Consider the following 288,358-nt stretch of genomic DNA (forward strand, 5'->3'; position numbering starts at 1 on the left):
CTAGAACCTCCCGCCCGCCCGAGCGGGTCACACCCACGGCTAGAAAGACGCCGGGCCAATCAGCGTGCCCTCTAGGTGCCGGCCCACTAGCCATTGGCTGAAGGCACCGGAGGAAGGTTCGCTGGCCAATAAGCGCGCTCCGTAGGTGATAGCGGGTGTTTCGTTTGTGCGAGTGCGGCTCTGGCGCATGCGTAGTCGTAGCCGTGGAGGCTGCTGGCTGCCGTGTGTGGCGGGGCGGGGCGGCTGCCTGAGCGTCCTGCCCCCGCCTCAGGGCGCTGGGACAGAGGCCTCGCCCGTGGCGGCTCTGGCGTCTGGCTGCGGGGCCGGCTGGCGGCGAGTGCGGCTTTGGGCAGCCGCGTGCCATCGCCAGGCCCGCAGAAGTCGCAGGGGCGGTAGAGGAGCGCGGCCCCGGGAGAGGGGCAGCGTGTGGTTTCTTTCCGCCGTGCTGCCAGGCACCGGGGACAGGCTGGTTGTGGGCTCGAGGGAAACCACCACCCTGCCCCCCACAAGTGTGCAACAGCCTTGCCTAGAGCTGGCACATTCAGAGGGCAGACGGCGTTAGCGGTGCTGCACGGCCTGTTTCTCAGCGGGTGCTTGGGCACATCTGGATGGTGCAAGCTTCGTTCTGTACACAGCTGCCTTCCCAGATGCAGCACTAGCACCGTTCCCATGTCTTCTGTTCTTGGAAAGCACTTCATGAACCTGCGAAGGCGGGTTGTATAGCACCATTCTGCACAGAGCAGAAATTTGCGTGTGGGTGCCCTGTCCCACAGAGCTGCAGTGGCTCCTCATGCCCTAGCAGGGGTCCGGAAACCTGCGGGGCCTGGCCAGGGCAGATAGTCAACTCAGCCTCAGTGAGTCAGCAGCAGGAGAGAGCAGAAGCTGCAGAGCCATGGGCCTGGAAGGCTCAGGCTCCCTAGGAACTGACCAAGTAGCGACTCAGAGCACTCTGAAGCTTGGTGGAAGCTACCTAAGGCAAAAGATGTTATTGCAGAAATAATCTCTTTTTATTGAATCAGTGGTTTCCATTTCTTTAGGTGTCTGGGTTTTCTAGTTGGCTTTAGTTGCAAAACTGGTCACCAGGTTGGGCCCAGGTTGTGAGTGCTTTTAATTGACCTTGTCACCGCAGCCTTACTGCTTAGAGTGTGTTTATGCATGTAACATCTTTGATTAAAAGCTCCTACTTACTGCCATTTAACAGATGTGGAAGCTGAGTGCCATTATGACTGAATCTATAAAATTATCCAGGGTCAGGCCACACATTGAGAACCACAGCCTTGAATTTTGCATGTGTGCTCACTATGCACTGCACGGTGTTACTTAGAAGCCTAAAAATAATATCTACAGAAACCAAGGTAATGAAATGGAAGGTGCCAGATCAGCAAAGGAGGGGCTCTGCTGGAGGTGCAACTTCAGCTTTTCCCTTAGGAATGTAAAGATTTACTTCTGGGTTGTGGAATTGTAGCGTGTTTATCCCTAGATGACATTTACTACCTTGAGTCTTTTGACGAAGTTAGAGGCTGCTTTCAGGTTTTTGCTATAAAACACAACTGGAAGAACTTCTGTTTTCTCAGGATTGCTGAGCAGAATGCAGAGTCACTCAAATGTACAAGACAGCGATGTTTTTTTGTCTGCAGGAACATGAACCCGCATCCCTTTCTTGGTTAAGAAAATGCCCTGATTGCCACCAGTCTGTTGTCTCAAAGACCCAGGTGCCAGCACATCTGCAGTTCTTGTTTCATGGAGGATGACCGCAGGCTTCATTTAGCAGCAAAGGCTTACGCAGATGTATTGTCTACAAAATATGTTCCCAACCTGCTTATCCCAACAAACAGATAAAGCACACGTGACTGTGACCAGATGCTCACAGAACGGTGTCTTCATGCCCCGTGTGCTACATTGCACGTGCACATCCATATTCGACCCCTGCCGTGGAAGTATTTAATTGCTCCCCACTTAATACACGTTGCCATTGCTTCACTTCTGCCAGGGTTGGTTGGTTGTATTTTTTACCCATCCACCTAATTACATTACCTTCTTGTCTAAACAGTTGAACTACCCCTCATGCCTTCCTTGTGATCTACTTTGGTTCCTGCTTTATCAAACCTTTTGTCTGAACAAACGCACTAATCTGTGCCCTAAGGGTCAGGTCATTCCCCCATCTTCCTAACGTAATTTTCAGGTTCCATTAGCAGTTGTACTCAAGAAGACTAATTTTCTGCAGAGGACCTGTCCCTCTCAGTGACCCTGTCTCCCCTCACTCATTCCCTACCACCTCTTCCCAGTGCGTGCAATTCTTCTGTGACCCCTTTGATCCCAAGTAACCTCAGCTCTCTCAATACCCCCAGCTAGTGGCTGGCAGCTGGGGTCTGGGGACTGTCTGATGGAGCCCTCCCCACACCCATGGCAGTTCTGGTCAGGGTACAGGCTTTTCCAGCTTAGGTCTTGCTGCACTGTCCAGCTCCTGTGATGGTATGCTTCCCCCGCTACCCCCACTTTTGCCTGACTTTTTCCTGTAAATCTGGATTAATCAATAATCATTGGTGATGGTCATGACGGTCACCATACACCTTATGGTGATTTTGGGAAGACAGATAACAACACAACAGCCAAGGGCTGTCTATGCTGATGTGCCCACCTGGACAGAGCAGTGTCCACTCCCACCTGTGGGTGGTATGTAAAGGTGACTGAGACAATCATCTTACTCCATAAATACTGAGCAGCTGAAGAGCGCTTTGAGCTCTCCTGAAATGACAGTGGGCTGCACATCAGGATCTCCCCTTGAAAGGGATGCCTCTCAAGGTTATTCTTCGAGGTTGAGAGAATCCTTGCCGCAACAGATCCACAACAGATCCTCAGTAAGTGAATTGGGAATAAGTTCACTAAACTTTGTGATCTTAGCTGAGAAGTATAAAGGATTGATTGTGCATATAGTTCTTTAGACATATACAGTTGCCCTAGTTTGGGACTAAGACTGGATCCAGCCATACCTAGGCTTCTCTATGAGAAGTTTAGAAAGCAAGGGGGTCCTTTCTGAACCTCATTACTCAATATGAGGGTCTCCCTGACAGCTTCATCTGACCCTGTTCTCTGTGCACTAAATAATCAAGATTACCTTACCATCGAACCTTAATCACTGTCACATTTATTGTCAAACACTGTTACACCCTTAGTTTTATATCAATAAACATATTGTTCCCTTTCTCGAAAGTGAGCTGCATCCCTCTTATCTCTCTATCCATGACAGCTACTGAATTTTTGCTTATGAAACAACTTTAAAATATCTTTGATATCTGTCAGATTTGTTCTAAATTTGTCACTTGGCATAAATGTTCCTAGAGCGAATGCCTGAATTCATTGGAGAGGCTGGCATATGGCTTCTGTCCTTAGGGCAGCAGGCTGAAGTCAGTGACTGTGGGTAGAAGGATGGCCAGGACTGTGTGATAGAGCAGCAGCTGCCCTGTGGTGGTTAGAAGAGGGGTGGTTGCTCCCTGCACCAGTGCCCCCCAGCCTGCTCTGGCCAAGCAGTGAGCAGTGGACATGGCTCCCCAGGATCCTCTTGCTGGGGAGCAGCAAGGGGACGAGTGGCTCTGACGCTGCCCTCGCTCTGTTTGTCCTACGTAGTTCTTATAACTAAGAACTTTTTTTTTTTTTTGTCATAACAGTCTTTTTTTTCAGCTTGTCTTTTTTTTTTTTTTCATAGCAGTCAACATTAATGCAGGGTTGTATTGTTTATAATGCAGGGTTAGTGTATCAACAGAACAACGGCAACATGCACCTGGCAAACACAGTTGTGTCCTGCCAGGAACTGCTACTAAAAATGCACTGAAGTAAGTATTTATTCATTTACACACATTATTTATTTTGCTGACCTTGGCCTTGTAAAAGCAAACTTCTAGAATTTGGCCTGTATTCATATTATCATCAAAAAACTTTTTAAACATTTGTTAATAATCCTGCATTGCTGCTGCTGTTGTTATTACAAACAGCAGCTGATGCTATGAGCTTTTGTTGCATTTCCTTTTAACCAGGACTGCAGAAAAATTCTGTGGTTTCAGTTTGGCAGCTGACAAAAAATAATTACACTAAATATGTTAATTCTGGTGCCTGGGACACTTATCTTGAGTTACTGTTGGAAACAGACGCCTTCTCTTTTCACCAAGTGGAAACTGTTTTTCTGTCAAAATTGCTCTGTAAATTTAACTAAAATTAGTTAATGTTTTAAACTGACCAGCACCATGATTTCTAGCATTTTCTCTGTGTATCTCCTCTGTCCTGTACTTCAAGTACCTATACCCCCAACGACCTCATTGTGCTATCCCTTCTCATGTATTGTTTATAAAGAACAGCCCCGCCTCATGGGAAGGTCAGTCTAAAAATACTGTTGTGGACCTGCTGGTGCTTATTCTTCAAATCCTACTCTTCAGAGTGCTTACCACTCACATATAACTGTCTCATAAGATACATCTCTGTGTAGCAGTAAATATGTATAGTAACGTGCAGAAGAGGATTCACATGTAGGTTAAAAACATACAGGCTCTGGGAGGTGGAGACATGCACATTTGTGATCTGTGCCTTGTCACTGACAGGGGGAGGTTGTTTGCAGTCATGCAGGTGTTATGGTACAGGCATACAGCATTCACAGCTATGACCTTATCTATAAAATAGACAGCAAAATGCACAGACATAAAAGCTAAGGTATTCGTGGCAGCATTGTGAGGTGAAGCCGTAAATCTTATTAAACATGGTTCTTGTCTTTTATATCATACACTGCAAAAACCACACAGAAGTTTCATGGGATTATTCTTTCTAAATTATCTCTTCAATTGTTCCTGTTTGCTTTTGCTGTGCATTCATTTTAAAGCAAGTGTTTTAAATGACTCCTTACCTTCCAAGACAGAAACATGGGTTAGCAGCAGCTCTCTCCTCTAAGGATCTCTGCTTTCATACTTCTGCAGTGGTATTTCTGTTGTGCTTCCTCATATAAAATGTTAGAGGACAGCAGTGGGTTACTTTGTTCCTGGGTTTTTTTTTAAGAATGGGTTTGATAATTTACTCTAATTTTAGACTTTGAGTATTTTTGGCAAGAGTTAGTTGGACTAATCAATTGAACCTTGTACCAGCAGCTTCATTCAACAGTCTTCACGAGCGCAAAGTCTCTGCTGGACTTTCATTTCTTTCCTAAGGAACCTCATGCATTTTACTCATTTGTAAATAAAACTCTTCAGAGATTTGGGGTATTTGTAATACTTAAAGATGCACCAAGCATTAGTTGTTAGATTAAAAAAAGCCCCACAAAACCTTACAAGTTTCTCTTCCTCCCATTCATAGTGTTCTTCAGTCTTTTCAATGATTTCATAAAATTTGCGTGACGTTGTGATGGAAAGTCATGCCAAGAACAAGTATTTATTGTATCAAAAAATGTCCCAAAACATTTAATCTGCTTTAAAGTAAAAACCTGCTTTTTCTCTTGGTTAAATCATTCATTTTGATGTACAGATTTCAGCAAACTCATCAGTTTACCCACAGTTTCCCTCTAGAGCGTAAGGTCAAAGTTCGTGTTGCCAGAAGGGCCTCCTGCACATCACAGGTCACCTGATCGCCTCTCCATACTATTCACCAAGTCAACAGCAGTTCAGCCTCTGCATGGTGAGCATGGAGGTGTCCTCAGGGAAATCACTTTGTGTCCATAAGCTGGATGATGTGTGATTGATACCAGTCTCAAAAAGCCACTAATTAACTTCATTCATTAAAATTCTGTACTTGTCTCTATTGTTTTTCAGTTTATGCTCTGTCATACTCCTGACAAGGCCAAGGTTTGACCTGAGAACTCATTCTGTCTGGGAATGATCTGCTTTGAACATGAAGAGTTAATGTACCTCAGTGCTCTCCCAGGGAGACATACCATTCTCTTTCACCTGTGGCTTCTGGATGCAGTGCAGACAATGACAACGTTCTTACCAAGCCAATTCATGCCAAAAGTCTGATGTTTCTGTGACCATCCCACTGGCAGAAAGAGGCAGCATCCAGGTCTTGAGAAGATTCTCTGCTCTGCACCAAATCCACGGTTATCCATAGGAAGATCAAAACCCCAACAGATGCTCACAAAGCCCCATGATGCAGCCACCCATGAGGAAGAAATAGTCTTGTTTCAGGACTCTGCAGGTGAGCAGTTGAAACCATGCTTGATGCACAAGTGCAACATCTTCCTTACACACTGCTGTATTTATTTGAGTTTGTTAATCCTTTTATGGGCTTTTTAGTAAATCTTATGGACCAAGATTATATCCTCCCTTGATTGATAATATGAAATCAGTGTGGTATGGACTTTGAACAAAAGATTTCTGGGACAGGAATCTGAAAACATTTGACAATATGGTCTTGACGGCCTCCCTTAGTGGAGGCCCCATCTCTGGAGATATTCAAGGTCAGGCTTGATGTGGCTCTGAGCAACCTGACCTAGTAAAATGTCCCTGTGTACTGTGGGGGGGAGGGCAGGAAGAGGGGGAGATGGACTAGACCTTTAAAGATCCCTTCCAGCCTAATTCATTCTGTGGTTCTATTAGAACTTCCTGTTCTGCCGGTAGCTCAGTAGGACGTAGAGGTCTCCTACTTTGATCCAAATACAGTTGTCTCTGTTTTTCCCATGTTAATACTCCAGCACATTAGCAGGAGTATCACCTGTGCATGAGCTAGGTTTTTCTTGGTGCTTGGAGAATTCTAAAATGCAGGCTTATGTATCATTCTGTTGGTGAGTGGGAATGTACAGGTCCTCTCTTTCTAACTTATTACCAGATCATTCTGAGTTCTGTTTTCCAGCTTGCCATCCACCTTTTTGTCCTTTCTGCCTGTTTTGAGTTTTCTACATTTTTTTTTAAACCAATGCTGTAACTTTTTCTGTGTTTGTGCAGTAATGACTTTCTTGGCATTCACTGTCAAATCTTAAAGAGTTCCTAGAGTTTGTTAGAACTGCCATTAACATTTTAATACCATTTCATAAGTAATTTTTGCAGCTATCACATTAAGGAATTACTGTGACTTACTCTTCATAATAGTTACAAAGTGAGAGTTCTGATGAGGCTGTGGTGTGAATTCCTCTGTCCATCACCAGTGACATTCAGGAAATTAATCAGTCATTCGTTATGAGTTGTGACCAAAAAAAGTGTTTTATGGTGGGAATCAGCATCCTCTGAATACCCCAGCAACCATTTTTATGCATGATGTGTGTTTGCCTTGGGAAGGAACAAACTCATTCTAGTCACGGGTCAACTGGTGTTTTAGTGTCTGCCCAGTTCTAAAGGTATATCCATTTCACAATGGCTGGAAGTTGCCTGCAAGGTGACTAGGAAGGTGAATCGGTTACTAAAAATCTTTCAAGTTTTTTCATAAATTCAGTTGTAAAATAGATTTTAAAGCTTGAAGTTATAACTCAGACACTGGATGAAAGTAGGAGTGTTTGGGAAATGAAGAATTTTCCTCTGGTTGAGGTAGGGGAGGTCCAGGAGCGCCTCAAAGGGATTAATGCACACAAATCCATGGGCCCAGATGGGATACACCCACGTGTGCTGAGGAAGCTGGTGGAGGTGATTGCTGAGCTGCTCTCCATCATCTTCAACAGGTCTTGGAGAACAGGAGAAGTGCCTGAAGACTGGAGGATAGCCAATGTCACTCCAGTCTTTAAAAAGGGCAAGAAGGAGGAACTATAGGCCAGTCAGCCTCACTTCTGTCCCTGGAAAGGTGATGGAACAGCTTGTTCTGGATGCCATCTCCAAGCAACTGGAAGAGAAGAAGGTCATGAGGAGTAGTCAGCATGGATTCACCAAGGGGAAATCGTGCTCGACCAATCTCATAGCCTTCTACAATCTCATGACAGGCTGGATGGATGGAGGGAGAGCAGTGGATGTCACCTACCTTGACTTCAGCAAGGCCTTTGATACTGTCTCCCATGACATCCTGATAGCAAAGATGAGAGAGCATGGGATAGATGAGTGGACAGTGAGGTGGATTGAGAACTGGTTGTCGGGCCGGGCTCAGAGGGTTGTGATTTGTGGAGCAGAATCTGACTGGAGGCCTGTGACTAGCGGTGTTCCCCAGGGCTCAGTGTTGGGTCCAGTCCTGTTTAATATCTTCATTGACGATCTTGATGAGGGAATAGCGTCCACCCCCAGCAAGTACACTGATGATACAAAGCCGAGAGGAGTGGCTGACACACAGGAACACTGCGCTGCCATCCAGCGAGACCTGGACAGGCTGGAGAGCTGGGCAAGGAGAAACCTAATGAAATTCAACAAGAGCAAGTGTAAAGTCTTGCACCTGGGGAGGAATAACCCACTGTATCAGTACAGGCTGGGGGATGATCTGCTGGAGAAGAGCTCTGTGGAGAAGGACCTGGGTGTCCTGGTGGATGACAGGTTGGCCATGAGCCAGCAGTGTGCCCTGGTGGCTAAGAGAGCCAATGGGATCCTGGGGTGCATCCGGAGGAGTGTAGCCAGCAGGTCAAAGGAGGTGATCCTCCCCCTCTACTCTGCCCTGGTCAGGCCCCACCTGGAGTATTGTGTCCAGTTCTGGGCTCCCTGGTATAAAAAAGACAGGGATCTCCTGGAGAGAGTCCAAAGAAGGGCTACGAAGATGATTAAGGACCTGGAGCATCTCCCCTATGAGGAAAGGCTAAGTTGGGACTGTTCAGCCTTGAGAAGAGAAGACTAAGGGGGGATCTAATTAAAGTTTATAGTTATCTGAAGCATGGGATGTAGAGGGAATAAGCCAGCCCCTTTTCAGTGGTCTGAGGGGATAGGACAAGGGGCAATGGCTGCAAGTTGGAAAATAGGAAGTTCCGCACCAACATGCAGAAAAACATTTTCACAGTGAGGGTGACAGAGTCCTGGGACAGGCTGCCCAGGGAGGTGGTGGAGTCTCCATCTCTGGAGATATTCAAGACCCGCCTGGACACCTATCTGAGTGATATGTCCTAGGGAGCTGCTTTGGCAGGGGGGTTGGACCCGATGATCTCTCGAGGTCCCTTCCAACCCTACAATTCTATGATTCTATGAAATATAATCGCAACTATTTGTGTGTATTGAACGCAATCCTGACACGGCTTTTCCATGTGGTCAAGATTAGTGCCACAGCGTGTCCTTGTTGTGCTAAACTTCAGGGAATGCTTGAGTACTTGGCACAGTATTATGAAAGTTTTTCAGCAGTTTGGTCTGTAAATGGTAGTGGGACAGGGGATGTTTTTTAGCAGTGTGTCATTTTATTTCAAAGATGCTTGGGACAAAACCACATAGCTCTTCTCTACCAGCTGCGTGCTGGATGTCGTGTCTTTGTGTTTTATACTGCCTGGTTTACTTCCATAGCATTACCTGTAAAAGCTGGAGAAATGGCCCCATGTGAACCTCGTGAGGTTCAACAAGGCCAAGTGCAAGGTCCTGCACCTTGGACAGGGCAATCCTCATCATCAGTACAGGCTGGGAGTTGATGTGATAGAGAGCAGCCCTGCAGAGAAGGACTCGGGGGTGCTGGTGGACAAGAAGCTTGACATGACCAACAATGCGCATTCGCAGCCCAGAAGGCCAACTGTATCCTGGGCTGCACCAAAAGGAGGGTGGCCAGCAGGTCCAAGGAGGTGATTCTCCTACTCTATTCTGCTCTTGTGAGAACTCACCTGGAATACTGTGTCCAATTCTGGAGTCCCCAACATTAGAAGGACATGAAACTGTTGGAAGGGGTCCAGGGGAGAGCCACAAAGATGATTATAGGGCTGGAGTAACTCTCCTATGAAGACAAGCTGAGAGAGCTAAGGTTGTTCAGCCTGGAGAAGAGAAGGCTCTGGAGAGATCTTATAGGAACCTTCCAGTACCTGAAGGGGACCTACAAGTGAGCTGGGGAGGGACTTTTTAGAAGGACATGTAGTAATAGGACAAGGGGAAATGGTTTTAAATTGGAAGGGGGTAGGTTTAGATTGAATATTAGGAAGAAATTCTTCACTATGAGGCAGGTGAGGTATTGGAACAAGTTGCCCAGGGATGTGGTGGATGCCCCCTCCCTGGAAGTGTTCAGGGCATGGGGCCTTGAGTAGCCAGGTCTAGTGAGAGGTGTCCATGCCCATAGCAGGGGGATTGGATCTGGATGATTTTTAAGTTCCCTTCCAGCCCAAACCATTCTATGATAAGTGTAAAATTTTTCTTTTGTGGCATATTTACTCAGAGCGTTTGCAATTATGTGGAAGAATATAAAATATGTTTCAAAACCCAGCAACCCCTCATTGTCACAGTTGGGCAGGTTATAGTTTATTTTCAGTACAATGGGAGATCACAGTTTTTGACAGAACTCTAAATTTGTAACACCTACGCTTGCAGTAACTTTTAAAAGGCCTTACTTCAGTTGCAGTTACCATAACCAGATTTCAAACTTATTTTATAATCTAAAGTCTTGTCAGTACAGCAAGGAACAGCAGTGTCTTTCTTCTGAACAGTGTTCTAGCTCGTCCAGCTTAACTGGAATCCCGATGGTAAAGTCACATATTCCGCATGAAACTGTATATAGACTTGATGAGACGTAGCAGTAAATGGAGCGATGTTTGTGTCCTAAAAATAAAGACCAGAAAAAAGAAAAGCTTATAAAACACCAAGTTCCTTTGGAAAAGCCAGCCAGGGAGTTAAAACTGAGGCACAAATCGGCCCATCCTGTAGAAGGGACCTCGGGTCTGTGCTGGATATTGCTTTTGCATCTCTGCCCCAGGGTATGAGAAGTGTTTAAATCACAAATGCAGCTAGATACAGAGCAGAATAGCTTGATGGTGCCTCCCACTAGATGTCACTGTAAGGTCTGCATTGGAAGGCCTCTAAGGTGCCACAAAAGCCTTGTGCCTTCTTTTCGGCTCCTCGGTAGGGAATTCATGCCAGAATAGGGGAACAACCCGAAATACGAAACAATACTGATACATTTAAGCCACTTACAGGGTGGCGGGCGGTAGGGAATACATACCATCCCACAGTACGGCCCGGCTGGGGGATAAGTGGCGTCTGGCCCGTTGTGAAGGATCAGGTAGTTGCTGCTGCAATCCCCTGGGTCATCGATGCTGATGAAATCAAAGTTCACGGTGACAATTCGTCCCTTGGGCACAGTAATGACCCATTCACAGTCAGTGTTGTTGTGGTAAGTCGCAGGGTAGCTGGGACTAGCAAATGAGCCAGTGCTGCCGTATAATGTTCCTCCACATCCTGAAAGCAGACACTGTTCTTTAGCTTAAAAGGCTTAGTTTCACAAGATACTACATGGTGTAGTACATTAGTACAGTATTAGTAGTAGCACTGAAAACCTGAGACATGCTGGGAGCCAGAAAAATGAATGTGGATAAGAGCATTAGTCCAGGAGGAGACAAAACCGAGAATATGAAGTGAGCATTAGATCATCACTGGACATTAAAAATCAAAAGTCCCCAAAGTCTTTGAAACAGGATCCGAAGTCTTTAGTCTGTATCTTGGTCAGTTCAGTTCCCAACTACTCAACTAGAGACAAACTCTCTTTGGTGGTTCTTTGGAATGGAAAACAGTGAATCTTCATCCGATAGAAAAAAGCAGAGGACAGCTCAGAGAAAATAGGCACATTAAGTAAACTCAAGGCCATTTATACCCAAAATTCAATCTCCTTCAGTGGGCAGAAGCAGATGCCCTGGCAGAAATGCAAGTTTACAGAGTAGGAGTAAGCATGTGCAGAATATGTTCTAGATTACTCTAAAGTCTCCAAGAATTTTCAGTTCACAGCTCCCAGAGGTGACATCTTTGTATTTATAGTCTTTATCAGATGTCTTCCATGAACTTTTTCATGTAACCCTTGAATCCAATTAAGTTTGTGGCATCCTATGGGAAGAAGCTGCACAGCTTAACTACATACTCCGTAAAGAACTGGTTTGTTTTGAACTGTCCACCTCCTGGCTTTACCTGAAGGCCTCTAGCTCTTCTATGGGAAAAATCCATGTGCAGTTGATCACTATTTACCATCCAATATCCCTCAGTTTTATAGACCCTAGCAGTTTCTTGACCAGATTAAAAAGTCTCAGCATACCTCATACAGAAGGTGTCTATTATGTTAAGCCTGAAATTTTCCCACTTATGCTGGATTCTTTCTAAAAAGAGGAGACCAGAACTGAACACATCATTCAATTTGTGTGAGAAGTATGGATTTATACAGCGATCATCTTTCTGTTCTCTTTCCCTTGCCCAACAATTCCTAGCACTCTGCCTGTGAGCTCTTGTTTTCATGGAACGATTTTACCCCCAAGGTCACATTGCTGAGTGCTAAAAGTCAACTCACAGCCCATATTTTTGTAAGTAAATTTAGGAATAAAATGGATCTTGCCCCACTGGTCTTCAGGAACAACTCTCTCCAGTGACTGACTAGCACCAGTGGACTGTGGGCACTTGGGAAGGTCCCAAGGGCTGGGCCCAAACTGAACAGGCTGAATTCCACATCTCTGCATTTTCCCTCTGTGTACAGCTGCTGAGGGAATTACTTTGTAATCACAGCCTTACCGCTTGATGATGAAGTCCAGGTAATTTCATATCCATCATGAGCCCCTGAAAAATCACTCTTGAAACGAAGGAAGACAACATGATTTTGGGGGAAGATGGGACTGGGCACAGTGTTTCCACAGAACCTGCCAAGTAGTGGGGATTGCCCATCACTCCCATTTCTGACCTTCAGGGGACACAAAAAACATTGCCGTGTTAAATCCTTGTGCCAGCTATACAGCAGTACAAACATGCAGTGATACAGCACAGCACAAACTATGCAGTGTCTTGCATGTACACTATCATTGTCATGTCAATACTGTTGTTATTCCTGCTATATATTCGTGCATAGAAGGGAAAAAAAGAGCCCATTAACCAGGCTGTCCAAGTTTGGAAGTAATTACACAGAACATCATCAAAAACTACTGTAGCTAAACTTTATGGTATGGTACTTCTCCTGACTGAAAAGATTACTTGACTAAGAGCTAAGACTTTGCAATTCAAGCCCATGTTTTACTTTTCAGAAGAAATGTTAATATTCCAGATGAAAAGATTAATTTTTACCCTGCAGACCACTCTTTTCCCGGGTCACATTAAGACACAGATCATATTACATAGCTCAGATTTAATTTGGGGGGTGGGGTGGGTGAGGCTGCAGCCCATATAATGCTAGTGCTCAGAGCCATTTACTGAGACAGTAAAGAGGATATGAAAGGAGAACTAAGTAATTATTCTGCCACAGACATCTGATTTTTGTCGTCTGAGCAGTGAATAGGGAAACCTTTAACAAGCATGAAAGGACAGTCTGAGGTTTGTGTAGGAGAATATGCATCTTATTGACACAAAGTACCTTTGCAAATACCCTGCACTTGTTACTAGACCTCCTTTAAAAAAAAATGGTTTCTTTAGAAAAAAATATTTTTATGAAAAATATCAGCAGATGGAGTCTACTGCTGGAACGAAAGCACTCAGATTGATGCCTTCCTGTTCATGGATAAAAACTACACTGGCTTGTTCTGTTAACTGGGTAACATCAGCAAGAGCTCTGTAAAGATGACTTAGCTGATAATGAAACTATTCATTGGGTTTGGACTTTCTACAGACTGTACTATAACATCTGAGTACCTTTCACCATAAAGCTGTAGCAATAAGTTACTCTGTAGTATCAGTTCAGCTCAGACTTGATCTGAGCTTATTAATATCCTTTGAATTCAGCAGATTTTGACACTGGCCCATAGAATGCATGTACTTGCTTGATACCTCTAGGAAGTCACGGGAACACTGGATGCTGTCCTCCAAATGGAAGGCATGGAAAAAAAGAGAAATTGTGTGGTTTGCAGGAGCTTGTAGAATGATAGAGCAGTCCATATTATTGGGGTGCCGGCCAGGCCAGCCAGGGCTCTTCAGGTAACCAAATGGCTGGTTATACTCCCTGTTGCAACCTTGAGACGGAAAACCAGAAACATGTGAGCATTTCAGATCTCTGGATTGCTTTTCAATGTACAGAACTGACAAAGAGAATGGTAGGTAGATTTTTTTAGACATTTCTTCAAGCTTACCTGTAGCTTGATAGGTAAATCTGACTCCATTATTAATCATATATTCATCTGATTTGAAAGTCACGATGGCAGTACGATCGTAAGAATAAAATTCAGGGACGGGAAAAGTTTCGGCGCCACAGAATCTATGGACCGATCCTTGGCTGTGCTGCAATCAAGACATCACAAGTTACTTAATGATATCATTTGGTTTTCTACTTATTGAACTTGAGGTGAATCGATTTCTCAGCACTTTCTAAACTAGTTATGCCATTCCATTTTAATGGTCTCGTGGAAATCACTTAGTAATGTCCCAACATTTTATGTTCAATTATTACGAGAAACAAATCAAATGTAACAGGCATTTTCATAAGAAACAATGAAAGAAGGTTTAGAGTAATATAATACAAGGGATACAGAGTTTTGTTTTGTTTTTTCTGGTGCTTTCTACAGTCTTATCGGCATGAATATTTATTGTGGTTCTTGGGTGGGAGGAAGTACAGTTAATTTATGAAAACTTGCTCTTGGGCAGTATTTTCTGGGTGTTGAGTTTGGCAGCTCTGTTATTTGGTGCATCTGTGAAAACCTGTGTAGCACCAGGTCTAATTCAATGTGTGTACAGTGTGCTTCCATGAAGGCTGCCTACCAGTTCACACCCCTTAAGTGGAGCAGAGTGGGTAATGCTTTGGGTGTGCCCCTCACACAGAATCATCAGTTAATCTATTACCAAGAGGAGGGCTTCTCCTCCCTTTGCAAAGGGTGAAGGGAGCTAGGTGTGAAATGCTGGCAACTGTAAATTTCTTACTGTTGGTGAGTCCTTGAGCTCTAGGTAGTTTTGAGAGCAGTCCTGTCCGGAATGGAGGTGAAAGGCCTCTACCACCACCCTGACTTGCTGCTGCGGAGGGGCATCAATGACCCAAGTGCAGAGGGTAAATGGTGGATACTCATTCGGGAAGTTAGGGGACGTTGCAGTCAGGGATGTAGAAGTTGCATTATATATTCCTCCACACAGCCCTGTGTAAAATAGGAACAAATGCATCACAGACTGAAAACGTGGATTTTCCAAATGGGGAAAAATTATCCATGGAACAAAACTGCCCTGGGAAATATATCTTCATATTTAACTGTGACCCTCTAGAAGGAAAAAAAGTAAAGCACGTGCTAATTCTGGGACAATGTATGTTGTAAAACTGAAATAAATGCTTGTTCCCTGTAATACCAGGGTATTTGTTAATGCTCTTTGCACTCTGACAGCCACCCCACAGCCAGCCAAGCCTTATGTGTTGCTTTTATCTTGCTTATACATGCTCCGTAGAGCTACACTAAGAAATGTCTTCACACCTTCCTGGGCTCTGTATCTAGAATAAATGTTGACAATTTATTATTTCAATATGTATTTCAAAAAAGGGATCACAGCAATCTATATGCATATGTATATGCCCATACTTACGATCCACTGTGGTGTAGGTTGCATTGAAACCTTCCCTTTCCACAGAATTGTCTGTGATAAATTTCACAGTCAATGAATTACGAGTAGACAGAAAAGGAGCTGGCACCATAGACCCACAGAACGTGCCAACTAAATTGGCATTTTCATTATCTCCGTCATAAAGCTGAAAGAAGAAAAGCATATAAGCCACTAATACTTTAGGCACAACAAACAAATAAATCGAAATAAAGTTCCCTGACCCCTCCTGACATTACAATTTCTCTTACTTGAAAGCACAGTTGGTGCTCTTGGGCCTTAGCAGGATGTCCTTGATGACTATAATTATTCACTGCCATATTACCTAATTCTGTTGGACAGTGTAAATCTCATTACTGAACATTCTGGTTCTCTCTCAGCAAATCTATAAAAAATTATCCCATTTTAACTTAGCATTCTGTTTTGATTTTTATATGCAATCTCAAAGTACTTTTCCATGAGAAAGTTGATTTTATGCACCAAAATGTAGAATTAATTCGTAGTTTCATTGAGAGCCTCTAATGCTCAACAGGATCTATAATACTCCTCAGAGGATCTTGTTTAGCAGCAATCTGCTATCCTATGTTTCGTATGTTCATCTGCAAAAGAATACCTTTCATGGGCAAACATTTAGCATCAAGACTTACTTATTCAAGATTTTAGAAATTAAGGGGTTTTTAAAGCAATTTTGTGTGATAATGAATCTGCATGTTTACTTTCAAAGTGCTTGGATTTTGTTTTGTTTCTATTCTGTGAAATAAATACTCATTTATATAGGCAGTCTTAAGGGCAGGATGTCCTCATAACAATGTTAAAGCTCTTACCAATTTCCAAAAAGGCAGGATGTCACCTGGAATAGTAATTTAACCACAAAACCCCCCGTATATAGATATATATAATTTTAATTATATTAAGCAATTTAATTTCTTCATAAGGCCATTTTCTATTAATTAAGTTTAAGCCCCTTGGAGAGGATCATGGATTGTATCTCACTGATTTTTTCTTGTTAAACTATCTTACTTTGACATAATCGTATCGGCAAGTCTGAGCAGACTGGGCTTCAAGCATGAATGAAGTGAAGGTGAAGTTGATCAGTTTGTTTACAGGTGCAGTTATGATCCATACACAGTCCAGATTTTTCTCGTATCTTCTGGTTATGTTGGAGACTGGAGAGCCAAAGCTATAGGCTGAACTTGTCAGGTAACCACCACAGCCATTCTGAGGTCCTGTTGAAGAAGCAGAAGAGTTTTAAAGTGATTTTTTGAAATTTATTTAATCTTCAACTCTTCATGTCAAGCCAACAGCTTTTTCCTTTGCTACAGAATGTTACTGTCCTGTCTCACAAGGACTATCTGAGTGATTAAAATGCTTTCAACACAACCAGCGTTAGATGGAGATGAATCACAAAGAGGTTCATGTCTTCTGTTGAATATAAAATAAATGCGCTTTGGAAAATGTTATTTTTTGAAAAAAAAACAGATTTTATTTTTTTTAAGGGATTGTAAAAAGACAGGGTCCAGAAATTAGTGGTTAGAAGGCCTTTTAATATAGTCCTTGCCTGCTAGTAGGAGTACTTGGACAGTAGGTGGCACTGGGTTGCTAACTTTGAAAATCTAGTTAACAATGAAGTTGCTTATTTTGGCAATATGACCCTGTTCTGGGGAGACTGAACTTGGCAGCCTGATGCAGAGACCCAGACTCATATTCAGGAGTCTAACTAAAAAGAACTTCTGGAAACATTTTGCATGGTGGGAACTTAACCCCCCTCCTGAAAAGCTGGCTGCTTTTCATTTGGATCCTGCATACAGAGCTAAGTCACTGTGAAAACTTGAACCCTATTGTGTTTTCAGTCACATTGGAAGAAGTTTCTTTCAGAGAAAAGCAGTTGTTTGGAGATCAGAACCCTTTTACTGCATCTCATTGCAAACAAGAAAAAACCCAACAGACTATCTGAAGGGAGGGGTTTTTGTTGGGTTTTTTTTCACTTCTTGTTTGATTTCCAGAGGTTGGGCTGAGCTAGTAAATCTGATGAAATTGTTTACTTCATGCTTCCTTCCCCAGTCTTTATGATGTTTCCTGGCCACTTATTTAACTCCAGAATACAAATAAAGTATGGCTCATACCATGCTTCAGCTGACTCTGAGAAGGAGCTCTTGTAAACCGCACAGAGAGAAACAGTAGCTGCCGGCTGGCAGAGTGAACCTTTTTAGGAGAATTAGGTAATGAAAGAAGCTACAGCTGTGGCTGAGCAACATGAGCAGAGTTTCAGAATTTCATCCACATGTGTGAAATATTCCTGCCTGGCTGATGTGCAGTGATTTAACCTTGACACACTGATGGATTTCCAGTCACAGAAAACTGTCCCCGACTTGAGATACACTATTACAAAAGCTCATTCTGGTGAAAAATCAGCATCCAAGCACCAGGATTGCATCAGTAACCCGGGGTTGGAGACAGCCCCGTCTTGCAAGACTCTCATGGTTAAACCAGAGTGACTAAGGCTAAATGTCATCCTGCTACTCTAACCAAAGCCAGAAAACCCCACCCAAAAAAGACATTTGCTTAAAACCAAAATCTTAATAACATGAGATTTAAGCTTTTCCTATAACAAAAAATAAACAGAAGAAACTTCCTACAAAGTGAGAGAGTCAGGATTTAATAGACTATAGTCCAGTTTTGTGGGCTGTTAATGAAGTCAGAAACTTGGAAAAGCGTTGGCATTCGTTGCGATGCCGCTGCAGAAGCAGAGAACAACAGCGGGGGAAGTGCGAGCAGTAAATCACGCTCTTACAAAGGGTCAAGGGAGGATGAAAGTGTCAGACAGGAGGATGCCTGGCCCGAAGAGTGCAGTTTCACTATACTTTTCTCGGGGTTCACCCTTCTGCATGATTTATTTGGTGCCCCTGAAACAATGTTGGAGCCATTTCCTGTACAGCATTTTGGACACTGTCTGCTAAACGTAACATTAAGCATTTAATCAGTAGGCATAGATCGTAGCCCCACCATCCCACCCTGCAATATTGAGTCTGTAGCGATGTATCGGTCAGACACCTCACAAAGGTCCCCTTCACCCTGTTCAGGGTTGGAGTTGCAGAGACCTCTGTCAGACCATTGCAGCTGGAATCGGGGAATTGCCAAAGCCAGGCAACAGGAAAGTTCTCAGCACTGCTGGATTGCTGATTTTTGGATATCGAATGTCTGGACCTGTGCTTGCTGCACAGCTATAAAGATAGTTCAGATAACAAAAATACAGATGTGGGTAAGCTGTGTGTGTACAGCACATAAAGTGGACCTGTCAGAGAGAAACATGCCAAATCCCCTTTGTCAGAAAATTAATGCTAGCTAGTATATAGGCAGTAATGGCATCAAAGGGGAGATAAATAACTACAAGTATGATTTACAGTTAATAAAGATGAGGTTTCATCATCAGCTTTCACAATGCTTAGCCTGCTTAGCCAGGGCTGAGTCAAATGCTTACAGGCCGGTACGTTATAAATAACAGCTAGACTGGAAGCCAACCAGGTATTGAGTAGTGCTGCATCAAGCCAAAGAAAGAGCAGCCCTTGTTCAAAAGTCTGTCCATCCTGGTGTTTCTCAATGCTGATCAAGGTTACAGCTGATTTCCACCACAGATAGTTAGGGGATAGTGAAGCTGTGTAGATCTAAGGAACACCCACAAATAAAAGCAGAACCAGCTGCTCAACAGGAGGGAACTCAGACTACGAGAAACACTGTTGTGCTGCATTTTAGCCGGGAGAAAACTCACTGCTTTAAAAAATGGCACCATGTCTGAAAAGAAGGCCAAAAGGCAGCCCTGCAGCCTGCTAGTGATCATTGCTGGATAACACAGCCAGAAAAAATGGTAGCTAAAATATAGGCAGAATCTGGGGCTGAGAAGTCTTCATTTCAGAACAGACTCTGAGATATTAAAAGCTAAACTTGATCAAAATAATGAGAAATGTACCTTACAGAACAATGTGTGTGTGGGCAGATGGACTGACTACACGGCTGACTGTGTTGTTTCAGTCTCTGGTTTCTTATTTAAAATATAAATCACGAGGTCATCATAAATCAGATTGCAATCTTGTCCTCCTCATAAATGGCTTGGCAGAGAACACAAATTACCAGAATAACTAGGGCACACGCTGTCATCACTAATTGCTTTTGTTGGGAAGCATTAATGAAACTAAAAGGCTGAAGGACCATTCAGAAAAGAAAGGATTGAAGGTTCCCCATGGCAAATACAAATAATTACAGCAGAGAGCAAGCACATGTTCCTCTGTTAAGGGTTACATCCTCTAGGTATGGAACGAAAATAAAGATGAATCTCTGAAGCCGCTTGCCTTTGAACCATGGCCAGGAGTAAGGTTCTTTTAGGCAGGTACAGATGCAGGGAAAGGGAGCCTACTGAATAGCTTTAAATCTATCAGAAACAACTAAATCAATGACATTACAAAACATGGAAAAAAAATGTACTGCCATTCCTTTCTTACTAAATGAGCATCCCCACCACCTACCAGAAGGCAGCAAAGTTCAAAGAACTGTTCTATTTCTGCTGGAACAGCAATGAAAATGCTCTCCCAGATTTCTGAATCCCATCTGGTCTCACCTAAAGCATCCCTGGGAACTCTAGACTTCTCTGTGATCCAAACTAAAAATCAGAATAAACAGAGATTAATTCTGCCAAGACTAGTGTTTCTTTCCTGACAGGTCTTATTCCTAGTGTAGAGGAATGGCTGGGCTGATTGTGGCTGTAATCATTACCTCCTAGCTTGTTTGGATCATGGCTCAGAAGGATACAGGGCTGGAGACAGGGCTCGTACTGTTGCGCTTTGTCTCATGGCTGATACTGAGGGTTGGTACACATTTGCAGGCTGAGCTGAGCTGTTCCTGTGTTTGTCAACCACAGTACAGGCATTGGGACTCTGCGTGGCAGCAGGACCCGGGCAGCAGTGCCAGCCATGACCACAGCGCCTGCAGTGTTTCAGGAGGAGGCTTCTGAAAGCACAGGACTCTTTTTAGTCCTCAGCCTAGCCTTTACAGAGAAAGGGTTTTAAACTGGTTTGATGGCCTGGCAATGATTCCAGCAGTGACATTTAGGATTGCAAAGGGCCAGTCTCCTGCTTTAGCAGGGTGCTACAAACGCAGTCAGACAAAGTTCATACTCTTAAATTTTGAGACTATTGACTGATCCCAGTCCAGACATGCTCGGTGCCAAGCCTGCCCTAGTTCTGCAGAACTGGAATGTATGTAGTGCCCTGGACCATCTGGGAGACCAGAGGCACACATCTAGTCTGTCCTCTTTCTAATACTGCTTTAGCTCACGGGTTGGCATCCCAGCTGCTCCGGCCTTTGCTGATCTCTCTTGTGATGTGAATCAGAAATACCTCCTCACCCTTTGTTTGCATGCACTGGAGTACAGCTTTTCAGCTGAGGAAGTCATTGTCTTCGGTCAAGCTAGGACAATTCATGTCAGCAGAGAGTTCACCCACAGCTCTGTGAAGTGCCTAATCCCAATATCCCACCGGCTTTTAATCGTTTAGTCACCCTCAAAGTTATATTTAATCACCGTGTCTTTAAATAATTTTTCAATGTCTGCCTCTCTTCTTGTCTGGCCAGACCCAGTAGTAGACAAACCGCTTCCATTTATTTTCCTTTAGGAGGAGAAATGTCACAGACATTAACTAACTGACATTTCTGAGAGGCATTTGTAGGCCGTCCCTTAGCTCAACAGTTGTACTCTTTTCAGAAATATTGAAGAGATGTATTTCAACACTGCCAGTGCTTTCTAAATTTAGTCAGATTTCAAGATGATGTATATTTTTATATTTGAGCCCCAAAATACATTTAGAGACAGGAATTGTGACTTATGAGCGTACATTCTGAGCTTGTTAACGATGTTCTGATTTTCATAGACTATAATAAGATCAAGAAAAGATATTATTAGCCACAATTTATTCATTAACTAGATTTAGCTAATCATAGTTAAGCGATGACAAGGTAATGAATCTGAAATGTGTAATACTAATGCGTTATATATTTGGTACAAAAATGTGTGAACCAAAAGCGTGCAGAAATTTTTGCGAGAAGACATGTGAGTTTCAGGCAATTGGCTTGTGAGCCAGAGCCTCTGCAGCACCAGGTTCTAAGTCCAGGCTGGGTATCTTGAGATACCGCCTGGAAACCAGTCCTAGTGGGCTCTGAAATCTTTGCCAGGCACTGCTGCTTTTCAAAAGGCAAGAGGAGATGCAACGGCATGCACAGGTCATGGTCAAGGACACATTCTTCTGAGAATTTTTTTGTTGGAGGGAGAAAAGATAGTGGGAAGTCTGAGATTCAGCTGTGCTGAGTCCTTCCTCACCAAACAGTCTGTAACTGTTGTGGTCAGTGCTGACGCCTGGTGTCTCCTACAGCAGGTACTAATGTTATTTACATAAATCAGTCCCATGAATTACTGCTGGTGGTATAGGTTCACAAAAGAACACCTAACCCTGACCTATGCAACAGAATAACCAAAGCGATGTTTTACACCTTATATTGCCCATTCAGAGCTGGTTTGATTTGGTTTGGGATTTACTTTAGCAGTTCCAAACAGGCCGCATCATAAACTTGCACCCGTGCATGCTGAGCGCTGCTGAATGCACTTACAAACTGAATTCAGTGAGCCAGGTTCTCAGCTTGCAGGGCAGAACTGGACTAAGAACTGTATCTTTTTGTTGCTAAAATAAAATAGTATTAAAAAGCTGTGAAAATTCTACTGGGTCCATTTTTTCAAAGGACACTTTAATTTCATTAGGGGAAAGCCTAATCCATTAGTGAGACACTTAGCACACTGTATTCCAAACAGGAAACAAGTAATTCAATACACAGCAAATAGAATAAGGGAAGACAGAGACTTCTGGGTGATGTATCAGGTAAATTACAGATTATATTTTGTCAGGAAAAGGATAGAGATGGCATGCATAGTAGATTATGTAAATTACCTACTAATGTGTTTTCCTGTTATGACAGAGAAGTTTCCTTTTTCCAACTATTTTTCCGCTAAACTCTACTTACAAAGGGAAGAAAATCATATGCAAAATGATCAATATTCATTCAATAGAAAAGCTCATTTGAATAAAAGGACAGAGGGATCCTTGAGGGAAACACTGGGCAAACTGAGGACAATGCAGAGGATGGGGTGTTTAAGGACTTCACATTCTAACAGTCTAAGGGTTGTCAAAGGTTTTGGAAGCATTTCTTCTGCCTCTGAGACAACATCACTAGTTTTCTCATTGTTGCCACCCTATTCTTCTTGCCTGTTTATATCCATCTGGTTTTCCTTGTCCTGTGTTTAAATCATAATCTCTTTGTGACAGCAGATCGTTGCTGTTTCTCTGCCTGTGCGGTGCCTCGCACAGTGGAATCACAGCCCGTGAACTCGTGGGCCCTGAGGTAATGCAAACAGGGGAGACAACATGGGTGTTGATGCAGCACACTGTACTGCTACTTCAGAAAGCATAAACGTGAATTTCTTGAAAAAGGGGAGGGGAAAGAGCTGGCTACAACTTGAACTCTGGCAGGATTTAGGGCTGTAGAGAAAAAGCAGGCACTCTTCCTGCCCTCCTCCATCCCACACTCCCCACTGTCTCATGCTTCAGTTTTACCTGTACTGTATGGAAAAATCTGAGGAAGACATTCCAACCCAACTCACTTATCTAACCATATGCAATGCTTTGCTTTATGTGGCTTCTTCAGACAGCCCTCATGAGTGGGCCTGCCTTTCAGAAAACCCCTAGACCCTTCTCTGATGGTTTGGAATGTGATATATATTTTTCACTGCTGAGACAACGGGACAATGTGCACACAAGCACAGAAAGCTGCTAAGTGAAAATTTTATGTGCTGTTAGTAAGGTCACAGCTACATCTCCTGACATGGGTTGCTGACTCCTTAAAAATAACAAAAAAACCTCAAGCCTTATCTGTCTTCTCATCCCTTGCATCATAAGCCTCAGAGGGATCACAAATTGGGGTGAGAGGGTCACCCCGCTGCTGGATGGGAATAAGCAGAAGCTCCATTTATCACCAAAGCACAAAGTCCCTGCTATCACAGCAGGGTTGGCAGAGGTACGTGTAGGCTCTGCCCCTGCAGCCACAGTCAGCTGAAAAGCTCAGGTCTCCCCTTAAAGCCAGAGAGATAACCTGGAGATCTTTGGCTGAGTCACCACCTCAGATCACGCAGATCTCGCTCTTTGGGGAGAGAGGGTAGGTCTTCTTTCTTCACAGAGACATCTCATGTAACCAAATGCCCTAAGCTGGTATTGATTTATCTCTTCTCATCCTTTTATTGATTGCCTTGAGGACCGCACACTCGCTGTGGGAAAGAGGTATCATTCTCATTTTACAGACTGAAAGCAAAGGCAGAAGAAAGGTCAGTGGTAACTAAGGCAAGAGGAGTCTTTCCACAAGTCTAACACCTGGAGCAGGCTGGGATCCTTCAGTCAGCCCAGTTCACTGGCTCAGCCTGGAAGCATGTACAGTGATTCCAAAAATGGGGCCAGTAAGTGTCCAAACTCTGCAGCAGAGACAGTGAAATGATAAACCCTCAAAACTGCACCTCGGGCCACATGTTCCCCCACCTCAAATGCACCCTATCTCCAGCTCAGTTATGACAAAGAGTGCTGCTTCTGGAATGTGTGCTTACCATGACACTGCACAGCGTAGAGAGAAGCATGGGGAAAGGAAAGATGTTTGACAGAGTGGCACTCTATTTCATACTTTCTGTTATTCTCCCTTTTCCAACTAGTAGGGGGACCTTAAATATTCTAGTGGGTGCAGGATCCATGATGTAAACAAATCAGAGCACTTTTTTTCTGCAGAAAGATCAGGGTTTAACTCTTTGGATGCCTGGTTATTGTCAGCCTTGCCAGACTTCTGTGAGTTTCCTACTTCAACTTCTCCTTTCCCACCCACCACAATGGTTATCAGATGGTCTCCCGACTAGTAAAATTCACAAGAGAGAAAGATTGGATAACCCTGGATTTTGGCAGTACCCCTGAGAGAAGGATGATGAGGAAAGAAATTGGAAGAGCTTGCGAGGAAAGGAAATAGTTTAGTCTGCTACACACAACTGTACTGTTTCTGCTCTCTTCCTTCCAATACATTATCAGGGTCACTCACGATATTAAACAGAGAGCAATAATTGCATTATCCAGTTGTGCTTCCCTAGGGTAATGATAGAATAATGCCCTCATTGTCATTTGATAGAGAATGAGGCTTCTTGTTTCTCTATACATAACATCTTCCTTATTCAAGAGATTTATCATTATTGTCATCTGATTGCATTTGTACTCTTACAAAACCACATGGGTTTTATCTTTTGACAGACATGAGGCAGCTTCTCTAAGCACCATTCAGAATAACAGGCTTTTAGATCTTCTTGGTTTTGTTCTCTTTCATTTGAAGCAGAATCTCAGGCTTCATAGTCCAAAGATGTGTCACAGATTTTGCTGGCTCTCTTTTTTAGACAAGTCAAACTGGAAACGTTTACAGGACTGTGACTCATGTTTTCCTTTTATAATATACTCTTCTATTCCTTGGCCATTCTGTATTAGCATGGGACTGTCAGGATCCTTCCTAACCACTGTGGTGTTCAGTCCCAGTGGCTTGATTCCCACAGAGGAGGAAGAAGACCTACTATTGGGCATCTTACCACCACAGGCTTTTCATCACACAGCCACACATCTCTGCATGGCCATCTTTTCCAACCTGCAGCTTCATTGCTCCTGAGTAATTCCTGCAACATCACAACCTCCCTTTCATTGGGAGCCCGCAGAAATGTCCCTCAAAAAAATCAGCTTAATAGATTTAAAGTTTATCCATAAAAGGCTTGTCCTTACTCTAGGAAATAATTGGGCTTGGTACTGACTCAAAGAGCTTGGCTTGTGTTATGTTGTGTGCTTGAGCAGAATCTCTGTGAAGTTGCACAAATAAATCTAAAGTCATTGGCTAAAAAAATTGACTGCATGCCAACAGGAAGAGAAAGAGCGTGGAGAGTTCCTGATGATCTCACCCTGGAAACACAAACCCAGGCTCTGGGGGATCTCTGACAACTGAAACCTAACGGTTTAAAGACAGCAACATGTGAAGCTACATTATGTTACTTGAAATAACAGTTCACAGGAGTGGTTCTAAAAGACTCTAGTAGCAAATAATTAGAGTGAAGCAAAGAAAGAGTTAATAATAGCAACGACCATGCAGTTCTGTGGGAATATTTTTCTTGGCAAAGCCTGTAGGACCAGTTATTTTCCTTATCTGTAAATACTTTCTCAGACTGCATCAAATGAGAAAGTTGATGGCTGGGGGTTGGGAAGGGATTCAATGACTCAGCAGAAGACTATGTTTGTTCTGCTACAAAGGCTTTTCATTCTGATCTGTCTGAGTGCCAGCTTCATAAACTGGACAATTACTTCTTTCTAGATCTCAAAAACATTGAGTTAATTACACAGGAAACTAGCAGTGATGACATGAAGTCAATTTACATGTAATAATCAGTTTTTGCTTGTCATCCCTGAACAATTCAAATGTTGCAAGAAGATAAAACATTCCTTTTACACCTTGATCTAAAAAATAGACAACTAGGCTTAAACCTTTTATTAAGGCAAGAATCAAGCTTTGCCCTTTGCTGTCATGTCCCTCAAAACAGTTAACATCTTACTAAGATCCCCACTTATGTTATGGCCAGCTAAGCAGATTGATCTCCAAAACCAGTAGAGATCTTCACAGTGGTGCCTGGGAGGGGGGTACCCCAGCCTTAACTGAACTTAACACTTAGTTTTTTAAAAAGGTGTGAGATGAACTGCAAGGAAATGGAAATTGAGGGCAGATGGAAAGGAGGCATTTTTAGTTCACCACTGTGACAACAGAGGAATGAAAGTTCCCAAGTATTGCTAGATGTCTTCCAAAAGAGAGGTCTTCAGGTGCTGCTAAGCCTTTAGTCACCTGTCTGTGCCTTCAGAGAGGAGGAAAACGTTAGAACAAAAGCAATCATCTCAGTACCCAGGCTGGAATGCAGGGACCCCATAAGCCTAGTATTAAGCTTAGTTCCCTCAATTTTTACAAAATCAGAAACATGCTTCTGCTTCCAGCACCCTTAGGGAGTGAGACCATAACTGCTCCTCACCAAAGGAAATTACTTACCAACGGATTCTTGGGGTTATGAGTCTGATAATGCTCTTACCTAAGGTCTCCCTGAAAGATGCTTTCCATCCCCTGTCTTGTCCAAAGAAGTCAGTGTTAAACACCAGGAACAACTTATTGCTGGAGCTCTTAATATTCAGAGGCAGTTCTGAGCCACAGAATTTCCCAAGGAGAGGAGCATGTGTGTCCGAGCCGTCATATACAGCCACATAATCTTTGTAGCAGGAGGGAGATATTTCAAGCTGGAAGCTGTTGAATCTGTGAAATACAAGTGGAGCTTTAGGCATTGTATTTTTGTTTCTGTTGCTGTGTTGTGTGTGTTTTTAGTGCTTGAGGAAAGGCCCAAGTAATACCAATAGCAAAAGCCGTACACAGACACCACAAAGCATTTCTCTGCAGGAACAAGTAAGCAGAACTATTAACTGCAGGGCAAAACACTCCAGGCAGCCAGCCTCAAAGAAAGAGAGGCCCTTACTGCTGTCAGCACACCTCTGCTTTCCGTGAAGCAGCAGGTCTCCCCTCTGCAAACACACTGCTGCTCTCACCTCTGCAAACTCGGAAGCCTGCAGTTGCCTGGGGCACACAAGGGCCATATGGAGTGGCTGGGAGTGCAGCCCAGCTACGCCTTCTGCTGAGCCGGGAGATGTTCTCTCCATTCACGATTGGCACATATATCATAGCAGAATGTATCTTTCATTTCTCAGTGGCAAGATTTTGTGGCAGCCCTGTCCCTCCTAAGGCAGGAGAGCACATACTCAGAGGTATACACTTTCTGGGTGGGTATTATTATGTGGTCTCTAAAGTGAGTTCCAGCCTTCTAAAAGAATTTTTTTTGTTTCTTGTGTCAACTCACAGGAGTCTGAGAACTCCTCAAAGGCCAACAGAATTTAACTAAAAGCATGAGCTGCAATTTTACATTTTCTCTTGCTCACCAAAGTGGGAAGTTAGGATTGTGGAGATGCTTTGCATGTAACAAGTTACACAGGAAGATGTAAGGAGTCTGAAGTTGATAAATGGGGCTTCAGTAGCCATTTCTCATTTTATTTCAGCTTTCCCTTTGGAAAAGGAAAGATAGAGAGAAAATTGTCAATAATATCTGTCATTAATTGGAATCAGAGATTTGGTTACATACTTGAGGGCCACTACTTTGCCATTTCCAACTGTGATGTAGTATGAGCAGTTCATGTTGTTGTGATAATCAAGAACTGAATGGGCTGGACTGCTGATAACACCAACGGAGCCATTGAAAATGCCACCGCAAGCTGCAGGGGAAACAGGGAAAAAAAGTCATTACTGTCTGAATGACAGTTTGATCCTAATTCTCATATTTCTTGCAGGAGCTTGTGTTATCCCTCTTTTAGCCAAAAGGAAAGAAAAAGCCTTGGTAAATTAGGAGCAGTGGTCACTGTCATGCCTGGGACTGGTTAAATGCCAATCAAGTTGAGCTCTGCAGCAGAAGACTAGAGTCAGGTATCAAAGTAACAGGTTGTTACTAGTCAAAAAGCAATGGCTATGTCTTTCTGCAGTTTGAACCTGATTTCAAGTGCACTCCAGTAGGACCAGGGAACAGCAGGATGGGGAGGGTGCCCTGTGCAGCAGGGTGTCAGGTGTATCTGGAGGAGCTCTGTACCCGTTCTTGCTTGCCAAGAGAAACCTAGCTGATCTGTGGGCAAAGAAATTCCCTCATCCAAATCCTGGCCCCATGGAAGCCTCTGAAAGTTTGGCACTGACACAAGAGCAGCCACAAGTGCACACATAGCCTTACCCTGAATTTTCTGGAGTAACTGTACACAGACCCTCCTCTTTCTTTCCTCCACCTCCTGTGGTATTACTGTAGCATTTTGGCTAGGTGTCATTAACCCTGGGGACTGTTCCCCACCTCGCCCTGTGCTGGGACCAGCAGTGGGGCGTGCTGGCGGTGCAGCACTGCATACTTGCTCTCTGTCCGAGTAGCGAGTTAAACTCTGCAGCTGCGAACTAAAGGCACTGCTTGGCTTCTCAGGGTTTCGCACCATGGATGCTGATGAGGCCAGGATGTGGCTAATGTTTGTTCCCAGCTTCAGCGCTTGAGGGAACAAAAACTATTATAAAACCAACACACTAATCTCCATTGTAAGCCTCAACCTTTATTTTATAATCTTAACTTGGCAAAAAAAAATGTTACCCTGTGTCCTGTTGATAAATAGCTCAAAGCCACACACAGCTTTTCATGATTTAAAGGACATGCCATTGCTTAGGCCATGACCTTAGCAAAGGCAGTCCCACACAGGGATGCTGCTGTGTGCAGAACCCCTGGCTCCTCAGCAGCTCAGGCTGGCAGCCTGGAGCACTGGCAGATGAAGGACAGGAGCGGGAGGGTAAGGAATCAGCACTATTCTACACTAGGAGGGGGAAGCCTTTTTTCTTTTTTTTCCAGCAAACAATACAGCTAGAGGGAAGAGGAATGTTAATTGCCAGAATCTGCATTGTATACAGCAACAAAGCCAATAAGGCTGCAGTCATGTTTCTGAAATGTCAGAAGTCACAAGTCAGATAGCAGCAACTGACTTGAGCGAGTTATGAAGGTTTTTTCCATGAGTAACTGCACCCTGTCACTTCTCAGTGCTCTCTCTTATCTGTATCAGGCCATTCATTTTGTATAAAGAACTTAGCCTTATGCTTTTCGCTGTGGCTTTGGACATGAGGAATGCATTAAAGGAAATACCAAAGTTAAGAACTCACACTTTGCAGTTCAAAAATTAAATAACTTTCAAAAATCGAAGTCCCATCTCTACAAGTTAAACCTATAATGTATCAAAACTGACTTTGAAAATAAAATTAATCTTTTGCGACATTTAAAACAAAAGAAATCTCATGTGAATGACAAAAAATGTTGGTGAAAATATTTATTAAAAATAAAAATATATCTTGTCCTTTTTTTTTTTACATTAACACCTGGCACTGAAAGAGGTTCATCAAATGGAGGCAAATAGCTGGGTCCATTTGAAGATCCTGTTCTTGTTCCTGTGTTGTATAGTGTAGTTTTAATATAACTAAATTAAACCGTTCTCCCCTATGTGATTAAATGCACTCAGTTAAATAACCTGGTGATTTTTCTCCTTAAACATTATTAAAACCCCAAAACCTAAACAAACAAACAAAACCAAAACCCAGCCTCCCCTGCCAAAATGGGTAGCATTTATTTTCTACAGCAAAGAAAAAGTGTTTCAGTTCCTGACTTGGTCCCACGTAGTATCTTGAAATGAGAATAGTGTGGTAACACATCAGTCAGTGACAACATGCACCAAACAGTCCTACGTCCTGGGCATGAGAACCCTTTTGGGTAAGTACAGAGGGAATATGAACCACCTCCCTCAATCTAAGGGATTTCCAAATTGAGGTACAACATTTCCTACACTGAACCATTATCTCTCTGGAATATTTCCACCACCTAAAAACCCAGGACAGTGGCTACTCACCAATTGCTCTGTATCTTGCCTGGAATCCAAAGCCTGCAATGTGGGAGTCAGTGTAGAAGTTGAGCAGCATAGGTCCAAAGACGCTGACAGGGGCAGGGAGTTCATTACCACAGAGTGTGATGAGAGGGTGTGGAGTAACCCTGGTCCCACTGTAGATGCTTAATCCATCATAAAGACAAATTCTGCTCAAGAGTGCTGGGGCTGCATGGACATATAATGGACATATGTGACTTACTGAGCTTCAGGCACATAGACTTCATGCAGGTTAGGAATTAAATTTTATGTCATTTTCCATGCCAGGTTCTTGATATCTCATTAGCTTGTTGAGGAAGCAAATGTCAATTTTTTACATGCAGATGAACAGAGGCAGAAAAAGGCAGACATCTTGCACAGAAGACATCAGACAGGTCTTGTTGAACACATCATCTGGAAAAGAATTCAGGCCCCTTAATACGAAAAGATGTAGATTTAATCCTGCAGTTTGCCAGTGAAATGCTGTAACTGTGGCAGGCAGCGGAGATTAGAGATGACCAAGCAATAGGTAAGAAACAATGATTTTTAGGAGCAGTCTGCTTTAGGGGGCAAATCGGTACAGATATTAGGGTGAATGTAAAGCTGCCTAGTCAGAAGCACTAAGAAACATAGAAATGGGGAATGTAGCATTCTGTTTTTCCCCCCCTCCCCCTGGTTTTGAGTTTCTCATCTGCAGTAAGTTTTTAGAGGATTGAGCCATCGTCTATGACTCCCTGCCCTACCTTGCTGACTTTCTGGCCACCTCACCATTCGCAACCAGATTCGACTGAAAGAAGAGATCTCAAATGAATTAAGTTCATATAAGTTTCATGAAGGTCAGTGGCTGAGTTAGAGTGCCAGCAGAATGTCCCCAAAGAAGGACAAGCTGTGCTCTCAGCATAAGGGCTGTGAGTTCAGGCAGCGATCTGCCGAGCAGCCTGTGAATTCAGAGACAGCTGAGAGTCATGAGCATGGGGACAAGTTAGTGGTACCCAGTGTGGTGAGAACTAGAGAGGCTGGGCATCATGTGGGAACGAGCCAGGAAGCTGGATTAATGCTGGCAGTGGATTAATGCTGGCAGTGAAAAGCACAGTTCACATCTACTGAAAACCAAACTGTGTTAGCTGATAAGCTTATAGAACTCTTAATGTCTTCTTCATCATTTACAAGCATAATGGAAGCTGGAGTGTCATGTAGTATTGAGGTTAAGTTATCATGTTTAGCAATCTGTTACCAATAATGGGGCAATCACTTAGACTACAAAGGATTAATCAGGAATTATCTAAACTTAACAGGAGAGACCCTGAGCCTCACACTGCAGAGGAGTGATTCCTGCAGAATGTCCAATCAAAACAAGCTGCTTCCTAATGTTGTAGGAAACAGGATGACTCATGTTGAACAGGATGACATAGGAATGAACATAGGAATGGAGTGATAATTCTGTTTCAGAAGAACAAGAGTCTTCCCAGCAGGGAGATATATTTTAGAACCTCTCTGGAGTTTTAATTTAAACATTCTTTCTCTCTAATGAAGACAATGTATTCTAATATGTTTTAAATGTATGCCAACAGGGAAATATAGTACTAGTCTGACTTTAGTAAGAGTAGCTAAACTGAAAACAACCAGCTGCATGAGATAACTGATTGCACTATTATAAAATAATTTAAAACATTCTTCATGTCCTACTCTATTATGAGAATACTTGATAATGTGACACAATTGAAAAAAACCTAATAAATTTTGAAATAAAACCAATTTTTTTAAAAAAGAAACACATACAAAGGCTATTTCAGAATGGAAAAGATTTGAGAAAGGATCTCAGGTTCCTTTCTGGAAACACTCTGGAGAAGGGCATGAAATGAAATGGATTTTTCAGCAAAGCAAAGGTCTACAATACCTGTCACAAGTTGTTTTGAACTGCTGCACTGGAAAGGATAAGATGTTTGACATAGGATGGTGAGCAAAAGGATTAATTTCTAGCTTTGAAACCTCATTGTCTGGGCTAATATATTTTATGACCCGTGAATCCTGGCAGGACTGATGATTGTAACTCTTCATTTGTTTACACTTCTCCGTAATTCCACAGCACACTGAAACTTTTTATTCTGTAAATAATCCCCCGCCTCGGGTTCCTCTATGCTATCTCTTCATGTCATACTTCCAGCCTCTTCACATACTCGGCATATAATCAGCAATTCTTCTCTGTGGTTTATTTCCTCTAATTCTATCATCTTTGATCTTTTCTAGACCAATTTCTGCCCCTTGCACTACAATGGAACATCTTTCGCAAGTCTCCTGAGATTTTTCTTAGCCAGATGTCAGACCCACATCCTCTTCGAGCTGACAGGCACTTTACGTATTGCTTGCACTGTCATTATTCATAAACCTCTTTACTCAGAGCTTTTGCTCATCCTTCTGGTATTACTGTATTCTCCCCTCTGATTCATCCATGAGGATTCAATGAGTCTGTGGAATCTCATTTCAAGGATACATGCAACTATTATTTCTATAGACCCCATAAGTCTATTTCCCACCTCCAGGCCTCTTTATTTTCAGATTAAAATCTTATTTCTGTCTCTCAACAAAATCTTTCAGGATGAGAGCTTTTCCCCCACCATCTTCTTCCCATGCATCTTCTTTCTTTACACCCTCAGTATTTTGCCTGCCCTCATTAGGTCCATGCCTACTATTTGGATTTCTTTAGGCTTTAACATAAATATAACACAAATATTGTCAAGTGTTTCCAGTTGTTATCTTTAAGATAAACTCAGTCATATCCTTCTTCATATCTACGACTCCCAACAAAAAAATAGTCATTTTTTCCAATATAGATACTGTACCATTTGTTCCTGTAGCCTTGACAGTATATTCTTCCAAATGCTGCTGGAGATATCAGTTATTTGGCCTGACGTAATAAACATATCCGTCTTTCTTTGAATTGCTGTGCACATTTGCTTTCAAGGCCTTTTGTTATCTATCTGCACTCTATTTATCATCTTGGTACTGCTCAGCAATGACATATTGACTCCTGCTTCCAAAGTTCACGTGATAAGAACTTCAGTTGTCCTTGCATTACATTTCAAATATGCCTTTGGGTTGTCTCCTTTCCATTTAGCAGAAATGTCTGTCTAGTCTCATTATTCTCCATAAAATTATCTATTTGATATCATGCCTGCACAAAAACTTGGACCAAATTAGGGCTTCTAACTATCATATCACTAATAAGAGTGTCCTCCTTCCATCTCTGTCTGTAGCCATAGATTCCAATTAATTTTGTATCGAGACAGAACCTGTTATTTTGTTTGAAGTTTTTAAACCTTAAAATAATTAGTATTTGGTGCACACCTGTAACTTCTGGTATAAATGGTAATATAATTAGTAATTATTAATGTAGAAAAAGTATCACATAGATATACACTCCTGTGCAATACATAAACCAGCTCCATAGCACAAGATACTATTTTGAAAGCAATGAATTACAAGTCATATATCTATTTTCTTTCACATATCTATCTTCTTTCAAAATAATCTACTGCAAAAGTTGTCCGTTTTCTGAATTGCCGAGAAACATCTGAGAAAGCAGAGAGAGGAGAGTGAAAGATCAAGATATGATCCTATCTCAGATTGCAAAATTACAGTTGCATGCTTAAAAAAAAAGGAGAAATTAACAAGTTATTGAAACATTTTTCAAGTAAACACAGTACTAACACAACACAGTTGTTTTGCATGGACAGAGTAGAAATTCTACTGAATTCTAAAAGGAGATATTGCAGGAGGCCCCCATCCATTTTCCCTAATTGTCATGATTTGGAATTCAGACTTTATTGCATGTTATACTTGAAGAGTATTACAGCAATTTAGTAACACACTACCCCAGCTGTTCTACAGGTATATTTTAGGGATGTTCATCTGAACAGAGTTTCTGAACAAAAGATGGATGTGATTATTTCTCAGATAGCAAGTCTACTATGATAGATAGACAGATAAGGCTGTTTTGATTCATTTGAATATGTTAGATTTGTGTAGACCTTTGATCCAAGGAGAGAGGTCAGATGGAAGATGACATTTATCACTGTCACAGAGTGGGGCTGAAAAAACAAACTCACACCCTTTTGTTCTGTTCTTTGTAAAATAACCAAACACAACAATGTAGGTGGTACTACAAGAAGAAAGCGACAACCAATGCAGCTTCACGAAACCGGCAAATCAGAAAAGAGGTTCTGTAACTTTGTTCAGTTTGGCACAGGAAGAGAGATTCTTTGGGCTGCAAAGAAGTTACAGTGACTAAGCCAAACTCCATTCATAGGCTTAATCTAGGTTATGTTTTGCTGCACATCTTAAACATCTTGTGTAAGCTATTGTCTATGGCTTCCTGTAGTGGTCAGTGGGTAATGAAAGTGAGGGAGGCCTTCAGAAGGCAATTCATTCCACCTGTACAACACATTTGCTTTTCAAAGCACTTTTTCACTGTAGGAAGAGATAAGTCTAGATGATAAATCTAAATTAGATGTTTATCTTCAGGGGCTCAAAGTCAGATAAAACCAATTTTCTACCTACAAGGAAGCAGTCAATCTAGATTAAATTTTTTATCACAAAATCAACAAATGTAGCTTCCTGCAGTTCTGTCTTGCTCTGTTACTTGCTATATTTAGTGTTTAATACATATTTAATACATAGTACATGTATGTCATGTTCATTTGGTTCTTAATACTCTCACCGTGTCACTGCTGTGGGTTGAATGCCTCCTTTGGAGTTGTTCTTTATAACCTGAACAAGCACCTCATCATAATTGAAAACTTAACTACTCTACAGCAGAGATCTGTGAGTAACTCATGAAGTCATTTAATTTTGTATTAATGTGTCACTGCCTTCTAATTTTCTGGAAAAGATATCTCAACCAGTTAAAGTCAATGAGATACGGGTGCCTTACAGGCATTATTTTGGATACTTCATTTCATTACTAAACAACCATGAAAAAAAAATGGATTTCTTTTGTGAGGGCAAATAGGTAGTAAATTATGTTAATTGGACATGTAGCTAAACTCTAAAAACCCAATCTAGAATATCTGCATTAGTATGGTTAAGATTTTAAAGGCCACACTCAGCAACAATCTAAGCAGGTGTAATGCTTCGTTGCATATGGAATAGCTGGAAATGTTTTTAACAGATGCTGCCAAACATTGTTCTGTCTTTGCAAAAGAACTAAGGGAGTTCATGCTGAAAACCCTTGGGCACATGTGCTAAGCATATTCAGTGGGACAGCTGAATAAGTTTTCCTTTCTGCATCATAAATTGCAGGATGCTGGTTTCAATCTACTTTCCAATTCAAAGCCAGGCAATTTCTCTTTGCTACAAGGTTATATTTTAAGATTTTGTGAAAAACATCAAAAAGTATGGAGAGTGTCACACTTCCTCTTTTATAACCAGGTGTCCTTTAGCTCATACCCAGGTCTTTTCTGTCATTTGACTAGACTTTTAGTTTGTGTAGTCTAAGGAATTCTATAACAATAAAGGAGAAAATTGCCCTGGAAGAAGGAAAATACTTTTAGTATTTATTTAGGTCTATGTTTTTTATTTTGTCTGTATTACCTCTTTGATTTAACCTCCTTAATAATAAAAGCCTGACTTCATTTATAAATTAACTGAATACACAGAATACAGATCAGTAATGTACTCAAAGGTGTCAAAATTGGCATAATCTGATTCAGCAGCGTCTGCTGAATCATAATGTCTTCTTCATGAAGAAATTATGTCATTTCTGTGGTTGCATTTAATTTAAGAAAATAATCTTAAAGTAGTGGTTTGTACTGGGAGATGACAAAAAATGTTTCAGATAAAATCAAATCAAATCTTTGTCGCAGACCTAAATTAAGTTTGGAAAAGAATACTTTTAAATTAAAAATATTTGAAAACTTAAAAAGAAAATAAAGGAAGCTTATTTTCTGACTTTATTATTTGGTTGGAAGAAAAATTCAAATTATGCACTCCCAGGCTACTAACACATTACTCAAAAATCTTTGTCTAGGTAACTTCAAGAGAAACAAATTACGATGGCCTCAAAATATGTGATGCCACCAAAGTAGTTTGGACATACTGATTCCTCTCTGTTATAATGACATCTTTGCCCATAAAAAAATTGATCCTATCAAAGTTGGGAAAGTTTTACTGATTGCACCAATAAGACCAGGATTATTTCTTTGGTAAATGCTGCCAAGTGTGAAAGTCTCGAGTGACTTTTGTTGCTGGTTATATACATGGAAACAACTTTTATACTGGTTTTCAGTCACTGTAGTCTTTCCAGTTTCCCAATAATATATTCATACATCTTTGTGTAACACCCAAGTATATTTATAGCCATTTTATCAGTTAGGGAAACAGAAGCACTGAAAGGCAGAATGGCTAGCCTAAGACAAGAAGATTATGAGACTCGATGGCAAAACGTACTACAGGAACAAACACCCAAATCGGCCACAGTCACTCATACTCCAACCACCTGGCATATTTCCAACTTCATTGCTGTAAGATATTCAGCAATTGAGATCTATCTTCACTCTTCTGGAAGCTGTCAGTGACACAAAACTGAACCCTGGAAACTATCTTTGTAAAGGTTTGCCAGTAAATGGACATGAAAATTAAACCATCAACCATTTTACATGATAGAAGTTTCTTTACATGTAAGAAGTTACACTTGATAGTACATACTGAAATTATGAAGAACCAGTTACCTTCTAAGTGGAAAGTCTCAAACTCTAGAATCACTAGTGACTGTGGTCCCTGATCAATGATGTAACTGCAGTTCAAGTTGTCATCATACTGACTAGGGTAGTTAGGAGAGATGATGCGACCTGCAGGTCTGGTGAAATTTACTCCACATCCTGCAAACATAAATAAATGAGACATAGTTAGAATGCAGGTGATAACATCATTCTGGTTTGCCTTGAGGAAACCTATAATGTACATAAAGACTTAATCTCTCCTTAACAGTCTGGTCAAAAACCTAGGGAGACTAAATTATGATGGAAAAGTAGATCTTACACAGACAGAGCAGTGGTTCTGGGGCCTTCCCACCTACGGCCTCACACGGTATCTTTGCATGTGTTGGATAAGACCAGGCCACAGTCCCTCAGACCCACTGACCAGAAATACAGAGCACTGCTCTTAGGGTTTTGGAACCTGCAAATTTCAAAATCCCTGAGTACACACAAATGCACCTGAACTGAATGGGGGGTTATTGGGGCAGACCAGCAGTTTAGCTACATTGGAAAACGGCCATCTTAGCACAAGTGGTACTATTTTTGCTTCATGCCTGACAGCCAGGATGCAGTCTACTGTAGAGTCATCTCTGGGGTGCTTTGCTATACACAGAGGCAGAAGACATTAGCCACCCAGAACATCTCAAGCACACACAACTGTTCATTTTCATTATCCTAGTGACTTGGATGGCCTTGGGGTTTCTCTTTATTTTAAGATACTGGTTTAAAAGAATGCGGTGCATAGTGAAATGCTGATGTAAGATTAGGAAAAGGCATATGAGCCTGCGATTGTCTCTATTAAAGAAGTTGCTAGTTGTTAACAGACAACATTAATGCAGACATAAAAATAAAAGCCATTTCAGTTCAGAATTCTGTATATTTCAATATACTTCCTCTAAGCATTTAATTTCTCACTGTCTTAATCTGAATCCAGTGAAGAGGGAACGTGGTTTCCTTTGACAGGATCCTACAAAAAACCCAAACAACAATTGAACACTACCTCCTACATTTCTGGTAGGTTTGACTGCCACAAAGCACATGCTATGGTGAAAGAAATGGAGAAGCCTACCCAAGAAATGCCACTTGAGCTACATGAAATGCAAATACAACAAAGCAAAGAAAAGCCCAGAGCAGGTGGTGAGAAGTCATTTCTTCTCCTGAGAGGAGTTTATGCAAAGGGCATGGGCTGCTGCATACATTGGAGAAATTACAACAGTTTCAGCATGTGCCTTTGGAGGAAGAACAGAGATAAAAATTCTAAAGGTGAAGCAAATCCTTCTTCCTTTTAAAGAAAATTATAGCTTTAGCTTCCAAGTAGTTTAACAACAGAGAAACAATTTCTTAAATTTAACGCCTATTCATTTATTTTGGCACACTGAAAAGGCAAAGGTAGCTAAGAATGACTACAAATTTAGAGCTGCATGGAGGATCTTTGGCAAGTCCGACACTGCAGCACATAGTAGCTCCATTGCATTCAGGAGTGAAACTCTAGGTTTTAAAAGCCGGGCAGAGGCTTCAATGCCTTGTGGGACTGAAGTCTGAGTTGCTACAGACTGATGAAACTAATCCAAAATGGACTAATAGAGCAGACACATGGATTAATGTTACTTACTGCTTATGAAAGATGCAGAGAAACCTCTCCCAGGAGCATCCTGAGACTGAAATACTGTAGTTATCACATTGTTTGGAGCAACAACAGGATCAGGAGCTGAACTTCCACATCCTGTGGTTAACAAAGCTGCTTCTTCTTCATCATTTCCTCTCCACACCTGACAAGCCCAGATCGGAAATGGTTTAGTGATTTCAAAGCCCATGTAGGTTGTAGGAACCCACCAGGAATTTCACATGCAATTGTTCTTCCCATGGACTTAGGATTCATCTCACACTGAATCTTAGCAATCTAAACTGAAGGTAATCACTCTCTACTCACTTTACAGCTGGTGGAGACAAAAAGACTTCTCCGAGGAGTGAATCACAGAATAACTTGCCAGGGACCTCTGAAGGACATCTGGAGGTCATTTGCTTGAACCTCTGCTGATAGCAGAGCCAACATAGATCCAGTCCAAGGTTCCAAAGAAAAATATTCTCTGCACACCATTACCTACCTCCATTTTGTCTCTGCTAACTTATCTCCATACACCCTATGAATATCAGTGATTACAATGAATTATTAAATGCAAACCTTACATTATTTATAAATCAATACAAACCAAAACTGTCATGGTACGGAAATACAGAAGCATCAAACTGGAAGATCTGTATCCTTAATATCTAGTCTTGCTAATCAAAAATTATTCCCACTTTTGTTATGTTACTGTCATTTGTTCAATGATAAATATCAAAACATGGAGAAAGTTAACAAAATAATATAATTCACAAAAACTGTAATAAAAATATACTTTTAAAAACCCCTACTACTTCCATTGTACCCATAGCCAATTGAAGTTCAATCAAACCACACCTTCAAGAAGCACATGCAGGTTTATGTAGGTATTACCTCTTCACTAATTACTTAAACATGCACTTGAGGTTCACAGTTTAAGCACCAAATTTCAACACACATATAAAATGAAACATAGGCAGAAATAGCTGATGTTTCTGGTGCTTAAATTATTTCCTGCATCAGGATGATCATTGTCAGGGATTTAAAATGTATCCTTAAAAAATATAAATTCTAATAATAAATATATTTTTCATCAATGTGTTTGTATGATTTTTTAATGGGTATTTCATATCAAAAATATATTTAAACCAAATAATATTTGTTTTTTCAAATGATGTATTTGAAAGGGGTCTAGTGGAACTAGAACAACTGCATGAAATTGTGATTAGTCTAAGTTACCCTCCTAGAAAGGGTTAGCCAAGGGTTAGTCCATAAGTGTAGGCATATGAATAGCCTTATTCACCTGGCTGGGCATTTGAGGCAATGGATGCTCAAAGGATTAATATAAACAGTCTGCGGGCTGGCCAAGATTTTTGCAAAGTCACTATTGATTCTGGATTCCTCTCTTGTCTGCTCAGCTTGGGATAAATGAAGAAACTTACCCCTGTTCTGCACCTTTTCATATCCAGACACCTTCATAGATTTCACAATGGACATTCAGAAACAGAGGTGGACATCACCAAAAGGTTAAGATTTTCCTCTATGTAGGACATTGTCAGCTGACATAGTTTTGACCACATCATTCAGGACAGTTTAGAAATTTGAAATTAAAGCACTTTTACTGGGTGAAGTTAAGACTTTCATATTATTCAAAGTGGAGCAGGCTGTGAAAAGACAAATGTAATAGTACTTTTTTCCACAGCCTTAAAAAAATGAATGCAACAGTGGTTTGTAATCAGTAGGTACAGATGAGATGTACAGCTGCTCAAGTCTTCCTACACATTGCCAAATTATGTTTGCCCTTTATTTCAAGTGGGAGTTTTACTGCTGTGGAGAAAATGAGCACAAACCCACCGAACATATGCCAAATGCCTGAGAAAAAAAATGACACTGTGAAAAATTCAAAGCATGTCCACTCCATTCTGTTACTTTGAAAACAAGTGGCTCTTGACAACCTATGAAAGATAAGAATGCTATCTTTGTCTTTTGAGATTTAAAAAAAGAAGGATTAGTGCAACTTGGAGAGTTTATGCACTTATAACAAAGTTTTGTAGAATTATAGTGTCACATTCTTGTTCTTTTACTCACTGGAGTAATTGAAATGGTCTTTTCATTACACTATATTTTCTGATTACTTCCCACTTCTGAAGTTATATGTTCTTTATTCATATTTTTCATTTTTGGGGCAGCATGTAGGGTGATGGGACCCTACTGGAGGGGGAAATTCAATAAATGTCAAAAATTAAAAATACATACATTCTGCAAACCAACATTCTGCAATCATGATTTCTTAAAGCACTGCTCTGCTGACCTAATGTCAACAATTAATTTACCTTCACATAACTGCTCTGACAACTTCCATTGCTATCTGGGATCTGGAAGTTACTGTGAAAGTTCATCTCCAAGTGTTTGCTTTCATGTGTAATGATGGTCCATGTGCATCTGGTGTTCACAGGAAAGTTTTGAGGCCAATGAGGAGACTTGATCACACCATTATCTGAATGAATGATTCCACCACATCCTAGAAAAAATAGCAAGAGGTGGGAGAAATTGGACATTAGAAAAAAACTTTTTTACTGAAAGAGTTGTCAGGGCCTGGAACAGGCTGCCCAGGGAGGTGGTTGAGTCACCATCCCTGGATGTGTTCAAAAAAGGGGTAGATGAGGTACTTAGGGATATGGTTTAGCATAGGATAGGAATGGTTGGACTTGATGATCTTCAAAGGTCTTTTCCAACCTTGTGATTCTGTGATTCTGTGAAATGTTCAAATATTTCCTATTGGTGTCAGCTTTGACTTGCTGCTTGCTTCCATGGCTGAAACAGTGAGAGAAGAAAGCCATGGCACCCATTCAAATTTCTTTTTCCTCTCTTTTGCTTAATTTTCCTTTCCCTACTCCTGCAGCAGGGAGATAGTTACACTCCAAAGAAGCTCTGTGTTTGTACTTTGCTTTCACTTCTTCACAAGCTCCTTCTTGCCTGTTCAAACCCATCTGTATGTTGCTGACAATTAGGACTATTGCTCTCATATACAGTAAGGGTCGGAAATACATTAATGAGAAGCTTCTCTTGAGGCTGTGCAGGTTCCTTCCCACACCCCACAGCATGCACATCATGACTGGCAGCCACTCAGAGAAGTACCCTGGGGGAAAAAAAATCAGTCTACTGCTGAATCCTTGTTTTTGTCACTCTGCAAAATGTTAATAATGCAGTTCCACATGTGGGTCTACTCAAGCTGCATCCCTTTATATCCAGGGCAGAATGGTGACTTCTTCTCCAGCCCCAGTAGTCCTGTGTATCTCAGTGGGATTATGGAGAGGGCTTTAAAACATCACATAACAAACCTTTAACAATTGTTAACAGATTCATTTATAAGGGGGAATAGCTGGTCATGGCTCTGTGGCAGCTCATGTTCTTATACATAACAAGTTTAGTTAATTTGAAACATACTTGCAAATACCATGCCAAGAATGATTTACTAGGGCTATTCATAACAATGCTAGCAACCCATTATTATTTCACTGGTGATGTAGTAAAAGGATGAATAAAGGGCAAAAAAAAAAGCTTCATTACAGTCTCCATTTCTTCTTCTTAATTAAAAAAATGCTTTAAAAGTAAGGTTTTATTTTTTGTTCTTCTATGTTAGATAATGGCACTTGTGTTTAGAAGGATATGAAGCCAAGTTTTGCTCACACATACAGAATGTAAACCAAGAGATTCTCAGTGGACAAATGAGAAGAAAGCTGAAGAAAGGGCACCAGGCATATTAAAAAAAAAAATCTCCTTTTAGAGAAAGAACACTGACTATACACATTGCATGTGTATGCTAATGGCTGCTACTTCCCTGAGGAGTGGCCTTCGTTGCACACGAAATTCCAGTAACAACAGAGAAAAGGGTCCAAAACTGTCTTAAGTAACAGTGTTATTCATGCAAGCAGAGGCTATTGATATATTTAAGAAGACTCCATCAAGTGTGGACACTGCTAGATCTTAGCATCAGCTAGAAGAGGTGACACTGGAGAGCACCTTTCCAGCTCTGTGTTGAGTTAGGAAGTTACAATGATTTCTGTCCTGCCACCAGCCAGCACATCTATCTACACTTGCCTTTGGTCACCTCCTGGAAGTGTGCAAATGGCAAGCTACCTTTTAGAAGGGAGCTTTTAAAAATCTACCAATACAACCCTGTGCGTGTGCCATCTTCCAAAATTTACCAGCATCTTCACTAAAGTGGAAGAGGTTTAGGCTGTTGTCACATGTGCTCCCTAAGTTCTGTCTGCCTCTCTGTTTTGAAACTAATATCTTTCCAGTTTTAAGTGTTTAAACCAAATCAAACTGTGAAACAATTGTTATTCAAGAAATAAACTGTCTCATAGCCACTGACCATAGATGCCACTGCTGGGAGGATAATGAGCATGGTATCAATTTACAGACATCAAGAAACTGCCAGTGGGAGGCTTAAAAAGTACAAAATCTGCCCAAATTTTATTTCATTGTTTGAGATCAGACAACACTGGTTCAATACTTGACTTTTTTCATGCTGGGTTAAGAATGCAGAAGATGCTGGCATGTATTTCTTTTGTTCTTTAATGCAAACTTAATTAAAAAGGAGGAATCCTATTTCCTTTTGTGGCTGGGAAGTGCTATATGGGTGTGATGCACTGTTATGTTAAACCTGACAAAAACAGAGGTTTTTTTAACTTACCTAGAGATTCTGCTGCCCATGTTGCATAAAAGCCACCTCCTTGAATTGAGTGATCAGAGTTAAAGATGATGACTAGCTTGCTGGAACCAGACCGAATAGTGCCAGGGGATGTGTTTCCACAGTACCTTCCTATGACAGGAGACCCAGGAGAGCCACCATTCAGGATAGTGACAGAGTCCCACTTGCAAAGCGAGTGATTTTCAACATGGAAGGCTGTAAATGTAAGCTGCAAAACACAGAAGTGACATTCAGGAGCTAATACCAGTCACACCAGAGGAGTGGCTAGAGTAATTCCATACAGATCTCACAGCAATCCTGGCACAATGATTTCTGAGTATGTTCAGAAATCCAAACCTGACCCTCACTTCACCATGATGCTTTCCTGCAACTGTTGCTTGGAGTCTTGCTAGGACAGGCAACAGCAGCTTCTTAACATGAAGACAGAAATGAAAAATGAACACATATGTTCAAAACTGGCATTACTGGGACTTAACTGTACATTGAAACCTATATATGTGCTTCAAATTGGTCTCAAAAATACATAGGTGTTGAACTACTTTCCCATGCTCAAGGCTTCTGGTCATGAAATCTGAAGTTGTATGTTCAAATACAGGTAGCTGTGTAAGCAGAAAGCCTTGGATTTTTTTCTTATTATTTTGAATCAGAATGCTTAACAATTGCTAAAAATAATGCTAGTTTCCATTACACCTGAGAAAAACAGTTGCATGGTTGCTTCCTCTGGGCCTGGATGCATCTCATAATAGTCTGGGCTAGGCAGGCAGCTTCTGACCCTGTCTCCCACCCACACTGATACCATTTGTCCTTGAAGGGATACACACATGGGTGGGATTTTGAGTTCAAAGATTTAGATTGCTGATCCAGTAGACTCCTGGATTTGTCAATGTTGAAATATTGATGTACACTAATGACTGCCTGGCCCTGTTCCAAATGAGGGTTTTTTTGCCAGTTCCAGGATCGAGATATTTGTAGAAAAGTTTAGCAAATGCACAGTACTTCTTACTATAACTTTTGTGTGTATCCATTTCCAAAAGAACTCTGCCTGAGGAAAAGACCAAATATATATTTAGTTCAAATGGTTTAAGCCTGGAACTTTACCAGCAACTAAAACTGGCAGTTTTTACTGGAAAACCTTAGTCTGCCTTCACTGAGGGGCCCCTTCTCAGTCCTTTAAAAATAGTAATTTGCTTCCATCTGATTAAGATTAGTTCCGCTTTAAAAAAACTTGCAGATTAAGTAGACATTTTGTGTTCTACTAAAATAATCCTGTATTCCCTGAAATAAATATCTAGGCAGTGGTCAGAATATCATGCAGCAGAAGAAATAGGACTATGGGTTTGCATTTCTAAGAAAAACCTTTGTAAATAAAGCAAACATGATATTGGAATTAGTGAGAGACATTGGATATGAAAATCTGGAATATGTCTTTGCAAATCTGCTCGTCAAATATTTTTCTGACCTGGACCTCAAGTGTCACTGATTGGCCCTGTTCTTCAAAGGATCAGCCAAACAATTCAGTGAGTGAAGTTTTGCACTGCTTTGTCATAAAAGTGCTTAAATTGGTCTCTCAGCAGTTTGGCTCTAGAAAGTAGAACCTCAGGCAGCCTGTTAATAGTTATTGGGAAATAAGAATAGCACCTCATTGATGTAATTTGTACCAGCAATTATATTATCACCCAGACTAACTAATAAGACATGAAAGTAATTTTCCAGTGGCTTGTAACTTTTCTGCAGAGATGAAAATGTTTATTCATGTTTATTCTCATGATAATGAGAATATTCATACACATACAATAACATGAGTTATTTAAGTTTCCTAAACATAGAAAGTCATCGTTTAAATGAAAAGTTAGTGCTATGTTTTGAGGTCAAGTTAGACTAGATTCTTCTGCTTTTCATACAACCCAATCTAGTTTGGTTGTGTTATCTTCGTTTCCCCCTCTTTCTTAGGTAAAGACAAATGGTGAGATATTTAATTCTTCCACATTTATCATTTTCCAAACTGCCTGAAACCTGGTCCTCAAGATTCAGAGGGGGCTTGCCTGTATCAGGAATAGTGTAACTAGCAGGAGTAGGGAAGTGATTGTTCCATCATACTCAGCTCTGGTGAGGCCACACCTCAAGTACTGTGTCCAATTTTGGGCCCTCACTACAGGAAGGATGTTGAGATGCTGGAGCACATCCAGAGGAGAGCAATGAAGCTGGTGAAGGGTCTTGAGCACAAGTCCTGTGAGGAATGGCTGAGGGAGCTGGGGCTTTTTAGTCTTGAGAAAAGGAGGCTGAGGAGAGACCTTATCACTCTCTCAGACTACCTGCAAGGCAGCTGCAGAGATGTCAGGGTTGGTCTCTTCTCTCTAGTGACAAGCAACAGAATGAGAGGAAATGGCTTGAAATTGCACCAGGGGAGATTTAGGTTGGATATCAGGAAGAATTTCTTTACTGAAAGGGTTGTCAGGCATTGGAACAGGCTGCCCAGGGAGGTGGTGGAGCCACCATCCCTGGAGGTATTTAAAAGGCGCATAGATTAAGTCTTTAAGGACATGATCTAGAGGTGGACTAGTCAGGGATAGGCTATGGTTGGACTTGATGAGCTAAAGGGTCTCTTCCAACCTAGGCGATTCTGTGATTCTCCCACTGCCAGCACACAGTCACGTCATTGTGTTACTCACAGTGATGGTTTCACCTTCAGGGGCTTCCAACAACCAGGAGCAGTGATTCAGGTTGCTGTAAGGCTCTGGGTAGTTAGGACTTGCGACAACTCCCCTTTCACCTGACTGTATGCCACCGCAGGCTGAAGAAAAAGTACCATTTTAATGCATTGTTGGAAGATTGTTCAGCTTGTAATAGTACTAAAAACACACTTAAATTTGACTTGTATAGGTAAGGCTGAACAAGTCATCTGAGAAAATGCAAGTTTTAGACTCTTTGTTATTGAATAATGAGTAAACAGATGCAATGACCTTGAAACTTTTTATTTATTCAGATACTTAATATAGCTCTGCAAAACCTTTGGCAGCTGACACAGTTGCCTCCTCCACCTTATCTTCCACTTATTTATCTCAGACTCCTAAGCAAACCAGTGCCATTCTTGGACCAACACAATCAAGTAGAAAAGTTGCTGATGTGTCTAGATAAGCACCAAGGCTAAATCCAGCTGTGGCAGGAAGAACAGTTGTGCAGGCAAAGTGGTGTAATTTGCTCTGATACAGCTTTAAGTGGATTTCAAAATGAGTGCAAAGGTTCAAGCACCAGAATGCATTTCAACCACGCTAGCGCCCTGGAGGCCTGGAGTAAGTCAAACTTGGCTGGTGTTACCTGTTACATCCCTATTCCCAAGAGCAACCAGCTGTTCTGTGTCTTGCACTGCATTGCAGAAACTCAAATGTGGTTCAGGGAATGAGGCAGAAAATAAATCTGAAAGTTCAATTGCTAACATATGTTTGCTTTAGGTGGATATAAATAGTGGCAGGCACTGTGTAACTTTTGAGGACCTCTTTGAGAGTTGATCCCATAGTGTGTATTTTCAGTATCACCAAATTAATGGTAACGTTCCCCAAAAGTGCCTCAGTCAGCAAGGGCAACAGGCTATCCAGCAATTTACCTTCAAACGTGTAATGGGCCAAGAATCCTTTATCTTCTGTATTTTCATCGCTTACAAAGTGTACCCAGATCTTGGGGGCAGCTATGGCTAGTGGCACAGATGGTGTAGCCTGACCACAAAGTCTGGCTATTAGCTCTCCATCAGCATCCCCTGAGTAAAAAAAGAAAAAAAAATATTCATTTTGAAACCTAAAAGTGCTACAGTAACATAAAGGAACACATAGGGCAAATGTGCATGTCACTTTGTTTTGAGTAAAAAACGAAGAAAATACATATCACAACCAATAACTGACTCTTTGTTATAGGTAGGGTGCTGCAGTTCATTGCTGGGATCTAAATCTTGACAATGAGTAAGTTTTCTCCAAAGCTGTATTAATGATTCTTTTAATATCTTAGGCACCTTCTCTCCCCTTTCTGTCATCCTGCTCAGTTCATTTTGTGTGACCTGTCAGACCTGAAAACACAGAAGGTGCCCCAAAGCTGCAAAGGTTTTTGGGCAGAAAAGTGGGAAGAGATGGCCCAAGGACCTGGTCACATGGAAGCCTATTAAGCTTATGTGTTTTGTGACATCCTCTTTAAAGTCAACAGGGATTTTGAGTTTTCTACCTTTTCTATCATATAGGGATGTGCTTTTTCCATGAACAGACTGCCACTGCTGTATTAATAGTGGGCACCTTTTTCCTAGGGAGCTGAGCATACTGTTCTCTGTATGAAAAAAAAATTGCCAGTATTTGTTCAAATCATTGAAAACTAAAAGGAAAACACAAGTAGATGCATGTCTGTAAAACTGAATGTTTGCTCATGTTGGTGTAAACTTATCCATCACACTATCCATCACTTTCTGGTTCTTACAGATACATTCTCAGGAGAAGGAAAATAAGTGTAATAGTGTTCCTCCCAACATCCAGGCAATGCCATTCTAAGTTTGCTTCCCCGGAAACAGCAGGCTGCTGTTCAAAAGCAACCCCCAGCTCCACAGAGTGTGTCAGGCAGTTCTTGCAAAGAAGGCAGTAGAGCAGGAGGGAGAAATTTTGGGCAGTCTTCAAAGCCCTTTCACAGTTATTCTGAGTAACATGGCTGAGTAACTTCATCTTTCCATACAGTGACACAGCCACCATGTGAAATGTCTTGAAGCACAGAGATAAAAGGTGACATATAATAAAATCCTATTCATGTAAATGCTAAAACCTGTCTTGTTGACATGAACTAAAAATTATACTGAGCTGTACAAGCAGAAGACATTAATGATATATTACAATTTGGGGAAAAAATAGTAGTAACCAATTTGAGCATTAAAATATAAAGTGTACTTGTTCATTTTTGCACTTCTTACAAGGTGACAGATGCGACCCTGGTTACTCAATCTCTAGTGTGAAAAGTGACACCAATCACCACCACTCTCATGGATGGCCAGCTGGCCAGAGATCTAGACTGTCGATGAACAGAAAATGTAACCAGATTTGGTTCAAACTGAAGGGAAAGGTCTGAAAAGAAAAAAAAAAGTCTTCCATGAAAGCCAAAATTTAGGAGCTCAGCTGTATCACCATTTACAGACTGTGCATATGTCCGATAATATATCTATTTAGTATAAACCCTTACCCTGAGAAATTTGAAATATTTATCTATTTAGATTAAATATTTTTCAGTGAATAAACAAAATTAATTCTGGGGTTTTTTTTCTTTTTTTTTCCCCAGTACCATTAAATGTGTTGTATGGGTCACTGAAAAGAATTTTACATGTTTCAGCTTTATTTGGGGCGTCTCAGGTAACTTACTGTTGAACTGGACCTTTCCCCAAATTTACATCTTGTCTGCTGAGGGTCTCAAACAGCACCCACCTGAGTTTAGAGATATTCGTGCTATTTACATCTCGGTGCTCAGTGCAGCAAATGTTATTTGGCTGCATACACAGCTGGATTAGGGCATTCTGCCTTTGACATAAGACTGGTTGTGAAACTGAAGATCCATTAGTGCAGCCAAAATGAACATTACTGTTTCGATTAAAACACTGTGTAGAGCCAGTAAGACTACATGTTACCCTCTTCCCTTTGATTGTATTGCCTGGAGGCCTGAGGTTCACAATAAAGTGAGTGGTGGCAGCTAATGGGTAACAGAACAGATATATTTTAGTATTTCTTTCTCTAAGTTCTCTTTTTATTCTTTCCCAGCTCCAGTGCACAGGTGGGAGGGAACCGTCAGGCTAGGCAGCTATGCACACCCTGGCTCTTCTCAGGACAATCTGACCGTACACAACCAAGAGCTCGTGTTCAAATGAATGCAAATACATTTGTAACAGATTCCTGCTCTCAATTCCCCCTGCTTGCTTTCAGAAATTATTTCCTGGTAAATTAGAACCTGCTCTCTCTGGGACTCACATATACAGCCTCTCAGTGAAGAAGACAGCTGGAGCTTTCATACTACACTTGGCATTAGCTGAGTGACTTTCATATGACATTTTCTGTTGCTTCATCTTACAGAGAGCTAAAGATGCTCAGCTATGCAGAGATATTACTGGTGCATTAATCCTGTGATTGTTTTCCTTTTAAATGCTTTAGCCTGTATTTTGTGATGCAGTCTCACAGGAATTATGGATTTTGTTTTGAAGAACCATCATAGAGTTCAAAAGTGGGGTCTGAAGTGAGTATGCAGCCCTGAGCCTATGAATAATTAAAGCATTCTTTACTCCATTCCTGCCATCCCTGGAGATATTTCAGGAGCAGGGAGAGAGAATGGCTACGGACTGAATAAATTGCTTTGGTATCTCCAACTTCTCCTGACTGCCATCTTTCAGGGGAGAGGAAATCAAATTCATATTGTACATTATAAAGGGATACTCAGGTATTTTCATAGAATCACAGGATGGTTTGGGTTGGAAGAGATATTAGAGATCATCTTGTTCCAGCTCCCTTGCTATGGGCAAGGACATCTTCTGCTAAACCTGGTTGCTCAAAGACCTATCTAGCCTGGCCTTGAACACTTCCAGGGAGGGTGCACCCCCAGCTTCACTGGGCAACCTGTTCCAGTGATGAGTTTTGCAACCCTCAAAGATACCTGCCGAGTTTTCCACTTTCTCCCCTGAAAGAAAGGGTGGTCAAATCCATGCATCCTTTGCTCTTGCAATGAAATTCCACTCCTGGTCTAGGAGGCAACATGGAAGGCATGCATGTGAACACTCTCTCAACTGTACAGATCCTACAACAATCTCTCTCTGTAAATATATGTGAACAAGATTTGCACAAACACAGTTGCACAACTGGAATCTTGGAGGGCTGAATCCATTCTTCATCTGAACATACAAACCTATTCGTAACTCTAGGTAGTCATACTGGCAGTCCTGGTGATGTTCCAAGTGGAAATCCTCAAAAGAGATATATATGGATGAGTTATAGTGGGAGGGATTTTCAATGGTCCATTCACAGTTCAGGTTACTTGTGTAATTTTTCACACCATCATAACCAGGAGAAGAGAAATTGCCACCTGTATATCCCATCAGGGGTCCACCACAAACTGCAGAAACAAAAGTTATTTTATTTAAATACAGTAATAATTCCTATATTAAGAGAAATATTGCCCCTGTTTATTTCGATATGCACACGTCAGCAAGCATATATACTGATGAGATCTAAAGTTTTTCCATCTTCCTACTTTTATAATATACTGCTGTGTACAAGAAAATTCTTGCTTAGTGTCCTGGAATTTACTGGCAAGTCTTTAAAGACACACGTGTAAAGCAAAGAAACAGTTATTCAGGGTATCAAGCAAAATAAATTAATAAGAAAAAAAATTCAGCAGCACCATCGATACAACAAGCATTATTTAATAATTTAATATTTTAACAAAACCCCACTGCAGCTCCAGTTCAGTATTCCTCAGATGTACCCATTACCTTATTCTAGACTCAAGAGAAGATTTTTTTTCTGGGACATACCCTCAAGAGCAGTACACTCATGCTATCCTAGGATGCTTAGGGAGGAACTGGAAATTGAAGTTCGAAAGACTGAAAGTAGTAGTAGTAAGGCTCTGCCAGCTGTCTCCTCTCTGGAGGCTGAGCTTGCAAAAGTAGGTTAGCAGCACTCTTTCACAAGCTACAATAAATTAATTACCCCCCTGAGTAATAAGGAAGCACTTGAATTATTCCAGTTGTCTCTGGCACTATGCTTTTTGAATCTTTTTATGGAATAAGGCCACTTCAGACTATCTCTTACTCAAGACTAAGTGCAAAACAATAAATCAGTGGTGTGAATAAGGACTGTGATCTGTAACAGAGGTTGTTCTTCCCATTTGAAGTTTGACATAGCAGGCCCAAGATTTCTATAACTCCCAGAGATTCTCCATTTTTTCAAGCCCTTTCAACTAATTAAAGATATGTATCTACCCCCATCCAGAGATGTAAGAGAGGGAAAAAAAGTAATAGAGATTTGTTATCTGTTTAGGTCATTTTTTTAACATGTGCAAGTACTTTTGCTATGAAATGATTCATCAAATATCAATCAATTAAAACCACACACACTACCTGCATCTTCACTAGATGTGTATGAGACACTGAAGCCTCTGGCTGCATGGGACACATCTGTCACCAAAATTACTTTCATTGTGTTTCCAGAGGATTTCACCTCAGTGCCTGGATTTACTTCACCACACAGTTTGGCAAGCCGGGGAGAGTTCTCTCGGAGGCCATTGTAAACCTGTTCGGTCAAAATAAACTCTTATGAGATCAAAATACAGTCTTAGAAACAACTCCTGTATGATTTAATAATGCTTTACATCTTTAATACAAGGTTCATTGATGTACCACACAGCAGATTAGTTCCCAAAGCTAGTCAAAACCTTGGAACAAACAGCCATTGCTCTGAGTGGATGAGGGTGTGAAGTAAAACATCAAACATATGTTGCTTGTTTTCACAAAAAACAAATATAATCCCCCTCTCTTGAAAAAAAAAAACAACACAAAAAAAACCCCAACAACAAAAGCCAACAGAAATTGAAACAATTTTTCTGGGAAAAACAGTTATTTGAGCACAATATTTATATCTTCAATCACTCATGTCAAATGATTCTCTTTGTATTCCTGCTAATGCCAACATCAGCTTTATCAAAACCTCCTCCAACATATTCAGTGCTGGTGGGCATTTTTGATTAATTCAAACATTTCACTTTTTGATGATCCAGATGTATTTTGCTCAGTTTCTCTTATACAGCCTTTACCCTAGGAGTTAATTTCCTTCATTCTACTACTATCTCAGCAGTGCAAGTGAGGCAGAAATAATTCTTCCCACTGAGACCTGAAATATGTTAAGAGTCCTGAAGGCAGAAAAGCTGGCAGGATAGATCTTCCTTTAAGAGATCATTACGTCTTTAATCGATAAAAAAGCCAGCTCCCCATGGTCTGTCTAAAGCATCTGTGGAGGAAAACAAGGAGAAGATCATCTACAAATCACCAGGGAGAGATACTTCACCCCCTCACACTCCTGCATGGGCTGGCTTCTGATCATACTATAGCTAATTCTGGTGTTTGAACTGCTAAGATGAACAAATGGGAAATGAAACTAGATCTCACATTCCTGCAATGTCACAGAGGAATCATTTTTTGAGACATTTCTACAGCTGACCAGGTCCAGTTCTGTAGTTTGATTTTTTTTTTTTTTTGCACTAAATATATAAAAAAAGAGAAAATAAACAAGACAAAATAACCATAATATATCTTTCTGGAGATGGGGTCTGATAAAGAGGTAGAATTTCCTGGGGTTTCCCTATCTTTCAGAATATGTGAGTCCAACACAATAGCACCCATTTGTTGCAATCTGCCTTTTTATTTTTTTTTCTTTCTATTTATTTGTTCGTTTGTTTGTTTTTACATTTACAACAATAAGCAATAATGGGAGTAGCAACCTCCAGAGTCGAAAGAGACCTGGAACTCACTGATGCACTTTGTGTCCATAGAAAAGAGACACTGAAAGCTTTCAAAAATGCCAAAGCTTTTTTCCTTAACTGATGAAGATAGAATTCCAATGATTTCTTCAAATCCTTCCTAATACCTGGCCCGTAATTAAAACAAGCAAATGGTCTTAGACACCCTATAGCACTACCTTTCTCTGATTTATGTGTCTTCCTCAGATTAAATTATGATTTGTTTTAAAACCAGATGCAGACCTGCAAATGACATTTCAGCTCTGTTACATCCATTAATGCTCCATAAAAGGATTAGGAAGAGCATTTTCTGCCTTCATGCCCAATACTCACAGCCACGTAATCTGATGAGCACCTCCAGTGTTCTTCCGTTTTCATATCATTAAAGGTTAGAGTCACACGTCTGCCTTCTTCCACCGTGATCCTCCATTCACATACTCGATTGTGTGGGTATAAGTTGGGATAGTTGGGTGAAGTAAATGTTCCAACAGGTGCAGTAAAATCCCCACCACATTCTGAAATACCCAAACATTGGGACATTCTTAGAGCAATGCATCACTTACAGAGTTATAGAAGAAAAACTATTAATGCAAGAAAAAGAGCTCCTGGGAGCTTGATTTGATATGTCTGTCCTGTCCATATGTTTGTCTAAACAGCTATGTTTCTGCCAGTCTTTATCAGCCAGTCATAAATGTAGTTGAATATTAATTAACCAGAGCAGCTTCTTTAGTCTAATTAATACTCCCTTCTCTGAAGGGCTCATACCAGGCTTCAGAAGCCTGGCTTTGATGTCAAGCAATACAAGTCTCTGACTGTGGCAGGATTGGGACATTTCTGCTTTTCAGATGACCAGGCAGCACTATGAAGAATGATCAGGGTCTCAGAGTGGGTAATGGTGAAGGATGTGGTCATCAACCTCTGGTTAACAGAGGTAGTCAAAAAGGCTTCAGGGAATTTAAGCAACGCTTTTCCAGTACAGTTATTTTGCGGTTTTCCTATTTTTGTTCTGAATATCAAATTTTGCTCTAAGGAAAGAACACTGAAGGTCTTGGGTATAAAGTGTGTTTTTCTTCTGAGACTAATGGTTCGAATTTACCAGCTTACACTTGGTTTCCTTCTAAAATACAGAGATACAGTTTAATGGAGTTCCAGGAGAGACTTAGACCCTTTCCTCACCATCACAGACTCCTGCAGAACAGTCAAATCTGTGTAGTCACCTGTATTAAAGTTTTGCTAATACAATTTCTCTTCTGTCATTGCATAACAGGGTCCTGGAAGCATAATATTCCTATGCCACCCCTCCCCCCTGCCCCCCTTCTCCCCTCCTTGTTATTTTATTGCGGAGGCAAACATGAAGACTATTGAATCTTTCAGCTGAGCTTTTAAATGAGCTGGAAAGAGTTAAGAGTTGGCCAGAGATTTTTCAAGGCGACTGCCAGAAAGAACTTCTTTAAAAGTAGCCATATTTTGGCAGGATAAGCATTCCATGGGCACTAAAGAATGTGAAAGAGAAGTGTGAAGCAGGAATAGGTCTATGTCCTTAGTCCTGATCAGAGTATCTCTTTGAAGTCATTGTGCCCAGGACCAGAAGCAACAGGCACACATTGAAACACATGAAATTCCACGCAAACATATGAAAACACTTCTTGTGGTGAGGGTTACTGAACATGGGAATAGTTCATCCAGAGAGGTTTTGGAGTCTCTGTCCTTGGAGATATTAAATGCCTAAGATTCAGAAATATCACTCACCTCAGAGCAACAGAATAACATAAAGAAAAATCACAGCATTTCTTTACCTTCCCCCTCATCAAGAGGGATGTGGGAAGGGTATGGTAGGACATCTGTGGACTGATTGTTGGAGAGAAAAAGTGTGTAAGAGTGTTCTTCATTTTGTGAGACCTACCACTGATGGCAACATCCATTACAGCATGAGACTACTTGCCTCTCAAGGTTTCAGCTTGGCTAAGTAGTGGTTAGAGAGCTCTATTCATACTTCCCCCAGAGTTTAAGAGCAAAGACACACCACTCCAAGAGTAAATGATCTACAATATATGCCATACTAGTGTAATTGTGGTCTGTGGCCTAGGTTGCTTCTCTAAGGGTAACCTGCAGCCTTTCAAATCCAACCTTCAGTACTGGAATCAAAGCGCAGTCTGAATCCTCGGGCATTGACTGATCCATCAGTGACAAACTTGACATAAGCAAAACTGTCAGAGGTGTCCACAGCATCAGGGAGAGTATTACCACAGTACTTGCCCAACAAATTTCCTGCAAAAAACAAATACAGAAAGACAATTTTATATCAATATATTATTTATATTTATATTGAAGGATCACTTTCCTATTCAACCAGGAGTAAGCTAGGAAAATCCAGTTATTGCTGGGAAATAGTAGGGTTTTGTTTGCCTTATTTTGATTCAGCAAGCAAGTTAGACAGAAGCAAATCCTGTACATTGAAAAAGCTCACATTGTAGCCAATGGGAAATTCTTACAGGAACCTCTGCTGAGGTTTTGTAGTAGTACAAAGGAAGGGAAGACAAATACTGAAATAATTCTCAGACCAGAAGCGTTGTATTCTCGAATCTCCACAAAGTCATTTGTGCAGTCAGAGGAGTTTTGAATATCTAGGCCTTCTATTCTGATGGTAAGATAGTGGCCCCTGGGACCCTGCAGAAACCATTCACACAGCAGGTTGTCTTCATAATGAAGCTCAGGATACCCCGTGCTTTCCACGACACCGGTTTGTCCTATCACTGTCCCGCCACAGGGAGCTGCAAAAGGAAGAACATTGCTTGGTTCACAGAAGGACCTTAGAAAGATGACCTTTCTCCTAAGCAAGACTTAAAGCTGAGGCACAACTGACCTGTTCTCTAACTGTGGTAATAAAACAGGAATTACATTCCAGTTCAAAATTTTCCACATTCTCCTTCCAGTTCAACCAGTCCTAGGTGGGGTGGGGGTTTTTTGTTTGGGTTTTTTTGTTGGGTTTTTTTTCCCCCACACTGTCTTCCATTGCAAACATCCCTTTCTCTCTGTCATATCTCCTACTAGTTTGAATAAACTCACAGATTTCAAGGTATCTTATCTTTACCCATGTCCATATTTACTAAAACATCTTGAAAAGCTGTATCAGATAATTATAAATTTTGCTAGATGTGGATCTCAATGTTTTGTAACCGGCAAAAGTTGACTGCTGGTTTGGGCCCACACCTGTATTCAAACTCCTCTTCCCTTCCTGTTCACACCCCACTCCTTGCGATGCCTTGGTAAGGCATCACTGCACAATTTGTGAAATAGCTATTTATTTTTAATTTTCTCTCTCTCTGAAAACTCCTTTCTCTGTGGTACCTGCAAATGCGTGTTCATAATACCAAGGCCTAGAGAAAATAATATTCCCAGGTGGAATCACTGGATTCTACAGTGTATTCCATGTGTCTGCTAGTTACAGTCTTTCACAGCAATAACAGATGTGTTCATACTGTCTGCTCTTCTGAGTGATTTGTGCTTTGTTCCAGGATGACTGGCATACAGCTCACATACTGTAAATCTGTTATGGATAAATACAAACTGTGGCTTCAGACACTAATAATATTTCCTTGCAAGCTGCTTTAGTTTTCACATTCAGAAATATCATAGCACACTATACTGGCTTAAGGGTTTGAGACCTTACACAACCAGCAAATTTCCGTTCAAAGCAATACAGCCCACTACTTTGCCTTTGAGAAATTAACAGTCCTAGATTTTCCTATATGAGTGATGTTAACATAATAGCTGCTGTTCTCCAATATTCTTAACATTATCAAAGAAAAAAGTAGCATATTTCTCAATCTGGTGAAAGATTATTTTTTGTTTAATTGTAGAATTTTGCTAGTGCTTTCTAACCCTGCTTTTGCAGCTTGAGAGCAAATAATCTTGAAGTATTTATTTTCCCAGATGACAAATAACAGTGGGTTATTGTTCATTCCTTTTTCAGTCCATTGTTGTGCTGCCCATTTGTCTAGAAGCACTGTTGTTATAGATCGATTTACATTTATATAGAGAAGATCCTAATTTGTTCTCCAGCCAGCTCTCAGCTGATCTTTCCCTTCAGGATCTTGCTCATGAAAGTGTGACACTAATTCTGCATGCTGAAAATCAACTTTTATTACGTTTATCCATATCAACCTGCCCCTTTGACAAGAGATATCCAGTCTTTGTTTCCACACCTTGCAGATCCCCCAGCATTTTTCTATTCCCATTTCCACAGTTTCACGCCTTGCAAAACATGCTGATGTCAACCCATATGATGATTCTGATGCTTTAGTTCTAACAGAGACACATGTCTGTCAATCCACCTCATAGGCATGACTTATTACAAAAGCTTGACACTTGTGACCAAAATCCTCTCTAAAATCAGGGAAATTGATAAATGCAAGCATTACCAATGGAGTATTTAGCATTGAATCCCACGCGTGTGGCACTGCTGTCAGACCTGAACCTCAGGTACATGACAGCTCCTGAGGATCTCTGTGAGCCTGGCATCAAACTTCCACACAGCTTGGCAATGATGGGGGCAGTGGAGTCAGCGCCGTTACGTAGCTCTAGGTAACTGGAAGTGCAGCTAGAAGAGAAGAGAATTCTCTGTTCAATGTCTAGCAATAGTGGTTTGAAATCATTTCAGAAGGTGCACATAGCCATGAAGCTGCAGGGAATTAGATTGGTTTACATCCAGTGTGACCAGGACAGAATCAACAAGTTCATAATCAATGATAGTTATGTAATATTTGGATCAAAAGAAGTGCTAGAAACATGAAGAAATATTTATCCCAAGCCTAATCTATGATCAGATCAGATCAGATAGAAGCAAGTCCTGGGGAGGGATGTGAACTGCTCTGATAAAGTAGTTGTCACCACCTTTAAGATACGTTTTTTGGCAGTGTTCAGATTGAGCAAATATTCCCTACTAAGTCTCACTGATGACTGTTGAATTAAAACAGGAAGGAACAAAAATTCAAATCCAAGGGCTTACTTAGGTGGACTTGGAAAGACTGAAAATATCTTAAATAACAACTTTGCCTGCAGAATGATGCTGTATCCTGGGAGGCCAGAGAGAAATGACACCTTTGGGATTCTCCATCCTGCACTGTTTTTTCCACACATGGTCACAGAGGGGAGGGTCACCATTGTTCTACAGTGGTCCAGCCCCAAATCAGTGATGCTACATCAGCTAAAAACTAGGCCTTATGTTATGCTGCAGGCAGAAGGTGCGAAACATGTAGGTGCATTGCGAGTCAGCAGACAGGCAATGGAGGAGGAAGACAAATTGTTGGGGTGGTAATCCAGTCGATTTAGAACCACTTGAGAGTCAAAATGATTGCACATCTGAATATGAAAGGACAAAATGGAACAGATTTTAAAGAAAGCCCCTTTCTACCATGGATGCTTCCTCTCTGTTATATTCACCTCTATCATGTACTGCAAAGTCCTAGGAATGCAGCCCACTGGCTTGAGAGCTTTGGTGATCTCTCTCAGAAATTTCCTAATCACTTTTGACTGTAAATCAGGAAGTACACTCTAGGGACTGTACTAGAGAAAGTAATGGGGAAAGAAGAAAAAGAATGGAGTCTCTGAAGAAACACAGGCAAAATAATGTGGATATATACTTTGGTGATGGTTCAATGTAAAACTGATCTTCAAATTGTAGCTCTACTGCATGTCCATTAGGAGCAGTTATGGTCCAGACACAGTCAGCATGCGGGGGATAATTGCTTGGATAGTTGGGAGAAGATGTATATCCAGTGGGGTTGAAATCACTGATATAAATATTTCCTCCACAAGCTGAGAAAGATCGCCAACATAAAACAACATGTTAAGAAGATGGGTGAGGCATCAAAATATGAGTAATCACTGTATTCTAACGCAGTTTCCTTTCAGTGTCATATAGTTACACCAAAACCAAATGCATTTTACTGCTTGTTGGAAGACATTTTACTGCAGTTGAGTCCTGTGTTCCTGTGCTCCTGCTAACCTAGCTCTCCTCATTTCCAGATGTTCAGCACCCTGAATTAAAATTTAAGGTCTTCTTTGGATTGCTTCTAAACCAAGCAGAAATATATTTCTTGCTTTGTTCATACCTCAATTCCCATGAGCTAGAAAGATTACAAATCAGACCGATCCTCCTTCTGTGAATTACTCCCTACCTCTGCTCTCCAAAAACTGAGATGTCTGTTGGACACAGTAATGAATGTCCAAGGAATGACAGTCAGACCAAACATGAGGATTTATTAAGGTCCTTTATCCTACAAAAATATCTTTATTTTAATCAGAATTTTTGTCAAAACACTCCATTAAGTTCTAAAAATACTGGTTTAACACAGGGTATTAGTCAAATTTTATAACCCTTTCCCTTCATGAATCCCCTACAGTAATGCTAACAATAATTCTTTGTGACAGCAGGGAAAAAAAGGCAGAAAACAGGCACTTAAAAGAGTAGATTGACAGTTTGTCTTAGTTGTGTTTAGTTATGGTGTTTAACAGGAGATCTCCTGGTATCTCAAGTGCCATGTGTCATGAACACGGTGGAATAACTGCAAATTCCAAGTCCCTGATTCACCCCTGGGACCTGACTCTATTTTTTCATTCTTTCAAAAAGTGTCAGCTCTGGCAGGGAAGGTTATTTTCTCAGCTGAGAGTAAAACTTGTGAGAAATGTTACCATGTTTGGAGACACACTATCCTAAATCATTTGTGACATCATTTAGCACTTGTACTGGGTACTTGTTTCCACTTTTTTTTTTCTTTCCTGCAGGAATTTTTTACAGCTCTTCCTAACTATAAAAGATACTTCCCTGCTAAGAGGTTCCCTTAAGTTGTTTTTTAAGCTTTTTTTTGTTGTTGTTTGGGATATTTATTTTTTTTTTTACTTGAATATCTCCAGGTTCTATGACCCAGAGCTGGGTCTCTAAAAAGGAGAAATTTGAGTGCTGGATCAGAAGTCATGCACTAGAGAAGGAAACGGGACATTTTTGAAAGACATCTGATTTTACCAGGGTTGGGGCCTACAACAAGAACTTCCTTCAAGAGGACAAACTCCAAGTTATATCTACCTAATTGCAGAATTTAAGTTTATTTCCTAGACTTACCTAGACTCTTAGCCTCGTATTTCAGTTTGAATCCTTGACCCTCATTTCTGCTGTCAGAAATGAAGTGGACAAACAGCTGATTGTCTGTGGTGTACATGGTAGAGAAGGGGCTGCTTCCACAAAACCGTCCATTCCCTCTTCCAGACACCAAAGGTGGAGCAGCATTATCTAACCCATTCTTCAGCTGAAAGAGAAATTGCCAGCGTCACTCAAGCAAACAGCCTGGAGTGTAAACTTGGAGCACATGCCATCTCAATGCTTCCAGCCATGGGGGGAAGATAGCCTAGTGATTAATTAATGAACAGGAATAAATAAGAGAGAGAGAAAGAAAAAAAAAATCTCTGTGGTATTTCTCTTTGGTATTTCCATCCCCTGACAACTTCTGCTGCCTTACTGACTGCAGTCTTTAAGATTCCATAGCTTTAATAGCTTTGAGGATTTGGTGACCGAGCCAATAACCTCACCTCTACATAATCTCCAAGGCTGCAGGAAGCATCCTCACTCTTAACCTGGAAAGGCTGTTCAAAATGGACAGCAATGATAAATCCAGAGGTTACCACTACACGCCAGGAACAATTCAGATTAGGAGCATAGTCTTGAGGGTAGTTGGGGGATGTTATCACACCACTGCTTGTGTGCAAATAGCCTCCACAACCTGAGAAAAAGGAGTTGAAGCACAGAAAAAAATATTAGCATCAACTATTCACATAGTCATTTAGAGAAAAACCCTGTCTGCTAAAAGGAAAATGTGACAGGTAAAAGCAAATGTTGAAGCAAGTGCATGTGGGGCAGAGAGCAATGCACACAATGAATGATCTCCCAGATTTAAGGTAGTAGATTGCAAGTTGACACGCACTAAACATCCCGACAGTGAGATTCAGTTCTCAGACAGCAGATGAGTAAACAGGCAGCTACGCCAAGGACCTCCTATGGCATGAGCATATTGTTACAGTCTGAGTACACTGCTTCTGGCCATGGGCCTAAAAACTGTCACCTGCACAAGCTGCCAGTCAGAAAACCTTCCTCTGACTACCCAATGTTATCATAACACCTCAGCTAATGCTTCAGCCCATTATTGTCCCTGGGTGCACATGGGGAGAGTGCCACTGGAAAATGCTGACATTCCTGATGAACTTGTACAGCTTTCTGCACCCGTCACTCTGGTTTGTGTCTATGCTTTGAGTCATTTATTTCCCTCTCTTAGTTGGGCATTCTTTCACCCTTTAGTTGGGCTGTTATAAACTTAGTCATACACCTTACTTACTTCTGAAAAGTGCTTTGTCTGGTTGAATAATGCTTTGTTGTACTGTATTGTATCGCTGGGAAAATAGCAAATTTTACCTTTGCAGTCAGACACTTATTAATGTGTTTTCATGGGATGTGAATAATGGGTCTGTGTGATTAATTAGATAGACTCTAGACAGCTGTTTAAAATGCCAGAGCCATTTCTCTCCTCACTCCATTGTTAGCAGCAAAGCAGACATTTATCTTGGGGAAGAGAAACAAATCTTACTTTTGTGGTAAGAGGCATTAAACCCAGCTGCAGTAACACTTGCATCTGAGATGAAGTGGATGAACATTGCCTCTCCAGTTGATCTTATTGGGCCAGGAGGTTCTTGTCCACATAGTGTAGCCAGCACTGGAGAAAGACTGTTGTCTCCTGGCATCAAAAGAAGAAATGTTAGTGTTAAAAAACAAACCAGTTCACATCTTCCTGTTGGCTGCTGTGGCTCACACTTTCAGGTGGGTGCTTTTCAAGATCTTTAACCCCTTACAGGCCAATAAATACTTTTATAAGCCACCAAATATTTTTCTAGACTTAGCTAGTTTTATTTTAGTTAGCAGAATGTCTCAGCATAGACAAACTACAGATTTACAGCATGTTCCCATTGTTATCTAGATTGCTTAAGCTCAATGAACACAAGAATTCCAGGGACCTTGAGTATCTATTGCATGCTGTTGAGGTAGGGTGAGATTGGCTTCTTACCATCTTGGATTATAAGTTTGTCATAGTTGCATGAGCTGTGAGATTCTATGTCTAAGGCTAGGATATTGAACTCAACAGTGGATCCAGGAGCTCTGATAAGCCACACACAGTCAGCAAAATTTCTGTAATACATGGGCCAGTCCGGTGAGAAGAGGAATGAAGGTGTTTCTTCAGTTGTTGCAGTCCCTCCACATGCACCTGTCACGTACAAGAAGATAAAAATGAAAGCATTCTCTTTTAAATTGAACACATCAATTTAAGATGAAAGTCTTATAGTTCAGCACAATGGAGGCACCATGATGTGTGTTGTCACAGGAATGTATGCTTCAGGCGTTGATTCAGTTTGGACTTGGAGTGCAAACCCTGAATATCCTGACCTATAAGGATGTTCCTGTGCTTCCTGGTGCAGCAATGATGTGACCTATTATACCATGAGGAATATCTAGCAAAAGACTTAAGACCATTTACAACAGGTTGTGTATCAGAAAGGAGTGGTGCATGCTTAACCACTAATACATAAACAATTTAGACACTCCACTCCCCACCCTACCCTCCCCAAAACTGAAGCATTTTCTCTACTCCTAATGTTTCAGCTACAAGTTTAGATCCAAATGGAGTCCTTGCTGGGATATCTAGTGGTCCAGTGACTTCCCAGAACATCAACACATTACATAGTGCCACTGTCATACAGATCATTTAAACTCATTACACGCTGCTACTGTCCTGCAGAGACACAGGGATCCTTTATCTTCCTATCCCCAAAAATATGCCATCAGATTTAGAAAGAAGACATTGCACTATGTCATATTTAATCTTAACTTCCTCTTGTTGAACAGCTCAGAGAAAAACCAATGATACAAGAAAAATACTCCTCCTTCTTTCTGATACTTTTTCATGAAAGTATATAAAATGCTCAGCTTTCATGAATTACCTGTGTAAAGAAAAATGCCCCTCTACCAACTTGCTTATTTTTTAAACACTGTAAAACAGTATATCAGAGTCCCTATAAATTGCTTTAAAAGTTATTAAAATGATTAATTAAATGTCAGTGAAAGCTTTCCTTCCATTAATAGCTAGGACTTTCTCTTGTGGGGAAGTTTTTTAGATAAAGCTCAGTATATCTCTGGCTACATCACTTTTCACTGTGCAGCACACTGAACACCCACCTCTAGCAATTGCGCGTGTAACAGCAGAAGCATCCACCGCGTACCACTCCAAAAGAAAGCCCTTTCCAGTCACAGACGAATCTGACTGGAACTGGATTGTCATTGAACTGCCAGAGGATGCAAAAGAAGCAGGGTCTGCGCCACAGTATGTTGCAATAGGACGAGAATGAATGGTGGGCCCATCATAAACCTGCAGGCAAGAGAATGGTGCTGTTCCTCACACAGGTCGATTTTCGTCCACCCAGCAAGTTTCCAAGGAGAAAATTACCCTTGTTAAACAACTGAGGGATCTTTTAGCAAACCCCAGAAAGAAACTTCTCTTACTAAAAAAATTAAACAAAATTTTCCTTTCCATTATATACTGTTAATAGTGAAGTTTTCACAGAAGAAGGATCTGAATGGAAGGCATCAAATTCAGCTCATTCCCCACTACAGGGCTGCTCTTTAGGGACATGGACTGACATCCCATGTTAAAAAGGTCCACTGGTACAATCTTGTACCTTGCTGAAGAAGAAACCACCACAATCTGGAGGAAAAAATGGCATTTTTCAGTGGGTGTGTCTTTTGATGTTTGTTTGTTTTGTTTGCGTTTGATTTTTTACCTTTTCCCTCTGAGGAACACATCTATTTTAAATTCTATTAAATAATTACACTTTATTATTTTTTAATTAATTTATAATATAAAGTCTTGGCTGGTTAAAAGATGCTTCTATGTTGCCACCTTTCAAATATTTTTTGTCTTCTTGTTCTCTTCCCCCAGTAAAAACTTCCAGTAGAGAAGGCTAAGAAATATTAAATAAACATTAACAATACACTGAAGATCTTATCTGTGAGTCAGGTTAAAGGTCAGGCTTATTCATACTCACTGTCTAGCTGATATAAACCACTCATTTTCTTTCTAAGGGGCAGACAAAGAAAGGCAGGGTGAGTTAGACGAAAGATGTTATTAAAATCTGACATGAGATGAAGTAAAAAATTGTATTTCCATTCTGAACTAATAATATATCTGGATATCAGTGAGTTAATAATGAATAAAGGGAATATATTGAACAAGTACTAACTTTCTTTTTCCCAAAGATGAAAGAAAAGGATAATTACTGAATCAGATGGCTAAACATAAACAAAGATATTTAATTTCTTTAGCTAAGTAGTTGTGTTTAGGTAAATTCCAAGAGATGTTGTTGCCTTTGTTGTTCCACTTCGCTTAGCACCATGCATTCTGTATTTTTTAGCATGGTAAAAAGGCTAGAGCCTGTTACAGGAGGATAGAGAAAAACAACCAACCATGAAGAAAGAGGTACCTTCCTACTGCCAACAGAAAATTATGGATCCAGAGAGAAAAGAAGGTGCAAGCAAAGGCTTATTCCTTGTAGGATTTTAAAATAACCATATTTTTACAGGCACTGAGATGTTATTGTCACTGTTGTCGTTAACTGAATCAGGAAAGAGCAAAGTTCATTTTGGTATCTGACCTGAAATTCTTGGATTTGAAACTTCAGGATGGTACCTTGTAGATTTATTTTTAATAAGTTTCAAACTGCCAGCTAGGAAATATTTGTTAGGGAGCCAAAAACATGTAACCCTTCTTTATAAAAAATAGGTTTTTTGACAGCAAAAACAATAAACCACACCAGATCCTCAGAAATTCTTCACATTCCTCTTGTACATTTCACTATTCATCATTTTTATCAAGCTTAATGGAAATAAAGTATCTTCTCACAATGAAATCACCTTTAGCTTGTCATAAAGGCATCTGTGATGATTTTCGATATCCATCTGCAGGACACGGCCATGGATGACTTGTGAAGCATTAACGCTTATCCGCCACTCGTAATTGGAATTGTGAGGGTAACTTCTGGGCCACTGTGGTGAAGTTATTTGTCCTCTGGTCCCCACAATGTCATTCCCATACACTGAAAAACAAGACAGAGACAACCGAAGCTTCTAATTCACGTAGATTAAAAAAAAGCATTGGGGCCCATCCTGAAATGCAGCTTTCAATTCAGCCCATCTGACTTAATTTACTTAGGACTAGACAGTGCTGTGAGGCACAGACTTGTGTCTCAGACAGTCCTAGGATGCACATCTAATTATTTTCTTGTTGTGAGAGATGCAGTTTGTCCTTATCTAAGACAATTATCTCTTTGAGCCATGTTGCTTTACATGTAGAAATGGGAAGATGTCATATATAAACTCCTCCCTGACAGCCTACTTCATGTTCATTTCTTCCCAAGAAACTTGAAATAATAGATTTTTTTTTAAAATACCTTTGTGTGTTCTGGTGAAAAATGGTTTTGTTTTCACTGAGCTATGACCTGTTGTTAATTCTTTTTGCAAATGAGTGGTAAAAGTCTCAAAGTAAAAAAGAAAATTTACAAAATTAGAAGTTTAGCTTGCATAATCAGAAGGGCTGTGGGTGTTTAGCTTCCCACATCTGGTCATGCATCAAGTTGGACTTATGTGTACAATGCTCCCTTGCAACTTTGGAGATATAAACTGGAATAATTTCCTGTTCTCATTCTGCTTCCTGGGTGTTGGCATAGATCCAAACTGAAAGATGGACACTGGGGTACTCAAAAGCAAAATAGAAAGCTGGGAAATAAATGGTTCTTTCTTAATTTGTCAATTGCCAAATCAATGGCAACATAAACACTGAATGCCATTGCTCACTCTCAGGTAGCAGAGACACATGGTCAGACATTTTTAATTCTAATAGGCTACTCATAAACTTGGGTTGCCATAAAAGATTTCAGTATACAGCTTTTATTTCTATCTTCACAGCCCAATACTGCAGAAGGAAGAATTTGGCCACAGGCAATAAACTGTTAGAAAACAGCCAATGAAATAGAGAACATTGTATTTTCTAAAATCCATTAAGCTTTTCTGCTTCTGGAAGGATAATAATACCAATTTGAAAAAGTATTGTCCTTTTATGATAATCCAAAGAATTTAACGCCTAATTCTTCTGATTATGTTACATACACACAGGTTCTTTCTGATGTGTTTCAGAGAATCCCTTTATATTCAGCAGATATTTTACACAATATTTTTTAAGTGAATTCACAGCCTTAATGACATCAGCCAGAATTTTCTAATGGGCTTTACAAGGCCAAACACTCAGTTCTATGAATCATTTTGGAAGTGTTATGAAACAACAGTTTTCCATTAAATACCATTTACTTACAGTGAGAGAATGTGGCCCTGAAGCCGACATCAGTGCCTGAGCTGTCTGAGACAAATTTGACCCACAGGATATGTCCAACAGTAGACATATAATTTGAAGGCAAAGTTTTCCCACAGAATCGTCCTGCCAGCGTGCCTGTATCATTCCCTTCACGAATCTCCACGTAATCTTTGGTGCAGTTGGTACTAGCTTCCACCTGAAATTCCCTGTTTCAATAGCAGTAGAAGAGCATTATCAGGGATATGATTGACACATACTTCAGAGTTTGCCCTGCTGGACTTCAAACCTGCCTGTAGCTGGTATCCTGCTGGTAACAGCAGCAAAACCCTCCAGAGTCCAGAAGCCATTGCTCATTATGAGGCAGTGCTACTGATACAGGCTCTTTCCTTTCTTGCTCCTTATTTTATGACAGAGCTTCAGTTTACAAAGTTATAACTTTTAAAGACTTCTCAAACCCTTGTAATATTTGTTAGTTCTTCAATAACACCAACGAAACATGGAAAGATCCTGATATATATAAACTAGATTTTTAATGTAAGCTGAGGTCAGACTATTTACTGGGTGAGAGGATACTTTTTTGCCTTACAAATCAGTTTGCAGCCCCTTCATAAGTGTATTATTTCAGTACAGTCTCTCATGAGAAAAAAATTTCTAGAAGCATATGTTTATTTGTATTTAACACCTCAGAGCTCAGAAATCCTTAGTAGTTTCTTCTGAATTTGCAAATATTACTGCTTCTCTGTCCTCTCTGAGTTTCACATATCTGGGTGTGCAAAGTAATAACAAAGATTGTTACAAACTCTCTTAAACCACATTTTACCTTAGAAAAAGAATTGGATTTAGTAATCAAATTATAAATTCTAAGTTATTGCACCAAGCTGAATGCTAAATATATTCCAAAAGTCGTTATGTTATTCTAAGTGAAGTGCTTTGACTCAATCCAATATACTTTCCAGAAGCAGGCCATGAATATATAGTAAAGATTCCAGAGAGTGCTTCTTATAACCAATGCTCCAAATATTTATGCCTTCTGATTTTCTAGTAACAGCTCCTCCCCTTCAGTCCTGAATATAGTCATATGTGTTCAGTGTACATGTGCTGTGAAATGGGTCCAACCTCTCATCTGGATATAGTTCTGACTAATTTAAAGCTAGCCCTGAAATTGCAAGATGGGCATTTCTGTACAGACTGAGCTGAAGAAAATTAATGCCTTGTGCCAACAAAACTTTATAACCCCCTAGTATTAAATAAAATAAAATAAATCTGTTTCTAACACAATTACTCCATGCTTTCCAGTATTTTTGGCTTGCCTTTCAGCTAAGTGTAACTGAAGAGAAAGAGTTTACATCTACTCAGTGTCACGTTATATAACCGAATGTACGTTCTGCTGATAGTTTCTGCTTCACACTAGACTTCTCTTTTGGTTCCCAAAAGTTGTTATTCATTATTTTGTAGCAAATATTTTGGAAAGCGTTTTCAGGCTGTAGTAATTTTGCTCTGCTTCAGTGAGTAAAGGAGGAATAGAATGTCCTTTTTATTGAGTTAGGGAATCAGTATGTGCCTAACAAATTGCACCTTATGCAGTCAGCATGTAACTGGGCAGATTTTCCTTTTGTCCTGATTAAGTCTAAATGCAGATTTCAGAATTACTTTTTATTTTCCTGCTGATTCTTGATAAGATTTGCAAAAGCTTAGTGTTCTCTTTCTTGGCAGCACCCACTGTTTGATACTGGGAAATACAGAGGCTCAGAAATCCACATCACGGGTAAAGAACAGCCCTGGTAAAGGTCTCCAAATTGTTCTGTGGATCACACATGACTTTCCTGTCAGAAGTCCTCAAAAGAATGTTACTTTCCTAATGGGAAAACAAAATTCTTTCACTCTTCTTGCCCCTGTTGGACTACCACTGCTATAATTGTTGGAGCAATTTTGCAGACTTTAACAACAATTATAACCCTACAATCTGTGGAGTAACTGCCCCTTTATTTTACTTTGCTCTATAATATATACTACAGTGAATCTGGTAGTAGGAATTTCCTTTGTAAAGAGAAGGCAGAGCAATGCTAAACTTCCTCTTCTTGTTTTTAAGCAAGAGAGAACTGGCCCCTTCAGCATCCCATGTTGCTCAAACAACAAACCACCTATTTATATCATGGTGTATATGCCTTAATAGAAGCAATGAGTAAGATAAGAGAACAACTGTTTGCAAGCTGCTGCTGACCACTGCTGTGATGTCTTTCCAAATTACTCTAAAAAGATGTTTCAGCTTTATCATCTGGCAATTACATTTCCTAATAAACATAGAGCATCTTTCCTTCATGTCTGTTAAAGGGCAGAAAAGTAACCCCTGGCAATGCATTTACATGAAGGAGAGCTGGAGCCGGTTGCCAGGGGAGCTGAGAATCATCCAGACACACTCGGAGTTCAAGGGGTACTGCTCAGGGTAGCCAGGGCTGTTGAAAGCTCCTCTGTCCATGTGGAAAGTACCCCCACAGGCTGCAATAAGAAGACAGCAGAGGCTTGAGAAGGATGACATTAAAAAAAACAACCAACCTTGACATTTGCTAATCAAGAAAGCATTTCTTTTGTCTTTAGCTTGTTGATATACATGCTGAGACCTTGCCAAAAAGAGGAAGGGTAATAGGGGATTTTAAAAGAGGGAATGTCATAGAGACAAAGAGATAAAGGCTTAAGGTAGCAACATCTGTCATATGGACTTACATGATGATGATGCAGCATAGGTGGCATGGAAGCCCCTGGCAGTGATGTTGTTATTAGAGATGAAGTTCACCACCAAGGCATTACCAAAAGAAGTGATGGGATGTGGTATAGCAGTGCCACAGTAACGCCCTGAAAGAGAACAAGACAGAGAGAAAAAAGGAGTGTTCAACATGTAATTACTGTTGCTAATTTAACATTTGGGGTTAATGCCTGACAGGAACAACAGTTGTTGATTCAATCTACATAAAAATGAAATGCTCCTTTTCATTAGCACAGAACTTAACTCTGGAGACAATTGTTTTTAACAGAGAAAGGACCTCGTGCACTCCAGACATCCTAGTCACTGGCTGTTCTATCATTTTGCTCCTCTGTGTTCCCTCTATCCAGAAATTACAGCCTAATTGAAAATAAATTAAAAAAAAATCCCATTAAAAAAAATCCCATCAAATATATGATGCAGTAGTTTCCATTTCACTCAATTGGTTTCTAATAAAAAAAACAAGTGACAGATTACAGACCACTTCTCCTGCAATGGATTGTAACATGGGGGCTAGGAATATGAATCATGATCTAGCAGAAAGGCATCCAACAGCAAAAAGAGATAGCAGCTAGTATCCTGGTCCTCTTGCCAAGTGAAAGCCAAGGGTAAGAGATCAAAAAATTAATTCTGCTCTTAGTTACAAGCCAGTTAAATTGAGTGCAGCCCCACTCCTGGCAGAGGAACATATAGAAAAGTAGAGTAAGGGAGAGCATAATCAAGCACAGATATTCCAAATTTCCCAGAAAGGAATCTGAAGCAAGCCTGGGGATGTGAGGGGAGTCAGGACCACCCTGTGGCCGGGGGTCTCTCAGGGCTTCCCGGCAGTATAACCACTGAATTTTACTGCTCCTGGATGCTCCTGCCACTTGAAAGTGATGGCTCTGGACAGTGATGCTGAGAGAAAGCTGCGGAAAAATCAGGAACAACCAGAAAGTCAGGTTTTCCAGGGCTTAAGGAAAGTCTATTTTCTGCTTCAAGAAATCTGCAGCTTTCTTCACCTAAATTTTGTGTGGACTGTGCTTATGAGTGTGGGTTAGGCTGTGTTTCTGTATAGTTAACTGGGAACTCAGTTTAAACTGCATTGCTTGGTTCCCAACATTGTTCAGCTGAGAAGGAAGGAAAAGGCAGCTGGAGGCAGCTCCAAACTGCAGGTTGGCAAGCACACAGTCAGGCCCTGGGCAGACCGTGCCATACGCACTGCAGACATATCCTCCACCCCTGGTCTCTTCTGGCCAGAGTGGCCAAAGGAGTTTCCTTTATAAGAGAAAATCCATGAAGCAGGAGGGCGTTCAAAAAAAAGCTTCTCCTGCCTACCCTGGGTAGTTCTATGAAAGAAATAAAAAAGCCAAAGGTCCAATACCTCGAAGAGGAGCCTCGTAGTTATTCCCATCCAAAATCTCCACAAAATCTGTTGTACAGTTTCGTCCATTTTCAATATCAAAGTCAGTGAATGAGAGTGTGACATGGTTGACTGGCAACAGCAAAGAGTAAAAACTTAAAAAGACATTTGCCATTTCACAGAGAAATAATCACATATAAACAAATGTACCCTCTTTTCTCCCCTGAAGTCAATTAGTCCCCATAAAGCATAACATCTGAAGTAGTTTGATATGTGGAGTAAATTTGATGGAAGTGGTTTAATCTTTGCTGCAAAGGTCCTGGTAAATCTCTTCATATTTCAGGACTTTCTAGTACAATCAACATTAGAGGCATAAGATTTAACACATACCCATTCATCTAAATTTCCTAATATCTGAACAGCTTCATTGTATGTCAGCAAACACAACATGGCAAATGTACACACATTCAGAAACAAAACTTATTTCTACACATCCGTGACCTTCTGTCCCTTTGCGATCTATACCATAGATCCAGACAAAATGTGAATTGATGCTGCTCTGCTCCAGGCTTAGAAAGGGCTTGTTCTTTCATCGTTTTGTAACATTTCACATACATCAACTGGATTGGTTAAAGAATCATTAACTACCCTCAGCTATATTTGTACAGAATTGGATTTTCCACACCCTTGTACTTCAGGCTACATTCTGAAAAAGAGGATTTCTGACTCAGGGTATTTTTGACTCTTGTATTGCTCTTGCATTTCCAATATGAACAAAGGTGAAATCACAACCAGAAGAAAAGAGGCTGTCCTCAACAGCAATCTGTAACGGTAGTTACTCCTGACCTTGGAGCTCCAATGCAGTTTGAGTGGGTCAGAAAGAATCTCATGATTTAGATGGTAACTAAGTTTTCTTGCACATTGACCAAGCCCGAATTTGACACAAATATTTTGGTTCTCACTGAGCTACAATTAATTAGCTAGAATAAGCTGAAATGACAGACATGGACCCAGGCACTACATTCAGCAGGGTGCCACTGACTGGCATTCAGCTACATCGCCTGCGTGTTCCACACTCTTTTGTGTCCTGTCTGGTCAATCAATTGCAGCTATCAATGCAGGTCCTCAGGACACAGAGCAAAAAGGAAAAACGCAGTGGGTGGCAAGGGCAGGAGACTCATTGGCCTCCTCAGTAAAAGCAGAGCAGGAACTCTGCTGTGGTTTGCCGTTGGCGAAGTCTGTTGTACGTGGCGGTGCCCAGCAGTGCTGTGCAACTGGCGTAATGGGGCCACGTGTACCTGTACCGTGCGGTAAGCGGTGGCCCTGGTGGTAAGAGGGGGAAGTCACCACATACACAGGCTCCTTACACAGCATTTTTCAGGTCTCTCATGTTGCTGTAATTCAGGAGACAAGTTATACATGAATTTCCAACTTAGATCCAGTTATATCCTGTTATGTTAACAGCATAGATTTGAGCTAACTCAACTCTATCTTAAAAAACCCAGACCAAATGTTTTAATTATATATACATTCTTGGATTTTCTCACGGATTAATCCAACTTCACACAGTATTCAACACCTCATTTATAATTGCAGCACTTGGGTCACAGTAAATCAGCTGAAATGACAAAGTTGTAAACTGTTTTCCTTACTATATACTAAATCTTCTACAGTGCAATCTGATTTAGGAGAGATCAGAAGAGCCACGCTCTCCAACTACCAGGATGCAGAACTTCCTAAAGAAATAAAGGAGGAATTTTGTATTGTTATTACAGAAAAGATGAGGATGTTAGTCACTCCAGCTAACTATAAAAGGTGTTTTTACTTACATGGTTCCTGAGCTTGAATAATCCAGCTGCAGTTCTGATTGTTTGGGTATTTGACAGGATACAGAGGAGAGGAAATTGCTGCCCCAACTGAATCTGACTCTATGAAACTTCCACATGCTTTAGAACGAAACACAGAGAGACATACTCACATAGGTATTTATATATACAAACCACATATCTTTGGTTCTGTTTGGGAAAATGAATGCATAAAATATAACTTGCTACATCCACGTGAAATGAGGATAAAGTTAACAACAGTGGTTTACCAGAAAAAGAGATTCAAGGACTAGCTCCCTGCACCGGGTGTACTCTGTTGACTTGTATCCACAGGCCATGCTGCACTTGGTTGATGATCTGAGAGAAGCCAGGGTGACTTGGCAACAGACCTCATCTTTATCAGCTCCTTATAGCCCAGAAGAGCAATTGTTGGGGCCAAAATAAATTTGTTTCAGAGTAGTGCAGTCACACTCTGATTATTTGCTGGTGTTGGCAACTAGAAAGGGAAAAAATAATGAGCAGCTCTCTAGAACCTTCCAATGCCCAAGGATGGCATCGCATTGGATTGACATGATCCTCTTGTGAACTGTGTTTACAAAACTGCAGCTGTGTGAACTGTTGCACGTACACAAAAGCTTGGCTGACTGTATCACTGGCCAACAGTGCTGAGTCCTGCCATGTGCCATCTTTAAGCATACTGGCTGATGATAAAACCTCCAGATCTGAGTTTCACACAGCTGCTTTACACAGTAAGGTGAGGAGTTAGGTACAAAAGACTGAGATTCATTTATTGTGCTGTCCTGGCTAAAACATCCAGCAGGAGATGGGACAGCAGAAGAGAGTTTTCTCAGGAAGAGGGAAGCTGGGTTGCATACATCCTAGGTAAGGAGCACTTGCTCACCAGGCATGTTTTGTGCAGGGCCTAATCCAGTAAACGTGCTCTGAAAATGTTTAACATATTAGGGTCCCATAGCTGTTAGTCAGAAAAGCTTAATTAGGTATCTAACAAGTATATCTAGGGAATAATCGCTGTTTCTGAGATTTTTGCTGGTGCGAATTCCTCCTTTTCTTTATCATTTTCCCCAGTATTTTAAAAAACTAATGGAAAAAGTGCAAATTCATAATGAAAAGAATCCTAAGGACAACAGGAGAGAAAGGAATTTTCTCTGCAAAAATTAAATGGTGAAATCATGGGGAAAAAATGTTTCCAAAGGTATTGTGAAAAGACGAAAGAAAATCAATAATCATCAAATAGTATGTAATTTCATGAAAAATTCTGCCCAGTTGGTGTCATTTCTCATTAAAAAGGAAACCATGTAAAATACCAATTAGTCCTCCACAAATTGGGTAGTTGGTGTTTGGCAGGGTTTGCAGGGCTGAATCCATGGACTTCATCAACAGTACCACACTGAATTCTTTTACAGCTTTTCAGCTTCATGCGCATGGATAGACATATAAAATGTTATTTTGTCACTAGGTCTGTGGAAACTGCCAGTTGCACATTTTTCTCAGGACAGTTATGGGCAGCTTACCCTCTAGGGAGGAAGAGTAAGTAGCAGCTGATGTGTGCTAAATACTTTGCTATAAAAAATACATTTCTTTTTCCCCCAGTCAAAGAGCTTAAGATAATCCTTAGATTTAATGTCTTTAATCTATAATTTGGAAAAATTCAGTCCTGTTAAAGATACCCAGTGGTATGGTGCATGCACAGAAACACCACCTCCAGTTACCCACTGTGCTAAAAGATTGTGTCTAGTAAAAACAAACTGGTGATTAGATAAATATGCATCGATGTAAATAACAAAATTACCTTCAGTAAAGAATCATACAAGGATTCTATTATTCTAATACAAGCAAACTGGTGATTAGATATATATGCATTAATATAAATGACAAAATTACCTTCAGTAAAGCGAGCACTGAAGCCCCTGTGCTGGATGCTGTGATCAGAGCTCAGTCGGATGTACATCACATTCCTGGAGGAGGTGACAGGAGGAGGGTGCTGTGTCCCACAGAGTTTTCTAAGAAGTGGCGCTTCATTGCTAGAGCCATCAAATACCTGGTATGAAAAGATCAAATGAAGTATTTGCTTCCAATAGGAGTACTGATAAGACTTCTATTTCACCTCCTCTCTTACATTTCATATATTTTGATCTTGATGCAGCCCTTGCATGGGCACTACAAACAAACTATACATTGTCTCTCTTAATTCTGTGGCCATTTCCAAACAATGCATTTATTTCAGGCTAGTATAACCTTTGTAACAAAAATGCATTAAGTAACCATCTTCCTCTGTGTGTATCTGGTATGAGAGCAACTCTCCTTTAACAATGCAGATATCCCTGTACATGTATTGTTTTCTGCTAATGGCTAACAACTTCCCTGGTTGTTTTCATTCAGATAAACCCTCCATCCTGCGTCAGTAAAGACTTCTAAATTGGACCTAACATGCAACTCCTTCACCAGTGGGAGCTATGAGTGGGGATAAAAAGAGAAGTCGCTACAGTTACGGGTTTTAGATACATGTATCCAGCATGAAGGATCAGAGTCCATATAGCTGTGCTTTATAATAGTTTTAGGGTGCTGAATTACACACATGAAGCGTTATTTAAGAGGTGGATAAAGAAGTTTTTCTAAAAAAAAAAAAAAAAAAAAAAGGAGGAAGAAAGCAACATTCTTTTACAAAACTTCACTTTTAATTTTACCACAAATGCCTTCCTTCTCTTTTTTCCCTTTACAGCTGATAATTTTGTTTCCTTCCTGTTTCACAATCAGGCTTTGAGGGGTAGTAAAACAAACTAGTTTCTAGCTTAAGCAACATCAAAACTGTGACGAGAAACTACAGAGAGGGTGAAACAGCCACAGTCTCAGTGTCCCACTAGTCTTTCCTATCACTCCAGCAGATGTTACTTTTTGGTGCTGTGCTTGGAGCAATGGGGCAGTGTCAGAGCCCTTCTGCCTGGTTGCAGAAGTGACAAGCCCATTCGCATAAGCCACAGAAGAAGAACCTCTGGGCTACTGGGCAGCAACCAGAATTGGATTCAGTTCCTGTTTCAGCATTAACGACCCACATTTCCATAGGCACATCATTTAATATAACCTGTGACTCAGTTTCCTATAGCAAAATGGAGAAAAATACAGATAAAAACATGAATAGGAGGGCTGGAAGAAATTCAGGTGCTAGGATATTAAAAGCTATGTAAGAGCCCACTTTGAGCAAAAGAAGGCCATTGGGTTTGAAGAAATGTACTTCTGATTGACTTATATTATTTCAAAATGCCTCAAAGTTCAGCAAGTCTGTGCAGTGCAGCACAGACTTGTTTCCAACTAGACTGTATAACACAATGTTTCTGCTTCCAGCATTCGAAGGCCATTGAGTACACATGGAAAAAAAATCTCAAAACTGTAGCTGATGAAATGGTGACCTGCCTCAAATAAACCTCAGACCTGAGAAATGAGAGACAGAACTCCTGCTTAATCCACTGCCATACCCTACACAGCCAATGCTGTTTCCACGAGTTAAACATTTGCCCTTGGTCTATAACACTAGCTAGCTGTGAGTGACCTTGTGACAGAGTATTCAGTGTACTGCAATGCCTATAAAAATGAGTACCTGGTAAAGAGACCCAAGATAGCCACCCATTCAATCTTTTCTTCTCTCTTGGCATCCTGCCAAAATTAGCCTTTAATACATAGTCTGCAGTGTTTATTCTTCCTCTGCACATACAGTCTGTATATAAATCACACTGCCTGGAGTTAAAAACCACAAACCATGGAATGGGAAGAAAAAAAAAGTAACAATGGACAAAATAACCCTTAGGAATTAAGGTACTGCCTCTCCCTAGACAGTAGTGAGAAGATTTTATCTGAATGCTAGAACTGAGGGTAAGTATTGCCTTCACAGGGAGAGAGGGACTGACCACAATTCACGTCAGCTGCTGGGTTTGGTGGATCTGTGCCACTTCACAGCTGAGGATATGACCCTTAACACATGGGCTGTTGTGAGACTCTAATAGTGGAGCTTTCTCACTCAGGAAGATATTAAGGATGAGTGACAGAAGAGATCCAGGAGTCATTTCATTCCAAAAGCTTTCTGAAACAAAGAAGTCTTTTGTCATAATACTGGGGGAAGAGCACAAAGTCAGGAATGTTTTCTAAATCAAGTGTATTTGGTGTTTCTGGTCTATAGACCAGCTTACTTTAATAGTACTGTCTCATCTTTCAGAAACCCAGGAATGCTTCCTAGCCTTTACAGTTGCTAAAAATCCGATTCAAGCAACAGTTCAGCATAAGCATTAGTGAGGTACTTCAGTAACTCTTAGGGGTTACAACAGCCACATGTTAAACAGGAACAGTAACTCATGGATATTGTATGGCTGCAGTGGTTTTGCTCACCTGCTGTTCATTAGCTCACGCTATAGTGAGGATTTCAGTCTTGACTCTAGATCAGAAACCACAATATTCAACACTAGTCAGGAAATAGTTGTGTCTCTGCAACTTCTTGAGGTTATTTTGAAAACATCTGAAAAATGCATTTCTGTGGCTGCATGAGTCAAGGAAAATGATGCATCTTCTTAGTTTTCATTTGCACTGTGCATAGCAGCAATTTGCTCTTCCCTTTCCACAATTAACATATCTGAGTGATTCATTGCCTTCTTGTTCAACTGTGTCCTGCATTTTGCAAAGCACATTACAAAAGAGGGTATTTTTTGTCTTCTGAGGCATAAAACCACACATATTTCTATCCCCTCTGCTAGCACCTGGAATAAATGAAGTCATATCTTCTCTCTAGCTTCCAGAGGCTTACGTTTCTACATTCCTGTGTACTGCTCACTATACTGCAACAGGAAAAAGAAATAACTTACTTAATCAAAGCTTCTGAAAAGACATAACTATTTCTCCCTCCCCTTTTCAGCGCATTGTGTGACAAGAACTGCTTTCCAAGTACATCTTCCTCCAGTCTCCAGATAATTGAAACTCTTACTGACCTGCACTCCTGGTGTAGCACCAGTTACAATACTGGTTAAACACATGGGCAAAAAAACCACAGGAATTAGTAAATTCACTATTTCTTTCCTTCTACTTTTCTCCAAAGAAATAAATTTATTTGTTGTAAGACACACTCTCTATATAGGAATGGATTGGTACACAAAGAGAAATTAAAAAATTATTCCTTATGTGTGGTGACAGTGACAGCAAAAAGTCTTCTTGAAGATCTTAATGCTTTCTACAGAATATAACCAAGTTATATTTGACATTGGAGAAAGTAAAGGCTTTAAATCTGCGTTTAGCAGATGAGGAGATGTTCAGAGAATGGATTAAATTACAGAACCAAGGAATCAACTACATTTAGGCAGCTAAGAGAATGAAGACTGCTTTTTGGTGGCCTGGATGGCTCTCTGTGCACTCCATCCCTTGACCCTAGAGGGTGCTCAGAGCAGTGACGCTGTGCATTACCATTATGGGCTTTGAATTCATTTGGCTGAACCTTGATTTGTGCTCAAATTCAATGTGAAATCACTGAGCAGATTGAAAAACATACTGGGCTTTTTGGATTTGCAGCAAAGCCAAGAAGCAGCAGAAATGTGTGTTCTCCCTCCAAATGTGCACTAGAAAACATTACAGGAAAAAAAAATCCAAAACAACCATTTTCACGTGTTTCCCACAGAAAGGAAGTTACGGTAGGAAAAAAAATAATCCTGAGTCATAACATGGGGAAAAATGACTGCACCTAGAAGGGGAAGAATGAAGGAAAAGGCCATTGGTACACTTAAGGGTGGAGGGGAGCCCCAAGAGAACTCACAGAGCAAAGATGCATAAAGATAAGTAAAAATGTAAGAAATAGAAAAGGGTGGAACCACTGTGTTACTCATACACAGTAGTTGTTCTTATATTAGAGAGAGAAAAACAACCTACCAGCTTCCTTAGCTGCCCATATTTTCCATTTACACAGTTTTTGGAATGCAAATCCTAACCCATTCCCAGTCAGACATCCACTTACGTATTTCCAGGCACACTCTGTCCTACTCACTCTGTTCTTCTATTGCTATGTGAGGCATATAGTAAGCCTTTGAACAAGATGAGCGCAAATCACATCCAGATGTTGGTAACAAGTGATTTTCTGCTTATTGGCATACCAGGTAGAGAAAGAAACCTCATCCACTCCTTTCTTGACCTGCCAGTCCCCCTACATTAGCACTGAAGAGCTCTACTCTACCTCATACAGCAGAGCCTCAGAGCCCTTCATTATCTCTTGGCTTCAAATCAGCATTCTCTCTCATCCATTCTCAAACCACTCCTTGCTTGGTGGGCAGTGATTGATGCTTGCAATGGTCTGCAAACTCCACTCCTCCAAAGGGCTCTGCCTCAGCTATCTCCTCTGCCAGCTGAAGGACTGATTGATGCCTTTCAGTGATTAAAACCCCAGTGCCTATATCCAGCCTATAGAAGTAATGGGAGCTATGCCTCCGGCTGCAGGGAGCTCATGGAGCTGAGTACTCAGCAAAGTGTTTAGATAGGTACGTACATCCTCTGGCATCTGATTTAAAAGAGAAACTTATATACCAGGTCTTTTCAAAATTTAGCCTTTAATTTGGGGGGGGGGGGGGGAAGCCATTTTTACCAGTAATACCATTTCAGATGGTCAGTGTTTCTATCAGGCAATCTGATTCTGTACTTGTGTGTGACATCACAGAAGATTTTGAAATTTTTCCAAGTAGATTATCCTGTTCAATGATTCCCTGATGTAGCTAATCAATTTGAATAAAAAGACAGCCATATTTCCCTATGCTTCAGAACCAGAAAAAGAAATGAACAGTCATTGTACAAAGACACTTTGTGGCCAGATGAAATCTGCAGTTATGCTCTGCAAAATGGGGACACGTTTCCTTTCTTCTGCTTCAGCACAAGAAAGCTTTATAAGACAATGTTGTCAAAACTGATGCTTTTTTCAAGAGTCTTGGTTCCTGCCAAATTGAGTTCTCTGTTTGAATGACAGTTTATCAAGGAGAGGAAAGCTGGATTTTGGGCTACAGCCACTGTGCTTTATCTGACTGGTACTGATGGCACATGCCTTTGTACTGAGTGAAGTGCAATCTGACATCAAAGGTCAGGATTTTATGTCCCTGTTCCCAAAAGGCCAAGTGGAGATGTGGAGAGTTCTCTGTTGTCGTGCAGTGATTGAACAGCAACCTGAACTTCTGTGACATCAACAAAAGTTCACAAACAGACAGCAGCATGAAGCTTTTAAGAGAGCAGCAGCAATAATGAAGCAATTAGACAGCTGAGGAGCATACAAATACACAGTGCATACATAAAACACCCATCCAGTTAGAATTTCTTCTGATCCCTCTCTCTCCTGATTTTGTAAGAGTGTGGGCAATCGATTATATCTGTGACCAGTCTACCCTGTGGCTTGGAACACGCTGTGGTAAACTGCACTATGAATGGCAAAAGGCTCTCATAGTAACAGCCATCTATGTATTAGGTTATTCTTGTAGTACTAACTACAACTCATACCACTGAAAGGAAAGACATGGTGCCAGGATGTGGCATGCCCTGCTTTCAAGAAAAGATCCTTCCAGATATAAATGGGGACCTGGAAGAATGCAAAATATGTCTGTAAAGTCTGTTTCACTGGTGAAGCAAAGTGTGCTAGATCGTAACTTAATCACTGTAAATTTAAGCAGTAGTTTGTCAGTGAATAAATATGACTATGCAACTACCAGTCTGAAAACAACTGCAGCCTAGATTGCACAGGGAGCTTCCTCTTGTGCAAGCATTTCACCAGACTTAACACGGAAACTTGAAACTTCTGTTGTTACTTACTGCAACACTGTCATAGTTACACAAATGGTGACTTTCAATGTCAAAATCCGTGAAGTTCAACAAGACTCTGTGGCTGTAGTCAACCTGGATAACCCAGGAACAATCTGTGTTGTTATTATAAGGTTGAGGATAGTTTGGAGAATGGATTTCCCCACTGTTTGCTTGGAAAATACCACCACAGCCTGAAAAAGACAAAATCAGTTTTAATCAGAAGCTCTTTTATGCTTAGCAAGATTCCTCTGTTTTTAAACTAAGGGAAGAACACCTCCATCTTTCTATTTTCTACATTAAAATTCTATATGATGACTGCTCCAACTATTGAAATCTCCTGTCTGCAACAAGAGTCAATGGAAATGCCTGTCAGGAAAGTATAATGTTGTCATTATTCGTGAATGTGCAACAATGCTTATGAGTAATGTTTCTTTCTATCCCCAGGCTAGTAGTAGATGTCATAAAGGCTGAGACATTAGTGCTGGTATTCGTCTATCCCAGATAAAGTAAAAGCGATAAAAAATACTGTTTATTTGAATGCCATGGACCTAGCACAATAACAAAGCAATGACCAGACCTGGCTGGGCACAGGGGTGAGAAAAATATATCTGAAAATATCAAAAGAGGTGTGGGCTGGACTTTCCCCACGAGCAGCACAATTGCAAGCCCCTGTTTTCTGTTTATCTACCCTTGCAGATGAGGCCTTCCTGAGGACTCCACTCTCAGGTATTTCTGACCAGAATAGCTCCACTGCTCATAAATATCTAAATAGCCTAGAAGGAGGGATCCTGTGTGGGAGTTGTCAGGACTTTCAATAGGAGTAACACAAACAAATGGACTTTTATATGTTGTAAAGGGATGGAGGAGGGTGAGAGAAAACCATTGGAACTGCTGTAGATGGAGGCAGCTTACTGGAAGGATAAAAACTATACTGTTATAGTGTTCTGGTGAGCAGGTATTTTGGAGGCTAGAGGGGGGTTGGAGCACAACAGGCAAGATGCTGTATAGGGATGAGAAAACTTCAGGGGGCCTAAGGAGAAAAAATAAGCCGCCAGATCATGGAAGGGGATTAATTCAAAGGACTATTGTAGACTTCTATTCAAAAAAATTCTTGTGCCATTCTCATAAAACTTGTGAGAAAGGAGAAGTATAAACCTTGACAAACTAATGAATCAGTGTGTTTAATCAAGCAAAACCGCAAGAATTAAAATCTGCCTCTCCTCACTTTTCACTGCAATTACTTTCTGATAATTGGCCTTTTCATAAGAACTCCCATGCAGCGACATGTGATTGGACATTTTAAGTGTATCTCTGTTTTTCCTGATTACCAGTAAGGCTTTGAACAAATAATCACAGGGGGATGGATGGACCTTATGGAGTTCAAGTATTTACTAATCACTCCAAATATTTTTGTAGTCCATTGAGTTCTCCAAGCTAAGCCATGTTCTCATGTATTTTTCACTTTACAGTTTAAAACCAAAAGCATCATTTAGCTAATAAAGGACTCTGTGTGGGTGAGTTGGTGGGTGGGGAGAACTGCTGGCATGCAGAAGTTCTTTTCTGATTATAAGGATGTCTTGACAAATTATATATTCCAACTAGGTAGACTGCTTCAAGATACATAAATAGGCCTAGATTTTAGCTAGCTATACATTTTTCCCTCTGGGTTTTTCAGTATTTCTTAGTAACACCCAAATTTTTCAGTTGTCAGTCCTGTCCTGTTCGACTACTGCAAATGTTTGCATGGTTGATCGGCTATTCTCAGACTTAATGAATTTCTCATGGCATTAATCAGTATACTCACCACCCGGATTTTCTTGCCATGAGGCATTAAAACCTTTCCCTGTCACTGCTGCATCTGTCTTGAAAAGAACAACGGCTGAATTGCCAGTAGTAGAGACTCGCAGTGGGTTCTGTGCTGATCTTGAAACACACAGCTGAGCTAGTCTGGGAGAGAAGAAATCAGGGCCACCATAGACCTAGAAATGGGAGAAACACGGTCAGTTATCTGCCACACAGAATACATGAGAACTGTACAGCTAGGAGAAAAAAAAAATCTGTAAATATTGAAAGTGATTCCACATTTTTAAAGGCAAAGTAGCTAATAAAGTTGTTTTCTCTGCAGGATTACTTGGTATCTGGACCATGCGGTGCAAGAATGAAATTCCAGATGATTTGAAAACAGCCTTGTATTAAATAAGAATTTTCTGCTTTGGGGGCTTTGTCACATTCTTCTCCCATCCCTCCAGAGTTAGCACCTTTTTTCTGTGGGAATGCAAACCCAATTTTTTTTTGTGTACTTGTGCAAACAAACTGTATCTCTTTGCAGGAACTTGTGCTGATATTTTGCACCCTTTATGTTTAAAGGCACAGTTGAGACTGATTTTTAAATTGGGAGTAGATTTCATCAGTCTTTCTGATAAACCAGCAACAAAAAAAGGCAATTTCATTGACTTCAATAGCAGAATCAACATCCAAGCTACAGCATTTTTGTCAAATAAACTTCATTTTAACAATGCTTTCCAGAAATAAGGATATAGATTATACATATTTCCCACAGAAGATAGGTTTTGATTTTTAAGAGTATTTCCTACTCAGAAGAGTGTGCCTCAGGCAGTTAGAAACCAGGAAAACACTGCTCTCTTAAACATCATCATCAGCATTGTGTACTTTATAATGCACTTTTAAACCAATTCAAGATGGCAATGCTGGAGCCTTGTAAATCCTGTTTCTTGTTTTCCAAAAGGGATGTGGGATTTTAGTTTAAGACCATTTATAACTGGTGGAACTGGCTCACTTTCCTTAGTCTTCCCTCTCAAAGCCAAAGAAAACACAAAGGTGCTCAGTTTTCCAAAACCAAAGGTGATTTTGGTGTCTAGTGCCTTCAATGATTGAATTTTCTTGGCTTTTTGCATGCTAATGAAATGCCACCTGATATTAAGGGTCTCCTGCCTTCCCTTGGCACATCCCCGGTAGGAGAGCAGCTGCAAAAGTCAGCTTGACAGTAATATAAAATGTGAAAACTGTTAAAGGGATAAACCAAATAAAGAGCGTGCCATGTCTTTCAGCAACTGAACTAGCAAGAGATAAATTCTCAGTCTATCAGCATATATTATGTATGAATCCTAAAGCTAAACTAGAGAATGGCAAGTTCTAACAGCAAATCAAGGCAATGGGAAGATAAGGCAACAAATCCCATCAGGATTTTCCACCAGTAGCATCTAAAGTCTGTTTCAATATTTTATTATTCTGATAAACATCAAAAAATTCAAAGAAAGCAATCTCTTAATCTCTCCAGAAAGCTGCAGTACTATAAGAACCAATCTTCTTTATGGCCCTTTTGCCTCCCATCTCTTCTAGCTGAGTATTTTAATAAACTTTGTTGGATGCTTTTTAACCTCAGAAGAAGTCTGGGTTCTGTCCAAGCTAAATATCTGTCTTAAAAATAGCTGAGCTAGTCCTACCACCTCCAGGGCTAAGTGAAGTGCATTGATACATAATTTGATTGATTGTGTGCTCACAGTGCCTGACAGTGCTGTGCCATTACAAGTATATGGGAAAAGACGTATTTTTTTAATTGGAAAAAAATTTCAGTGACTCCAGGGTAATGTGAGGCCTCAGAAGCTGAAGCTTGCATCCCCAGAAGAAACAAGGAATTAATTTTTTGTAAACATTGCATTCTGTTAGATGTTCAGAACACTGTATTTTGGTTCAGTGGCTGATTGCACAGGCTTAATAGCTTAAACATTTCCATTTTGACTGAGACAGCACTTTTTTGCATTCTGCAGGGAAGCTGCATGACTTGAATGGATAATGGTTCCTCTGTCCAATTGATCGTCTCAAGGCACTCAAGAGAAGTCAGAATGGATGAAATCACGGCTCAGATTAAGAATCTGTAATGAAGCAGTCACAGTCTGGGGAAGAAGCATGTTTGTCCACTGGAAGCTCAGTGTCTTAGGCAAAATCTTGCAGCTTGGCTGCTTGTGAGGCCCAATGACAGCTGCATTTCTCAGAAGTCTGTTCAAAATGTGAGGTTTAAAATGTGTTTGTGGTATACTCCCTGAGTCAGAGCCACAGCATGACATCTAGCAGGAACACATGCTCTTAATCATCTAACCCAGCACAGAGAAGCTATGTGGCAGAGGAAACAGCAGGAGTTTCTAATATGCATCTAAAAAGCATCATGGACCAGTCTCTCACATCATCCCCGGTGCTCCCTGAGGCCATCTGCACACCACAGGCAAGGGGACCAAACCCAGCCCTGACATAAACCCTGCTGATTTCTGTAGTGTTACCTCAGAAATGAACCTTAGCCAAGCTAAACACTTATAGGTGACCTCTTGGAAAAGAATTAAGGATGGCAAAGAAATACTGATGGAAATCTGAGGTTTGTGGGTCTCTTTTACATGGCTAACTGTTCAGTGATGGCCTTCTGCACAGTTTCAAAATGAAAAGCACAGTCAACGGCATGCTCTTTACAGTTAGGAGTGTATTTTCTTTTCTCCTTTATGCCAGTCCAATTAATCAGATGCTTTCACAAGGGCTGGAACAAAAACGAGTTAGAGTGTTTCCATGACAAAAAACAATAAAATGTTACTTTTGGCTACAAAGAGGAAAACCAATAGTTACCACATGAAAAAAAGAAGAGGGAAAAGAGAATGGATGGAAAGAATGAATTCCAGGGTGTGGTTCACAAAGAGTCACAGGATGTCTGAGCTGCAAACAGATAAAAAGAAAAATAAAAACTTTTAGTCTGACCAGAGCACCTGATCCAGAGATAAAATGATGTTGGATAACATAGCGGGGATGCAGGACACTGCCATAAAGCCCATGGTTTTAATCTGTTCTTATCATTTGCTTCTGCCCCGTTAGCTCCATTTATTGTCAACAGTCAGCATTCCAGAGTTATGAGCAACAGAAAGCTGTTTTTATGTGGTTGGTCACCCTCATGACACAGATTTTCTGGGAATAAAACTGATCCCTGTTTAGATATAACTGCCAGCAAAGAAAAAGCCTGGCTTTGACAGAATTAAGAATTACTATAATACATAATGTATCTTTATATTTAAATGAGAAGACCAGGGCATCAAATAAAGACTTGAAAATACAATTGATTGACAGGGTTCATTCCTTTCCAGCTCAGAGCTACATCCTGCCGTGGCAGAATATATTTATAGTTTACAAAAATCTGGTCCATGTTAAAGAAAAGCTGTCATAATTTAACAAAGAAGACTTGGTAATTTCTCTCTATGTGTGTATTTTCAATAGAAGCCATTTAAAAATATTTTTAACTCTTTCATTGTGTCCAAAAGGGCAGCTTCTATTTCCATTAAACATTTTTAGAATAGGTCTTTAAGAACAACTTAAAATTTGCTTATTGATGTTTGTGGAAGGAATGGAATCTGATGGGCAAGGGAGAAAGACAAAGTACAACACTGTCATAAATGAAACGAGGATGAGGATTGAAGGAGAACGTGTCAAACACTTAAGCATGCAGTATCCATGAGACGAACTTGAGGATTTCACACACAACATTTTTATGTAGCTATTATTACACAGTCTTGGTGAACATATGGCAGGCCAGGGAGACTGACATGGAAGGGACAGCTTGCTTAGGAGGCATTGTCAGAGGAAAGGGGAGAAAGTTGCTGTGTTTTACAAGAATAAATATGCTTCAGAAAAGTGTGCAAGAGGGAAATGTTCAAGAAACTATGGTATAAAAATTAAGTTAGTAGCAAAGATGCTGCAATGGGAAAGATCTCTTAGAATATCCCTGCAATTGTCTGCCAGGTCAAAGGGGTGAGGGTGTTTCTAAGCAAAAAGCTAAATGTATCCAGGCGAGCAAGTTTTGTGATTACTGGGGATCTTTTATTACAAGGTAACAGATTGTGGAAAAGCAACTGTAGGGTAGATTGCAACATTCCAAACTCAGTTTATTTTAGAGCATAGGGACAGCTAGCAGAACAGGGAGGGACAACAGGGTGGAGAGCTACTGTAGAACTGATTTTGACTTCTTATTAAAGCTGGAAAGCTGTCTGGCTTGAAAGAAACCAGGAAGTGGTAGAATTCATTACTCAGAGATAAGAACAAAAGTGAAATCAGTAGAAAAAGCAGACTTCAAAACCCAAAGAATGGGTAGACAAGTAACTTCTGGGAAGATACTGTGAAAGAAATTTGGAACCTCAGCGATCACTGAAACGTCTGTATCAAAGGCACACCAGGAACCTCTTTTTTCCTAACACTTTTCAAACTTGTGTGTGTGTGTGGTTTTCAGCACATAGGCAAGTAAAGCAAAGATGACAAGATAGAGCACCTCCTGAAAATGGTTAACCACATCCCTTTTTTTCCCCATTAAATCTGAGTCATCATTTGTTCTGTACAGACTATATCAATTATGTTGTGAATGTGTAATGTTGTAACAAAACAAGAAAACTTTTCTCTGGCAAGGTACATAAAGCTCCACCAAATGCCTGGCGTTTGCAGGGGACGCTCTTTGGTGCCAGGCAGAACCTTTCATCTGCATTAAGACACAAACTCATTTTTTTCCAACATGTCGATTTATGTTAGGTTATCTGTCAGCAGATCAAAGGCAGGTGTTGGGAATCAGATGAGCCAAGGTCAGGAGAGAAGTAACTTAGAGGCATGCCAGTTCTGAGGGCAGAAGGCAGGGAAGTTCAAATAGCAAGTGGGTGTCTGTGCTGACAAATGAGTAAGGTTGGGAAGAAGTAAAGCATAGCAACTAAATCTGAGATGATAAGGAAAGAAAACCCAAAACCTAAGGTGAATACCTTGCTCAGGGACACAGGCAGCAAACTGTAGGACCCTCTTAAACAACTTACTGAAGTGATTTGTGTCCAACAGCCCACTCACTGGTTTCAGGCTAGTCACCCCACTAGTCAAAAAGTTCTCAAGCAAGTGGTCCCCTCTTAAGGGATCATGATAGCTCCTGGGTGACCACCTTCAGATGTAGGCATCCAAGAAATTGTCAACCACAGCAGACTTAGATTTTGTAGCTGTTTAATGGATTCCTCTTGGCAACAGAGCCATAACTGATGCTTACACCATGCAGATTAGCTAGTCATTTTAGGCACAAACATCAATGAAGCTGCAATGCAACAGACTTCATCAGTACCCAAAACAGCCAACACAGGTCACCTACTCACAGGCACTGCTGTCAGCAATGTGACATACAATCATACTTGCCAGTGCTACTGATAGAGAATTGATGCAACAACTTCCTTACACCCCGATTCTACAGAAGGCCCAAAAGCAAGAGGATACTGAAAACACAGTGTCCATTTGGTCAAGATTTCCACTTTATTGCTGAGCTAGGGAAGCCTGTTTCAGAGCCCAAAAGCTGGAGTTAAGTTACACATCTCTCCTACTCGTACAAATGCTTAGCAATCATCTATCTGGCAACTGCATATTTAGTTGCTTTGGGATGTGCGTTAAGTCTTCCAGGAATGTTGCTGATGAGTGTGTGCTAAGGACCATAGGCTGGAGAAATCAGTTACAGAGGTGAGAACAGGCAACAGTATGTGTAGATCATAGAATCATAGAATCGTAGGGGTTGGAAGGGACCTCAAGAGATCATCGGGTCCAACCCCCATGCTAAAGCTCCAACTTGCAGCCATTGCCCCTTGTCCTGTCTCCACAGACTACTGAAAAGGGGCTGACCAATTCCCCCTGCATCCCATGCTTAAGATATTTATAAACATTAATTAGGTCCCCACTTAGTCTTTTCAAGACTGAACAGTACCAGCTCACTCAGCCTTTCCTCACAGGGGAGATGTTCCAGGCCCTTAATCATCTTCCTAGCCCTTCTTTGGACTTTTTGCTGGACAGAAAACTGTCTAGCTATATGCTGGTCACATGTCACATTACCCAGAAGGAGACAAAAGGCTCCAGAGGAGCCATACAAGATCTCTTAGTCAATCTTTTGGGTTCAATAAGCAAACATTCAAATACCACCCATATCGACATCAAAAGACCCAATAACCGTACCTCCATTGGTGATCTCAAATGTCTCTAGTGAGTGACCTAGAAAGTCTATATGTATAAATAATTTCTTTCTGAAATTATTTTCTATCCGTTCTTCTTCAGCTGGAAGTCTATTTGACTCTGTTAGCTGGGACTGGTCACCTGGCTGCTTTCTAACATTAGTACAAATGTCATATACAATAGGACCATCCACTCTTAATGGCCTCTTAAAGGTCAGTAAACTCTTAGAGAGTACTGCATCTTTAACTTAGTTCTTTGTAAAAGGTGGACTCTTTAAGACTGAGTTTTTCAAAGCAGCTTTGTCTCTTGTTAGGAAGTGTGCAGTGCCTAGTGTCATTATTGATTAAGGTATACAGAGAACAAAGGCCTGAAAGAAAAAAATAGTAAGAGCCCTGTGGCTTCTATGTTAACATCTGTGGAACTAATTGTAACCACAGCTGAAATGGGAAATGGCAGCAGAGTTGTTTCTTCTGCTTCTATAGTTCCTGGGATTATCTGCTCCAGACAGAAAAGCATGTAACTTGATTATTTTTGAGGAGTAAATCTAATGCTCTTACCTCCAAAACATCATAGTTGCAGTTTGGGTGATATTCAATGTCAAATTCCTGAATGGTGAGTTGAATGCTGCTTCCAGGCGTTGTGTGAATGTACCAGACGCATTCCCTGTTGCTTGGGTATCTGTTAGGGTAGCCAGGGCTGTGAAATGAACCAGAAGGGCCAGAAAGTTCTCCTCCACAACCTGACAACACAGCAAAAGCAGCCCATCAGGCTCTGGAAAAGCTCACTGATACCTCTGCAATGAGAACAAGCGTTAGCACCCATTTCGTGCACAAATGCATATAGAGGGCTTGAGGGTCTGGTCTACTGCAGGAAACAGAGGTCTAGCAGGGAAGGGAAGCTAAGGAATGGCAGGCTGGACCTGCTGGCACTACCCATGCATTAATCACTTCAACTCCTGTTTTGGTATGTTGCTCACCACACATCAGCATCTGAAAAGTGACATTTTTTGTATTGTCCTCTAACTTTGATCAGTTCTAGAAAGCTGAATCAGATCCATCCTGTTACTGACCTCAACCAATACACAAACTAAGTTACCATGGGCAAGGCTTCCTATTGTTGTAAAAATGCCATTTCCCACTACTTTAGAAATCATACAATTAAAGACAATGCAATTTCCCTCAGCCCAGTAAGAATGATTACGGGCTGCCACATCACAGTGAATAAACTGGCTTCTTGACATTTGGTGGGTTTAATGTTCTTTTTTACTGGATTGCAACCATGTGAAGACATGCTAGTTCAGAAAGTTCTGTATTTTCTTTTCAGATAAGAAATTATTGCTCTAACCTCAGTCTCCAGCTGTTTGAGTGACTAAGTTCTTGCATAGTGAGCTAGATTAAAAAAGAAAAAAAAAAGAAAAAGATGCAAAACAATGGATCAAATGCAGGCCATGATTTGACAGCACAAAGCAACCGGACACCTAAGACTGCAGTTTTATCAGTGCTTTATGGCAACATGGCAACTCACCTCCCTTTGTTGAGTTCCCAAGAAGACACTGGCCCTCCCCCAGTCCCCAGGGTGAAGGTGTCATCAGTGTGAGAAGGCACAACTGCCATTCCCAGTGTCAGGGTAGACTTAGATCAGCTACATTGATGGTGAAACTCACCTCTAGAGAAGCGTGTAGGGTTGCTGTCTGTCTGTCTCATGCAGAAAGCAAGGGAATTGTGGGTTTGGTGTCTGTCACACTGCCTTACAGTGGCATTGTTTTTCCTCTATGTGTTACCAGACCCTGGGTGTTTCATTTAGGCACTAGCTAATCTTTTGCTTGCACAGCTTTTAAGGGGTCACTCGAGCTTTGTAAGTAAAGCCCACACTCCATCTTTCTCTTTAGCTTCATCTCCAGAGGGAAGGTTCTCTCACGTAGCAAAAAAAGCCACAAAATGCTTAATGAAACCATCTAACAAACCGTGAGCTCTGTATTCCCAGAGGCAAATGCTGTGGTATGTCAGAAGTGATAAATAGCATCTGTATCAGAACTTCTAGTTATAGGAAATACTTTATAATATAAACCAAATAAACTCCCCCTCTGACCAGGTAAACATATCCACAAAGATGTGTAAAACTCCCCTCATCTCTACAGTCTGTGCATAAGTGGACACATGAACAAGGTAACTTTGGCCACTGCTCTGCTAAAACCAATGTTTTTTCTTCCAGGAAGTTGTAAATCAAGATCTTCAATTAAATGCAAATACTCTCCTCAACAACTTCTGTGAGAAACTTCTGGTTATTGAAAGATGGCTGCTAAACCCCAGAAATATTTGCCAACTTCTCTGCCATAAGGTCTTTCCGCTCCTCACTGAAAACTTGAGTTTGGCTTTGCCACAGCTGGCTCTAGGACTTCTAGAACTGCAGAATACAAATCTGTGAGAGGAAGGAGCAGCAGGTCTGAAAGGGAGCAAAGCAGGAAGAAGCTATTTTAAACTAAACCAGAGACATCTAAATGCAAATGTGAGGAAGATGTTCTCCAGCCATGCCACCAATGTAGCACAGATCTCTGTCAGTCCATCACCCAGTACTCACTGGAAAACCACCTTTTAAACACAAGAATTCCTACAACTGAGCAATAATCAGCTGTAACCTGGGAAAGCCTTTACATAGCTGAGTTTGACCTCATTTAGGTCTTCTCCCTTTTTCCTCACCTTCTTGCATATGATGCTCCTTATCCCTCAGGTGGTTTGCCCTGCAGCCACAAAGCTACTCTGCCAAGCTACCAGACATCTCAGTCAAGGAGAAAAAGCAGCTTCTAAGTGTGTTTGAAACCAATCCTGCCTTCAGTCCCTCTGGAGAAACAGAAAAATTTACTGCATTTACTTGCCCAAGGCCTGCCAACGCTGGTGGATAAAAGTTAAGCGCCTGAAACTTTGATATCCACAAGCATTTCAGCAGAGACACAGAGAGGAATAAGGTCTCGGTGTAACCCACCACCTCATTTTTTCCTCAGTGCCATCAGAAGACGGCTTAACTTTCCTTAAAAGAAGCCAGGTTGTTGGGTTTTTACAACTGGAGGAAAAAAAAGTGTCGGCAGGAGGGGAGCTGTGCAGCTGGATTTGCAGGGTGAGTTACTCTCTTCTTTTCCCTCAGCAGCAGGAATGACACGGTTGCTGAGGACAGACTTCAGGAGGGGAAAGCTGCCTCACCAGCTTGGGAAACAGAAAGATTTCTCAACAAACAGACTTGATGGCTCGGCTCCTGAGGGGGTGGGAACGGGGAGGTGGGGGAGTTTCAGCAGGCGAGAACAAAGCCAATTGCTATTTATCACAGCCTGAAGAAAGCTGGGAACATTTTAAAGCTAAACAGGCAGTTATGACTCAGCTTCTCCTACTAAGAGTTTCCTGATAGCCAAAAAACCATGGGTTTTTTTATTTAAACCCGAAATGACTCAGATGAGTGGAAAGCCTGTGTGCTGCACTTTGAGGCACAGGCCTTTCTTTCTATTGACCCTTGCAGGTAGCATTCCGGTTACTCACAATCCCTCTCCAGAGGGGTTTGTATTTTCTCTGAGCTCAATCGATCTTCTCTGGGTGAGGTACGTGAAGCACATGAATAAGAATGTCGAACTGTTATTACTGTGCCTTTTCTTTTCTTCCAACTACAAATGTTGCCAGAAAAGGCTTTTTGTTACAAGAGAAGCGATTCTTCTCAAGTGCCCCAGTAAAATTGAGGTAAAATTTATATCTCTGCATTTCAGTTCTAAAACGTGCTGAAATCATGTTGCCAATCATTTATTAATTGTTTGTAAACAGACTGGAAATTGCATGAGTTTATGCTTAATTATTCACTAATAGACGAGAAAAGAACTCACTGAGTTTTGCACATATGTCAACTTCACACCTGAACTATTTTGACTGACCTGCGTATGCAAGCAGAAACCTCTGTATCAGAGCACATTATCTCTGAACTCTCTGGCCAACTGGCAGAAAGTACATATTATGCTTCTGCTTTTAGATGAGGTAAGAATCAATTCTTGTTTGGTTTTTTTGAGAATATAGATGCTAGATATTTTATAACAAATTATTTACTGAAATACTTAGGAGATTAAATATTCCTGCCTTTAAACTCTCCTGCTACATTTGTGGAACACTAAAATGAGGGGGAAAAAATGAAATAAGGATAGAAAAAAAATTTAAATGTTCACAGATGTTATATGTGAAAGTTTGCCCAGCCTTAAAATTTAAATAAATAAATAAATCTCCAGGAATACTGCTTTAAATGAGAAGGATATTTTGATTCTTTGATTCACTGACTTTGCAGCTTATATTTCTGTTCCTGAAGCATTATGGGTCTTTTCTATTCACAAACTTTTTGTCTTTAATATTCTAAAAAGGTGAATTTAGACTTTGATACCTGATTTGTTCAGTGTCTTCCCATTTTCACGAGCAACAGAATTTTTGTAGCATTATCCCTTTCTTTGATTGAATCACAGACATAAGACATTAAGGAAAACTGAACTTCAAGTATTTTTCATATTATTTGTGCATCACCTATGAAGACAGATTCCCTGCCTTAAGGTGCTTATCCTGGGCTTTGAAATCTGCCTTGGCAGATACTTAAAATAATCAGAAAAGATCACAAATTACATTCATATGAATGGTGTTTAGGCTGAAAATGTAGATGTAGACGGAGATGTATATTTTTTACAAACATATATGAATATATATGAATATATGTAAGGATTTTGCATTTAAAAGGAAAACTTGAGGAGAGGTCCTGGTTTTTTGATGCATGTGTTTGTGTACTGTGTTTCCTATTTTTTTGAGTAAACTAAGAAATACATTTTGATTTAATCTGTAATGTAATTCCTATACAAGAGTAGCCTGTCTACTTTAATAAGACATTGAAATAAGAAAAGTTTAAATGATGATGTAATCATCTCAGCTAATTAAACTTCTTCCATCTCTGTTATCGCCATTAAATGAATGCAAACCTTCTCCCAGTGTTTACATTTGTCTGCAAACATCAGATTAGAGTTTGCTTCTGTTCATATAAGTGGAATTTGTGCTACTTATGGCAACAAATTAAATAAAATTTGGTATTTAGGGGTCAATACAGAAGCAGAACCTATAAATTGCTGCATGACTTCAGCTCTCACTGAAATAACTGAATAATCTGAAACCATTCTGTTCCTAGTGAAACATCACTAAAAGTTCCTGTCACAGAAATGCATGATCTTGCTGTATGTGGACAGATATATGGACAGCTGCACTGTGGAAAGCTTTCTTCCAGTTGAACCGCACACAGCATATGCTGGGTTTGTGCAGATCTCCTTGCAGTCATGTTGGAAATTCAGCCCTGCAGTTAAACTAAGGAAAAAAAAAAAAAAAAAGAAAAAAGGAGGGGAGATACTCTTTTAGAAGTGTAAGGGTCTTGGAATTTCCTTGAAAAATGCTTAAAACAACTACCTAACCTGGTGCTAGTTGCTAGGAAATCAGACAACAAATAGAAAGCTCAGGAAACATGTATTTGCTTTCCTCTGGCTAAAATCTAAGTAGTTATTGAAGATTGTGCAAGGGATGATTTATAGATGTCTTTTCATATTACTGCCTGTCTGGTTAGCAGATGGTGTTCATTACCAAAGAAGAATCCCTATTCTCATAAATAATTACAGCTGAATAGAGAAGTGGTAATCTGTGGAAACCTAAATTATTTGCAAGGTTTTCAGATTTATTCATGGATAGGTTTTAGCCACATGATACAATAATTCCTTCCATAAAGTTTAAAGTGAACTGGTGCTGTTCCTGTAAAATCAAGGAAATGAAAGGGTTCAGAGGTGTTCCATTTCTTGTGCTCACGGTGAAATATTTCAGTACACATTAACTGACTCTAGCTGCAAGGAGCATGTAGCGTGTACATTTGCCTGTACTACACTAATACTTGGATAAAGTATAACTTGAATTTGCTTTTTAAATCTTTGGCTGTCTTGAGTAGGTTTAGTTCATAGAGTATTATGCAATGGAGCAAGTGGGATAATTTATCTCCTGAAGGTTTATGCAAGAGAATGAAAATTCAAGTGATAAAGTTTTTTCTTTCTTTTTCTTTCTGATTTGTTAATCACTTCTGTAGCTTCAATTACTGTCTTTTCTGGTATTTTGTATTAAATTCTGGTATTTTCTTCAAGATGTCTCAATCTGAAATCTGCAAGAAGTATGTTAAATAGAGTACTGGGACCCAGACACCTAATAGAAAATTTAGGTATTTAAACAGGAGTTGAATCCTCCAAGGTACTAAATGGCCACAGTTCCCACAGTAGCTGCCAGTGTTCAGTGTTTAAAAAGCGCCATTTTCTATCTCAGCCATTGACTGAACTGTTCAGCAACAGCATTTTAAGAAAATTTTGGCCCTTATTCTTAGCAATTATTTTGGGGGGGTGGGGAGAGGTCCAGCTTGCTGAAGGAACAGAAATTAATTTATCCTTCATTCTCAATAGAGAATAAGTCTATGTTTTTAATAACCAGACTGCAATATGAAAAAAAAAAGAAGCCAGCTCTGAACATGGCAGCACCCACAACTCAAAACCTCCAAAGAACAGACCACGTGCATCCACAGACTTAGCGTGACAGAAAGACGCTGAAAAGGACTAGTCATTTCTGAAAACTGCACAAATGGCAGTTTGTCAAAGGATGCAGAAGAAATCAACAACAGAGCTATGATTCAGGCTTAGGAAATCTGGGCCTTGGCTCCCCCTTTGACCTGCAGTGCAATGCTCTTTCCAGCAATCCTAACGGATACCTGGCAAATGTCTGCAATGAGCGGCTTCTGCATTTGAATCTAATCTCTGTTTCCGTTATGCTTCCCTGAAGAACTAACAAACTATTTCACATTTCACCTAGCACACCCACTGAAAAAAAGCCAGTCTTTAGTTATTGTATGCCTTTTCATAGTTTTCGTATTCTGGAAGTATAGATCCAGAGTAGTGAAAAGGTCTCTCCTCATGAGCCAAACGGGCTTTCTCCACATCCTGTCCATCAGCCATAGTCTCTTAGGGAAATCCAACAGGAAGAAGATGATGGTGAAGGAAAAGAACAATGCAATACTTTGCAGCTATATAGTGCTCAACAGTATGCTTTGCTTCTTTTTTAAAGGCAGAATTAACGTGTCACAGAAAAAAAAAAAGACTACCAGGCACAAATTTTGAGAATGCTGAGAAGAGCCAATTGAATTTATAAGCTCTGCTGACAATCAGGCAGTCTAATGAGTAAGCTTCCAATGAAATGCAGATGTATATAGAACAGTCAGCTCCCACATGTACATTGCTGAATAAGGTAAGTGACAGATCTAGGAAATAATGTGTCTTCTCAGATAGTGACTGTTACCACTGGTGTAATTTTGCACCGAGACACCTTTGCCCTTTTGGCCTCCTGAATTTTTTTGAGAGTGATTCAATTGGCATGCCATCTTCACAGCATCCAGACTGTTACCAAGAGTTTTGTACTTTCTCAAAGGGCCAATATAAGCCCCCAAATATTTTTGTCTGAATTAAGCTTCCCAATAAACAGCAGAAGTGGAAGGAGGACCTTGCAGACTCAAGCTTTCCTCTGGTGAATAATCCTCCTTGGCTACAGAAGAAAAAACTTAGTGATTTAACCATACCAATTCTAAATCCAGCTTCATCAATGAAAGCAACTCAGATGAACACTGTTATTTCAGAATGAAAGCCACTTTGAAATAGAATTATTTGCATTACAGATTTCCATCCAAGTTAAAATTACATAGGACAGTTTTAAGCATAAATACCACATTCTCCTAAGATCAGTAACAAATTCTGTCTTTGGCAAAGCCTAAAGACTGGGTTTCCTTCAGCAACTAAGCAACCAAACAGCAGGGGCTCAGCAACTGGAAAGATCAGATGCAAATATTTCAAATAAAAACACTTCAAATTTGTGGCAAGAGAGGCTCCTCACACCAGTTATCAATGAGGTAAGCTTTTGGCTTTTCAAAATCACCTCATAACAATGAGGAAAGCTGCTGGACACTGTCTGAAATTAACTGAATCATGGTGGCAAGTGTAAGTGCTGCTCTCTTTTATCACCAAAGTATGTGAATGTCGTTGATATATATCTCATAGATGCTTCACACCTGCCAGTTAAAGAGCACGTGGACATCTTGAGAAATAGTTCACAGCAGCTTGAACTCTAGAGCACACATTTGTCACTTGAGCAGAACTAAAAGCTCTTCTCTCAGCAATATATATAGCCTTGTTATGTTCTCATCAGATGAGATGTTACCAGGTCCAGGTTTAGATTCTCTTAGAGATTTGCCCTCAGAGAAGAGAGGACCTGAATGCTAACTACAGCTCAAACCTGCATCTCCTGATGAGTTCCTCTAGACTAAGGGATTTTCTCCACTGAGCCTTTTTGTGTATTTGGAAGATTTTCAGAAGAGAGAAGCAAATATAGCACCCTGACCACAGGAACATATCTAATTTTATCCAGTCTAGGGCAACGGTGTATACCCAGACAATGCAGGCACCATGGGTAAGAGGAATACCCATATTTATTTTTGCATGACACCAATCAAGAGAAAAAGGAAGTGTCTGCAAAGAATGAAAAGATGACGACTGCGGTGAGCTCTGCAGGAACTTGCAGTCATATTACAAGCTGTCAGGAGTTGCAGTTGTGACATTTGAAGCCAACAATGAATTTCCCTAGGAGCCAGCCCTATCTGAACTCACAAATCGGTTCTGCTGCTTAGACACAGCCCCACATTGGCAGTCTGGGCCCTGTGCAGTGTAAGGCTGCAGTTTAGCATCCAGGAACTAACAGAGGGGCAGTGCTGGCTGAAACAGAAGCAAACATGTCAGGGTAAAAAAGAAGTGCAGGGGGATGGGAGAGAGCTGAAGAGTGGGGGAATGCTTGCTGGGGGATGTGGAAGGAAAGTGCGAGAGTGCTTATCAGGCAGGCAGATACTGGAAAGCTTTGAGAGCCTAAGAAAAGCAATTTAACCCAGCACCATGGCTACTGTGTGGAGCTGATGTCATCTGGCTGCACATAAAAGCCTCCACTCTTCCTTCTTTTGTCCAGTCCCAGAATGACATCACCTCCAAGCACAAGAACATACCTTTGTGCTGCAGCACTTCCCTACTTCCCCCGCTGGCTCCTGCCACACATCTCACTCCTCCCACATATGTCCCTGCTTCGCCCAGAAATGCTCCTTGACCTCTGCTGAATGCAAAACACCACTGTCTAGTCGATGAGAGCCCTTTGGTTGCCTGCAAATGCCAGCAGTCTGTGGTAGTGCAGTGGAGCTCCCATTCAAACAATGTATAGCATGCCATACACCTCAGCAACCCACAGTGGGGCCTCTGCAGCGGATTTCAGCTGCTTCACAATGCTGTCAGAGCTGAATAGTGTGAACTGATTAGACAGACAAGGCAACTGTGGCAATTTAATTATTTTCAAGGTTGGATCCTCTGATGGGAAGTAACAACAGCACACAATTTAATCTTGTTACAGTCCAATACTGCTGTTAAATAAGCAGAGTGAAAAAGTTGCATTTGTAGCCTCACTTATGAAGAAACTGCAAACATGGCTTGCAGTTGTACAGTCATTAACAGTTTTGTTTATAACTGAGGCGCATGCTTGCCTATTTAATGAGGCTTGTGACAGTCTTCGTGACATGAAAGAACAAGAGAGAAACCACTCAAAGCACATCCTGACCAATGTTATTTCATGCTGAGAAAGGGGGTGGGATGCAGCTGGAAATGAATGTGCTACCCAAGAAAACAAGCACCACTAAAAAAACACTAGAGAGAGGCCTGCGCAGAAAACACAAGTCCATTGGAATGGGGCAAACTGAGGGCTGTTTCCCATTAGAAAGCTCAAATCACCCACGATTCCCTGTAATAGCTTATGTCTCCTGTTCAATACAGAAATTTTACAGATGCTCCCCCTCCCTGTGCCTGCTCCTGCAAATGAAAGCTTATGTCATTAGCAGCTCTCAGTCTCTGGTCAGATAATCTTCAAAGGCACGCATATGCAGAAACATCCACTGGAAAAGGATTTGAGGAGTTAAGAGGAAACGTGATGTATTTAGAGCTGTAATGGGTTTTTTTCTACTTAGCTGACATAGGGTGGTATAATCACAGAATCACAGAATGATTGTGTTTGGACGGGACCTTGAAAGATCTAGTCCAATTCCCCTGCCAGAGCAGGATCACCTAGACTACATCACACAGGAACACATCCAGACAGGGTTTTAATGTCTCCAGAGGAGGAGACTCCACAACCTCTCTGGGCAGTGTGTTCCAGTGCTCCATCACCCTCACAGTGAAAAAGTTTCTCCCTATATTCACATGGAACCTCCAGTGCTCCAGCTTGCACCCGTTGCTCCTTGTCCTATCACTGTCTGGGACTCTGTTACATGTACAAGGAAGAAGGAAGGATACCTTCCCAGGGAAAACCTGGTTAACTTACCATTAACATGCCACAGCATCTGGAACCCACTTCTAGCATTCAGTCCATCAGAATAGAACACCACATGAAGGCTGGTCCCTGTAGTGCTCCCTGCCAGTGGGAGAGACTGTCCACAGAAAGTGCCTATCAGGTTGGATCGTGCATCAGGCCCATCATAGAGCTGAAATGAAACAAAATGTATCCCAGTGAGTAATAGAGGCTCTCCAATTCTTCATGTTTTCTACAGGATGTCAAACAAAAAGCAGTGAGATGCCTTGCACTGGCAACCTTTGCACAGCAGTATGATCTCTGGGGAGCATGGAAATGAACAAATATAACTTCTATACTTCTTTAAACCTGACTGCACATTGTGTACAGTAGGAAGGTTTTGCTGTTTCTGTTTTGGTGTGTATTGGGAGTTGCTGGGGAAGAAGATAAAGGGCAAATGGCAATGAACTGAAAAAAGAAGGAAAAGGGGATGCCACAGATCTGTGCAACTAACATGCTCAGTGCCTCCAAAGCCCTTAGTAACAGCTCTGTTTATATCTTCATTTCCTTAAGACTACACTAAGGTGATTTCAGAACTGACTGAGCTTGTGATGGACAGAAACAAGCAGTCAGCATCACCAGGTTCTCCCAGAGCAGTGAGGATAAACTGAAAACCAAAAGCAAAGTAAAACCTCAAAAAACACAAGGCAAACTTCACATGTACTTATTTATTGTTTCATGATCTTATGCTAGTGTCCTACTTTGGAGAAGTGGACTGAGTCATACTTTTGGAACTTTTGTACTTAGAGACACTTTATGTTTGATCATCTGGTCATATTCTACATGATGGTATGTTGATGTTCAGCATGTTGGCAGATGTGATGTAGACAGCCTGAAAATCTTTCTGTTCCCCAAAGACAGATGAGAAACCCTCCATCCCACTTGTAAAATATCACCAAACGCCAAATAAAATGCTAAGGAAATATTCCCATATTTAAATCTTGATATCAAATGCTCATATTTAAATGAAAACACTTAATACACGATTTGATGAGGTGATAGTGGGTACTTAGAACTTATATGCCTCTCTGCATTAGTTGTCTCCAAACAGGTTTTAAAGAGTCTTTCAAATCCTAGTTTTGTGATTTTTTTCAAATCCAGTGAATCCCACCAAATGTGGATCTACATTCTTCACCAAATATCCCAACGCTCAGTGTCATTTTTCAGGGATTAGGTGTATAATTTTTGCAAAACTGGTAAAAATGAGACAGTTTAGTGAACTGTCTTCGACTTAGGATACCAGATTGCCAGTTGCCAAGTTAGGAGTTGCTTTATTATTTCAACTTCTGTTAGTATGATACTTAAAATTAAGAAAAACAGCAGCCTTTGTGCTTTTTTATCACTTTGCCACAGTCCATCTGATGTTCTGTCTCACAGAGCACATCTTCCTAACACAACCCAGCAAATTACTGGCACAGAAACCATGTCTGAACATTCCCATTGTGAATTTTTGGCATGTTTCCTTTCAGAATTTCAAGAAAAAAACTTTTCTCTGTTCTGAAGCCATCACTGTAAAGTTCTCTCCATGCGAAGAATCAAATCTATGATCTCTAGAAAAACAGCCAAGGTTTATTTATCTTTGCTGTCCATCCAAATCTCTTTTCCAAATACCTCTAATACCACTAAGAAGTCTCTTACACTCAAACCCTGATACTGTGTATGTACGATACTGCAGTAAATATTACCTATGCTAGCTGCTAATTTTTTGCACACAGTTTCTAGCAGACTCACATATGGGAATGAGTGATTAAACCCTTGGCTTTTCTGTTGAGGATGCTGGTCTTGCAGAACCTTCAGAAATCTCATTGATTTAAGACAGTTGGGGCCAAGAAATCTACTCAAGTGGTTTCAAATACTCAAGCAAACAGTTTAGGTTGAGCATCTTTTTTTAATAAAAAACTAAATTGGATGTAGTTCAGCCAGAAATTTGGACAAACTGCAGGAACAATTCTCTGGTAATATTCCAGCGTTAGTGACCCTGAACCTTTTTGCTGTTCAATCTTCTAATGCCACGAAAGTCTCAGAACATGAGAAGTATATTAGAACTTGAGAACTGTCACTCCATTTGTATGATTTCTCTAGGTGAAATCAGGCAAACTTTAAAGTTTCTGATTGCAGACCTATTGCTGTCAGTACTTGCAAAGCCTTGATCAGATGTGTTTGATAATAGATATGAAATTGGAATAAAGGTTAGATATTAAGAAGCTGAACCTCCATCTATATTCTTTCCAAGTGCAGTTTGAAGAACCACCTGACAGACAGATCAGCTGTCCCATGCCCAGCATTACAGTTATAACCATCCTCCAAGCCAGGCTGAGAGCTTTATGCATTCTTTTGTGGCTTAAGTTCAGCAAAATTAAATAAAGTCAGATCCAATTAGATGTTTTAATAGCACCACTTCCTTTGACAGCTTTGTGGTATATAATACTCACATTTCTGTGGCTTCAAGCCATGGAAATGTTACACCAGAAAAATATGAATGACGAAGAATGCATCAGTGTGGAGATTATGAATCTGTGCTCTGAATAGAAGCAAAAAACTTTGTTAAGGTACATATTCTACAATCAACTGTTAGCTTGAATGATTAAAAATGAAAAACCACTCTCACAAACTGAGGTCTAAATCATACCCAGAAACTTTCGAATCCAAACACAAATCCCAGCCTGCAACGTTTACCCATCAAGGGAATGTTATTTCGATCTAAGACAGCGAATGTCACATCTCTATGTAATTTTCCCTAAAAACAGTCTGTCAGTTTTTCAAGACACAAAGGGTGGTTACCATGGCAACCCCTTCATGCCGCACTGCCCCGTGGGTCAGAGCAGAGTTTCGCAGGAAATTCGAGTGCCTGGCCAGCTGTAACTCATTGAGAGAGGCAGAACCGCGGCTGCTAGAATTACAGCAGGTTTCTTCAAGCTGTCTTTCACTCCTAAATGAAGGGAACAGCTGTGTGTTTTCACAGGGCATTTTGAACTTCTCAAGCCACGTTTTGCTCTCACACAGATATGGGCAAGTGAAACTGAAGCTGCACGCAGATCTCATGAACCACAATTTCTCTTCTGATCTCTGAGATAGTGTTTCTTGTCTAAAGACCTGCTTGGTCAGCTGTGCTATCCTCAACTGCTGCAAATCAAGGGAAAGTCCTTCCCTAGGCTGTACGAGGCAAAGTCCTCCCTTGGACTGTTCAAGACAACTGAATTTTGAGGCAGTTTATTAGCCACTCTGGTACCTTACTGACTCCAGGAACTGGGGATGGGGGTCCCTCCCAGCTCCTTATCAGGAAGAAAGTGCTTGCTTCCTTCCTGCATAGATACTTGTTTCATAATTTATTTGTTCAGACCTCTCAGCCTCCATCAGAAAATCCAAGGGCCTTGTAATGATTCTGGCAGACTATCCAACAGGCAAAACACGCAAACAGCTGCAGCGCATGTTCAGATCCTTAGCCTCTCCTCTTTAAGGGAAGCAATTGCCCAGCAGCACCCAGAGCAGTCCATTTCCTCAGCCTGCACCCCAGCACTGTCCCCAGGGGCCCCAGGTACCCCACTGTACCCAAGGATGCAGTACATTCAGATGAATTGTTAGGCATGGGCTCAACAACTGTTTTGAGAAACTCTGTATCAGGCTGCCTAGGAGCAAGCACAGAGACTGACACATGAGTAAAAAGGGGAGGAACTAGTTCTCTAAGGGGTCAGTCAAGCTGTGGGACTGCCCTGAAGTAAAGTGTCCACTGAAAACCATCTGTTGTACATAGGACTGGGTCTGGGACAGCAGGGCTAGTTGAGGCTTCAGGAAGGGTTTCGCTTGGGTAGCTCTCCCAGAGGAGGCAGCAGTATCACATTTTGGCTTTTCTGACTCTTCAGCCTGGAAATATGTCACTGACACCAGTAATGATGCTCTGGAGGCCACAGATGCTCACCACTCTTTGGAGGAGCAAAGCAGCGTGACGTGTCACAGAAATGCTCCTTGCCAGAACTGGAGCAAAGGCTCAAGGACTGAGCTGACCAGACAATGGAGTTCTTGCTGCATGAAAAGAAATAAAGATCACAAACAAATGGAAGGGCAGAAACTTTGAACATGTTCCATTTGGGCATATTCAAAGCAGGGGCATTTTTCTAGCCAAGCACCTTCTCAACCTCATTCCTTCTTGCAGAGCGAGACTGTCAGGGAGCCTTCCAGGCAGGTAGTGGCACTCCATCTGTTCTGTTCTCCTAGCAGAAAACTGTTTTTTTATTAGGGCATTTTCTTTTGGAGAACTTTATTTCTATGAAAAGATGTTTTTTTCAGCAGGAAAATCATTATAAAGGAAAACCCCCAGCCCAATCTGCTCTGCGTTGCCTGCGCCCCTAGGACATCTTTGAAGACCTACACTGCTGCACACAAGTATCCCTCTATTCTTAGAAGTGAGAAACCTGATATGGGGCTGTTTTTCTGGTTTGACTCATCTAAGCACCAGGACCAGTGATTACAAGTGTCTGAGAAGCTCTTCCTGAACGGGTCTTTTTTTTGGAAAGGAAATTCTGATGGCATCACAACAAATACATAACCAGAAAACAAAATTAACTGAAAAACAATCATCATCCAAGTAACAGAATGCACTCCCAAGTGAGATCACCGTTAGTTGTTAAATAGAGAGTTAACACAAATTAAAATAATCCACTTCCAAGCAACATACTTCCTTCTAGAAGAACTAGAGTGCAAGCCTAAGAACCTGCAGGTCTGTTAGCCAGAGGAAATAAAACAAACTAAAGCTCCAGGATACAGCACGTTGTACTAGCTTAGCATCATGGTGACAACAGTTTTCACAGAAACAAAGGCAGCATAAGACTTTGAGTGACTTCCTGAAACTTTGAGTGACTTACTTGAAACTTTGAAAACTTCAAGCAAAGTTGAATTATACATTTGACTGCAATGATATGTTTTTAAAGAATTTTTCATCTTTTAGATTATCACTTACTGCTGCCTTAAAGAAAACCAGAATTTCTAACTACAGGTTAATCTGCTCGTTTCCATCTTTCTGAGAAAGGTTTATTTCTGCAAGTGATATTAAAATAATGATTTGCCTTAGCAAGGCTCTGGATTTATTTATTATAAGAATGCAAGCAATGGAAGGTGTATCTTTGGATTAAATTCTCTTTTTGTTTGTTTTAGATCTGCTGTTTAAGAAAGAAATGCCTAGGACACATTCACCTAGCAGGTCAACCCCAAGACCTGCCCTCAAAACCTTATTTGTTCAGCATGATATTTTAAATCCCTATATTTTATCCCTATATTCGAAAGCCTGCATTAGGAGAGCACCTCCACCTATCACCATGCTGTCTGGAGAAGGTCACAGCCACCTGCAATGAGGCAGCCCTGGAGTCTCACCCATGCAAACCAGACAGAGCAGGCTGGGCTGAGAGCAAGGCAGCCCAGTGCAGGAGTGCATTGGAAAACCCTGCCTTTCTGCTAACCACTCCAGATGCTCTAACCTCAAATTATGGCTCCATTGCCTTGGGCAAATCCAGGCTGCCCCTGTATCCTCCTGTTCCTGAACATGTGTGTGCCTCTCCCTGAGCTACAGGCAGAGGCTTGCTTTCATGACCAGCCCCAGACAGGTCCTTGGAGTGTCTTTCCTGCCTTTGCTGACCAAGGGACTGCTTGGGGACCCATGTCCTTGTGGCAGTGGGATCACACATGCTTGGTCACAAGACTGTGGCTATGCTGGTAGAGTGCCCGTTTTCCTCAATGCCTCAGAAGTTGTGATAGCTCCTCTGCAGTGAGAATCCACTTATGGGAAGGGAACAGGACTGCTTTTGAGCTTGGGATAGTATTTCCAAAGCTAGCCTTCAGCAGAAAGCTGCTACTCTATGAAAAGCACCTTACAAGGAGATGGGGCTGTGCCTAAGGACATAGCACTTGAGGGGGTGGAGAAGGTGCACCTGCTCTGAAAAGCCATGGGGGGGTCTGAGCAGACTGCAGCGCTGGTGACTCGTGTGCAGGGCTGACTGCTGCTCCTCATGTGCTTTGCCAGTCTAGAGGAACTGAACTGCCAGTGCAAGCAACTTCAAACTGGCACCTTTAGCAGCCAGAGACAGCAGGATCCTCTCTGGGAATCCCCTTGTTTGAGCAAATCTGCATCATGCATAACCACTGCAACTGAGGACAGCTGCAGACTGGTCTTGGCAAATGAAAATAGAAGGAAAAGGAAATGGTGGTACCTCCTAGGCTTTCAGGAAAGCAAAACCACTGCTGATGGGAAAAATGGGGAGGGGAGGACAAGACCTTCCTCAAAGTCTGGTGTGGTTTTGTCTGAGTCATCTGGGGGCTTCCCTTTGGTAAGGGAAAGCTTTGACCAATTCAGATGGGGTTTCTCCAGCCACCATGTAATTTCATACTGTGACATCTGCAGTAGTTTCACAGACAGTCTTAAAGATGCTGGACTGGTTTTCCAGCAAAATTTGGAATACAGAAAAGAGGAGAGAAGAATCCAGCTGCAACTAGATGAGTCTCAAATGCCCTTTTGCCAACAAGGGGCATGCACACTACTATCATATGGTAGTATTTCACAGTCACTTCATTGTACAATGCTTTTTCCTGAAGGTACAGGCAAAGTCACATTGCTCTGAGCTGGCAGGGTGTGGAAAATGCTGAGTGCATGAAGAGCTGACTCCTTCTGTGAGTCCAAGAGCAGAGTCTGTGCTGGCTTCACTCGTGCTTCTTGTCATCTGAGGTTTCTGCAGTCACTATGCAACCCTTTCATCACTGACAAATTTAGCAGTCTTGAAGGGTGGGGATCCTTGTGTGCATTAGTAAGTCTGCCTCTAAGTAACCTTTCAAACAGAAAAGCCAGAGCCTACATTGATTCTGGTAATGCAGGCAACTGGGAAAACAAAAATCTGAGCCCTGAGACAGTCTTGTCTAGGGTGGGCAGATTTTTGGCCCAACACTCTTTCTGAGTATCTGGATCTCTCACTGAAAATCAGTGCAAGGACAACGATTTCCTTGCGTGCCAAAGGTGAGGCCTGACACAGAAACCCAAGATCTGTGACTTCTATCTTTTCAGTATTACACTGAAGAACTTCTTATGGAGGCCCATAACCCCCTGAAGGAATTCAGGGATGGGCTGGCATGCTGCCAGCTTGCATGGTAATATGGTAATGGATACCACAGCAGCCTGGCCAGCAGGCTGTAATTTGATGTCTGTGTGCAGAACCTGGATGGATATGTTTAACGTATCATCTGCTTCCCCAGGGTGATATACTGCCACTGACATTTTGTAAATCAATGCATGGCCATAAGCAAAGCCATTCTCTGCTTGGAGGATTCCTGCTGCACTTAAGAAAGACACACTCATAAATAAAATGTAATAATGTTAATATCCTAATATAGTTTAAGCATATTTGCTAATTACAAGTACAAAAGGGAGTAAAACTAGAAACAGGGCATATCCCCTGATGATAAGATAATAAATAAAGAGGATGACCAGCTGAGTGCAAGTGGCAATTACCTAATGCAGTATTCCCAGATGGAGAAAAAGGATATTATGGCACATCCCTGGAATGCTACTGTGGTTTAAAAATGAAAAAAAAAAACAACCACCCGACATATCCTGTTACCACCAGAAGGAAATGAAACAGTTCTCAGGAGCAGATGCCATATTAATTACTGTACTCATTTAATAATATTCCACATATAAGAGTGCAATGGCATTTTAACCACTGTGAGCCTAATGACTAAAAGAGTTCGGACTGCTTAAATACACTGGTGATAAGCAAGCAAGAAACTGCTTTATTCCAAAGAGGAACTCTCTATTGCCCAGCTGCACAAAAAAAGCTACTGTTGATATCAGGCAGTCATTTGCCCCACCCCCCCGACATGTCTTTTGCATTAACGCAATGATATTCCATCCTTGCAGCTAGACATATGTGCTGCACAGACCAAAGGGGATGAGACTCAGAGACCTCTGAAATTTGTCTTGCTGTGTGACACCATTTTATTATCTGCTCATCAGTCTGGTGGCATCTTGTGAAAGACAGGGCAAGGTCTTCTCTCTACTGATTAAAAGCAGGTGCTAAACTGACTGGACTTCAAGGGACGGTTTTACTTTCTGAGTGGAAGAACATAGAGGGAGATTGTCACTGAAGGACAGAAAGATTAGCGGGTTTCAAACATAGTTTTCTTGGATAAGAAAGGAGTATATTTCAGACCTACTGCAAGACTCTGATCTTCAGGGCAACAACATGACAATCTCCTTCCTTATAAAATAGCTTTGCCTCCACGGGGATTATGTTCTGTCATACTAAATAAGAAGGGAATTAATCATTAAAGATGGGGAGTTAAATATGTGCTTTTTCAGCTAGTAACCTGGTGAATGTAGAGGAAGGAATGACATGTCTATGTCATTGTCTGTAATATCTCACTGGCTACAGACTGATGACTCCTCTAGAAAGACTAATGTTAGGTTATTAACCCAAGGCACTGCACACAATGTAATTTAAAGACTATCCAATCCAATTACAGTTAGTGCAGCATCACTAGAAAACAGTCTGCTGTTTGGCCTGCCTTGTATCATATCGTTGCCACTTCTGTTCATATATTTATCACAAGCAATTCATCTCATAGTCTTAAAACTTCTCTGTAAAAATCCTTCCCAAATGTCACACATCCTGTGAGCATTACGAGCAATGAGCCAACATCTTCTGACAGGCCATGAAACACTGCTCATTTATTGAGAAAGTTCTTATATGAGATTAATGCTAGAGACTGACATTATAAAAGACCTGCAGTGTTGCCACCCTCCCACACTGCCCCTTCTCAATTTCTGGCACCTACACACAGGGGCAGAAAATTGCTAGATAGTCAAAAAAACAGGGGTTTTTTCCTTCCTACTTTGACACCATTATAAATAGTTGTACATGCTGAAGCTGTGGAGATGAAGGCCCTGCCCAGGCCAGACTGACTCAAGGCTTCCTGTGAGAGCAAACGCTACTCACTGTGAGTAATACCAACCAGAGCTGCAAACGGCAGTTTGGTTCAGAAGAAGCATCCCATAATCATGGAGAAAAGGAAATAGGTAATGCAATACATGGTTGACTTGTCATTGTACAGCTGTGACTGCATTTCAGTCTGGGAGAGCCATGCACCGTACTTGCACTTGTGTGTACTCTTCAGACATCTTTTTCTTTGTCCCGTGTTTGAAAGCTGTTTGCTGTAAGGGATGATGATATCTTTGGCAACTGACAGCCACTAGGAATACCTGTATGCAGAAACGTTTGGTTTTGCCATTATTTTACATGTTTGATTTCTGACTCACACGTTGACTAGGCCGGGGAGCAAATCAATATATTTTGTGTATATCAGACTGAATTAGTCACAAGGAAGATGCTCTTCTTTTACAGTATGTGTGAGTTTGCATCAGAAAGGTAAGTCAGAATTAGACATGAAGACGAAGAGGCCCTTTTCCAGTATGGAGACTTGGACCTGATCCACAGTGTCTAGCGGGCTAGGTCCAGCAGTACTCAGGAACACAGCTTGCCCAATCTAGCTGTCCCCACCCCGCCAAACACCATGATTTTCTCCTTCAAAATTCGGAAAGATTAAAAAAAAATCAGAGGTCTAGTATGAGGCATTTGAAATGTCATAAAAATGTCTCCACATGCATTAAATCTGTTTCTTCCGCTGACTTTTAAAAGTGGCTCTGCTATTGGTGTGGTTTTTGGGATTTTTTTGTGTGGGGATTTGTTTTGTTTTGTTTTGTTTTCCTTGAGGTTTTTTGCACCTGCCATTGCTTGCCTGTACTCTGCTCAGGCAGGTCAGCTCTCTGCCGTAAGACCTCTGTAGCATTTAATTTTGTCCTTCACCATCACATATCATTTTCTCTTACTTCCTCTGTTGCCACAGGAGTGATCATCGCCCTATCCAACCTAACAGCTAACTCCCGTCCTTCCCATACCCAGCCTCTCAGCAAGCAGCAGCAAACACTGTCACCAAGCCTGCCATCTGTTAGCTGCCACAGAGCCCCAGGCTGCTACTGTCAAAGCTAAGAAGATAAGTATGATGTTGCTGCCTGCTGCAAGGGGCTGAGGTGGAAGACCTGCTGCCAGCAAACTCAAAAGGACATGGGAGCAGGGGAACCCGTGAAAGCTCCTGGGGAAAACAGGCACCTGCTCAGCACCAGTGGCCATTCCATTCTGTGCCTGCAGCACATGGGAACTGTCTCAGCAGCAGCTTCCTGTTTCCTCCAAGAAAATTGTGAAGGGCTCTGCTACATGGTCCACACACCAGCCACTTGGGCTACAGTGAACAGGATTATGCCTCTAATTTCCCAGTGTCATACCCAGCCAGGGCATCAGAGCTTTCCCCTTTTAGCCTTCTTTGCAATAAAAGAATCTCAAAACCAGGATATGGCAGAAAATAGGAGGTATTTGTTGGGCTTTTTTATTAATCTTTTCCCCAATTTGCAGTACCATCAGACTCTGCATGGATTTTGGACAGAAAAGTACCCAAATATCTGCAGTCTACTTAGAAAGTGAACTGCAGACTTGTTCCAGATGATTCCCCCTTTCCCCTTCACCACAGAGCACTCACAGCCTTGCCACCATGCTCCCCTTTCGCAAGAGGCAGGGTGGGAGCAAACACTATTCAGTTCCCTGGCTGGCTAAACTTTGTTCTCTTTTTTACACTATGGCACATATTTGTGCAGCATGCAACAACCAAATAAGAACATCTTTTCCAAGTGGTATTTCTTAATGGCACTTGGAGAAAGATTTAAGTAATGTCACATGAATTGCAAATGAAAGCCTCCTTAACACACTTCCATGACACTGTTTTTCCCTTGCATTTTCCTCTTTATACTTTTCAGTTTGTATTTTCTTTGATTGAAAGCACTGAAAAATTGTTTAAACAAAGAGTGCAAGTACTTTTCTGCTCCTTGTCTCATCAGTCCCTCCAATATGTTTTATTTGTGTTCTTTTAAGTGCTTTGGATTGGATCCTTGGCTCTGGCACTAGTCCTCCAGCCTTGACTTATGTCTAGAATAGCGTCTTCTGGCAAGTCTCTTGCTGTTCACTGGCTGGCTACTGTGTGCAGGGCTCCTGCTTTTCATGGATCAAGGGCTCAGGCATCCTGAGACTAGCACTGGCCTCCCCACTTGGCTCCAATGTTTCCTTTTCAGCCTCCTCACAAAAACAAACCAGGGTTTAATAGTTAGTTCTCAACACAGTGCTCCCTTGTTTATTTTCCTCACATGTCTATTCTTTCTTTCCATTCCTGGTCACAAAGAGAAGAAAGCTGGAAGAACACCACTTTTGCCAGTTTATTGCCAATTTTGAGCTGTGAAAGCTGGTATAGTAAGGAGGTAGAGGGAGCAAGAGAGGACATCTAGAGAGAACAGAATAGCCCATCACCAGTCCAGTTGCTGGGCCTTCTGCAAGATCCCAGTGTAAGCAAGTATCCCCGGAAATGTGAGCTCTGTTATTTAGCCCTCTCCTTGGATGTAACTAGTCTTCTCTAACACTTCTCTAAATTTTAATTCCTCTTGTGCAAAACCTAAGTAGAGCATAGGGAGTATGTGCTGGCATCCTGTACAAGGGTGACATGTGAAAGATGGATTAGCCCAGCAAAACCCTGAAATTGTAGGCAGGAGATTGTAATCCTCAGTATAGCAGTGATCGTGGCTACACTCAGCTTTCCACAGTATGGAGCACAAACCAGAGAAAATATTTTTTCAGTTGTCCTAGAAATACATTTTCTGAGGAAATAAAAATAGAGGATACTTGGCTTTACATTGACTGATGGGTTTTACTGGGCTAAAAATGTCTCTTTTTATTTGTAAATTCAGTTTCTTTCAGTCCCTTTAAAGCAGAATAATTATGAAAAAGAAAATATCAACAGGAGGCACAGCAAGTCTCCCTTTAAAAATGCAGAAATGTAACCCATTGGTAAAATGTTAGCTATAGGAAAAATTCTGAACATTCCCCACTTCTCAGATAAAACCATGATGAAAATAATTTGGCTTGTTGCCTTTCTGCAATCAATTTCCTAACCTCAGGATTTGTTCTTCTTTACATGAAGCTGAAATCATGACATCTCACTTCACACATAAACACCAGTCCATCTACTCTGAGGTGGTAGCTAGACTCTGTGGAGCAAACCTTGGCACCTGCAAAGTGATGCACCCTCCCTGTTGCAGACACCTGCACCCAGGTAGGATGAAGTTCTCTCTGGCAATGCTTTGCTCCCTCCTGATCACAGAGGAAGTAGGCCAAAATGTTTGGACTTAACACTCGCGCTCTAATGGCTAAATTTAGGTAAGATACATTTCCCCTTGGCCTTTTGCATCCTGATTGTTTTTCTTTATTGGCGAAGACCTGACTTTTCTGGCTTCTAGAATCTGGGTACATACCTTCAAGAAGTCACGGTCACAATTAGATCCACCTTCTAAATCAAAGGCCGTGAAGCTGTAGTTGACAGTGTTCCCCCTTGTAGTTTGGATAGTCCAGTTGCAATGCTCATTTAATGGGTATTTATTTGGAAAATTTAAACTTTCCAATATGCCATGGCTACGATTAACAGTCACTACTTCGTGGCAAACTGAAAAAAAAAAGTGATAATAAATTATATTTGTGAAATGCTTATTAACCCAGTATATCAAAAAATTACTAATTGAAATTACTGATAGCATTAGAAGGTGAGAGATTATTTATTCACAGATTAGAGAAATCACGGAGAAAGAGAACTGTGAGCTACTGAAGAACATATTGCATACGTTGCAAACAAAATCCAGACATTCCAAACTTGAATCCTTCAGCTCCACTATGTCCTTCCTTTCTGACACTTCCTGAATCATCAGTTTACTTTGTACATATATGTTTTGCATGGAAAAATGTGTTTTCTTCCATGGCTAAAACAACAAACATAAACTACACTACTTGTATTGGACTTTTTAGCTCCAGGAACTGGAAGTGATCATGAAATTCTTTAAAAAGGAGCCATGATTTTCCCTGTGATTCATCCAATAACATCCCAGCATAAGAACTGGACACTCACCTGGGATTACCCATGTGGACAATCAATCCCTCAACTAGAGAGAGCACACAATGTGTATTGGGAGCAGACCCATGTAAGAATGCAGAGAGAAGAAATAGGGGGGATGCAGGGAGCAGGAAGTCTGTTTGCTTCATACAGCAAATCTACAGTCTTTGAACAGCAGAAATTGCTGAGATTCCCTTGCAAAACCATTGTTTGCCAGTGGGGATAGTACACCTACCTCCTGCAAACTTTTTTTATTCTTTCCGAATTATTTACAGAGCAGTAAGGTTTGGTTTTTTAGGACTTCAAAATGCTCAGGGCACAGGTGAAGGTCAGGGTCAGGTGGAGTGCTGCTTGCCTGCAAAACTATGCTGAAGCATACAAGTGTTTGAAAGGACAGGATGAATAGCACAAAATGAATTTTGAAGATTGCAAGATGGATAAAAGCTGCTACCCCCTGCAATCAGGATTTTATTAGAAACATGTCAGGCACAAAGGTATCTTTGAATGTTAACTTGATACTGTGTTTCCTTTGCAATGTTTTCCAATTCATCATTACATTTCTTTCATGTATAATTAAATGTATCTGGAATCTAAGCATCTTCATTTTATGCCACCATTTCCTACATAATTTTAGCTTTTGGGCAAGCCATTGAAAGCTTTCTCTGATACATCTTCAGGAATTAAATATGAATGCAAAGTGTAGATCACATTATCTGATAGCTCAGGTTCTATATTTGAGTGCTTTGGAAGTGCTCTGGTTAATTAACGAAAGAGGGGGAACTCTTTCCTAATATATCATCTTGACTGCAGTCTGAAAAGTACGTGGTAGACGAGTCTTTGATATCTTTAAGGAATGAGGGGGCTAAAGCTCCTTCAATCTCCTAATTACTGTATGTGCTGTGCATGGATGAATAGCTTTAGTTTTTTCATAATCACAAAATTGTGGGGGTTGGAAGGGACCTTCAGAGATCACTGGGTCCAACCCCCCTGCCAAAGCTGGTTCCCTAGGACAGGTCGCACAGGGAGGCGTCCAGACAGGTCTTGAATATCTCTAGAGAAGGAGACTCTGCAACCCCCCTGGGCAGCCTATTCCAGTAATATACTTACTGTTGTCCAATCCCAGGACAACTTAATGTCTATAAACCTACAGTAATCACTATCACTTGGGGATGTCATATTGAGTGTATGCAAGGATGCTGGAAATCATTTCATATGGGATGAAAATCTGTGTCTTCCAATGTGCATTTAACCATATACACTAGAGTGGATAAGGAGAAAAGTAAACACTAGGATGATATATATCTAAGGTTATGACTGGGAACAAAATAACTTTAATTTGTCATGTATCTTCTTGAATTATTCTCCAAATGTTATTATTCTGATATTTCTGGGGTAGAACTATTTTTAAAAAGATTGCAAGAAAAATGTGACCCCTACCATAAGATACAAAAAGAGAAAAACTTTTTGGAAAGTTCCAGGTAAGTACCCACAATGATCCAGGATGGCTGAGGGTAACTCACTTATCTTTTGCCGTCCTGCCCCTCACAAGCAGGCAGAAGAAGAGAGAAGCTTATTCTGTTTCCTTTCTCTGTTAAAAACTGAGGAGATTGGACAAGCAAAAGAGCAAGAATACTCCAATTTACCGTTACAGACTTCCACCACTTGTTATTCTGAGTAAATCTGGAGTGGTAAGTGACACTTAACAGAATATATATATACATATATATAGACACATAACAGAAGTATATCCACCTCACCAGATTTCTTCAAGGGAAGAGATAACCATCATGGGTAGATGGGCAGATAATTTTTAACTCTCTTTGTTTTGAGAGTGCAGCAGACTAGAGAATCTGAATCAATAATATGCTGTATACATTGTTCTCTGCTCATGAATAGGTAAGACCATGGGCTGCAAGAAAAACATTCAGGAACAAGCTGAACTGTAGAAACATGTTCTTCTCAGCTTCTTTTACTTACCCTGTTTGTATTTAGCTAAAAAACCTCCACCTCGCAGACTGCTATCTGTCCTTAGTTTTACATACATGCTGTCTCCACTGGAATGGATGAGCTGTGGTATCTGATTCCCACAAAATTTACCTAGCTGTTTAGCATTACTGCTGTTGCCATCATAGACCTTCCAAAAAAAAAAAAAAAGATAAAATTAACTGATGGCATTACAAATCCAAGTTATTTTCCTCTGACATCTGTTTAGGGAACTGTTACTGGGTATACAAGAGGTTAAAGTCTATTTCTGCTCAGAGGAAGTCTGACAGGCATTTCAGAAACAAGCAAATCAGTGGAAAAACAGGAAGCCAGTAACTGAATACTGGTGGGTTTTGAGGGGCTTACTCACCAAGAGGGGAAAACTGCATTTCACTCCATTTCAACTCCATTGAAAACACTCACTTTACACAACAATTCAAATATGAAATTTAGGATTAACAATAGGTTTATTGACACCGCCATGCCTTTTTCTTTGTAATTTACTAAGAGACATACTAAGGCCTTGGTCCAAAACCCAACAATTTAAAAATATATAGACATATTCTCATTTCAGTGGTCTTCACAATCTAGATATAAATGCTTTTCTTACCAGCAGCCACACAGAGACTGCTGCCTTACATCTCACTGCTCTGTGATACAAGGTGGCATGGCAGGATGGAGCTTTCTTCATCTACGCCTGTTCACTTACAAACATTTGAAGACCAGGGCCCTGTGTTTTTCCTTGGCTGTGCACTCGTCCTACTCAGCTGCCCATGTCTACTCTATGGAGCAAAGCGTCACAAGGTACATACCGCAAGGTAATCAAAGTTGCACTTTGGGTGATACTCAAGATGGAACTGTTCAAACTGGATTTCAAACGGGGTTCCTCGGCTTCCTCTGAGTAACCAGTAGCACTCTGAATTGTGGTAATATGGCATAGGGTAGTTGGGAGACATGAAGATACCAGAAGCAGTTGTCAAAGTCCCACCACAACCTGAAAATGTCAAAGAAATCAAACCAACATTTAATACCCAGAAGAGCAGAGAATTAGACTTGACATGTGAAATTCACACTACCGACCTCTTTCACATGCCTGGAACATATTCATCTGTGCCCCAAAAATCTGCATTAAGCCAACACTGTTGTGAGCAGAAGAGAGCCCATAACACATAGAAATATTAACTTTCTAATTTGAGGAGCGCTCCTGATATACATTTAATCTTTAAATAGAAACCTTTCCATTAAATTCTTCGTTACTGCTTTCCTGAGCATACACGAAAGTTGACGCTACATTATATCTAGAGAATCGTATATCCTTCTCTATGGAGAAAATGAAAACCCAAGGACCAAGAAAGTAAGTTGTATCCTTAATCTTAACATGAATAGATGTTGCTATACAATTTGCAGACAGTTTTTAGAAAATGGGAAGCAGAAAAGATGTGTGGGAAACTGTGAATAATTAAATACAAATAAAAGAAATGAGATTTGCAAAATGGTTTTATACTTGATGCAGTCATTTTACCTGCTGATGTACCATCCCACTCTGCTGAAAATCCCTTTCTTGTGCCAAATACATCACTTACAAACTTTATCCACAGCTTGTTGCCATGAGAGATTATAACAGGAGGCAGGTCTGTACCACAGTATTTTCCAAGAGGAGGAGAAGTTTCATAGCCTCCATCTCTAGAATGACAGAGAAGAAAACCCGTGGGTCAGAAATGGAAACTATGAGAAATGTTAACAAAACAAAACTCTGGGGATTCTTTCAGGCCAGGAAAAGACTAATCCTGGCTCTTCATCTTCCACAGCAATACAGCAACCAATACTGGAGGAGTCCGGCTACTTGCAGTAAGTCCTACCACCAGCACCTGTTTTCTGGGTATGTCCTGTCTCTTATCTCAGCAGCCTGTCCAGAGTATATCAATACAATGACAGAGGTATCTCAAGTAGATTTGATGTTGCAGAGACAGCAACTTCTCTGTATTCTACAGGGTGGTAATCATTGGTGTAACCAAAGCTAATCTTCTAAACTGAGGAAATGGTAGTTCACTCACTTCTCACTGTTTAGCCAGACACAAAGCCAGATGAGCTGATCTATTAAAAAACATATTTATTTGCCACCACACAAATGGGAACACATTCTCAGAAAAGATATGACCCATGTTTAAAAATATTTCTTAGATTTCGGAATTTTTTCTACAACCAATTATTTTCCATTTTTAAATTAAGTAGCATTTCCAATAGTATTTTCTAATACCATAATGGGGATGCACATCTAATGTTCCATTTTGTTACCTGCACATGTCTCATGGGAATAGAAATGAATAACAACCTGCTTGTCAATTGCTTTCTAACCTCATCTTTAAGCACTTTCATATTACAAATATCCTACAGGTCATTAGGACAATAGTAAATAAATTTATATCTACATATGGGTGTGATGTTGCTATGATGCTTTTTAAGTTGACAATAATACTTTCAATTACATTTTCACAGGTGTACACCTGCTTTTGAGAGAAATTTCTACTACGACCTTGTCACAGTTTTCTTGTTATCCTCACAGTTTAAACCACTTGCTGTTGTCTCATGTTACTGGCAGCAGCAGAACTGTGCCAGAACATCCACTCACTTGCATCTCAGCCTCTGCAGCTGTGATCAGATGAATAATTCTCTTAGTTAACTGAATGCAAGTTATTAGAGGGCACCTCAGGACAAGAAACCAGAGCGGCACCTCACCTAAGCCTAACCTAGCTACTCCACTTAACAGTATCAGGTTTGATGAGGGATCCTGGAAATCCAGCTCTGGCAGCAGCAATGTGCTGAGCTGCACCTAGCAATGTTTCGTCCATATCTTAGAACCTGCTTAACGCTGCTGAGCTCTTCACAGTGACCCTGAGTCAGATTTATGCTTATAGATGTTTTCAGTTCTTGAGGTGAAAAAGTGGAAAAAACCCAAACAACAAACCAAGCCTGATATCATTCATATCTATCCCAATTTAAGGTATTAACTGTTACAATAAAGATAGATTAAATTTAATCTCAGATTTTTGTTTTATAATGAAAATATCAAATACTTTACTTAGAAAATATTGAAAAAAATCTTTCACTTTTTCTTAACTTTTTCTAGTTTTTATGTCCAGCTGAAAACAACCAGCTAATTCAGCAAGAGTTCAGAATCTTAATATTGCAACTTTGACAAGCAGCTTTTTGTTTGGTTCTAAAAAATAAAACACCACTTACAGAGGAATAATCCATAGAGAATACCAGCTCAAATATGTCACAAAATGGGCAATAAAACTCTGTGTTTCCACACTAAGGAAAACAACCAGTGCATGAGAACAGATTCTGCATACTCCACTTGCACAGAAACTGGAATTTATCAAGTGAGAAAGCTGACAATGAAGCACGATAAGAGGGGAAAAGGTGGCCTTCCCAGTTCTCCGAGTCCTCTTCCTACAGTGTGTAGGAACTGTGTCTATCCTACAGCATGGGTGTATAGTTAAAATCGTAGCTTCTGAACGTGCCTAAGTGAATTTGGACAACTTACATGTGGTTATCAGTAATAAGGACAGGAGAAATAATTAGGCTTGCCTGATTTCCACATAATCCTCCGTACAGCGTCTATTCCCTTCCAAGGTGAAGTTGGTGAAGCGCAGCACAATCTGTCTGTTTATCCCCACTGTGATGGTGTAAATGCACTCTGTCCAGACAGGGTAGTTATTGGGATAGTTTGGAGATGTTAGCACACCTGTTTCAGTATCGTAGTTGTGTGAGCACACTTTGGAAAGAAAAGAAACAAATATGGATGAGTTTAATATGTTTTCTAAATTAAGAGGAAATTTCTTTCCAACAGACAGAAGAGCAAACATCTGATGCTCCTGTGCATTATAACTTATCCTGGACACATCCTACTGCTGAACGCCATCACTACAAATCAAAACCAATCAATCTTTTTCATGGGATTACTTATATTTGAGTTGATTTGTTCACCTTTTACCAGAACACTGTGTCTGTTATAAGTAGGCACTGTCAAGGTAGCTCCAGCTGCCTAAACAAGATTTGACCTAAAACCCAGGTAAGCACAGAGAGGAACCTGAAAAGATTTCTTGGTAAACACAAGAGGTAGGATTCCTGAATTTCTGAAAATTGGTGGTGGTAGAAACTGAATGCAGTCTTTAGCAACAAGGAGATATTATATTTTTCTCATGCATTCCCCATGATTAAACCCAGGAGACTGGGATTTTACATCTCAATTTCTTTCCCCATTTTCTGGGCCATAAGTGAAAATCAGTTGGAAAAATAGTATAATCCTTAGATTGTGAGGACAAAGCAGTTTTACTTAAAGTCTCATCCTAAAGATATCAGCTACATCAATTCTCCTGGAAGCATTGGAGAAGCATCTTGGTATTATGAGCTGGGAATAAAAAAATACAGTGGACTAATACTGAGCCATAACCTGGGCAATAATTAAAAAAATAGAAAAAAAAAGAACCTCTTTCAAAATCAGAGCTGTAAAGACTATAAAAATGTTTTCTATAAAATGGTACATGAGACATAGCTGTGTTTTAGTTGATTGCAGTCTGGCTGCAAAAAGAGCAAGAAGAGATGTGACCCATGTGTTTTCAGTCAAAACAGGGAATCTTGATGCCACCACACAAGGTAATAGCGACACATCACCTGGAAAAATGTGTATAACCATGGTCACCAATGTTCTGGAAATCAAATAAGAACAAGACAGACAGATTGTGGAGAAAGTAGGAAATTAGTAGATTAATGGGTAACAGACACTAGAAGAGCTTAACTTTAGCTTACCAAATGAAGGAAAAAAAGACAGAGATAAATATCAAGAAGCATTTATTTTAACTAATTATTTCCTCCTTGAATTTGAAGGGTGGGTGCCTGACTCATGTGCACTTAATGGTTAGAGGAATTGCAATACTGTCATTCCTTATTCCCTTAGAGGCTAAGACCATCAGTACCAGCCTGGAGAATGTTAAAATTGATGTACTAGATAAGGGCCCTTAGGGTAAAATTAGCAACACAGAAGCCAAAATATTTTTATCAGCCCTTTTAAGAACAGTTTCCACAGAATTTTCCAGGTTTCTTCCCTCACCAAAATTGCTTTCTTGAGAATAATCCATACAAAACCTCAGACTTCACATAACAATCTTTTTTATGAGCTAGGAGGGATAAATACAGTGGAACAGTGACTGCCTTAGAAATGTCAGGGTTCTGGCTACAGTGAAATAAACCCAAGTGTAGACTGAGCACGCACCACTGTGAACTCATATTTTGTGTCAGCCAACTCTCTTCTGGTAACTGGATTCATTCATTGTGCTCTACTTCCAGCAGGAGAGCTGGCACTTCTCTTTTGCTCTCACCTCACTATGAGAGCATTTGAGGGTGTGCTTGGGCAGGAATAGCTCCTTCAGTGAAAACTGTTAGGAAAGTTAACAGGAAAAAAGTACTTTGCCTCCTCTGCCAAAGTGCAGGATTCAGTCTAACTAACTCCATAACATGATTATTATATGCCTGGAAAAATCAGCAACTCAGCTTTGTTTGAAGCTACTTGTTGCAGCTCATGAAAAAGAAAAGGTGGTGGCAATTGTCGAGGACAGTCACACGTCTTGCTTTGCCACTATGTGATGTTTTGAAAGTTATACAATCTGCTTTCTGATTTTTGTACTGAATGTGTTTGCTCTTCTGAAAAGAATGCCATAAATGGTATTAACCCACTGTAATAGTCAACACTGGAGAAAAATGCCAGCCTTTGTACCACTAACTCATGCAATCATGCATACTGCAGAAAATTACATCCATATTTTTTCCCATAAAGAGATATTCATCAGTTGCCATAATTCTCATAATCAAAAATATAACTATAGTGTCATATGTAGTTTTCTTTCGATCTCACTCTGCCAAAGGAAAACTGGGATCCCCAACAATTAGATCTTTATGTAACACTACATATTTAGGGAAAAAAAAGGAAGAAACTATCACATGAAGCCTCCCCACAGGCAATGGAAAAGCACATCTGCACTTCAGGGCCTTCTGTTACTGCTGCTGGCAGATGCTAAGAGGCTTAATTTTTACCAAGAAAGCAACAAAGGTTCTTTGTAGCATTTCAGACCCAAACTCTTTAGAAACACTGGGTACAGCTGTTCTAAAAAGAATCTTTGAGTCTCATCTGCTGATTTAAGCATAAACACACATACTATAGAGATGCATACAGATATAGTTTGGTGTATATAAGCAGACTAATACTCTGATCAAACATAATCAAGTTACCGTGGCCAAATAAGTTGCCAGTTGCCAGCTGCTTTAGCTTTTTCCTGAGACTTAGGATGAGCTGAGCAGATGTGCAAGATACCTGTAGGACTTTATCTCAGCTCTGTTCAACAATGATCTCTATCTGTACACACACGTATTAGTCAGGCGTTATTTTCTACTCTTGCCTTTGCTCATTCAGATGAAGAGAAAAGCCAGGCAACATCCTCCTAATAATTACTGATAATAATTACGGGAACTGAGATCTCAGCCTGTACTCAGCTATCAATAAAGGCACAGAAATAGATACAACACTTCCAGGTGCACTTTTCAGACCATGGCTTCACAAATGTTTTTCTTTATTTATTTCTTCATTTTCCACAAACTCTGTCTGCTTCAGTCAATCACGTTCAGCTAACATATACCACACAATGAAGGTATTTAAAACCAATTTACCCCTCTTGATAAATAATATCATTCATAACTCAGGATTATATAGAGGAAAAATCTTCTCTTTCACCAAATCCAGAGAAAGGCAAGGAATGACAACTCTATCAGGAAGGCAATCTGCTAAAAACCTTCTTAAAGTTAACTTTTCTCATCAGAAAAGATGAAATGAAGCTGCTTTAATGAAATAAATAAATGAAAAAAAAATATTCCCCCAAAACTCTAATTAAAAGTAAACCAAATAAATTCCTTCTTCCTTGTGACAAAGTCAAGATAATAAAATACTTACACTGACTCTAGTGCTATCCCTATTAGAAAATTGTGGTCTGAATCTTTTAAGATCCTGAGCAACATTCCAGGAAAGACTGAGCCCTTTCAAATTTATTTCAATAATTTTACATGGGTTCTTTGTGGTGTGGTCAGCCAAAGTGGGCAAATGAAAACCTAAACTCTATCATCACACTTATGTGGCTGTTGTGATACTTGTCTACCTGGTCTTCAAGTCCTGGACCCTAGGAAATAAATCCAAATATTACCTTACTTTCCATGTGACCTTCCCCTTTAAAAGACAGAAAGATGGCTAACAGCTAAACATCAGAGGTACAGAGAGTTTAAGTGGACAATATACATTTAACACAACTGAATATCCTGTGGGCATGACTGACTGAAGGACTGTCATTTGTATTCCTGCCATGTGTCTGTTCATCGCTACTAGCTGGCAGACTGCTAAAACAATTGTTTGCACTTTATGGTCCATGGCCATGGCTATATCTTGTGGCATTCAACTTTTTTCACAGGAAATACAGCTTGCCATCATTTTCAGACTGCTTTTCAACTAATTAATATATCACAGATAAAACATGCTAACAAAACATTGTTTGCTAAGATGCAGGGAGAAGAAAATGAGCTTTGTTTTACATAAGAATAGTTTTATTCCCTCTTACTTTTTTTTTTTTTTTTACTCCCGCTTATTCTTTTCTTTGGGATAATCTTGCCCATCTTTTCAATAGTTCATTCTCCATGAAATAACTCCAGGCAAAAGCCTATTGAAATGTCTAATAAGAACCAGAACAGCTTTGTCCAGTTCTGATACTGGTTACACTTGAGCTAGCTAAGAAAACATAGCTCAAAAATATGAAGGATTCTTACTGCACAAGAAACATGATTAGAAGCATATTCTTCTTAGCAGAAAAATGAAAATTGGTAGCAGATGTAAAGAAATAAAAGTCCACAGTTTTGGCAAATATCTCAGACACTATTGTGTTCAGCAGTTCACTACCTTAGTGTAACTGGATATACATAAGATGAGTATTGGGCCTAAATATCTCACAGCGTGACAACTAAACTTGATATGATTTCAGGGAAGTGGGGAGTTGCTTCTCACAGCAAAGTCCACATACACACATTTTTTTTGCCTTCTCTCAGGGCACAGCAGCTTCAAAACACTTTATTCTTAATAAAAAATGAATGTTAGCAGTCCAGTGTTTATGACAACTTTATAGTACTGCTATGCTTGTGCTGAGACCAAAATAAACAAACCTCAGTAAAGGAAACATATTGTAGTTTCAACTTCTCTGTAAGCTTATTACTCTCACTTTCAGCAGTTACCTGCTATTTTGCCTTACAAACTACATTGTTTGAAAGGAAAAGCATTTATTCTAGAGATGATAGTTTTAGGTCTGCATGAGAATAAACTGAGAGTTAGCTAAGTTTAGATGAAGAGTAGTAAAGATATCTATGTTAATTATGGGAAAAGAAAATCCTACCTGTTGTTTAGAGTTTGGATGGAGATATCATATAGTTCTAGTTCATAGAAACACTGTATACAGTTTTGAGTTCTTAATAACATTGAAAAGAAAATGGACTTGAATTTTTAAGGCATGGTTTGAAACCATTCCAGGGACAGTATTGATGCAATTTGAACCTCACATGATACATATAGCAATGTTTTGGGTGAAAGATGAGAAATCCAGTCAGCATGGTGGTGGTAAAGAAGGGCACTATGGAGGAAGAGTGGGCATTGTGAAGCTGGACACCATTGAAACAACTAGCAAAACCAGAGAAACAGATAGATACACAGGGACAGAAATATAGACTAATGTTGAGTAAATAATATTTTAATCTTGATGAAATGTGAGTAGAACTGCTATAAGAACAGTGTAGAAAGGGATCAACTAGACCCATAAAATATTAATCTGAGGTAAAGTAAAATAAATATATCACATTAACAAGCAACAACCATATTCAAAGTTTGCTGCAGCAAAAACAGGTTCATAAAGAGTTTCTTTATAAGACTGATAATTTCACAATTTCTTACTATTAAGAACTCAGTTTTCAAACTACAAAGTCTTTCTTGGAAAGATTTTTTTAAAGTAAAATTTGGGTCTATTAATTTCTAACAAATTAGATATTTCCTCCTTGGAATAGTTTTCATTAAATCTTAATTGTTTTTACTGGCTTCTGTTTTCCACACAAGATAACTCATGTATGAATGAAGGCAGCTGAGAAAATAGATTATTCAGATTTATAAATTCTATGACAGTGAATGGTGGCAAAACCTGTACTGGTCTCACCTAGACACATACTAGAGAGATAAAATAATAAGCAAAGTTTCCAAGCTGTCACCAAAAAGGCAGTTATTTTTCACAAGGTTGGAGAAAGTCAGAAAGCAGGAAAAATAAAATTATTAAAGAATCTAAGAGCAAACAATGAGCAGCCAATGGTAGCTTATGGCTGCACAGATGAGTGTTTTGCATTTCTGGTATTCCTCTAATAAATCCCTTGCAGCCTGCACTCACACACATGAGGCACCTAGAAATCGGCTAAGGATGGACACACAAATAACCCAGCTGCAAATATATTCTTATTCTTACTTTTTTCATTGTCCCACTCTACCTCTTCTGCAGTTTTATTCTTGTCCCTCTACCCACATAAATCCTCTTCTACAGGTCTGTGTTTAGCAATGGGAGGAGCAATAGCAGACCCATGTCTCCTGGGTCCATGAAGCTGGTAGTTAGGGTCTTTCACCAAGAGGCTGCTTTTTCAAGTGCAGCTCAGTCACTGCTAAAACACTCTCAGCGCTGGAGGCATGTGCAAACACTGGATCAGCACAGTCTGAAATCATAGATGTGCCCCCACCTTGGAAAACCTTCAAATCAATTAGAAATCAGAGTGGTTTCTCAGTTTTTCTCTGCTCTAGAAAACTAAGAGAATGAACAGTCACTCTTTTCTTCAGTAGTCTTTACCCCGCTGATATATGCCTTGGCCCCTTAAAATGAGATATGTAAAGAAGAGATTTAAGGTGTAACAGGAGCCTTGAACTCCTGTTCACAGTGCAGAAACACTGCACTGTGGTATCATGAAAAAATCCAAATCTAGCCCATGCTTTCAGGTTATTTTGCTGCTTTCTCAGATTTCAACCTATATGACCTTTCTTTGCCCATCATCAACATTGCACCTTAATTTTTATGGCACCTGAGAGTCTCCAGAACAAGTCAGTGAATGCTCAGCTTCCTGATCACACATGCTCAGCTCAGAATGGACAAAGCAAATCCAGAAAATACTTTTCCCAAGTAATTCATGCAGCTCTGCCATGTCAGCTCTTACTGGCTTTTTAAAAACAGCAGAATTGTTTACAAAACTTGCTTTTGCTTTCTGCTTTCCTAGGGATGAAAAAGCTTGTGAAGCAAGCAGGATAAATAGGGAGGGCTAGAAGAGGCACCAGACAGCCTTCTGTTAACACAGAAAATAATGTGTCTGTTTCTTGTAGTGGTTATTTGCAGTGACAGCTGAAAACATTTAATTTGCATAATGAACAGACTGACATATTACCTTTCGATGCATTCAGGGAGATATAATCAGCTGAGAAGCCCTCAGTTGCAATGCTGTGATCGGTCACAAAGTACAACGTCATCATGTTGCCACCACTAGTGAGAGATGGTGGAACTGATCTTCCACAGTACCTGCAGCAAAAAGATGTCCCAAACTGAGTGGCAGTACTTTATCAGGCATCTGTATTACTGGAAGAGGATTTAGCTTTCCTGAGAAGTTTGAACAGCTGCACATACACAAATCTCTCCTTTGGATGACACAGATCCCAGCCATATAGCCTGTATCATGGGATTAAATAGCACATGATGTGTACAAAAGTACAAGTCTAACTTGCACGGTAAATCAGAGGAGAAACTGTTCATCGAGCTGTCAGCTTCTTAATGAAATTTGTCTATGCTGAACCTACAACATATTCTGTTCCTTTGTAGGAGCCGAAGTGGCTGGCCAAAGGCAAAGGTTGCAAAACACTCTCCATTATAATATGAGAGTCATTTGCTCCATATTTTCCAAAATGCTGACATGTCAGCCAGCTACTTTACAGTTTTTAGCTGCAGCTGGATTCTGTTCCTGTAAAGTTCAGATGTTTTTGAATTCTAGGACAGCAAGAAAACCCTGTGTGTACCCTCACTGGAGAAGGAGGAGGCAGAGGAATATTTGTCCCTAAGATACAACCACATACCAGGAGAAAGTGGAAGCAAAATCCTATAAAATACAGAATCACAGAATCACAGAATTATCAAGGTTGGAAAAGACCTAAAAGATCATCCAGTCCAACCATTCACCTATTACTACTAGCTCCCACTAAACCAAGTCCCTCAATACAACGTCCAGTCTTTCCTTGAACACCCCCAGGGTCGGTGACTCCACCACCTCCCTGGGCAGTGCATTCCAGTGCCTGACTACCCTTTCAGAGAAGTAGTGCTTCCTAATGTTCAGCCTGAACCTCCCCTGCCGCAGCTTGATACCATTCCCTCTAGTTCTGTCGCTGTCTACACGGGAGAAGAGGCCGACCCCTAGCTCACTACAACCCCCCTTAAGGAAGCTATAGAGAGCCATAAGGTCTCCTCTGAGCCTCCTCTCTGGTTCAGTTTTTGTTGAGATCCAAACGCACAATCTCTTAAGCAATCTTTCACTTTGGAAAGTGTTTCACATCATGTCTTTTCTTGGGCACAGATATATTAACGCTTTTGAATTTATTTCCCATAAATCAAAATGTTAGAGGAGCTGGACAATGCTGGCTATTGAAACCTGCCCTTAAAACAGCTATCCTCTCTATGCAGAGAAATTGCAGCTATTTTTTCTGTAATGCAGAGAAATTAATCTATACACAAATTTAAAGAAGCAAATTGGATGCTGAGATCTCTAGAAGAGTGCTCTCTCTACAGTAATTCAGCCCTGTAGGCTAATGGACATACCTTCCCAATTTCTGCACAGTGCTGTTGTCATAGATTTCAAGGTAATCCTTTCTGCAACTATAATCAAATGCCAAGTTAAATGAAGTGAACGTTAGGTGGATAAGGTAGCCGGGTTGAATGTTGATAATCCAGGTACAGTTAATACCATGTGGGTAGACATCTGGATGACCAGGACTTGTAATGGTTCCTTCTAGTCCAGTGAGAGTCTCTCCACATACTGTAGAGATTTAATACATCAGATTAAATTATCTATTTATTAAAGAAAATAGGCATTTATAAAACTGGTTACTTTTCTTTCTGAAATTCCACAGTATTTTTCCCTCAATGCATAATACACTAACCAGTTCAGAATTTATCTCCCATAAAACTTGATGGCCAACTCTTTTCAGTTTAGAGGAAAACTAGGAAAGTTCCAACAGTCTACATAGAAAACAACAAAAAAATCCTTACCTGTATCTATTGGCCAGTACTCAGCTCTGAAGCCAAGGTTGGTAAGAGAGGAAGCTCTGAATCTGATATAGAGATTATTCTGTGTAGATTGCACTCTAGATGGTACAGCTGTACCACAGTATTTCTCCAAAAGAGGAGAGTCTCTGTTGTTGCCATCTCTGACCTGAAGAACAGTGTAATCAAAAAGGCTCATACAAATTTTTCTTATATTAAAGTTGTAGGCATACAGGAATTCAGAAAGAACCATACAAAAGAGATCCTTACTAAGTGAAACACTGCCCTTTCTTCATCATGGTTTCTACCACACACATACAGTGCAACCTTATGACTGCAGAGAAGCACTCTCCCAACCAAAGCATGTCAGATGGAGGAAAGTTGGTATCTTACACCTTCAACAGTAAGTGGCACACAAACCTCTCAAACCAGGTCTGTCTAGTTAAAAACACCTGATCCTCATGTCTGATTATCAAAATGGTCATACCATCTGTGGAGAACCAAGAAAAGATTTGGGACCCCATTATGAGCCCAGAAAAGCTTTTATAACTGCTATAAGAAGTCCTTGTCTGTCAAGCAGTTCTGCTTTGGTGGAGATGAGTATGTGTATTATTCTTTACCTCAACATAATCTGAGTCACAAGTGGTTGTATTTCGAATGTCAAAGTCGATGAAGTTAAGAATCACCACTTTGCTAGCTGGCTGGGAGATGATCCACTCGCAGGTCCTTGGGTGAGGGGACATCCTGGGGTAGTAAGGTGAATGGATAGTGCCTGCTCCAGACAAGGAGCCTCCACAGGCTGCGAAGAGATGCCAGTATTTTAACTTGTGATGAATAGTTTCAAGGAATGTACTATAATGTGATGTCTATCAAATATGACTTTGAAATTAGAAGAAAACCAGCTCTAAACCCCTATCTTCTTACAGCATATCTTCCTACAGCATCTACTGCAGATCATCCAAGTCATATTAAGAATTTAAAAGAGAGTGTTGCTATAAGTATAGCATAAACACATACATAGAGAAGACCAACCTAACTGTGCCCATGAAAACTGAAGGATTTGAATCAATTTTTTCACCAACACACATAGATTTGTTGGTGATTAATTGAAAGTAAAATATTTAGGCAGAATTATAGCTCTATCGTATTTGGTATGTTAGCATTAAGTGATTTATCATTAATAGAAGCAATGAGGGGTACATATCCAAGTATGCTAGGAGTGCCTACAACAGACATACTGACATACCATCTTACCATTTCTAGAAGTAGCAATAAATAAATAAATTTACTCTATGTTTTCTTTCCTTTCTTCTTAAGTTTGTTCTAAACCTGTTATGTGGATAATATAGCACAGAAATGACTAAAAGCATCCAAATTACAGATCAGTTTACTAAATCACCAGTTCCTCTTACCAACTTGATAAATGGCCCTGAAGCTAGCCTTTTGCACAGAAGTATCAGACTTGAACTTGATCCAGAGACTGTGGCCAGTTGAAGTGATTGGAGACATTACTGTACCATGACAGAATTTTCTGATAAGGGAAGACTCTTCACTGTCACCATCTCGAACCTAGTCATCAAAAAGAAAAAAAGAAAAATGCCAGATCATAAAAGCATTGGGAACTGATATATTGATAAAATTGTAATCCCACAGGGTTGCTAAATAACAAAAGAATCACAGAATCACAGAATCACAGAATTGTAGGGGTTGGCAGGGACCTCGAGAGATCATCGGGTCCAACCCCCCTCCCAGAGCAAGCTCCCTAGCACAATGAAGTAACTACTTTACTTATTTATAAGAGGGGCAAAGAGCCATCACTGTAATTAGCACAAGCACACAATTTACAAAAGCTCAAAGGAAGGATCAAACAATCAGCAGAGAAGACATATATACATGCTACTGTCACAGGGCATTAGGATGAGACACATCCTCTCTGTGCTTTAGCATAGTTTGGGCCTATACTTCCAAAGTGATGCCTTTAGGTGAAAGAGACATGTAAGGTGCTCACCAGTGACACCTATGAAAATTTTGTCAGCACTAAAATCTGTTGGGGAAAGGATATTGGTTGCTTTCTCACTCTGGCCCTGAAGTTTCTAGTGATTTTTTATGTGTCTTCTCTAGAATAAGCACATGTCCCATCACACCCATACATTAATGCATCCAGACAGCTCACTAACCAGAGATGCAACTCTGAGTCCCACTATTTTATCTGAAGGGTCCAGTGCATGATGATGACAATGAAGCTGTATGATGGAATCGCTTCCAGCTTTTACCTTCTGCACTCTACTGACCTTAATGAATTTGCTAATCACAGGAGAAATGTATCTGATGTGTTTTCCTATAAGTCAATTATAAATCTTGATCATTAAGGAGAGTAGAAAGGAAAGAAGTATTGAGGTATTTACACTTCAGGCCCTGAACCCACAGTCCAGATTAGGTACATTCAGGGTACCAGGCAGAGCACTGGTATAGCTGAAGCGCTCCAAACACTCTCTTAGGGGCAAATCTCATTCCAAGAGGGAAGACAACAAGCTGAGATTAAAAAAAAAAGGCTCCCTGCTGTTTGCTCAGGCAAAAAATGCAACTTTTCTCCCAAAGATTCTCCTCAAAACAAAACAGGTCTTTTCTGCTGTAAAAGTGACTCATGTAGTTGGAGCTGCTTTTAAATGCACCCATATGCTGTCAACCCAAAAAAATCATTCCAGTGAAATCACTGGCAAAGTCAGGGACATCCAGCTTTCAGGTCCCCTCATCACATCATCTTTCCTCCTCAGCTACATTTCTCCACAGCCTGGGAGAGAAGGCGGGGAACTCTTGTCGGTGCCTTTGTGAGCAGGCAGTGGCTGGCCTGCTTGCTCAGCTTTGGCAGTTTCCAGTTGGTGAGATGGCTTTTTGACTAACAAATATTTTTGATTTCCCTGGAACTTGAGTTTAAGGTGACAGAATTATTCTAGATTTACAGCAGAGCAGGTCAGAGTTTGTGTTAGAATTTTTAGAAAATCTTTGGACAGCAATTAAAGCTTCCAGAGCTGTAATTTATAGGAGTTTACATATTTTTCTTGAGCTGATTTATAAAGCCCAGTGAGTAGTGATAAAAAACCCCTGGTTCTCTAAGTTTTATTGTCTCTAGTTTCTTAGTGCAGACTGTTGGTTCCATGCTGTTCCTTCCTTAGCAAGAGACTAAACATCCCTCCCTGAGCAAGTGCCTGTGAGCTGTGTCTGGTCCCTGTGGAAACTCTTCAGGTTTCCTGGCAATCACCAGGGATGGGAGAAATCTGCACCTTTTCAAACTCACAAAAGAATTGTAGGAGAGTAACTTTTGAAGTAGCTATCTCCCTAGCTGAACTTCACAATGAAACCCAGCAAGACATTATTTTAGAAAAACATATATGGAAAATATATGGCCTTGATAAAAGAGTATGGTGGTTGTACTGACTGCTCTGGTCAGAAATGTCCATCATGTTCCTCTGCTTTGGGCTAAGTCACCAAGCAAAGGGGTAGGTAGGAAGAAAAAGAGGACAGAAGCACAGGGAAACTCAATGGCAAACAGTGAGGTAAAAGCCTTGCTGAATTAATACAAACTGATTGCTTACAACAGAAATGGTTTTGTTTCTCGGGCTGCTGTGAATTTAGCTGCTGTTCTGCCAGCAATTAGGCGAGAGGAGTACCAGGCCAAACAAACAAAAGCTGTCTGTTTTCATTAAACACACTTCCCCTCTCATTTCAGAAATTAATTACACTTCATTCCAACCAAAGTCTCTGAATTAGAGAAGGAGGGATGTCAGCACAATAACATCTTTTAAAAATGGATTAACTGCACGGAGCTCACAGGGGTCTATTCCTTGCTTGGTCAAGAAGAGATTAAGTACAAGCCCAAGCATGCACTGCCACGTAACCATGCAGCTGTCAGTGCAGGACCCAGCTTTGTGCTGGGGCTGCAGGGTTTTATTCTACCTGCTTCAGCTTTGGGGCCACCGTCACCAATTGACTGGGTGTCTGTGCCCTGTTTGTTTTCCTTCTGTTTCATTCTGAGTGGTACAGACACAGTTTTATACAGAGAGCAGTACCCAGCACCCATTCCATGTAGGATGAGGTACTTATGACCGTAACTTGATGACACAGTGTGGAGAAACATGGGCTGTGTACAACAGACTTGACGAGTTGGGGTGCGGCACAGAGGAGCACAGGGACAGCGTGTGAGGCCACTGAGATAAATATCTTGTCAGGCCCTGAGGGCATCACTGGGACTCACTGGCCCAGCCTGCCCCGGCCAGCACCCCTGCACCCTGCCCACAGCCTAGGACCCCAAGTCAGCTCCCCAGGGCCATCAGTCACTGCCCAAACTAGACTGCAGGTGGCCATGCCAAGGGCACTGTTGCACTGAGTCCACCCAGAGAGACATGTCCAGTCTGACCTCTGACCAGCCCTGTCCCCAGGGAGCTGTGAGGTGCTTGGGACTGCCTTGCTCCCTGGCTAGGGCAGTGGGATGGGCCCTGGCTGTGAGACTCTGCTCAACCCCCACGAGCACTCAGGCCTCAAGCCCCTGGCCTGCACAGCACCATGCCAACCCTCACTTGCGGGCAGCTAAGGAAATGCAGACCTGGAGGTGGATAAAACCAAGATAACAAACAAAATGAAGGAACGGTATCTGATGTACTGAAATGGCACACTGTGTTAATAAACACAGATGTAACACGAAGCTGCAGACCAATGAAGAGAGAGCTAGGTATAAAAGCAAACATGAAAATCACCTCAAGTGGATCCCAGTTAGTATCAACTTTACTATTGTAAATGTAAATTATTAAATTTTCCACATAGAAACATTCTAATGGTACTAGTATATTTTCTATAATAATTAGATTGAGGCTAATAACAATTCTTGAATTAGACTTCTAAGATTTCAGTTATGGGAGTAATAAACTTCTGGCATGCTTCCTTTTTGTGCCAGAACAAAATTTTCTATATAACAATACCATGACTCCAGAAAATGCTGTGTAGTGGCTATGTCATTGTTTCTATTTTTCTTGCATTTGGCATGCATTTACCAAAGGTCCAAATTCCACCTTAATCATGCACAGCTGATTAAGAATTAGTGTTAAGCTAGACAGATTTTCTTGTTCTCTTATCTTTGCTTCATTTCCTATGTACAGTCCTGCTCTTTTAGCCCCTGTGACTTTTGGACCCTAATAAATTGGTATACTTAGTCCTTTGGTTAACACCTATTTCTGCAGTGGCCCCTGGGACAGAAATTAGGAGACATGGTTTTGTACACATATGTAATCAACATTTCATATGAACTGATTTAAGAGAACTCACCTCAATATAATTTGAAGAACAAGCAGTGCGATTCTCCAGCTCCATATGGGTGAAGTTGAGGTATATTTTTTCATCCTCTGGCTGTCTGATAATGTAGATACACTGTCGGTTGTTGACATAGGGGTTAGGCCAGAAAGGGGATGTGATAACCCCTTCACTATCTGTGTAATTTCCTCCACAACTTGGATCTGCTATATTAAAGAAAAAATATATCAATTGAGATGTTCACATGTTGGGAATGTCACAGACCAACCTTTAATGCTGAATTTCACTTACCAGGAGATGTTGTATAGAGAATGTGGAAGCCCTTATCAGTAACTAATTCGTCAGAGTGAAAATGAATCCATGCATATGGACCAGTGGTTTGGAGTGGGGGTGGAGATCCAGTGCTACAGTATTTACCAAGAACAGGGTCTTGTGGAAGAAGACCATCTCGAATCTAGACAGAGCAATAGATCAGCATTTAGGATCATTAGATGTGTGCCAACTGTGAACGATAACAACATTCTTAAAGTAATCTCTGAGGCCCCAGGCGATATTATAGATGGTGGGTGGAAGAAGGAAGCTCATAGGAAGTTTCCTCCAAAAAGACAAGAATATCTGGAGATATTAAAAACCTGCCTGGACATGATCCTGTGCAATCTGCTCTAGGTTGCTTTAGTAGAGTGGTTGGACTAGATGATCTCCATAGGTCCCTTCCAATCTCTTACTGTCCTGTAATTTTACTATTCTGTGATTCTGTGAACCACGCCCACCAGCATAGCTGTGCTGGTGCTCCCAGGAGACTCAGCAAGGGTTTTGTGAAAAGGCAAGAAAGTATCTGGAGGCCTACCATTGATCTGTTTTCCTGAAATCATGATTTGTATTACATAATTTTGGAGAACATACTGTTCCAAGACAGCTTCTCATTTCCATGACTGAGAATTGGTGAATTCTCTAACCATTGGACTTGATCCTTATGGGTCCCTTCCAACTCAGTATATTGTATCATTACTTTGCACCTGAGAAAAAGCCCTAAGATCACACATCAAGTCACGGACTGTACAATAATATGAATCTACTAATCTTAGATCCCTTTCCCTAATAGTTTACATTAGGCTGATTAATTCTTTAAGGGTTGACATTTAACAAGGAATTTGGAGACTGAACTGTGTAAGAAAGTGAAAGTTTCCCACCTGAATCCCACCACCTTTATTCACAAGACTTCCACTGATCATAGTGGAGCAGGATCTCATCCCCTTCCTGTTATACTGCCTCTACCTGACTCTGCACTGATGGTTGGAAAAAGTAGAAATGATCATTTCAATCCAGGCTTTAATTTTCAGACAGTCCTCTTCTGTATATACAAAAAGTTTTGAAATCTCTTGTTTTTCAATAACATAGCCATGAAATTTTGTCATACTCCACAATTAAACATTACCTCTAAATGGTCATAGCTGCAGTTTTCATGGTGTTCTAGTCTTAGTGTGCCAAAAGCAAATGTGATGAGGAGGCCAGGACTGGTTGAGATGGTCCAGAAACAGTCTCTGTTTACAGGATAGTTACCAGGGTATCCTGGAGAGCTTATCGAGCCGTAAGTACCCGTCAGCTCACCACCACATTCTAACAGCAAGGAAACATGGAAGAACAATCTTTAACACCACGTCAGGTCGGAAGATGAATTCTCCTGCACTGTCAAAAGTCAAAGATCTAGCCAAACAGATGAACAAGTTACTTCTTTCTTTAAATTTTACAATGAATTCTGCTGCTCAGTTCCAATTTGCACAGTAAAAGAAAGATTATTTTTCCCAGTTATGATAGAAATATCTTTAGAAGAATGATTAAATGCACTGTGTTTTGGATTTAATTTACAAAATTAATCTGAATTTCTGTACTTTGCAAATAATCCCTGTGTTTTATCCTAGAAAAGGACTGTTTTAATTTAACAAAACAAAATGAAACAAACAAACAAAAAGGTTAATTACAGGGAAGGCTGGTTTCTACATCTGTAAGAAAAACCCCATGCCTTGCAGCATAACAGTTAGGAATGGTAGGGGTAACTTCTGTATAATTCCTAAGGAATAGCTAGTTTAGTCATATCTATACCTACCTCCTTTTTTTTTTTAGCCAAAAGATTTGTTTTCACTTTTCAGTGTCCAACTGTCAATTCGTAATTATCTAATAATGTCAATTGAAAGAAAAAAAAATGCCCAAACTCACATTTCAATAAATATTTCTGGAAATAAATAAACCATTTACACCCTGGGATTTCTACTTTTTTTTTTTTTTTTTACTGTACAGTTCTTTCAAAAGGCAACCTAACGCATAATAATGTTTCTAAATAATACACAGGACACTGAAGTGAGTTGGATGTTGCACAAGATGATGTGGAGTTTATCTCTGGTAATGCACTGGCAGACTTCCTGGAAGAATCAAGCAAGCGGCATTACCAAGAATTCAAGCAAAAGAAACATACAGAAAATCATACCAAAAAGCTCACAGATAATTTAAAATTAACTTTCCAATGATCTATCATGTTTGGAAAGCACAGTTCAAGCTCTTTAGCCTCTCACAAACTGTCAGTGTCAAAAAAGAGTAACTTGTCTGCTCAAAGTACTAGCTACTTCTATGAGGAAAGAGAACTAATCAGCATCTCCAGAACACGTGTTCTTTGGGGGATTGCTCACAGGACTTAGAAAGCAGCCTTGAACACCAGCAGAGGCATAGAGTTGGAGTTTAAATATTTTAAGCTACATATATGTCTATATTTCAGCCTACTGCCCTACTGTTCCTAGTATTTCCTAATCAAAGGAAATGTCATTCATTTTGCTCCAAAGCTGTGAAGATGCTTAATGACATGATGTTTTATCAAACTTACCAGGATCCCGAGATTCCCATTGAACAGTAAAACCTCCAGCCGTAATCATGTGGTTTGAGTAGAACCAAAAATACAGCGAGTTGTGGGAACTGAAAAGCCTTGCAGGAGGTGAGGAGCCACAGTATTTTCCCACCATATGTGCTGATGCTGAAGGTCCATCATGGATTTGAAGGAAGTCAGAGCTACACTCATTACTAGTCTCCAGTTGGAAGAATGGGAAAGTAATATTCAGGATCTAACAGGAAGTAGAAAAACAAAAAGTATATCTTTTTTTTTTCCCTCCATCTGCTGAGACACAGTTTATGCAGTAACTCTGAGCAGAGCAGATGTATTTGTTCATGCAACTGTGACAATCTACAAGCTTTAGAGCCATTATGTTATTTCCTGAAAAGTTCCAGGGCAGAAGAAGACACAGCAGAATCTTAAGGCTCAAAAGAAAAGAAAGAAGTTAGAAAAGAATTCAGACAGTGGAGTTGTCTGGAAAGAGCATTATTTCAATAAACTAATAATTGAGACCATTTGCTGCATCTGTTGTATATGTGAAATACATATGTATATCTATTTCAAGCCACGTGAAAGGCTTGAAATATGTCAAAAAGAACTTTATTCCAGATTTTCCATGGCAGTTTGTTCATCAGATAATTAACATTTTTCATCATTGCTACACTTGAAAGTATTGTCATGGGAGTTAAAAAACCCAAATTATCTCTTTTTGCAATATCTCTCAGACACTTAGTGACATGCAAGGCTTTATCTATGTTCAGATTCCTCACTGGTCGCTCTAACATAACTCTGCCAAAGACAAAAGTAGCTTTCAGGCCTAAAATCTCTAAGCCTGAGTATATGTCAGACACACACATATCAGAATATACATTTGTGTGTGACATTTAAAAATTAATCCTTAAAAAATTCAACTTTTGTTATTACACAAAGCCATTGACCATATGAATTCAGCATTCTGCATTCCCATTCTAAAGCGATGTAAACCGGACACCTTCTCTAGGTGGTGGCAGGTGAATAAATTCTAACCCTCAGCTGCATAGGAAAAACCTTGGAAATTTCACCCAGGAAAATTCTTAGGCCAAGGAGCCTGAAGGCTGTAAGGATGTGAAACTTATTCTTTTTGAAAAACCCTTTCTTTTGAGAGGGTTGGGTCACAATGTTTGAATCTGGGATATGAAGATAGTCATGTTTGCTCTGATGGGTGGAGGGCTCACGCAGAGTGAGGGTTTCTTTAACCTGAGCTCTATTTTACCTTGTTGGGATAAGTTTGAATAAGCCAAGCGCAGCTGACCCCATTGTTGTACTGCTGGCTGTTTGGGTTGTTAGGGTAACTGAAAGTCCCCCTGGAGCCTGAGAGATATCCTCCACAAACTGCAGAGAGAGAGAGAAAATTAGGCAGATTAATTGTACTATCACTATACAGACTTAAACAAAATGAAACTTTCTAGCATAGCTTTGGCTCCCTAAATATATAAAACAAGGTTGAAAGATAATTCTGTAAAAGATTCTTCAGGATTTCATTTAACATGGAATGACATCACAAAAATGACAAAAATTACTCCCTGAGAAAAAGTTATTTCTGGAAAAATAATACAGATTTCCAGCTGGAATGTGTGGATACTGCCAAAAGATGTTGATTCTGTACATAACTAGTTTGTTTCCTGAAGGTTAGCTCCACATTGAACTTCTAAATTTTTCACCTATACCGAAATAACATTTTGAAGCTAGCATGATATAAAATTATCTTTCTCAGTACCAGTGTATCATAGAAGTTACTCTCTGGAACTTTTGTTGTCCTGTTTATTCTTTTTCATCTGATCTCTGGGCCTGATAACACCTCTCAATACAGCATAGACTCTGTTCCCACTGGACAATGAATGGGAGCTGTGAACTGGGAATACCAAAAAAACATGTCTATAAAGCACCCAGAATACAATGCACATATAGCTACAGTGTACAACAGACAGCTGTAGTTTACCACTGAACTGATGCTAAATAAATATTCTGATCTCAGCAAAATGAAGTATTTTTTTCAAGGAATGGTGAAAAAAAATTTTTAAATACTTTAAAGTGTCCATCTAAAACATCTCATAATTTCTCAAACAGATTCAAAATTATTATGTCATAAAATGTATTATTTTTCCCTTGCTAAGGAACTAGAACAAAAATTGATACATTACAAATTCTCACTGGATAAAAACTGGTTTTCTGTCCTTTCTATTACGAATGGTTCAAAATATTTTTTCCACATATGCTTAATAATAAAACATTACTGGTTAGATATTTATGGAAAATAGGAAACAACCTGAAGTAGCTCTAAAACAGAGCAGAATTCACAGTGGCTCAGTGAAGGTTCTACATTGTATACTCTGTGGAAAGTTAATCTGCTTTCTTCACAGCAATCTGCAATACATTATGAGCCATCCAACAGTGGTTGCCACTGGGACAGTCACTGGAATGCCATCCTGACCTTGTTTAATCAAAATTAATGGCAAAAAAATCCCAAACAAACAGAAAAAGTGGTATAAAGAAGAAACATTAAAGGCAGGACCAGGACCTTGCAGTCACTATAAAACTCAAGAGTTCCTCATTTTCATGGATAAGATTTCTTTCATTAAATTTCTGTTTGAAAACCTTTTCTGGCTTTTCATCTTGACTGAAAATGTCAGAACCTCTCAGCTTCACAACAAACGAAACAATATGTGCAAAAGAGAAACATTAATATATTCTCTTGTAAACCTGTTCTCCTTACATCGGATTCTCTTTCCCAACCAGCTGAATGGGCCAGTTCTCAGGAATAGAGACACGATTTTAAGATGTCTGGCCTCCAGTCAAGGCCAGTGGGCCTGTAGATCAACTTCATTGCTATGCTCCTACTGCTAAACAAAGCAGCTACAAGCAGGGGTTTTTTTAGGGAAAAGTCTGACTTCAAGGCACATTGGGTTGGGACCTGTAATCCATGAAGAAGATATTTGGGATTTTTTCCCAACACAACTTGGTTCTTATTCACATATTAATGACATACACCAAACATCTTGCTGAAGCCTTGTAGACCATTCCTCCTGGAAAGGAGGTCCCAGCCATACCTTGCTGGGCAGTCTGGCATTGTGGTCCAGTCCAGGCACTGGTGCACTCGCAGGAATAGCTGTTGACCCCATCAGTGCAGCTACCCCCATTCTGGCATGGGTTGCTAATGCATTCATCAATGTTCTCCGTACAATTAGGGCCTGTCCAACCTGCATTACACAGGCAGACATATCCAGACACCATTGCCTACAGGTATAAGAAGATGCAATAAACTTAATGAGCATGGATCACCTAAAGGAATCAATATAGTTGGCAGAAAGCCTGATATTTAGATTTACTTTAGTGGAGAAGCAAGAGCAAAGAAAAAAAAGCCTTTGGAACCTTGACGGTCACTGATGAGTGCGAAAATAAATCCAAAACCTAATCAGATTATCTACCTCTTTGCTTTTTCTATTAAGTTCTTTCTTTGCAGGGCTCTTTCAAATTACTTTCTGGAAAGTCAAAATCTGTATTCATTTAGTCATTCAGGAAACTGTTTGCTTGGCATTAAAATAATCACCCTAGAAACAAGTCAATCATATTATCTAAATCTTATAAATAGCAAGTCAAGATAACAGTGGTTTATAAATCATTTCTCTCCAGCCTGTTCTCTGAGAAGTCTGCACTGCAGTTACGTGGGCTGTTAACTGTCATTTTCACCCTGAGGGATGTTAAATGAGAATAATTGCATTTCCTTCTCTGCTTTATTCCTTATCCTCTATGTCCCTTTTCCACTTCTTTTGTCTCAGCCATTACTACTTCTTAAAATCAAGTCTTTCCATATCTGTAACAGTTTTAATTTTATATGTCCTCTTTCCTTATAGTTCTTGTTTTATTGACACACTTTGTACAAGTAAATCAGAACATGGTATTCTAAGGTACATACTAACAATCCCATCTTTGATAACATACAATCAATGCGCTCTATTTCCTTTTGCTCTATTTTCCTTTTGTGTTGTGAACAGAGAATTTCAGTATGATGGAAGAGATTTTCATCTATTTTTAGGGCCCTGAATGCTGCTTTAGAAGATGAAAAGGTGTTTTCTGATCTGCATTGCTTGATATTTAATTAACATTATATTTCATCTGTCATTACATAGAACAAATTTAGCTCTGCTTTTCCTGTGTTTCGTTAGATGCTTCTTTAGTCCCAGTATGGAAGCAACTGACTATTATCTTTAAGTAGCAGTCTGTAACCAATGCTTGCCTATGGTTGTACGTTAGGATATATTTACGGGAAGAATCATATATTTTAATTGACTAAAATAAATAGTTTCTAAATAGGAAAAGTAGACGAGATCTGGGCACAAAAGGCCTTTTGAATATCTGAGTGAAAAGACAGTAGGTACCTGCAGAAGAGATAGGGAGCAACGCTGGTAAGGGATGGAGTGGAGGTGAAAGGATCATCTGCTTTCATACAGAAAATGGGAAGAGGGAAAAGTAGCATCATAGGATGCTACTTAGACATTTAGGCTGGAAAAGACCCATAGCATCATCGAATTCAACTGTTAACACTACCAAGTCCATATCATATGTCTCATTTTCCTGCTGCCTCCCAGGGTTATCCCATCGTTCCCCCAGGACAAGTGGGTACAAATGAGATCAGACTCTATTGGAGCAAAAAATTTACCATTTGTGAACATTTCTGCAAACCATAATAATAAATAACCTTCACAACAGAATTATTAAAATCCCCAGATCTGTAGCACTGAATTTCCTGATCAGAGCACACCTCACTGAGGAAACCAAAAGGCCATCACAGGGTCCATCTGGACAAAGTAAATGGTCACTGTGCATGACTGCCACTAACTGCAAGGAGTCCAGCACTTACCAGGCACTGCCCATTTGCACAAGGGTTTTGCAGCTGGCAGATGTCACTGAGAGGAGAACACCCATTTGGTCCATATCCACTTCCAGTGTACCCAGACGTGCAGGAACAAAATGGCATTGGCCCTTGGGAGATGGGACAAGAAAGTAACTTGGTCCTTGTTGCAATGAAAATACCGATTATGACAGTAAAGGTCTTTGATCTTGTGAAGCAAAGCTTTATATAATTCTAACTTATTTCATGTTTTGATACCTTCCCTTGTCAATGTTCAGTTTGACCACAGAAAGGTCTCTAGTGTTGCTTTGCTATGGGTACCTAGGAGTCCCAGGTCACTTCCATGTAAAGTGAGTTGAGAGCAGCCAAAGGGTATTAAGAAAAAAGAGAGTAATAAATTCAGCTGAAATTTGGAAAACTGTATTGAAGAGAAATGGTGAAGTCATCTACATTTTTATGATAATCTGTTCTTTGGTGGAGCCTGTCTGTTTCTGTCAATATTGGTGGAAAGACCTGCTGCTTTAGGTAAACTGCCAGTAAATTCCTTTGGGTGATGTAAAACTGACTGTGGAGAAGAGGCTGCAATCTAAATACATTGCTAGGAAGTGGGTTCAGCTTAACCAATACCTCCCTGAGATTCACACTGATACTAGTTACAGTCCATAAGAGAGTACCATACCTGGAGCTGAGGTACAAGTAGCCAAAGGATGGCATCCCCCATTATTTAGGGAGCAGATATCAACCTGGGTACATGTTTGTCCATCTCCTTCATAACCTGTTCAGAGGTAAATCTCAGTTAGTCTGTAACACACAGTGTTCTCTGATGAGAAGAAACCATCCCTAATTTAGGATGTGAAAAACAGCTGTCTGCAGATAAAAAGACAGAGTTGAGATCACCACTGGAGTAAAACCTGTCATATTTATTGAGGCAGGGATGAATTCCAATCTTAACTAAATCCTCCCATGATTCTGGGAAAAAGGTATATATTACTGAAATACAGGTGACATCAGAGTGAGGTCAATGAGCCACCACATGCTTCCCTCCCTACACACCTGCACCCAGCCAGCCCGGACCACCTCTGGGCTTCCTGCTGCATGCCACAGCTGTGCTTGGGTCTCAGTCACAGCTGGAGCTCCTCTCAGGAGGCTTGGCATGACCAAAGCACTGCAGCAGGACCCTGCACAGCCAGAGCACATCAAAACTTGCCTGAGGCCACTTTTCCAGCACTGTGATACCCCTTCAGCGCACAGTAGCCATTTAAATAGCCACTGAAAGATCAGTTAGAAACATTTTCTCCTGGTAGAATTTCTGTTATTGATAGCATGTATCTCAAAAAGAATTTTAAGTCATAAATCACATGTTATATAGACATAAGTCACCGCTTCAACTGCTTGACCTGTACTGCAAAGGAAACACTGCCGCCTCAGACAGCATTCAGAGCGTGACAAACAATTATCTAGGCTTTCTTCAGAGAAACAATACAGCTGATTTATGGCACACAGGATACTCTTTCAATTAATACAGACAATGAAATTACTATCATAATTATGCAATCCTTGTTTCCCATTAATAATCTTTTATAAAAGAGCCCTTCGTCAAATCATGGCTCTAACACTGAAAAGGGCTACCTAAAACAAGAGAAACACATTTCAGAGGAACGTCATTAGAGACATACATCACAAAATGTTCATTAATAGCTGACACAGCTTGAATATACATGGACTCTAATTTTTATATTACAGTATTACTTTGTGTATGTACTTCTACATATAAAACCAATCTTTGGCTTAAGTCTACCATAAACCAGGCTCAAATGTGTTAAATCCTCATCTTTTAAGCCTTTCTGTATAGTTCTATCAACAGAAAAAAATCCATATTACCTGGTGGACAGACTCCACAGTGGAAGGATCCCATTGTGTTGATACATTGAACCATTGGCGCTGTTGAGCATCCTCCATTATTACTTTCACATTCATCAATGTCTTGGCAACTGTAGCCATTTCCTTGCCAGCCTTAGAAGAAGCACAGGAGAGACATTAAGATAGAAAATTCCTGGCCTTGTCATTTTCTTCTTTGAGTGGCTCTTTTCATAGAGCATAAAAATATGACATTTGGATTTTATCTCATCAATGAAAGAATACCTGTCCCTCTCCTAACTGATAAAAGTTATTACTGGACTGCAAAATAGGTTACAATGCAACATGTTGGAGAAGTGTGTGCAAGAGCATTTTATTTTAACTGGATTCTGGATATTTCAGAATCAAACACACTTTAAAGAGGAGGCAGTCTAGTACTTATATGCACAATTTGCAGCAAAGTTTTATCGTAACTCTGGTTAAATATCTTAAATACTCCCCCTATATATATTACCTACACAACTCAGGAAGAGGAATCGTAGATCATATGGCTTGGAGGGACAGTTAGATTTTGATATTGCCTCAGGGCAGCAAGCATATGGACATGTTTATGATGTTTATAAATATCTGAAGTGTGGGAGGCAGAGGGAAATGGCAGCCTCTTTTCAGTGGTCTGTGGAGACAGGACAAGGGGCAATGGCCTCAAGTTGGAGCATAGGAAGTTCCACACCAATATGCAGAACTTTTTCACAGTGAGGGTGACATAGCACTGGAATAGGCTGCCATGGGGGGTTGTGGAGTCTCCTTCTCTGGAGAAATTCAAGACCTGTCTGGATGCCTCCCTGTGTGACCTGTCCTAGGGAACCTGCTTTGGCAGGGGCGTTGGACACAATAATCTCTGGAGGTCCCTTCCAACCCCTACAATTCTGTTTATCTGTGACATGGAGGTACCTCAGACCTATCACATGAAGGTCATAGGACATGATGGACATGAAGCTACCTCTGGACATGAAGGCACCTCTGGACATGAAGGCACATCAGATCTATATAGATGCTCAGTTTAGGATGGGATAAATCATTCATTAGACACCACTGCCTATGTTACCTAGATAAGACAACCTGCAGGCATTTATTCTCTAGACTACAGACACAACCATTTCATGGAGTTACTCTCATCTGGATCGTGTCTCTGTGCTTATGAGATACAGGCAGCACTACCTGCTGCCACCCCCTCCCACACGAGAGCACCGAAGGACGAGATACCTGTGGGGCAGGGACCACACGAGTAGGAGCCTGGTGTGTTGTGGCACTGCACAGGTGGATTCTGCGAACACGGACGATTCGGGAGGCTGCATTCATCTATATCAGCACTGCAGGCAGGGCTGCCAGGAGGGGACATCCAGCCACTGTCACAAATACAGCGGTACTTGGGCTGCCACAACAAACATCACATTACAAATTTAAGACAGAGCAGTCAAGAGAAGGGCAGGAGGAGTTCATTTTATAAAACGTCTTTTAAACTATAGCAAGAAAGCTTGCAGAGCATTATGTGGCTTCCACATTCTTTTTTATAAAGTGCTTTGGTAATTCTCTCTATTTCTTCCTCTGAATTTACCTATTTAGATTATGAAAGCAACAACAGGCTCATTCATTATGTTCATAAAAGAAACCTGTAATTTACCCCAAAGCTCCCAGAGAAAATGAAGAGCAATTACGAGCTGTACATAAACATAATTAAAAGTCATCAACTTGCTTTGTAACCAGGGTAAACAGATCAGTGTAAGCAACCTGTAATCAGCTTGGCTGTTTTCTGTTAAGCAAACTGTTTGGTAATCTGTGCAATGTGCAGCGCTGACATTAAATTACAAATATACATTTTCTCTGAGGAAAACAGTTTTTTCGCTTGTAATATTTACTAATGACCAGACTTCAGCATTTATCTAGCTTTGGTCCAATTAAAGCTAATTGGATCTTTATTGTTGACTGTGACAGAAGCAGACACAGTTAAACCAACACTCAACTCTTTTGAAATGCTTCCTCCACAAAAAACAGGCAGAAAGCAAGTGACGAGTTGTGAAAATATTTATAAATTGAGAAAAGGATTTTTTTTTATTGCATAGCATGAAGAATATGTGGTGTATCTGGAAGGATACATGGGTGTGCAGGAGTGTGAAGGAGCGCAGGCTTGGCAGGGTACTCTTGGAGAGCTGGTGTGTGTGTGGAAAGAGCCAAAGCTGGCATATTCCGTATGTCCCTTTGGAGTGAACACCCTGTACCCAGACTTTTTTCCCAAAAATAATGAGCTGGCTTGCTCCAGAAAAGTCACCAAGTGTATGCTAGTATCCACCTAGAGCAGATGCTTGGAGAGCATCTGGGTTCAGAAACTGAGTCCAACTGACAGTGCGGAGCAGTGAAGATGAGCAGCGGCCATCCTGGCCACTATGCTGTCCTGGTACTTCCCAGGCCACTGCCAACAATACTCCACAGGTACGTCTTTTCCCAGGAAAAACAAGATTCATGATGTTTGTCTTAAATCATTTAAGTAATAAAATAGTCTAGCAACTTAGAATTCCCCAAGTAATGAACAGTAAGAATGTTATGATTCACAGAAGATTTTGACTTATCCAAAGAATATTTCCAAGTTCCCTATGGATGTAGTAGCATGTTACACTGTTGTAGTTGTGTGGGACTGGGTTCTGGTGGAGGAGGGGGGCTGTAGGGGTGGCTTCTGCAAGAAGCAGCTAGAAGCTCTCTGCAGGCTCCACAGAGCCATCTCAAGGCCAGAGTCGTCGTTGACCGAGGCCGATCCCATCAGCAATGGTCACAGCCCCTCTGGGAATCACTTTTAGGAGAAAAAAAATGCAAGTAGACGCATTTTGCCACCAGAGAAGGGAGTGAGAAGATCTAAGAAACTGTGCAGTCACTGAGGCCAGTGAAGAGGGGGCAGATGAGGCATCCCAGGTGCTGGAGAGAAAGATGCCCCTTGCAGCCTGTGAAGAAACCCATGGTGGACCAGGTTTTCCCCCGCCACGCATGGAAGAAGACGAGGAGCAGAGATCCCACCTGCAGCCCATGGACAGACTCAGTGGTGGAGAAGGTGGAGACATATGGAAAATGCTGTGATCCACACTGGAGCAAGCCTCTGGAAGCAGATCTGCGGCCCATGGAGAGGGAGAGACAGAGAGAGAGAGAGAGAAAGAGACCCATGCCAGAGCAGGTTTGCTGGGGGACTTGCTTGTGACTCCATGGGGGACCAGGCTGGAGCAGTCTGGATGTGAGAGACCGAGAGACATTCTATGATTTATGACTGCACCGCATAGCAGTGACCCACACTGGGACTGCTGGTGAAGAGCTGAAGCCCTGTTGGAAAGGACTTATGTTGGAGAAGTTCATGGACTGTGTCCCGTGAGTGGGACCCCACGGTGCAGCAGGGGAAGGATGTGAGGATTGCCCCCCCCGAGCCAAGAAGGAAAACAACTTGTGAGGAACTGACCGAAACCCCCGTTCCCTGCTCCTCCCTGTGCACAGTAGGGGAGGGGGAAGAAGGGAGCAAAATCATGACTAAGGTGAAATCTGCTGAGAAGGGAGGTGTGGGGGAAGGTGCTTTAAGATCTGGTTGCCATTCTGACTCTGGTGTCACTGTGTGTGCAGTGTAGTGTAATAAATTAGAGAGTTTCTTTCCTTTATTCTGTGTTGAGTCTGTTTTGCCGGTGACGCTAATCATGGAATGATCTCTCCCTGTCCTTACCTCAACTCCTAAGCCTCTCTATTTTCTCCCCAGTCCAGTTGAAAAGGGGAGTGATAGAGCAACTTTGGTGGGCATCTGGCCTCCAGCCAGGGTCAAACCACCACATACACGTAACCCTAACAAGACACAAAGCATTGTCAATTCTTTCTCCTGTCCTTGGGACAACAGAGAAGTTAGGTTATGCTGTACAATGGCTTTCTGTTTTTCAGCAGCAGCCTGTGCTACACAGTTTTGTGGTGCTCAACATTATTTGTTGCTTATTCATGCTGTGCTGTGTAATGAGACTTACACCTTGCTCCTTACCTTGTTGGGCTGATCTCTCTCTGCATCTATGCAGATGCCATGCCCACAGAGTCTCTCAGATCCTCCCTGGCAGTCATCAAACTTCAAGGCACAGTGAGGCCCGTAGGTTTCTGGAGTGCAGGAGCAGCTAACAATGAAAGCAGACAGAAAAATGAAAATGTTGTCTTCATACAGCATTTAGAGATCATGTTTGCCACAGTAAGAGATCATTCCTCACTCTTTCAATTATGTGGTGTTGCTTATTAAATCTGTCTCTTTAGTTACATTGACAATACTATTAATAATCATGCACAGACACAAGCTCCTGTTTAGCAGAGACTCACAAATCACACCGTAGTTGTGCATATCCATGACTGCCTGACCGTAGGGGAGAACATGCAGCCTTCTCTTTCATTCATAAGTACAAATCCAGAAAAAAAAACCCATCTAACATGAGACTTCAGTGTGCCTGGAAATCCCCTCTTCAGTCAGAGAGCACCTAAACCATGTGTTTCAGTTTATGACCTTCATATAATACCGAGTCCCTAAATCCCCATCTCTAGCGATGCGCAGAAATGCCATGTCTGACCTGTCCCAGGAAGCGCGGTACCTTCACACCCACACCTCAAGACATGGCAGCAGCCCAGCTTTCAGGTGAATGTGCTGGGCAAGAGGAGTTGTTTGGGGCTGCTGGGGTGGAAAGAACGAAGTAGTAGGCTGAAGGGAGTCATTCTACTGGGGGGAATCAGTTTTGCAGGCTTCAGGCTGCATGTGTTGTTATATATAGGGTACACCTTAGTCACAGCACTGTACATACATGGTGGAACTAAAATTGGGAACTTCTAAGCCATCAAGTAACCTTTCCCTTTTCTCTGACCTGTTATCTCCACATTGACAAAATCTGATGCTCTGAAATACAACTGGAGAGGACCTAAACCTACTGAAAGCCTCCCATCAGTTCACAAGCTTTGTATTAAAATGACAATGAGACACTTGTTTGGATGCAGGTTATATGTTGCAACATCTGCTGATGTCTGCTCCTCACAGAGACATACAGCAGGCACACCCCCCTGTTGAATCGCTTTTAAGCTGGCTAAGGAAAACTGCACTGTAAAAACATTTATCTGCAGGATTTGAATCAGGGTTTTCCAGTGCAGCTGATCTGGACCTTGGAGCAATTTATTAATAAGCTGCCACTGTCCTTGCTAGAGTGTCACGTGCTCAGGTGAAATTGCAGTTTGATAAGCCAATTGCAGGTAACTAAATGCTGCACCCAGGACAAGCAACCTGGATGAAACTGAAAAAACAACCCTCACAATAGCTTAATGCTTAACTGCAGCCTGCAGCACTGTAAGACGGCATGTTCATTATTGTAAGAAAGGGCAGATAGTCCAACACCCTCTTGTCAGTGCAGTAGCTCAACCTGGGCCAGAACAGAGGCAACAGGTCAGGGAACCAGATCCCCTTTGTATGATCAAAGTACATTCAGGGCTTCGTGTTTGACTCCAAAGGACACAGCCAAGCAATCTGACCAGCTCCAAAGGGGGAGGACAACAGCATTGTCTCCTGCCTCATCTGGAAAAGATTAATCTGCTGCCTATCTGAAGTTCCTCAGAAAACATCTTCAAGAAGTGGGTCACGCTGCAAGGACCTTCAGCCAAGTTGTGATGCACTGCTTCTTGGCACTGTGTTCTATTCCATCACTGACAGCATGTCATGATAAGGCCCTCGTTATTTTGGTTCTGACACAAAACTCTGACAGACATGGGGACTGTCACAGCCTTTCATCCAACTAATGCAAGGTCCCATTAAGGCTCCAAATCAGGAAGGCATTTCCTGAATACTTGCTCTTTTTCTTCATACTTCAGTGCTTTCCTGAATTACAGCTTGAAGCATTCAGGGAAAGGATCTGAACAGGGTGTGAAGACTGTGGTAAGCTCCCTTTCATGGTACCTGATCCAGTACAGACAGACAATATGTGAAGTGAGACTGTGAATGGGGCTGGGGAAGGGCTACATGTCTCATCAGTGCCCTCAATAATCCTGAGGGCACAATGCAAAAGCACTAATATTCAGATTTGGATGATTTACAAAGAGGCCTTGGTTCCTTTCAGGAAGCATCAATTCAGCAGGTACCAAGGAGGGCAAGAATTACATCAGGGAGCACACAGGAATCGTGACTGTAGGAACACAAAGACAACACTTGCAAGAAAGGCTCACACCTTAATTTAGTCGCACACCTGCACGCCACATCGCTGAGCACAGAAACAAACAACAAGTAAAGAGAGGCTGCTGTGTGTCATTTCCTTGACAGATGCCTGTGTTGGGGACAGCTGCAGGCAAGCTAGAAACATCCTGTAAAATCAAAGAAAAGCTGACAGGAAGCATCAGGTACCGGTGACACCTCAGCAGGCTCTGTGTTAGTGTTACTGCGTGAGGAGCACTGCAGAGAACTTCCCTTCTGCAAGGTTCTTCCAAGAAATGACAAAGCACTATAAGCCAACGTTAAGCCAAGCAAATATTTGTGGGGGCTAAGATTTTCATGCTGAAGCAGGAGACATAATGCTTTGCAGAAAGCTGCAGCATGCTCTCCAGCCTGCTTGTTCCCGCTGCACAGGGAGAGCTTTGTACTATATCTGTAAGTTATTTATTTACCAGATTACTTGACATTTGGGAAAATAAGATGCTGAACATTCAGGCTGGCTTGCCCCGTAAACAAGAGCATGTTTCCAAAGGAGCTGGGCACAGCCAGGGAAGGATACACTCCAGGAACCTCATGTCTATGGGGACCTGCACACGGGCAGCCCAGGCACCCTCCTGGCCACAGTGTTTGCCCTCCCTCCCTGCCTGGCAGCATGGTGCACTGCTTGCTCTGCTGCCACCTCAGCAGTGCCCATATTTCTAGAGGGGGTGAAGGCACTTCTCAGAGTAACATAGCCTGTTGGGAATGCCAGTCATCAAGAGTGCCCATATTTTTAGGAGGTTTCTGACAACCAAAAGTTTTTGCTGGAACAAAGCTCTGCTCCTGTCCACCTCCTTCATTCCCTCACTCTTTTTGGTCTTCAGGGGAAGGGGATAATAAGGGATGATAATGTGGCTGTGCTGGGTGAGCAGACTGGCCAGGGCTGGTAACAGACCAGCCCCATTGGTGACACCACGGGGCAGCAAATTTCCATTTGGCACAGCCAGTTTGCCAGAGCCAGTCTCTGATTTGCAGCCTCCTTCCCCAGCATGGCTGTACCACAAATCTGGTTCTTGCAGCTCTTCTTGTGTCGAAGCAAGCAATGGCTTCCGAGGGCCTCCCGTGTCTGTGGTGGGCTTGGGTGCACCAGGTACTAAGGATTTTATATTCTCTCAGACTGCAAGGAATTATAGCACATAGATACTAAACAGACTTACTCCTAGAAGTTGTGCTGCAGGTGTGATACAGGGCACACAAACCGCAGAGTATTTTACACAGGGTTTTTGTGCCTAGTTTAGAGAAGTTACCTGTAGCTGCCTGGTGTGTTCACACAAGTGGCTCCATTCTGGCAGCCTAACGCTGTTCCAGCATAGATCTGGCATTCATTAACATCCACTGAACACAGGAGACCCTAAAATGAAATGGAAAACCAGTTTATTTTCCAAATAACTAAGAAACTAAGCAAACCATGGAGCCAATGTTTAATATAGTTTCCAAAGACATACAAACCATGGGCCCCTATCAACACAGCTTCCCTTATGAAACATTATAACAAAACTCTATTTGTCAGCTGTGTTTCTGCGACCCTGGTTGTCAGTCATATGAGGGATAATATAGTTCAGATGTTTGCAGAAAGCATATGGGTAGCATAGTACCATCATCCCCCCTACTTTCCAACTTGCTAAACAAAGACTCACAAAACTTTCTTTCAAACTGTTTCTATAAGGGGGGGGGGGGGCTGTTTTATTAAGACTGAAAGCACAATTTTGACTCAAATATTGTTGTGACAATTTTCAGGTTGAGAGCCTTGGAGAAGAAAATACGACTTTTCCATCTCCAGTGCATGTTACAGCACCATTAAATCCTTTGCCAGTGGAGCCTTTGGATTTCAGAAACTCAGAATGGAATTGATTACTTACATCCCCATTTGTTTGATTTGTTTGAGCTTGAATAAACATTCTTCCCTTCCCCCATTCTCCCTCTATCCTTGTGTAAGATCAACAGCAAGGCAAGCAGTTCAGTTCACTCTGCTCAGCAAACACCCAAGACTAACTCTCCACTGTGGGGACTGCCAAGCATCACTGACTTCATGGGCCTTCACCCACATACAATAGTGCAGGGTTGGGACCAATGGCTTGGGCTTCACGGGTTTTTTTGTACATATTGATACTGTTGAGAAGTAAATACGTTGCTCTTCAACCAAACGATGAGTGTGATACTGCTGCTTTGCTGTTCAGCGTATCTCGGTCTGTCCTGAGCAACCTTAAAATGCCATGATTGATCACAATTACACTAAGCCAGGTGTACCCTTATAGTTAAAATACACACTCCATACTCAAGGATGTTAAATACTCACCTGCCAGTTGCTGGGACAGAGGCAAAAGAAACCGTCCAGAGAGTTCACACAGGTCCCCGAGTTCTCACAAGGGTTACTACTGCAGGCTTTCCTCTGGATAACCTGAAACCCAGGAAAAGTGTAGAAAATTAACTTCCTTCTTATTTAATGTTTCATTAGCATTTATTTTCAAGACAAATGTTTTTTTCCATTCTTTCTTGGGTTCCTCCCCTCTCCCTCTCCCCCTCCCCCCCCCCCCCCCCCTTTTTTCAGCAATGTTGATTTGGGAAGGTTTTGAGCTGTTCTGCTCATACCTGTACAAAACAAGGACCAACATCCCTGGCCTTACAAAGACTGGCACTGCAAGCACTAGGATGTGAAAAGCTTTGTCAGAAGTAAATATTAATAGAGACTGTTCTTTGGCAGCAGACTATGTGTCTAGAAGGAGGGTTATCTTGTCTTCTCGGTTGCATGGGCGACTCATCTGACAACTGCTTTTTCTGGCAGCTGTAGCTTCTCACAAGCTCAGCGGAGAAGCAGGTGGCAGACAAAAATTACCTATTTCCAGTACAATATAAAATCCAGTTTGAATTCTCCAGTTTTTGTCTTGACACATCAGTGAAAGAAGAGTTTCCCTCTACTCGGTATTTAGTTGTTGTTCTCTAGTCCACAACTGTTTTTCCTTTATGGAATGCAGGCTCCTACACAGTTTATATTTTCTAAGAAGACATTTAGCCTCCTCTACAAATCCTGGCTTTTTTCAACCTTCTGATATCAAAAAAAGTTTTGTGGAGTAGTGCATGAGAGGAAAGAAACCATTGAGCTATTTAATAATTGCAACCTCACTTTATTTGCTCAGGGCTGGGTTTGTCTTTCTGAATTTCTACTTTGCTTCCCATTTACTCACCTGCTCTAAGCTCTGAAGTTTGTTGTCAAGATTCACAATCTGCAAGAGAAATGCAAATTACACCATGCTTGGCATGAGAGCAGCCACAGAGGTATGTGCTGGATGCCAGCAGGCTAACAAAATATTTTCACTTGAGAAAACAGAATAACTCATATGTGAAACCAAGTGGCAGACAGGTTCAAATCAGGCTCCATTTACTGGGATTTCAGTGGTAGGCTGTTCAGAAGATTACAGCTTAAATATATCCTGGTTTGGATCCAAAAACCAAAACTTAGTCTTGTGCAGATGTATTCAGGTGCTTAACACTGAGAATGTGAATATTCAGGTGGGACTGTTCTCTTTTTGCCAGGAAACAGGCAACACTAACTAGCTCCCTAGGTGTTTTTCTCGTCCGCAGCAGCACTCACTGCTAAACATGCCAAACGTCCAGCCAGAGCTCCCAAACCAAAGGAGCCAGGACTGAAACACATACCTGGCCTGAAACCTCCCCAGGGAGCTCACAAGCAGCCCCTGTCATCCTGGCTTTGAGGATGGGACTGTTCTCTTTCCTGCATGCATGCTTATGGGTGTTGATCTCTTCTCCCAAGTAACAAGTGATAGGACAAGAGGAAATGGCCTCAAGTTGTGCCAGGGGGGCTTAGATTAGACATTAGGAAAAATGTCTTCACCAAAGGGTTATCAGTCACTGGAAAAGTGACTTTCCAGGGAAAAGTGGTTGTTCCACCATCCCTGGAGGTACTGAAAAGTGTGGATTAGCGGTGGATTTGGCAGTGCTACATTAATGGTTGGACTCAATGATCTTAAAGGTCTTTTCCAGCTTAAACTATTCTGTGACAGCAGCCCAAGACAGCACACTGAAAGCCAAGAAAAGGTTTGCCTTATTCATATCTTAGCAGGTTATAACCACAAACAAGAAGCTGAAACTGAATCAGGGAATGTGGGGGTTACCTATCAGGATAATCTCCCTAGAAGGAGGTCTCTTAAGCTATAAAATACTTTCCTACAAGGAATTTAGGGGAACACTGTGACTAAAGACATTTCAACCAAGTCAAACAACAGATTCAAAATCTTCTGTTGGAGAAGAATCTTCAGTAGCAGGGTACAGACTGGACTACTGCATAAGTCTCATCTTCCCACATTTATGGAATTTCACTTCCATAAATATTAGAGGACATACTCCATAGAGATGTTGACAGTAAACACAAGAAGCATCCTGGGAACTGGAAACTATGGGAATTACAGGAATATTTCCATTGTCTGCGGAGTTACTGAAGTATCTAAACATTAAACATAGGCCCTGAGCTGATGTTAAATTTGGCTCTGTCCCAGTTCCCTGAAGTCCACAAATACTAAGATGAATCAGGTAACGATGTTATCCTGAGGAATCTAAAACTGGGAATGCTGGCGGAGGATACCACGTAGGTATGGCTCACCTTGGAGGTCAGCAGAGCAACCTGCTGGGACACGTTCTGAGAGGCACCACTGGCTTTTTTAAGCTCTTGAATTTCTGCTTTGCTTTCTCTCACCTAAATTTAAACAACAGAGATAATGTAAAACAAGCTTGGTTTCTTACAAAGCTTGCAAAGGTAAACAAGCTTGGCTTTTCCAAGCTTAGGAAAGTTTTGTTCTTGCTTAACTTTACTATTATAAAGGCCACTTAAATACAGAGGGCTCTGTTATATACACAATTTAATCTTTCAATCATTTTCTGTAATGGCATGATTATGGGTCTGCAACAGCTTATTTTCACATTCAAATGCTGACACAGGTAACATAAAACAACAATCATACAAAACACATCAAACATTTGCCAAGACAAATTCTGAAGACAAACTATTAATGTGCAAAACTGAGAAAACGCATTAAGGAAAAGTAACTATATCACCTGGCTGAAAAGTTCTGCGAGGTCTTCTTCATTAATTTTTATTTTCCCCTGCGGTCCAGTTCTAAATTCAATATTTTTGCTGGAGCCAGCACGGAACACTAAATTACCCTGCTCTGAGGACAAACGAGGCCTGTTGTATCATGGAAAGAACAAAGAGATCATTTAGGTACACGTATCTGCCAAAGTGTAAGGAGAAAGAGCTGCAGGAAAGCCATTCTGCTTCCAGTACTGGCACTTAGAATCCCCCAGATGAGCAAATGCATTTCCAAGCGATGGTACTTACTGCTCGTCATAAATGGTCCTTTTCTGCCTCTTTTTTTCATAGTGGTTTGATTCACAGCTCAGTCCAGTAAGTAACAGTAACACAACTAAAAGCCCAGGAGCAGCCCAAAGCATTGCTTTTCTCTGGCTGTTCCACGTTTGAAGTGAAACCTCCAGTGTGGAATTGTACCCTTGAGAGCCCAAGTGCCCTTTGCTCTCGGCTCTTTATTCACAGGGTGCCCATTCCGCTGTCTTGTCTTGCAAGGGTGAACTTTATCTCCGCTATCTTAATTAAAGATTGACAGCATGCAAATCCCCCAGACAGTAAATGCATTTTTCTCTTCTTGCCTTTTGGTTTCAGGAGCTTTGGAAGACCATTAATTGAAATCTGCCTGGTTTTATCATTATGCCTTTGACCTTTGCGCAGCTGAGCACTCCTGTGTCTCAGAGCACCATGTAATCGGCATCTGACTACTGTAGGAGCCGCTCACTCTCCCCACATGCTGCACCACATGGGTGAAGGAAACATTATTTGGCCACACTAAGGGACTGAGATTGTTACCAAAAAAACCCACCCCAAAAAACCCCACATATAAAACCCACATTGGCTGGCAAGGAACATTTGTATTGAAAGAGAAGCTTCCAGACAGTAATTTATAGGGCAGATGACACAAACAAGTCAGCAGCACCAAACAGCATCCCACAGAACACAACTGCAAAACACAATTTTAACCAAGTATGGTTGCTCTGACTCAAGGATGACTCAGTCCCCAGATGCTGGGGAGACCATCACACACCAAGCCGACCGCATTTTGTTTGGTATGTGCATTCTGTCTTCATTGTGCACACTAGGGCTCCCAAATTCAGGGCCAGCCATTGACAATGCAGAAGGCCAAGGAAGAATTCAAAGACTCAAAAGTAATCAAAAATTGCAAATTAGTATGTTTTGAGTGCCAGAACTTGCATCATGACCTCATTTTCCTCTACCTTTCAGTACGACCTCGCAGCCCTCTCACAAGAAGTGTCCTGTGCAGATGTTTGTTGATACTCGTCTCTGAGGCCCAGGCTCTTGTGGCTGGAAGCCATGACAGAGTCTGCATCCCACCCCGCCTTTGCTTTTGCCAGAGCCTCTATATTCCCCTTGCACAAGACTTCGCTCTGCTTTCCTGTCTCTGCTTGGAAGAACTTTGTTGTATCTTCTCCTTCATGATGCTAGGAGCTACCTGAATGTCCTGGCCCACCACTATCCTTTCCAATTTTCCTTTTCATTTAGACAGCAACTGAGGTTGCTCACATTTCAGAACCCTACTGAGAACAGTAGCAAAAGTTGTAATTGCTCTCACTTGGAAATAATGGCAGCCACCAATCCTATACACCTGTGGAGGGTTTACCCTGGCTGGAGGACAGATGCCCACCAAAGCTGCTCCATCATTGCCCTCCTCAGCTGGGCAGGGGAGAGAAAGTATAATGAAAGGGTCAAGGTAAGGACAGGGAGAGACCATTCAGCACTTACCTTCATGGGCAAAACAGATTCAACAACAACAACAAAATAATCTCATGTATTACCAAATCAAAATCGAGGGAGATAATGAGAAATGAACCCAAATCTTAAAACACCTCCCCCCCCCCCACCCCTCCCTTCTTCACTTCCCATTTTCTCTCCCTCCTGGCCCCCCAGCAACACAGGGGGATGGGGAATGGGGGTTGTGGTCAGTTCATTGCAAGTTATCTCTGCTGCTCCCTCCTCCTCATGGGGAGGACACTCTTTCCCTGCTCCAGCCTGAGGTCCCTCCCACGGGACACAGTCCTCTCTGAACTTTTCCAACCTGCGTCCTTCCCATGGACTGTAGTTCTTCATGAACTGCTCCAGCGTGGGTCCCCCACAGGGTCACAAGTCCTGCCAGCAAGAGCCCCTCCATGGGTTGCAGGTCCTGCCAGGAGCTTGCTCCACTGGGGGCTTCCCATGGGGTCACAGTCTCCTTCAGGACTCTCCACCTGCTTCAGCGTGCAGGTGGAATCTCTACTCCCCACCATCTTCCATAGGCTTCAGTGCGACAGCCTGCTTCACTTTTCCATGGGCTGCAGGGGAATCTCTCCTCCAGTGCCTGACCTGAGTGTCTGCAGTGTTTCTTACATCTTCTCACTCCTTTCTCTGGTGTCAAAAAGTGGCTGCTCATTTTTGTTGATTGTTTTTTTTTTCTACTTCTTAACTCTTATCCCAGAGGTTCTACCATTATCACTGATGGGCTTGGCCTTGGACAATGGCAGGTCCATCTTGGAGCCAGCTAGCATTGGCTCTATTGGACATGGGGGAAGCTCCTAGCAAATTCTCACAGAAGGCAATCCTGCAGTCCCCCAGCTACCAAAACCTTGCCATGCAAACACAAAATAAAGCCCCAGACCTTCCCCAGGGCCATGGAGCTCCCGCACTTCCTAACCCTGCCCAGCCTTCCTTTCTGTTCCAGTTTGCCCTTGTCACCTATGGATGACCCGCAGATAATGCAGACATGCCCTGGAGCTGAAGGTCTGAATGAACTCTGCAGCTTTCACAGACAGAAATGTTATGAGGTCAAAGCACCCTGGGAAGAGGTTTGATGTAGAGATAAAAAATACTAATGTCACCTCAAAGACACAGATGTGCACTGTGAAAACAAACGTGAAGCCAGGATAGGTGATGTTTGTGGTGCTGCTGTGAATTGTTATAATGTCCTAGACTGTCAACTGCATCCCTCCACCTCCACTATTTTCTGTTGTTTGCATAAAACCTAGATTTTTATTATATTTTATTACCTGTGTTTTCAGAAACTTAACTCAGAATTCAGAACAGCGTGAGCCTGCTGACCATCTTTCCTGTGTTCACACAGACTGTGAGGCAGCAACTCATGAGTTAGGTACTGCTGGTGCCTTGAGACCTGGCAAGGCAGATGTGAAGCTGCTCCCGAGCCCACAGAGGACAGCCCATCCCATCCCATCCTGGTGCAGTAAGCAGCAGCTCAACTCTCTGGATGCTCACCTGCTCTGCAGCAGCCTGTGGCCTCCAGGAAGCCGAGTCGATCGGCTCTTGCTGCCAGAACAGAGGAACATGAGGAGAAGTTTCCATAGGGAATAGTGTTTACTTGAAAACACAGAATTGTATCCTCAGTTGGAAACTATCCTCCTCCACTCAACACAGATGAGCTACAGTATTTCACAGCAGCTGAGAATACATCCCTCTGCATTTTTTATTCACTATTATGGTCTTTGCTCTGAAACCTCTGCTCAGGAATAAGAGAGCATGGATGAATTATCGATGTTTCTGTCTAGTCGACAGGACACCTTCTGCCTCTGGGTATCCTGGCACTGTCCATTAAACTACTGCTTGCTAACATTCTTCATGTCAGTTCTGATGTCTGTCTGGGCTTTTTTTCTCTTCTGTTTTGGTTTTTGTTTTAACAGTCAGTTGGGTGCTGACTTGAAGAAGCCATGGGCCAACTAAACCTGCACTTCTTAGCAGGCTGGTTGAGTGTGTGCAAACTTCAAGGACTCTCACAAAGTCCATTGCATGATGACAGTTTTCAGACACACAAAATCCTTCCTATATTCTTTTCTTTTGCATATCAAGTATGCATTGCCCCTCTCTGCTGCCTGTCAATCTTTGCTTCAAGCTTCCTTTTCCAACTAATTAACTCCAATATACCAAATGAGCAATGAGCAATAAATCATAGCGGATGGGGAGAAAGCTGCTAATGCAAGGAAGAAGAAGAAAATTGCCTTCTCTTCATGCAGGCTTTATAGCTTAGAAAATGGTTGACCTGAAGACCAGAATATTTTGGCTATACACTGATTTAAGGATGGAAAGATGTCCAGTGCTCTGGACATTTATCCAAACTGTGCATGACACACTATTTTCCATTTCATTAGACCCTCCAGATTTTAGTTAATTTACACTCTGTTCCTAGTGAATGCACCTTAGGCTGGCCAAGTTGGGACATCTATAAACCATGTGAAGGAGAAAAATAGGTCCACACCTTTTAATTTTACTGAAACGTACTGAATTGTGACATCATTTTTGGAGGAACAGAATGGAAACCCTGCAAATGTCTGGCATAATAGGGGCTGTTGTTTCAAAGAAGAGTTGGCATAAACATCTCCTCCTGGGAGAGACTGTTCATCACTTCACTGACATAATGGCTGAGGAAACACCTCTAGGGTATAGGTTGTGCAGAGACTTGGCAGGAAGTAATAGACCATTTGTCTCTACTTCGGTTTGAAGCCAACCCCATACTAGCAGAGACTACAAATTACCACCATCTTGTGTTGCTGTGTGAAATGGTGATACCTCTACTTCTCCAGCAGTACACACCTGCAATGCAAAGGTGCTGCTGCAGAAGAACAAGAGTTGACTCAGATTACGGCCAAAAATTCAATATGCATTAACTGCACCTAGGAAGTCAACTCAGATGCAGAGAAGTGACACAAGCCTGTGACAATGCACCCTTTTTATATGGGGGAAGGGCAACTATTGGTGTGAAACCAAATCTGGGTAATTTTTTAATGGAAGACTAACAAATAATGCTTATTTTTTTCCTATAGATGCAAAAAAGATTCCTGTTACTTGATGTTATGACTCAAATATTTGCAAATAATTATGAACCCATCCTCACTGCTGGTTTAATCCAAGTTGTGCATATTTACCCACGTTTCCCATCAGCTGATGTCATGCCTCCCAGTCCCTCCATCTTCACTTCCCTGGATCCCCTTTCGTTGTTCTAATGATATGCCAGTGTTATAAAGTGACACACAACATACGAAGCAGCATTGCTACCTCCATGGTGCAAATGTGCAAATTGCTGGTGTAAACAGTGCTCCGGATCGAATTCAGCACTTTCTGTGTGCCCCTACAGCTCCCAGATGCAGAGGCACTAAGCTGGTGTTCGGACCTATACAGAGGATAAACCACCACAAGGTTTACATCCAACAAGGGTAACTGAAAAATAATGGTCCCCTTTCTGTCCCTTAATAGCCACCCATCACTGTCCCTTCCTCCTCTTTCCGTGTGTCTGGAGAGCTGTATGGCCGCAGCACCTTCCCCAGGGGCCGCAGCAGCTGCAAGCCTCCCTTTCCCGCACCACTCCTTAAAGATTTCTTTTACTTCTCAGCATACTGCCCTCTGACACCTGCTTAAGATTTTGCTCCCTCAACACAGTCGATGAAGTTAATAAGTTACCTGCTGATGAAGTTAAACTGACTGGCCGGGAAATCTGGGTTTTCAGTATTTAACAGCAAATAAGAGAGATGAGTTTTGATTCAGTGAGGTACTTCAGCTGGAATTGATCTACTGTCCCAATTCTCCCTGGGTTCCTTTACCACAATGAAGGCAGTCATAACATTCATTAGTCTTTTAGTTTCATTATGAAGTTTCATTATGAGACTCGTATTTTGGTTTCTCTGACCCCCTGACTTTTCTTCCTACACGTAGTTTCAGCGAACCACCAACCACTTCCATGTTTCCTATGTTCTGTTTCACTCTTTTGTGAAATTAGGTTCATGAAAAGTTTCCAGTCGGTTACATTGGCTTTTTTCTTTTCTATTGATTATTCCAGTCCTTTTAGCACATTCCAATTGCTTTAACGTACATTGGAGTTATTTTTAGGGATTTCCATTTGCATAGTCACCCTTCTCCACTAATAACCCTAAAGCCATGAAGGGACCTGGCTGCACAATCTCCCTCAGATTCATTCCGTTCCATACTGCTTGCTTCATCGAGAGGCTCAGACCTGAGGTAAGCCCATAAATCACTTGCTGCATATTGATGCTGTGATTACACATATTGGCATTCCATCACCATACAAACACAAGGAGGAAAGAGTGGCCATAGTGGGTTAGAAAAAATCCATCTAGGTCAGAAAGCGGTCCCCGACAGTGGCTGAGGGCAGTCAGTGAGGAAATGAATGCCAAGCGAGATCAATATAGAGTCAAAAGGCCACTCAGAAATACTGAGTAGAAACCCATTTTTAAGTGTAGTATTTCTAAACAGGACTGGGTTATTTTTGCAAATGTATACAGGCCAAACACTGGAACTAATCAAAACTATTTATGACTGTCTAGGTATGAGCAAACATACCAGGTCTGTGAATGTGCTTCGCTTCCGAATGCCAGGATGTGATTCAATAACTGTTGAGTTACAACAGCCCAGCGTGTGCAGAAAAGCACAAGGCAAACATGCTCTCAAGGAAGCCGGGATTTCAGGATGCATCCCCATGTTTAAAATCAGAGTGGCTCCCCACTGTGGGGGCAGATTTTAGGGACTTATTTACAGCAGAGTTTTCTGAATCCCAGTGCAGGGTACCCAGAGTGGCCACCTGAAATTCCCTCCAACAACCCTCTCTCACCAAAAGTGGTATATTCCACTCAATTTTAACCCCTCCAACAGTGCTTCTTGCTTCATCAATGCTCTTACCAAAAGATCCCTTGTCCGTGCTTCCTCCCACTGTTAGAAGGACCAGGTGGAGGAGTGTCATGAAGAATAACCCAGTCATCTTGTCTTCACGCATGGCTGCCTGGCAACATAAGGCCACATCTTTTCTTCAACAGCTATATAATTTCCCAAAGCTGGGTAGTCAACTAAAGATAAAAATAACACAAATCTCTTTGTGCTTTTCACAGTAACATTTAAATTGACATACCATCACCACATACTACTTCATCCAGGACAGCTAGCACGACTTCACCAAGGGAAGGTCGTGCCTCACCAATCTGGTGACCTTCTATGATGGAGTGACAGCATCGGTAGGTAAAGGGAAGGCAACTGATGTCATCTACCTGGACTTGTGCAAGGCCTTTAACACAGTGCCCCACCACATTCTTATCTCTAAATTGGAGATGTGGATTTGATGGGTGGACCATCCAGTGGATAAGAAACTGGTTAACAGACCATAGCCAAAGGGTGGTGGTCAGTGGGTCTATGTCCAGGTGGAGGCCGGTGACATGCGGTGTCCCCCAGGGGTCTATCTTGGGACCAGTGCTCTTTAACATCTTTATCAATGACATGGATGATGGAATTGAGTGCACCCTCAGCAAGTTTGCGGATGACACCAAGCTGAGTGGTGTGGTCAACACCCTAGAAGGAAAGGAAGCCATCCAGAGGGATCTTGACAGGCTGGAAAGGTGGGCCTGGGTGAACCTATTGAGGTTCAACACTGCCAAGTGTAAGATGTTGCACTTGGGCCAGAAGAAACCCAGACATAGATACAGACTGGGAGAAGAGCTCCTTGAGAGCAGCCCTGCTGAGAGGGACTTGGGGATTCTGGTAGATGAGAAACTTAACATGAGCCAGCAGTGTGCTCTTGCAGCTCACAAGGCCAATGGCATCCTGGGCTCCATCAGAAGAGGAGTGGCCAGCAGGGACAGGGAGGTGATTGTCCCTCTCTACTCTGCCCTCGTGAGGCCCCATCTAGAGTACTGTGTCCAGATCTGGGGCCCCCAATACAAGAAGGATATGGAACTGTTGGAGAGGGTTCAGAGGAGGGCAACAAGGATGATTAGAGGGCTGGAGCACCTCCCCTACAAAAGAGAGGCTGAGGGAGCTGGGCTTGTTTAGCCTAGAGAAGAGAAGGCTGCGGGGGAACCTCATCGCAGCCTTCCAGTACCTGAAGGGAACATACAAACAGAAGGGGAATCAACTTTTTAAGAGGATAGACAATGGCAGGACAAGGGGGAATGGATTAAAACTAAAGGAAGGAAGGTTTAGATTAGATATTAGGGGGAAGTTTTTTACAGAGATAGTGGTGAGGTGCTGGGACAGGCTGCCCAGAGAAGTAGTGGATGCTCTATCCCTGGGAAGTGTTCAAGGCCAGGTTGGATGGGGCCCTGGGCAACCTTGTGTAGATCCAGGCCTGAGGTTGGTGGCCCTGCCTGTGGCAGGGGGGTTGAGCTCTATGATCCTTGGGGTCCCTTCCAACCCCTGCCATTCTACGATTCTATCATTTCCCCTGGTATCTTGGGTATCTGTTATCTACTCAAACAAGCTGTTATTGAACAACCATTAACTCCCCCTAATGAGGCTGTAACACTAGAATACTCAGGTTTCCACTGTCAAAAATAAAAGTTACTGGAATTCATTTTAGGCTCTATGCCTAGTGTCTTATACTTTCAAATTCTTTTCCCTCAGATATTTCTTTGTATGCTATTTATATAAGGCTGCCCAAAAAGGCCTGGTGTTCTTAACCAAGTCCTTACTGATACAATATATTTGCTAAACACCTTGCAGAAAAAAAATCCATGGGGCCACGTATGTGGTTTTAAATACCTAAGAAACAAAATATATTAAACTGCTAGGGAAAAGAAATGCAATTCAGTAGTTCTATAAGCCAACAGTGTTAAACTTTAGCATGAATAGCAAGGAAATAGTGAGCTCAAAGGGTGAGCTGAGAATGAAGAGCTCATCCTTGAGACATAACAAATATTTGCTAAGTTTTCTATTTATTTTAGAAACGTGACAACTGCTTAAAGCCAGAATTACACAGTCATTAAGGCACTGGAGCTGTTTGGATTTCTGTTGATGTCTCTTTAGAAAACAAAGCAGGGCTTCCCATGGCTGCATTTAAGACATGTGACAGTGTTATCATGGATCAGTGTTTTCCCAGCCTGTAATGCAGAGATTTTTGACAACCCTTATACTCCCCTAACGAAGGTCGGCAAAAGACAAGATAAAGACGCCTGTGGGCAGGAGCTTTACCTACACTGCACAGAAGGATGCACCTCCGCTGTGAAATTTCGAGTTCATGTATCAAAAAAGTATTCAAACCCAGTGGTATTCTCCTAACTTCACTGCCACTAAGGTTTCTTCATGAGTATAGGGAACCTGTAGATTAGATCAGATAAAAACAAGCTTACATAGGTGAGACGTTCTGTAAGGAAACCTTCAGCCTTCAAAACCGACTGCATAAATACACCACCACTAAGCATGACATCATTTTCCTCAGTGGAACTTCTCAAGTTCGAGGGAATGCAACCACATCATCTCTCTCAGCTAATGAAATGCTCTTCAGATTTGCAGAATAAGCAAGCTATGGAACAAAAAGTCAGATTCTGGAAATCTCCTTCCATCCCCAGAGCTGTCTTCCAGATTTCCCTCGTTTACCTTTCAGCTGCTTTTGCAATCACATTCCATTGCTGTGAAAATGCTTCAGCTGAAGTTGCAAAGTGCAGCACTGATGCAGACTGCACAGCGCTTATGATTAGGAGCCTGCTTGGAAAAGGAAGCAACATGATCATCAAGTGAGGTCAAGCAGGTGCAACCCAACAGAGCTCAGTAAACCCGTCCATTAATGACAAACAGACGGGATAAGAAGCAATCACTCAATGTGGCCGCACTGGTATTACAGGGTTAGCAGGGGTAAAATACACAAATATGTATTTACAACTCCATAATCTCTTCTTTCAAAGTATCTCCTTCAGAAACAGCTCTGATTAGCAAAAAAGATTTGTCTTTGCAGTCACATTGAATTAAAATTCACTGTCAACACGTAACAGCCTGGACTGTTACGTCAGTTTTAGATACAGCGAGGTAACTTTCAACTTACACTTTAATACTGCTTGGCTGTGAGTGGCATATAAATCATTAAAAAATGTTTCACAGATTAAGGAATTGAAAACTAATTGTTAATAGTAATATTTTGCCAAATGATATTATACCGAGACAAAATGAACAGACTATTTATGTGGTTTAGCAGAAAGAAATCCTAATTTTTTACATAAAATTAAACTCCTTTGTTCATATCAATGTTTGGATCACACTAGATAGCAACAGATCTTCCTGTTATCACACTTTTCCCAAGAACAAGAGCATTCAGCTACTAGTTGGTGATCTGGCTGGTAAAGCTGCACCATAACCACCCTGCAAACAGTAACTCTGGCTCGTAACACCATGAGAAAATTGCTCCTTGCAGTTCAGCCATTGCCAGAGCCTGACATTCCTCTGGTACTTTTTGCCATTACAGCACTACACAAGACCAGGCAAGGACAGAGACCAACCTCACCCCTCTATAGAGCCTCATCCACAGCTCCTTGAGGAGAACTGTTCTGGTTTTCAACTGGTGTAGTTAATTTTCACCAGAAGGTGGGAGGGGACAGAGTCAGGACAGCTGACCCAAACAAGCAAATGTGGTACTCTGTACCATATGACATCATGCTCAGTAAATATGGGTGAGGGAGGGCACAAGAAGACTGTTTCTCTTCCACAGCTAGAACAGCCCAAGAGCTCTTGGGCCAAAGACAGGCTGAAGCAGATCAACCCAAGTTTTTCTTAGTTCAGCAGTCCAGAAGCAGCACAAAAAGAAAGACTGAAGAAGAAACATACTGGGAGTCAGAAGAAGATAAAGTACAGCACAAAATACCACCACCAAGTTCCTTTTCAGGAGCACTATGGCAGCATGTCCAGAGCAGCTCCACTCTCTACACTGGTTTCCCTACACGCCAGTACACCGTGACTGTTCCCTGACAGCCCGTGGGGAGAAAAACGTAATTAAAAAATTAGTCTTTTTACAGGATTGGCAGCTTACTGCCTTGCTGCACAGGAACTATGGTCAATCTAAGCAATCCTTCAGTTTTATGACACAGCAGCTGCCTCATGCATACTTACTAGGCATCATCTCCCCTTCTCCCCCAAGCTGGTACCAATACAGCATCATCTGCAAGGAAAAATCACCAGTGGACACATACTTCTTCAAAAGCCTTTCTGTTTTCCCATCATTTTCTCTATTGTAGTAAACTTCAGACTTGATGACTGAAAAAAAAACAAACCCATTCAGTCCAGTCCTATGAGACAGCGTACAACTGTGGCACTCTGTCTGGCCAGAGCTCCAACCCCTCATACTGAAGATTATTCACAAAAATTGGTAGAAGCAGCAGCCCATATAGTTTCCTCCTCCAGTTCCCATGCCATAGGAACCTTAGATATGGAGCTTTTAAGGTTTTTTTATGTGTTTTATGTGTACATCTCTGGTAAGGAGGAATGATCTTGTATTAATCCAGGATAACCAAGAAGAGAAACAGGTAAATTAGTGTCAGAGTTGTGATAATCTTGAAATATTTTTATTCAGCTGCACCCAAACAAATAATTTCAGACAGATACAGTTGGGTTCTAGAAACCTAAAAGAAATTAGAGAGGATGAGACAACTATAAAATAAGGATGATAATGTGTCTTCTTAAAAATTGTATACAAGATATTGAACTTAATAGTTTCACTAGTTACAAAAAAACCCCATTAGTTTCTCATGATATATACAATAGCTCTTTTAAGAATGGATCACTGATATTTACAGATAAAGTCATTTTCCATGTAGAAGTAGGTCTCTGCACTTAACTAATATTGACATTTACAGCCTTTTTATACTGTACTGCGAAGATGTTTCAGGATAAAATATAATAGTCTTATAACCATTTTCATTGAGGTATATGTAACTGCTGCTCTTTTTCACTTTGCAAACTACAAAGGACATTTAAATACAGCAATTAAGTCCTGGAAACTTCCACTTAAACAAAACACCAGTACAGTGCAAATCCCCTGTAAAAACAAGGTATTAAAAATATATCAGAACTGTTTGGCAAGTGTCTGGAGAAATGTTTTGGTAAGGTGTGATGTTCAGCTGCCGTCAGCTTTCTCTTGGAAGCTGGAAGTATTTCCTGTCATCAGCCCATACTCATCAGATTCAGGTTTGAAATTATCCAAGTAGAATGGAGATCAATTTTGCCACCACACATACATTGAGGCTGTTTCCCAGAAGACGGTAGCACTGCTTCACTGATACATTGTCAGGAAAGCCTAAACAAAAAACATAGTGTAGCATCGTTAGTCTGGGTTTGTTCTTAGCTTTCAGCCACCATTTTTTTCAGTGAACAATTCTTAGTGGTCACAGATTGCAGCGGGGTTCACCACCCTCCCTAAAATCCACAAAGCTACAAAAACAATTCCAAACAAGCTCATTTGATTTCGATTGGTTCTTCCACTACCAGTACTGCCACCCCTAATGAGTAAGAAGCAGCCTCAAAGCATTGTCACATTGCGTAGCTAATATCCATCTACCCACTCTTCATACAACATACAGCAGTCTCAGGGAGGGGCAGTGGCACCTAGAGTGCTGCAAAACTGCTGCTTGAGCAAAAGAGGAAAAATAACCCGGTCCAGGCATTGTGAGAAGGCTGTGTATTTAGCACACAAAGGCAACCAAGCTTCTGAGAATGAAGAAGCTGTCAACATCCAACTGGTCTGCCATAACAGTCCTCGCTTGCAGTCTCAGCTTACTCCGGCTCATTTGCTTCAACTGGAGTGAAAGGTGAACATCAGCAATGATTCAACTCTTAGGGTCAATTGCTAAGCTGCTGAAACTCAACCACATTCAATTATTTGATCTTTCCCTAGAGACAGCCTCATGGTCATCACCAGACAGTTCAGCTTCAATGCATAAACACACTGTGTAGTAGTGACATGTATGTTCTGAAGTTTTCTTAGCACTTCAGAAAAATTATCTTCCAGGGATTTCTCAGGAGAGAACATGGTTGAACAGCTGCTGAGCCAAGGGTGGAAAGCTGAGGAGGTGGTGTCTGGGAAGAGATGTTCCATCCTCCTCTGCCGGTTATTAATGCCTCGAATGTGGACTGCTTTGGTAAACACAAGTTCTGCCAGCTCCTTCCACTCTGCCCAGCTTCCTGGCACTCACATTTGGCCAATCGTTCTGTCTTTGGAACAATCACTTGTACTCCTACACATACTTCCTTTGATGGAGTTTTCACATTAAATCACTGAACAAGGTACAAAATATAGATATTTTTAAAAGAGCATATAAAAATAAATAATGTATTAATGCACACATACACGTGCACTTACAGCCCAAGAAGCCTATCTGAACCCTGAAAATTTCAGAATTTCTCCTGCCTTTTGGCAGCTCAAAGTGTGAATCAATTTTCAGGGTTTACTGTTGCCTTTACCCCACCCCTCCTCCATCTGCCTGTTACCGTTATCTTGCACCTTCTATCTCCTTGGGTCAAGAGCAGAAGACCAGATTTAACCACTCGGGGTACACTGACACTGGCTGCACAGCTCTCACTGCATCACTTGTGTCATGCACACCACTTAGATAACGTTGCAGGCTTGGCAACAGGCACAGCCACATGGTGCTGGCTTTTCACTAGGCTGTCATTTACTTCCTAATAGCTGACACGCATCCCTAACGGGAAAAACGGGAAAGGCATCCTGACATCACCCTCGTGAAAGCAGGTCTCAGGTGCAGGAATGCTCTGATGGCTTTAATGATACTGCTGTGGGACCCACGGTAGCGACTAAGACAAATGACTGCAGCATTTCACTGATCTATAGTGCAGTTACTATTTATATAATTACATGTGAAAAACAAAAATAAATCAGTTAACGTTAAGAACGAACAATGACTAATTCTGGACCTCACACTCTGGAAGATGACATCAATTTGTTAAATACAGAACCATTTAGACACACTCATGTTTCTTCTGATAGTACTGTGGCTGCAGCTAGTAACAGCATCTGTTACAAAGCTTCCTGACAGTCTTCTAATTTCATTTCCAGCTTACAGTTTTCTCATTCTTTAGGTTCTTGGACCACCAGCATTCTGCAGTGGGTACAACTCCAAGGTTTCTGCCGTTGAAAATTTCAGCTCAGCTGTTGCTGTTACTACAGAACACAGGACCAGAGAATTTACAGTACATTTCTCTCTGAAAACACCACACTTCACAATAATGACTCGAAATTTAACATGGGAGAAAAGCTGTCAGGGAGATGCCCTTTGCTGTAGCTATAAATACAGCAACTTGCAAAAAAACCCCAAAACATGGCTTACACATCCTCAAAGGAAACTTACAGTACTCTAAATTCACCCAAGATTTCAATCAGCCTATAGCTGAGTAACACTTTAAGCACTAAGTGGGAGTTGTCTTTGATTAAACATAAAGTGAAGAAATGTCAGACTTGTGACTCGGCACACTGGAAAATTCTCGTTCTGCCTATGAATCAGGAGTGTATCCAAGAGGAAGCCACTGGATGAGAGAGGCTTGTTTTACGTGTTGTGGAAGTTGGAAAGGAATATAGTGAGGCAGAAAACTGCAAGAACTGGGAGGTGGAATCTGTCCTTGTTCCTCCCCCCTGCAGTTCCAAGGTAACAAAAAGTTTGTTTAATGAGCACTTTGCAGATGGTGATGCCCCTCAAATTCAGAACCCTGACTCATCTTAAGAGTTCAGTTCTGCTGTGCAAAACTATTGAAGCTCACAGCTGTCCCCAAGATGAGCACTCTAGAGAGAGCATGGTATCATCCCAAGCGCTTGGAAACAGGTCAAGTCAGGTTTCACAAACTGACCACCCTAAGTGAATGGAATTTTCCAAACATAATTTCTTCATTGTCTCTGTTCTTGCTCTGTAAAACACAAGCAAAATTAACCCTACTACATCTCTCAGTGATGTTGCGAAGACTGATTTAATGTTTGGAAAACAGAAGCTGCATTAAAAAAAAAAAAAAGCTGCAAAAATGGGCAATTCTGTGCTTAAAAGGGAGCTTGGGCAGCATGAGAAACCTACACAAGGCCAATCCAGCCTTGTTGAGCTCAGGTTTCTTTACATCAGCCTGCATCAATATGGAACAGAGCTGTGCTAAGGAAAAGTCTGCCTGCACAAAGAACTAGCCTACTGAAGGAGGGGCTAAGAAAAAAAATCTGGCATGTTGGCATGTAACTCAACACAGCACACTCCTGCATGTACTTTTAAACAATTAAGTTTAATGCTTGTCAACTCTAACATTTTACTGTGCAACCTTGATAATGTTCTTTGAATGTAGTAATTCTGATTATAACTAAGTAACAAGTAAGAAAAAATAAAACTGCAGAAGAAATAAATATATTAAAAATTTTAGCACTCCTCAGAACTCTGAGTCACCAAGGTAACTGAAGAAAAATACAACAAATTACTCAAGGTCAGTGGTGTCATTCTATGATGTTTATGCTACTTACAGACAATAAATTGATCTGATATGATGGCAGCAGGCCAAACTTCTCAGCAGCTAATAACAGCTACACTTTCTTGCCTGCCTTTCTTTAGAGGGAACTCTGGCAAATTTATTTCAGGCTTAATTCTAGTTGACCTGTATCCAATGTACTGGTATTGCTGAGTCTTACTCCTTGACTCCCTCTTCTCCACAAAAGCAGTTAGAAAATGACGTAACTGACCAAGGGCTAGGATTGTATTTTCTAGAAAATAGAGAGGACTTAAAACATTGTTACTTGAAGAGTTTGGTGCCTCCTGGACAAAGGAGTATCTGTATCTTCTGACATTCCCTTTCTGTCAGCAGCTGCAAATGTGTGGAGGGGAGAAAGCAAGCAGCTCAAACACTGAGAACCGCTAACAGATCTGAATTGGCAGGATATGTTGACTTACCACAGTTGTGAGTAATGCTGGCTGCTGAGTAAATAATTTCAACTTTAAACAAAGGTATTCCTTCACTGCCATTCAGTAATAGAGCATTTCTCATGCCAAAATTTTGGTCTTAATTTATGAAGACGAACCTAACCACAGAAGCTGGTTCTAATAAAATATAAAATACACTAGTGGAAACTCAGAGTTAGACAAATTACAAGAATCAATCATAAGAATTGAGCAGTCAAAAAAAAAAATTTGAAATAGTAACTATGGATTTGTCCCTAGAAAAAAAAAAAACTACATTGGCATTTCTGCAGAATTATGTAGAAATCCATACTCTATAGCACATACCAAATTCCAGAGGAAATCCATGAAGATTTGCTATTTCTCTTGGGGTAAAATACCTCAGTTTTAGTGTTGACAATTTCATAAGCTTCTCTTCTTCTGGGAACTCCTCAATATGCTTAAAGACTGATTCAAGCTATTAAAAAAAAAATAAAATACTGAAAACAACAGCTATCACCAATGCAGGCCAAACACGTAACATGGAACACTTGCATCTTAACAGAATGTTGCTTTGGTTATCACAGTGCCAAAGACAACAGTGTGTTTTGCTGGAAAGTAGGCCTGGTGGTGTATTTTTACATCCAATATCTCAATACATGGACTTGCAAGAAAGAAATCAATGTTGCCATGAGGGCATTCATCATTTCTTCCTCCAGTTACAAGCTATGCCAATACTTAATGAGGCCATCAAGTCTTATAACCATTTGTTAATGACAGGACAGTGACGTAATATAACTCAACAGCAGACCATCCATACAAATTAAGCTGCGTGGATGCAGCTGTTCCAATACATTCACTTTAAGATTATCCTGAGTTCCAAAGCTGCGTTCTCATTATGCTCAGAAATGCCATATACTGTTAGTGAACAGCACAGAAACAAAAGAGGCAGTGCTTGTGTACAGAACAGGCTTTGTGAAAAGTATCTTTGAATGATGATTCACCAATACATTAATACATTTATTTTTACCTTCCCCAATGCCAAAATACCACTTTGTGGTGAACTTATCAACAGTAAAAACATTCTGAAATACAGTGTCTTCCCAAGTAATACTTTTGAAATTTAAACATGTTAAACCTTTAAAAATATGTACTAGATCGTCTGTGTACAAAAAAATTGCCCTAGATTCACAGCACTACTGTGTTTATCCACAGAGGTAGTAGTTTTTAATGTTTTCACATACCCCTGTGACACTTCTTTATGACACTACAAGTAATAAAACAGGAGCAATTCATATTCTCCATGGAGAGGCAAATACCTTGATTGAAATAAACTGTTCTTTAGAAACCAAAGTAAATTAATTGGAATTTGAGCTGGCATAAAAAGTAGTTTTGAATGTTTTTCTGTTGCAATATTCAGAACAAAAAAGCAGAAGACAGGAAAAAAGTTTTAAAACAAGTAATTGTCATATGTTGAGTCTACATATTCTTACCTGTACATCTACTGCTGTCTGCAGAACTGATCCTGTCCCTTCTACATAGTGTCCATACCTTAACAACAACAAGGACAACAATCATCACCTTAAATTAGTATTTTTATTAGACCCGGTAGCACCGACAGCTGCAAAGATGCAGGAGGTTACTTAGCTTCCTTTGCTTTGATTAAAGAATCACCACCTGGACAGATAAAGCAAAAGGCCTTGTTAGTAACAACACTAACCCCCAGAGTGCAACAGCCTCCGAACGTGCTCTCCGGGGATGAGCCTGCAGTCCACACACAAGGGTTTATTGAAAGAAAGAGCGAGCGCAAGCAAACTTACACTCTAAAACCATGCAATAGCTTTTTTGGATGCTTTGTGGCTGACTGCCTAACAACATGTTTACTCTGTTGTCTCTTGCAGGCTACCATTTAAATATAATTATGGACTCTGCTGGTCTAACAATGATAGTGTTTGAATGTCCTGAACAGAGAGAGACTGAGTCAAGTCAACAGATGGCTGATGTGGTCTGCACCAACCATTAACAGAAACTCTTCTCTAGTTTTATCTGTGCATCTGTAAAGACAGTTATAAAGGTCTTTTGCTTCATTTGGGGCCAATTCTAAAGCAAAGCACTGGAACAATTTTTGTTTCAAGCCGTTCTAAACCCACAATGAATAAAGAAATGCTCTCCCTTCACCACAAACACAGTGACCCAGTACAGCTCAATCTTGAGAACTTCTTCAGTTGGGAAAGGTTTATGAGTAGTTCTGCCAGTATCAGTGAGAGCAACCTCATTTTAAAATAAAAGGGATCAGAGCAAAAGGCCCTAAACACTGACACATTCCACATGGAATTGAACTATCTTGTAAATACATCACTTTTAGTTGGTTAGATGCATTCTGAAAATTCCCTCATACCAAGTCTGAGAGTATAAACACACACAGCACTGAGAAATCCTCATCTTCTTATATAGCATCTGATCTAATTTCAGAGGAACATATCTAAGCCAGAATAAATGAGGATAAATTTCAAAGAGGTATTTTAAGAGTTTTATTGAGTGAAAAGAATCTTTTAATAGGATCTGTGTTATATAAAACAATCTAAATAACTGGCACTAGAGTACAAAACTCCTCACAAGAGAAAAAAAATAATCCAGTTGTTTGTAAAAGTGGTTTGGGGCTGGTGTGTGTGTCAGTTTAGCACAAGTGTGGGCAGATGGCCAGCCTTAGCACTGGTTTGTTATTAATTATTACTGCTGCTGACTACAGAAAAATTAACATTCCTACCTTAGACCCAGAACATAATTAAAGATGGGAAATTTTGCCACAGTAAGAAATGATGCATTGATTTTCTGACATTTCATTATGAGTTATAGTAAAAGAAGTAGGTTTAAGGAATTACAGTTTTCAATTTTAATCTGATTCAAGATTAAACACACCCTCCATTTCTATAAGATTTTGAAAAAACCTTAGTTTCATACACATATTATTTCTGAGTATGTGTCCTACATTATGACTAACCAAAAGAGTAGTTTCCACAATGCTAGAAGGAGTTTCTGTAACTAATATTACACTGCTTTAGAGGGTATTGCTTCTCTTGTTAATAGCATATTAAGAACATACAAGTCCAGAATTATTATCTCTAAAGAAGTAATTTTCATTTGATCTTTCCTTTAAAATGGATGATTTTCTCTCACAGTTTCAATCACCACAGGCATACTCTTCAAGAGAGGCCATGGCAGCGTTTGCAGTCTCAAGGAACTCAGCAGGCATGTTCCAAGGGCTTGCGGTTGCCTAGGAGTCCAAGAGTTGAGAGGGAACACAGGATGTGCTCAAACTCTCACACACCACAAGCTATTAGATTTTGCCCTATACTCCACCAAAGACTTTCAGAAGACATACTGGTATGATAAAAGCTGAAAGGCAAAAAACACTGATGAAATATTGGTGTCTGAGGTCTTGCTTAACATCTTCATCAACAACTTTGATGAGGGAATAGCATCCACCCTCAGCAAGTCCGCTGAGGATACAAAGCCGGGAGGAGTGGCTGACACACAGGAACACTGTGCTGCCATCCAGAGTGACCTGGACAGGCTGGAAAGCTGGGCAGGGAGAAACCAGATAAGATCCAACAAAAGCAAGTGCAGAGTCTTGCACCTGAGGAGGAATAACCGCTTGTATCAGTACAGGCTGGGGGATGACCTACTGGAGAGGAGCTCTGCTGAGAAGGACCTGGGGGTCCTGGTGGATGACAGGTTGGCCATGAGCCAGCAGTGTGCACTGGTAGCTAAGAGAGTCAATGGGATCCTGGGGTGCATCAAAAAGAACGTGGCCAGCAGGTCAAAGGAGGTGATCCTCCCCCTCTTCTCTGCCCTGGTCAGGCCTCACCTGGAGTATTGTGTCCAGTTCTGGGCTCCCCAGCAAAAAAAAAAATAAATGACAGGGATCTCCTGGAAAGAGTCCAGTGGAGGGCCATAAAGAAGATTAAGGGCCTGGAGCATCTCTCCTACGAGAAAAGGCTGAATGAACTGGGGCTGTTCAGCCTTGAGAAAAGAAGACTGAGAGGGGATCTGATTAATGTTTATAAATCTCTCAAGTGTGGGACACAAGGTGAAATAGCCAGCCTCTTTTCAATGGTCTGCGGAGACAGAACAAGGGGCAATGGCTTCCAGCTGGAGCACAGGAAGTTCCCCACCCATGTGTAGAAGAACTTTTTCACGGTGAGCGTGACAGAGCACTGGAACAGGCTGCCCAGGTGGTTGTGGAGTCTCCATCTCTGGAGATATTCAAGACCCACCTGGATGCCTCCCTGTACGACCTGTCCTAGGGAACCTGCTTTGGCGGGGCAGGGCAGACTTGATCTCTGGAGGTCCCTTCCAACCCCTACAATTCTGTGAATTCAGGTCCCTGAATTAGCAAGGACTGGAGAAAGCATATCCAGAAGACCAAATGAGAACTGAGAGAAATCTTTCCCCCAGCCTCAGAACTGATGGTCAGTACGATTTGTATAAAGACACCAGACAGGCATCTCAGCAGAGGGATTCTTGGTACTACTTGGGAGTGCTGTTCTGCTCCATTCAAGGTCCTCTTTCCTATATCTGATGCTTTGGAGAAACACAAGGACTGTATGCATTCCAGGAGTTTTGCAGCAACTTACTCTTGGCCTCAGGAAGTGATGTGGATGAAGCCTGTAAAATAATTATAATCTTTCTCTTAATGCAGAGCTGTAAATGATATGAGGACACTGAGAACCATATTGGAAACCTTCCTACCCAAAGGCTCTTAAATGGAACAAAGACAGTAAATTATAATCCTACATTTTGAGCCAACAAGAACTACCACAACAATCTGGCCTGGTTCCTTCCACATCAGCAGAAGGGTTAAGAGTCACATTCCGTGTCAGATTTCCCTCCACTATATATAAAGACTTCATATTAAGTACTCAGGGCCCTCATTCTGTGTGATTTTTATAGACACAACCACAAACTACTATGGCATATTCTAGTGAAACCACAAGTGCCAATTTATTTTTGATAATACTTAAGGCATACATGAGATATATAAGAATTCATTCTGGTCTAAAACTTTTATTTGACTATTCCAGCTAAGAAACAAGGTGCTGACTATCCCACCAACTCAAAACAGTGAGGGCAGAAAAGGCATACATCAATGAGTGCTGGGTGAAGGGCTTTCCTCTTGCACAAATTTTGAAATTATTTCCCCTTCTCACTTTTTTTTATTGTCAAGTTAAAATCACAAAATCCACAGGAACTCTTGTCAATCTGGCAGTCTAATTTTTACTAATTAAAAAAGTTAAAATTAGCCTTAGCTCATCAACTAAGCCATTCTGTTGACGCATTCTGAGAATTAAAAACATTTGAAAAATTCATCAATATTAACATTTCCCAGAGACTTTCAGGCCACAACTAGCATGTTCCAATACAAATGCATTCAGGAGAAGCTCCTGACCAGTTATCTGTGCAGTTTCAAAACACTCACCAGTGTCTGGCAATCCAAACTGTAAGGTACAAATCAGAACACCACCCAGAAAAGCAGTGATGCTTGGCTCCACCCAACATGATTTGTAATGCAGCAGCCTAACTGGTTTTATGATATGGCCAATCCACAGCTATTCTGACCTACACAGCTGAAAAATTCAAGAAATCAATAAAAACACAGTGGAGAGAGTTTTAATGAGGAATGGATCTGTCATGCATGGCACTTCATAACTTCACTGAGCAATATAAAGAAATTCATTAATGAATCAGTATTATACCAGCCTACTGGAACCATATTTCCGCAGGGGTAATTAAGCTTCTGTGAAGGTCAACAACAAATGGCACTGTCTTTTGTGAATGCTTTTTTGGAGTGGGCACATGATGTTCTGCCAGACACTCTCATGCTGGCATTCCACTGGACCAAGCAGCTCACTACAGAAGGAGATTTTTTATTTCTTTTTTGGTTTTTTTTCCCCACAGGCCTGAGGTGCTTTTGATGAACCATCTCTCCTTGCTTTTATAGTACCCGAGGAAAAACACACTTAAAATTTCAGGTCATAATACAGCAAGATATCTTCTTTGCAACTTACCCTTTTGTAAAGCACGTGGATCTCCGACAGGTGGGCTTAACAATGTCTAACAAGAACGCATAGCGCAGTAAGGACTTTGGTGGTAAGAAATACTGATTCATTTCTTCATTTTCGTCTTCCAAGAAATTTTTTAGCATTTGAATAGAGGAATCATTGTCCTGACCATGTTTCCTTTCCATTTCTTTTACTGTTTCAAGCTTAAAAAGAAAGGGCCCTTTTGGTAAACTCTTCTTGTTGCTGCAGTCAGGACCAACATTTGGATCCAGATTCTTCACTTCTGAAGACAAGGAAGAACTAGCTTCGTCTACTTTGTTAGTGACTTTATCCTGAGATAATTCTTCCTGATTCTGATCTGGGAATCTTGTCAAGATCTAAGAACAAATTGTGAGGAGGAAAAAAAAAAAGGAAAGAAAAAAGAAAGAACTGCATTTGATAAGCAACTTGAGAGACAACTCTGCAGTAAGAATTCTTTCAGAGATGCTCATAATAAAGCAAGTAACTATTCGATATTATTTTCATGAAGATTAATAAAGAAATGTTAGCATCAAGATCTACCGACCTACCAGCAATGTCAGGCAAATAACTGCCTTTGTAAACAGACCATTCCAAGGGTGTGGAAACAAACGGTAGCAGAACACAGTGTTTTCTATCCCACTATCGACTACTGTCCCCCAAATTTTTAGAGCTATCTAAGCCACCAGGATGCATTTCAGTCCTTAAAGAACTCAGTATTTGGGTTGAAAGAGAGACACATGGAAGGTCACTTTTCTGTTTGTATTACTTATCTCTCCATTCATCAAGACACATCACTAAACTGAAAATGTACCCCTCAAGCTTTATGAAGCAAAGCAAATTCAGATGATGCTAACAGACTCACCTGACCAGGAGCCTGAAAGGAAAATGGTTCTTGGTGCTTTGCAATTAGAAAATATCGCAGCCTGGAATTGGGAATGCCAAGCTGTAAGAAAAACCACAAGCCTTTAGTCCACATAGTAAAGATAGAAAAAGTGGTCTATAGCATCATACAAGTTTTCTACAGTTATATACAGTAATAATACATTGATCAGACACACTAATGTTTTGCAGCTTAGAGGTATCAGAATTGATAATACCCAAACACTGACAACTTCATTGTACCTCATGGTTTTAACTTTCTCTGTAAACAAACAGGAATGTAAATGAACTTTTATGCAAGGGAAGAAGAAAAATTACATGCATAACAATTTCTTGGGACAGGTAATGCCTGTTTTCTATTAAAAAAGCAAAAACGTGTCTCCTTGCCTCTTTGAATGAGGAATTAAGACATCTAACAGTGAAACAAATGCACCACAACTGGTTTTCAAGCTACCCTTTATCAGCTTCTCTCAGATATATACAGTACGTCATTGATTCCATTCAGTCTTGCACAGTCTGAAATCTCCCTCAACTCTTTTGTCAGTTGCCATGAAAACATGCAAACAAAGTCCCTCCTCCCACAAATGACAGAGTCACATTTTCTGTGCTGGGAAATTCCCTGGCATCAGCACTTCTGAAGCAGTGAGGCTCCTGCAGGGAAAACCACCTTCTAGGTCATGGTGTAAACTCATGCCTGCTTGAAAATATCAAATGGTAGCAAAGCAATACAGAACTAGGTTCTGAACAGTAACAGCTGTAGGGTTATGCCAGTATGTTGATGAGAAATCAGAAGTCATGCCAGACGGGGCTCTCATTCAGAAAAGTGCATCTTCAGCTCTGGGCATGACTCTTCTCTAATACAACAGATCATTTTCAAATGTTCTTGAGCTTAGTGCAGTTTGAACTACTGAATAACGTTAGAGTGATTTTAAAACTCACACAGGTTGGAGACAAGAGGAATTCTTGATATTTAAATCCACATATTTCTAGTGTTCGCAGAAGTTCATTTCTGGTGAAAAGAATCAAAACACAATTACTCTCTTGATACAACCTTTAGGTCATTTTTCATCCTGAAGAAAAACACATTAAACACAGCACCTCAGGTACCAAAACATTCAGCACGTTCAGTGAGAGACCTGGACAGAGAACTACAGACATGAAGTTCAGTGTTACTGGAGCCAGAAATTCCTATTAGAGATTCACAAGATTCTTACATCTACTTTGGTGTAAATACCCCTTCAAAAATATCCCATCTCTAGGAGAGTACTTATAGTGTGTCAAGGAAAATAATCAGAGTGCAACACATTCTCTTTATTGTGAATTATAAAACAGGCATCAAAAACACTACAAATAGCTCCCTACTTCCCTCTGTTCACATATATGGCATCAATGAAGCCTAAAAAAGGGTTAACTCAAGGGATGACAAAAATTGGTAGTTTTGGTAATAGCAGTGAGGTAACACTGTACTTTATAAACAATGGAAAAAATCACTGAAATAGAAATCTTCTTGAAGAGACTTGTTTTCCTATTCCATGCAGACTGTACTACTCTGGAGCTGTATAAAAAGCTTGAGCTGTGATTTGTATCTGGCACCATATGTGACTCTGCATCGCGGTAAAAGAAAGCAAGCATTTTGACTTGTTCCAAACACTGGACAGCAAGGCACAGCCTAGGGAACTGCAGGGTCTACAGCAGCAGCCTGCACCTCCAACAAAGCATGCAAGCCCTAGCAGGGCACGTCTCCCAGCTGCCCGCCATACTCACTGAGGAGCATGATACGCATGCAGGGTAGTTGCTCCCTCACCGCTTTAAGGAATGCTACAGAAAGATCCTACTCTATTCCAGCAATAAATAAGAAGGAAGATCACAACCTCCTGTTTCTTGCTTTGCCCACAACAGAGGGGAATGCTCCTACTGTCATTAAGTAACCTTACTGACAACTTTCCCCTTCTACCTACTGGACAAAGATTACATACCGGCTTCATACAGTATCTGCAGACCATTTGGTGGCCACCCTTGAACCAGGGATAAGCTACTATCAAACCTCGTGAAGAAAGCCCCTATACTCTACTGTGATCTTACCACAAAAATACCACGAGCTCCTGTCAAGGATAAAAACCCAAAACCGCTGAGTGCTATACCTATTGCTATTTTTCTCTGGAAATTAATATTGAGCAAAAGGACAAAAGGTCAAACAAGATCAATGAAGTCAACATATCGCATATTTTATCTGCTTAAGAGAAAGAACTAGTTATTTAGCAAGTTCCTTTCACAACCTAAGGTTTTCATTCCTAAATTAGCTCACCAATGTCTACTTTGTTAACTTAAATCCTAGGAAACAAAAATTCTGCCTTCCCATTCTGAAGAAAACATAATTTATTTAAAAGTAAAAACTGCATAAATTAGATTTTACCTTGCAGAAGAGGATTCAAATCCTTTCACATTTTCTAAAAGTAGGTATTTTGGAAGCTTCTGAAGCCTACAAGGATTAAAAAAAAAAATCAACAAATCAGAGTAACAAGATGTGAACTACATTACATTCATCCACAAATTTGTTTAGCTAGAAGAAATATTTGAGCATTTCCACATTAAGCCAGCTGTCAAGTTTAGAATCCTTAAAAAAATGTACCTCAACTTTCAAGGTTGCCTAGATCAAGTCATTCCCAACTGAATTCAAGATGTGAACTGCTGGTAATTTCAGAAAACAACAAAACCCACTTGCATTCAGATGGACTGCTGAAGCCTCCTGTACCCCGTGCGCGTACTTCTGAAAATGCTTACCGCTGTTCGTTTCCTAAAGCATAATATTAGTATTCAACAGATTGAGTTTGTAATAGAAAAGAAAAATAATCACTGTTTAGCCACAGAAAACGTTTGGTTTAAAGTGCTTAAACCTGAAATCAATAACAATGTCACATCAACTTTAGTGACAATACATCAGATCCAGTATTCACCTAACTGCCTTAAGAAATATGACATGTTTAAAGCTCAAACTATAGATATTCCCAATTTTCTATATTTTCCAATTTTCTATATTTAACTTTTTTAGTTTGATTGGGAGGGATGGGAAGGAGATGTGTAAAACTGATCTTGTTCAGTTATCAAGTGTGGAAATGAGTTCATTCCAAATCTAGCATATTAAATCTCTGGAGAAAGCAACATACCCAAACCATGCCAGGGATCATTCTAACAATTTAGAAGTACAAAATCATTCAGATTCAAGACTTTGGGAACATTCCCTGGCATCAATTAGTTCTCTAGTCAAGCTAATGTAAACATAGTATGTCTGTCACACGTTGGGATCTCAGACCAGCATGTAGATACTAATGCAAACAGACACCAGCTCCATGCATACTGAAGTCAGTAAGCGACTTTGGAATTCCACCGGTACAAATCAGAGCAGAATTTGTAGCATGTTCTTAACTGTCATCAATAAAAGACATTCATGTGAAAAATTAAAGAACTGAAGTGTTTAACATGAAATTGGAAAATGTACAAGATACTACGTCAAATTTAAAAATACTAAAAATAATACGAAACTGAAAAAAGCAGCAGCAGCCAAACTCCTTGCAGAGGAACAGAGAATACATCTGCTGGTATGTTGACTCACATTCACTATCATCATCACCTACTATGAAACTTATTTTTAAAGTAACAAATCCAGAACACAGCCTGAAATGCAAGAGCTCATACAGGATCAACAGATCACACGACAAGTAATCACTATACAAAGAGTATGTGTTAAGTACTTGGCAAGTATTAACATTATAAGTGTGTCTGCAAAAGTAGTGCTTTGGCATCTTCACAGTCTGTTTCACTGGGTTATGGCTTGGACGCCATAAACAGTATCCCGACCATCCAGGTCACACTGCTGGCTGGGTACTCCAAGGACTTCCCAGCTCTTTCCAGATCTTGAAATTATCCTTTCCATATCTAATGGCTGTCTTCCCAGGCTACTTTAAGCCTCATTTCAGCAACTTCACAAAAGGGTGAACATAAGAATAGCCAAAGCATGAAGAATTATTCTATAGTTTCCATAAACTGGATGCATGCCATACCAATTTAGATTGCAGAGTGTTAACTCCTATATTAAGAATTTCCCTTTTTTGGACTTAAATACTCCATATTCAATGTCTGGCAAACATGCTATTTGTAAAAAACCACACAAACACTATCTCAATAAAACATAAATCTAGTGGAACTCTGCAGAAGCCACCATCTTGAACATATTACAGACTGCTTACAGCAAGTACTGCCTTACAAGAAATACACCAAGAAACAACCTGCCCAAGGGAGATAAGGGTCATCAGCAGACTCTCATGGGGTGTTGAGATAAAGTGCCAGAACCAAGCCCAGCTCCTCTGCACCGTCATGACAGTTCTGTAGTGTCTAAAGCTTTGCTTTTTAAGAAGGAAAAGCTTCTGCCCTTTATGCAGCTAAGCCCACAGCAACCAGGAAACAACATTTCCATATTAATGCACAACAGTATCCCCAAAGCAGCCAGCCTTTTAACTGTGTCTCAGTTTAACAGAAAGGAATACTGAGGTCAGGATTCCCTTATGTGTAAGGGAGGCAATATTATTCTGACAAATTAGTAGCTTACTATTAGCTCTTTTTAATTCATCGTTTTGAAAGTTCAGTCTGAAGGACAGAATGACATTCCTTGTTCCAGAAAAGACATATGCTGCAACTTCTGGAAACCCACATTATCTCTCCAACAGAAGCAGGGAAAAAATAGTATTTCTTTTTACTAATTGATTGTCTAACTTTGCAACCTACAGAACTTGTATTATTGTCTTTTGGTGTGTGTTCTCCGTCACAGATTTCTTAGGTGATCCCAGCCAAGTCACTCAGAGAACACAGAGACAGAAGGGCTATCTGCTGATGACCTTCCCGAGAAGGCCCATCCCAGTGTCCACCAGAAGCAGGACTGCTAAGAATGGTGAGCGCTGGGGGACTGTAGTTGATGCAAATTCACAGGCTCATGCCAATTGGTGCCTAATGGACATCTCAATCCAGAAGCAGAGATTTCTGCTGAATAATCTCCCTGAGCAACTGCTCGCCTCACTTCCCCAGGAAGTATTCTTACAGCGCTATGCACCTCTTCCAAACCAAAAAGACTAGAAGCACTACTTGGAGCTGATTTCTAATAGTCTCAGTAAGAATCACTTAGGACAGCAAAACCTACTTTGGATTTACTGTTTCAAATTTTAACACAAATAACTGAAATAATTATGCCTATTTTGTTACTCACTGGGGTCTGACCAGGCAAAAATTACATCAATAAAAAAATATTTGAATTCTTTAGTATTGCTACTCAAAAAGAGAGATTCAAAAAGGTGACTAAATGTTGAATGAAAATAAATAACTCAGTATTTTTCATTTATGATATAGCCACAGTTGAAACAGACAAACAACAGAAAGAAAACTGAGAAATAACAGCATATGCAGTAACTATGAGAGAATAACATCAGAAAAATACAAGTATTTGCAAGTTCCACATGATCCTGAAAAAAAACAAGTAACAATACAATGCTAGTAGTATACCTATAAAACATTATAAATGACATCTCACTGAAATATAAAAGCTCTACTTAGTTACAATAAAGGCTTAAGGACTGAGAAGTTCATTTATACCTTGGGAGAACATCAAGGATATAGAGAAAGCTCTTCGTCCGTGGGTCAGATACATCACCCTGCAGGCCAATTCTGAGAAGGAATGAAGAAACGTGTATTACCTGGACCAGACTGACATATGACCTACATTTTTCTAAAGAATGCTGACTTTTTAGTTTGACTTTCAAACAGGGATTCTGCAAAAGCATCACGTACAGACACAAGGAGCTGCTCACAGAGGCAGTGTCCTAAGAAATGCTTGAAGGAATGAATGTCTGTCCCTGGAACCCATCAGCTCACAGTGAGGTTAAAACTGAAGCATTCAGTAATGAAATCCACTCCCCAGTCTGCAAAGAGTTTAGCATTCCAGTCTTGTCCAGCAAACCCCTCAAACATACTGGGCTCTGAAAGAACAAAAAGCCCCCGCTGGGTTCCTGAGAATACCCTGCTATTTTACACTGAATATATTAAATTATTTCTATGAAAAAAAGCCACAGCGCTCACCATTTTGCAGGATGGAAACCCATGTGAATTGTAACCAATTCTGCAACATTAAACTGGATGCCTCATGTAGGTTATAAAAATAACATCATACGATTCCAGAGTCACGTTCCTATAACTTACACTTGCATTAGCTCTTCAGAACATTTTTCCATTAACAGTTCATACTGTAGTAACTGCATTTTTCACCGAAGTGAGCTATATCTACCTTGTAAATGGTTGACAGGGAGGACTCATCAAAATCATATCAAAAGATAATCTGTCAAACTCTTTCAGTGTTATGCCCTGAATTAGGAAAAAAATATAAATAAATGTCAAGTGCTGTAAACTGTATAAAACTCTCAAGTCATCTTTCAGATCAAACTACCCTTCTTACTTCTACTGTCTGCTTCATCCAGCAAAGAGCCTACCTAATCTCCATGTGACTACCACTATCCTGTGACCTAATCATTTCAATCTTTTCTACCTTGGCAAACTACAATGCAAATATGCATTAATTGCTTTGAATATGAATCAAGAACACTAACAATGTTAGCATCTACACGTAATCTTGAGGTTTTTATCTACTTGTTCTTCCAGAAGAGCTGTGTAGTGGTTCTTCCCATTGACCACACCAGAATACTGGCTAGTTACTTCTCCCCACCCCTCCTCCAAATAAAGGATCATTATTCAGATAATAAGTCTTTGTACATCAAAACAATATTAAAATATTCAAAACAAGTGAAAGAAAAATTAGATCTTGTTGAAAGACAAACTGTCTGAGAAGTAGCTTGACTGTTAACATTATCATTTTTACAAGTGCAAATTGTGGGGTTTAACTCTTAGGATGTCACTACCAACACATCCTATAAAGTTTACTTCATTCTAGGTTTTATCCCTCAGAGATATCATATGGCTGAAAGCTTTACTCTTCAGAAGTATTTCTGTTCAGAGAAGAACGAATTAGGTCTGTTGCAAGAATTACATAGTTCCTCTAGACTAAATTTTGACCAAGACAAGAAGGACCTGCTAGGGGCCAAGAAGAATAACGATCAAGTAACTATGAGCTGGACAAAGAAATCACTGCCTTACATATTTTAAAGGGTTTCTACATAGCAAATGTAACATAACTGCCCACAGAAACTAGACAAAAGCTGCTACTTTTCCCCCCAGTAAATTTAAATATGATCTTACTGACTGTAATCTGTTCTTTCCTACTATAAGGAGACACAGGCGAGCATTCTTTTTTTCTTCTCCCATATAAAACTATAAACTATCATTTAGCCTGCTATTATTGAGTGCTGAACAAGCATTTAACCTTTAGCCACCTACTTAAGTCTTACTTAAGGTAAGCATCTTAAGGCCGGTGTCTTCAAACAAATTCAGTATCTTTTACTTTCATGCTATAAAACTGTAAAAGAACATTAAGTAGTATACAGTAATTTCTAACTAAATCCAGACAAAACAACATGCCCAGTTTGCCCCTTGATTATTAAAACGTAATCCAGCTTTACCTAGTAGTTGTTCAAATAATTTGGAAGAGGGACAGTATTCTTAAAACATTTGATCTACTGTGTCCACAAAAAATTGCAAGACTGTCCCATCCAGTTTATTTTCTTGTGTTTTACAGAGCTCAGCTAGAGCTACAAAACAAAGGGATGCCTCCAAGTAATTTAATTAAATTCTTTCAAAATCCATAAAAATATTTTCTAATCTAAAAAAGCGATTTTTATCATTCCTTTATTGCTGGCAAGCATTCCACTTGACATTCACATAACCTTTCCTGATGCAGCAGTCAAGGCTTTCAGAAGACCACAGTGTGAATATCCCTCTAACTTCAACAAGCAGCCATACATAGTACAAGAAGTCAAAGTTATTGCAAAACTGCTATATTCATAACAACATAAATCACATCTTTTTGTCCTGTTACTAATAAAGACAGTGAAGATAACTTACTTCTACAAATGCCAGACTACAGTAAAAAGGACACATTACTCACCTCAATTGTCTTTGCCCATAATGGTGTCCTGGGAAAGTTGTGCTTATATACTTCATTGGCAAGAGTGTTCACATCAACAGCTGCAACAACCTCTGCAGATGCACAGCTTTCTAAAATAAAAAAAAAAACCCTGAAAACTTCTCTTTTCTACTCTTGGGAAAGTGTTTTGGTTTCCTTACGCTAATTTGGTACAAAAAGAAAAAGGGGAATCGCACGATCAGTCTCTGCTGTCTTGCCTTTAAAAACTTTTCATATAAAGTATACTGAGTTTCTAATTGCATGCCAATACTCCCCTTCCTTGCATAAGCAAAATTGGAAGCTAATTACACACTTCTTGATCTGAAGATTCAGCCACATGTGAGCCCCAAACAGGGCATGTCTCTACCATGGTCCCACTTGCACTCGGATGGTCACTGGCCACTAAGTTCCTTAGCTACAAGAACACAGCCTGAGTCAAGTTGCCAAGCCCCCCACCACTGCCTGAGCCTTTCCAGCCACTCACAAGTTACATTGGTGTAGATGCTTGTTGTCGAAAAAAAATGACACCAATAAATATGTCTGAGGTACATCTACTCTTGCAGTAAAACTTAGGAAAGTTGCCTGAAAAAAATTCCACTTATATTCAAATATAAGCTTGGGCCTTGAACCCAAATGCTGCCTGTTTTGAGTTAAAGATCAAATATCAGATGCTTTGAAGGACATTTGGCAGCTCCTCTTCTTTTGATATCAAAGACACTTAGTGGTGTTATTGAAAAGAGAGCACAGTGTAACAAATCTACTGACAGCTAAAATCCTGAAAGAAAAATACACTAAAATGAATGTAAATAGATAATGGAATAACAGAATAGGTTCTAGAGAAGCTAAAACATAAAAAGAACAGTGTTTAATCCACTGCTCATCATGTCACACTATTTATTAATATTAGCCACAACATCTTCACTGAGACTTTCTGACCTGGAAGATAGGCTGTGGTCACCACTGTAGCCACAGGCAGAAAGCGGTGACCATACTTCCTGATACACAACACCAGCTTCAACCACCACGAAATTTACATTATGGTCATTACAAAATCCCTGGTGAAATATAGGCAATTTTAATTTATTTTAACCAAAAGAAACAAGGCAAATAGCTACATGCCTCTGCAGAGCCTCACAACATGCTCAAGTAACACATTAACAAATGACCTCTTACGAATTACTGCTAGTCAGCTAATTATTTACATTTTGAGAGGATGAAAAAACAGCTATGATGTCCCAGAAGATTTAATTTTGAGAGATGTAGTTATCAGCCATCTATTATCTTTCAGGTTTTCAAGGCTGTCTTATTCAAAATTAACATGAAAGAGAAATTTCATTATTGGAAAGACTGTAGCAGATATTTTAACAAAGCCCAACCTGATTCTCCTAGTTTACCTGGTACAACAGAGTGCAAAAAGAACAGGAGTTTCAGAAGAAAAAGATTTACAGGTGGCTGCCCACTAAGGGTCAAGATACAAATCCTTATTTGCAGTTACCACCTTGACATTTTGACCACAAATTGTAAGTATTTAATACAGGTGTTTCTGCAAGGACAACAGAATGACTACACCTGAGGTTAAAGAACAGGTATGTTAACACTGACATCTAGTGTGAAAAGAACTTCACCTTAGCAGGCTGTCTCAATTTACAAGCATATTCAAGAACCAACACTTCCATCTTCCTACACCAAAGCCATTAACACCTAAGTGTTGGCAACAAACTTCAAGTATCTTTTAAGGGACTGCTTTTCTCGTTTATTCTTTCACTTCTTAAAACACGTTGTCCTGACAAGCTGATCCTTACTGAGTGTTCCAGGCACACGGTGTGGGGAGGAATCAAGAATCTCAAATTATTCTCTAAATGAGTATACTGTTTAAAAACGACAATTGGAAAGGCAGGTGGTGTGCTTTCTCCCACAACTAATGATTCAGACACTCATCCCTTTTACTAACATCAATCCAGTCTCTCCCTGCATAGATACAAGAGAAGACAAGTACTTGGGATTTGCACAAGGGATTTCACAGGCCCAAATGCCTGGAAATACTGAAAGACAGCACACAGCTAACTGTAATTTATTGAATCCCCTTGCAACAAACACAGTGTTCAGTCTAAACCAGAGATGTTAACATACAGGGAAAAAGGACAACGACTTTCGAATTATTCCACCCGACATCCTCTCTTCCCAATTCAAAGACATGATAATTTTCTCAAAGCTGCTTCTCCTCTTTCTCACTCAAAAGCAGTGGCTCACTTGGGAGTTCCTGTTACTGAACAGACTCCCTCTAAAAGCTGATTAAGCGTATTTGTGTGAAAATACCCTGGAAACGCATGAAGGAGCTCAAGCAGACAAGCAGATCTCATACATCCAACCTAACAAAGAAAAGCTTGTCTAAATTTTAAACAATGCAAAAATGAAACATTTTTAAAGAGCTACTCCTCCTGAAATTTAAATAGCTTCCATATCAAACTGTGATATTCCATTTTGCTATAGCCATTTTATTTATTACTTGAAAATGACTGTAGGAATGTACCCTAAAAATCTAAAAAAAACAGAATCAAGACTATGTTTAACAATGTCAACTGATAAAAGCCACAAAAGCAAGTCAGGAATACAAATATGCATCATAATTGCTGACTTAGTGAGATGTTAAATCAACTCTCCAACATATATTGCTGAACTTCCCAAACAAGTACATGCAATTTAAAAAAAAAAAAAAAAAAAGAGTCATTTAAAAGAACTGCAACTATGCAAAAAGCAAATTAATTTTATGCAGACCAAAGACAAAATTTTCTAAGTGAAACTAAGTTAAGTATCTGCTGGAATACTTGATTTGTAATATTCCTCAGCGCCACACAAGACTTCACATTTCTGAAAAAGATGTAGCTCAAAAGGAAGCCAGAGACATGACGGGGAAGATACTGAGGGGGTGTTACTTCTAGGTAGACTAGATTGTAATACACTTTTTTGGCTACAAGTAGGTGAGCTCAAATTTGTACTACCTATTAGGACAGTACTGATTTCACACTTGAGTCTTAAAACTAGGATCCACATAATAGAAACTCTTTAACAGTTATTTAAATCACCTAAAGTGGCAGCAATCAAACTTTGAGGCCCAACTCTATCTTGCTGTATACATAACGCTTACAAGCTGTTTCAACAATGTAGTCGTCAATCCAGTGCAAGAGATGCTGCTGAAATGATTGCAAAGTGCGGCATTTGAAACAAAGGAAAACAGGACACATGCTTTAGTTTCTGGCTTGGAAAAACCCGAAGGGTGTCAACTTCAACCACCGAAAATAAGATTTCTGACATTACAGCATCTCTTCTTTTCCTTGTCAGAATCAATTCCTTTGTCACATGTTTCCAGCAAACCTTAACATTAACATAGATCTGTTTATATTCGCCACTCTATTTTTGCAGTAGAATCATCAATATCAGCAGAGCACATGAAATCTGCAGCGCTGCACCAAGGGCAGAGCCTGGCAGAACTCAGCGTATTTTCCAAAATCAGACCAGAATAATTATCTATTCTAACAGGTACATGGAAACAGATGGGAAAAGGAAGATTAGTCACATGTCCCATTTCCTTTTAAAATAGAGAGTAAAGATTTTATTTAGGAGTTGTCAGCTTTTGGCTGAAATGATTAGGCTGAACTGCCCATGGCTACAGTCAACACGACTGTAAGTAAACTTGGTACTTGCTTCCTGCAGGACACTCGGCAACTATTTTCACCGTTCTATTTGTACAATATTTGTTCGTGTTCACCCATATAAAACTTTGCAAATTTACATTATAGCACAGCTGGCACCATCCTGTGCTGTGAAGGGCTATATTTTAGAGAAGCATTATGTCTAAGTGAGTTTAGGTGTAAAAACATGCTCAAAGCAGCAACATTTTTCTTTTGCGTTGTGTTGAGCACTGAAGCTGCCTGCCAGCTCTGTCTCCTCTGCCTCTCCTCCTGAGACAGCTGTGCTCAGTGTAACCACGCACACCAGCTTACACTATGTAATTCAGAGAGATAACCAAATAAAACAAATGCAACCTGAGACAACAGACTACAACAGATGAATTCATGTTCTGTAAAATTGAACGGTAACAACTGCAGGGGGAAAATATCACCATCTTCATCACTGCAAAACTACTGTATTTTTTACAAGATGTCCTTTTCACATTTTATGCACAGAGACTTTTCTCAGTGACCAGGCAGATCAAAAACACTTGGGGCAGACCTGGAACCCATTTTTCATGGGAAAACTGCCTAAGTTAATAAGCCAATTTAAGTTTGTTTTGTTGGGAATGAGAAGGAGCAGGCTGTTTGTTTGATGGAAAGTTGCTAAGGAAATGAATTTGTAGCCATAGATTTTCTAAAAATAAACCACCGCACTCTTCACTGCAGAAACTCTGCACTCTATATACATACGTGTGTGAATATATTCTTTATTTATATACTATTGTAGGTTTAGGCATATGTGATCTGAACATCAACCTTTACCAAGCCTGCAGGGCTTAATGCACAGAGTGGAAAGAAGGGAGAAATGCACTCCCATCTCTTAGCTCCTTCAATCTTTCAAGAGTGTGAACACGATCAAACTCTCTGATTGCCAACTTCCATCAAGGTCAACTTTCTAAACTGTACCTTTTTGCATGTCTTTCCCGTTAAATTTAAAATACCACTATAAAGCATTCAAAATCTGAAACTAGGAATGCTGAATTATCTACAGCTGAAGTATCAACACAGAGCTAGAGAATCCCCAAGACCTTTCTTTTTGAGTTTTGCAGTGACATCTAGATTCATGAACAGCATTCTCTGCAGTGTCAAACCCCTCATTCAACTCTGTAACTACATACTAGTAACTTCAACATACTGTTAATAAACAGAGTATAAACTCCAGGAAATTTATTAAAACTCAATTATTTCTTACTGTAGGCAAGGACAATCTCAAAATGAATTGCATACTATATGGTGCCAAATGGATTTTACTTTAATGACTGCTGCCAAAACAATAAGCATCCTTATCCTGCAAGCTCAAGACATGCTATCCTGAAATTAAACTGATGAAAGATCACAGCCAAAAAGGCCTCAAGGTAGAAAAACCGGTGTCATATTTCCTGGAAAAAAACCCAAACGTTATTTGCCAAGTGAAAACACTAGCAATTTTACAGAAAAGCAGGACGTTATGTTTGCTCTGCTAAACATAACTGGCCACAAAGCTGGCTACATATCACAGTCAGGAACTAACACAGAGCCAGAAACTTGCCAGGGTTGCAGAATCTCTTTTGTAGTAAAAGCAGCTTTCCTGGGGTGCTGCCACTGAAGTATTCCACGCTCCCTCTCTTTTCTACATGTTCCCATTATTTTTTCTTGGCTGTATATATCCACTAGAAACCATACCAAGAAAATAAAAGTGTTATACATAATCATCATCATCTCTTCTGTATCTGGTTTGTCAAAGCACTGGTGAAATGAAGGGCTTTTTTCAAGCTTCATACTTAGATTGAAAAAACCCTTCTAGCACTCCCATACTTGATTTAAATAGGAGATGCCAAACAATCCTAGAATCACGGAATGGCCTGGGTTGGACGGGACCCCAAGGATCATAGAGCTCCAACCCCCTGCCACAGGCAGGGCCACCAACCTCAGACCTGGATCTACACAAGGCTGCCCAGGGCCCCATCCAACCTGGTCTTGAACACCTCCAGAGATGGGGCATCCACCACCTCTCTGGGCAGCCTGTTCCAGCACCTCACCACCCTCTGTAAAGAACTTCCCCCTAATATCTAATCTAAACCTTCCTTTGTTTAGCTTTAATCCATTCCCCCTTGTCCTGCCATTATCTACCCTTTCAAAAAGTTGATTCCCCTCCTCTTTATATGCTCCCTTCAGGTACTGGAAGGCTGCAATGAGGTCCCCCCAAAGCCTTCAATGTGTCACTCGCTAAAAAGTAACAAAACCAAAAAAAACCCAACAAAACAATCAAAAATCAGAGACATTTTCAAATAGCATGGTTTCATATATACATATAGACCTAAAATATATAAGAAACCCTATTATTATATAGGAAAAAGTACTTTCAAAGGAACATTCACTTTTTTTCTGCTTGATTTCCACATAAGCAAACATCTAAATCCCCTTTGACCTTACTTTGTTCCTTTATAAAATGTGTAGGAAAACTGAATCCAGATGTTTAAAAGACTTAAGAAAGAAGAGCAGAAATTAGCAAAATGCCTGGCTATATCCTTATTCCTGAATGCCATTCAATTCATCAGAACCAGTTTTATATAACGATCTGTCATTAAATACTTAAGTCAATGCAAACTGCATAGAAGCCTTTTTATTTGAGTTTCCTGGCTGTTAGTTTTAACAGCACTCAAACCAAGATTTTTATCTACAAGTGTATGGTTTGGACTTTTTCCAAGACAACACAATGCCCATGGGCTGAGTTCTCATATGATTCCCAGAAAAGTAATCGCCTAGATTTGCAAAAAAATAAACTTACACCAACTGTAATGCAAGTAGTATTGTAGCTATCCTCTTGGCAAACTTCAACTGGAATGTAACCATTTAGTATTATCCAGGGTCATTCACATAAATAGTAAGTCTCCTTTTATACACAGTCCTTTCGCCTGCTTTGGCTGATACCACTATAGGTCTCACTATTCTTGCTTACTGTCATTTCTTCACTCAAATGCAAACCCACAGTAACAGAAATTACAACATGTGCTGACACTGATGCATTTGTTCAGCAAGTTCAGAAAGAGCAAGCCTGAAAATAAATGTACCCTTTCAGTAAATACTACAAGGGGGTTGGTTGATTCCTTCACCCTCCAACAACACAAGATAAAAAGGTGACTTGTGCTCTCAACCCTTCCTGTGCACAGTAACTATCAATTGGACACAAGTTTACCATATTCTGACAATCTTCTAAGGCTGCATTCCCAATATTCCCATTCTTTTAAGTATTCTACTGTACTGTAAATGATGCTTTCTTAGGTAGCCATCCACAGGATGTCAAATCTGGAAATACAATTTATTAACTCTTGCAGCACGTTACCCAACATTCCCCAGATATCTATTATCATGTTAAGAACACAGAAAGGTACCATTTGGTAAAGATTTTTTTTCATACATCCACACACCAACACATGACAAATAGCTGAGCGAAGGATCACGGTGTAAGAAACCAGTAAGTTTCAGTAACCAGTCAGCATTTGATGGAAATGTGGAAACTCTCTGTAACATATGGATGTTCCCTATCACTTCAGAAACAAGACTACTAGAAAAGCAGCATTACCATTACAGCTATATACACTTCACACAATGTATTACACCCTCCTTTCATTTGGTAACGATTCCAAAATCTGCAGTTCCATACACTGATATATTACTCTTAACACTTTAAGGATGTCTCTGAAAATAAGGCAAATGCATCCTTACAACAAGTGGTTAGGATTATTTGCAGTAACTAGGTACCTATTTGGTATGTTCTGTATTCTTATACATTACAAATTTATAAAACATGTACATATTAAGGCAAAAATTATATAGTAGAAGTGCTACACTGCCAATTATAAGTACAGTGGAGTCTACTCTGTAAACATAACCTTTACACAGCTATCTGGAAAAATAACAGGGTGAGTTTTCACTTCATGTTTGTATGACAATGGTCTTTCCTGTAGATGACAATCTAAGAGCTGCTAAGGCTTAGGAAGGCTTAAGTATCTGAAGACTCATAGTTAAAATTATTATGGTGAGTCTCATAAATTATACAAATGTCTGTTGAAGTGTATATACATATATACACACAGATATTTAAGTTTATATATATATATACAAACACAAAAAAATGTGAGACTTTTAAGTAACAAGACCCAGGACAATTTACAAAGAAAAATCAGTAACTCTCACTCGGGTTTTTTTTTGGGGAAGCCCAGTCACTGGGAACCACAGGACTGGCTGAAGGTCATCAGGTGATGCTTTAACAATTCAGCAAATTGAGCTCCAAGGTTCATTGTACCAAATCAAAAACTCACACAGACACATGCTCTAGCATGAACTCTCTATACCAGTTTAAACTCCATATTCAGTTTTCATACTTATAAAATGTTATACCAACCCCAAACAGTCAGGCTACTACCAGATCATGTATCAGCTATTTACCTAACTGGGCCATGAAAACCAAGTCTGCACCCACTCCAATGGACACCCCAGCTAATTTATCATCCCCTGCATCTGCATGACCCTGATCCCAGCAGCAGGGGTGCCTCAGTAGAAGGCAGAGTATGTAGAAACAAACACTGTAACAGCCTTCCCAGGAGCAGCTGCCTGGACTAAACAATGACCATGGATCTCTGCTTTCCGTTCCAGTGTGCTCCTGGGTACCTGGTGACACCCAGCATGCCAGGAACTGTGTCATACACTCCATAAGTTTACAGCCATGTACCTCTAATGCAAACACATCACTAACCGAACCCTGTTACCAATCCCCCCAACGACCCAGCCCGCCATCGTGCAGCCCCTGAGCGCCGGCCAGTGAGACAGCACTAGCCCCATCGCCATGAGGCCCTTTCCCTGCCCCTGTGGAGGGGGAGGCCGTGCCTCCAAAGGTTTGGGATGAGGGGACTAAGCCAGTCTTCTGCCCCACAGCTTCCTTCCACACAGCACCTGCGGAGACAGAGCATGTAGAAACAAGCAAGGGGGCGACACTCCGGCTGCGGGAGGTAAGGGTCCGTCTTAGCCCGCCCCACCGAGAAGATGGCGCCCTACACAACCTCCCTCCAGGGGCCGGGGTCCCATCGAGAAGATGGCGCCCTCGAGGTGGGGTGGGCGAGGAGGCGGGCCGGGGGCGGCGCACGGCAGGGCTGCGGCAGCAGCGAGCACCGAGGAACGCAGCCGTGACGGCCGCTCGCCAGTACCTTTCAGGGCCTGGTGCATCCCCCCAATGCCGCTGTAGAGCTCCAGCACCCGCAACGACGCCATTCGCGCAGCCGGTACTCAGCCCGGTCCTCCCGGCTGACTCCCCGAGCGCCTCCTCGCCCGTTCCGCCGCTCTTTCGTTCCCACCTGCCCGTTCTCAGTACCAGCAGCATCCTGCCAACACCCGTCCGCTGCGCGGCTAGGGAGGAGGAGCAGCTTAGTTTGGTGTTGCTAATTGCTCCTTAAACCCCAAAGTGTGAGTTTCGGTCCGGAGGACGAAGCCATCTCCCGGCTGCTGCCCCCTGAGGTGGCCGTGGGGCTGATGCTGGCCAGCAGCTGTGCCACCTGGCCCCTCCCGGAGCCAGGGCTCTAGGGGAAAGCCCCACTTCCCCCCATGAATCCCTGCGGGGCCAACGTCTCCTCCCGGTCGAAGGCTCTTTACAAGGGCGGCAATGACACCCCCAACCCCCCTGCCCTTCCTCCACCCCTGCCCCAGCACTGGGTGCCCAGCCTTTGCCGGGCAGAGGGAGGCCAAGCCTGCCCGTTAGCGGCAGGGCAGCAGAGAGAAATTAATTCAGATTAATTAATTAACCTGGGATTAATTAATCAACTGGGCAGCTGATGCAAATGGAATTGGGCAGTTTTATGTCCCAGAGTATTTCGTGATTTTGGTGTGCCATGATGTTTTCTGAGAAGTCATTTCAGAGCCTGCACCGCTGCTGGAACAGGAAGGAAGGAACTGATGAAACTGCCAGTTTACAAATGAAATTGCTTTTCTAAGTTGGATAGAAAAGGCAATTCAGAAGACGTTGCTGCCCATGAAAAGTAGTTTGCTTTTAAAACAAATGTTAGACATGCATTTACATATATACATATAACTATCCTGCACGCTGTTACGGGTTACCCCCCACCCACACCTGAACAGACACTCACCTATGCCTCAGTTTGCAGATTTAGTTTCTAAATGAAGATAGAACCTTAAAAAAAAAAAATAACCAAAAAAAACCCCCACCCTGAATAAGTTTCTCTATTTTGAGTTAATCACTTTTGTAGGGCCTCTTTAAAATGTGCACAAAATAAGATTAATTTGAGGAATATTTTTTTTTCTTTGAAACTGTCTTGTTTAGCTTGTCACAGTAACTCCTACCTACTACCTTTCAGTAGAGAAAGAGCTTTTAGCTGAAAGTGGAGGGCCAAAGAGAAATCTACTGCCTTGCAGCAGACTTCTCCAGAATACAGCTGTGGAAAACAGTGGAATTAGAAGCAAAATTTCAAAGTAAGAATGTTGGACCTTTACTGCTTTTTCAAGAGAGTTCTGTCCTTTAGCTGTGGATCTTCCGAGTTTGGAACTGCTGCTTTATTTGTCATCTGGGGAAGGAAGCAAGCCACTGAAGAGACCAAGATCTGCTTCTAGATATGAAAGGGAGTGCAGCAACTGAGGTACCAGGGGAGAGCAGCGTGCATGGCAACCAGCAGTGAGGCAGGTTGCCTGCACAGATGGCTGACAGAAAACTGAGAAAGGTGGGGGAATCACGTGGCATAACAAAACCTGGAATGTGTTAGCTGGAGAAGACAGTTGTGGGCTCTTAAGAAGTGGGTTCAGGATGATGAAAGTGGCTACAAAGAGCAAGGGTTTTGTAGCTAAGAAGATACACTTCAGTAAGGACCCCTTCAAAATACAGATGTAAGGTGAAGGTAAAAGGTGGTGCAGGCTTTGAAATGACTTCTCAAAAAACACCATGCCACATCAAAAAGGTAAGGAAGGTATTGAGATATGGTCACAGTAAAGACTACTGAAATGAGTGAAGCTGATGAATGAGTTTGAGATCCTTGTACTATTTGAACAACCTATACATGACAGCAGTGCTAGACGGTGTAATGAGTGGGAGCTGTAGATGGCCAGGAGCAGTTAATTTATTTGGAGCTTCCCAGTAGCTGGAGCAATTAAAGCTATAGAGAGGCAGTATTTCCTTTTATCAGACGGGGAGACATAGCTGAGCCCTGTTTTTTCCTCTCCTTTCTCTGACTCCAAGATATTCTTGCCAGTCACACATGGGAAAGGTAGAATCTGGCAGAGAAAGCAGTAGAGATGTCTTTGCTACAGTGGTGGCAGTAGATCATTCCCTGCTCGGGGGAAATCCTCCACCTACCTACTCAACCAGGCATCCTCTGTAGTAAACGGGAGAATCTGATCAACACGCCTCCACTCTGGCAACAAAGAAATTCATAAACTAGGTTGGGATTTTGTTGGCTGCTTCTTGCAAAGAATGGGAAACACCAAAATTTCCCTAATGCTCATTTTTAAACAACTGCCAGTAGTCAGTTTTATAATTCTGTATAACCATGCGTGCCCTAACCTGGTTCTCATCATTAATTGACAGCTGCAAAAAGGACCAAAATTACAACAGGCTACATGGAAACAGTTACTTTTAGTTCTCTTCTCTTTATAAATATGAAGTAATAATAAAAATAATGATAGGTTTTGGATCAGATCTTGGAATAGTATTTAAGGTATGCTGCTTGATGCAGACTGGGGCAATGGCCAAGAAGTGCCAAGATCTGTGGCCACTCATGCCTTCCTTCTTACAAAAAAGCTGAATGATTCCACAGAGAAAGGGTCCTGTGAAAGTGGTCGTTCATACTTCACTCAGAAAATCCTGCTAACACATGCTGCCACTGCCATGGAGCAGGGTAAACAGTTGCTCGCTCTTGATCTTGTGACCCCGACACAGCCACATGCCTGCAAAGTTTCCCAACTGGATCTCTCTGACTTACTGAAATTTGGATATTGTGACAGCTCCTTCTTTCTCCACTCCACGTATATTGGACGGTTCGGGTTCCTGTAAATCTCAATGAACATGTCATTTGATTAACAGACTAGATTAGTAACAAGGTAGAAGTTCATTTTCAACCTCCGGACTCTTAATGTATTTTAGGACACAGTTATGGGCTGTTTCGTGTATCAGTTATGGCTCAAAAATATACCTGGCTTTAAATAACAATAGACTTTTCTAAAAAGCATGTTACTTTATTCTAAATGAACACATCTATAGAAATATGATAATGCATTGATGAAGCAACTATTTTCTTGACTTTAATGTATTTTTAGTAAAATATATTTTAGGTAAACTGATAATGTAATGACATTTTAAAGGATGGTGACAAAAGCATGTGATGATCAGCATTTTCATTGAGACAGCTTTTGAAAGCTCCTGCCTCTGAGCAACTAGCAGTATTTCCTCAGTGTTGAAGTTTCCAAAGTTTGCCCACATCTCTGATGAGTGTTATGATACAGGTAATCATGCTAGATCTGTAACTGTTGCCCTGGTAACCCATAAACATCAAGCGCAACAGCTTCGTGTGGTAAGAAGAACATGCAAATGAAACCACTGCTGTTTTCTCTTCTTACAATGCTGTAGAATTGTAAAATTTTTTACAATTATCCACGCTGTCAAATGACATCCCAGAAACATGCAAAAAGCACTGCCTTAAAATTCTGCATTGTACTTGGCAACTAAAAAGTGCAATTATAAATTACCACTGGACCATGTACTCTTGTCCTCAAAGCGAGAAAGAAAGATTTTTACTGTTGTGTTTCTGTAATTCACACCAGCAACAAATGGCACACAGCAGACACGCACAAAACATTTCGTTGGCATCTCAAGCCTTCTGCAGTTACACGGAACTCTTCTCCCCACCCTCCCATCTGCAGCAGAGTAGAGACCAACAGGCCAGCACAGCCTCTGCCTGCACCCAGCTGGGTGCCTGCAGCACATCACAGGGCTTTATTGAGGCTGCAATACCACAGCAGCAGAAGTTGCTTCAAGCTTCCTCTGAATGTTTCCTCAGTGCAACGCTAGGTAATGGGCGCGAGCAGACCTGCAGCCGAGAAATGTTTGTCAGCATTTCCTCTTTGTTCAAGAAATGGAAAGAGAGCAAGACAAATCGTTTTCTGTTGATACATGAAATGTTTGAAAGTGCATTCACAGGGGTCAGCCAAAACTTCAGTACAGGTAAATATTAATATTGAAGGCTGAACAGCGAGTGTTTCTTGTGTCTGAATGCCCGGCATAACCTAGTAAATACCTAAATGAGAGTCAGGAAGAATATACAGACATCTCAGCTGTCTAGAAGGGAAGCTCATGTTCTGGGTCAGAAATCACTGTGGCTAGGGAAGAATGTGAGGCATGTCATACCCCTGCAATGCAATCACTGAATTGAAAAAAAATCACTGTCTGGCATAAATTATTGTTTCCATAACCGTTGGCCCAGTAGGTTACTAATAAACCTACAAACCTTTTGTAGTTTATCAAAATTGATCTGTACTGGATGTAATGTTTAGGGAGGGAGGGAGAGGAGAGGATTTATGAGGCTTGGTTTCAGCTGAAGTGATGCTCAGCAAAGGTAACTCTCAGCCACAGATGAGGCGTTTCTGAGAAGCTTACTGGGCTGTGCCAGTACGGTTAACGAAGCCTGAGATTTTCATTTATAATGCCACGTGTCTGTAAGACTTGAAATGAAACCCACATCAAACCAGGTTTGCTAGCCTCTCCCAATGTGCTTCTAAGAACTCTATACAGGGGAAATTTACGTAGCTGAAATTATTTGGAAGAGTCATCAGAAACAAACATTTTTAATCTTGCTCTTTTGAAATGTATTAATCTCTCCATCTTGGGATTTTATTTTTAGGTTCTGAAGCTATGCTTCCACTCCATGTGGAATAGGGAATAGAAAGACATTGCTTCTCTAATTAAATTTTTAGTTTAAATAAGTTTAAATCTAAATAGATCCGGTCTGTTTGTTATGTTTGGCCTGCAGTGGTCACCCTGGCTGGATGAGATGCATATGTTTACATAATGTTATTGACTTTCTTCTTTTAGTTACACATTCCAGTGCTTGACCAAAAACATAAAAAAAAGAATATATATATATATTTTTGTGTGTGTGTGTTTTTAATCAGACCCTTGAAGGATCACAGGAAAGGGGTGACAGTGGGCACGGAGCCAGGTAGTGTTAAAGGGGGAACCAGTTCAAGCTGCTCCTGCAGGATGAGATAGTGGCCTGGGAGATCCCAGCTTGCTTGCAGGGGCGGGAGGAAACGGCATAGTGCCTGCTGCTCCCTGGGGAGGAGGGGGGATGAGGGGAAGGACAAAGGGAAAAAACAGTGCAGATGGCAAGCCTGGCTCTTACCTTTTGCTTAAGGCAGGAGTTTTCATCTTCAGCATCTCCATATGATGTGCATGGTATTTAGGGTGCAGAGTGACAAACTGTGAACGACTTGTAGCCAAATGTTGGTGTTGGTCATGCTGTTTATTCACAAGGCCGCCTAGTATCAACTACAGCTTTTGTATACCGCAGGCGTGTCTTCAGAACTTCAGCCTCTGCTCACACGTTTTTTCATTCAGTCCCATGTGAGGAGTTTAATCTTTGACTAAGACCGTCATTAGCACAGAAAGTGAGGTTTTTACACTGGTCATCATGGTGGTAGGATTTCAGAAGAAGGGTGTTTCCTTCAGTGAAAAATAAAATCTTTAGTGCAAACCACAGCAGAAATGTAGCTGTGAACTTGCTGAACTGGCTTGAAATTAGATAAAACACAGTTCCACAGAGTAAGTGCCATAAAATCTACCCGAGAAGATTTGCCCTTGGTGCCTACACAGCATGGATGTATCTTCTACCCTGGCTACATTGCTGGCATTTTGCAAATGAGTTACTTCAAAGCAAATTTAAAGCTATTTGATATCATCTATGGAGTGCAGTTACAGAAGTGATTGCATTGCAAATATTTTCTTTCTCACTCTGGATGTGTCTACAAATGGCTGCCAAGCATAGCAGCATACTAAAGCTTAGTGGCTGGGACATAGCTCTTTTCTACCAGAAAGTCATGAAAGACTCTTGGAAAACAGTCTATAGAAAAGCACAGGTTTGAAGAGCTCGTGAGATTTAAATTTAAAGCACTGGATTTGCTGAGACCATTTGGAGAGAAGAGGCCCCAGTAAGCCTAACCTAGATGGGTCAAGGAAGTCTAAAATAGTTCTTTCTGAATAAGAGAAAGCTTCTTGCACAAGATATCTGCCAGTATAGACTGGCAGTGTCAATAGTCAGCTGCAGGGAGTTGGGCTGATTTAAGACTCTAGTAAACATGTTTCACATGATTCGTCAGAGAAATACAATGGAAAATTGTTGGAATTGTCTGTCAGGATCCCTGCATGTCAGATGAAGTCCCCAAGGATGATTTCATTGCAGTAACAGTGCCAAGTCAGATGTAGCACTCATCTGCTATGGTATAGGACACTGTTACTAAAAAACTAACAGAATTAAACACAAGTAATTAATTAGCCTACTCTGAGCATAATTCCCCTTGGCATTACAAGTTCAGGCATCATGTATACTGTACTACAATAGTATTACGTCTTTCATCTGCAGGATATATCTCAAGATCCCTCTTGATACCACAGAAGTTGATTTTTTTCATAATGCCACTGCAGGACAGTGACATTATTACCATATTCAGGGTAAACCATTCCCTAGTCTTTGAAAGATCCCAACAGCTGACCTCCACGTTGTTTCATCCTGGTGTGCTTCAGACTTGGTAGGCTTGGTAACTTTCATGTGGTGGAGTTTATGGGCAATCCATATCAAATAAACACTGGCAAAAGTCCAAGAGTCAGCGAAACTAAAGCATCTACAAAGCTTCTAAATAGTTTCTAGGTTCCTTTCCTTTCTTAGAAACTAGAAGTCCTAAGTTTCCTAGGTCATCTTACACAAGCTCTTCCCCCCTCCCCAAATGACCGTATGCAAGACCAAATTCACAGGGGAAGTTTGAGATAGATAGTGAATATGTCTTTGTAATGGAAACAGGACACCTTTCCACATGAAAAAATACTGACCCCTCCATCCACCCAGATATTTGCCTTTTCCTTCTCCAGCCATATGCACCATCTACTCTGCACATAGTTAATATTTTTTTCCACTCCTTCCCTGTAGCCTGCAATATTTTATGCATACTCTCATTTTAAATCTGGATCCTCTTCCTTCCTCAGTCCCAACTGGACAGGGTGTATTTGTGCTTGAAAACTAGGCATAGAGCTGGCAGGTAAAAACAGCTCCTCTTCTTAGAAACTCAATCTTCTCAGCTCTGGGGTGTGTGCACCGCCGCCTCTTTCCTTTGTAAGGAGCCAACTAATCCCAGAATGGCTAACACAATGTACGCTCAGTTTCTGAGTCTTGTTGGAACCAAGGATTTGGCACCAAAACTTGGACTGAGGAATCTGCTAAAAACTTGGCCTTCAAGGAGCTAGTACTGTTCGGCTTGTCCTGGGCATCTCAGAGGAAGAATAGAACAATTGCTGCATACAATTAACAGTCCCATGGTTGTGTCCTGCCTCTTCCTCAGAAAGAACATCATCATTTCCTGGTATATCATGGCAAGAAAACATTATGCTATTTATGCTTCGTGTAAGTGATGGAACTGGGGGAGAGAGAAGAATGAACTCACTCCTCAGATTTAATTGTTTTTTGGCTAGAGGAGCTCTTTAAGCAGTTTGCTTTGAAAAAGCTTGGCCAAAAAGAAGTAGTAAATGTCTAACTGATGGGGTTTGTTAATGGCATACTAGAATGCCTTCTTTTAGCTTTTTCCAAGAGAGAGAATGGATGGATGAATGACTCATCTTTGAAGTGCTTGCAATCTCAAAATTTAAAACAGCAGTCCCAGGAAGATTTTATGGCTTTTCTTCATTTATGGTTTCCCATTGTAAGGTGACAAATGAACATTCATCCACACTTTTGACTTATACATGTGCCGACAGCCTACTGCAGGGATAGCAGTTGAGCATTGCTCTTGATAGCAAGGTCAAGACAGCAAAAACCAGCAATATGGGAAAGGACAGAAAGAAGCCCTGTACCTTGTACAACATTTTACAAAGATCCTACTGAAAGCTTAAACTGACTATCCACTAAAATGCTTTATCTGATATTTAATTTAAAAAGTAATTATAAAGTGCTTGCTGTGATCCTTGAAGAATTCCTTGGAAAGAAATCACCATCAAAATGCTCTTTAAAATTGTCCTGAAAGAAAATAAGGTATTCCAGAAAAATCACCTTTATGCAGATTTTCGCAATGGTAGTTTATTCCATTTGTGAGACTCACCATAAAATGCACAGTTAAAATTAAGTCTACATGAAACAACTTCCAACATTAAGTATCAGGGTGAGAAGTCAACAGTACTGAAAGAATTTCTCCCCTTTCCCTCCTCAGTTTATTTATGATGAGCTGGGCAAGCTTTGCACCATAGGAAAATAGCTAGTAGATCTTAGTACTGGTCAATCACAGCATCTGAGACAAAAAGACAGTAAGCACAGGGGAGGGCTGACAGAGTGGACCACCAGTGAAACATTACTTTTCTTGTCAGTAATCTGTAGCTCCTCTGGTTTTACATCAGTCCTCAGGAGTGGACCATGCAGTAATAACAAACCCCTGTATTTTCTCCTGGATGTCTTTGTTTATTCAAGCTCTCAATGCATACAGTGAAATACTTTATTTTCTCCTCAAGCTTTTCTCTTCTGTGCTCCTGTACGTTATCTGTATGTGCTCCAGCGTGGACCTCTCTCTCTACAGGCTGCAGGTGTGTCCTCCCCCCACCCCCAACCTTGCCACACAAAACCACAACACTGTATAAGGATTAAACACATCTAAATGTTCACTGATCATCATTATTATTTTAAATTTAGGAATCATTCCTTTCAGCTATAAAAACCCTTGGTGTCCTACATTTTGTCTTGCCTGCATATTTCCTATCTCACTTCTCTGTCCCTTAACCAGAATGTAGCTTTCATCATCACATTCCTTTTTTTCCCACTCAATGTGATTCCACTATTTACATCTTTCTGCTGTTAAATTTGGTACCTCTTCCTCCCTCTCAAAATCCAAAGGGATTGCCCCTGATTATACCATGTTCATTTATTCCAATGTCTTCCTCAATCTACCATTTCTGTCACTCTTTTCATTACCATAATTTCTCCATCTTATGCTGTGATTTATCCAGTATATGTATCAACATGGCCACCCAAATACTCTTCTTATCCCTATCTCAATAAACCTTTTTTAAAAACTCCAGCTTCTCTAAGTGAAAAAAAATATTTTTAAAACAGATAATTGTGTCCAATTCACAATATCACCATTCATTAACATTTTAAAGCCTCATGCATCTCTCCTGTTGTTTTGCCTTCTACTTCAAGTAAGAGTTTTGCCTGATTTATCTTTGGCAAAATACAATCCTCATGAAACAGGGAGAGCAGATAGTTTAAATTTCAAATTATGTGTTTTGAGGCACCCAAATCAAGACTGAGGGACTTGGTACATTCCATAAATCAGATCTGCTTAAAGAGTTTCAGGTTGAGCATCAGGCCTCAAACCATGCCAAACCTCTTGTCAGTTTGGAAAACCTTGCCCTTTATGTCCCAGTCATTGCTAAACATATTGCTGACAAGCAGCAGTCAGTGCTATTGCCATTCAGTAGAGTGAGACAGATGGAGTATACAGGCTGCCATCCTTTCTTTTGTTTAAGGGATGGATTAAAAAAATTGCTATACCTATGATAGGACTGAAAACCTTCTTTTCTTTGTGTTCTCAGAACTGTGAATAGTGTTTGAGACAACCACGGTACTTAGGGCTTTGTAAATGGGTACCTGATTTGGTGCAGAAATGACCTATTTTGTTGCAGAAAAGTCCTGTTCTGGCAGTTTGAAACCATAGCAGAGGGGAACTTTTTGCACGACAATAATAATTTTTGGAAATTAAGTCAGGCAACTGGCTGGCATGAGTCATGTTCAAAACACTTCCCTAGTGATGAAAACCCCTGCTAGTTTCATATAGTTCGTTTTACATTAAAATATAATCACACAGAAGGGTTTAGTTAGTTTTGAGTATAGAACCTAGTCATTTCCTTGAAAAAGTCAGCCGCTAGTCATGCCAGGTTGATAAATGCTGTGTGACACTGGCAGTGACGGTAGGCAACATCACTTTAAAAATAAATTCCATAGAAGAATTTGCCAATTTCTTTCCTAAGACGTTACTCAAGTTCCTCAAGGACATTACTCACGAGGGGAGACTTCAGTGCCTGGGTGTTTAGGTGTTCTGCAGCCCAGTGGCCTTCAAAACCCAGATCAGCTTCCCCCAGGCAGCGTGCAGAGAGACGTGTTCTCTCAGCTCTTCTCTGGATGCACCGGCCTTTCCTGGGGGCCTCCAGCTAAAGGGAGGGACCAGACCAGCTGAAGATTTACAGCCAGAATCTGTTTTTTGGAAACAGGAACTTTTGCGCTTTCAAAACCATTGCAGGCTTAGCCTTTTCAGACCAGGGCTGAAGAAGGAAGTGCTGTTTTGGACTAAAAGTTACAGCACTCAGTCAAGCGAGCGGCCACAGCGTCTGAGCATTATGGAGAGTCCCTATTCAGTTTGCTGTGGGACGTTAAGAGTCTTTCATATCCTCCTGTTAAAGCAGGTCCCTTTTGCTTGGAGTTTGCTCAATATTCATGGAGCAGGGGAAGTGTGAAGGAACGCCTCTGTGGCCCCATGCATGCAGGGCTTAAGGTTGCTGTGTGGTACTGACACAAAAGGGGTTGCATTTGCATGGCAGGATGTTTTTCCTGGATATTTAATATTTATGAGTCATATCTCCTGGGATCAGAAATTTGCTAAAACTGCACAAATCTAACTGATGAAAGTATTCTTGTCTGTTTAGTCAAGGGCTCCGATAACTGGGAAGCACATTCAATATTTGGACCAAATTTCTCTGGTTTCTCACTGTTTAAATGAAATGGCAAATAAAATAAAAAAAAAAAGTGAATGTCATTCTTTTCAATGATGTTTTCAGACTGACAGATGTTCTTCAAGAAAGCCAGGGAAATTCTGACTTTTATGAGGACTTTTTCCTTTTTAGTGTACCCTCCCCCTATGCACACCCATTTTCCTTGTTAATGAAAGTTACACAACAATCCAATATTTTTTGCTACAATTCTAGGGCTTGATTCTGTATTTCATTCTTGGCAGTGAACCAACACATCAATTCTCTGGCAAAATGCCAAAAAATGCCAAAATAAATAAATTTTGCAGGGTGAACCGAAAGGCTAACGATAAAAATCCCTATCCCTTTTTCAAAGTGCCACTGCCTTACCTCTGATCTGCCCCTCTAAAGGTAAGAGAAGTTGCAAGCTGCCCAGGCAGCTGCCTGAGTGTGTCCTGGAATTTCTAACAAAGGCATCACAATAAACAACACAGATGACAAACAGTAGTTTATGAATAATCTCCAACATGGTGTTGAGTGATGCTATTAGCTGTCTATCTTTCTTGTAAGGTTCCTGACCAGCCACAGTCTCTGATAGTCCTTTTCCTTAAAATTAAGTGGATTACTGTGGTTTCATTTCAACTCGAAGTCCATGCTCTTTGGTGATTTTTATAGCTACGCTGAGATAGTCTTTCCTGACAAGTACTGAGGAAATCTTTTCACATTTTGAGATGATTTCTTGTTTCTCTTCTGGGTCTGAGATGCAAATTTACTACAGCCCTACAAGGAAAGTTAGAGCTTCCTCCATTTATGCAGCTAAGTGCTAACCAGCAAAAGGCACTTAAAGGTTTACTGTAGTCCTGAGGACTGACAATCTATGAGCATTTCTAGGAGAATTTCATAGTGAGAAACAGCAATAAGGCAGGTGGCCAAGAGTACATATGGCAGCGGTGACATAAACATATGGAAGGCACACTTGAAACACGGGGGGGTGGGTCATATTTATTTACTAAAACAAACACCTCCTCGGATTTGAGGGGCAAAGCGGTTTCTGAATGAAGGATGAGTGATGCATGTGGGTGCCATTAAAGGTTTTGTGGAGTATAAATAATTTGTGCTCTGTTAGGAAAAAACAGATTGGGCACAGCGCACCTTTACAAACCCAACAATCTGCTAAAACTCTCAGTGCTTCTGAGTAAAGCATCTCTAATCTGCGAGGCTGATGGTTATGTGCTGCTGCTTTACTCTTCTGGCTGTTCATAGGAGGAGTGTGTACTTTTGTGCCTGGGCTCACAAAGGCTTACAGCTCAAACGTGACGGCTTAAATAAAGAGCTCTCAGAGGGCCGTAAGCACTGCAGCGTCCAGGCTGGGCTGCGGTACCCTTAGCCTCAGGAATGCTGTGTGACCTCTGCCTCCTATTCAGTGGGTGAATGGAATGAGCTGTAGCCCAGGACTTACGCTGCAAGCACTTTAGTAGCTCAACCTTGTCAGCTTCATTTGCTTGATTAAGCTTCAGTGAATAAAGAAAATTAAAACCTAAAGGACCTACATTTAGGTACAAAGTGCATTCCTGCACTTCTGGTTGCCATCAGAATGAAACTAAAGCACAGTTGCCTTTTTAAAAATATATTAAATCCTTAATAAAATGTACAGGCTCTGATTCTTCCTCGTTAAGGTACAATATCTGAAGTGCAGTAGCTGACTTCGCTGTGAATTGGGGTGTGAAGATTAACTTCGTCTCTGCTTGATGTTTGTGCTCAGGTATATCAGAATTTCCAGTGAAAATATTTGCTTCTGCAGGACTACAACTTAAAAAGAATTAAAAATCGATGGTAGTTTTGCATCCCATAATTGCTGAAGTAATAAATTGTATAGGTCATTCCCCATAGCAGAGGAAAATACGTCTCTCACTGGATGTGTCAGTGTAGGTTTACAGAACATGCTACTGAAATTAATAGTGACTGTCTTGTGGGTACCACAGTGGAGAAGCAAACCTTTGTTGAAATCAAGCCTGCCACTACCCTACTTATTAGAAGGGCTAAGAGCAAGAGCCTGACGGCAGTGATGCGGTAGTGTGCTGTCCACAGTGCAGATCAGTGCCGGCTGCCATCATTGTTACAGGAGCGAGGGATCTGAGCCTTACTCGTGCAAGTGCTCACTCAGCTACAGGAAAAAGGCACTTAGCCCGTAAACGTTGTCTTCAGCACAGAAGTAGGAGCTGAGGCAGCTGTCATGGAGGCAGCTAAAGAAGACTTTATTTTGGACATTTCGCGGCCCTTTGTGAGCAGTTAGCATCACTTCTCTGTTCTTTCTCTCTCTCAGAAAGCGAGGAAAGAAACGGCTTCGCAGAAAGATCGATGGATGCGTACGCATACACTTCATACCTGCAGAGGCTCTTATAATGTGCCTGTCCTGGGTTTTTCGGGGGATTCCGCCTGTCCTGCGGCACAGCATTACACCCCCAGCTCCCCCCATTCCTTCCCCCCGCCACCACCGCGCTAACTCTCTCAGGGGGATAACGTGAGGCAGGCGAAAGCTCCGCGCCTGCTTCCGCCAAGCTGAGGATGCCGCTGCTGTCATCCCCCTCCCGCCGCGGGGGTTTCCCCCGCGCCCCCGTCTGCGGGCCACCGCCCCGCCGCGCCCTCCCCGCCACTTCTCCCGCGGCCCCGGGGAGAAAGCCGCGGCTCCTCGGGGCTCAGCCCCCGCGCCGGGCCGAGCGGGGACGGTAGAGGTGCGAACCCCTCCTCTCTCTCCGGCCGCCCCGCACGCCCGTCTTTGTGTCCGCGGCGGCTGCTGGCAGCCCCTCTCCCCCCTCCCCGTCCCCCGCGCCCCGGCGGCCACCGCCCCCTCCCCGCGGGCCGAAACGCGGCGGGCGGCGCGGCTATTGGCGGCGGGCGGCGGGCGGGGCGGCGATTGGCGGGGAGGGCCCGGCGGCGGGCGGCGGCACCCCATAAGAGGGGCCCCGGTCCGGGGCCACCGCCCTTCTTCGCCCGCCGCGCACTCGAGCTGCCCCGCTCCGCTCCCGGATTACAAAGCCCGCACCGCCGCAGCCATGAGCTTCAGCACCAAGAACTCCTCGTACCGCCGCATGTTCGGCGGGGGCAGCCGGCCCAGCACCGGCACCCGCTACATCACCTCCAGCACCCGCTACTCGCTGGGCAGCTCCCTGCGGCCCAGCACCGCCCGGTACGTGTCCGCCTCGCCCGGCGGCACGTACGCCACCAAGACGACGTCGGTGCGGCTGCGGAGCAGCATGCCGCCCATGCGGCTTCACGACTCCGTGGACTTCTCCCTAGCCGACGCCATCAACACGGAGTTCAAGGCGAACCGCACCAACGAGAAGGTGGAGCTGCAGGAGCTCAATGACCGTTTCGCCAACTACATCGACAAAGTGCGCTTCTTGGAGCAGCAGAACAAGATCCTCCTGGCCGAGCTGGAGCAGCTCAAGGGCAAGGGCACGTCCCGCCTGGGCGATCTGTACGAGGAGGAGATGCGGGAGCTGCGCCGGCAGGTAGACCAGCTCACCAACGACAAGGCACGCGTGGAAGTGGAGCGGGACAACCTCGCCGACGACATCATGAGGCTGAGGGAGAAGTGAGTGTGCGAGGGGAGGGCGGGCGCGGGCTGCCTGGCGCTGCCTCCACCGGCCCGCTGCCGCGGAGGCAGCCCCTGCATCTCCCGAGCCGGGCTGGGGACGGCGGGAGGGCCGGAGAGGGATTTAGAGGCATTCCCCGCTCCCTTCTCACCGCCGTCTCTCCTCTTCCAGGTTGCAAGAGGAGATGCTGCAGCGGGAGGAGGCTGAGAACACCCTGCAGTCCTTCAGACAGGTTTGCAGGGGCTGGAGGGAGGGACTCTCGGGCCGGTGGGGGGAGCCTGGGCGGGGGTGCCTGGGACGGGACAGTGGGACCGCAGGAGTTTGCTTTCCCCGCACAAAGGAATTAATTCCATCAGGTCTCAGGCAAGCTCCCCTTGTTTTCTTTGGGGGGAATGCTACGGTCTGGGGAGGGGACGGAACTATTGTCTTGCTTTATCCAAGTCTCGCCCGGGTTACAGAAAGCGCTCCGACGTGGAATCGCTTTCCGATCCAGTAAAAGTGAAAGGGGGCCATCTGCTCGCTTGGCTGAAGGGTATTAATGGTTTCTATGGGATTCACCGTGGAATGCAGATACAGGCATTACGGCGAGTGTGGTGGCAGCAGATTGAAATAATAGATCCCTTTGTGTCCGAGGGGAGGGCGCAGTGGGCTGCATTCTTACCAAATGTGTAATGGTGCAGGCATACTTCTGTCGAAAGTGGCTATCGTGTGTATACGGTCCAGTCTTGTGACAAAACAGCTCCTTTTCGATTAATCACTTTGGTCAGTGCATCACTGGACAACAGTTTTTAAACTTAAAATTTTTCATATGTGTGTTGTCTGCTGCCAAGAAGTAGGGAATTTGTTCCTTGGTGAGAGGGCACATCAGTCAGGTTTGTGTCCTCTGGATGTCCTTTAAGAACATAGGATTTAATCCTCTGTGAACAAAGATGCTAATATAGGAAACAAGTTTGCACTAGAGTTTAGGCTCTGTAGGATGCTACAGTGTTATTCAGATAAACTAAAACCTACCTGACAGCTAGAGCCACCTATGCAAACACTGTTCGAAAAGTATTAAGCTCAGCTTTTCACTTGGGTAAAGCCAGCTTTCAGCTTGGATTAAGCATTGTTTCGACAGGGAGATGTTTAGGAATGTGCCTTCTCAAAATAAGGTCTCTTCCCTAAAACAGCATCGCTAGCATTCCTCAGGCTGGACGTGACTGCCTTTATCTCCAAACAGCTGGGCACAGCCTGACTTTGTTGCAGAATTCTTTGTAAATGTTAGTAGATGTCACCATTCAGGACATCATTTCTTGAGTGTTGGTGTTTCCCTCTGTGAGACTTCTGATCACAGTATATTTATAGTCTCTGAAGGGGTGCAGGTGTCTGTAGGTAACATGGAAGCAGACACCTATTCCTATTCAGAGACTGGGGATTTGAGGTCTCCACTGGCATTCTGGGGACAGAAGCTTAAAACAGAACAGTTTGAGATACTGCCTTTCTTCAGCTTCTGGTTTTTTTTTTGGTTTTTTTTTTTTTGGAGTGCTAAGCCAGTTTAATGTAGTTCCATGCAGAAGCATTTAACTTAAGCTTTAGAGAACCTTTTCCATTCGGATTCATCACTGAGTCAAATTGAAGGATCCTTTGCCTTAAGGCTGGCTTAAATGATCTTTTGTACTTAATTGGTGCACTTCAAGGCATGTTTGCCTCTATTTCAAACCAATTAAACTTTGCAAAGGCTCAAGACTTAAAGAGAACTTGGCTTTGTGCATGCCCAACATCCACTATCCAGCACGGAAAGGGCTGTACTGCAGCTCAGCCTCTAGCTGGGCTGTGTGTACCATGCAGTCAGAACTGGATCCACTTAACCTCTTGAGGCGCAGTTTATGCATAAGAATTGCATATCATTGTTGGTGGAAACACTAAGCTAAAATTACTCATAACTGGTGCATTCCAGTTTGTTTTGTTTGAGCAGTAATATCTATTCTTTTTTTCTTACCTGTGCTTAAGTTTTGAAAAATAAATCTGTTTCAGTATAAGTATTGTTCCCCTGCAAGTGAAATTAGATTCACAGAGTGCTGAAGCATCGTGGTGTTCTTTCCATTGCAAATAATGCACAGCTTTTTATGAACCCATTATATTCTTGCACAGGAAAGTCGTAGGCATGGATTTGGAACACTTCAGCAGATACTTTACAGTTCTGATGTAACATCAGATTCAGTTGTATACCTCAGGAGCTTAAAAGATGAACACATATTTGAACTTCAACTTTGTATTTCCAAAAGCTTTTAAGACTGTTGTTAACTTGGTTGTACTGAATTCTAAGTCAGTTCTTCTCCTGAACAAAGACATGTGTTTTAACTCACATGTTGAGGGGTGACTACATAAAATAAACCTGAAAGTTCTGTGGGTTTTCTCCTTTGAGACAAAACAAGCATCACAGTTAGTAAGAGAGTTTTACTTACTGCAGCTTTGCCAGCTACTCTGGCAAAAAGGAATAGATCCTGAACCTATGACAAGAGTAACAGGTCAGCTCCTGGCTAGCATGAGGTTTGTCTGAAGTAAGAATAGATGCTGAACCCTGCGAACTGTGTGACTGGCATTTAATCGTCTAGGATACAAGCAGCACATAGTCCAGTTGCACATATGTATGCCTTGCACTTTGTTTTCTCAGGCTACAAGTAGCTTATCCATTTGTGTTTCTCTGTACACGTAGGAAACTCAGATACACCTATTCTTCACTCCCTAACCTAATGATAATGTGTATAGTACAACACATACTATAGATTCAAAGTGTCTTCAGTTTAAGTTGCTTTCAATTTATTATAAGCTACTAAAAACTCTGTAGCTGTTCAGCTGTCCTTAAAAAAAAAAAAGTTTTCCAGATGCAGATTTCTGTAAAATCCACTGGAAACTCTGAATGTCTGTCTAATTGTATAACCATGTTAGGTCATAACCATGTTATTTCCTGATGGAAGGATCTTGAGGGCTTTTTTGGAGGAGAACAAATGAATTAAGGGATTCTTTCTCTGAATTGTAAAACAGAGATGATATGAATTGTGGGTGTAAAACTGGACTTGAAGTTTTGGAAGTTGTGGAGAAACACATCAAAGGGGTGTTTTGCCAGATAAAGAAAACAGAAGAATTCTTCTGGAGCAATAACCCAGAGTAGGAGTAATCCACAGAATGGCTTTCTAGCAGTCTAAAGAAAACACTCCTTATTTCAAAGGTGCCATAGTAGTGAGAACTGCTGATGAGGAATACATATGCTTTGGGCGAATCCAAAATAGCTTTAGAGTAAGCAGTGAAAACCTGATACACTAATACCATGTGAATATAAGCATGCAGCTGAGTATGCAAACAGTATGGAAGAAACTGCCTTCCTCTTTGGAAATGAGTTGTCTTACTTGCATATTTAAAATGTAAAAACTTAACCAACAATGTTTAGTGCTGTTATGTTTTTGAACTAATTCAGGCTGCTGCCATGTAACATTCATGGCATATCTTCTCTTGTGCCTTAACTGAATTTTTGCTGTTGATTAAGACTATCTCTGTCCAGCAAAAGTTGGAGTCATTGCCAGCTAATGTGAGGGTGTAGGCAGGGATGACTAACTCAATTTGTGTTTATGCTCATACCTTCTGTTTCTCAAAGGAGATCGTCAAACCACTTGGGAGAAGTAAAAGCTCCCAGTTCCTATACATAACCTCACTAGCTTTACAAGTAAGCTTCCAAGCTGTGGTCTGTGGACCTGAAAGGCTGTGTGCTTGATCACCAAAGAGTCCCTAGAAATAAACAAGGCGTGTAGGTCCATGGGTTGCATTTCTAAGCCCCAATGGAAAAAAAATGGAAGTCTGCAAGTCACAAGGCTAACTTTTCCAGTGTAGTCAAGGTAAAAGAGCTCATTGCTGGCTTGTGACTCAGGTATATCTGCTTCATCTTCAAGTAGGATTTGCACCCACCATGATCTGCTTGCTCTTGATCATGCTTAGAATATATTGGCAAAGATGAAGTAATTTATATGCACTGTATAGTTCCTAAAACCACAGTGAAGGTTCATATAGTGGTGTCTGAGGCTAGTGTAGGAGGGGGCCAAAAGATAGAGGTGTGTTCCGTGTTATGGAAGGAGCTCAGATGTATCGTCAGTCTGTATGCTGCGGACCTTGCTTTAAAAGACTACATCAGTTTTGTAAGATTGCTAATCATTCTTCTCTCTTGTCAGGATGTTGATAATGCCTCTCTGGCACGTCTTGATCTTGAGCGCAAAGTTGAGTCCCTGCAAGAGGAGATTGTCTTCTTGAAGAAGCTTCATGATGAGGTAAGCGGAATAATGAAGTCTGTGATTAGGTGCTGACAATCTAGTGAGCAAGTACGCTCTTCCCTGGTTCTGTCCCAGAGTCCTCACCTGTGTACGTTCTGTATGCTGTTGTGTAATAACACCAAGTGTCTGCTCCTTTCCAAGGAAATCCGAGAACTGCAGGCCCAGCTCCAGGAACAGCACATCCAAATCGATATGGATGTTTCTAAGCCTGACCTTACTGCGGCCCTGCGTGACGTCCGTCAACAGTATGAAAGCGTTGCTGCTAAGAATCTTCAGGAAGCTGAAGAGTGGTACAAGTCCAAAGTAAGTAAAATCTGTTCAGATGCATCAGATATTCTAACAGCATGTAACAGCTGTGCTGTAGCACTTGGTGTTCCCTTGGTCTCCAGGGCACACGAGTGCAGCCACGGGACAGGGTCTTCCGTAAACCCTTAGTGTGGGAAGAGTATAGCTGAAAACATTGCCTTGTGCCGTAAGCACAGCATCTAAGTAATGGGCTTGTACTCGGAGTCCTTCCTGTGCTTGTAGCTGGAATCAGATGTTGGATGAAATACTGGAGAAAGGATGGGTGGAAAAAATGATGAAAAGATGGGAAACATTTGTTTGCCCACCCCGTAAAAGGTTTAACTGTGAATTCCAATTTAATGATTGGAACTAAAAGGCATACTAAGAGTAATGCTAAACTTAAATGTTTCAGGTGTTAGGGCTTGTAATGCTTTCGGTTTCCCTCAAATTCTGTGCCCTAAAAAAGTCTGTTATGCCACTTCTGTTGAAGCGTTACACTAACCAAACTGGGGATTTCCAGTTTGCAGATCTCTCTGAAGCTGCTAACAGGAACAACGATGCCCTGCGCCAGGCCAAACAAGAAGCTAACGAATACCGCAGACAGATTCAGTCTCTCACCTGCGAAGTTGATGCCCTCAAGGGAAGCGTAAGTAGAAGACAGCAGTTGTTGGGACAGTCCTTGCAGCTTTAAGCACTGCACTGCAGTTCAGTTGTTGATACAGATGTGAATGCAGCTTATCTCCTGTGCAATGCAGCAGCGTATCAGGGCCTTTTTGCAAAGGGTGCTGTGAGCTCAGTTTGCCTGCATGCACTGCAGCGTGCTGCTTTGATATACCTAAGCTATAAACAATTAATTCATTCTCTTGCTATAATATTTGCTGTTTATGTAACACTTTCTGGAGGTGTGTATGGCTTGTCTGTCAGGTATAGCTGATACTATACAACAAGCTGGAGGAGCAGTGAAAGGAATGTCAGATCTTGCTCTTGCTAGAACCTGACTGCCTTAAAGGCTGGCTTGGAATGGGTTTAACACAGTGCACCTGCAAATCCCCTCACAGAGGACTGCCAGCATGCTGACTCGTACTGTGTGTATTAGACTTAGTGTAAGGGACTGCTTTGCCACCTGGTAGAACAAATATGTAGCACACCTCAGATCAAGTAGCAGAATAACCCAGTTTGACTTTGCAAGAGGAAGATAAGGAGATGACAAATTTGGGACATGTCTGGGCACTTTCAGAAAGGGTGCTAATGTAACTCAACCTCACTTTTTTAAAACATCTGAGGGTATTGAGGGTGGGTAAGAGTGGCTGAACTGCAACAAGTACTTGACTTCATTATTCTCTTCCAGAATGAATCCCTGGAGCGCCAGATGCGTGAAATGGAGGAGAACTTTGCTGTTGAAGCTGCTAACTACCAAGACACTATTGGCCGTCTGCAGGATGAGATTCAGAACATGAAGGAAGAAATGGCTCGCCATCTCCGCGAGTACCAGGACCTGCTGAATGTAAAGATGGCTCTTGATATTGAGATTGCTACCTACAGAAAGCTGCTGGAGGGCGAAGAGAGCAGGTAAAAATCACATGTAGACATTTTCTAAATGGCAGTTACTAGAAGAAACTCTATACCCACGTCTGACTTCATCCATTTCTTTTTTTTCCTTCAGGATTAACATGCCTATCCCAACCTTTGCTTCTTTGAACCTGCGAGGTAAGCTGCTTCTGGTACTTCAGTTTAGATGGCTATTCTATCATTAGCAAGAGTCCTGGATAGTTTCTTTTACTCCAGTGTTGTATAAGGACAGTTGTATGCAAACTTTTTTTAGATCTAAAATATTTTCAATTACTTAACCTTGGTTGGGAGGAGCTACTTTGTTCCTGGGCACAGATGTTTTTAGATATCAGTCCATAGTGAGTGATGGGTTTAGATGCCTGCTGAAGGTGCTTTAAGGGGACTAGGGAGAAAATGGAGAAGAGTAGCTCGTCCAGAGCGGGAGACTTCTTCCCACACTAAATTTAGATTCTGAAAGTAGACACTAAAATCTATTACACCACATTTCTTTGAGGAGGTGCTTCATCTGGCCTATTGGTAATAATATGCTTTCTTCTGCAGAAACCAACATTGAGTCTCAGCCAATGGTTGACACTCACTCAAAGAGGACACTTCTAATTAAGACTGTCGAAACCAGAGATGGACAGGTTGGTGGTAACTTTGATTTTATTTCTATCACAGATGGCTATGTTAAAATACTGTGAGTTTTTTTCTGTTGGTCAGTGTAGCCTGTATATGTTAGTAAGTATTGAGCATCTGGCAGTCCAAGCCATGTGGCTAAACATAAAGATGTAGCAACCAGCCTTCTGTGGAAAGGATCACACAATTCTGATAGTAAAACCTGAAGTGGCTGGCAGTGTCTGGTGTAGTGATTAAGTTGAGCTGAGTTAAGAAGTTCTCAAAAGATTTCATATATATCACCTGAGAAAAAACACATTGTACTTGTCTGGAAACAGTATTTTGTACCAAACTAAGTCAAAGTTTAAATAGTTTCTGCACACTATTTACCAACTTGGACTTCTCCTAAGTGAGATTTGACAGTCATTTGTCCACATTTCTGTGGGTACTGGATGCTCCAGTTTTAACTAAAACACCCCCAACAATATTACTCCTAAAACTTAATGCAAGTGTCTCTGTTTTTTCAACAGGTTATTAATGAAACTTCCCAGCATCATGATGACTTGGAGTAAAGCTGAGGTGAAGATGCATACTTATTCATGCAGGAGAAATTCTTACCAGCAAGATTTAAAAAGTCCACGTCTTAAAGGAAGAAACAGCTTTCAAGTGCCTTTCTGCAGTTTTTCCATGAGCGCAAGATGATTATGCTAGGAAATAGGTCTTAGATCTTGCAAACTGACTCTCCCTGAAGGATTAGAGTTTACAATGGAGTCTAGTTTACAAATAGCAATATCTTGTGCTGCAATACTGTTTTTAAGTATCTGAATTCAATAAAACTGCTTTTTCCAGCGCAGTATGAGCAACCTGTCGCTACTTCAATAAATCTTTGGAAAATGGCTCTTGATGTGTTCTAATTTGTTAACTTCTTGACTTTCTGGAAAGCCATAACAACGTAATGCTGGAATTACTATACGGTTGACATCTCCAGTACTGGTGGTGTGGAATGCTGTTTTTTCAGTTTAACTAGATAAACTGTTTTACTCATTTACTGCTTAGGTTTTGGAACCAACTAAAATGGACTATAACTGGCAGATGCATAATGTATTATGATATTTCTTATCACTTGAATAAAATGTTACTTCAAGCTAATAAAAATTAATCTTGCTTCCATATACAAGTTATCCTAGTTACTAAGCTGAGAATGCCCTAAATACTTCAAAACATGCCTCTAAGACCTAGTCATTAAGTAGCTGTGAAAAAGTTGGCACAAGCCCTTATCTGAGACAGCACCTTTGCAAAGTTAACAGCTGACTTCATGCAGTGACTTCATTTTCTAGGAAATGCTAGTTCCCAAAGGCTTGTCTGTGACAAGCTAAATTGAGTAGGGGTTAGAAGAGGTATTTAAAGGGAATGCATAGAAAGACTAACTTGCCTTACTGGTGACATCATTGTAGCATTTAAACACTGTTAAAAATCAGAGCTACTGTTCTTGGTGGTGTTTGCTGCCTAAGTGCAGCAGAAGGGGAAGAGGAAGCTCTTGTCTGAGCTGCCATGGTCTTCTGGGAGGAGAAAGTGAAAGGTTGAAGTCCTCTGTACGCTTCAGAGAAACTTTCTTTTTGTTCTGCAGAGCTGTCACAACCTTAGCACAGCTTTTTGCCCATAAAAGTAGCTGCTCTTTTCTGCATCTCTCCTCCTGTAACGCCTGCTTCCTGTGAGCTTTCACCCAGGTAGGTTTTCTGTTGAATGAGTGGATGGGAACTGGAGCTGTTCAGTAAATGTGAACTGTGTTCAGTGCTTATTTGAGGTAATGGTGGTTCTGTGTCTCATGCAAGCATTTGGGATCTGAGCTGAAAGAAAGACATTTTTCTTCTACATAGCTTCTTATGCCCAGCTAATAGTGATAAAAAAAAACCAAACCAAACTTTTAACATCTGTGTTAACTGCAGTGTGTGACTAACCAGAGGCAGTGCAGGCACTGGATTGAGGTGGCAGTTTTTCATCCTCTTGTCTGCAGCAGCAGTTTAGGAGGGCTGCAGCAAGGATGTTGAAGAGGGAGGGGAGCAGCATCTGGGCTGTGCTGAAACCCTTGATGGCTCAGACACACAGCTATCCTGCAACCTGGAGGTTTGCACCTCTGAACCTCCGAGGGAGAAGTGCTGAAGTGGTTCTTCACAGCAGGAAAGCACCTACTTTTCCAAAGAAGGCCTGGTGATGCTGTTCTGATCCTGCTTTTATCTAGGAATTGTTCACAAAGGACTTCAACCTGTCACTTCCACTTCCTGTCAGGCCAGAGGGGAGTTTTCTCCCCACTGTTACACTGCACTTGGGCTGATTTTCAGCAAAGCATATGAATCCATCAGGCTGCGCAGCCTGGTGTTCTAAATGCTCACCTGAGAGAAAAGTCCTGCTGGTCCTGTGTTTGTTATGGTGACTCCTCCATGCTAAAAGAGCCTGAAGTGACTGAGGAGAGCACCTGGACCCAAACCTATGCTGCAAAGCAGAAAGGATTCAACCTGGTCTGCAGTGTGGTGAGCAGGATATCCTTGCTAAGGTGCAAAAGAGTTAACCCAGCTTCTTTCATGCTGTGGAGGCTACTGACACCATGTTTCTTGCTACTTATCAACATCCACAATGATAAAGCATGGGAGATGCTTTCTGTGATAGTGACAGCTCTGAGTGGGTGCAATACCTAATTTTGAACACTTAATAGGCACTGGTGTGTACAACTTTTTGGGGTAAGAGTGAGGTATGGTCCTGGTGTCCTGCCTATTGCAAGCTACTGGAGTCTTTTTCTGGATCTGGGCACCGAAAAGTTTGCCCAACGCTCGATGTCATTTCTTGCAGTTGAAGCCAATGTGGGAGCCCCAGGCAGGGGCATCTGTCCCCATGTGAGCAGGGAGAGCACGGTGGGGACCTCTATGGCTCTGGGCAGCGACTCACAGCACAGCCTGCTTTCTGAAACGCATGCTGACAGCTGGACGTTATCTGAATTGTGATGTCGTTTCTCCCTCTGCTGCCAGCGACCTGGCTCGCTGCTTTCTGTTGCCTTTGATTGCTTCACCCAGGAGATGAAAGAAGTGACTGTATCCAGCTCTGACAGTGCGGCAAAGGTGTTATTCCTGGCTCTTTCATGTTCCAGGTTACTCAGAGCAGAGCGAAGCTTGTGCAGAGCTTTCAACCTTCAGAATAAATAGAAAAGTAAATAAAAATAAGGCCTAGTTGCCAAGGGGACAGGAAGATTGCAGAAACCCTCCAAAGCCTGTGCTCTGTGTGAGCGCTGGAATACCCTCATGGTGGAAGGGAGAGCGGGTGGCGACTGTGTAAACTCTGTGTTTGCTCACACACCAGGCTTATGCTCATAGAGAATCGCCGAAAGCGCTTAGTGCCGAGCCAGCAGCTGACCTCAAACCTGTATTTCACATCCTGGCACCTGCCAATGGGAGCTGTGCTGAGCGGGGCAGCCCCAGAAGCGGCCAGCCCCCCCGATCCTGCCCTCCAACATGCACCGGGCAGCTGCTTCAGCAGCACTCTAGGCTCAGCTTCCTTGCTTGTCAAGTGAGAGTCACCAGGTCCTTGTATAGGAACAGGTTACTACTGAAGGAGACTCTGTTTTTTCTGGTGAATGCTGATTTCTAACGAGCCCTTCTGGCACCGAGTCTGTCTGGGTAACCCAGGCAGAACTGATTTTGCAAAGTTGTTTCTGTCACATCATGAAGTCTCTTACATGGTGACTTTCTCCGAATGTACAAGCTGTGCTCACAGTAAATAATATTCATCCTTCAGATAATTAAGACTCCTCAGGCTTAGTCTGTTTTGCTTCATGTACCTGGTTTGTTTTCCTTTCCTTTCCTTTTTTTTTTTTTTAAATAATCCTGCAAAATATGGAAACTGTTAGCCAGACTCCATATTCCAAGCCCCTGGGAATATGTAACTAATACATTTCTTCTGCAATATAGTTGGTCTGCTTTAGTATACAGCACATTTACTTTTCCTTTCTTCTACTCTCTTTTTTTCCTCTTTTCTACCTTTGCTTTCTTGCTTTCTCGCTTGCTCACTCTCTATCCCTCTCTTCCTCCCCCTCTCCCTCTTTTCTTTCCTGTCTCTCCTTTCATTTCGCTCTGGTTCAATTCATGTCTCCGCCTCTCTTCAGCGTTGAGCATACTTTTTTGGCTCACAAAGAATGCTCGCAGTCCTGGCCGGACCAAAGACTCTTGCCTTCTCTTTTCCCTTCTCTGTGACATCTCTTCTCACCTGTTTTGTCTGTAAACATCTCTGGTGCTTTCACTGCTGCTTACTGTGCTCCGTGGGAACTTCTGTGTTTTTTAATGCACAGAAAAATATAATCATAGAATCAGTTAGGTTGGAAAAGACCTTTCAGACCATCAAGTGCAGCTGTTAACCTAGCACTGCCAAGTCTGCCACTAAACCATGACCCTAAGTGCCATATCCACATGTCTTTTAAATACCCATGAGGAAAGTGACTTCACTTCCCTGGGTTGAGGAGGGGGGAAAAATGCCAAGGGAAATAGTGATGAGACTGCTATGAGATGCTGGAGGTATGGTTTGAATGTGAAGTTTGGAGAACTCAGGACACCCTGGATGAGGACTGGAGGCAGTATGACAGAAATCCATCCAACAGTGGTGGTGGTAAGATGGTGGCATTGCTGTGCCTCAGGCTGCTGTGCCTCAGGCTGCTGCCCCAGGACTTCAAGGTGGCCCACAGAATGTCAGGCACCTGGGCTTCTCATGCAAAACCATGAAAGCACTTAAGGAACTGAGACCTCCAGGAACCTGTTTATAGGACACTGTTCAGCCTAGACTGGTGAAACCTCCAGAGTGAGGTCTGGGCCAAGCCTCACCTTATCAGGCAGGGTCCCCGGTTCTGCTGGTGATTAGAGCACTTATGGGGCTCCCACTCAAAGTCCTATTTGCAGGTGCCAAATGGCACGTGTGAGTGGGTTACTGGGCGCTTTGGGACTGGTTTGTTCTCCCATTAGCCAATTAAAACATATCCCATAGACTGTCAATCACCTTTAGGCATCCATAGAGCACAGAGAAACTTGTGGCAGTTGTTGGCAGTCCCCAAGCCCCCATGCTGTGTGGAGATCATGTCCTGCTGGGGCACACCTGGTGCTGGGAGGATCCTGCTCATGGCCAGGGCTTGCGTATGACAGCTGATGGAAGGCGAGGTGCTCAGAGAATAGAATTCTCACATTTGGAGAGGATGAGCAGTGGAGTGGCTGGATAGAGAATCTCACTGGTGCTTTAATGGCAGGTAAGTAGAGGAGATTTTATTTGCAAATCTTTCCACAGGGAATGGGAAGCGTGGATATTGCTGAAAATTTTAAAGTGATTTGCATACAATAAACTGCTCTAACAGACATTTGCTTGAGTGCAGTCACGCATGCAGAATTAGCAAGTGCCAAAAATAAAATTACATCTTCAATCTTCATTTGGTCCCTTTGTGCTCATGCATAATGATAGAGATTCCAGCTGCAGGTTCATGGACCTTGCCTCATTCAGTGCACGTACCTGACAGCACTTCAGGAACCACCACCACTCACTGCTAGACCATTTTCCGACCTCCTGCGTGTGTTTTCCCCCAGTTTATTTATCTGCTTTAAAGGGTCTGAATTTTTAATTTCCTCTAGGGTACTCTCAGCCATTCTTCTGTGAGAGATGAGGTTCTATCTGCCCCGTTTCACTCATGGGGCCATGAAGCACAGGAGTCAAGCCCAGAAGTAGAAGCTGACCTCAGGGGACCAGCGGGAGTTGGGTTAGCACTATGTACTTTTAAAGCACACTTACTGATTCCAGGTCCAGGCAGTTTGCCAGTCTGGGCCGCAGATGAACTTCGCACAAAACAAAGCTCAGACTTTCAGGGGTAGCTAATGCAAAGCATGGCTAAGTGAAATTCCCAGCCTCAGCCAGGAAAGCTACAGCATGAGGGGGACAAAAATCCAGTTCTCCAACATGGTGTAGAGCTGCTTGAACCACGGGCCCTTCTCTCTGCGCAGCACGTTGCACCCTCCGTTCCACATTTCTCTGCTGTAATGAAGGCAGTGATACTCTTGCTTACATCCCTGCTCACAACCCAGTCCCAGTCATTCCCTAGGCCCAGGAGCTTCCCAGGGGTAAAAGCTTCAGTTGTCAGCAGCCAAACTCATTGCTTCAGGAAAGGGCAAGGCCTCAGGAGCCAAATCTCTGCCTAGCGGTGTGCAACAGTTTCTGCACCAACTCCTCAGCCTGACATTTCCAGCGGGTTTCTTTTCCAGAGACGTAGATCAGCTGTCTCCCTGTGGTGGGTTGCATGAACTGCAAGGGGAAGGCAGCCTGTATGGAGCATTTCTCCTCTCTCTCCGATGGAGACTTGCAGGGGAGTACGGCCGTACAGGGAAAAGACACAGCTTTCTCCAAGAATTGCTCTGCAGTTTGTCGCTGCTACTGCTGGGATTCTGGAGGCCAAGAAGATGTCCCATACAGCAAATAAAACCACGTTCAGGATGGAGAATGGTGGATTGAACCCGTTCAGCAGCCAAGCACTCAGCACAGCTGCTTGCTCACCCTTGTCACCTCCAGTGGGACGGGGGTTGGAAGCAGAAAAAAAGGTGAGAAAATGTGTAGGTGGAGATAAAGCCAGTTTAATCAGTGAAGATAAAGTGGGGGGGAGAAAAACAAAGTCAGTCACACAGCACCCACACAGGCAGATGCCCAGCTGGTCTCTGAACAATGGCCACCTTGGCAGGTAAAACCCTTCCTCCTTCTTTTACCTCAGACTTTGTTGCTGATGATTGAGCAGATCGAGCACAATGGTGTATGATATGGAGCATCCCTTTGTCCAGTTCAGGTCAGCTGTCCCATCTGTGTCCCCTCCCAGTGTCTTTCCCACTGCCAGCCCACTCGCTGAAGGGGGTGAAACAGGAAGAAAAGCCAAAGCCTTGACACCATACAAGCACCATTCATCAACAACCAAAACATCGCTGGGTCACCAACACTGCTTGAGTCACAAATGGCTCCAAACAGGAGCACAGGGGCTGCTATGAAGAAAGTTAAGTCCCACCCAGCCAGACCCATTAGAATAATTTAGCAAAGGGTCAGATGGGTGTCAATCAGTGTCTGTATCCAGCAGCTGGCTGGAGGCTATGTATGAGGGCTGGGAAGGACCTAGAGTCAAAGTTCATCCTGTAACAAATTTGGAGCAGGGTTTTTAAGCTCAGCTCTCATGGTGTAAGGCATTCTGTAGACATTACAGATGTCCAAGATATGCACATGCTAGAAAAGCTCTGCCATTTTATTTAACCAGATATTATTGTTACACATGGCAAGGTGAACAACATGGTGGTTTGGCAGGCTGGAGCACTCAATGTGCAAAGCAGCTTTCTGGGCTACTTAGTGTTTAAATACTCTAAAAATACATTGGTGCCCACCTGCTTTACACTAATACAGTGCTACTTCTAAAGCTTATCTTGCAAATTTGGGATGGGAATTGCAAACATGCTTTCTGCTGTGACAGTCCTTTGATGATGTTTGCTGGAGTCCACAACAGGTTTGCTGCACCCAGCTTCCTCCATGAGATCCTGGTGTCCTGCAGCTGGAGAGGTGTGTGCCTGTACCCTCCTGCCAAACACAGCACAAGGTACTTTCCCTGCTGTTTTAAGCTATACAGGTCTGCAAACCGGGAGGGGAATGAAGTGGTGATTTCTTGCATGGGTTGGGTACACCTTATCCTGGCCAAATCCTGTTCCAGCATTCTGTACGTTGCAATGTGATTTTTCTTTCCTTATGTTTAAACAAGATTTGTTTCATTTCAGTTTGTGTCTGTTGCCTGTAGTCCTGACACTGGATAGCACCGACAAGAGCCTGGCTTCATCAGGTGGAGAAATACATCATATGTACTCCATCCATACTCATGGGTGCAATCTCCCTGAGCCTTCTCTCCCCCAGGCTGGAGTCCCAGCTCCCTCAGCCTTTCCTGCTACGCTCCAAGCCCTGAATTGTCTCTGTGGCCCTTGGCTGGACTTGTTCCAGTATGTCCATCCCTTCTTGTACTGGGGAGGCCAGAAGGCAACACAGCATTGCAGAGGGGTCTCGGCATGGCTGAGCACAAGGGAGGGATTCCCTCTTCCACAGAGTTTAGTGTCATTATATTGAGTTATACTGGCTGGTTATGAAAAGGATCCATAGCAAATGGTGACCTGGCAGATGGGAGCGTAAGTAACAACAACATATGAATGGCCATACTGGGTCAGAACAGGCTCCTACGGTACTTGCTGACGAAAAGAGCATAAGAAAAAGGGCTCCCATCCTTTCATTTTGGGGAAAAATTAAATTCAGGGGTTTTTTGAACCTGTGGCTTTATCCAGATCATTGATGAACTTGTGCCACTTGGTTTGAAAGCTTTTATATATTTTTTTCTAACAGCCTGTGTTTCAGAATTTGACAGTGAACCAGGGAAAAACATTTTCTTTTGATTATTTTTCCCTCACTGATCTTTATGTCGACTTTCCAGTAGTTCTTGTGTTATGAAACACAGTAAATAATCATTCTGTGTTCAAACTGTCTCCAGGCGCTCCCCCCAGGTGCCTCACACTTCAAACATTTACAGTGTCTTCTCATCAAGAAGGCAGCCTGTAACCCTAATAATCCTCATCACGCTTCTCCTCATTTTAGTTCTGCCATAATCTGTTTAAAACAAGGTGGCTAAAACAAGCAGTTGTCAAGCCACATGCACTGATTGGAGCAACACAGTGACACAATGAGAACTCCTGGTTGGTGCTCAGTTCCCTTCAAAGTAAGTAAAAATATCCCATCTACCTTTTTTGATCACTGCTCAGAACCAGGCTGATGTTTGCAGAGTTATCCACAGTGACTCAGGACTAATAGCTTTAAGTCTCCTACTTTGTCATCATTGACATTAAATTTTCATCCACTGTTTGACTGACCAGTCATCCAGGCCTGTGCTAGCCTTCTGCAGCTTTGAGCTCAATGTTGATACTGACTGCCCTTAATTTTGTACGAACTGTAAACTTTTCACTCCTTGCCAGCTCACTGAGGAATATAATGAATGGTGAAGTCCAAGTGTGCAAATACTTGTGGGAGCTCAGTGGCAGCTCCCTTCCACAGTGAAGTTTCTCCATTATTTCTGTCATTTCTTACTTTCTGGCTTAAAATAAGGACATCCTTCCTTTCGTATTCCTTGGGAATCTGCAGTGGTTGTTTTGCAAAAGCTTGTGACAAATTCTTCCATCTGCACCACCCTTACTCACAAAGCTTGTAATATCCTACAGATATTTCCATCAGGGTCATGAGGCATCACTTCCTCAGGAGAAAGTGTGTGTGGAATCCTACCCAGCACAGCTGCTCTTACAGTACCTCCTGCTTTTGCCCAGTAAAAAGTTAGATTTATTGCTCTAGAGATTTCAGCATCACCCTGGAGGCTTTCTTAGAGCCTGAAGTGATACGGGCCATTGACTGTTCCTGTGATGCCAGGTGCATCACAACTAGCAAATTAGCAATTTCATGCTGAGTTACCCCAGACCTGTATGATGGTTGCCATCCTGACTTCTTCTTACCTCTCCATGTGTTCATTTGTTTCAAAAACCATTTCTGCTTGAGATTGCTGTCATCTGTCACTGGAGACTCCTTCACCTTGTACTTAATGAACTGCATTCATGCAAGTTTTTTTCCTACAGTCTTATCTTTGCTGTGTAATCCTTCTGCCTCTTGACTGCCTCATTTGAAGCTGCACTAAATTTCTGGAAGACATCATGGTTTGGATGTATTTGAAAGTGGTTTTTACTAGCAACTTGAATCTCGAATTGGTAGCTGATCTATCTCACTGTAGATTTCATTTGCCAGAATTTCCTGGGTTTGTCATTTCAACATGATTTCTGTCAAGTTCTAGCAGTTCCCTTCACTGTCCTCTCTATTTGGGATATTTTTTTTTTGTGGTTGTGGTGGTTGATTGTTGTTTTTTCCTTTTCTTCTAATAGGCTTTTCAGACAGACAGCAAGCAAGCTGTTCTCAGTTCAGTGTGGTATCTCAAAAAGATCTCTTCATGGTTTACATTTTGGTTTTTTTCTTAAGTGGTGCCCATATTTGAAGAAAGATCCCTTTTCAATCTCAGCTTGACTGAAATGGACTTGAGGTTATATTTCCTTCCTAGCTCAATTCTGAATTTCAGTGCATGCAACCTCTTCACCGCCAGCCTCTCCACTTTCCACCCAGGCTATAAATTACTTCTCTGTCCCTTGCAAGATGTATTCTTAGTATTTGTCTGCTTTAACCCATAAGTATCTAACCACCTTTCCCTCTAGGTAGTGCAGCTCCTGTGTACCTAATTGAACTTGGAGCAATTGCTTTGAACTTCATGACATCTATTTCAGAGGTGAAAAAGAGCTTTTAGATGAAACCCTGTCAATTTTTTTCTCCCCATGTTATCAGATAGACTAATAAAACACAGGACCTCTGTCCACAAAACCTGACTTACACTGTCATCAGATGACCTGGCACTGCAGGCACTCCCCACAGGGGCTGGCAGGGCAGAGCCTTGCCATCCAGGGCCCATCCCACCTCCCCCAGTGAGGGAGCAGGGCAGGCTGATGTTGGAGGACAGCTAAGGCAGCCTCAGCCCAGGACATCAAAACATCTCCATGGGAAAGGAGGTGCCTCATGTAGAGGGTGTCTGGTCTAACCTGCATAATCAGAAGAACAAGTAGGTGAAACCTTCTACAGACAGCTAGATGTAGCCTTGTGTTCCCTGGCCATGGTCTTCACATCAGACTTCAACCACAGTGATACCTACTGGAGGGAGAACACAGTGGGGGGTGGGCAGCCTTGGAGGTTCCTAGAGAGCATTGATGACAATTTCCAAACCCAAGTGATAGAGGAGCCAGCAAGGAGAGGCACTCTGTTGGACCTCAGGCTTATAACCAAGGAAAGACTCATTGGGGAAGTAAAAGTCAAAGGCTCCCTTGCCTGCAGTGACCAAGAGATGGTGGAGTTCAAGATCCTGAGAGGAGGGAACAGGGCAAAAAGCAAGATCACAACCCTGGACTTTAGAACATCAGGCTTTGATCTTTTCAGCGATCTGCTTGAAAGAGTCCCATAGGATAGGACCCTAAAGGGAAGATGGGTCCAAGAAAGCTGGTTGATATTCAAGGATCACCTCCTTTATGCTCAAGAACAATCCACAGTCTATCCCAGGGAACAGGCAGTCAAGCAAAAATGCCAGAATGCCTGCATAGATCAACAAGAAGTTCCTGGCAAAACTCAGACATATAAATAAAGTGTACAGAAAGTATAATCAGGGTAAGATAACCTGTGAGAAATATAGAGACACTGGGCATACAGACATGGTTAGGAAAGCCAAAGTCACCCTGTGCTGTGTCTGGCAAGTCAAGTGCAAAAGAAAGGCTTCCATAAATACAAGAGAAGCCTAGGGAAAATGTGGGCCTGCTGCTGGATGGAGCAGGGGTCCTGTTGATGCAGGACATGGACAAGGTTGAGGTACTGAATATCTTTCTCAACTCAGTCTTTGCTAGTGAGACCCACCTTCAGGAATCCCCAGAGACCAGGGGGAAAGACTGAAACAAGGAAGATGTACCCTTGGTAGAAGAGGAGCAGGTCAGAGAGGAGCAGGTCAGAGAATACTTAAGCAAACTGGACATACGTAAGGCCCTGGGATCTGGTGGGATGCATCCATGAGTGCTGAGGAAGCTGTCTGATGTCATTGTGAGGCCACTCCCAATTATTGTTGAATGATCATTGTGACTGGGGTAGGGGTCTGAAGACAGAAGGAAAGCAAATGTCACTCCTATCTACAAGAAAGGCAAGAAAGAGGACACAGGGAACTACATGTTGTGTCTGACACCAGTACCCCTCACTGTACTGGTCTTGGGCCTCACCTTGGGGTTGATATCTTTGCGCTGCCCCAGCACAGGATCATAGACTGAGGTTGGCAGGGACCTCCGGAGGTCATATGATCCAACCTCCTGCTCAGGTAGGGTCACCCAGAACCAGTTTTCTAGAACCATATCCACATGGGCTTTGAATCTCTCCCAGGATCAAGGACTCCACAACCTCCCTGGGCAGCCTGTGCCAGTGCTCAGTCACCCTCACAGTGGAAAAGTTTTTCCTGATGTTCAGAGGGAACCTCCTGTATTTCTCTTGGTGTCTATTGCCTCTGGTCATGTCACTGGGCAGCACTGAGAAGAGCCTTCATGGCCCTTTGCTTGATTTCTCCAGTATGTTTGTATCTCTCTTGCACTGGGGAGTCTGGAACTGGACACAGACCTCCAGGTGTGGCCTCACCAGTTCTGAGTAGCAGCCAAAGATCACCAGAAAAGCTTTCTGCAGTCCCTGCACCATTACAGCAGCGACAGTGGGGCGGATGGCCAGGAGGTGTGTGGAATAATGTTAAAAAGACGAAGCATCTCACTTTGCTTCCTAGACTGAACACAAGGAACCAACCACATTAGATACGTTGCTCTTGCAGAGTATTAGATGTTGTGGTATGAAATCAGTCTTCAGAGGAAGGTGAGTAAGGTAAGCATGGACTGAAAAGCCAGCATAAAGCAGCATAGCGAGAGGAAGACATGGGACACCCTCACTGATAAGAAAAGCGGTCACAGAAGTGTATGACTGATACTGTGATAAGTCTCAAAACTCACCAAAAAGCAGATCAAATAGTCCACCGAGTGCTGGGATTTGTCTGGTGCAGCGCCATGGGCTACAGACAACCAGAACCATCAGCAGGGTCTGCATGGGGGAAGTCCTTCAGCTTCTGCGCATCCACCAGCCTGAAAAAGCTTCCTGGTTTAAAACAGGCCAGGCTTTTTGTGTCCTTCCCTTGCTCATGGTGATGCTCACATTGCTGCAGCTTCCAAGCTGGCTGGTATTTCCAAGCAGGACAAGAGGCATCATGGGCTGCCCCTAGTAGCCCAGAGTCCCTCATATTCCATATCATCAGCCTCCAGATGGAGGAAAGAGTTGCACTTCAGTACTTAGTACTTTAAGGTATCTTGACAGGAAGGTGTTATGTAGGTAAAAGCTGACATGAATAAATTTGGCAGGTTGTTTTGCCTGCAGTCTGACCAGAGCCTGCTGGAGCTGTTACAGGGGTGAGCAGAAGACAGCAGCCATCTGAGCAGAGGTGGCAGAAGTGCCACAAGACCCAGAAAAGACAGACTGGTATAGGCTTGGTTATAAAATACTTGGAAAACCACTATTTTATGCATGAGAAAAAACACTGGGGTGGCCTTCTACCTTTGTTCCATCTCCTTTCTGTGTTCACAAAGCAATTTCAAATAGAGGATTTGCTTTTCATCTCTCAAATATTATTTCTGTTCATCCAAGAAGCCCTTCCCCAAATGTGCTGTGTATCACTGGGGACCTGTTCCACACTCCAAATGGGTTTTTTCATGTAATAAATACTTGACATTTAGAAAAATCGCTTCTAAATTTACACAGTGCCGAGCTCACAGTTTGAGATTACCCTCTAAACACTCTGAAGTGCCAGGCGCATAAATAAATATCTTTGCAAATAGATTCTCATTTATTAGTTTTGCAAGTGTATTTTAACTTCTTGGGAGTCAGCTGATTGCTGCAGAAGGAAAGGAACAGCTCTGGTTTAAATTTAATAGGAATAAAGTGCAGGAGAAAGGCTGATCAAAAATGTTAAAATTCTTTATTCTTTTGATATGTTTTCTCTCTTTGCAATTTTAAATTTCATAATAATAGTATTACACATCTAAACTCTTCAGTTGTGCTTTATGTCATGGCCAACCAAGCATAGACCAGGCTGTGAAACAGCAGCAAGAGAGAAACTGCAGTATTTAGAGAGAGAAAAAGCTGTCTGTCTGCAGTTCTTGCCTGGTCTCCACCACACGGACCATAAGGGGGTCTCAAGATGTAGCAGATTTGCCCCCGTAACACTCCTGGGAGGGACCAAGCACTGCTGTCCCCGTTTTGAAGAGTTAAGGAGGACTAAGTGCTTGGCCACAGAGAAGTCGAGGGACTGATCAATCACTGCTCTCGCTACACGGAGATTGAAAAGAAAAGATCTCTCCAGGGGCATCCTTCCCTCTGAACTGCAGTCTCACCTCATCTCCAGGTATGTGAGGAGATTCCCGATGCCATGAACTGGTTAGCAACCCTGCTCACCCATGGATGCCGCTGTAATCAGTGAGCAAGGAGATCCTTTCGGTTACTTCAGCTGTCAAAAACCTACACCTCTCGCTCAAGTTGTCTCTCTGTCGTCAGTGGAGGTGTAACAGTGCTGGGGTGGGTGGGATAAATGGGCTCTTTCCAGCATCACACTGGCTACAGATGGCAGCTGCGTCAGCCCAGACAGTGAGCCTGGGTGTGAGCTGTGTGGGCCTGGCTCCTCTTCAGTACAGGCTGAGCCTCAGGGACCAGGGCTCCTGGGACATGTGCTCAGTGCCTCTGAGCCAAGAGCCTTCAGCCTGGGGACTGCCTGTGCTTTTCTGTGAAGTCTATGAGTCAGTAACAGTGATAACCATGGCGATTACAAGCTTTTATGCTGGTCTGGGTGTGCCCAACACTGCTGCTTGGCCAAGACAGCACTTAGGTATTTGTCACTTTTTTCTGTCAAATGACAGATGAAGCCATGTGGACGGGGGGAAGTGTGGATGTCCCTGTGAGCATGGACTTCTGCTTTTGCTACCACTTACCTCTTTCTCTGGGTGTGGATATCCAGATTCAAGGAAGTGGCTGTGCAGTCAGTTCCTTGACAGCTCCATGACATCCTCTTCATTAGTGTCGTATTACTCTGAGAACCAGCTATTACCTACCTCCAGTTTTTGGTTCTCTCAGGAAGATCTAGTCCATGGCTCCCAAACCCCCTCAGACTCACAGTTACTTTGTGACTTGCTAATGAATTTATCCAAGTGAAGCAGTGACAATCCCACAGTGAAAGCAGTTTTACTCGCACTGCTAGATTGCCCAAGTGAGCCAAAGCCAAAGTGCAATAGGATTAAACTGCCTTAGCCTGTCTGTTCAGGGCTGTGCAACAGTTCGAGTGCGCAAATCCAAACCTGATTTCAGCAGCGAACATTTGATAAAGAGCTCTTACATTCTTACTAACTTCTTGTGACTGTCAAAAATGTTTTAGAGATCAAAGAAATAAAGCTCACTGGGTTCGTTATTCACCAAGGTATGGCCTCTTCCAGATAACCCTTACCGACCCGATCTCATTATGTGCTGTCTCTAAGTGATGTTATATGGTCTGCTACTTCGCTGCTACGGCCCTGGCCACGAAGCTTCATGTCACAGGGGTAATGACCAGGCCATAGACAAGTCCTGTGCCTTGGTATGAGTAAGGTAGATGGTTGCTCAGTCTGTGTTTGTACCTGTGGACCCTTAGGGTGGAGCAGCAAATCACAGACATTACAGCCCAGCCAGTTACTCTACAGTCTCTTTATAACCCCGGGAATCTAGGGAGCAATTTGTCACATCCTGGTGCAGAAACATAAAATAAGGTAGGTTAATTATTCTCCACTTCTCTCCATAGGCCGTAAAGGGAATCTACAGTGATAACATCTGCATTTGGTCGCATGGAGACCACCTTTGGTGTCAAAATGCACCTACTTCACTGCGAGACTATAAACTCCTGCACTGGGCCACATCCCCCTCCCTCCCTCCCTTTTTCTTTTCCCCTGCTCTGAGGTCACTTTGCAGTGATCTTCCATCTCAGCTGATCTCTTGCTATCTGACTTTTGAAATTAATATCCTCAGCAAATCAGTCAGCTCCTGCGGAGCACATACAACACAATCAGTATAATTACTTCACGTCACACCTCAGTTGTCACTTCACTTTAATGGACTGCAAGTAAGATGAACTTGAAAAGTGCTCTAAGTTAATGTTCTTAAAGTTTCTATTTTAGACTCTTCTGAAAGATGTTAAACGTATTCAGAACAAGAAATTTCATTCTAGACATTATTATCTATGTTACAGCAGAGCAAATAGGGCCAACAGAGTTCAGAGCTGTATGATTAAGGCGCTGTTAAAAAACATTAAATGGAGACAGGGAAAGGGTAGGACAGAAATAACGGGCCTGATCTAGTAAATGTAGGTGTTCAGTATGTAGGAATTGATATATGAAGTGGCCACTCTGACTATGAAGTTGCATCCTGTGCTTATGGACCATGGAACTCAGCATACAGGTCATCCTAGCTCGAATGGGAAGCTTTGGTTGGTGAGATGAATCTCAGGCCATTTCCTTCTGCCGCCCTGCTCAGCTTTTTAAAAGGAAGTTATTTTACACTTTATTTGGTTTCAGAGTACCTTAATTTCCATTTTAGGTCACTGCCTCTGCCTGCACAGCCCTCTGCCTTCCTTCATAACATTTCTCCTTGACGTATCATGCCTGAGCATATCCAGAGTATCTCGTGCCTTGTCTCTTACTCTTCTATGCCTCAGAGAACATCATTGTCTTCTTTTGGATCCAGCTTTGACACCTTTCCTGAGAGTGTAACAACTCTGTATTTTGGAAAAGTAGAACCAATTAATTTAAATCCAGCTGGATTATGAGTCCCTTTGGACCTCTTTGATATCATAATCCAGCAACATGCTGCCCAGGTCAACTCTTTTCTCTTCTACAGGTGATTCTGACTCACCATTCCGCAGCAGCACTGCAAACAGTTTAGGATTGTCAGATTGGTTTTGCTCTGAAAGTCTCTCAAAATACCTAATAAAATAACTCACTCCAGCATTTCCTCCTCCTAGGATGGTGGCAGGCCATGAGCTTCTGGACTAATTCAGCTTTGGGTCCCTGCACTGCAGGAAACAGACAGCAGCTTTAATTCAGCCCCTGCTTGATTCTTTTTTTCACGTACGTGATAAAAGAGTTTCATCTGCATTTATATAATTAAGAGCTAATGCTTTCATTATGGTATCGCCATTAACCAGATGGTTCCATCTATCAGCCTGTGCAGCCCGTGAGACCTTAACGCTCCTACTCACTGTTTGGCTCCAGCCCAGCGTGAGGATGGCACTTGATGCGAGACGGAAGAGGCAAGCTAAAACCGGCATGTGTATCGCAAAACCCAGGCACTCAGACACCCGAACACGGCCACAATGGGATCCTTCAGGAAAGGATGCTCTCTCCTCTTTTTTTTTAAATCCTGATGGTCTTCCTCAGCCCATATGTGCATATTTCCAGCTTCTGGCTGTGGTGTGGCCATGTTCCCAGCTCCTCTAGACCACTGCCAGGGCTTTCAACTTGTGTACTAGTCTTCAGCCATTCTCTTCTCCTGGACTAACCCAGTCTCCTTACATTGCAACATCTTCACATGACACCTTTGCCTAGCAGCATTTTGAGGTAGGAGAAAACCATGGTCTTGGACAATCTTGTTGCTTTTGGTACAATTCCTTTTTAAGCCCTGCTGCACCAGGGATCACGTGTGTCCCACAGTGGGAGTGCCATCTTTATGGGAGATGCTCTGTCCCTAGGAAGCCAGTTTGTGCTTGGTGTGATCCAGAGGCACTGTAACTGTTCGACAGGCATAGCATCTGTGAGCAACCACTTCCTCTTCCTGCCCAGGCAGCTTTTCCTAGCCTGTTCCCCTTCTAAGCAGGGGGTGAGGAAGAGGCAGTGCTTTGTCTGTGGCAGCACTCGCTTATTCTGTACCAAGCAATCCTAACTGCCATGCAGTGATGCTCTTTCAGTGTTCAGCTGAAACATTTGAGCTGGCTAAGCTAATTCTGAGACACTTTCCACAGTAGAAATCACCCTTCTGCTTTAGAGGACGCATTCGCACGCGTATGCATTTCCAGAGGTTAGCACAGGAACCAAAACCCCTTTGGTTTTGATCATCTATGATCAGCTTTGGGCAGAAGCCACTTGGTGGTCCATGAGGCCACATAAAACCTTTCTGTTCTACTCCTCTGTTGTGCCTGTAATAAAATTTGGCACTCCCAGTTCAGTCCCTAGAGGGCCCTAAAGGATAATAGTCCACATCACAGAGAGCTGCATGCACGTGACTTGACAGGACAGCTTCTATTTGGAGAAGTCACAGTAGGCAGTGCAGAACCTATATGGCTCCTTCTCCTGCCCAAAAGTAAAAAGTAAATGCTTTGAGGGAAAATTCTTTCTCAGAACTTCACCTGTTTGAAATTAGTTCTCTGCAAGTGCCTGCATATGTGTCCTATGACCAAAATCTTATTAAGGAAAAAACCCACATAAACAAGCCACTGAAACATGTCTAGAGGGTCACTACATGCACATCTACAAGACACACTCACACAGTCAGTGTTTTGTATGAAAGGGTTTTGTATTGGTGGTTTTAACATTTTCAGTTAATCACTGCTATCAAAGCATTCAGTTATTTCTGGAGTACCTTTCAGGTTTAATAGCTATTTTTTAGAGAAAGAATTTAACAACTTTTGTTTCTTCTTTTTGTTCCTTTCCTTGTTTGATGTTTCTTCAGTAAAAACCCCAAAACATTCCAGGTCATTGGAAGTACCAAAGAAGGAGGTTAACTGTGGTGCCACACAATAATGGAAAAGAGTGAAATGACATGAAGGTGTAATTTGGGGGATAACAATGCAACACTAACAATGAGCAAGCTGGTCTAGTGGAGGGTGTCCTTGTCCATGTCAGGGGGGTCGGAACTGGATGGTCTTCGAGGTCCCTTCCAGCCCAAACCAACCTGTGATTCTGTGATTATGTGAACACGTGCACCAATGGCCCCCACTCCTCTATCTGTTTTTAAGAACAGCTTGCTTTTTTCTTGGTACAATTTCAAGGAACCAGCTATTTTTCTACTGACAGTTGCTAACATGGTTGCAGAGGAGTCAGGTTAATGCATTTACTACCCTGCTAGAGCTCAGAGGATGCTTTTTTGATTGTTAAGTCTCAGGAATTCAAAAAGGAAAAAAAAAATATCACAATTATGCCTAGTAAGTCTTTATTTCCAAACAGAAACTGCAAAAATATTCTATTACAGAACAGGTACCAAGTGCAGAACTCTAAGTATGCATTGTAACAGTGAAACCATTGCCTCCTCGACAAGAAATCATTAGGCACTTTAAACATGAAAACAAATTACAAAGTCAATCAGCCATAACAGATGACTCAACAATACAACTTCATCTTGGGTTTCTGTAATAAAAGCACACACATGGCTGAGGGGCTTCCCACGCCTCCTCCTAAATCCTGCGCAGAGACACTTCTATGTTACGCCGCACACACTCTACTCGGACAATATCAAGTTCACATCTGAAAACGTAAATAAGTTCAGCGTTGAGAGAATTTGAGAGAACTTGTTTGGACACAGCAGCAGCAGAGCCTACACTAGCAGCTGCACAAAGAGCTTGGCGCGTGTGGAGGAGCATAATTATACCAGCTCCAAGGGGGAGAGAAGCTCTGCTCAGACAGTTGCATTTGGAACAAACGGAGCTGAAATGAACGCAAACAATACGCATCTTATCCATGGAACCTCTGGGCAAAAGCTCTGGTGGAAACTCAACGGCATTACGTTCTGACACATGGAACAGTCTCTGAAAAGAAGAATCATGTGTTTGCCGTTGCTTCGGAGCAGTCCCATGCAGAACCTCTCCATTCATTCCTATCTTCTCGATTGCAGTCTGGAACTAAATTGAAGCAGAGGTGGCTTCTTAGAACCACTTCAGAAAGGCAAAGCTCAGAAGCAAGTGTCCAAATGACTAATGCAAATGACCTTCTGGAAATCAGACAGATACCCCTAAAGATGATTTTGGGTTGTATCACTGTGTTTTTATGTAACTTCCCCCACAGTTTACTCTGGTAGCATAAAATAAAATTAACATTTTAAATAATTTTCATTAGATACTAAAAAGAAAACTAAGAATATTAACATAATGAAGGTACTATAAAAAGTGTGCATATAAAGCACGCAGGAATTTCAGCTGTTACACTGCAGTTTCGCCAGAATTTAAGAATGTGTTTGTATCACAAGCACTAATGACAATTACAACAAGGAGAAGATGTTTTTAGGGAAACACCGGGCAGCTGAGCTGAGAAGCCAAGCGGGTTGCTGAACTGGCCGTGAAGAATCTCCTCTTGTAGGGACTAACGTGAACAGTGAGGGATTTGATACAGCAGTCTTGTCATAGACGAGACTATGCTGTCACAACCATTAGCATGACTCGTTCTGACAGCCTCTTGCCACGATACCATGAGTTCACGGTGGGATCATTAAGTTCTTCCATCATGCAATTGTCTGAGTTTTCTCCTTCTCCGGAGAAAAGCAAGATGAAGAAAAAGACAAGACACAACAGTACCCAGTGCAGCAATAAACACCAATGTGGCCTACTGTGCTGCTGAAGCTACATTGGGATTTAGCAAAAGACTTACTAGATGGCAAATGAAGGATGCCACTCCTTGTATTGAATCTCAGGGGCTAAAAAAACACATCCCAGAAGTTCCTGTACTTGGAATAAAGAAGCACAGTCACTGTTATCATCCTTAAAACAGCGTTTGTTACATCTGCCAATCACTACTAACAGGCAGAGATTGCTGATGCAGAGAGGGGTGTGAGATCACTAAATTACTACATACCACAGCAGTAAGTTTAGTTACTATGCGGAGCTCCTTTGTATACAGCAAATTCAACCTGAGGAGCTCCCATCAGGGCAAGCTCCTGTCATGTTGCTTGAATTTACTTGTCACCAAGAGCGTACTGTTCTGTGATGCTGCTACCCCACCCCAACCAGTGCACCGTAACCCAGGTTACTGGGGGGGATTTCCACGGTGAGCTGGTGTTCCTGGAACAGGAAGGTGTTCTGAAATGCCACTTTATGAGAGGAGACCAACAAACAACAGCGATAGTTCCTTTGTTCAGTGGCGTGCTGCACAACATTTCATGCTCTACTTGACCATTATGATAATTTAGAGCCAATTAAGAAATACTTTATGAAAATCTGGAACAAAGCTTAATAAACATAAATCTTCCCACTCATTGTGCTCTGCAGGTGAAAACCCCAAATGATTTCTCCAGAGTTCCCTGAGAGATCAGCAGCCTTTGAAACTTTTGGCTGTCTGGAAATTCAGAGAAGGATGATGATTCAGCTTAAAATGACAGAATTTTAAATCAAGGGGGCTGGGCTTTATGTAGTAAATACACACCCTTAGTCTCTGCTCTTGGCAAGAGCCTGAGATATGAGAAAGATCAGCACAAGATGAAGAATTACCCGGACGTGAATATTTCCAACTACAACACATTTTACTAACATGTTACAGAAGTCTACTGCTTCAGAGAGTGCAACAATTGGCTATCAGCTCTCTGAAATACATTTGTGTCAGAATAAGCACCCCACTGAACATTGCTTGAGCTTGGTCTCACACAGACCTCTGTACACAAGTGGACATGTGATTTGTTGACCCAAGTCCCTGGAGGAGCTACTGCATCGATGGATGTTCAGGATTTCATGAGAGAGAGTGACAGCACAGAGAAAGATCTCCAGGTCAAATGCTTTTTAAACACAGATTGCTGCGTCAGGCCATAGCTCCAGCACTGAGGCTGCACAGCTCAAGGTCTAAGCGATCAGTTAACCTAGACTAATTAACCCATCCAGATACCCACACTGGGTAAAATCAAATGATACATAACAGCATTATTTCTCCTAGTAGTTTGGGGAGCCCACAGAAGTTGCTGGGTCACCTAGATCATTAAGGGTATTTTTCCTGAATCATATCGGACAGAGAATTTCATCTTGGCTCAAGTGTGGTAATACAGTCAGACACCTCACCACTGAACAGAGGGAAGAGAATCAAAGTGAGATTAACTGGTCTCAAAACTGTCAGAGCTCGTGCAGCTCTGCTCCCTGCAGACGCTGCCTGAGATGCTGGGATCAGCCAAGACTGAAAGCAGGGGTGTGCTGAATAATCATGTTTATACAAGTTTACTATCAGTGAACCGCAAAATAGTATTTACAGCCAAAAGTTTTTTATGGTTATCATTTCAGAACCTGCAGATAGTGAACAGTTTGTTGAAATGACTGTACTGGGAAAGAGAGAAGGGGGAGCAACACTCAACCAGTGTAGGCACCTACAGCCCTTAGGCGCCTTCCGCCACCAAGGGGAGAGACAGGCTCCTGCCTACCATGACGAGCTCCTGCAGGAGCTTCTCTCTCCCTTCTGATGACTGTGAAGGACCCTAGAGGTATTCTTTTCATGACTTGAGTGAGGCTTTGGGGGACCACCAGCTCTGTCCAACACCCATCAGACAAGAAATGTCCCCTCTGTATTCCTATAGTCCCTCCTGCGCTGTCTCACCCCCTCCTTTGCTCTGACTCTAAGATTCCCCTGGCTCTGTTGGCATGAACCAATTCTCCCTCTTTGTTGCCATGTCAGGTTTTTGCTGGCTCCGTGTGCCAAACAGCTCAGCGTGGGATCACACAGGAGCTGGGACACACAAAGGAAGGGGTGGAACGCAAGAACAAGGACTGGACTGCGTAGCCTGCTATTACAGCTTAAGTCACCATGGAGCTACAGCCCAAATTTAGCATCTCCAGTTAGGTAATGTGAATATCCCGCCTCACTGCCTTCCTGGAGAAGTAAACCAAGCCATTTTAAGTATGTTTTACTATGCTGCAAGCATAGCACCGTTTGATTCATACCCATACAATCTCCCTAGCAGACACTAAACAGGACTACATAGCACCTCATGGGGAAGAGAAATTACCAACTCAAGGCAGCACTGGATCCTAAAGGAAGATGCAATGTTAAAGATTCAGGGGAGAAAAAGGAATAAAAGCAGCCAAGCAGTCTAACGATGCCATGAAACAGTCCTGTGCAAGGACACGGTCAGCCTCCGCAAAGGTACAGTGGAACCATTAGCACGTTGTCAGTGTTTCTATCTTTAGAAAAGTATTTGATCTCAATATTCACTCCACAGCATGTGGCAGCACTGGAGGCCCACAGACCCTAAAAATGATTATTCCTCATGTGAGGTAGAGGGAACTGAAGGGCCCTACCCAACTTTTGACTAAGAACCTTTAGTCAGAACTGCGCTTGGCTGGGTCTTGCAAAAATGTCATAAACATTCCCAGGCCAGTACAACATCCATTTATCCATCATTAACCTGGCACAGATGTACAATAAACGAGAAATCACAGATGTAAACCAAATGAGAAATAACTTATTCAGCTACCTGGCAAAACGTCCTTTCCCACAATGCAGACACTTCTGCAAGGGCTGATCAACCTCACCCTGCCCTGTCACACAGCAACGCCACCATTAACTTGTCCAGCCTGTGCACAAATTAACAGGGCTAAGCCACCAAGCACACAGCAGCAGCAGCTGTAATAAAGCTGAGTACAAGGTCTACACTCCTGCGGAGAGAAGTGGCTGCAACTAACATCTCATAATAACTTCATGTCTGGAGCAAGGCCTGAGAAAGCTACATTAAAATAGGTTCTTAATCTAAAGTCTAATAGATCATATTTTTATCCTATGAGGAGTTAAAGGTATTTGCAGGAAAGGGTAGGAAAGGTTAACAATTCCTTCATGCATTTCTTGTCAGTCTTGTGCTCCACACATATCACTGAGAGCTTTGAGAGCGAAGAGGATCAGGTCCTTGGGTCAACAGCAAGTCTAAACTTGCTGAAACGGTGCTAAAAAGTCCAAGTGCCTGTCCGGGCTACAGAGCTCTCCGTTTGCGCTCACTTGGGAGAGCTACATCACACTCAGTTAAGACCTCTTTTTGTCAAGGAAACTAGAGTAGGCCACCTCTTTCCAGCAAAACCTCTCTTAAAATGTATTTTTCCAGGAACTTTTCCAGTTACTAGTACATGTGTGGTATAAATAACACAGCTGCACAGGAAGAGTCCAGACACAGTAACGACAGCTTTTTATGGTGTATCACAGTACACCACATACACTGATTCACTCAGATAATGCCACACAGTGCTAACTAACAAGCATTTTTGAGATCAACTTGCTTCCTCCACTGCAAAAAAATTTCCTTTTCTCCTCCCCACATCTGCTACTTACAATCAGGTTTTGCCACTTTACTCATGCTGAGTAGTTCACTGAATTTAATCCAAGCAATGGACAATGCCCTTTGCATCACTTCTACGTACACATGAAACACCTGCAATTATTCCAGACACAATGTAAGATCCTCTCCATTTCTAAAAGATGTATGGATTTTTTCAAGTCAAACCACATAGCTGCTACAGAGCCAAGACTGTCTCATTGCACTACTATGGTGGAGTAACTACAGTCCTTGCCTGCACAAAGGTGCGTCTTTGTCTCTCTGGATGGAATATGCTTCTCTGCAACCTAGGCTGTTTGCATCACCCAAAGGGCAAGTACATCACTTCACATACCTTCTAGCACACTGGGACAGGCTACGTGAGTGACTTACAGCATAGGAGGGCTTCTTTTGGCAGCAAATTTGTCTCTAATCTATAACTAAGGCCTTGCAGTAGGCAATCATCTGTACTGCTCCTAGCACAGATGCAGGGTCTTGCAGTAGCCAGCTGCCTGCATGTGAGCAGCAGGTGCCTGTGGCCAGAACCTGGCACAAGTTTCACTGCTGGTGAAGACAAAAATGTGGATGTGTGGTGCTGGAACCATAACAAATCACATCCAACCCTTGTGCTTGCCTCTTTCAGTCACCAGGTGGGAACATCGACTCGGTTCTGATGTCGTTGTTCCTGTTAAAAGCCCTACTGATACACAGAGGAGGTCCATTCGTGTATTAGTGGCATCGTTCAATGCCCCAAAGCACTGTTTAGTTTTTAAAAACCTTATTTTGAAAAAAACCTACTTTATTGCTGATATATGCAGCCAGGATTTATGGACACTTCTGCTTGGGAAGGAGTATCATTGGCTTCTGCTATCACTATCTTGGAAATGGATCAAGGTGCTGAACGTGTCTCAACTAACAGGCCTGGAACCGTAACAATTGATTCAAATATTTTCAGGATTATTTATGTGATTATAAACTGCTGCAAGGTAAGCTTTCCTGTATTACAACAATATAGAAATGCTAGTCTAAAGTATCAGTTTAAAAGACTTTTTGAACCTTGCAAGATTCAATTCATTTAAGTAGGATTTTTTTTTCAGATATAATCCTCAATGAATACTGAATGCTCTTTAAACAGATGATTGGGGATTTAATGCTACAGCGGCAAGAGAAGTTTTAGTCAACAAAATACCTGATACTATCTGACTGCAAATGAAGGAGAAGGAGGACACTCTATCTTTGAACTGATCATTCAATAGACTCAAAAAAAAGTCACTGAAACTTCTAAACTTCTTTTAACAGAAACTTGTTATTATGAATTTTTTGTTGATTTTTTTTGTTGGGTTTATTTTATTTGGGGTTTTTTTGAGTGTGTGGTTTTTATCCCTGCAGTGAACTAGATAAGCAATAACATACAAGCATTCATAGCTAGGGGAACAACTGCTTGTCGTAGCTCCTGTAAAGGTTAATGTGATTCTTTCCATCAGGCTGATGTTCCACTTTCTCTTGTCACAGGATGTTGCTTCGCAGGTATGCCTGGACCTTAGGGAAACTTGAAGCACAAGAACTGCATAAGTTTTAAATTAAGAGACTGTACGTTCTTTTCTCATACATCCTGGTAAGAGGAGAAGAGCTTGGGGTTGGATCTAAGAGGATCATTCTAACGCTCAGTGCAGCTTCCTTATCTGTAGTCACATATTGACAGGAGAAAAAGATGCTAGGGGAAAAAGAAACAGAAGAAATTTTATGTTGGTATGGATCATTTTTCTAATGAATAGTCCATCTCTCATGTCAGCCCAGATACAGATCTGGGATTGCAGGAATGTGTGCAAAGTCATGCCCTGCCAGGACTCTGGGGATTGCACCAGGGAACCTAGTTTATTGTCCTCATTTTGCAGCTGAACTGGACCTTCGACAGGAACGCAAGCAAGAAGAGGGGTTTAAAAACAATTACACAGGTCTGGTCCTTCAAACACTTGTTCACTAAATTAACATCATTCACATGAGTGATCCCATTAAATCCACAGCACTATCTATTGCCCACCAAACGAAAGCCCATAAACCACTCAACTACCTCTAACCTGAAGGATTTTTTTTTAATCTGTGCACCCTGGGACATACTAGGAATGTCATGGCTCTGAACTGATTACTCCTCCGCAGCATTTCTCATCACCTTTCTCATGTAGACAAACACTAGTGTTTACAGGATCAAGTTCTTAATTGAATACGTTCCCTGCCAACCCACGCAGCTACCATACAGAGACTACTGCCCGTACCACATGAGATCAATAAAGCCAGAGATCACATGTCAAAATGTTTTAATGATTCTTTAAGAAACAAAAGACCATGAATGACACATATTGCCACCATCCTGAGATTGTGCTTTGCTACAATTAAATCAAAAGTCAGGAGTTTCAGAATTTCCCAAATAAATGCTGTTTTGCATTTAAAAAAATGATTACTCAAAATTCAGAACTGCAGCAGTCACTGTGTGAAAAATCACTGCCTTTTCTCCCCCAGTGTAAAATATTTCTCTATTGTAATAAAGCAGTTTAACGCTCACAATATCACGTCAGACCAAATCCAACACCGAACTGCTGAGATGATATACACAAATTTTCTCCTTAGGATCATCACCCTGGAATTAAAATAATACAATAGGTTATTGATACTTCCAGTCTAGTAGGAAAACTGCTTGTTATATTCTAAATAAGCCAACAGCTCAGACCTCCACGCATGCACTTCACCTTCTGCATCTGCTTTTCCAGACTGGGAGTCTGTGACATTTATTATGCAGTATTATAGGCTCACAAAATTCTCATGGGTGAGCTGGACTGCTAGTGCCAGATCTAGCTCGAGCATCTGCTCTTTTTAAAAGAGGGCTCCTTCATTTGAATGCCCCCAGAACAGCTCACACTTATACGACACTTTTCAGGCTTCCCAAGCTAACCAGGGCTGGGTCTAACCAGTACCTTCATGGGACACATCCACAGCTAAGCTCAATATGGATATGTTTTAAATTAAATTATTTTAACCATATTTTGAAGTAGCTAGAGATTGAAATTATTCTGCTTCTTCAACAGGCTAGTTCTGCTGTGGAAAAATAAAACTCCTCCTAAATGTATAAATCCTTTCTTATCTGATTTTAAATCTAACGTAGATTCTAATTTGAATTAACTGTATTTTTTTATCCCGGTGGGTTTTACCTAAGCCAGAAGCAATTTACCTCCACCTGTTTCATTACTAACATTATTCTTAACACTTAAACTTACTTTACAGCTGAAACACATGAGCAAAGTGTGTATTTAAAATCTATGCTGCGTGGGTACTCAAGCAGAAGACCTTTCTTTCAACACTGCATGCATCCAGCAATTTAATGCTGGACAGTATTTGCCTGAGTCAAGGGTAGTCTGAAATTTGGCTCCTGACAGGAATCCAGAGGTGTCTTATTTTCAAAATGCAGTATATTTTTCTCAAGATAATTAGAAGTCAATTGTGCGACAATTCATATTTCTCTAGCTACACAGAGACACCATTAATATAAAAGAATTCCAGCAGAATTTAAGCTCATGTTGGTACCCTGCTGTTATAAATAGGTTATTTATAACAGTATTTATAACTTACTTGGATTGACAGCAACCTTCAATATTAAAACAAAAATCACACGCTGACAGAGTTTAGAACAAAGTGATTCTCTTTGATGGTAATTACTGAGCAAGTAAACAGGCAGCCCCCTGCTTTACAGGGTGCTGCCCTGCGAGCTCCAGCTTGAGCAGCACTGCTGCTCTCTGTCAGAACTAGATGTTTTTTAATCATCTATTTGGAATTAAAAAGCCCAGACCCAATTTTACTTTCCAGGCAAGAAGCAATGACACTCAGTCAAAGGTTCAGCGGTTCTTACACCCTAACCACCAGCACACCTCTGCTCAACCCCTCCTCCTCCACCCTTCTGCTCAGAGGATTCAGCAGGCTCAAGGAGTTTGAATTTCACTCTTACTTTCTGAGCAGCTGCTTATTGCTGCTGTGCTGTATGTCAAAGGAACACATGCTCGTCTCCCCTGCTGTCTCCTTCTAGCAAGCAGAAAACCTGACGGATTCTTGGTCAGACAAAATTTGCATTTTAACCAGGCTTCTGGGCAATCAGGTTTTTTTTTTTTCCAGTCTGATTAATTTATCATCTGACATTTTTTCTAATCAGATTTTTCTGTCTATTTTTAAATATGAATCAGGCCACTTCCCATCCTTGAACCTATGTTTACTTGAAGCTAATGACGTGCCCTTCAGGCTTATCAGGTTAAACCAATGAACAAACAAGACTTCCTTCAGCTGCAGGGCCACGGCAAAAATGATTTTGTAATTTAATAGTAAATAATAAAGATCATTATTTTAATTGCATTTCAAGATTTTGCTGATGTCTCATTTTCCATTTTACCATCTGTGATAGGTGTACATTAACAAAGACGTGCATCTCTGTCAAGCTTAATCATAAAGTTGCAGAAGTGGCTACAAAGGCAGATGGGAGTTTCCCACACTGTCCAGCACGAGCTCTACAGGGCTCACATAGCTGGCAGCTCCCTCTATCCAATAAGCAAAGATTCACCTTCGCAGTGACCAGGATGGTGTTTAGGAGCAGTGCTGCCAAAACGATTCATTGGGATGCAGCTATGCTCTCCCCATGCTGCCGCAGAACCTGCTACCTGCCTGAAATACAGGTGTTTGTAGCAGAGCTTATTCACAGCTGTGTCCCACTAATTTGTGAGGGAAGCTCTAGAGAGACTTCTGTGGGCACCCAGTGGTGTGAGAAACCTTCAGCTACCCACAGGCAGGGAGGAGAGGGGACCAGGGAGAAGTACATAAAAGGGAAACTGTTCCATTTTCAGAGAAGGTCATCTTCAGTGAAATATAATGATTATAGAATTTCAATTATCTCTACTAGTTGACAACAGCAGCAGATTGGTAGCTTATACTGAAAGGATTTAATCTCTTTGGGCTTTTAGCTTTGTAAATGTAAATGATTATCATAGTGGAGAAAAATCTTAGGGCAGCACGACGTGTCCTTCTGGTTGCTTTTTCTTTACAGCTTATTTTGTAAATTTGGCCACGGAAGTGATTTTCAGTCTGTCAAGCATGGACAGCATTTAATTAACCTACACAGATGCTAAACATTTTTGTGGCTTCTCTCTGCTTCTCTTTAGATTAAATATTCATAAAGAGCTGTCTTTCATTTTCTTAGCTGGGGTAGTTACTACAATTAAAATCACATGGTATGGCTCCAGCAGTTTATACTATAGGAGGAATAAATGCAATGGGAACTGAGGGGTATAAACAGCTTAGCCACTAAGGAAAATACATTTCCTATTTCTTAACCTTTCCAATATGCTGTAACTTTTTATAAGCAAAAAAGCATGCCTCAGCCACATGTAACTGCACACACATACACCTCCTTCTAGGTAATCTCCTGGCATGGGCGAGGAGAATGGGTTCACTAGATGGCTTCTAGGTCCCTCCTCACATGTTTTATATTATTCTAATAATATAAAAAAGCAGTTTACTTTTCTATTTCTTCAAATAAACTGACACTGAGTAAAATTTTGCCTTCTTGGTGCTAGCAATCAGCTAGTTTAAAACTTAGCAACATACCAAGTGTGAATATATCTTTGAAATTTTCAAGTAGGTTTCAGAACTTAACCAGAAGAAAAGACCTTAGCTTTTCAACTGAAAATTTCTGGCTTGGCCAGGATGATGCTATTTTAATTTATTAAACTCAGCTGTGAGATTACATCAGTCCAATTAAAGCATATCGTAGACAATGGCAATGCTACCATACATTTCACTTACTGTTAGATCAACTTGAACCCCCTGGAAAAACAGTTCCATGAAAGGCAAATCTGATGATAGTATTGTGACCTGGGGTATTTCTGAGTTAGCTTCAAAGATGAAGAAGCATTTATACAAATAGATCTTATTTTGTCAACAGGGCAAATCAAGATAGAAAGCATGCAGACAAATCTTTTCAGAGTCATCTGTATTCTGTACACTGTAAATTGGCTCAAGGTCAGAGGCCAGACTCTGTGCTGCACTTCGCAGAGGCAATACACAGAAGGTAGGGCTCTAAGGGGGATGGGACAGTTAGAAAGGATAGAGGAAAGGGAATGACACTTCATCCTACATTTGTAACTCCCAGATTCTGAGCTGCCTCAAGGTAAAATCCTCAGCAAGATCTCCTGCAGTGTACGACAGCTTCCTCACTGCTGTCTGTCCACAAGCTGTTCTGCAGCCCAGGGCTGTGAAAGCATACTGCTCTAAACTTCTCTTTACTAACAAGAGGGAACAAGGGCACATGTACATGTTACTCCTGCATGAAGCACTCTTAACAGGCCTCCCTATAGATCTGGAAAGGCTGTGACAGCTACAGGTGTAGCATCTCTTGCAGGGCACAGTATGTGACCGTTTTTAATAATGCAATTCACAAAGGAGGCTGGTTCATGGGAACTGATACCAAACCAAACACCAATCCAAGACAAGGAGACAATACTGGCTGATTGTGGATTATGGTCATACTGTGTCTTTAGCTATGTTCCCCACTGAAAATTCACAATTAGAAAACATTTCTCAACCCTGTAGTACATTATATCTATCCAAAAAACTCCAAACTTGACTTGTTTATGAAGGTGCATTGAGCGTAAGGTAGAAATGTCTCTCTAAGGAAGAACAGACCCCCACTGTTCATGAAACAAGTTTTCCCTTGACACATTACTTAAATAAATTAGTTTTCTGTGGTAAGAATGTGACCTACCTTTTTAGTCTGATTCACATTTACCAAACTGCAACTTCAAAATGCCTTTGCCATGAAGTTGAAGGATCTGATTGTATTCTTTGGGCATTGCATGGAAACCTGGTTTAGGCAGCTGGTTGTCATAATAGTGGTGGCTGATTGGCATCTTCTCTGTGGACTTTGAGAAAGGCCAGAAGCCATAGAGCTTCACATTTTCACACAGCTCAAGAGCAGCACTGGTGATCATAAAACCAGATGACAGCCGGTAGGCTTTCACACCCTTAGTTCTCCAGAACTGGGCAAGACTTTTCAGATAGGTAGGGTGAAAAAAAATTGCCCTTTGGGTTGCTTTGGACTCTTGCAGAGTGTGATATACTTTGAAAGAAGTGGCTGTGTTGCTTCTGAAGGAAAATGCTGGCAGTAAAAGGAAAGCATCTCCATAGGCCGCGATGTTCTCCAGAAATTCTGTCTTCTTTTCATTTAATTTGTTGTATCTGCAAATTGCAAAATTTTAGGAAAGGAATTAATGGAATGTACTACCGATATAAGTATTACAGACCAAAACAGCACAATTGCACTTGTGTATACGAGTTATGAACTCTGCTGCACCAGTTCAGCATGTCCACATTGCAAACTTATAGCAACCTGTTCTATGTTGCCATTATGTGCAGTTATGAAAATCTGTCTTTATTGTACAATAAGAACACACTTAATATGATTGAATTTGCAACATGGGAGCTACTGGAGCAGATCAATTTCACTGCTAATGAGACCAAGTCTGGTTTACAGAGTCAATCTATTAATGAAATTTCAAAGGAGAACACAAAATAAAATAATATTGTATTTATACTTTCTATATTTAAAAATCCATGCATTATGATACATACAGTGTGTTTTTATGAAATGTGTTTCTTACATCAATAGGTTTACAATAACACATCTTCAAAATCTGGGTGTCTGCCTTGTGTGGATAACAAGTCTACATGTGAGCAGTGTTGGAGAGTTAGTGTGTTCAAGTTATGCAGGGTCTTAGCTGCTCTTAAGACACTTTTAAAATAGCTGAAAATAGAGGCATCTCTATATCTTCTTCAACTGCAAAGGGAACACATGGAACTCTGTAAAGATTTAATAGATCTAACTTCACAAATGAAGAGAATTTATCCTCAGATGCTTTGGTTCCCCAACAACCAGCACAGAGTCTTGGTTCCCTCCACTGGATAATTCCGGGCTCCCAAATGTTGAATAGTAAGGTCCCTAGTAAGGTTCCAGAGTCATCCAAGTGATACAAGATACAAAGGGGTCACTCAACTCATTTCCTTAATAGATCTGAGTTGTCTGTGTTGCCTAAACACATAGAGATTGCAACCCTTTTGGGCCCCAAAGCACTGAGTCCTCTTTTGTAGCTAGTCGTCTATCTGAGCAGTGTGTTTTCACCTTTTAAGGGCTACCAGAACTCACTTTTCACCAAAAGATCCAGCAGAAACTGGAAAACTTGCTTTCATTTCTCTTCACAACTTGAGTAGGTTCAAACCCTCTCATTGTGCAGCACTTCAAGACAGAGGACAGCAGCCACTGCCATTCCCATTCAAAACCCTCATGGGAGAGTTACCAGTTACCTCTGAACTGAACTCATGCAAGGAGTGGTACACCCCTTCTCAGCCTGAAGGGGTTTAAACTTACAGCTGCTGCTTCTCAGAAAAGTGCCATTACCACCAGTCTCTGAAACAAAATGAATGAGGAAGACTCAGCCCCTCCTACTGACCCTGGGCCCCAGTGCATGCAAGAGCCGCACCGCCAAAACAAGCAAGAAATGCCTGAGCCTGTGCCTAGGAAGAATGGTTGAAGGGTGAACTTCTGGCCCTTACTCCAAGAATTTTCTTTAGTTTACTCATTGTGAAGTGCACAAACATCCTTCAGGACAGAATTCAGATCTCTGTTCTTCCTTAGCTGGAAGACTGAACAACTCAAATTCGTTTTGCTTTCCTTTCCTTTCCAGCTCTGCCCCTGTAATGTGCAGAGCAGCCCAGCTCCACAAGGGCACACGAGAACTCTGCTTCTTTCCTCCAAGACACATCATCTACATTGTACACCCTGACAGACACAGTTCAAAAGCTGATTAACCTTAATAATAATATTAGATTCACCTGAGTACCCAAACACAGATTTAGAAATTAAAGTGAATATGGTTGGCATAGGTCTTCTGAGAGGGGAAACAAACTTAGTTCTGCTAAATGGGACCAAGCTGCTTCTTGCTCCTCCTTCAAAAGCATTTACAGTGTTCTCTGAATATTTAATTATTTTTTTAAAAATCTTAAAGTCCTCTCATAATCTCATTGCATCCTCACACAGGTTTAGCTCCTATTTGCATTAACTCTGCTGTGGCTTAATTTGGCTAAAAAGTAAGTGCAGCTGGGGCAGCACACTTTGATGAAGCCCAGACAAATTGTGCATAAGGTCAGCAGTCACCAGTGATGCTGAGTCACTGGGCAAGGTTCTTCTTTCTCATATTCTTGTGCAGCCCAACTAACATCAATGAGCTCAAACTATTTTTGGGGAAGCAATTACTCATCTTCATTTAAGCCAAAAAGGGCTGTGTAAGTATCAAGGTAGTCAGTACTCATTGCAAAAATCAAGTTCTATCCTTGAATCAATGACAAATGCCTGTTACCATTCCTACGTGCTCACTGTACTTTTTCCATTAAAGGCAAGGAGGGGGTGGGGGTCTTAAGCTTTGCCTGGTGTCTGTTTGACAAATACAGATATGGCAGACAAAAAGATACAGTAAGATCAGTAAGCAGTAAATAACATGCCACAGCAGCCCTTTTCATAGATAAGCTGCAGTTCCAGCCTGCTGAAGATGTCAGATTAGTCAGCCTGGCCTTATTAGATCTTCTTTTCATCAAGAAAGAAAAAAAAAAAAATTGCTGAGAAAAAAGTGTGTGAGCAGCTTTTGCATGGATTGAGAAAATGGATTGCAGAAACCAGGCCTCCGTTCAGGGAGCAGCCTTCATCAGAACGGCCTCCAAGCCATTACCTAAGAACATGTGCTTACACTCCTACTGATAGAGTCAGACACCCATTTCCAAGCTTTCCTGATTTCATTACAATTCCTTCCTTCTGTTGGGGGTCATGAGGGTCATGGAGGTGGGGGTGGGGGAGAAGAGGCTTGGGCTTGCAATCATCAGTTTTGCTCTGTCAGAAATTGTGACTGGTGCTGAGAACTGAGGCCCTTTCTAATCTGGGTATTGCTGACTCCCTTCTGCCAGAAGAAAGCCCAGTTTTAACAGATTTCCATTTAGACTTGTACATGGGAACTCAGACTTAATGAAGTAATCTGCATGCACTGCTCTCTATGCTGGTATCCCAACGGATTTCCAACAAAATCTGAGTCATGTCAAACAATTACACAAATATTGCACAGAAAGAGATTTACAGTTGTACTTACTTCTGAGCTATGATACTAGGATTAACAGTCACAAGGTTTGTTTTATTGCCAACATCTTTGCTAATGCTTCCCATGGTTGGAGGGAGGTTACACCTGAAATTGAGAAACATTTACTGAAACAGATGCACACCAGAAATGCTTTACAGTTATTATTTGCAAATTTCTCTCTTGAGCAAGGACACTTTAACATCAGCTCCCAGGGATATCTAAGCACTTTACAAATATTAAATAAGGCTTATAGCACTTCCAGTAAAAATATTTAATCTGCTGTACAGATGGTTAAAATAGGGCACAGAGAGCTCATTTTCATAAATCATCTCACAAATCAGGAGCAAAGTTAAAATCCCGTAAGGACCCAGTCTATGAATGCCCTATGTTAGCAGCTAGGAAACGCTGTCCCTCTTGCATAAACAATGCATTTCTTCTGAAAGACTTCTATTATTTTCTATATTGAAACACTCTGATTGATACCAATCCCTCAGCTTGCACAGTAATGTTGACATCTGTTTCATGAGACAACAACATCATAACTTGACCAATTGCAGAACCAGTGATTTCTGTGGAAGGTAAGGTCCTCACTTAATACATTTAGCACCTTTGGATGCAGGTTTCACATTTTTATTAAGACAGATATCAAACCAGACCAGAAAGATCTTTTTTTTTAATTATTACTTGAAAAAATATTAGTCAAAGCAGGAAAGGAAAAAAAAATCCAGCAGACAGTGTGACTGGACATCACTGAGAGAAGGATCATCACTTGGTTACTCTGTTGCCTTTCAGGAACTACAAAATCTGAGTCACATACTCCTGAGTATGCCTGATTTTCTCCACAATCTATTGAAGGAGCTGAAAAAAACCTACTTCAATTAGTTGTCTAATTTTTTGGATGGCAAACAGAAGGTGAAACAAATACCAGGGCAGTTAAAGAACTACAAGACTGAGCCAATCTTAGGCTAACAATACCCTTTGTTAAACCAGAAGTAAAGGTAAACATGTGACATTTAATACCAGTCCTTCTTATTTCAATTTCAGGGTTTTCTTTATTGTTTTGTGTTGAGTTTTTAAAAAAAAACAGTAGATACCCCAAAAAAACCCAACCAAAAAAACAATCCTCCCTCCCCAATAGAACATTCCCTCTCTTAGTGGATGTTAAATAAACAGAAATTTAGAAATTTCAGGTTCTCTGATAATCACTGGCAAGGTATGTTTGCAATCATAGGTCATACATGTATCCATACACTCCTCTCTTTACTTAGAACGTGGCATTCTGAAATCTGCCGTCTCCTTAGAAAGGCAGAATCGAAGAATTGTCAGGATCCTTCCTCATTGCTACAAGCTGCCATTGGCATGCCTCCAAACCTGCCAAGTGTTCAGAAACATTTGAAACCTTTGGTAAGATGAAGCAGCTCCTACCTAAACACAAAGTCAGAATGATCAATTTCAGCTCCGCAGCTGGAATTTTTCAGAATGCCTCCATTTCCAACCACAGCACAGGTCTTGAAGGGATAGACTGAAAGAGGAGAGGACTGCAAACAAACAAAAAGACACAGACAATGCCTTTGTAAATCGTTTGATTGCTTCTTTGCATCTTTAGTCATTTGCCCTTGCATGCTTAATCCAGTAAATCCCAGTGACAGCATTCACCATTCAGCAGACAGGGTTGGCAGGCCTGGACAGCCACCAGCCAAAAATAGGCACCAACAGACTGAGAACTGCTACTTTGGCCATCAGTATTTTAAGGGAATAGCACTGGATTGTTAAAACAGGATTAATAACTTTTAAATACATGGAAATTATCTAGTAGTGGACTGAATTTTTGACAAGCTAAGGAACTAACTTGTACTGAAGATTGTTTAAATTTACCCATTTTCCTTTGCACTGCAGCAGACTTGGGGTTGTCACACAGTCATTGACTCTGTCAGCTAATAGCAGGCAACTTTGTAAATGCTCATTACTATGTCATCACACAATTACGTTTGATGTAAAATAATGAATTTAAGGGAACCTGAAGATGCTGTAAAAGATCATCATGTGCCTTGGCTTATCTCCCTGCGAATGTGATGGGTAACCAAAGAGGTTACTGTTTCTGGCTGCTACTCCTCTTCTTGTTAGAGATTGCTGTTGTGCAATGGGGAAGCTGGATGGGAGCTAAGCGCATCCACTTGTGAACCAGCACAGATCACAACCCAGCAAATTAATGTAAATTGTTGCCTATTTCAGTTGACATTAATATAGTTGGCTGTTATCCTAGGGTCTCAGAAACATCTCATCCATCTCATTCAGCCTCTCCTGCTGTGGGAGCGTTCATATCCAACAGGGAGGTCAACAGCTGGGCTACTCTGACTGTAGAAACTGAACCCACTTGTAAAATTGAGTCAAAACTTGCATACACAAAATGTTATCCTTCTCTCATCAGCTTGCCCACAGAGAAGCAGTAACTTGCTATGAAAAAGGCAAAAAGTGTGGGGAAAGTGGTAGACGCCACATTGGCTGGCAATATATTACAAAACAGCACGTTCAGATATTTTGTTCGGTTTTGAAAAGACAGCAGAACACAAAGGCCAGACAATTCTGGCAAGCTATGCACATGAAACAAGATTTTTTTTTCTTTCATTCAGTTTCGGTTTGGAACCACTGTAACCTCTCTCTCCATGAAGTTTTTTTGTGATTCACAGCACTACACTCATGATAGCTGAGATGTCACACATCAAGAATGCCAGTCAGATAAGAGATCTCCCATATGCTCTTACTTTCACGAAATTAAGTGGATCTCTGTGGCCCTCTTTGTCTGGTCTCCAGAGCTTACATGTCTATTTTAAATCCTCAGCTACAAAATCTGATTCCTTTGCTCAACCTGTATTTCTGGCTGCAAAGGCCCTACACTGGTGGGCAATAGAGCTGGTGCAAGGGCTGGAGGGAATGTCCTATGAGGGGCAACTGAGGGCTTTGGGCTTGGCTAGTTTGGAGAAAAGGAGGCCGAGGGGTGACATCATTGCACTCTGCAGCTTCCTGAGGAGGGATGTGGAGAGGGAGGTGCTGAGCTCCTCTCATTGGGATCCAGTGACAGGACAGGTGGGAATGGTTCAAAACTGCACCAGGGGAGGTTTAGACTGGATATTAGGAAGCACCTCTTTATGAAGAAGACGGGCAAACATTGAGACAGACTTCATAGAGAGCTGCTTAATACCTGAAGCCTGCCAGTGTTTAAGACATTTTGATAATGCCCTTAACATGCTTTAACTTTTGGTCAGCCCCCAATTAGTCAGGTAGATGGACTAGATGATTATTGTAGGCCCTTTCCAACTGAAAGTCCTATTCTTTCTGTTCTGTTCTGTTTCAGGTTTACCACCAAAATAGCCTTTCTAAGTTATATGACCAAGCTTTCACTGAAAATAGCATAGGAATACAAGAAATATGAAATGTTGTTCAAGACTGAAATGCCTCTGAAAATGGGAATGAGAAAAGCAAGGCAAACATTCTCAGAGGATTCACTCCTGAACTCAGCTGGCTGACAAGCCAGGCTGCAACTTGTGTTCTCTAGCAAGTCTACCTACAGTCTGATCTATGATACCCTGTCCATGCCTCCACTGCTGCAGAGGAAGGCAAAAAAAAAAACCAAAAAAGGCTTTACAAGGTGAATGAATAAGGGCATGCAGGGGCAAAGGGTCTCTTCCAGAGGTACCAAACCAGCTCTGTTACTAACCCAGAATATATATGATACTGCAATTATAATAGCAGGTAAAGATACAGTTCTTACCATGGGCAGCATCTTAAAAATGTCCTCTGTAATGAGGATGGTCTTTTTACTGTCCACTTCGTAGCTCATGTTGCTTCCCAGTGGGGTGTTGTTTTGAGAAGCAATAAAATTGTGAACTGCATCACAGCAGGAAGCTAATTCTGACCTGCAAGAAACCCAAACAAAAACTGCTCAGTGACAGGCAAATAAGGACTAAAGCAGTGGTAGAGAACTAGATGAATGAAAACCAGTTCTAATTCACTATGCGACAAAAGGCGATGTGACCCCTCTGCAATGTCATTTCCCTTGACTTGCTTTGCAGAGCAAGTCCATTTTCCCAGCAAATATTCAGAAACCAATCAGACCAAGAACTCCTTTTCTTATCCTGTTTTTCTCTCTTGGTCTCTCTTTCTCATCCAGAAAAATTGCTAAAATTATTACAGAAACACTGAGAGTTTTCAGTCACCAAAGAATTAACACTGTGATTTCAATCAACATAAAACGAGTGACTGTTAAGAAACTAGAAGGCTGAAGAGAGAATGAACCAAGGAGGTGAAAGAAATGGTGATGGGAAGTACTGACTACAGTACTTAGTAAACAGCTAGACAGTTGCAAGCCAATTAATTAGTAATTCATTTCTGCAACTGTTCAATGCAGTTTTCCTGTGCACAATATCACAGATGTTAAATCAATTACATCACAACGTGCAAATAAAGATGGCTGGAGACATCTTTGCGCTAGAGACAGAGAGCCTAGCTTCCCTGAAACACCTACCAGAAGTCCTTAAATAGATGAGAGTGCAAAGGATTCACTCAAACATTATGAGGGACTGAAGGCTATCACCCATCCTACAACTCCTGCTACCTCCAAACTTACAAAAGTTACGTGTGTAAACATCCAACAGTGCAGTGAAATGCAATCAAAAGCCCCACCAGACATGAAACACTGTACTTAGTTGTACTTTAGGGAATGATTTTCAGACTGTAAGGCTGAAATACTCATGGCCAGCCCGTATTTATCAATTGGTAGGACACAGCTATCTCATTAGGTGAGATTCTACGAGAACTACCAACCATACAAGGAATAAAAATAATTGATAACAGAATCCCTTGGAAATTTGAAGATAACACAGCAGGGAAAACATAATCATTCCTATCTGAACGCTGAAGGTTAATTGTGAAGAAAAAAAATATTACTGTTAGAGTCAGAGGAATAGAGAAGTTTTGGTTTATACTTTTTTCAGTGAGTAGGATAAACCAAACCATTAGAACTAGTTCAACAATACAGGCCAAATTCTGGCTGAAAGTAAGATGACTTTAACAGGGTAAGACACAGGAAAAATGAGTTGCTTATTTAAACTTTATCAACACTGGTCACAGAACAAATATCTAATAATAATACAATTCTGATGGAGATGAGGCATAGTCAAACATATGGAAGAACCCAAGGATTATGTTTCCCACTCCCTGTACCTTAGCAAGGAGCCATCCCTCGTTGCTCCCTGGTAATCACACAGAGATCAAGGAATCACAAAAAATGTAATCTTGATTTCCTTGAGCCTTTTCTTAAAGCTAAATAAAGCAGGACTAAATATTATCTATGTCAACCATGGGATATTCAGAAGAAAAGAAGTAACACCAGAATATTCTTGCCCAGCTTTAGTAAAACATGTGTTGATGGCTACCAGAGCCTGAAAAAGCAAACTGATGATAGATAAAGTTCATTAATACCGATGATGTGTTTTTGCTTTTTATTACTCATTTCACAAGAATGAGTGCTTCAATAAAAGCAGAAACAGTTTGGAAACAAAAAGATATCAGAATTAATAAGAAATTAATAGTTTAAATTAATATTATGGATCCACTGCAGAAACAAAACAGAGCCAGGCTAGTTCAGAAATGCAGCAAGAGCAAGAGATTACATAGTGATATATTACATATATTCTTATGTTACCTAAAAGCATGTGTGCTAAAAATCTGGTGGTAACAACAGAAACCTCTTAGATCAAATCATGACACAGAATCCTACCATGCCCAAGCATCCTTGTACAGAGCTCCAGTGGGAACACATGTAACCTGCAGACTTCAGACCCACCGACTACATATTTAGTGATCTGTTTGTACAGGATTTTGTACAAGCTGTGACACATGGTACCTCTACAACTGACAGCAAACAATGAGGAGGTAGAGACGGCAGTTCAAACAACCTATTAATGCAACCATCGTCACAATATTAATGTCATATGTGGTCACTGTCATGAGGTAATGAGATTCATAAGATTACAACATGTATGGTCCTAGCCAATTCTTTTAACAAGTGAGATATGTAAGGTGTTGCAAATCCAAGACAACATTTTAACTTCCGTATCATGCCACCTGGGGAGAGAGAAATTGTTAAAAGCTACCATACAAAGAAGTTCCTAAGCAGATGATGAGATAAAAGACAAGGGTCAGAATCTTAACAGCACCACATGGTAATACCTTTAAGCCAACCTCTGTCCTCTGGAAGGGTAGAAAGTGATCCAGGTTGTCTGCTCTGACGGGGAGAAAACACTGAGATATGGGGGCAGGTCTTGGAAGATGGGATGTTACTATACAGGTTGAGCATCCACCTTAGATACGTGTAAGAATGTGGATGAAGCATACAGTAAGAAAGAAATTCCAGTTGTTAACAGAGCTACTAGACTCTGGGGGTTGACCTAGAGTGTTTAGTAAAACCTTTGTTGATGGCTACCAGAGCCATCAACACCAGAGTGTTTTTGTGATCCAGTCACAGCATTAGAAGTCCAGAGTGAAGGAAGCTGGAGTCAAAGTACCCAAGTTTTGTAGAGCCCTAGGTTTGGAAAGTATCTCGTCTGGAGTACAGATCAGTACTGCCAGTTTCATATTTGGAGGAAGCCTTCTCTTCAAGATTGCTCTGCAAGCAGTCGGAAGCGGAGTGAGACCCAAGAGCTATTTTTAAATCCTGAGGCGTAACATCAACCACAGATAATTCTTATGTGAAGTTAAGCAGAAAGGGAGTTGATTGCATTAGCTGGAAATTTCACTTGTAACAAGGAACAAAATCAGCACCTGGAAAAAGACAACACCGTTTGGACTGATAATAAATACCTCGTAAAACTGTGTAAGTACCACCTTAATAAATACACTAACTGGACTGCTGTATTCGTCTGTGAAGTTTTGTTTGCATTAGACAACACAGAGTTGCTGCTGCACTGGAGAATGGTTTTTGTTGCTCAGCAGACCCTTCCACTGAACTTCATCCTCTGTGGACGCTGGACCCATTTTTGTACTGAGGTCAGCTAGGATGGAATTCAGAGCACACATGGCATCCAGATAATTTCTTCAGAGTTGTGGCTGATGAGAACTTAAGAAAATCCTGGTTTCTGAAGCAAGTTAACAAAGTATTGAGACAAACCAGAGGAAAAACATTTTTTTCCAAGTGCTATGCAGTTAGTGCACACTGAACCATGGGCAGCAATAGAGGATTTCTGTTTGATTGTGCATGTTCCCAAACCCCTCTGCATAGTGCAAGCACTTCACATGAGCAGTCCACTCCATTTAGTGGAAGTCAGTAAGTATCTTCAGGCTCTAAATATGCTGTAGTTACTTTGCAGCTCTTGTAATAGCTGTGTAGCCAGAAGCTCAGCCTGAACTGTTACCATATATCAGATTAAATTGAGGTGCAGGGATGAAGAAAATGGATGGGGATTGACATGGCAAAAGTATCAAAATATGCAAAACTTTATTCTAAATAGTAGACATTCAATTGCCCTCTAAGGCCATGGTAGATGGTGAGGAAAATCTTAATTTGCACTAAAGAAAGCTGAAGTTCAGTATTAGGAAGCAGGCTGAAACAGGTTGCCTGGGCAAGGAGCAGAATGACTGGGGATTTTTAGTAGGTATCTGGCCAAACTTCTTTCAATAATGGTCCAAGTCCATTTTATTCTAAGACACCTTTTACAAACATCTGTACAAATGAATATTTGTTTGCAAAAAGAGTATCGTATCAGTCCATTAAACGGATAACCAGACAAAAGTAAGACTAGCAAGCATTTAAAGCTGGAACCCCTGAGCCTGATACTAAATGTATTTCACACCACAATTTGTAATATCATTTGAATAGAAGGTAAAGTATTCCAAGCAACAATAGTGTGTGGATTGCTAATAACCGAGAAAAGTCTTTTCTGTCCTAATATCTTGTTGCAATAGTTCACTGTACATGTGAAACCTCAAAGACTTTGAGGTTTCATATTGAAGAGACTGTGGTGACAGTACAGCGGAGAACTTAACCAAAAATCCCACTGTATAACACCAACATTTCTGGGGTGCAGCTCCAAACAGTAAGATCACCTTTTATTTATGTTCACCACTGTGATGTTTCATAATAAGCAAGCAGTTACCTTACTGTACTGCGCTGGGGGCTCTAGACAATGTTATTGGTTTCTCCAGGCTTTTGTCAATCCAAGTCGATAGCATCAAAGTGCATTGAGGCATATTATGACATGTTCTAATCTTTTAGAAAGAAGTGGTTATATCTGATATCTGAAACAGAACGTGCTGAGGGAGAATGCTACACTGACAGCCCTTGAACTGTCTATAAATGAAGTAACATCATAAATGTCTAAGACAATGAAAGTCAACAGGGTTGAATCTGAAATCAAGGCTGAACATGTAAAAGTGTAATAAATTTTTCAAACCAAAGGCTATTTAAAGAGTCCACCATGAAGAAGTAATTAACTCAGTCTGATCCAAAATTAGGTCCCTCCCCTTATAGGAATCTTTTAACATTTAGGAAATTATAGTCTGTAGAGCAATTAAAAGATTCAACCATTTCTCCAAACTGCCACCAACTGCTATCTCTCCATCCAGTCTCTTTCTCTTCTGAAATAGAAATATGCCTGTGAATATATACTCATTTTAGATATGATCTACATGCAGATAGATACGATCTATATGCAGCAAATGTACTCTTAAATCTCAGAGTCCTACGTATTTTCTTGTACACTGGCATGGAGGGTTTCAGAGAGTACAGTGGAATTATTGATCTGTTTAGTGTTAGGGAAGCTATTGATTATGTGGTGGTGTGAGCTTATGTAAGCATAAATTGACCTTGCAGGGTATTTTATTTGTGTCTCAACTGTGGTTCATTGCAGTACGCAGATGTTTTAAGCAATACTGTTATGTATGTTAGAACGTAGGACACTACAAATTAATCTCCCAGAAGGAGTGGGATTTTATAATCTGCTGGAACGTTTAACACACACTTTTCAGAAGAGATAGTAAAGCAGGAAAAGGGTAATAGAGGTAGAGTGGAATAAAAAGCATGAGGGGAAATTACAGACTAGGAAACCAGGTTGATTTTTTCACTGTTCTTTTCAAGACCCAGGGTTCTTTTTTTAAAGTAGCAATGTTTTCTTCTAAAAAAAGTTAAAAATACTTTGGTGGGGTGAAGCAGTGTGTGAGCTAAACTGCAATGTAACATCAGAGATTTTAAAACCGTAACTGTATTTAGCCCCTAGGAATTTCCTTCTCCTTTCATTATCAGATACCCATAAGGTTTGTCAGGAATGGTATTTCCACAGGGATACTGGTGGCCCAGTATCCATAGCTCACACAGGGCTATTCCAGTATGACACCACTCTAGAAGAACTGCTGTATTCCTTTTCTAGGCTCCAAGCTCAGCAAGATAGTCAAGAAATACAACACACAGAGGTTTCTCTGAAACACAACATCTGCTTGGCCTTTCTCCATTGCCCTTCATCCCCTTCCTCTCCAGCCATTTTGAGGACTATCTTAGCTATTTGTTAGCTTCCAGCAAAAGCAGGAGTTGCAACTATTTGGAAAACCTGCAGATTATTTGTCATCATGTATAGCCCAAATAAGAATAAACCAAGTTTGAATGTGCATAAACCAGAGAGATGTAAAAGACAAATGCAGCTTGCACACACTGGGCTCTGTAATTTTTTGCACTCATGAAATATTTCTTTCAAATGGAAAACCTTTGAAGACTACTAATATAATAATTAATATTCAGGTTACCTAGGGAACCTGAGACTCTACTGGCTGTAGCTAGAAGAGCCTTTTTCTGGAATTTTAAGAATGATGCTTCCGGGCATCTGCAAGAACATTTCCCCTCTTTTTTCAAGTTTGCACCAATTCTCTTCTATAACCAAGAAATCTGAGAACTTGCTTTGTCTAAACCAAGTTAGAGCTGAAGTAAATCTGAAAAGGGAGGAAGAATTCAGGTGGGCTTAGAAACAAAGGGATAATGTGGACATACTGGATGATTGTAGAGGCATAAAGAACAAGAGAAATAAAAAAAAAACAAGAGAAGCACAGCTGAAACTCATGAAGGAAAGGTCCACATAAAAAATACTTAAATATTTCTCTGTACATCATTAGCAGTAAACCATAAAGACCACCTGCCCTAAATCACTGTTCGTAGGATGCCATCTACACCACTTCTGGTGTAGGTACGTATCTTTGCTAGCACCTTCTGTGAAGTTAGATAAAACTCTTTAGCAATGGCTGACACACTAATGGGGGTCACAATAAATCTTACATAGATTGCCAGAGCAATGAACCACGTGCTTGAACTTGCTTCTCTGAGGGCAGCCTAAATCTGGCACTGCTGATGTCAGCATTACAGATCCTGAAGTAAATGAAGGGTCAGGAGACTGGCTACCCAACAGAGGCTGGACAAAAATCAACCAGAGAAGAGTGACTTTGTGTATGAGAGGTATTAAAAAGAACAAGCTTGTACTTCCCTTGTGATTCTTCTTGGTTTTGAGAAATGCATGGGTAAACATCACCTAGCTGTCCAGAACCCCTGGCCGCTGCCAGACAGCAACCCAGCCAACTGCACATGAGCAGATACAGCTGGGTAGCGTTAGAGGAAGCCATTTGGGAAAGGGAGCTCTCTGACAACAAATGGGCACAGTTTGCACAGCTGCATGACAAAGCTGCGCCAGGTAGCAGCGGGTCAACCTGGAATCCTGCACTCTGCTTTGGGTACAATAGGTTGGCAAACCCAGGGTGGTTTGTGCCACGTGTGGTTGTCAGCTGTCACCCTTTTGCCAAATACAAAGACAAGTGTTTCTTTCCTGCACTGTGCTTCTAATTCATATTCTTTTATTTGGCCTGGATCTGCTGGGAGTGAGTCTTACAAAGAGAATTGATGTGTACTCTTTGGCACACAGTGCTGTCTTCTAGGAACATAAGAGTTACTGGCTCAGATCACATATTCATTCTCCCCCCACACCAGTATGATGGTAGCCAACAGCGAAAGCTGCAAAGGAAAACATAAGAAAGCTTCTCTGAGAAATTCACCACCCCACGGGAAGCTGCTTTTGAACCCTATTAATTAGAGGTTAGTTTAAGCCCTGAAGCGTAAGACATTAAATCCCTTATAAATATGCATGCCTGTACTTCAGAACTTCAGGACATACAGAGATGTCACACAACTGACACCACGCCTGAGAAGCATGTAAGTGTTCACTCCATTTAACAGACAGCCAAACAGGGAAAGAAGTCGAGCAGCTTCTCTGCAGCCAAGTCAGCTGTCCGACTTGTGATGACACTGGCAGGTGAACAGTACAACACAGGCAACTTCAAGCTCTTCTCCTGAAGGTGGCTTGTTGTATTACACAGTTCCTGATGCACAGCACCTCTGAGATTAATTTCCTCTTCTGCAAAATGGGCATGTTTATCTACCTACTTAATGAGATCTTTAGAACTGAACAATGTTTGTAGTATACAACTATTATGCATTACTGATACTAGGCAAAGTTATAAAAAGGATGAGATGTACTGTCAGGGGTTTATTAATTCATTTATTTCACCATGTTTCTAGAAGCTTTATTCCCCTTTAAGCTCTGTCAATGTATCATTTCTCAGTTACAGTGTCCTTGCAATGCTATTTCCAAGCTCTTGGGCTAAAGTCTCATAAATAAGTTTGGGAGTGCTGTAAGTATAGAGTGTACACAGACTTAGTAAATTTCATAGTGAATTTCTTTTATTTTTAATCTTTTGTTTGTTTGTTTTTTAAAACCTCTATTGACCAAATACTAAGAGCACTGAAGTTCTCCAGTGTGGTCTGGGAGCAAGGACAACTGTAAAATTTTGAGATCCTATTTCCAGAAAACAGAGAGGAGTTTGAGATAATGGAAAAGGAATGAAAATACTTACGCAAAAGCACACATCTTTTGTAAAATAATCCTCTTTAATGCCCTAAACTAAAGCACCCATCCTTGGTCATATCAATAGAATTTTTGGATGATATCAAGGCCAAATTTCATAAGAACAGAGGAATATACAGTGCTGTCATCAGAATTGGAGCACGGATTGTGTGCATATATATATATATATATGAACTAGCTAATACTTTAGCTAGGTTGGATGTTAAAAAACCAATGAAGCCATAACAGCACAGCCCTTGAATGTTGATTAAGTAATAAGCATTTGTATTATTGATGGGTTTCAAAATATTTTTTTTTTGTGTGGTATTCAAGCTAAGTCAGAGCTAGGAAGCTCACCTCAATGCAACAAATGGTCCACATGTTCCAGGTGGCTTAGTGCACCCCACAGTTGTCACTTTTCAATATTTCCACTCTGACCATTCATGGTATAATCCACCTTGACTATGACCCATGCTCCTTGTTGGATTGCAAATCCAGCAAGACAAACATTAAGTATCTTGTTTTTAAAATTCCAAGAGTCTCATGTGACTGTTGAGATTGTGGGTATCATGTTTGATTCCCATCAGTCTAGAAGATGTAGAAGTTGGCCCAGTGGAAGAGAGACTGCAGAGTCCAGCTGGCAGAAGGAGTGTTTACCCTGCCACCGACTCGCACACTTATCATAGCAGCAGAAGTGGCAAATTTCTGGCAAGTGGTGGCTTGGTCTGTTTGGAAGGAAGAGAAGTTTTGGAAGAAAAAAAAAAAAAAAGATTGGACCCTCTACCCCTCAAATCTAGCAGCATGAAGAACAGATGAAAGCAGCTTCACCACTTGTCAACTCTATAAGACACCTGCCTTTTCTGGAACAGAATGAGCTGCTTCTACAGCTCTTCATCACGCTCTGGTATATCTGTGGCTATCTCTGCAGGCTAAAGCCTGCAGGTGTTAACTGAAAGTTTCTTGAGTTGTAACCTTGTGTATTCTCCTACCTCAGCTTTGGGAAACACCATAAGTAAGTTACGATACACAGCAAACACAGCAATTTATGTTGCACAAAAAGCTTACCCCCAAAAAAACCTGCTTCTTCCAAAAGTATCAAACTGAACATGTGGATATTAAGTTTTCAATGCCAGTTAACTGCAAAGAGTTGGAAGGTAGGTCAGTTTATTTATTTTTTAACAATCATGACGGAATCTTTAATTCTGGTTCATGTAATAATGTAATTCAAGAGAGTATTTCCCCCCAGAGAAAACAGGCTTGGCACAGTGAAGCTGTTCCCTAAACCCAGCATGATGCATTTCCAAATGAGTGGAAGCTTTTCTGGGATGACTGTCCCCACTGAGCATGTACTTACGTGCCATCCTGAACAAGCAGAGATGTAATCACATGCTATGATACCCAGTGTCAAACCTAATAAGTGCCTTGGGCCCTTCTGTGACAGAACCAACAGTCTTGCAGTAAGACTACACTGCTTCATTACATGGTCTTTTTACCAGAGTGCCAGTTCAGGAGGACAAAAATCACATTACTGATTTCCTTTTTAATACCATAGGTTTTGTGTCACAAATATTTTAATCCATTCTACTTAAGTTAGTTCAGTATTCATTACAGTTGAGATAGGTGAAATTACTTAATTTGTGTAGTTCTTTTCTCCTACTCAGTTTGTGCAGTTCAATTCAAATAAGCAGAGCTGTAGCATCTAAAGATCAATAGAGCCATATAGCTACAAAAGCAGTCTAAAGGCACTACAAAATTAGGTAAGATTTCAATTTATGGCTTGTTAGACAAATCTATGGTAAATAGTTTTTCTAAACGAGACAATGAACATTACCTAAATTTTGTAGATTCTTCGGGTCTCCTTATCCAGGTGCAGTTCTTCAGTTTTGTGACTATGTGAAGATAATAATCTTCTGAATATCTAAAAAAAGGCAACAACATCAAACACTAGAATATATACGTACATATAATTAGAAACAGTCTCTAAAACATTCACATGATGCATGTATTAATAATAATGTGCACAGTGCATATATAATAGATTGCTTTTAGAACTTCATGACCTATTTTATTTTTGTAATTTGTAACTACTACCCTCATTTAATTAGCATAACCTATTAAACATCATTTCTTAATAGTGATATCCTAATGAACTTTCATTTTCAGAAGCTTTCAAAAGGACACTAGTTTCAAACTTAAATATTTGACCATAAATATCTTGAAGTTATTAGACATCACCTCAAATGCAAAATATTATAAAAACGCTCTTCCTTGTACTTGGAATTTTAAACTTCAAAAATAGTTTGCAATGTGTCTCTTGCAAGTCCAGATGAAACATTATACTTTGCACGCATTTTCTTTCATTTACTTTATAAGATCTCCAAAGCTCGTCAGTCATCTAAGATCACAGACCAACAAAGATCTAAGTTTTCCTTCAAATTATCTCTTAAATAAAACAATCTGTTGTTTTACATCAACTAGCAATTGGTTACATTGGTACATGTAACCAAAGACCTTTCCACTCCTTTTAAGCCCTTTCATGAGATTTAAATTTGTCCATATGTGAAATACTTCAGAACATGCAAGTAAAAAGAATGGAACCATGTCTTCCCTTATAAGTTCAATGTTAATACTCCTCCCATTTGGGCTTGGATCCTAATACAGTTGGGTTTTTTTAAACAGCAAGTCTGACTTACAAGGAGAATGGGGGAACGGGAAGAAGAGATGGTATGGATGCTATGAAGAAAAATTCTATAGGACTCATGTCTCCAGAAAAGACCTACCTTGTATTATTTTAGTAAAAATGTCTTAGTGTCGGCTCAGAACTAAATGATCATGAATTTATTTATGCTGGACCTTAGAAGAGTGTATTTTGAACAGACTGACAAGAGCTGGGAGGGCAAGAAACCTCATTTGCTTCTAAACAGAGCGTGAGAATGGATAAAAAGGAACATTAAAAAGGCTGTGGTGGCTTGCAGCAGCAGAGGTCAACATCCTGAAAGCTTCCTCTGTGTTCAACATGCTTTTAATGCCACATCTTTATGATAAACATTTAAACCCCCCCAAACAAACAGATTCTTTTTTATTTGCCTCATAAAAGTACAACTACTGAAGTTAACTTGTTAACCTCTGAGTAAAATCATGTCACATTTCCACATGGAAAAAGTTTTAAGAATACTATTACAATAGAGATGGTCTTTGACTCAAGTTTGCACCTGTGACAACACGCATGGCTAGATGATTGTGCCCAAGCTGATTTTACTGAGCCCCTGCTCAACTCAAAAGAGCAGGAAGGAAGAGGCAGAAGTGGGAGAAGATCAAGACTCATTTCATTGCAGCTGTAGCTGATCTGATGCAGTAAGTACATTCTTCCTCCTTCCAGTCCAGCTCCAAATCAGTTCTCTCCCTTGTTGCCACTGATGGTACTTACTTGACTCCACTTCTGTTTTGTTTTTTTCCAGCTCCTGCACTTGCCAAATGCCATTATAGGCTTCTTTAATTCACTATCATGGCAAAAAAATAACCCAGAAGGAAAAAAAAACCAAAAACAATACATACACTTTCTTCTTCTTCTTTAGCATGTTAAACCAGATTAGGAAAGATGCCTTTAAACACCACAGCCAGTATAAGCAGCAGTGATGGAAGTGGATAACTGGGAACAAGGCCTTTCTATTTTGGCAGCTGCCTGCTGATATGTTGTATTAGCAGCCTTGTAACTGCAGCCAGAGGAAACAGGAACTACTTTCTTGCTGAAGCTGCTACCTAAATTGTCTCACTGTGGGGTCAGACAAGTGTCAAGACCAGCACAGGGCAGGACAGAGAGTGTGTATGGGGGGAGGATGGAATAGAAGCGCAGGATTGAAATAGCCTATGCTGATGTTGAATCACGCATCTAGTTTTATTCCTTAAGGCTAAAGTATAAATAACTTTTAGATTCTGGGACTTGCAGAAAAATTTGAAGAATTAATAGGATAACAGGGCATAAAGAGTTACTTGGACTATCATTATCCAAGATTAAAAAAGGCAATGAAAAAGCAAATTCTAGCCTTGAGTCATTGATAAGATGAAGATCAGAGTCAGAAATGAAAAGAAAAATTACCATCAGCTTAGAAAGAAATTGCACAGACTGACAAGTTATTAGCAAGTTACAGGAAAACATTTGGTACAGAGAAAAATCAAAGAATCATCCCTAATGCTAATTCTAAGGCCTTATAAGAAAACTGTGCACTCACTGTCAGAAACTGTGAGGAACTTCATGAACACAGAACAGAAGCTGCACCCAGGGTAAAAATGCCAATTACAATGCAAAGAACACTGTTGCCTTTCCACTGCTCTCTACTGGATGGAACCACTCCTGCTGTCTATGCTCACTAGCCCACTGATCAAGCCACCACTCCCAGGTCTTTACAAGGCAGAACACCTCCTCTGCTTGCCCCATGCATCGAGTTTTGCTCCTCAGGTGACTTACACAGACACTCAGACTGCCAGAATTCATCTTTGCCAGCGCTGGGACAGCATCACAAGCAGCAGAGACAACTCAGCAGCATGTCCTGGGGGACAGACACTTCTGGCTGTGGCAGCTCTGCAAGGCAGACCCCATATCTGCTCACACTGACATAAACCTTCCATGAAACAAACTCTACTTGAATATAGAAAATATTCCCATAGATTATTTTTTTTTTAAATACTCAAAGTGAAGCTCTGGAATTTGCTGCAGCTGGGTTTACAGCCCAGAAAGCTTTGTTTCCCTCTCAGAAAGCCTATTTTAGTATTTCCCGCTTTAAGGGAGCCTTGGAGACTCACTCCTCCAATGGAATCAGTTGAGAAGGCCATCAGGGTATCATTTCACAGCTCTGCTGTAACCCAGACAGTCCTCTTCTCCACTGTTCTGTTTTAAAAAGCTGGGACAACACATATATTTCCACTGGCACCCAGGAGCTTACAGCACATACTCACTGATGCTAAAAGGGTTTTATTATTAAGATAAAAAAGCTCAGGTAAATTGAACTATAAAAGTACACAGACAACAGAATAATTATAGTGCTGAGAATAGTGAATGAAACACATTTTGTCCTGGATTTGTCTGCCACCTGCACCACAACCATTATAATAAGGTGCTGTTCTAGGAAACTCACTTACACTGTATGAGCCTTGCTGACAAATAACACCTGGAAGGTGGTGGGGGGGGTTGCCTATAGTACTTGTCAGGTATGCAGTGACCTTCTCCATTAACTGCAGTGACTAAGGAGGAATTATTATGCACAGTCAAGGCACTGACAAAGTATAAGTATCTTCTAATTTTTGGCAGGTATCTAAAGGACAACAGCAAGGACAGAAGTGTTGAGGTAGTAGGGAGACAATAGGCAAAATAATCAGAACAGAGAGACAGATGCAGCCTCACTGGTTACTTCCTAAAACTAAACACCTACTTGAAAAAAGCTATGTGAATTTCTAGGAAAACCTAGCAGCAGAAGTGAAAAAAGGAGATATAACTACTTGGCAAGAAAGAAACAAATAAAAAGAACAATGACAGGAACTGCAGGAGAAAAGGAGGATCTCTTTTGCCTTTGGACACTTTGATATTACCAAAGCAACTATCAGTTTTTAAAGCCCTCAGGAGAGCATGCACAGGGCTTGCTCTAGAATAAAAATGGAAAACTGCCAGCAAAACTCAGCATTTCAGGCTCTTTATCACCACCAGCACATACCTGCTATAATAATAACTTCCCACTTACATAGCATTTTTTACTACCAAATCATTTGACAAGCTTTAAACTAGCAATGTTTTTCCCTTTCTGCCAACTTAAGAGGCAAGAGCATCCAGAATGGCCCTGAAAGTGCAGAACTGCAACATAAAGCACTTATAGAGCGTGCCTGTGGGTCACACCTTGAAGAAGCAACAAAGACCCATGCAGCTCCTCTCAGTGAAGGGCAATGAGTTACAACATTCATGGCACAAGGCAATTCCTTGCTCCTTTGTTCCAAGGACCACTTTCTCTTCCTACCTGCCCAATGCATCTGCTTTGTTAAATAGCCACCAAATAAAGGTCTCACACTTCGTAAAGTTTCTCCTACAATTTCAGCCTCAAAACATTCCAGATATGAAGAACACATCTGCATAGCTGCAGTGTGTACAACTTTGTAGCACACAGGATAAATAACAGCATTTATATTGCTATAACTGGATTTTGGAGGCAATGCAGTAACTGGTTGTCCTTCTTTTGGACACTCAATTTTTCAGACAACAGTATTCTTTGACCTTTCTTTGCCAGTCTCTGGCTCAGCTCTTGGTAGCAGTGCATCAGTAACTTATTGGTCTACCACATTTCAAGGAGTTAAAAACTTCAAGGATTAGTATTATGCAATGAGAAAGTGAGGAGAGGGTAGATAAGACAGGAAAAAAAATCAAAACCTTGATCTAATGTTGTTTCTGAGTTAAGCAAAAATTTGACTTCTCCATTCCTTTTAGTGGGGAAAGACATAATTATTTTTAGCAGAAGTTTTGTTTCTCATTCCATTTCTCTTCTCTTCACAAATAGATGGGGGAAAAAAAATACAACTTCCAACTTTAAAGACACCTTGCCACATCATTAATTTTAAGCTGGAATGTGGTCCTAATGGGAAGCCTTTCCTATTTACAGAGCTTTATTTATTGGTGCATGCATACAGGCAAAATGTTACAGGTCAAAAGCAATGGGCCGCTTCTCCCATTCTCACTTCAGAAAGTGGGAAGGAATTTGAGCAGGGCTGATATCAAAGATTTTTTTTCTAGGTCAGAAAAAGACAGAATAGCAAGTTGAAACCCAAAATTAATTTGGGGTGTTTTTTCAACGTACCTAAAACTGAATCATTAGTTTCCTGTGGACTAGTTATTATAATGAGTGCAATTAATTAGCAAGTTTTTATATTAGTACATTTCCATACTTGCTCTAGTGAATATGCTGAATAGAATCCATTAACGGAGACTGCGCATAGCAGAAGTGCTCACCAATTGGGGAAAAACACTCAAGAATGAAATTATGCCTCACAGATTCTGTTCAACCTTTTTCTGAATATCTTAGAATAAAATGTTGCTAACTGGCAAGGAGAAATCTTGTTGACTTACACTGTGAAAATAAAAAAATCCAACCTCCAATATATCTAATTCACATGAAATAAAAAATGCAGGCAGATTTCAGTTTCCTGTTGTGCAGCTCCACATTAATATCATCGAGAATTATGTAGAAGAGGACAATCTTTTACCCTTCAATTTAAAACAAACAATGCAGAAAACACAGCAAACACCTACCTTTTCTTCTTGATAGATGATGACAAAATGTTGTCCTGAATTGCCTTACATTTTGAAGCCTGCTCAAACTGGTAAATTCCATTTTTATTAATAGTTGTTCTGTTAAGGTGGGGGGGTGGAGAGAGAAAAGGCAACAAGCTTTAAAAGAGAGGACATATTCTGGCAATGCTGTCACATTTACTTTCCTATTACAATAAGATTAACAACCGTTGATTTTGCTGAAAACATTACCAAAGAAATCTTATTGACTTCTATTATGAAGCTCTTGTATATAAGGGGAGTTTGCTGCTAGTGACTATAAAGCATTTGATTCTTTAAAGTAACTATTTCATAGTCTGAATTTATATTTTCTGCTTTACACTGTAATGAGAAAACGTAATTACAGAAAAAGAAATTAAATGGGAAGGTTTTTAAACATTATGTTTTGACAATATTAAAAATATTCAGCAGTAAAATATTTAGCAGATGGGATTTCCTGAAGTTGTTGATGAAATGCAATATTCAGAGCCAATACAGTATGCACAGGAAACACTGCAGGTGAAGTGGATCTTTTTACTTGGACCTTAACTTACTGACTCGAGTTTAATACTTCCTCCCCCTTGTTTAGTCTTTATTTACACAGTGAGAATAAATATTTGTAAAAGGAACCAAGGCAAGTGCCAGACAGGGATCTGTAACTCCTGTTGTCTTATTTTCACCAAACTCCTGTGTGGTCCTCTTGCTCTAGCAGTCCCAGCAGACCAGATAGAGCTGTAAATTAGTAAATGACCAAGATACTGAGGTCTTAGTCTATTCACCTCAGCTCATCCTGTAGCTACCTTCAATGTCATACAACCAGCCTCTTCCGTCATCAAGCTTCTGCTGTCATTTATCATGATTTTTTTTTCCTCCAGCATTTCTATTTTCCTCACTTCCATCTTCCTTACCCTCTCCCCACACCTTGTTCCTTTTGGGTTCTTTCCACTGATTCACTACTTATGGAGCACTTGGGCACTGCAACTTACTTATCCAAACCAGAACTAGACATACAGAAGACACAGTTGCTGTGTCATTCACTCCTGGGTGTGAGCTGCAGCAGTGAACAGAACCTGTGCTGTCCTTAGAAACACAGCACAACTGAGCCACCTCTGTACAGAAGCACTCATACACAAAGCAAAAGGGTCATCCTGCTTTGTAGACAATATGGTCTGCTTCTCAGCCATCATTCCTTTTATTAACACAGACAAAAGCTCCATTGCCTTCACCTATTAAAACATGGAAATCTTTAATCAACAAGATTTCTGACAAGCTGATTTTGAAGCTCTTACTTGGGAAAGATGCCCTTTCAAGTCACAGAGTCACAGGGTGGTTGAAGTAAGAAGGCACCCGTGGAGATCATCTGGTCCAACCCCCCTGCTTGTGAAGGGCTACCTAGGCCCAGGACCATGTCGAGGTGGGTTTTGACTGTCTCCAAGGATGGAGACACTACAACCTCCCTGGGCAGTGTGTGCCAGTGCTCAGTCACTCTCACAGTGAAAAAGTGTTTTCAGAGGGAACCCCTGTGTTTCAGTGTGTATCTGTCGCCTCTGCTCCTATCACTCGGCACCACTGAGAAGAACTTGGCTCTGTCCTTTTTGCACCCTCCCTCCAGGTATTGATAAGGTCCCCCTGAGCCTTCTCTTCTTAAACAACTAAAATGAGGCAACAACCGACAACTGACAGCTACGACACCACAGGAAAAGGAACAAAGCAGCTTTCCTGCTCTTCCCATTGCCCGTTGATTTTCTAGTGAATCAGTCACTCCACAGGAGCATTTCACCCTGGACACAGGCTGCAGAGGAGGGAGACCAGCTCTCTCCCTTTCCACCATCAGGAACTTCTTCCCAGTACGCAGTCAGTGCCCCTACAGAAGTATGCAGTCTGCATGCCCCTCGTTTTGGGCAATGGTAAGACTCCACCACGTAAACCTGTCCTTTCAGTTCTGCAGGGACATTAATAGTAACAGCTGGTGCTACCTGCCGAGAGCTCCTTGGATCATTTTGCATGCAGCTCCTTATCTTTTTCAAGGAGCAACATACAAATGTGAGGGCAGCAGGCTCTCAGCAAACAGTTCAGAGGATCAAGCACACAATTCAGCACATCTTACTTACACAGGAAGTGCCAACAAATATTCTGCCTACACCATTTATGCCCACAGGTTTATCGCAGCTTGAAATGGGCCCATGTACACGAAAAGAACCAGGTTGGGCCCTTTCACAAAAGAGCCCAATGCCAGTTCCCAAACAAAGGTAATTAGCACTGAATCATGTTTCCTCTCTCTTGCTTCTTAAACTCCGTAAACTCAAATAATTGCTTTGTAGCTACAGCTTAAAGTAAGAGAAACAGCTACAGGCAAAGTTCAACTCTAAACAGCACCTTAAAAAAAACCCAGTTATTGATGCCACAAGCCAAGTGCATGTTACAAATTTGCATGCTGCAAATAAGTCTTTCATTACAACTAAAACTTAAGATGGTGGATGCAGATCTGAGCAGTGACCCAAGACCTTCTAAGCCAGAGCTGGCCAGAGGAGACCTTCTTTAACCCACAAAGCCTGCCAGAAGACCAAGTTGGAGCAGGCAGGTAGCTCCAGCTTGGAGGATCAGCTTGGTGGTCAGTGCGTTTGCAGGCATCATCAGACAACCAACATTCTTTCACAAGTGGGTTTTAACTCTGTGCAGAAAATCTTTACAAGGTCCTTACAGCTTCCTATTACTCTAGATCCTGAGATGAATGGAGACAATGAATAAACGTTCTGTCAACTAAATATAAGCTTTACTCAGAAGACTAAAAGTCTTTCTAAATTCATAGCACTAAGATCAACTGAAGAAAGTTGCCTCATTTTAAAATGTGTAATTGCTTTTTATGTACACATTTTCATGACTTAAAAAATTTAAAAAGGAAGAAGTCAAATAAAGAAGAATGCAAAAAATAAATCCCTGTTTTGTGTTGTTATAAAATCCTGATAATCACTTTTACAGTCATCAAGAGGAGAAAAAAAGAGTAAGAAGGCTTTCCTGCCCTTTCCATGACACATATAAAGACTTGTGAAAATGCCACTATTGTTGGAAAAAACAGACACAATTTTAACCCACAGTCTTTATCCATATAATGCAGGCACAAGAGAGATCACGAAAATGCTTTTTCTGTGTCTTCTTCCAGACCAGATTTACTCAACCCTCTTTGTGTTGTGCAAAATGATACACAAATAAAACAATTTATTTGCAAAACATGAAAAACTGTGACATTCTGCAAAAGTGAAATTTCTAATTTTGTGTTTCACTGTCAGAGTGACTGCTTTGTAAGTGAAAGGTTCAGATAAAAGGGGTGTGCAAGGGCCAGTCCAGACTCCTACTGCATTATTCATTGCAGAGCTGTGCAGACATCAGACTCATATTAGATTTGTGATCACTTAGGACAATTATGCTAGGCAACATTTAACACTAAATGAATTTACCTGACCTGGTAGACGACAGCCTTTGTTCAATACTTAGAACTGCACTAAAACTTCTGCAATGAAATCAGATAACATGTATAATGACACAAATTCAACTAATTTTGCAAACTCTTAAGCTAGATGAGAACTTCAAGTGGAAACCATGTTATATTCTGTTGTCTTGAACACATAAATCTGATGAAACAGGGAAATTTCTGCTGCATTTCCCTTTGAGGAAAGGGAAATGTGTTCAAAACCAACCTCACTGGACAAAACCTGAAAAACAGGGTGGGTTTTTCTAAATCACACATGATTAGCTTGAGGACCACATACTTCCTATGGCAATTCTAGGAACTAAGAAAGTACACCATCTGTACTTTAATAAAGCTACAGTAGATTAAGACCATGTGCCATATTTACCAGCATGCTGTGATTCTATATCTTGCTGTCAGGCAGATAGCAGTTCCGTAAGCTGTAAAATTCTTTTAGAATAAGAAATAGAGAAACTGTATGGAAAGTCCACAGCCCCTTTTGCTGCACCTGCAGCATGCAGTCCTGAGACCATGGGGATCCTTACTGCAGGGAATCACCAGCCAGACTGGTACCTCGATTAACATGGAGTTCTGGGGGAGCACTGATACAGGGAGGGAAAGAAAAGGCAAGCCCTTTAAAAACCAAACGTAACTCAACCCTAAACAGTTATCGGAGTAGGAAAATGGATGGCCATGGAAGGGGATGAAAAAAAGTATGAATGATACGAGAAAAAAAAAAGCAGGTGGAAAAAGGTAACATAGTGCAGTGAAATATACTGTAACATAAAGATATGCCCAGGACTGAAAGGCAAATCCTCCAGAATTCACACAAAAATCAGCTGGAAACAACTGAAAGAATGTGGGGGGAAATTTTTCAAAAGCACTCAGAGCTGGACTGTCTGGCAGCACTGAAAGCAACAAGATTTTCACCCCTAATTTCAGCAAAAATTAAGTCCACACTAAACGTAAGGAAAAATCCCGCCCTGGCTTTATTCATTTCCTGCCCTGCAGAACTAGTAGCTGTACTTTTTCTAGGGCTTCCTGCTCTTGTCTGCCTGAAGCAGCACAGAACCTCTGAACCCTGTTCCAGCTGAGCATCTCCAGCTAAAAAGGGTAAAACTTCTGCATGCAAAACTGCACATTTAACCTTCTACCAAACTGGCACTGAACTATCCAGACTGTGAATTCCTTCTGTCTTCATCTCTCCCTTGAAGAGACTAATTTATATTTGAATCTCACAGTCTATTAGCTGAATACTATTAAACCCCCTGTAACCCGCACTTCCCTAGGAAGGCTGCTCTTAAGTGCTTTGACACTATTTCAGAGGAATCAGATGATAAGAACATAGCAACGTTTTTAAGGTTCACAACACCGTGATTAATAAAGCAATACACAATTTAAATCTTTGGTGAAATGGACTATAAAAATGGCTTTATCAAACCACAGGAGTAAGAATTTGTCTTGTAATGTTAATCACAGTTAACTGTTAAAGCAACTGATCCTACTATCCTTGTTCAGGTTCCCATGGAGGATTGTTTATCGAAGGAATGTTAAATCAGGCCTATAAGACAAGCTGCACTTTCAAATAATTTGGAAGACCTTCCAGTGCATTCACCAGAGTTACATGTAACATCAGATACTCTTCATTTATAAAATCCATAAACTGCATGACAGGGAACATGACAAGCAACATTCAGAGTCTCACAGTGGGTAAAGTGAAAAGAATAAGGTGCTTACACTCAAACGATGTTACAATAGCACACAATAGACAGAATGACAGAGCAGTTTCACTTGGACCAAATAAACAGAAAGAGGCTGGGAAACCTTTCACTGCTATCAGGACATAAATGTGTCTGGCAGCAGCTTTCAACTGAACACCTATTCCTTTAGACAGAACTAATACACGAGGCATGTGTTCGAAATGTGGTCCTAAAATACGTCTGCATGCATCACTTGGGAAGGGGAAAAGTACTAAGAGAGCAGTAAAATTAGCCAAGTGGCCACCAATGCTGACTAATCTAAACCCTAGAAAATTATTTGTGCAATATACTGAACTACTGTTCATAATAGTGGTAATAGCCTGTCTCTTCTTCCCCTTCTGCCTGCCAGAAGGAAATATTTTGACAGGAGACAGAATGTACAGGTCTCTGTAGCATAGTTAATTAAGTATAGTTGTTTATTCCCTAGGCCTGCATAAAGATCTGCTGCTGAGAGAGGAATTGGAGAAACCAACACTATGGAACACTGTATTAATACTAACTTGTTTACTCGTAGCTCCTCAATCACTTCCTCCCACTGTTCAATTACCCCAACAATCCCTGCACTGTGCTTCCCTTGGACCTGCAAAGGCAGAGAGCAATTTAGGGAAATACTAAGTGAATGCCTTAAAATTGGCGACACAGAGAAGTGGTGGCCAGTTCTTCAGGGTACTGCTGCCTTGCTATTACTTGTATATGAAGTGTATATAAATACTGTTTGAGAAAACTATTTTCACTTCCCTTGTAGAAGCTGGCCTTATTTAACTGCTGTATATTTCTAGGCAATACAAAAGGAGTTAGAATTTCTGCCCAAAAATTAACATAGCGCACCCTGGGCCTCGTAACAAAGACAAGATTACATAGCTCCTCTTCCTATTGTCACCTTCCCCTGAGAAGCACTTGCAGAAGTGAGCCCTCTATTTTGCTATTAGTGCCGTGACCACATGAACGGGTATGTCAGCACAAACACAGGTGGGAAGGGAGGGAGAAAGGGATGGAAGGAAGGAGGACCAAGCATCTAAAAGTGGGACAAGTGCAGGACTTCTGTTTTTGGTTTTAATGTTGGCTTAAGCAAGTTTAAGCTGCGCTTACAGTTACAGAGAGAATGGTGTGAGGCATGGGCATGAGGATTGGCCAGAGAACCATACTATTTTGGTGTAAATTATACTGGTTCCATGAATAAATTTTGGTGACTAGAGAAATTGTACTAACAGTTGCCTTCTTTTTAGTAAGAAACTGTACTAAAAGGCATAGTAGGCTGTGAAATAAAAGCAAGACATAAACTGGCAGTCACACTGTAAAGGCAGTCACATTGTTCAAGTTCTCTAACACATAATAAGAAAAACCAGTAGGAAATATCCCGTAAGAGGCAAACCACATTTTCAAGGTTATTTACCAGACACAGATCTTCAGAGAACTTTAGGTGCCTAGTCACCATCTAATTAAACATCGCAGTGCATAATAGCTGCCTAAATATCTATGACAGTCTGAACCAATCCCCTGCTTTTCATCCTTTCATCCTTCAGTTTCATCCTTTTAAAAGAATTACTCAAAGTAGAAGAACAGATTAGCTTTCAATATTGCAAGGCAACAGAATAATAGGGCCTTAGAGATTCTTCAGGAGATGTTTGGGTACAAATATGCCTCCAACAGCAAAGGAAATCCTGATAAGAAGAAAGATTAGCTTGTGATTCTGAAGACAGTCTAGATTACTAATACTTGGAGCTCAAAAAGGATAATACCTAGTTGGTGGGGGTGTTTTTTTGTCTTTGTCCTTTTCCAGATCCTCCCACCAAAGTTGGTGAGAAAATCATAGCTTGCCAGAAAAATGCATGCATCTGTTGTAGAGATCAGTCAGACCTAACATGCACAACCTCTTACTCTTACACGGGAAGGGACGAAAGGACACTGCCAGCAGCAGCACAGCAACACTATTCAAGTCATATGGGCACTTTAGGGGAACAGTACTTCAGGAAGTCTGCAACAATAGATTGTTCCTAGTTTTATGCATCAACATAACAGCATTGCCTCATATGATTCAAAAGTTCACTAACCTATTTAAATGAAGGACCCTTCTTTCTTTTTGCTATACCCATGGATACTGCAGCAAAGCCCCACTGCAAACTGGAATCTAATTCCTATTGACCAGACCATCCATCTCCATCACTGAGGGACTGGTGTGAACCTCCTGAATGAGTCCAGATGCTCTCTGGATCAAATCTCTCCAGCATGGCCCTCAGCCAGGCCCAGTCCAGCTGCTGCCTGTATCAAACCCCTCCAGCATGGCTCCCTGCCCAGTCCAGCTGCTCTCTGGATTAAGTAACAGCTCCTGGTCAGTCCAGCAGCTCTCTCTGCTTCCTCCTATGCCAAACATGCACTACAAACCCCTGTCAGGCCAGCTTACTGAGTGTAGTCACTCAGGTGAGAAAGAACATCCTCTCTTGGATTCAGCCAGAAAGCCATCCCTCCAAAGACACTACAGTTATAGAAGCTAGAGTGAAGTGAAACTTTTTTGATGAATAATTACTTGTCACACTTTTTCTGACACATAATCATGAAGAAATACAATTTCAGGTTGATCAAAATGAGCTCCAAATTGGTGCCAAACTTCTTCAACTAGATTAAGGAAAAACATGTATTTAAATTCTCATGCTCATTGCCTTATTACAGAGATTAAAAACTGACCCAGACATGCCACGAATTTTCAGGCCTCTGGTATCTGTTGCTTCTACTTTCTTTTCTCCAGTTGTGAGTGTACCAACAGCAGATGGGAAGTAGCTAGACTCTGTTCTCTGAAGTGCTCTCTGGCAGCATTTCTAGTCTATTTGACTTCATGGTTTTGCACACAGAGCTGAGTGGCAGGAGAATGCAGCTCAGAAACTAGCAGGGAAAAGGAAGACTAGGAGAAGACAGGGCAGGAGGGAACAACAGACATAACACAAAACAGAGCGGAGAGGAGAATGGAGTGACAGCTGCAAAACCCAAAGCAGAACAGAGTACATACTGCACAACCAATAAATTGTAAGGAGTGGGAAAGAAAGGAAAAAAAAAAAGCAGAAAGGGAAAAAATGAGCACAGCAAAGACAAGCAGACTGGAAGCACATAACAGCAGTTAGAATTCTGCAAATGTTCCTGTTCCTTTTGCTTCACTCTGATTTTACATTTTGTGCATTAACTTATGGCTTGTGAAAGTTCTAAATTTCGAGGCAGGGAGCACAAGGGTCTCTCATCAGAAACATGGAAGAAACCTGTTGTTAGTGTACATGACTGGTTACTACCACTATTGCCATTTGCACTGTCTTAGGGAAACTACACATTGTTTCAACCCCAAATTCAGCTATACTGGGGGTAGGCGGGGTGGAAGAATGGGGACCTCAGGAAGGTTAACTGCATTGTCACTACTGGCTTCAACAGAACCAGGGCATCACAGTTCCCATTAAGGACCCAATTCCCAAGTTCTTTCTAATTTTTACCATGTGGCCTTGACCATAATAGGTATTAACAATAATCACTGGAACTGCAATGTTTATGAGGTCATATAAAGTAAAAGAGGACAGCAAAGCCACTTTCAAACTACTTCTTGGGTAGTAATCTCGTGTGGATTACACCACCCTCTTCTGCACTGTTAGTTTTCCTACAGTGTGTGAAGGCTCAAGAGCACAGAAACACCGTCATTAATATTGAAGCCTGTATGTAAGACATGACTTGTTTCACAGCTAATTTTACCAACTATTTTCATGTTAAACATCATGGTACAAAATAAGAGGCTGTAAAGGTCTACGCTATCAAAATGATCAAGACATGGGATCTGGCAAAACGGCTCCCACAAAACAAGATGCTGCACACATGAATAAAGGCTTCATATGTCTGGCCTTCATCCCATGGATTTTAAGGGAGAAATCTGTATTTTTAACTAAATACACATTACAAAACTGATAACAATATTACCCCGCTCCTGTTCCACCTTCCTGGAAAGAGGAATAAAAGATACCTGGAAGATGCCATTCAGCAAGCACTTCTTGCATCACGCATTAACAGAACTGCTACATGCAAAATTTTACTGGGCTGAAACTCAACATCAGAGTGACAGCCGTCATTAACAGGCCCTACAAACACATAATTCATTACAGTTAGAGCGAATTTGCGGGTGGTTTTTGCAGTCTAATAAGTCTCTAACGCTTGCTCTGATTAAGCTGCCAAAACAAAAGAAAGAATTAATTGGAGCGAAGACAAATTGGTGCTGCTGGAGACCCTTCCACACGGACCCACGCTACGAGGAGCTGCAGGCGGGCAGCCCGTACCTGTTCTCGGTCTGAGGCAGGGATGTCAGGGGGGACCTGAGGGCTCGCACCACTTTCGGCGTGACAGCAGCTACTCCTGCGTCCTCCTCCCAGCCCCTGCCAAGCAAGACGGGAAAACAAAGTTGTCAAAAACAGTGATTAAACATCGCCAGGCGTGAACGGCGCCTCTTTGCCCCCACACGCCGCGAACACCCGAGCGGAGCCCAGCCCAGCCCGCGCCGGGGGGCCACCGCGCCGGGGTCCGCTGCGCTCCGCTCCTGGCGGAATGCGGCGGGAGGGGCTCCCCACGTCCCGCTCCTTGTTCCCCAGCCGGCTCCAGGCTCTCCCGCCCCGCAGCCCCACCGCAGCGGGAAAGACCCCCGGCCGCCCTACCTGGCGCGGAGGGGCTGCTGGCCGCCCAGGCGCAGGAGGCAGCCGCCGAGCAGCAGGCTGCCCAGCGCGGCGGCCAAGGCGATGACAGCCCGCATGGTGCGCTCGGCAGCGGCACCCGCCGCAGCTACGGCCGCCCCATAGTATTTAAGGCAGGCTGCGGGGAGGGGGAGGCGGCCATGCAGCCACAGGGTCTCTCTGCTCCGCCCCTCCTCTCCTGGCGGCCGCAGCCCTGCGCCGCCATCAGTTCCCCCCTCCCACCACGATCGCTGCTCGGGGCCCTGCCCTCCGGGTCGGCGGGGGCTGGTGGCGGCCGCGCTGAGGGGTCGGGCAGAGGCAGCTTCAGGCTTCCCGCCAAACTTTCCCCTCAGGCCAGCGGCGCGGAGCTCCCCGGGCGGGTTCCCGTGGAGGGGGTGGCGGCCGCCACGCAGAGGCGGGCGGGGGGCGTCTCAGAAGGCTGCCGCCTCCGTGTCCCTGCTTGCTCCCGGGGCGGCGGGGCTGGCGGGAGACCGGTCGGCGCGGCACGGCTTGGCGCGGTGAGCCGCCGCGGCGTGAGGGCGGGATGCGGGCGGCCTTTGCTAACGGCTTCTCGGGGCGCTTTCCGGCAGAAGAGGCGGCGGGGAGGATTCCGCGCGGCGCGAGGGAGTTAAAATAGTGGCGAAACTTGAATTGCGAGGGTCGGCGGGGCTGGGGGTGAGGATGTGGCGGTGCCGGAGAGCGGATGGAGCCGCCGAGCGGGGCGGCGTCGGGATCGGCGTCGCGGGGGTTACCGGGGAAGGAGGCCCGGGCAGCCTGCCCTGCCCCGTGGCAGGTGCAACGACGTCGCCGCTGCTTTAACAGCTCTTGTTTATAAATAACATTACGGTGTGTGTGTGTTAAATACAATGTATTTGCAGTGTTTTTGGTAAATAAATGTTTCTGTCGAAAGCTCGTACCTTGTTTTGTCTAATTGCACTCAGTGCTCCCCCAAGGCCAGCCACTGCTATGGAGGAACCTGGTAAGGTGGCAGCGGGCCACCAGTTAGGGCCCCTTTATTAAGGGAGTGGGCAGTAGAGATGCTCTACCTTAGAACAGCCTTTTGGTTGTGAGCCAGCTGCCTGACACCTTGCTTTTGCAGTTTCTTCTCCATCCTGCCTGCTTTCTGTAGCAGCAAGTGTGCTTCCTAAGCCTTGGAGCTGTTGTTCTGTTTTCTAACAATGGCTGGAACGTCTCAACATGAGCTCTGCTGCAGCTCTATCAATGAAGTAGCAAGGGACTTGATATTGTGACTGGCAAGCTGTTAAATGTGACAAGTATGGTCTACCAGAGGAACACCCTGGGTGTGATGGGGTATGCCAGGAGGTATCTATTTTTTTAGGGCAGCTGTTACATCTTGGTGAGCAGTGCTGTGGGTGCTGGTGGGTTGAGCTGGAAGCAGCTGCAGGCTGTTGTTGCCCACTGATATAGCACGTATTCAACTGGTTCAGAGCACACCCCTTGGGAGCACAGCTCGGTTACCCTCTTGACTTTGAAACAGTTAATTGTAATAGAGAAACAAAGTGTTAAGGCTTCTGAATTTGCTGTTTTGAGGTTGTCATGAAACTTAAATGTTTTGGACATGAAGGTTGTGTAACAGCATTTCCAAAAAAACTTGCTTCAGGTTGATCATCTGTTTGATATTGCACATGAACATGTAGGGGCCAAGCTTTTCAAGGTGCATATATGTTCACTGGCAAGCAGATGTTAGAATTTTCAATCCCATTATTACCTCTGTAAAATTTGAAGATTCCTGCTTATATTAGTCCATTATCAGGGCCTATAGGAAAGCTGGAGAGGGAGTGTTTCTCAGGGGTGTATTTGTAGGACAAGGGATTATGGGTTTAGACTCAGAGATGGCAGATTTAGATAATGTAAGGAATAAATTCTTCCCTGGGAGGGTGGTGAGACCCTGGCACAGGCTGCTCAGAGAAACTGTGGCTGCCCCCTCCCTTGCAGTGTTCAAGGCCAGGTTGGATGGGGCTTTGAGCACCCTGGTCTAATGAAGGGTGTCCCTGCTTATGGCAGGGGGTTGGAACTAGATGATCTTTGAGGTCCCTTCCATCCCAAATGCTCTATGAGCCTATTTAATAATATCCATTAAATATTCTATGTAAACAAATCTTTCATTTTAAAAAGTCTGGTCTTATTCTAATTCTGCTCTGGATGAAAGATGAAGAATTACAGTCCAAAAAACTATTTCTCCCCTCTGCAGTACTGTTTTCCCATGAGTCCTGAAGTATCACTGTCAGTTAATCCATGGGAAATTTAGTGATGTCATTGAGGACATCGTATTTCAAGATAGAGGTCCCCTGCCAACACCAGTCTGTAATATCAGTAGAGATTTTTTTCTCAGATCAGAAGGTTAATCTTTGTGTCATTTTAAAGTTCTTGTAAAGAAAATGGGAAGATTATAAACCGTATCTGTTTAAATTAGACTTGGCGCTTGGTGCTTGTTGTCTACCAACAACTTCACAAATGCTATTGATTGATTGTCACAGTATCTCAAGGTGTTACCAGCCTTAATTTCCTGGCAGAGCCCCTTAGTAGAGAGGTTAAGCGGCCGAACCAAAGGATGAGATGAGAATCAATGGTAAATAAGGATTCCGATTTAGGAATGCTGGATTCAGAGATCAAGTTTTTCTTGCATCGTGTTGCTATGTCAGAAGTGACAGCATCAGGTAACATAATGTAGAGGGTCAAAATGATAAAGGCACAGGTGCCAAAGACGCCACACAGGGAAGACTGAACAGCATACCCTGAGACTGCATCCTGCCCTCCTAGTGACAGCTGGAAGCTGCTGCATCTTGTCAGCATCCCCCAGCCTCTGATTCCCATTAGCTTTCAAAGTCAGTGGGAACTGTTAATTGCTGGCTTGCACAGAAGGAAGAGCTCACTAATCAGCCAGGTGGTGTCATGATGACTTTGTTGCTGAGTTCCTACAACCCTACTTAGCTGCTAATTTGGAAAAGTAAAATGTAGCCTTGGGTATCATCCATGAATGTCTGCTGCCCCCCAGGTCTACAGGATTGCATCTCAAAAGGAATCTGGTGGTGGTGCCTGTAGGGCTACTGGTCACATGGAGCTAGCTTAGCCTTCTTATTTCCAGCAGCTAAATCATATTAAGAAGCAATTAATGTTCATTAAATGCCTTCCTAATGCTGCTTTCTCATCTAAGCAATGGCTGTCATAGGGATATTAGTTATTGCAAATAAGAGGGGACATGACTGGTACAATTAGGAAGAAGAGAAAGGTATTAAAGATTTTCAGTGAAACTAAAATTGTGTTGTGGCAAAAGCATAAGAGTCCCCAGAGTGAGTTTTTGGTCCAAGACTACTATTTGGGTATTTCTAATGCAGTTAGCAATGTCAGTGCTTTTAGAAAAAGCAAGAAAACATCGCAACGTCCCCCACCTCCCTCCCCCCAAAAACATACCAAACAAACCAGCAAAAAACCTCAACCCCCCAATAAAACTCTCCAAAAAACCCACACACAAACAAGCCACATGCATTTCAAACTGGGTGAAACTCATTGTTTCATTTTGTTTAACAACTTATTTATTTCTACCCACAGTTCCAGGCAACATGTCTTAAATAATCATAGTGAGAACTGAGGTGCTGTCTGCCAAACTCCAGGACATCAAATTGTCCAGACCACTTCACAAAAGAGAAAGGGTAAAACCAAAATGTACTACTGTACCCCACATAAAAAAGTCAAATCCAAACCCAACAATCTCCTTGTGTGGCTGTTGCTTCTGTGTGTTTTCCGTATTGCCTTGATGTTGTTTCACTGTTCTTTTTCAGAACAGGATTTTACATCCCGTGACTTAACAAATTAGGCTTTTATTAAAATAAAGCTAGCTGAAGTATGAGGTGTTTAAAAGCAGTTATGTGTCTCCCAGTTTTAAGATGTTCAGCAAGTGTGCCACTGATGGCTTGTCCTCTAAGGCATGGTTTGCTATCCGGAGAAGGTCAAGGTGAAAAAGGTCAGGGTACACAGAGGTTGTGTCATCCTTCAGGATATTGACTACCTCATAAAATATCACAGTTACAGTAGGACTAGTCTGGTTTGCATAAAAAAAAAAATAAATGGTTTTTGACTGTCTTGAACTAGCTCTGATTTTCATGTGTCAGAGGAATGTATTGAGTGTCCTTCACCAGATTCCTCTATTTAGTTTAACTGAGTAACCAGCTTCTCTTTAGCGGTTGTGATCCTGCCCCACGGCAGCTAAATGTTCTTTGCCAAAAACTCATCTTGTAGCATAAGCAAGCCAGTAACTGTGGAAAGTAAGTGCTAGTGCCAGCCGTGTAGGGCTCCATCCAATTAAGGGCACCGCAGGCATTGAAATGCCCGTGATTGTAGTGCGGTCCAGTGTGTATGCGCTTCCCAAGGAAACCGATGCTGGGGGGAGAGGGTCTGAATTCTATTTAGATATAAAGAAGGGGTTTAATACGTAAACCCTGGTAACTTGCAAGCTCTTAACCTGATAGGAGAGATTATTTTTGTTTTTCTGTTCTCCTTCCTAAATACTCTGGGCGTGACTTCTTAACGTGAGACCGTGAGAAAGGCCACATTGGGTCAGACTAGAACAGTGTTCTCTAGCCAGTGCACAGGAGCCGACACCAAGGGAAGAACTGTGCAATGATCCATCCCTAGAATCCTTCCTCAGCTTCCAGCAATCAGCAGCTCGGGGACTTTCGGAATCAGAGCTATCTGTTTGTTTAGCCGCCTTTCATGGATTTTTCTTCCATAATTGTGTCTAATTGCTTTTTGAAACCATGTAAACTTTTGGCATCGACAGCAGCTTGTGTCAATGATTTCCATCCAAGCTGAAATCCTTCTCATTATGGGTAGCCCAGGAACAATTTGCTAAGAAAAATCTCTGTCATTATTTGGAAACCCCAGGCTCCTACACTAAAGGACAAGAAGTGGTAAGCATTCTTTTGCAGAGGATTTTACTACACACTGCACAAATCAGCACTGCTGTTGATACAAATTCACAGCATCCATTGCTGGAATTCAGACTGAGCTATTACAAGGCATACTGTGAATGCAAATTAAAAATAATGCACGACACTCAACCAAATCCTAATGGACCAATGGTACAATGTCAAATACATCAGGAGCTGAGACTTTTAATACTATTATTAAAACCCCAAGCAAACAAACAAAGCAAGTAAATCAGCACTAACAAAAACTGTTCGAGCAGCATTTACTTGGCATAGATCAGCGTGCAGACTGACGGTGCAGCTCCCAGCGGTTCTTAAAATGCCTGCACGGCTGAAGGAGGGATATGCCTCCAGGGATGTCACATAATGGCAGGGTTCTCATCAGGCACCACGGTCAACAGTTGAGCTAAACATTTCTTTCCATCAGTGAGTATGGGACCGTGTGTCCGGCTGCTTATCCGTAGAAAAATCCAATTTGAGGTCATGTGTTTGTTGAATTTGCGTGTAAAGTACTTGGCAATAGATGTGAGGAGCGGTAGTGGAGTTCAGAGTCATCCTTAATGATACAAGGGATAGGCTGCCGTGGTCAGTCACCATCGTTTATGCTTATGCGAAATCAAAGCCACAAAATAAATAAATATGTGATGTAAGCAAATAGCACGGATTACTTTGAAGAAGGAAAAAGGATGGTTGTATGAGGGTCTAATTTTGGCATGGGAAGGTTATTTATTGAGTTTGATCCAGGATGGTGTCCTGACAGCCCACCTCCAACCTGGCTTCTTGGGACCACAGAGCACTGAAAAACACCTGGGTGTTTTGGTTTGTTTTGTACTTCCTACATTTCCTTTATTGACGTTCAGAGTGCAGAAAATTTACAAAAATCAGGAAGCATCATATGCTGATGTGTGGGGATAGACTGCTTCAGTGGTACTGAAGGAAATGGCAGGAGTGATACATAAACTCATGGATTTGGAGGGTAAGAGGAAGGAAGATGGCACCTCTGTCTTAAACTGAGAAAAAAGCATTAGCCCCATTACATAGATGTAAAACATAACTGCCCAGATTGCAGCCTAACCATATTCTTGCATAACGTTGATTCTTCCGGTCTCTTCTGCAATCAAAGCTGTTGAATACTCCACAGAAAAGTACCTGCTGCAATCCCTCATTTCCCACGTTCCATCCATTTTAAGCTGTTTGCAGCATTTCAAAGCTAATGCTAATAAGGCTGCGGTGCAGGGGAGGTGCTGAATGGGTGTGGATATGCCTGAGCCCCCTTGGCTGCGGTGGCCCTACTGGAGAGAGGGATGTGGGGATGGATTGGCAGTGTGGGCAACCAGACAGAAATTGTGACTGTGGGATGCCTCCCTGAGGAGAGGGGATTACCTGGAAGAGAACACGTCTCAAAGGTCACAGGGCTGTGTAGGAAATAAATGTGAGGGTCCTTGAGAGCCAGGGAGTGAGCTCAGCAAGGTGCTTCAGCTCGGATGCAGCTTTAAGCAAGTGGATATTTCTGCTGAACTGAGGCTGGTCTCATGCTTCTTGTGAAGTACCTGCGAGAGTCTTCCAAGAGCTCAGTGTGTCTCCGCAATGCAACGTCGGCGTTAACATGGGGCAGGGGGCATATCTGTGCAGTGAAGGGGAAAAGCAAGACAGTCACTGAACCTTCAGCACACTCAGGGAAGAGAAATGATGTGGGAAAATAAGCCATGCAAGAAAACATATCTCAGCATCAGGGTAGCCTTCCTGTCTTGGGAACCTTGGTGAAACCAAGGGACAAAAAATTAAAAAAGCAAGCTAGAAAATAATTTATTTCTGTTTTTCTAGTAGCACCTTTGAGTCACCTATAAACTGGAAGTTAAAACCTTTGCCTCCATACAGAAGTAAGGCGGACTACTTCACAAGCCAGCAAGATACACAGGCATTTGGGAAGGTTTATTGTGAACTGGGGTTGTCTCATGTCTTTTTTTCTCTCTATGATGAAGTCATTTTCTGTCTGACTGATGCCGGTTATAGGCCAGAGTCCAAAATGGGCCCAAAAACTGGGAACCATGTGGACATTAGTGCTGGTACATGAGCACGGCTGTCCTGCTGGGAGCGAGAAGGGCGGTGGTGGGAGTGGCACTGCCCTGACAGCCCTGGGCAGCGCAGCACATCTCCAGTGTCAGGAGCAGGCAAGGTACCTGTGATGGTCTGTGCCCTGGCCAGGGGTGTGAAAGGCATCAGGAGGTCCAAGGGAGGGAGCTGGATATTTTCCCTCTCCCAGCAGATCATCACTTGGGCTCAGCTCCCCATCGCTTTGTCCCCTGAAAATGTAGTGTTTGGTACAGCGCTCCATCTCCACAGTGAGATCCTTTGGTATGTAAATATAATCTCCTCTGTGATTCACACATTAATTAAAAAGAATTCTTTTTAACGTTGCCTTCTCCGTTTCAGTAAATACGCTGATATCCCGTGCTCGGTGACAGGCCCTGCTGATCGTGTTGCACTCCTGGCTCACTTTCATTAGGCTCTGCAAATATACTGCCGTTCTCGCAAAATCTGTGTGCTGGCTAAGCCAGAATCTCTCTTATGGTCCTCAGATAGCCACTTATGTATTTGTCTCCTTCTCAATTACTGCACTTCCAGAGAAAGCACATTCTGGTTTATTATTATCCAGTGCTTTCAGTGGCCTGGCAGGAGAGAATTAAGGTCTAGCAGAGGGGAAAACCAAATGTAGCCTAGGAAAAGTGAGTGCCATCTGAACAGAAGAGATCAATAAATTCTCTTCTGTTTAGCATTATTTTCAGTACCTGGCTCCCCAGTGAGACTTTCTGCATCACACGGTCATTTTCTTCTTAGAGATTGATCAACCTTTTTTAACCTTGAGGGCTGTGGCACCCATAGGAGACCCATTGTACGAGGAGTTGTTAGAAGTGCCCCAAAATTAGCAAGTCTGGTTAAACAGACTAAGTTTATAAATGTATGGTTTACATACAGCATTTCTGAGTCTTCTTTATTCAACAGCCTTGGTTGCCATCACCATCAGATCTGAAGGAATCACATATTGGTGTTTAGGACAAGGACATAAAGGGGGAATCAGAAAGGAGCAGGGAAGGACATAGGCCCCAGAGTGGCAAGGGGGTGCGTGGGGGAGCCGCAGGGGCTCAGCGTGACAGACAGCCCACTGGCATGTAAGGGTGCACGGAGCCCCAAGGGCACAGGAGAGGAAGGATGAAGGCATTTTCAGCTGAGGGATATGCTGATGCTTAAAGTACCATTATCATATGCTGGGGAGATGTGCATTTTAAATACCCACATTTAAAATCCTTCGCCTTTAATTTCGTGTTTGCATATTGCATGAGTATGCATTTGACCGAATAGCTGAGCGTGTGTAAAAGGCGATTCTAACGCAAGGAATCATCACTTGAAACCTGCAGCTGGAGAAGATTTATTCAGGCTTTCCAGATGTACTCAGGCTCAGCTTGTCTGTGCTTAAGAGCAATCCAAGAATTTAACAAGTAAGCAGTATGTGATTTTATTGATAACTGTTGGGTACGGTCATGACTGAGTCCTGCTGACAGCTCCTAGAGGGTAACGCAGCCAGCAGTGTTACCTGCCCCAAACCACTCTGCCTGCAGCTTCAGCCTCTGCACTGCTTTTTTCCTTCATGCAACTCACTCTTCAGTAACATGTATGGTGCAGTAGTTTCTTGAAAAAAAGAAAAATACAAGAAGATATTTTCACCAGGGGTGAGATTGAGACCACAAACCCAGCCCACACTGGGGGAGTTGGAACTCGCTCACTTTCTCAACTTCAGTGAACCAAATCATCTGCACTGAGCAGCATGTTTTCAGTTCTGTGGCACATTAGCCTCTAGCTAAGGATGAATAACGTGCAGTGGCAGGTGCTGTACGGGATATTTGCATGTAGTGTGCTGAGCCCTGTAGAACAGGAACCAGTGTTTGTCACAGGGCCCGTTTCCTGTCTCACCCAGTGATGCATGTCAAGATCTGAAGCAAGATGATCTCTGGAAATTAAAAGGTGCTGAGTAATTCAAAATTGTGACATATTGATTTCTTTTTCAGACACCGTGTCGTTTGTAAAGCTGCAGCACAGTGCTGTAACTCAATGTTTTGCTCTTTAACGATTGGTCAGTAGCCCAGTTATAAATACTGTGCTACCATTCCCTGACATTTCACATTTATTGAGTGTATATTATATCTAGACTCATGAAGACACTGCAGGAAGTCTGTAATAACCACAAAAACAAAAATCAAGAATGTGTAACTACAGAAGAACACTCCCCACATGTGATGGAAAGGTCCTGGCTGATGTTCTGCAGGGAATCGAGCCAGGGAGCTGGGAGTGGAGCATGGAGAATTGCACTGGTAAGGCACTGGTACAAATCCATGCCCCGAACACCATCTGAGTGAGGGAGGTCCTGAGCCTAATGTGAAATGAGTGGTGGTGCTTTGAGCTGCCCATTTATTTTCCTCATAGAAGGCATCGTCCTAACCACATCCCCCCAGCAGCTGGTGGAGGGGACAGCAGGGAAGGGAGACATGTTTTCCCCAGGCTCTGGGTGAAGGAGAACTAAATAAGATGTGGGCTGGGCACATGAGGAACAAATCCCTCTTGGTTTTTTTTCTAGCTACAGCAAGCAGGCATTATTTTTTTCAGGCTATAGCATCTGCACTCCTGGGTCAAGGTAACATGACAAAAAAGGGACAGAACTCCCGCTTTGACTGCTGATCTATTCTATAATCATACAATTCAGCCTATGTGATATTTGGAAGCTTGTGTTAGATTTATGTTTCCACATTTAGTCACTTCTTATATTGAACTAAAAAGAACATTTTGTGGAATTAAGTTATTAAATATAAACTTAGAAAACTATCTTCCCATTTACAATTTTTTTAAAAAAGCCTATAGATACTGTGTTTTCCTAGGTGGGATGGAAAATGAATAAATGATGTACAAATAAGCTGGTTTTGGCAGTTATAGATACTAAAATTTCTAAGGACCTCTGCTTCTAAAAGGGGGCTGAAATTACATATTTTTCATGCAAAACATTAACCTCATTAGACCTAGTTATCTAAAAGATCTTTAAAAAGTAAAGGCACAAAGTCTACTTTTATGGGACACAGCTGAGACATCATAGCTGGGTTTCATAGGCTCAGATACAGTCACCTGGAGTATAAACATCCACCTCCAAACTGTTTACCCTGGCTCCATTTATATTTAAAGTGCAGATATTTATCTTCTCCAAAAGAGAATGTATTTAAGCTGAGATTTCTTGCTGTGCATATAAAATCCCAGGAAGGCTGGGGCAGCTATAGGTGAGATAAAGCCCTTCTGCCTGACAATGAGAGAAGCTGTGGCTGCCCCTTCCCTGGCAATGTCCAAGACCAGGTTCAATAGGGCTTTTGGCAACCTGGTCTAGCGGATGGCATCCCTGCCCATGGCAGGGGGGTTGGAAATGGATGGTCTTTGAGGTCCCTTCCAGCCCAAACCATTGTATGATTGTATGGTTCTATACTCTTTAGGGGAATTAAAAGCATTGGTGTGCTTTTGATGTAGCAAATGGCTGCCTCACTCTCTCCCACATCACTCCCTGCTTTACAGCAGGAAGTATAAAGATTTTACAAGCAGTTCCCAAGCCAGTTCTGCTATTAAATTCCCTAGAGAGCAGATTTAGTAGGTAGGAACTACTCAGGAAAGTCCTGCCCCCACCAGAGTAACTCACCCATCATCTGGGAAGGGCTCCAGTACCTTGAATGTGGCCGGCACCAACGTGCAAAGCACCACCAGGCTGGTTGCTCACCACGTTTGTATTAAGAAGGTCACATAGCTTGTGCTCGCTTTGGCAATTCAGTTACTGAAAGCTGATTCTTCTCAAAGTTATTCTTCCCCCCATTATCAGAGACTTGGAAAGAATATTGGGTTAATTTTTCATTTCCATTCATGAGAAAAATAATATTCAATGAAAGGCCAGTTGCTGTAATGGTCCAGAAGCTGGTAGAGGAGCAGATCAGTGGACTTGTATTCTGTCAGGCTGAGTGTGCTCCTTCAAAAAACCAAGCTGCCAGAGGTTTTGTTGTACTGAGTCATAAATGTGCAAAGTGATTATGGTGGATAAACCCCACAATGGAGCTCACAGGCCTGGGCACAAAGAGGACTGAGATCTGAAAAACGTGGTGACTACAGAGGCAGCCTGGCCACACAGGAGGCCCTCCCAGGCAGCGTTACAGCTGGACCGTCCTACTGAACAAAAAGGAGCTAAAGTCCTTAGTGGCATAGTGTAAAAAATCCTTGAGCTGTAAAAACAAAATAAATATTAAAGATTCTTTCTGGGATTCCTGGAAACTGATGGTCAAAGCGTGGCAAGAACACGGTTCCTAAACCCCTCCGGTGAACCTGTTTCAAGAACTTTTCTCTGTTGCATTTGAGTGATTGTGCTCAGTTACAGAGGCAGAAGCATTAAAAGGATTTCCATCATGCAAAACGTTCAAAGCTATTTTCATTTTGTAAATTCCTCTTTTTGAAAGTAACTGTTGGGGGAAGGAGAACTAGTTATTAAAGTAGATGATGCTGTCTTGGTAAACAGAGCAAGCTTGGCTGCACAGAGAGCTTGTGTCATGCTTCTCCAGTTACTACCTTTTTTCAACAATCAAATACATCATGGAGCTCCATTACCTTGAAATAATAGTTTCCATAGGATTTCTTCAAAGCACATGCTATTCTTAATTTGAACAAAACAGACATTCTTTGTGTGGCTGTCCAATACTTAGTCTGTGCTTTATGTAAATAAATGTTATATTTATATGTGAGCTGGAACTGGTAATTTGCCTGTGCTATAGCAATGGATCATACTGTCATAGAATTAAAAAGCAAAGAGTCTGGTCATGAGTTAGCTTCATTGCAAGCCCTAAATTAAATTAAATAAGATTTGGGTGATTGCCTTTCCCTGGCTAGGATTAAAATGTTAGCTGTTTTTGAGATCAGGAAAACATTCCCAGGACAAAAATCTCAAGAAACCGAAGGATGCCTGTAATTTAATTATGCATCTTGTGATGTTTAGTGTTTTTCCCACTGCTCAGTCACCAGAGTCATGAGACTCTGAGAAGCTGAGCTTTTTCTTTAAAAACTAAATTATCAGTCCTTAAAATTGTTGAGAAAGGGAAAAAAAAAAAAGCAGCAGCTCTTGAGTGTTAAAGA

The 288,358-nt window shown here is 41.6% G+C and overlaps 4 protein-coding genes across 4 annotated transcripts; 1 reads left to right on the top strand and 3 right to left on the bottom strand.

Annotated features, from left to right (window-relative positions):
- Positions 1-10,478: 10,478 nt before the first annotated feature.
- On the bottom strand, positions 10,479-152,490 carry CUBN (cubilin; the record flags this gene model as incomplete). Its single annotated transcript, XM_084260408.1, has 67 exons — positions 10,479-10,586; positions 10,987-11,222; positions 12,534-12,699; positions 13,773-13,954; positions 14,072-14,219; positions 14,856-15,064; positions 15,501-15,663; positions 16,536-16,741; positions 26,734-26,951; positions 27,826-27,955; positions 30,152-30,352; positions 36,889-37,038; positions 38,528-38,684; positions 40,852-41,039; positions 43,218-43,443; positions 45,905-46,026; positions 46,837-46,986; positions 50,136-50,342; positions 51,349-51,520; positions 53,076-53,257; positions 54,870-55,010; positions 55,304-55,513; positions 57,164-57,342; positions 58,385-58,559; positions 59,863-60,046; positions 60,327-60,517; positions 61,376-61,522; positions 61,850-62,047; positions 63,016-63,205; positions 64,747-64,928; positions 66,200-66,405; positions 68,563-68,695; positions 68,921-69,049; positions 70,321-70,431; positions 72,129-72,245; positions 74,028-74,184; positions 79,953-80,134; positions 81,748-81,922; positions 88,502-88,683; positions 98,411-98,570; positions 110,820-111,007; positions 113,426-113,582; positions 114,244-114,425; positions 114,954-115,114; positions 117,023-117,209; positions 123,977-124,107; positions 125,392-125,608; positions 125,842-126,004; positions 126,456-126,634; positions 127,248-127,404; positions 131,152-131,342; positions 131,428-131,590; positions 132,572-132,753; positions 134,009-134,243; positions 135,264-135,382; positions 137,098-137,284; positions 138,909-139,030; positions 139,579-139,674; positions 140,781-140,912; positions 142,020-142,188; positions 144,808-144,934; positions 148,275-148,378; positions 149,324-149,425; positions 150,210-150,248; positions 151,643-151,735; positions 152,095-152,224; positions 152,378-152,490. 67 exons carry the CDS (start codon positions 152,488-152,490, stop codon positions 10,479-10,481), a joined length of 10,896 nt encoding a protein of 3,631 aa, XP_084116534.1.
- A 10,952-nt stretch (positions 152,491-163,442) lies between these two features.
- Positions 163,443-191,828, bottom strand: TRDMT1 (tRNA aspartic acid methyltransferase 1; the record flags this gene model as incomplete). The annotated part of the gene is made up of 11 exons (XM_084279959.1): positions 163,443-164,159; positions 168,124-168,253; positions 169,269-169,326; positions 173,844-174,214; positions 174,721-174,801; positions 175,677-175,746; positions 177,151-177,216; positions 180,375-180,446; positions 181,063-181,139; positions 182,833-182,942; positions 191,765-191,828. The coding sequence occupies 11 exons, from the start codon at positions 191,826-191,828 to the stop codon at positions 164,059-164,061; spliced, it is 1,200 nt and encodes a 399-aa protein (XP_084136085.1). The 3' UTR covers positions 163,443-164,058.
- Positions 191,829-205,560: 13,732 nt separating this feature from the next.
- Positions 205,561-214,049, top strand: VIM (vimentin). The gene is made up of 9 exons (XM_084260523.1): positions 205,561-206,140; positions 206,313-206,373; positions 210,341-210,436; positions 210,581-210,742; positions 211,245-211,370; positions 212,073-212,293; positions 212,388-212,431; positions 212,834-212,919; positions 213,421-214,049. The coding sequence occupies exons 1-9, from the start codon at positions 205,599-205,601 to the stop codon at positions 213,460-213,462; spliced, it is 1,380 nt and encodes a 459-aa protein (XP_084116649.1). The 5' UTR covers positions 205,561-205,598; the 3' UTR covers positions 213,463-214,049.
- A 29,617-nt stretch (positions 214,050-243,666) lies between these two features.
- Positions 243,667-276,295, bottom strand: ST8SIA6 (ST8 alpha-N-acetyl-neuraminide alpha-2,8-sialyltransferase 6; the record flags this gene model as incomplete). The annotated part of the gene is made up of 8 exons (XM_084279882.1): positions 243,667-244,135; positions 247,087-247,179; positions 248,500-248,612; positions 250,844-250,988; positions 260,833-260,919; positions 266,287-266,385; positions 275,829-275,924; positions 276,201-276,295. The coding sequence occupies 8 exons, from the start codon at positions 276,293-276,295 to the stop codon at positions 243,667-243,669; spliced, it is 1,197 nt and encodes a 398-aa protein (XP_084136008.1).
- Between the last annotated feature and the right edge of the window lie 12,063 nt (positions 276,296-288,358).

Source organism: Gallinula chloropus (assembly GCF_964237585.1).
Source record: "Gallinula chloropus genome assembly, chromosome: 2".
Classification (NCBI taxonomy): Eukaryota; Metazoa; Chordata; class Aves; order Gruiformes; family Rallidae; genus Gallinula; species Gallinula chloropus.

Excerpts from the sequence above, each read along its gene's own strand:
- VIM (XM_084260523.1), top strand. The coding sequence starts at position 205,599 with ATGAGCTTCAGCACCAAGAACTCCTCGTACCGCCGCATGTTCGGCGGG. Across the intron at positions 210,437-210,580 it reads TGAAGAAGCTTCATGATGAG|GAAATCCGAGAACTGCAGGC; the intron begins GTAAGCGGAATA and ends CTCCTTTCCAAG. Across the intron at positions 211,371-212,072 it reads TTGATGCCCTCAAGGGAAGC|AATGAATCCCTGGAGCGCCA; the intron begins GTAAGTAGAAGA and ends ATTCTCTTCCAG.